Source organism: Talpa occidentalis, unplaced genomic scaffold (assembly GCF_014898055.3).
Source record: "Talpa occidentalis isolate TD23 unplaced genomic scaffold, MPIMG_talOcc4v2.1 talOcc4.7, whole genome shotgun sequence".
Taxonomy (NCBI): domain Eukaryota; kingdom Metazoa; phylum Chordata; class Mammalia; order Eulipotyphla; family Talpidae; genus Talpa; species Talpa occidentalis.
This window is the reverse complement of record NW_023605083.1, coordinates 7,864,916-8,111,072: the sequence shown is the minus strand read 5'-3', so window position 1 is coordinate 8,111,072 and position 246,157 is coordinate 7,864,916. Positions and strand designations below refer to the sequence as shown.

Genomic DNA, 246,157 nt, shown 5'->3' with positions numbered 1-246,157 from the left:
CACAAATTTTCAATCCCAAGAGGAAGAAAGTAAACAAATTTGGTTCTTTTATTAAAGCTTCAGGAAACCTCAGGGACCCAGAATAAAGGCACATCTAGAGAGGAGCAGACAAGGTTGGGATCGTTCCTGTTGAACAGTGTGGGCCAAGGAAAGTCATTTCACCTCTCTGAGCCTCAGTTTCCTCAGTTGGAAGGTGAAGGTAATATCCTTACCTGCCAGTTGTAGTGTGGGCAAAGTAAGGCGTGGCAAAGGGCGCAGCAGATGGGCTGGCACAGAGTAGGGACTCAATATATTTCATGGAATCACAGGTGACCGGTGAGGACTTCACAGGTGGAGAGCAGGCATGTGTGTATCCAGGCCTTGCCTGTCAGAGCTGAATGCACCCACAGATGTGGTGTCTGTCCACCAGGCATCTCACACCCTTCTCTTCTTGCTCTGAGCCCTGCTGCTGTGTACTCTTTTTTTTTTTTTTTAAAGGTTTATTTATTTATTTATACATGCACTGGGTACAGTCAGAAGCGCGGGAGGGTGAGAGAATTCACCAGAGCCAGAGCGGGGAGCAGAGCAGGCAGAAGGACCGAAGTACACTGCTGAGGGGAGCAGCGGACGGCAGGAGAGGTCTGCACGCCATGTGGGACCCTCCTCCGTTGGCCGGGGAGCAGCTGGGGATAGAACCAGCGTTGCAGAGGCTGCGGGCAGCTTCGCAACCCAGCGCTCAACCCCTGCGCCACTGGGGCAGCCCACTGCCGTCTACTCTTACCAGCTTCTTGAAGGCCAGCAATCACCTAGCAAAATGCCCTGCCCTCCCTCCATGACCCACCAGTTTGAAAATCTGGAAGGAAAATCATAGCCGCCTGGAGGAGAAAACAGCCAGGCAATATTAGGCAGGGGGAGCGCTCCCTCCCAGGACTGGGGTCTCCCTCCCAACCTCCCTTTCTCTGCCATCATGGTCGGGACAGGGGTGGAGGGAGGGATTAGGGCTGGAATGGACTGAGTGCTTAAAACCTGAACTGACACACTTTGTGAAATGTCAGTGACGCACACACCGTTGTGGTTACTGCGGTTTAATACGTGGCCAGTAGCAGGAGCGCCCCATGTCTTGGTGCGCTTTTATCCTGCTGTATGAGCGCATAGCGTGCACACATCTGAAATGAGCAGCTTGATTACTGGTTTCTAAGTGAACACACCCATGTAACCTCCACCCAAAACTAGATCGAGGATCTTTATAGCACCCAGCTGTCTCCTATGGGCCCCCTCCCTGTCAACCCCTCCCAAGGTCACTCCTATTCTCACTCCAAGCACCATGGATTAGTTTTATCTTTCTTGATCAATAGACATTTTTTGCTGAATGAATTCCAGGTTACCCAAGCTTAGCAGACTTGCCTGAGGGCAGGCAGCTCATGGGGAGGAGCCAGGATTTAACCAGGTTTGTCTGCCGCCGGACCCCAAGTTCCCAACCTCAGGCAGACACTGACATACTGAATCATCTAAGCATAGGCGTGAAGAGCCTCAACTTTCCTACCTGCTAAATAGGGTAACAGAATCTGTACTTCACCAATGGCCATTGAGAGAATGAGAGCAGAAGGCCCTTCCCATGAGCCACACGGCTACACTGCAACCCCAGGGACTCCCAGGGTGCCTGCAGACACCCACACATGTCCATTCTTGAGGTGCTCACGGATGCACAGACCCACAGGCCCAGGCGCTCAGCCCCAGACAGCCCCACACAAAGACACACAGACAGACATAAACAGGCCCAGGTGCTCACAAATATATATCCAGACAGACACCCAGACCACCCCACACAGGGAGCCCCGCACACAATCCCAGACGTGCATACATGCAAAACGTTTGCAGGCACCCTGACGCCCCCGCATCACCAGGCTGTGCCCCGAGCTCAGGCCCGGACAGAGCCAAGCCCGATCCCTATCTCATCTGTCAGCACTGCCACCCAGATGGAGCAGGCCCTGGAATGACGCCCGGGGGTCCCCCACCCCCTACTTGGGAGCAGCTTTAGCAGCAGGGCCTGCTGTTGGGCCAGGGGGTGGGGGTGCTGTGGAGGAAGCAGTGCACTCCCCCCAGTCAGAGACTGAGAGAGACACAGCAAGAGACTCAGAAAGATGGTGGTGGAGACAAGGAGCTGGAGGGAGGCAGAGACAGCTGGGGAGAGGGACAGAAAGGGATAGTGACATACACCCAGGCCGAGACAGCAGAGAAAAGACACGGGAGGGGCGGGGCTGGGAGCAAGAGAGGCAGAGGGGGAGACGGGTAGCAGGTAGAGTGATGGAAAGAGAAAGAACAATAACAGAGACGGCGAAGAGGCAGAGAGACAGAAAGAGGAAGAGACAGCGTCGCAGACACGGGAGAGGTGCTGAGACAGCGCAAGATGGCGAAGGGGAGCCTCAGTGACAAAGGGAGACCCAGAGACTGAGCGAGACCAACACAGAGAGACAACAGGAGAAAGAGATGTTTCCTCTGCTGTCCGGAGAGACACTCAGTGAGGGGAAGAGGAAACTATAAGAGAAGCAGGTGCTGCCGCTGAGGCTGCCAGCCCAGCAATGTCCATCGGTGGTGGGAGGGACAGGAGGAGCTGTCGCCATTGCTCCCTGCAGCTCTGGGGCCCTGTCCCCACCTCCCTGCACCCTGGCGACAGACACCAAAGGGCCACATTTGTGGCCCTCTGAGCTCCACCTGCTGGGAGTGTGGGAGCCTCCTGCTTCTTGGGGCCCATACTCAGGCCTGGCATTAGGGAGTCTGCAGGGCCGGGGGCTCGGCCGTGCACCTCCTCTGTCCTGTTCCGCCCTGCCAACTCTCCTTTCCCCAGAGTGGGCCAGTCTGGAAGGAAAGAATGTTGGAGAGACGCTTAGCCAACCTGAGCCCCAGTGTCTAATCCATCGGATGGGGCCAATGGCGTCCACCCCAAGGGGATTCCTGGGGTTCCACCAGAGAACATGGGCCTGCACTGCCCCCGGGTTGGCGAGACAGGAGGGGAGCTGCAGAGGAGGGGTGAGGAATGGCCTCGAGACGTGGGGAGAGCCTCCAAGGAGGAGATGATACTTGGGCTGGGATCTTGAGCTAAGCAAAGGTGACTGGGCAGAGAGGGTGCTAGGGGAGGATGCAGCAGAGGAAGCAGCCAGGGCACAGGCCAGAGGATGCGCAGAAGGGGAGAGGAGGCAAAGGACCTGGGTGTCCCTGGGGAGGTGGGTGATGTTCGCCTCATTGACGACCCATTCAGTCTTGGTCCTGGGGGCCCTGGGGAGCTGCCTCTGACCAGTTGGACAGGAGAGAGAGTGAGGTGGGGAGACCCCTTTGGTGACTGAGGCTGTGATCCAGGGGAAGTGATGGGGTCAGCTGAGCAGCCCCCCTGCCTGGCCCTATACTCAGGTTGGAGAGGAAGTGTCTGCTGCTGTGGCCTCCCTGTGTTTGCTGGCAAGAGTAGACATGCCAGTTTACATCAACCAGCTGAGGCCCCTGGGAGGGCCCCTCTGGCCCCTCTGGTCCCTGGGGACTCTAAGAATACCCTTCAGATCTTCCGCTCCCCCACCTCTGTCCCTCCCTCTGTCCTTGGCCCGGGGCTGGGCACTGTGGACTAGGGGCACAGGGGGCACAGAAATGAGGGCTGCCAGCCCCTCCTCTGGCTCCTGACTCCTGGGAGACAGATGCACCAACGGGCGGCCACAGCAGAAGGAAGCCCAGGGGCCACAGGAGCCCCAGGGCCCTAGGGCAAGTCTGCCTGCGCATGGGGTAGAAGTCCAGCACCTTGCAATTCCTGCACATTTGCTCTCTCACTGAGTCCTTCCCGGCTCTGGGAAGCAGGGATTCATGTTCCACGTCACAGACAAGGAAGCAAGGGGAGGAGGGTATTCCCAGGATCACACAGCGCGGGGCCCACAAAGATAATCTCACTGTAATTCAGTTCATTTCAGCTAGCCTGTTCCCGTCCTTCCCCTACCACAGCCGGGCCCTGGGGGCACCTAGGTCTTGGGGCACCTAGGTCATGTGGGCCCACCAGGGTCTTGCAGAAGCCGACGTGAGTGCAGCTGAGGCAGGGAAGCTGTTCACAGGATCAGTGCTTTGGGGTGACTTTTGGAGTTGGGAGATCGGGCAAGTGACCTCAAAGTGTTTGAGGTGGTGGGAGGACGAGGGAGCGGGCAGGAGCACACGCTCAGGGTATAGTCTGTCTCCTGCAGAGCACTCGTGTGGGTAGGAGAGGATCACTGCGGATTCTTGGGGGATGGACGCAGTCTCCGGAGCCTCTCGCCAGGGCTGGGCATCAGAACCGCTCCGGCGGCCCCGCCTCTGACCAGGGAGGAGCCCACGTTGGGCTCTCTTAGGAAAAACTTTTTATTATGAAAAAGTTTGAATAGATGCAATGTGAACAGGAGTCTCACGAGCCCCCAGAACCCCCAGGTACTCGCTGCCCGCTTCCATCATTGCCGATGCAATAAACACCCATCTTCGCACCATGTTTACCCTCCCCCACTCCCCACCCCCAATGCACTGATGACGATCACGATCACCTATACATTTTCCACAAGTCCCTCCAGGATTCTGATAGGCAACCGAGTTGGAGACTGCCCATCCGGCTTCTTCATTTTGGAGATGAGCAAGGTAAACTCAGAGAGGGAAAGACACTTACCTAAGGACACCCAGCAAGGGAGCAACAGGGCTAGGTTCCTGCTGTGTTGGTCACTGGAGATACCAGTGAACACGATGGTCTGTCTTCATGGAACTCAGAGTCTAGTGTGGGTGGCAAATGTACAACAGCCTCAGAAGTAAATATTTCGTGTTGGTGAGAGTCCTATGTGGGACCATGGGGACTTAGACATAGGCGAGGGAACGGAAGGCTTCCTGGAGAAAGATACCACTGAGAGATCAGATAAGTGAGAATTATCTCAGCAAGCTGGGGGGGAGGGGGCACGGGGGAGATGCAGCAAAAGGAGCTGCAGCATGTGCAAAGGCCCTGGGGCCTAGCAGGTCCAGGTGGCCGGTGTGGCTGGAGGTCTCCAAGCAGGGGCCAGAGTGGTAGGAGGTGGGTCTGGAGACATGACCAGCAGCTTTCCAGGCAGTGTGAAGGGTCTTTATTCCCTGAGCACCAGGAAACGGGGTGATGGGTAGGGGCAGGAGGAGTAAGACTGGCTACAGAGAGCCAGCCGGGGAGCAGAGAGAGGGGGCAGACCATGTGTGATTGGATGGTGGGGCCCTTCACTGTGACGGAAACAGCCATGAGGAGGAGGATGGGGGAAGGTGAACAGGAATGTGGGGTCTGGGCAGGCGGTGTGTCCTCCCTGCACAGCCCGAGCCCGGGGCGTGGGCACCGCAGTGGGCGAGGCCAGGCCACAGCATGGGCACTAGACCCTCTCCTGCCACTGACGGCTGCTGGGCTCCTGGGCCAAGTGCTTGATCTCTCTGAGCTGATATTTTAAGGCTGCAGAAGGGGCAACATAACACCTGCTTGGCGGAGTGTTGTGAGCACCGATGACACCTCTCTGGCACCTGTGGTCGCTTGTAGCCACTTGATTCAGGCGCCGTGAGGGGTCTCTGCTCCCCGGGAGGAGGTGATGGGACGCCCCACTGTGGGATGGCCTCACAGGTGCTCAGAGTCTGGAGTCTGGGGTGGGGGTGGGCCGAGGGGCGGTTCCGGGCCGGCAGGTGGCTGCAGGCCTGGAGCTGTGGGGGTGGCCCCTGGGGACCCGGAGGGGGCGGAAGCCGGAGCCGAGCTGGGATCCGGCGGGGTGGTGAGCAGAGACATCCTGCGGGGGCGGGCCGGGACCTCGGGGAGCTCCCCGGGGACCCGGCGGGGGCACCGTGGACGTTGCAGGAGGGACGCTGCGTTGGGGCGACCGAGCCCGCGCCGCCCCCCATCCGCAGGGGCCGGGCGGAGGGTGCCCCCTGGCGGCGCACCACGGCCCTGCCCCGAGGGGTCCCCCCTCTCCCTCCTCGCCCCGGTGGGGTCTGAGGGGTGAAATTCCCGGGCGCGGCGTCCCGCCCACCAGGTTCTGGGCGCTTTCCTCAGCGTCAAAGTCAGAGCGATCATCTGAGCCCCAAGTGTGTGCCAGGCGCGGAGTCCAGAGCGCAATGGCAAGCTCGCGCTCAGGACGGGCACCCAAGGGGTGCTCCGAGATGCTCCCCTTTCCTTTAGTGGTGTGCTCCAGCCCGAGGGGATCCCCAGGTACGGGAAAGGATGAGGAGGTGCCTGTCCAGGCACCCATCCTGGGCTCCCCAAGGGGCTCGCTCTGCCCCCCAGTGGCCTCCAGAAGGATTGGAGCCCAAGGTGTGGTGTGTGATGGGGGTGGATGGTGAGGTCTGTGTGGGGTGTGTGTGTGTGTGTGCTTTCTGCGCTGCTGTATCTCTGTGCTGTCCTGTTGTGTGGGTATTCATATGGGGTGCCGAGAGGTGTTTGTTGAGGTGTGTGACTGTGATCATGTTGAGGTGTGTCTCTGTGTTCAGGGGTGTGTGTCCCTGTGATGTCTATGACTAGGAGTGTGTGTCCGTGTGTGTTGTGGTCAGGAGGGTGTGTGTGTCCAGGGACGTGTGTTCACACATGGGCGAGTGTTTGGATGTACACGTGTTTAAGCTGTGTGATGCCAGCTGGGGGGAGGTGGATGGGACGAAAGGGTGATTGTGACCTGGCGAGGAGGAGGTGAAAATCCTTCACCATGTGTCTTCCCAGTGGAGGGGGCCGGCACCTGTTCTGCTCCCTCACTCCAGCCCCCAGGACCACCATTTTCCTTTCCTCTCCCTTTCCAAACCCTTGCCCCTTCTGGGTCCAGCTCTCAAACCCTCAGTGCTGAGGTGAGGAAACCAGGCCTAGAGCCAGGAGGGACTGGCCCAGGACACCCAGCCAGAACGCAGTGGAGCCAGGATTCTGGCCAGACTCCCGACTCCAGCCTGGAATCTTCTCTGTCCCAGAAGGGCACTGCACCCTGCACCCAGCCCGGGGCGGGGGTGGGGACGGGTTTCTGGGCTGGGCCGTGTGGGGAGCAGGGCACAAAAGGCCCAGTGTCTGCCCCCGCCTCCCTCTCCCAGCCGTGCCCTGCTCCAGGAGCCGGGTGGGTGTCCAGAGCCAGACCGGGCAAAGAAGGCCACCTGTGACACCCGTGCTCACCTGAGCGCCAGTCCCAGTGCTGGACTCACCTGCCAACCACCCTGTGTGCTGACTCTCCTTGGGTGTGATGAGGAAACAAAGCTTTGCCCAAATTCGGGCTCCTGGCGCCAGCTCTCAGCTGGCACCCACCCAGGCCCAGAGCGCTTCAGCTTGCCCTGCTGCGAAGGGATTGATGAGTAATTAAGATCATGATGATATCAAGACACTATATTAATAGAAGCATAATAATGGCTACTGTTTGCTGAGGGCCGACTGTGCGCCATGGCCAAGCTCTTTATACAGGTTCTGGGGAGCAGTGATCCAGGGTGGTTGGGACCTGAGGCTCCAGTGCCAGCTGGATTGCCAGGATTATTTCCCAGCAAATCTTCCCAATTGTGTGACCTTGAATAAGTTGCTTGATATCTCTCTGCTTCAATTTCCCCAGTTTTAGTAAGCTGACAGTAGATGAATTAATACAATTATCCACTGTTTTGCTTTCCATAGTTTCAGTTACCTGCCATCAACCACAGTCTGAAGATAGTAAGTACAATGAGATATTTTGAGAGAGACCACATCCACATAACTTTTATTATAACATATTGTTAGAATTGTTCCATCATTTCATTAGTTATTGTTGTTAATTTCTTACTATCCCTACTTTGTAAATTAAACTTTATCATAGGTATGTATGTGTAGGAAAAACATACTATCATCACTATCCCTGGCTCCAGGCATCCACTGGAGGTCTTGCAATGTACCCCTGCAGATTGAGGGGTTACTGAGTATAGAAATGACTTAGACCCTCTGTCTGGTATTGAATTAGTGCACAATAAGTCTTTGCTCTTACTTCTGCTGATCTGCTTGGTTCCTCATGGCAACATAGGAGGAAGGTATTTTACCTCCATTTTACAGATGAGGAAACTGAGGCAGAACTATTTGTCACAGTTCTCAAAACAAGCGGGTATCCAGACTGGGTCCTGAGATCAGGCTTGCTACCAAAGCTTGTGTCAGAGGCTATAACCACCCCCCCCCCATGAAGCTCTCCAACATTGATAGAATAGTTTGTAGCTGATGGGGTTAGCCCTCGAATAGTCTAGAAAGTGCTTCCACATGCATTGACTTGTTTGTCTCTCACCAGAGCTTTAGAATGGGCATTTAACATTAGGGTCTCCCTTGATAAATGGAGACATTGAGGCCCAGAGAAAGTCCCTTCCCCAAGGTTACATAGCAAGTCAATGACAGAGCCAGCATTTGATTCCAGGTCTTTCCACTATTAAATAATGTCATTTTATGTAATGATGGTTTGGCGTGTACCTACCATGCATCAGGCTGAATGCCAGCCTGGGCCCTCATGATCCTTTGTCATTCTTTTTTTTTTTTTTTTTTTTTTTTTTATAGAGGCATGTTTTTTTTTTTTTATTTATTTGTTTGTTTGTTTGTTTTGTTTATACATGCACTGGGTACAGTCAGAAGCGTGGGAGGGTGAGAGAATTCACCAGAGCCAGAGCAGGGAGCAGAGCAGGCAGAAGGACCGAAGTACACTGCTGAGGGGAGCAGCGGGCAGCAGGAGAGGTCTGCGCGCCATGTGGGACCCTCCTCCAGTGGCCGGGGAGCAGCCGGGGATTGAACCGGCGCTGCAGAGGCCGCGGGCAGCTTCGCAACCCAGCGCTCAACCGCTGCGCCACCGGGGAGGCCCTCCTTTGTCATTCTTAAAATGGTCTCATAGTGATTCCCAAATCCACTGGGTTTCTTCATTGATCCTTGGTCTGCATAGACATCTCTGTCTATTTCCCTGACCCCCAGGCTGGAACCCTGTAGAGGAAAGGCCAGACTCTGGGTGCCCAGGGCCTCGCCTGAGACTGTAGGGAACTGGGGGATCTGATGGGAGCCATACATAATCTGATGAGGGAGACACCCAGTCTGGGGTAGTGACACAAGGGAGGAGGCCTGGCAGGAGGAGCGGACAAAGGAGCACTTGGAGGGAATGTAACCCCGACACTCACCCATGAGAGGGGAGTCCAGAAAGGTCCCCCTGAAAGGCCCATGTGCATGCTGAGATGGAAGGGGCAGGTGGGCATGACACATTTCTGTCTAGAGTGACAGGTCCCCGTGTGATATTCTCCACCAGACATCACGATCGGTGTGACGTAAGCGTGTCAGATTGCATTTAACTCTTGCATTTAATTCACAATGTCTCGGGCTTCCCCGGTGGCGCAGCGGTTGAGCGCTGGGTTGCGAAGCTGCGCGCGGCCTCTGCCGCGCAGGTTCGATCCTCGGCTGCTCCCCGGCCACCGGAGGAGGGTCCCACATGGCGCGCAGACCTCTCCTGCCGCCCGCTGCTCCCCTCAGCAGTGTACTTCGGTCCTTCTGCCTGCTCTGCTCCCCGCTCTGGCTCTGGTGAATTCTCTCACTCTCCCGCGCTTCTGACTGTACCCAGTGCATGTATAAACAAACAAACAAACAAATAAATAAATAAAAAAAAAAAATAATTCACAATGTCTCGTTTCATTTTTAAAACTTAAGGCTAGCCCCACTGCACAGATACAGAGCCTGAGGCCTGAGGGATGAGGTCCTGCAGCCGGCAGAACTGGGACTTGAACCCTGGCCTCGGCCAGACAGCGAGGGGAACCGGCCTGTGCAAGGGGCTTCCCGTTGCTCCCCAGCAGCTCTGTGGGGGGCTGTCTCAGCGCTTCTTGAGCTTCAAGAGCTGGAAAGGAGGCGCCACGTGGAGGCGAGGCGCCTCATCTCCTCCCGGCCCATGCCCAGGCCGAGTCCCGCCGGGTTCCCAAACCTCCATCATCCCCGCGGCCCCCGAACGCCTGGAACGGCCGCTCCCGGGCCCAGGCCGGGCGGGGCTGGGGCCAGGGCGGCCGGGCCGGCGCGAGCCCCCGCGGAGGTCGGTGCAGGACCCGCTGCAGCAGCGCCCCGGCCTGCGGGCGGCGCGCGGGGTGGCCTGGGCGCGGCGGGGCCCGGGGCGGCCCGAGAGCCCGTCTTCCAGCACGCGGGACCCCCAGAGTTTCGCTGGAGCCCTCGGGGGAGCTGTCAGGACGGAGCCTCGCCGGGGTGAGCCAGCGTCTGGGGGCCCCCGCGGCTCCGAGCAGGCCGGGAACCGCCTGCTGGCGCTTTTGTTTTTCCATCCACAACGGGCTTACGTAAACTGCTCGCCGGCCCGGCTGCCAGCGCGGGGGCGGAGGATTTATCTGATGGGGGCTCGGCCAGGGCTGGGGTTCCCTGCGTGTCCCGGCACAGGCCCCGCCAAGAGCGCCGGGCGGTGGGTGGGGGGCGGGGCTTGGCACCCCCGGCTCCGCGGCTCTTGCTCAGCCCCGCTCGCTCGGGGAAGTGCCGGGCTGGTCTCCCCCAGGACCACCCAGGGGACCCCACCTCTGCCCTCTCATCCGATTCCCAGGGACCTACCGGCACGTGCTGCCAGAAGGGTCCTCTGTACCTGCGCCCCAAGGAGGGCGAGAAGCTGCCTGAGCTGAGATGCTGGAGGCCTGTTTGGGGTTCGCTTGGCTCCGGACCCCAGGACCCCAGACCCCAGCTCTGCTCCAGTCGAGTCAGCAAGCTTGGGGGGCGAGCCTGGCTTACCAGCCGCACCTCGCGCGTTCAGATTTAACAGGTCTGGGGTGGGAAACCAGGAATCAGCAATTTTTTGCAAAAAAAATTTTATTTGGGGGAAAAAAAAGTCAAGATCACAGTAAAGGTAACAGAACAATGTACAGCCAACTCCCATACACCCTTCCTGGGTTCGCCCCTTGTTAACCTTTTGTGTTTGCTTCCTCCCGGCTCCACACCCACACCCACATGTCCTTGATTGCTGCTCCTTATTAGACTCTTCTTCTTCCTCCCATTTTACAGATGGAGAAACTAAGGCGGAGGAATTGAACTTGCCACGAAAGTGAAGGAGTTGACGTTTAAACTCAGATATCAGATGAAAATTTTGCTTTTTCACTTTGTGATTTTTTTGGTTGAATATATCTTTTCTTTTTTTTTGATGATTAACACTTGCACATAGTATATGAGGGTATAAAGTATGTAGTTTTCTTACTCCAGCATCCTAGCTCCTTCCTTACAGGCAGTCTCTGCTACTCACTTCTTGTGTCTTTCCAAAGGCATTCTCTGCCCATGAACATATGCCCATAAAATAATTTTTACACAAGGGGTGTTGTATTAACCCTTTTGTTCTGTACTTTGCTTCCCCCTCCCCCCACCCTTAACTACTTATCACAGAGATTTTTTCCACATTGGAAATGGAAAACTGCTCCATTCTTTTAAAAACAGTGCATAATATTCCATGGGATGGATGTTCCATAATTCATTTCACAGTAATCCCCTCTGATGGGAAGCGAGGCTGCTTCTAACCTAAATAATACTATTTGCCTATAAATAGGCACATCCATAAATCAGTTTGCACATGTGCCAATATACATGTATGATGAATTCCTAGAAATGGCATGGCTGGGTTAAAGGGTATGTGGATTTTTAATTTATTTAGATATTGCCAAATCGCTCTTCAGGGAGGTTGTACCAGTTTGCCCTCCCACTTGCTATGAATGAGTGTCTGTTTCCCACACCCTTGCCAACACAGCATGTTATCAAACTTTTTGATCTTTGTCAATCTGTTAGATATAAAATGATAGCTCATTGCTGTAATTTCATTTCTGCTGCTACAGGGAGGTTGACCATGTTTTCATATGACTAAGAATCATTTACATTTCCTTTCCTAGGAACTGTTTGTTTATATCCTTTGACTATCTTTTAATTAGGTTTTTTTTCCTCTTCCTGATATGTAGGAACTCTTAAAATAGCAAAGATATCAGTCCTTTGTCGACAACATATGATATGTGCATAATATGTGTGTCTTTTGACTTTGTTTATGCTGTGTCTTTCACGAAGAATTAAAAATAATTGTATGTGGCCAAATTTATCAATCTTCTCATTTATAAATTCCTTTAAAATTTTTAACACTTTAAAAGACCTCCCTTAGTCTAAGAATATTTTTGAAATTGCCTCCAGGTTTTATTCATTCTAGAATTAATTTTTGTGTAAGGTGTGAGGTGGGGGTTTAGCTGCATCTCTGGATGACTACCTAGTAGTCTTAACACTGTTTATTGGCTAAGCCATCTTTTTGCTATTAATTAACAATGTCACTTTTGTCATATATTAAACTCCTATGAGCATTTAGCTACTGTTTTGGTTTCCCAGGTGTAACAATTTAGCTTGAACTGGGTGGCTTAAAACAAAAGAAACTTCTTTCAACATTCTGGAGACGAGGTCTGAAATCAAGGTGTCAGCAGGACCAGACTCGATCTGGTGACTCTGAGGAATAAACCATCCAGTTCCTCTGTCCTAACTCTGCTGGTTATCAGCAAACTGGGGGATGCCTTGGACTGTGGCAGCTGAACTCTGATCTCTGCCTTGGTCTTCACAGGGCTTCTCTCTCGTCATGTCTGTATCCAATCACTCTCTTCACGTAAGAACACCAACCACAGGATCAGGACCAAATCCAATATGACCCAGGTCAGTGTGACCTCATCTTAACTTGATTACATCTGCGAAGCCCCTACTTCCAATACAGTCATATTTATAGAACTGAGGATTAGAACTTGAACAAATCTTATTTTGGGGGACATAAATCTACCCACTTCAAGTATGCTTTCAAATTCTGTCCTAGTGATTCATCTGTCTAAAATGTACAAATAACGGGGCCTCCCTCGTGGTGCAAGGGGTTAAGACGCAACCTCTGAAGCAATTTGCAGCCTCTGCAGCACGAGTTCGATCCCCCTGGCAGCCAGGAAGCTACCCACATGATGCAGCAGACCTCTCCTGTCTCACCCGCTGCTCCCCTCAGCAGTGTATTTCAGTAAATCCATCTGTTCTGTCCACCCCCTCCCCATCTCTGGTGAATCTGCTCACCCCCTGCACCTCTGTCCTACACCCCAGTTCTTCTACAAATAAACAAATAAAAAAATAACTCTTCACAACAGATAAAAGCAGGATATGGAAAAATCTTTACTTTCCTATTTCTCTCCCCACCCCTGGATTGATCTCCTCTGGAGCGACCTCCACTGGGGGGGGGAAGGGGGCCTCCTTGCTTTGTTCCCTGGAGAAGACAAAAAAAGGCTGAAGCCTCAGTTGCTATCACGTGGAGGCCGAGCTTGCCTCTGGACGACTTCGGAGGAGCGCGTTGGCTGAGTGGATCTGCGTGTCGTGGGGTTAATGGGTCTGCTGCCAAGTGCCGACGCGCCTCCTCCCAACAGCGCCGCTGGGGAGGGGACCCCAGGAGAAAGGAAAGCCATGAGACAAAATCTGAACTTGGAAGGTGAAAGTGGAGGTGGACTGGGGTGGGGAGCTGAGGCTTCCATCCCCAGCCTCCATCAAGTGAGCGGCGGGGTCCTGGCTCCAGAGACACCCCCTCCCTCCCTCCAGAGGCCCTAAAACCCACCTGGTCTATCTCCCTGGGTCTGGACACACCCCAGGAGCCAAAGCAGATCATGAAGTTCAGCCGAGCCCTGAGCGCAGGCCCCTGATCTCTCCTTCCCAGGGGAACCCAGCAGCCGAGAGGCAGGTCCACGGGGGAGAGAGTCTCTCCATAGCTGGCGGTTCCCCGGGGTGCAGCAGAGGATGGACACACAGGGGGAAAGCAGGAGACGCGCTGGTGTCAGGAATGGGAGAGCTGGCATCTCCTGACCTGTCTCTGCGCTTGACAACTCCTAACAATGGCCACGTACTTGTTTTTTGGTTTTTAACTTACATGATCTTTAACAATTTTATCTTTGAATGTGGCATAGCATAACACAGTGACGTTGTGTGTGTAAGTGTATGATTTGATCACTTTTTACACAAGTATGTACACCCGTGCACCACACCCAGATCAAGGTGTAGACAGCGTTCCAGCAAGTTCCCTTCTGCCCCTTCCCAGTCCTAGCTGCCCCCAATGGTTATCTGTTCGCTGTCATCTTCATTAGTTTTTTTTTTTTTAAAGATTTATTTACACAAGCACTGGGTACAGTCAGAAGCGCGGGAGGGTGAGAGAATTCACCAGAGCCAGAGTGGGGAGCAGAGCAGGCAGAAGGACTGAAGTACACTGCTGAGGGGAGCAGAGGGCGGCAGGAGAGGTCTGCGCGCCATGTGGGACCCTCCTCCGGTGGCCGGGAAGCAGCCGGGGATCGAACCGGCGCTGCAGAGGCTGCGGGCAGCTTCGCAACCCAGCGCTCAACCGCTGCGCCACCGGGGAGGCCCATCTTCATTAGTTTTGCCTGTGCTTTGAGCACGTCTGCTGGCGTCTGGTGTCCTTGCCGCCACATAATAAAGATGTGATTCATCCATGTTGTTGCGCTCGATGAAGGTTCATTGCGTATGGCTGAGCAGACCCCTGTGTCGAAAAAGCCACACCTCACCTGGCCTCCTCCCCTGTGGCGGCCGTTCCCGTCTGGGGTCGTGAGCAAGGCTGCCATCGATGTACGTGTCTTGTCTTTTGTGACCAAGGGACTCATATCTCAGGCTAGATGCCCAAGAGCGGAATTGCCAGGTCATAAAGCAGGTGTGTATCTGGAAAAACATGCGCTGCTCTTGCTATAAAAGACATTAGGAAGAATCAACAGGTGATAAGGTAAAACTTGAAAAGTGTCATTTGAGGGTGAACCCAGAGCTTCTGGGGGGAGGTGGGCTGGATTCTGGAGGGAAGGCAAACACGGCACTGGTGAGGGGCAGGAGCTGTGCCTGGGCCTTCTCATCCCCCTCCCAGGGAAGGGTCTGCCAAGAAGCTGCCTCCACGACAGCCCCAGGAAGCATCCTGCCAACAGTCTGATTTGGGGCCTCCTGCCTGGCCCCCATACTTTGCAATAGGCTGGGAGTACCAGACTCAAAACCCTGGAGACCACCTCCCAAGTCCCCAGCCCCAGCTGTGCCTCAGTCTCCCTGGTGGGCAGGGAGGGGAAGGGAGCCGGGGGAGGTGGGCCCACCCTAAACATTTCCACGGAGTTTGGGAAGTTGCTGTTCCACCATGGGCGCGCCCCCCAGGGGAATGCTGGAGCCCAGACCCTGGCCGCCAGGGGCAATCAGCTCACACAGGCCCCCATGAGCCCAGGACCTGCCCCATACCTGGCAGCTGGGCAGTCGTACCTACCAGCCCAATCCAATCCTCTTTGGTCTGGTGCAAATACCCAGCAGTGCTTAGATGTGACTGGCACCCTGGCTGCTGACCCGCCCTGGGCCTGGAGTAATGTCGTCCACAGTGGGACTCCCTGGGAGAAAAACAAAAATGCGACCACAAACCCCAGAAGAACTCTCGGTTCACACCCCTGCCCTGCCCTTTCTGTACTATGGTCCCTCTGTAAGGATTTCACGCCCATTGTGGTTTGTTGGGAGGATGGTATCAGACACTGCCTATAAAATGTGGCTCTTGGTGCCTGATACCCCATGGACCGTCGGCAATATTTACTGAGGGCAGACTGTCCCCCAGATCCCACAGCCCTGGGAGGGAGAGACGGGGTGGGGACATGGTGAGGGATGCTCCTGGGAGGGGCTTTAGTCAAAGCAGCGTCTTTGAACAAAATGCCTCAGTGTTATCCACAGCCCGAAATGCGCCATCCTTCACGGTCTTTTTCAGGTGAACTTTCTGGTTTTCTTTTGACTGTTTCAGAATGTGCTGTCACCCTCCAGACCCCTTCCCTCTCTCCCTGCTCCTTCTCTCCCATCAGTAACCACACCCACCGTCTAGTCCCCCCAGGCCATGGGCATCAGATGTAAACAGCAGGTTAGTGTGTGTTGGGAGCTGTGATTCTTCGAATGACATCAATACAATTAGCTGTCTGCCCATTGGTTTGTCCCCACATCATAAGGAAGCAGCTCCACGAATTATGTGGGGGGTTGTGTTTGGAGGTCTGACTAGGTATCAGATTTTTCAGTTTGCTGCAAAAATACCATAAACTGGGTGGCTAAAAACAACATAAATTTGTTTTTCACAGTTTTGGAGGCTGGAAAATCTTAGATCAAGGCACCAGTGACAGGTCTGACATCTAGTGAGTTTCACCTTCCGGTTCACAGATAGCCAGGTGTGTCTTCACAGGGTGGAAGGGGAGAGGAAGCTCCCCGGGGTCTCCCTTATGCAGGCACTAATCCCTTTCAGGGTTCCACCCTCATGACCTATTCAGCTCCCAAGGGCCCCACCTCCAAATACTATCACATTAGGGATTAGGATTTCATCATACAAAATTGGGGGGAACTCATTCAGTCGATGGCTTTTGAAGTTCACAATACTTAGAGTGGCTCAGGAGGTGGGGGGACTGGAGAGGGTCAGCGTGACAAGCAGTTGTCCCCCAACGCTTCTCAAATCCATGGTCAATGCCAGGCCATTTGCTTGCTGGTTGGGAGACCACGTGTATTAAAATAGCGCAGACAGAGAACACAAATAGATTTTAAATGGGTGTTCCAAATTACCCGTCACTAGGGTAGTCACTGAATGTGGGGGTTAATTTGTGATCAATCTGTTTTGAACACTGGCAACTCTGCACAGCAATTTCAGGATGAGTAGAGGAGGAATCATCTTATTTTACTGTGTGTCATTATCTCCCTGGTTATGCAGGAGAATCCAGTTTGTAACAATTATAAGAAACGACAACAGTTAAACACTTTCTCTATGCTGGACACTTTTATGCATTTTATTTCTTTGTCTCCTTGAGATAACCCAGGGGATCCATGTGATCATTAATTCAGAGAGGTTAAGTAAGTGGCAGATCCAAGATTAAAACCAAGGTTCTCCTGTCAGATGCAGAGCCCAAATCCTAAATAGTCTACACTGCATATTGCCAAGTCCAAAGCTCTGCATTCTGGATGGAACTAGAAAATGAGGAAACTTAGTCTTCTGGCTATAAAATCCATCCCATTTATCTACCAGCAATAAGCAAGTTGGAAATGGAACAGAAAAAGAGATACGATTTGAAGTTTATAAAGACCTAGTAATCAACTTACAAAAGATGTACAATAACTCCATGGAGAAAGCACTAATTACTGAAGGACATGCACACACACACACACACACACACACTGAAGAACAAATGAAGGCATGTACCATGTTCATGGAAAGGAAGACTCAATATCAGAAATACACTGATTTTTTTTCCAAATTAATCTACAAAATCAAGGCAATCTTAATTAAAATTCCAATTGGATTTCTCATTAAGCATGTTAAACTGATTCTAAATTTCACACAGAAAGGTAACATGTAAGAATAACTAAGACAATCACATAGAAAAAGGAAGGTGTCTTACCTTAACAAATCCTGATTTATTATAAAGCCTTGGTAATGAACATATCCAGGTTATTAGCACAGAATTGGACAAATAAATCAGTGGAACAGAAAAGGGATCCTAGAAATAGACCCAAGTTATTTGGGACCTTGGTGTAATGATCAAAAGGCATCCAATCAGTGAGGGGACAGAATAGATTATTCAAAAATGGGGTTTGAAGAAGAAGCTTTCTGCATAGAAAAAAATAAAATTAGATCCATCTCACATTACACTCAAAAATAGACTTCAAATGAATAAATGACCTAAATGTGAAAAACAACCTAAAAGTTTACAGAAGAATATGAGAATTTCTTTATGGTTTGTGATAAGGATGAAGTTCTTAAACAAGTTACAAAAGCTAGAAATCATAAAAAAAAATCATTAAGTTTAAATTCAACCAAATCAAATGCTCTTTTGCAGTAAAAGGTATTTGCAAATATCTTTGAGCAAATTTGCAGCACATATACCAGAGGATTAATGTCCAAATTTATCAAGAACCCTCATAAATTAATAAAAGAAAGATAATGGGGGGGGGGATGAGGAAGAGGGTGTGAACTGTTCACGAAGAAAGAAACAGGAATGATGAATAAGCATAAGAAATGATACTTAACCTCACTATATTTATTAAAGAAATGCAAATTAAACAACAAAGTGGTTCCATTTCACACCCATTAGTGAAAGGCAGAAGGTTTGACACTATTAAGTGTGGCCAAGGACACGGGAAAATGTGAATTCTCAGATACCACAACTTGGCAATATCTATAAAGTTGGAATTATGCATACCAACTGACAGGCAGTTCTGCTCTTAAGAATGAAACTTCGAGAGGGCCTCCCTGGTGGTGCAAGGGGTTAAGTCTCAGTGCTATCAGGCTATGAGTTCGACCCCTGGCCAGGGAGATACCCACATGGTGCAGCAGACCTCTCCTGCCTTACCCGCTGCTCCCCTCAGCAGTGTATTCAAGTAGATCTGCCTATTCTGCTCCCCACTCTGTCTCTGGTGACTCCTCTAACCCTCTGCACCTCTGGTCTACACCCCAATTCTTGTATGCATAAATAAATAAAAATAAATCTAAAGATGAAAATGAAACTTTGAGAAATCCTTGCCCATTGATCAAGAAAACAACATGGATGTTAAACATGTAAATGTTAGTGTACAGACCAAGGGGCACCCTGGAACCCCTAAACTTGCATGTTCTAAAGGGGTCCAGCCAGCTGTGCACAAAGGAAAAGAGACTGAGTATCAAAGACTTTAATCGAATTCGTGTGCATAGAAGAAAGGATAACAGTTTCCCAATAAAACACCCAAAGTCAGCCATCCCCTCACCAGTAAACACCCAGACAAAAAGGGTCGGCCTGAAGCAGGGCCACCGAAGCCCAGAAATTTGCCACAAGTCTAAGTCACCTTCTGGTGGGGACCCATCGGAAGGGGGTGAAAGGGGCCAGGAAGTCTGGGATGAAAGGAGCAAAATCAAGGCACAAATCAAGATAACGGCTGCCATCGCCAGCCTCCCCATGTGTCTCTTCTGAGTATCTCTGCATCTCTCTCCCCCACATGTCTTCTCCAAGGCTTCCAAGTCCCTGGTGCAAATCCAAAGCTGAGAAGGAAGCCGGCTCCTCTTCTCCATGAACTCACCTGCCTTCCATGTTCTCTGTCTTCACCTGGCTGCTCAGCGGCGCCCCGGAGACCCCAGCCGCTAGCCCAAGGCCGCTGCTCGTGCATGGAGCAGGAACCATGGAACCTCCCCTTTCACAGCGATGCTTCTGTTACAGAAACACCCCCTGTCTCTCAGCAGAGTCATTAAACAAATGAAGGTCAGCCATTTGTCCAGGAGAACGCCACACCGTGAACTGACTATGCACTTGACTTACACATACCACCACTGGATAAATATCCAACAGTAAAATTTTGCTGTTTGTGGACTGAATTCTGTCCTCCCCCACCTGATTTCCTGACCCCCTGACCCCTGGTCCCAGTGCTTGCAGCTGTCTTGCGCAGGCAGGTGTTTGCCATTGTAATCGGGCTAAGGTGAGGTCACGAGCAAGGCCCCTAATTCCACAGGCCTGGCGCGCCCATGAGAAGAGGGAGAGGAGCACAGGCACACGGGAGCTGGTTGGGGGGAGGCGGAGAAGGGCAGGTGATGACGACAGCAGAGACGAGAGATGCAGCTGGGAGCCTGGGACTCCCACATTTTGGCCATGAAAGGCCGGAAGGCAAGACAGGCTACTACCCAGAATCCCAGGAGGAGCAAGGCCTGCCCATACCTGGATGTGAGACCTCGAGCCGCCAAAACTGTGAGAAAATACATTTCTGTTCTTTTAAGTCACCCAGTTGGCCGTCCTTGTGATGGCAGCCTTAGGAAAGGAATATAAGAAGTAAGACAAAAAATAAACACGGCACCGGGTGAAAATGTGAAACACACAGTACTGTGCACTCTGTGGATTTGAAAACATGGACCGGGAGGATGCAGACCAAATCCCCGATGGGGTTGCTTCTGTTAAGGAAGGGAAATGGAACTGGGAAGGGGTAAAGATGGCTGTTTAAAAATCTTCAGGAGTGTTTGTTTTTTTTTTTAAATAAAAATATCTAAAGCAAGAAAGACACAACATCTACATTTGTTAACCAGGTGGTAGATAAGTCTGAACATATTCCTTTTTTTTTTTTTAAAGATTTATTTGTGCATACAAGAACTGGGGTACAGGCTAGATGTGCAGGAGGGTGAGAGGATTCACCAGAGACAGAGTGGGGAGCGGAACAGGTGTATCCACTGAAATACACTGCTGAGGGGAGCAGCGGGCGAGACAGGAGAGGTCCACTGCGCCATGTGGGATTCTCGCCGGCCTGCCGGGATCGACCCCGTGCTGCAGAGACTGGGGACAGCTTCATAGCTCAACCACCTGCACCACCAGGGAGGCCCTGAGTATATTCTTTTTAAAAAATTTTTTTTTTGTGTAGAAGAACTGGGGTGTAGGCCAGAGGTACAGGGAAGGTGAGAGGATTCACTAAAGACAGAACGGGGAGCAGAGCAGGTGGATCTACTGAAATACACTGTTAAGGGGAACAGCAGGAGAGACAGGAGAGAGCTGCTGCGCCATATGTGGGTCAGCTCCCTGGCCAGGGATTGAACTCAGGCTGTGGTGGTGATAGCGCTAAGACTTAACCCCTAGGCCACGAAGGAGGCCCAGCCTAAGTATGTTCTTTTACTTCCTGGGTTCTTTCTTATTATTGAGTATCTGTGGCCATATATGTATCTGTGTATATATGTGAATTTCAAATATTTGTTTAAGGGGGGTGTGCATTTCCTGCCTCATGCTGCCTCACCAGCGTCTTCTGTGGTGTGTACTCCTGGCACAGTGGCACAGGCCTTGCTGGGCCCTGGTGGCGGGCAGAGCTTGGTGGTGTATCATATCATGGACCTGCTTTCTTCCTGCTTCTCCTGCGAGTGTCCTGGAGAGTGAGGGGCCCTGGGGGCATAAGGCTCGTCTGGACCCGGCAGGGCCAGGGCGGGACAGAGGTTGCCCCCAAGAGCTCTTAGTTCACTCTAAATGACCTGATTCCCAGAAGTCAGGGCCACACATGGCAGAAGCCATGAATAAATGTCCCCCTGAGAAAGCAGAAAGGATTCAGAACCAGGCAGAGAAAAGAGCCTGCAGGGGCAGGTCCATGTCCACTGTGTCCTTTGTGCCCTTGGGCGATTGGCTCCCATTCTCAGTCCCGCACTAAGCAGAGGGTTAGGAGGGAAACGGATTGAACACGGGCTGATCACCAGGTCCTTCTTGCATTCGTGGAAGACATTACTAATCAATCGCAGCGCCTTTCTGTACTTGTACGTGACTCATACACAGATGTTGGTAACAGCATTCTTCATAGTGGCCCACAACGGTAACCAACCTAAATGTCCATGCCCTGAGTGCCAATCCCCCTCAAAACCCTTATCAAGCAGGCTCCAGGACGAGTGAGCCCCAGCTGCCTGGGAGATGGAGCACCCCTAGCAGGGTGGATGAACCCTTAGGGTCTTTCTGACTTGACTATTCTGAGATCCCAGCCTCTGGGTGGCAGTAAAACACCCTGGAAACTTATCTGGAAAATGGGGATAAGGATCCGCCCATCCCTTTCTGACACCTGCTGTTAAGACTGAATGAGAGAGGAGACAAGAAACGCACTCACACCAGACAGTACTGCGCTTATGGGAAGAACATTTACACCCTAGAAACAAGCCCCGGGGGGAGGGAGGACAGTCAGGCACCATTCCCAGGTCCTCCTCACTGGTCAGACCCCAACATCCCCCCAGGCTGTGGGAGGGAGCCAGTGGGGCTCGTGGGGGTGCTGTGCTGGACACATTTCATCTCATGTTTACCCAAACTCTGCAAGGTTCAAAATCATTATTTTAAAGATGAGAATAATAATAACGAACAGACACAACACTTTGTGTTGTATGTGCTCGCTCTAAATTTTCACATATATGAACTTGTGTCACCATCACACGCTATCCTGTGGAAGGGGGGACCATCATCCCCATCTTAGAGAGGAGAAAAACTACAGCACAGGGGGGTTAAGTCACTTGACCAAGGTCCCAGAGCTAGCAAGTGTCAGAATGCGAATCTAAAGCGGGGTGGTTCTGAGGGTGAGTCCTGCCTTCCGTAAGGTGGGTGCCTCCTCTCCCATGAACAGGAGACGGATCCTTAAAGAGGACAAATGCCAACAAGAATAACTGAGTGACCCAGTCTGCCTGGCTTTTCCGCAGTACCATCTCTACTTGCCCTGGGGCCTGCCGGGAAAGCATGAGGTTGTTACCAGCAAGGTTGGAGATTCCTGGTGGGGCTCATGAGGGCTGCAGAGGAGTGGGGGTAGGGTTGACCACCTTCTATCCCCTTTGGCCAGAAGGCAGGTGAGGTGGGGTCATTTCTGGGCTGTGTCCTGATTGTTTATGTACAAGCTTCCTCCTTAGTCCCTGCGGCTCTTCCCACGGGGTTATTTAGACCTGTCTCTGCACGGAGCAGGCACCCCCTTGGAGGCTGGTGGGACCGGGACTGGCTTTTGAGCATAATTATCAGAGGAATGTTCAGGAGGTGTGCCAGCCTGGCCCTGAGCCCCTGTGCATGCACACACACACACACACACACACAGTCGCTCTCACACCCACAGCCTCCCACTCTCCAGATCACGCTCAGTATGCCCATCCATCAGAGGCCATATGTGGGCATGAAGATCCTGGCTCAGGGGACACTCAGGTCTGATTTTCAAGGTCAGGAGTTCTCGGCTATGTGACCTTGAACAAGGTACTTCCTCCCCCCACGCTTTTCCTCCTCTGTAAAATGGGCATAATAATTCAGTAGCAACCTCTCAGCTAGCCTGACTTGTCCAAACAGTTGAGTAGGTAAACAAAAGCTGGCTAAGAAAGGCAATCAGTGAAAATGGATTCATAAATACCCTAAACACTGTGTTCTAGCAGAAAGCAATCAGACTAGGCTGAAGCTGCTGCTTTGAGTTCAAGTCCTCTGGCTGGAGTTCTATTTGGACTGCTTTGTCGGCATGCACGGAGCATTGCTAAAGATTTCCAGTTCTCTTTTTCGGGGAATGCAAGGGCACTTGTGAAGCAATTTGAATTTGGAGCTCTACAAGGTTATTATCCCCTCCCACCCCAATCTCTTCCAAAATGAAATAAACAGATTTATTTTTAGCAATTCATTTTTATTGCATATTTCCAAAGCATTAGACTTAGTTTTCCCTCAAAACAGCGCTTTCTCCTTTTTATTGCAGTCAGATTTCATTGTTTTTGTTTCACTTAGCTAAATGATATAATCACAATAATAAATACAAATTAGCCAAAACTTTTGGATACAGACGTCTCTGATTTTGGTGGCTCGAAGCTCAGCCAGTGGCAGCAGAGTTTGGCCAGGGTAGAGAAGGTTCTAGAAACTGGAGCCATCAGCATTTGCGGGCAGCATCAGTATGTTTTGACCAGGGACAAGAGGGATCCATTAGTCCAGTTGAGATAGCTTCCACTAGACCTATGGCACAGAGCTATTGAGAGAACCTAATATATGCGGACACTGAACTACAGATTTGGTGTTGTCCTGCCCCCCAGGCCCTTTGCACATCCTGTCATAGTGCTTATCACCCTGACTTGTGAGGGTCAGTGACTGCCTGCCTGCCCTGTGGGGGCTACTTGAGGATCGGTCTCCTTCCTCTCTTGATTGGTGTCTGGCTCTAAAACCCATATTCTTTACCACTGAGCCATATTCTGCACACAGTACCAGTGCCAAGGGGAGTAGGATGGCACTCCCCAGTGCCAGGCTTTCTTCTAGAAACCAGAGGATCTTGTCTTTAAAACTCAGGTCCTATGGGGGTGCCCTGCAGAGAGTCCTATAGCCCAGACTGCATCCAGATGGTTGTAAGCTGAGCTGCCCTCACGTCAAGATCTAAGCTTCTGACCCTGAATGGAGGAAGGAGGCAGAGGGAGGAACCCTCCATCTGGGCAAATAGTGGTCTCTGTGGTTCATGTCCTTCTTGTGACCTTCCAAGAGCATGCCCTGGGCTCCCACTGGGTCACCCTGGCCGGTGCCCAGTGGGAAAAGATAGTCTGGGTCAAGGCCAAGGATTCCATTACATAAACAGCCCCAGTCTCCACAAGTCCCTTTGCTGGTATTTTTGGGTCTACTCTGGCCTCCTCACCCAGGCAGATAGGGGTGTTTGTCCATCTTGGGGTGAGGCAGGCATGGGGGGAGCCAGAGAAGAATAAGGAGAAATTTCACTCACTACAGGAGAATGGTTACTCTTCAGAACTTTTCTTTTCTCATCACAACAGTAAAATGCAGCCTGATTAGCACATGAAAAGTTGTTCAACACCTTTACTGATGAGGGAAATGCAAATTAAAACCACAATGAGATACTCCTTGATAGCAGTAGAATGGCTAGAATAAATGAGACAGACAATACTAAGTGTTGATGAGGCTATGAAGCAGCAGAAACCCTCATGCCCTGCTTGTGGGAATTAAAATGGTGCAAACATGTTGGAAAATACTTGGGCAGTTTTTTAAAAGTTAAGCATAAAGTTACCATAGGACTCAGCAAGTCTGCTCCTAGGTGTCTTCTACCCAGGGGAAGTGACAACAGAGATTCATGGGAAGGCTTGTGCATGAATGTTCACAGCTGTGTTATTCATATGAGTCCAAACTGTAACCAACCTACATGCCATCGACTGGTTGAATGGACAGGCAAAATGTGGTATTGTCTCCCTGTGATGAATTCTGACCAATCAATTCAAGAGAGCAAACTGCTAACACAACTTTGAAACCTTGGAAAAACCTTGAAAACACCATGCTAAGGGAAAGATACCACCTACAGGAGACCACATATTGTATGATTCCATTTATAGGAAATGTCCAGAAAAGACAAAAATAGAGAGACAGAAAAATTAATTGTTGCCTATGGCTAGAGGTGGTGGGAGTGGGGATTAAAGGTAGGCAGAGGTGAGGGGACATAGGGGGTGGGACTGAAATGTTCTATTTATGATTTATGGAGCTGGCTGCATGGATCTGTGACATTAGCAAAAATTACTGAATTGTTAACTTGAAATGTGTGGCTTTTATGATATGTAAAATATATGTCCAGAAGTGTGTTTAAAAAGATGAAATGCATATTTACAATAAAAAATGCAAACAGGGCCTCCCCTGGTGGCGCAGCAGTTGAGCACTGGGCTGCAAAGCTGCCTGCAGCCTCCGCAGCGCTGGTTCGATCCCCGGCCACCTGCGAGGGTCCCACATGGCATGACAGACCTCTCCTGCACCCGCTGCTCCCCTCAGCAGTGTGTTTCCTCAGTCTGCCTGTTCTGTTCCCCGCTCTGGCTCTGGTGAATTCTCTCACCCTCCTGTGCTTCTGACTGTACCCAGTCAGAGGTATTTATTTATACTGCTTGTATAAATAAATCTTCAAAATAAATAAATAAATAAATAAAAATTTAAAAATGCAAACACCACATAGTCATAGCCCAACCAACAGGTATTGGGTACTTGTTCTATGCCAGGCGGAGAGAAAGTAGCTGTAGCAATAGGAGTTATATTAAGGTAGTTGGACTCATTCCTTCCTGCTGGATGAGGAAACAGAGATACAGAGGCCAAGGGATGTGGCTAAAGCTGCTGAGTGGTGGGGCAAGGGATCCACCTGTTGGGTGTACCTGGCACAGAGCAAATATCTGCACCCAGGGTCCTCTCCTTCTACCATCTCATTGACCCCTCACTCTGAGGCTAGTGAGTAGTCATTATTCCATTTTACGGTAGTGACTCTGCTGATTGGTGGCACTGCCCAGCTGCTGTCCATCCTGCTCCCCAAGACTGCCAGAGTCTCTGTGAATATTTTGCTGTCTAATCTTCCAGTCCATTTTGTTGTGCATCATGAAGATCTGAAGTAGTAACAACTTTTTCAAAAATGGCATCATCATCCTGCACACACTGTTTTGCAACTTGCTTGTTTTCGTGTACTAAGATGCCACGGTCATCATACTATATCTATAAAGACTTCATTTAAGTAAAATTGTTGCCTAGCATTCCACTGTGCTGATGTCTCTGAATGAATTCTACCCTCTATGGAGAGATGTTTAAGTTGTTTCTAATCTTGCCAAGTTGTAAGCAATACTACAATGAACATCTTATCTACCCATATTTCTGTTCTCTTTTGTTTTTCTGGAGTTTAACTTTCTAAAAGTGCCACTGCTCGATCAAAGAACAGGTACTTCTCTGTAGATAAGAGATCTAAACTAGTTTCTCATGAAGATGGCACCAAAGTAAAGAAGGAATCCCTGCCTCTCCCAAAGCCAAAAAAAGCCAAAGCTAGAGCTGAGAAGGCCAAGGAAGCAGTACTGAAAGATGCTCACAGCCACAGGACAAAAGATTAATATTTCACCCACCTTTTGGAGGCCCAAGACATTGCAACTCCAAAGGCACCCCAAATATCCTCGGAAGAGCACCCCCAGGAGAAAGAAACAAGCTTGACCTCTCTACTGTCAAGTTCCCTCTGACCACTGAGCCAGCCGTGGAGAAAGCAGAACACAACAGCTCCAGGAGGGGTAGGTGGGATCTGGTCCCTCCCATGTCCTTACCAATCAGATCCAGCAATCTGACTCAATGAAAGAAAGGGAATATTTCTGGCAGTTCAGAAAGAAATAAGAAGTTATTTTCAAGCCTTGGGCCACCAAGAAGAGCAAGCCTGGTGGATGTGTTAAGTACCAGAGAGGTAGCAGGACTCGGCGAGAGTGGAGCTGTCAGACAGCGGGGTGGGGGTGGGGGGAGGTAGGGGGAGGTGGCCCAGAAAGGGTGGGGTTAGAATCTTAAAAGGCACTTGGCCGAATTTTATGAATTGCTAGCAGTTGCCTACTTAATTTGGCCTAGAAGTCAATGCCATGCTGGTGCCACTTTTTCCTTTTGCTTCTGCAGGCACAGGGTGACCTTCTGCGCCATGGCCTGTCTGTCAGTCACTGTGCAGGGCACTCATTCAAGAAACTTTTTTTTTTCAATTTATTTTTAAAATTTTCTTACATCGTTGTTCATTTTTGTACGATATTTGCTTTCTCCCCTCTGGTGTAGTCCCATGATTCTCCCACCACCAGGTCACTCGTGAACCATCACCACAGTCCCCGTGCTCGTGCTGCCCCTGTTTTGACCCCTCTGGCCCCCTGTTCCCTGCTGGAGGCCTCATCTATGGTCTGCCCACAAGTGTGGTCTTTCTCTGGAGCCTTTGTTCGATTTTCCTATATCCCCCTTATAAGTGAGACCATTCAATATTTTTCTATTTCCTTCTGACTTTCAATAAACGTTCTTCAGAATGCCTTCTAGTTCAGTGTCTGAGCTGGATGCTAAGGATACAGACATCACTTAGTGTCTGTTCCTGCCCTTGATGAGCTCTCGAACTTCTTTTTTTTAAGATTTTTATTTATTTATGCATACAACAACTGGGGTGCAGGCCAGAGGTGCGGGGGGTGAGAGGATTCACCAGAGACAGAGTGGGGAACAGAACAGGCAGATTGACTGAGTGTACTGCTGAGAGGAGCAGTGGGCGGGACAGGAGAGGTCTGCTGTGCCATGAGGGTAGCTCCCTGGCCAGGGATCGAACTCATGCTGCAGTGACTGCTGATAGCTTGATAGTGCTGAGACTTAACCCCTTATGCCACCAGGGAGGGCCCCCGAGCTCTTGAACTTTAGAGGAGTCAGATCATGAACTGTAACTCCTTATGGTAAGGTTGAGTCCAAGAGGCTGGAGCCCAAGATCAAACTCCTCTGCCTGTTCCACGAGGGAGTCATTTGAGAGTCAGGTCTTGAAGGATGAGGAGTCTGAGAACAGAGAAAAATCCTTCCATGTAAATGCATGTGTTTTCCTTGAAGTGACAGGCTCTCTTCTTTTCTTTTTGAAGAAACGTCTGCCGTGCTTACTAGAGAGAACGAGAAGTTTCAGCATCATTAGCTGTTGGGAAGATGTGGGGTTGAGTTGGAAAGAGGCCAGGTGGTATAAAGCCTTGACCATCACTGCAAGGCATTTGGACAGGGAGGAGAAATCCCTTGGACAGGGAGGAGCGACTAGGGGTCACTCTCAAGCCTGGGTTTGCTGAACACTCGAGGCACCAATGTAAAGAAAGCCCTGACCAGGAGCATCTTACATGCTTCCTCATGGACTAGCAACCAGCACCAGGATGTCAGCCATGCCAGAGCTGGATGGGGCAGGCACTAGGTTCTCCTGACTGTGAAGGGCAGGGATGAGATAGAAACAGTTTAATGCATTTCCAAGACATCCAATGCAGGTCATTTAACAGATATTTATTTAGACATGAGACTCAGTGCATTTAAGACGAGGCTGAAATACCCACACCCAAGACCTGGGTTCTAATCCCACTCTGCCACTGATTTGCGACATGGGTTAGGGCAAATTGCTTTTCTTTTCTGGACCAGATTTCCCACTCTGGTACAATGTGGACGTCAGACGTCAGATTTGAAACGTTTGACCGTGACTTCAACTTCTCACATTCTGTGACTGATTTGCTCTCTGATCTTTTTTTTTTTTTTTTTAAGATTTATTTACTTCTACAAGAACTGGGGTACAGGCCAGAGGTGCAGGATGGGGAGAGGATTCACCAGAGACAGAGCGAGGAGCAGAACAGGCAGATTGACTGAAATACACTGCTGAGGGGAGCAGCGGGCAAGACAGGAGAGTTCTGCTGTGCCATGTGGGTATCTCCCCAGCTGGCAATCGAACCAGCGCTGCAGAGGCTACAGACAGCTTCACAGCACTGCGCTCAACCCATTGCACCACTAGGGAGGCCCTTGCTCTCTGATCTTGGTCAAGATCCTTCCCCTTTCTCGAGCTCTATTTCCTTATCTGTAAAATGGGAGGTCAGGCTGGATTCAGCTCAAGATTTGTGAAGCCTGTGCGATGGACACCCAAGAATCCTCCCCCGTCGTGACCCAGAGTCCAGAGCCAGCCCCCTGCACTCTTTAGCTTCCTCCACATTTCTCATCAAGATGCAACATACTTTAAATAGCATCTGCATGACTGGCTGGGTTTTTTTCTTCCTGGAGAAGCTCTCTACAAAGTGTGCCAAGTGGCAGCTGTCAGGGCCGAGGTGGCATTTCCCTCAGTGATGCTGACAGCAGCTGTCCCGGCGCAGGCTGAATGGAATGGAAATGACATCATGTTTATTCAGGAAAGACGTGCCCAGACCCAGATCAGTGTCGGCAAGATGCTGGGACGCTCAAGGAGGGAAAACACGCTCAAGACCAGTCACTGGACTGCCTCTCCTGGAACCCACGCTGTGCCACACGCCACATGCCACACACACACAGCACACACCATGCTCCACACACTCACACCTCTTAACACAAACAGAGTTCCACATATACCACTGCCCCTCACACACACACCAACACACACCAACTCATGCCACACACTATGCACACCCCCTTCACATATCCACCCATGCCACATACACACACACCCCACATGCGCAGTGTCACACACACACACACACCCCCAGGGAGGCAGAAATGTTTCTTCTTCTCTGTTTTTTTGTCTCTGTATCATCAAGTCCAAGAGCTGTTTTAAAGACTGGACAGCAGGGGCAATACCTTAGGATTTGAAGATCCCCAGCCCTGGAGTTCAGCAGACTTTGAATGAAGTCCAGTCCATGATTTCTAGCTGTGACCCTGGGTTTGTTAGTTAATTACCCTGAGCCCCAGTTTTCACATCATTAAAATGGGATGTATTGAAAGCCCTAAAGATTACACACACACACACACACACACACACACACACACACACATGCACACACACAAAACCTGTTAGAACTAATAAACAAAGTCAGGATGCAAAATTGATATACAAGAGCCATTTGTAGGTTTATACACTAACAACCAACTTCTGAAGAAAAAGTAATTTTAAAGAACCCATATACAATAGCATCAAAACAATAGAATATTTAGGAATAAATTTAACAAAGGAGACAAATGGTCTGTACACAGGAAACTATAAGAAAATGATGAAAGAAATAAGAAGATACAAATAACTGGAAACATAACTCATGTTCATGGATCAGAATAATTAATGTTAAAATGTGCACATTACCCAAAGCAATCTATGGATTCGATCAAAATTCCAATGACTTTTTTTTTTATAGAAGCAGGAAAAACAACCTTATAATTCATGTGGAACCACAAAAGACCCAGAATAACCAAAGCAATCTTGAGGAAGAAAACAAAACTGGAGACATCACATTTCTTGATTTCAATCTATGCTCAAAACCATAGTAACCAAAAACAGTATGGTACTGGCATTAAAATAGACATATAGATGAATGGAACAGGATGAAGAGCCCCAAAATAAACCCATGCATCTACTGTCAACTAATATTTGACAAGGGAGTCAAGAATATTCAGTGAAGAAAAGTATAACAACAAAAGCATAAATCAACAAGTGGGACTATAGGCAAGTAAAAGGCTTCTGCAACAAAAGGATGATCAACATAACGGAAAGACAACCTACAGAAAGGGAGGAAATACTTGCAAATTATACATCTCATGACGGGTTAAGATCCAGTGTTTATAAGAAACTCATACAACTTAATAGCAAATTAAAACACACACACACACACACACAAACACACACACAAATAATTCAATTTAAAAATGGACAAAGGACCTGGATAGATATTTTCCCCCAAAGAATACACACAAATGGCCAACAGTATCATGGAAAGGGGCTCAATATCACTAATAATCAGGGAAATACAAATCAAAACACAATGAGATATCACCTGACGTTGGGTAAACTACCTAGTATTGAAAAGGCAAGAAATAACAAGAGCTGGTGAGGCTGCAGAGAAACGGAGCCCCGATGCACTGTTGGTGGGAATGTAAGTTGGGGCAGCTATTAAGGAAAATGGAATCGAGGTTTCTCAAAGAACGAAAAGCAGAACTGCCTCAATGTGCAGCAATCCCACTTCCTGTGTAGATCTGAAGGAGGTGATGTCACTCTCTCAAAGAGATATTCACAACCCTGTTTGCTGCAGCATTTTCACAATAGCAAGATATGGAAAAACCTAAGTGTCCATCAAAAGATGAATGGATAAAGAAGATGTGATATAGACAAGATAGATATCAATAGATAGATAAAGACATATATAAATATTTCATTTCTTTTAAAAAAGGAAATCCTGTCATTTGTAATAACATGGATGAAATCTGAGAGTATAAAATAAGAAGCCAGAAAGAAAAAGACAAATACTGTATTATCTCACTTATATGTGATATTGAAATCACCTAAACTGATAGAAACAGAGTAGATTGGAGATTGCCAGGGGTGGGAATGTGGGGGAAATAGGTGAAAGTGATCAAAGTGTATAAAATTAGAGTTACAAGATGAATAACTTCTGGGGCTAAAATATAGGGAAGAGTGACTGTAGTCAGCAATGCTGTACTGTACACTTAAAAGTTGCTAAGAGAGTAGATCTTAAAAGTTCTTACCACATAAACAAAAAGTAACTATGGGAGTTGAAGGATGACCTTATTGTAGTAATTTCTTTTATTTATTTATTTATTTTTTATTTATTTATTTATTTATTTATTTATACAAGCACTGGGTACAGTCAGATGCGTGGGAGGGTGAGAGAATTCATCAGAGCCAGAGTGGGAAACAGAACAGGCAGACCAACGAAGTACACTGCTGAGGGGAGCAGCGGGCGGCAGGAGAGGTCTGCGCGCCATGTGGGACCTTTGCCGACCGGCCGTGGATAGAACCGGTGCTGCAGAGGCTGCAGACAGCTTTGCAGCCTAGTGCTCAACCGCTGTGCCACCAGGGGAGGCCCTGTAGTAATTTCTTTACAATATATACCTATATCAAATCATCACCTTCTACACCTTAAACTTACACAGTGTTATATATCAATATAGCTGGAAAAAATCAAATATGATGTTTTGGACACCTATTGTTGCCTAACAACCATCCCCAAAGCTTTGTGGTTTAAAACAATGCCTATTTTTAAATATATTTTATTTGTTTATAATACATTTACACTTTAAGGGAATCTGTACCCTCGCCATAAATGTATACACCACACCACAACCACCACCGAAGCCCTAGTTACCACCCACCACTACCCAACTGATCCCTCTACCTGTCCCTCCCACTCCTTTCTCATTCTCCTTTGGAATCCACCACCTCATTGCCAGATTCAGAAGATTTGTTTCTAAAACAGTGGCTGTTACTATTTCTCAGGATACTGTGGGTTGACAAGGCCATAATTATCTGGTTCACATGGTATAAGCTGGAAGGTGTGGAAGATCCAAAATTGCCTCCTTCACAGAGCTGGGTGCTGACTGGACTCTGCCACGGGTCTTGGACAGGGAATTGGGGTGTCCATGTGGCTGTGTGGGCGCTCTCACAGCATGGCAGCTGCATTCCATAGAGGAGCATTTTAAGAGGTGAAGCTGCAGAACTGTTAAGGCTCAGCTCACACGGTGTCACTCCACTGAATCCTACTAGTCAAGCATGTTGCAGAGCCAGGTGAGAGTCAAGGGAAGGAAATAGATTCCACCATGTATGAGCATCAAGGTAACATTGCAAAAGAGTGTGAGGATTGGGAGATATTGTGGCTCTTTGGAGACACGACCTACCACATAAGGATAGTCATTCCTCCCTCAGAATCAAATGCTTAATGTCCTCACCCACTGCGAATCTCCTTCCTCTGAGATCTGTGAAGATCCCCCCCACCGGCCCCCCGCCACTTTTTAAAAAAGATTTATTTATTTATGCATACAAGAGCTGGGGTACAGGCAAGAGATGCAGGGGGTGAGAGAATTCACCAGAGACAGAGTGGGGAACAGAACAGGCAGATATACTGAAGTACACTGCTGAGAGGAGCAGCGGGTGAGACAGGAAAGGTCTGCTGTGCCATGTGAGTTGCTCCCTGGCTGGCCGGGGATCGAACTCATGCTACAGAGGCTGCAGATTGCTTCATAGTGTGGTGCCTAACCCCTTACACCACCAGGGAGACCCGCTTTTTTTTTTTTTTAATCACAGGGAGCTTCACTTTGGCTGCCAAGTGGTGGTATGGTCAGGGATTTGGGAACCAGATGTAATCCTGACATCTGCCTGTGGAACTTCTGGCTCACTGTTTTAAGTACAAAGGAGTGGGAACACACCCCTTCCTCTTTCTGAGTCAATGTCATCATCTCCACAGGTTAGACAAGTAGTGAAGACCTAGTTAGTGGCAGCCATTGCTTATAGTCATTCTGTTGTCATTATTCCAGTGCCAAGGTTGGAACAGAGTCTAGAGTAGGGCCATCCTGAATTCCAGCACTAGGACTTTATGCCCACTGAGGCACTGAAGGGAAGCAAGGCTTCTGGACTCATACAGCAGCTCCATTGCACTAAGCAGGGCTTCCCCCATGGATGGTCCCTCCATCCTATGCCTACCTCAACTCCCCAGCTTAGATTGGCTTGTGGATTCCACTGCTCCCTGCTTTTCAATATGACTTTCCTGTTGCTAAAAAAAAATTTAATGCCTACCATTTTTAGAGCATCTACAATATGCCAGACACTTTGTTATTTTGTGTCACTGAAATGTGACAATGATTCTAGAAAGTAGGGAGTCTTAGTCCTTATTCAATACACAAGGAACCTAGAAGTTAAGGACAATGACTCACTTAGGGTCATAAAGTCAGCTATGACAGAGCTCTTGCCTCCGATGCTACTACTTCCATCCCAGCATTGCCAGCATTTAGCCTCAGGGCTCTACACTCATCCCAAGATGGGTCTAAGATTGGCAGAGGCAGCGTTGGGGCTGGTGGAGAGATTGGAACATCCTACCCTGTCCCTCATTTTCAGGCAGTTGAGGATAACTATAAAGGCAAAGGTCTGGGTTCAGATTCCAGCACTGCTACTCCTAGGCAAGTGACTACACCTCTCTGAGCCTCAGTTTCCTTATGGGTTTATTTCGAGGATTCAAGAAGATAATGCATGTATGAGTATGGAGGTGAGCCCCTGATAGTGATGGGGTGCATAGATGAAACAAGTTTCACAAACCAGTAATAGCTGTTGAAACTAGGGCCAAGCTCAGTGGGAGTTCAAGATACCATCTTATTATATATTTGAAATTTTCTATAATAAAAAAATTAAAAGTTCATCCTAGTGCCTGCCACTAATATTAGCTATTATTGTAAGTGGAGGCTGTTTTTGGAAATCTGGGGTGGGGTTGGAGTGGCGAGACTGTAAGGAGTTTCTCCAGCAGAGGACCACTCTGCTCCAGCCTAAGGGGACTTAGGGCATCACTGTAATGCAGTGTCAGTGTACCTTCAAAGCAGGTGTCATCACCTCAGGTGTCACCATCTAGTACCTCCCCTAGGTGCTTGTGCCCAACCTGCCTCAGCTGACCTGATCTGCCCTGCTTCCTCCTGTCACTACACCACAATAAAACAATGGTACTCTGGGTTTTTTTATTCCCACCTGTTTTTCCTTTTTCTTTTTAATAGCTGCACTGAGAAACCACTCACATATCAGTCACTGTATATCTTCTTTGAAGACAGGTCTATTCATGATCTTCACCCAATTTGCATTTGGGTTATCTTTTTATTATTGAGTTGTAAGTATTCTTTGTATATTCTGGATACAAAGATTTTATCAGATATATGATTTGCAAATGTTTTCTCCCATTTGTGAGTTATTCTTTCTAAGGTGGAGTCTCTCCTTCCAGATTCTACCCTGATCTTAGCCCTGCTAATTTCTGCAACCTAGCCTGGAAGATGCTACATCCTGACTGTGTGATCTTGAGTAAGTCACTCAACCTCTCTGAACTTCAGTTCCCTCATCTGCAAAGGGTAGGCAATGATGGCTGTCCCACTGGGTCCTTGTGAAAAATGGACAAGGTATGGACACATCTGGTAAATAAAGTCCCCAACAGCCACCACAATTAGAATCTACCTTTAATCTGTCTCACAGTGGTAAAAGACATTGCCTAGTGGTCATTTACATAATATAAATTTACTTAATATAAAGTCATTTACTTAATATAAATTGTACACTATTAAGTTCTTATTTCACAAAACTACTATATTCAATATAAAGTCATTACTATTTAAAACCTGTGAAATGTGGCACCATCAGTCACTCCTATTAGAACCCAGGCTTTCAACACTTCTAGATCAAGATGGGCCACACCTTTGTCTCCTGTCTCCTATCCTGACTCATCACTAAAATAAAAGAAGTTAGATGAGGAATAAGTCCACAATAGCAAATGTAGGAGGGGGGAGTGGTTTTCCCATCTTTGTCTTGAAACAAGAGCTTTCAGCAAATGTGTGAAAGGTAGAAACAGATGGGAGTGGGCTGACAGATGGAATGGGCCCAGCCTAGACTATGCTCCAAGAGGGTCGCAGAGGAGGTGGGAGTGGAAGCCCGCAGAGAGTCAGCAGCTTTCGTGGTTGGCAGAAGAGAAGGGGAGGTGCTGCAGGTCTGTGTGTGGGATCGCAGGTGTTGTCTCTCCAGCCCTGTCCTATAACTTGTGTGGAAGGCAGACTGCAGCTTGCACCCCAGGCCAAAAAGCAGAAGGCTCTTCTGTTAAAAGAGTAAACAAGTTATCTGGGAAAGTTATGGTTCTTAGAATACATTTGTGTGATCTAGAGAGAAGGTCTCTTCATTTTGACCTTTGGGGGACCCTCTAAACAGTTAGTTCTTGGTTTACTTGCCTTAAAACACAGCTGTCAAGTCATATGCCCTACCCTACCTTACATGGGACCACACAGTCGAAATCTTCAGTTGGTGAGAGGTCTACTAGAAAATTAATCTTCCTTATAAAACAGCTCATGAGCTATCCCATCCCCTTTTAAATACAGACACCCAAGGAACAGCGGGCATATGAAGAGAACCAGCACCAAGAAAGAGAAAGATTAAGCTAAACAGAAAAATTGACATAGGAGGAAATAGAACTAATTCAGAGAACAGAAGAGAACTTTTAAAGATCCTCTAATGAATGTACTCCCATTAGAAAATATTATAGGGCCTCCCCTGGTGGCGCAGCAGTTGAGCGCTGGGTTGCAAGGCTGCCCACAGCCTCTGCAGCGCCAGTTCGATCCCCGGCCACGGGCGAGGGTCCCACAAAAAAAAAGAAAAGAAAATATTATAGCCTTAAAACCAGCACACATTGTCATGAAAAAGTGAGCAATAAGGATAAGAAATAACTTGGAAGGATTAAAATTATAATTGTTAAAAAATTTCACAAGAAATCCTGGAATATAAAGTTAAAGTGATCTTTAGAATATACTGCAAAAATTCCAGAAAATATTTGAATATTTAATACTAAAAATATTTTCTATTTAAAAATATTTTTTTAAAAGATAGATCTGTCTAGATCCTAGTCCTAGAGAGAGTGAACAGGAATGGAAGGGAGGGAATAACCAGAGAAAGGTCAGTGGAGCATTTTCAAGATGAAGGACAGACCTTTATATTGAAAGGGCCTACTAGGTATCTGGCACAGTGAGTGAGAAAACACCCCACCCAGCTACTTCTTCAGCAAATATCAGGGAAAAGAGAAAATGTGAAAAATTTTCAGAGAGAAAAAGCAATCCACCAACACAAGAATGGAGTCAGACTAATACCAGCCATCCCATAAGCAATCTAGGATTCTAAAACATAAGGGGAAATGCTTTCAACATTCTGAAGGAAAGTGATTTTCAACTTAGATTCTCTACCAGTCAAATGTGAGCAAGAGGATATTTTCAGAGATACCACAATTCATAATGTTTACTTTCCATGGGCCCACTTTGGGAGGGGTTATTTGGAAATCTATTCAATCATAAGGAAATAAACCTAGAAAGAGGAAGAAAATGGGATGCAGGAAAGTGGGTCTAATCCAAGACAGCAGAATGACAGTAGGCTGCAGAGTTAGAAAACAAGCTGTCCAGAAGGGAGTAGGAGACAATGTGCAATAAAATACCAGTCAATCTAACTCAACTATATGTGCCAGGATTATACACTATTATCAAGGAGGATCCACCCCTGGAATGCAAGGATGGCTCAATATATGTAAATCAATTAATGTAATATGCCATGTCAACAAAAGTGAGAGTTGCAGGGAACTCTCATGATGATATCAACAGTTGCAAGGAAAGCATCTGATAAGATCCAGAAGGGAGCAGGATGGTTCAGAAAGGGAAGAGGAGGCATAATAGGAAATTTAGGGAAAAAAATAAATCATTAAGTATAAGGAAGAAAAGAAAACTAGAAAATGTAGGAAAGACAAATTTTTTTGTAGGAAAATCATAGTCTGAACACAAAGCATAAACAAGAGGGCAATGCTTTGAGTGTTTGACAGAGAAGAAGAAAAATGAATCAATTTGACCACTATGCTAGGAAGCATCTCCTACCAGTGAGCCAGAGGTCCTAACATTGGATTTAAAAATAAATGAAATCCTAACTTATTACTTACATAGCCTCCCCCCGCCATGAATGTTATGTATTGACTTTCAACTTTTAGAATCTAACTATGGACAAAGTATAGGTGCATTGGTTGTGGTTGAAGATCAGTATACAAATACAAGGGATTCAACAATGAAAATAAAACGTAGATCCAGAAAAGAGGAGCAAAGGATGGGGATGCAAAATCCTCACTTTCAAAGCTTTTAAGGGTTGTGAGCATGGAACAATGGTTTTAAGGAAATGATTTACACACCATTTAAAATTCCAAAGATAACAAACAGATTTAAAAATACTTACATTCCAAACATTGGGAGAAAAAGACAAAAAGACTAAGTGAGCTAAATTTCCGTCTTTCAAATGATGGACATGATATTATTTAAAGATAATAAACCAAGAAATCAAAAGAAAAGCAAAGTAGCTAAAGACCTGAAGTCACCCACCAGGAAGTTAGAAAGACAAACTATTTTCTTTAAATGGCATTCAGGTGGGATGAGGTGGTTGGGGTAAGAAGGGAAGGAGCAGAAGTCTTGCTTTTTGTCCGTGCTATTTGATTTGTTACTATGTTCATATAGTGCTGTGATTCAAAGGGGATTGTTCAATAGGAAAAAGGATTGTGGGTAACCTAAGAAAAACCACTCAAGAGGGTATCACAGCTCCGCCTGCCAGTCGGCTGCCATTGGAACAATTTCCCCTTCAGAGGAAATCTCAGCTTTGCTTCCTGACAGCTCTTTGATTTGGGCATGTCATTTGTCTTTGCCTCAGTTTACCCCCTGTGAAAAAGGGATAATATCCTCACCCGGCAGCTTGTAGCACACACTACATGATAATGTATAAACCTCCCAGTGCCTTCTTCTTCCGTCCCGCCTCCCTCCCTCCATCCTAGTGGGCTGTTTGGAACTCGAGGTGTAAGACTGGCTTTTAAAATTCAATAGGAAAAAAACAGGCCCCACTCCCTGAAAATTGTTCTTTGCAGCACAGCGGTGAACGGATGTTATGCCTGGGTGCTGCTCCTGCCTTCCAAGGACCAGCTGGTGTATGCAAGTGCGTGCCTGTGAGTGTGAGTGTGTGTGTGTGTGTGTGTGTGTCACAGCCTAGTGGTCTCTATTTAATACTCGGGAAGGGGGTGTCAGCTGGAGGCTGCCGTGCTGTAAGCTTCTTGCTGCAAACGGAGGCCAAGGGGGCGACTGCTTAATGACTAGATGTTAAATGTTCCAAACAATTTATACATTTAGAATCCTAAGTTTTCAAAACTCAGCCCGCCGCGCGGTTCTGCAGATCTTGTTTATAACACATTCGGCTAAAATTATCTCAGTGCATACTGCACCTCCTATAGCACAGATGCTCCGGAACCTGCAGCTCTGTTTTGATCCCAGATATTCGTGCCGAAGCTATTTGTGTTCGCCGTAAATGAAACACGAAACCAAGGAACAGGGCTCTGCTGATTTTTATAAATATATGCCTGATCTTCGCAGCGGGCACTGGGGTTCAAGTTTTATTTACGTGTGTTTTTGCCTCCCGGTGCCCCCCAGGGGCTTGTTTCCTCATGTGCCTACAGGGGCTGCTGCCAGAGCAGGGAGGCAGAGCCCTGTGGAGCTGAGCCTCTTCGCCCAGCACCGTCCTCGTCTTTGTTCCAGGCGGCGCTTGGAGCAGAGCAAAGATCGTGAACTCTGGAATCTGCTGGTGCTTTTGGCAATTCTCTCCCCTGCCAGAGCCTTGTGGTCCTCATCTGTGAAATGGAGATGGTGTTAGTTCAGACCTCACGGAACTGTTGTGGGGATTATAGGAAATGCCCCATAACTGTGGGTTCATTCATTTGAGATGGATTTGCTGAGCACTAAGCTAGGGATTCTTAAATCCTGCCATACATTTGGGTCACGTGGAAAGCTTTCAACCATCCAGACATGCAGTTTGCATTTTGCAATGTGCTAGGCCGTCTGCCTGCTTCAGTGTCCCCAACATCCCACCTCTTTCTCTGGCGAACGCTTAGCAGGCTCCAGGAAGTCATTCCTGATTCCTCCCCGCCCACACTCCCAAAGCCCCTGTACTCTCCCATAGGACTCGGCCCTTCTCTTGTGCTACCGTTTATCATGGCCTTTGCCCACCCCAGATCCAGTGAACCGGAATCTATAGAGGCAGGGACCCTGGCAGCAGTAGTTTTAAAAATTCCACATGGGCTGAATCCAATGTTCGAGAACTGCTGACCTAGATTAGCGCCTCCCAGGCTTTATGTACATGCAAAGATTTGTTCAAATACAGATTTTCATAGCGTAGGTGGGAGGACAGGCAGGTTGCCTAAGAGCTGCATTTCTGACAAACATCTGGGAGGTGCCAAGACTGCTACGCATAGTACACACTGACTGGCACCGTTCCAGGCACTCTGCTCCGTCCCTGAGTACCATGTGAGGTTGGTCAGAGGGAGCTGCTGAAGATGCAGCTATGATGAGGAGTAAAGACAATTAAACAGGCGATGGCAAAGATCAGTGTTACCAGGGGACCAGGCTTTGGGAGTTGGGGTGGGAGTGAATCAGGAGTGACTTCTTGGAGCAAGCTAAGTGTTAGCCAGAAGAAAGAGGCGGGATGCTGGGGATTGATGCAGGTGGGTGGAACATCATGTGCAAAGGTCCAGGCAAGAGAGGGAAATATGGGTTACAAGTTTCCAGGTAAAGCTGAGGCTATAAGTAGGCCCAGATCAGGAATCAGCCTATCAGTCCTTACGGGGCTTGAACTTTATGAAAATGGAAATGAATGGGGAAAATAATGAAAGGTTTACAGAGCCAGCAGGTGGATTTGGACAGGGGAGATGCAATTGACTTTGCCTTGTAGAATTACCTGTCATTCCATTCGCTCCTGCTTCAAACCAAGCTCCCATCAGCAAAGCATTTCTGCAGGTAAAATTGGGTTACCATCAACCAGTGAGAAGGGAGATTAAAGCCCCTAATGTGTGCACAGTTCAGGGCTATTTGCCTCTGACCCTGTCCCCATCCTCTAAGAGCTTCACCTGTGTGTGTTTGGGGGTGAGGACTGGGAGGAGAACATAAACATGAGGTAGATTCCAGTAGATATGGGGTGAGGGAGCAGCAGGAAGAGTGAAAGGAGTAGATGGGGCAAAGGGAGGGTGTCAGTCCACCCAGACCGGAGGTTCTGAGAGGAGGGGTTTTAGAGGCTGGTAAAAGAAGAAAGGCAAAGGGCATTTGGAAGAAATAATGCTCAGAGGATGCACCAGACAAGCAGAGATAAGAGGGCGGGGCCAGCACTGTCTTCAACACTGCCCCTCCCAGCACCTGACACAGAGCTGGTTGTGGTTTGTTGAGTGAATATTGAAGGTAGGGTGATGTTATAAAGTGAACATTTGATATGTTGAACTCCTAACCTCCAAGGTGAAGACCCTCAAGTGGGGGGACCTGTGGGTCATTACGGTTAGATGGGGTCACGAGGGTGGGGCCCTCATGATGGGATTAGTGCCCTTATACGAACAGACACCAGAACTTGTGCTCTCTCTCCGTCATGTGAGGACATAGTGAGAAGGTTGTTTGTAAGTCAGAAAGAAAGTTCTCGCTAGCAACCAAACTGACTGGTACCTTGACCTTGGATTTCAGGGGAGTCTGAGTGTGACTGGTCTGGTTGCATTGCTCTGGTCTTTTCAACTGGCACTCATGCTTGTTTTCAGTAAATAGTTGCTGGCCTACATCCCTGGACAACAATCCTGCCACCCTGTTACCATACACCCCAACTCTCTCCTGTCACTGCTGGGGTTCTCCATTCTTAAGCAACTAAAGAGTTAATGTCCTGAATACCAGCGGACCTTTAGAACCCTCATCGGGGTCAATGCCGCTGATTGTCAGGGCCACATGGCCCAATTGTTAAATATTTGGGATCTTACCCTGGTTGCTGGTAGCAGAGACACCTCTGGGAGACTCAAATCCAAGTGAGGGTGAGTGGAGGACCGGCTGGCTAGCTGAGCGTGAGCAGACAGAACCAGGGCTGAGGTTCCCATTCACCAGCTCGGGAAGTCATCTCCCTGTGTCACATCCTACGTCCCTCTGTGATTCCAGTCCACTCCCCTCTCTCTCTGACAACTGGTTTTTTCTCCTCCTGGGTCCACACGAAAGGTCACAGCCAACAGGGGTTCTTAGGTTTATAAATCCTGACCTCATTTCAGTTCCAGATCCAAAACTTCAGAGAAGGCCTCTGATCCACTCACCCAGTAAGACCAGCCCCACCCTGGGTGTGGGTGCAAATCAGGCAAGAGGCAGCCTTTTGATATGTTTCAGTTGTCACTAAAGAAACACACACAGTAGACACGGCACACAGACGCACACAGCTCAACGAGCAGACCCATGCAGCCACCACCCCTTGGGCCCACTTTCCTGTCCCTGTCTCCCCCAAGAGTAGCTACTACCTTGACCTCGGGCCCCATAGATTGGTTTTGTCTGCTTTTCTTATAAATGGAGTCACAGACAGGGTACATGTTAGTGTCGGGCCTCTTGCCCTCCATGCTGTGAGCACACTAGCTGGTGCGGGTGGTGGTTCCCATTCTACCCTCCCGTCCTCCTGCCCTATGGACTTTGTTCAATCGGGATTCACTCTCTTAAGAGAATAGCCTTGTGTTGGCTCAGAAAAAAAAGTGTGCACATTTGTCTATGAAGAGACAGAGCAGAGGGATTGCACCCACATGTGGTTCCCTCTTTGGGGCTGTTCTGACTTAGCTCTGCTATGAACTTCTACCGTGTGCTCTGATGGTCGTGCAAACAGTTTCCATGATGGATGCTTCCAAGTGGAGCTGCTGGGTCCTTGGATTGATGTGTATTTGGCTTTGGCTGAGAACGATGAGGCAAAATTCTTATTCACAGGTAATAAAGCTGGGCCGAGCCTCAGACAGGAGAAGTGACTTGCCCAAGGATGCCAAGGTTCCTGCACCTCCAAAACCTCTGCCGTCTCCTCCTGCAGATCCAGCCTTGAGAGAGGTCTCCAGTGTTGCACTCTAGGGCTCTGTGCTGTCAGTCATCTCTTCAAACCATCGAAGAAACGTGTCAAAGACTCACGCACAAAGCTGATCTGTGCTGACGGGAGCCGGGAGTGATGGGGTGAGGTCTGGGACTATAAAGTGTCCTGGGCTTCACTTCAATAGGACTTGTCAGTCATGCAGGTGGGGTCCTTCTGGTGGCCAGCTCAAGGCTTAGGGTGGGATGGATGTCAGACCCAGGCTAGATTCAGAGCTGGAGTTGGGGGACGAAGCCTTTATAAATGCTGGGAGCATGTGCACACAGAGGCAGCCCTGAGTGGGGACACAGAGCTGGGGGCCAGAAAAGGCTGTAAGAGGCAATGACATGGGGAGCAGATGCTGGGGCTTGTTTGTTTCTGAGGGGTCATATTGGTGTACACCTACTCTAACAGGGCTCACCCCATGACCAGGCTACGCGGACTGCTCAGCATGTGCACGGGGCTGGTAAAGGGTGGGCGAAAGGGCTTATGCACTGAGTGATCTTGGGTGGATGAAGTCATGTGAGCTGGAGTCACAGACGCCCATGGGTTCCCGCCGTATAACCTCCTCCCTGTGAGTCAGGGTGGCACCTCTGACTGACTTCTGACCAACAGTGATTATTGCTAGTATTATTGGCAAACAGTGATTATTGATTATTGGCAAAGGTGACAGGATGTCACTCCTGTGACTGGGTAACACACACACACACACACACACACACACACACACACCATCTAGCTAGCAGGGCCTAGAGAAGTTCTCCTTGCAGATCGGATGAGGTAAGTGGCTATGGCGAGGTCGTCTATGGGGCAACCTTTAGCCAACAGCCAGCCCAAAGCTGAGTCTTCAGTTCTACGGCCACAAAGAAGTGCATCCCACCAACAACCCAATGGGTTTGGCTTGGATTTCCCCCCAGTCCAGTGCTCAGATGAGAACATGGCCCAACCATTGCCTTCACAGTAGCTTCTGATACCCTGAGCAGAGGCCCAGCAAAGCCCTTCCCAGACTGCAGATGGCATAGCTGGGAGAGAATAAGGGCATTGTGTTCCGCTGGTGGCCATTCATCACACCTCATCTCTAACCCCAGTACAGTTGGGGTGTCTGTGAGTTTGTGTGAGGTGTGGGCCACGTGGGAGGCATGAAGGGTGGGGATGGATGTGGGTGGCTCGTGTTGGGATGTGTGTTGGTGTGTTTGAGCGGGTGTCCAGCATTGGGTGTTTGGAGTCTCTATGCATGTGGTAGGGTGGCAAAGGAGTGAGCATGTGTGTGCCAGGATTGGTGCACATGGGTGTGAGCAGGCATGTGTGTGCACACGTGTGTGTGCCAAGCCCCCTCCTCCATCCTCTTTTATTACTTCCTCCCTGGGTTTGATGTTGTGGGTGAATAAAATTTAAAGAGCTCTAATTTTTTTTAAAGAGCCCTAAAGGGAGTGGTGCTTTCTGCGCGCGAGTCATTACCAGGAACACCTGTGAACTGTTGCTTTTAATTGGGCCACAGCTGTCAGGTTGCTGAGCACAAGGGATGGGTCCCCAGGCTTGTCTGTCTCCAGTTCCTACCACCTGTCTGCAAGGGCAGGGCAGGATGGCCCCTAGAACCTCAGTTCTTGGTCTTACCAGGAGCAGCAGGTGTCTTTGGGGAAAAGTCTCTGCCTGCTGGTTTGGGTTTCATGTCTTGCCATAGGCCTTGGGCCTCCCATATTCTGTCCCAATTTGCCTGCATCAGGAATCACTCACATGAGATCAGGCCTCCCGCCCCTTCATGAGGATGCAAGTGACAGGTGCACACAGATACATGCACTCACAGGCACACAGATGCTTGTGTGCAAACTCACATCTTAGTTACAGCAATGGCAAAGGTTGCTGGGTGCTTACCATGTTGCTGTCTCTCCATACACGATCTCATCGAATCCTCACCACCACCTATGAGGGGGGACCAGTGATCCCTGTTGGGCCCTTGAGGACACAGAGGCACAGAGGATTAAATGACTTGCCCAGGGTTCAACGGTCAGTAATCACAGACCCAGGTGCACACACACATACTCACATGTGCAAATGTGCGCCCTCAGGCACAGAGGCGTGTCCACCACCCACATGTGTGCACACACCTGTCCCTTCACCTCAAACACAAACATAATCCTCGAAAGCCTCACGTGCATCCCCTGCCACTCACACTGACCCCCTCAGGCTCACGACCTTACAGAGTTTAACACAGATCATGCGTGCTCCTTACAGATCTCACCCCTCACACACAGATTTGCACACACTCCCAGTTCTGCACCCCCAGCTGGATCCACAGTCTGAACTCTGGCCCTGGCTCTTGCCTGACCAAACTGGTCCCTCAAAGGGCGTTTTCCTTAATAAATGAGCATGTTCCCTCAAGAAGGGCTGCACCCAGCGGCCGCGGCTCACACCTCCTGCCGTCTTTCATCAAAGCAGCTTCCCCTGTTCCATTGCATCCGTGCATTTTTCTCTCCACACGCCACACGGCCATTGCTAGCTAAAGACGTGCTGCCCAGATCACCTGGCCTCGGTCATCCTGGAGCTGGACAAGGAACTGGGGCCTGCAGGGGCCCAGGCAGGTCTGTGCTCAGTGAGACATCCACCTAATTTCTAATTCCAGAAAGAAAATGCCTGCAGCCATGGAGAGAAGGGCTGGCCTCTCCCCCTCCGCGGATGATCATCTCGCTTTCTTCATTCACCAAATCCTCAGAGATGCCTCCACGCCAGGAGAAGGGGCCAGAGGGCAGGCTGGAGCAGGGGAGAGAGACACACAGCACCTGTAAAGCAGGAGCAGGGAGGAGGCCCAGGGGTAGGAGCTCCGCAGGGGCGGTCAGGCCGCGCAAAGCTCCTGGCACGTGTCCCAAAGTCCCTTCTTCTTCCACTCAAGAAATCACAGGAGAAGCCAAGTGAGAGGGAGCTTCACAGACGTCCCAGGTCTCTGGCGAGTTCCACTCTGGTTGTCCAGAGACAAGGTGGGTCTCTCCACCTGTCATCTCCACGGCAGCCACCCCTGAACCCATCACCTGCCCCCCAACATGCTGGTCCTCCTGGTTGCCCCACTTCTGGCATTTGGGGTGATGCCAGATGCTGCCTTCTGCAAGGTAGAGGCCTCATGACTATAACCCCCCTCCTTCCTTCCCTGCTCTCCCCGGGGGAGGCGCGGTGACTTTCTGGTTGATACTTTGGGAGGAGTACACCGAGCTTGGAACAAACCGGCCACAGAGACAGGGATCCTCCTCTGCTCCTACACACTAGTAGACTTTCTTAGGCTTCTGGCTCAGCACTTCCCAGGGGGACATGTGCCTTATTCTGGGGTTCAGCTCACGGGTCTCTCACCCAAAGCTGTACTTCTCTCCTGGCTTCATCAGGAGCTAAGGAGACATTGACCTTCATGGGCCTTGATCTGCTTCACAAATTGATCAGGACTCAAGAGTGGTTCTTGATTGCACCTTATCAAGGACCCCAGCGACCCGCTGTCCCTCCTTCTCTGAAAGAAAAAGTCCAACTTGCCACCTCCCTCCTTTCCGTGCTCCCACATGTAACACTTTCAGACCTAACCGCTTCGCTCACCCCAACTTTGTCAAGGGCACAGCCACATCCTGAGTGACCACAGCCTCCCTCGGGACTCCCTGCTGGAGCACGCTCGGCCCCTGTCCTCCCTGCTGGCCGGCCCCCAGGCCCCCAGAGTGTGCCCCTGTCCCGCGTACTCACCCCCACTCGATGAAACATCCACCATCTATTTTGAGGCGACCATTCCTCATGTCTCCCCCTTTTTTTCTCACTTTCCCTCTGGACAGGGAGTCTATTTTTATTTTATTTCATGGAATTTATCTTTTGAAATAATTAACCACCTTCTTGCAGCAATTTTTCTTCACCCAAGAATGCAAAATCACATAACACATTGGAATATTTTTTACCACCCACTTTAAATTATGCAGTTGCTGTATTGTGATAAATATGTGGAAGGGGGGAAGTTGGGGTGATATGATAGGCTCCTGGCCTGATGCAGGGCTACAGCCATCCCTCCCAGTGCGCACCGGGGCTCTGGGTGGGGCTCAGCAGCCCTCCCCGAGTGGCCCAAGGAGAGAGCTACCCTTGGCGTTTCCGGCCTCTGCAACCCTGGGACCAGAACACAGCCACCCAGCCTGTCCCCGCCTTCTCTGCCAGAGCCTCGCCTCACTCCAGGCTCCCAGCAACCTGGGGATTAAGACCCCCGTTTGGAGATGGGCAAACTGAGGCTCAGCGTGGTCAAGTGAATTACCCAGGAGGACATGGCTGGGAAGTGGGTTCTTGGTCCCACTGGGTAGCCCAGAAAAAGTTTCCTGGTGAAGGTGACTATTGCGTGACTCCAACTGACTGTCAGATCTCTGTCTTTCTCCTCGAGTCTCTCCCTCCTTCCCCGCTCAGGGGGACAGAGCCACTTCTTTTGGTCGTGTGTCTTGGCAAATGTTTAACAACCGGCTCTCTGGGCCAAGAGGCCCTGATTTGTTGCACTTGTTGATTTCTGTGGTATAAACGTTGCCACCAGCACCTCCTTCAAGCCACCGAAGACTGAATAACCAACTCTCCAAAAAAGGCCTGAACATGTAGCCATCTGCTCCTCCGAGCTGACGCCACAAGGAATCTGCCCGCGCCGGGCCAGCCTTCTGGCCCCCAGGGATGGTGCGTTCCCCACCTTCCCTGCTTTCTGCAGAGGCTCACGGCTCCTCGGTGAGGCTGGTGCCAGAGTGGGAATGTCCCAGGGCCCTCTCTTACCCGGAAGGATTCGACCCTGCAGTTATCACCAGTCCTGCCTCAGCCATCACTTAGCCCCTCTGCTCTCTCCACCCCATCTTCATACACACGTTGCACCGTCCTTTGGAGCCCACATTCCCCTCCAGGAGCCGCCCCGATAATCGGATCTCCTTTCTGCACAGGTTCTCAGAAGAGCGTTCTGCAGCTGCTGGCTCTTGTCTCCTCCTCTCTGGTTCGTTCTCAGCCGACCTGGTCACGTGCCCCGAAGACTCTGGTCAAGGCACCAAAATCTGAGAACTGTGGCTTCTGACCCGTGGCCTCTGGCCCCTGGAAGGGTTTGGAAAGCAGCACTTAGCCTGTCCCCACACGTACCAGAAAGACCTGCCAGGTGCCCTGAGACCCTTCCCCTGCCCACCTCGTCTGCTGGTCCCTTCCTCCCACTCTGCCTGCCCCCGCTGCAGGCCTCCTTCCATTCCTCAGGGGAGGACAGACTCGTTCCTGCCTCCCACCCTTTGCCCCTGCTGGTCCCCGCCCAGCCTGCTCTCCCCCTGGCTCTCCATGCTCAGCCCCTCACCCGCTATAGGTTTCTGCCTCTGTCACTTGCTGACCACCTGCTGCACAAGAGTGTCCTGCTCTTCCTCCGTATCTTTCTCTGTTTTATTTCTTATCCCGACCTGCACACCACGTAATAATTGATATGTTTGTTCATTCTATGCGGCAGCATATAAGCTCTGGGAGAACAGGGCTTCCTGTTTGGGTTATGGGTGGATTCCCAAGGCCGGCATCCAGGGCAGGTGCTCCGCCCACACTTGCTAGCCCAGCGAATGAATGAATGGATGAATGAATGCACAACTAAAGTGACCAAGCCAAAACTCAAACCCAGGTCTGTTTGACTTCGAGGCTGTGTGATTCCCTCCACCACGCGGCCATCGCTGGAGCCTTGGGGGTGCCCCCTAAGCGTTCTTGTTCTGTTGTGGTCTTGTTAACTCCCTCCTCCCCTTTTTTTGTACCAATAATTCGAGACATGTTTCTCTTTGCTAAAATGTGTCACAGTAGTGCATGGGCTTTAGGAAAAACATCTGCAATCGTGAGCCCATCATCTGGTGCTTGCATCTTGCTCTCATCTACCCCTCCCTGGTTTCCCCGCCCCACCTGGGCGCCCACAGCCAGGCCTGCTCTGGCAGCTCCCCAAGCATGCCAACTATGACTCTCCCCAGTGCATGACTTTGCTTGGAGTGTCATGACAATGTACTGCAGACGGGACGGTTGAGCTGGCAGAGGTCATGTCCTCACGGTTCTGGTGGTTAGAAGTTCAAGGTCAAGTGTGGGCAGAGTCAAGGGCAGGAGCTGTTCTGGGCCTCTCTCCTTGGCTTGTGGATGGCTGTCTTCCCCTCTATGTCCACATTGTCCTCCTTCTGGACAAGGCTGAGTCCTTCAAGGCACATTGGATTAGGGCTCAATCATGGGACGTTATTTTACCTTAATTACCTATTCTGAGACCCTCTCTCCAAATATAGTCAGATTCTGGCAGCGCTCTGCCCTGTGTCTATGCAGATATCCCTCTTTCCTTTTCTCTTTTCCTTAGTAAACTTGTATGCTAAAAAACAAATATAGTCATATTCTGAGTCACTGAGGGTTAGGACTTCGGTATGAATTTCTGGGAGGCACAGCTCATCCCCTTACATATTTTCTGCTAACTCATCTCCCTGTCACCCCTTTTCCTGACTATCAATCTGGTGAGGTGCATGGCCACCCTTTTCTCATCTCCCACCTTTTTCTTGTACTGCCCTCTCTGTCCCCATGGGTCAGGCTGGGTTGAAAAACATGTTTTTTATGTCTCCAGCTCTTTTTACTAGGCTAAAAGGCCCTTGTGTTCAGGTGACTGATCCACTAGGGAGTCTGGGTCTCTCTCCAGTCCTAGCACAAGGCCTGGCACACAGTAGGTATTTTAGAGTATATCTGAAGAAATGGAAGCTGACAGGGAAGAAATAGGTTGTTGGAGAATTTTTTCCTGTTGTTAGAAACTCCCTGCTTCTTATTATCTCCTGAAACAACACCCCGGGGTGGATGACAGGACACACTGCCAAGAATTACAACCCACTTCCTGCTCCCTTGGCCAAGGGTGAGAGTGCCTCCTGCTCACTGTTTGGAGAAAGTGAGGCCCCGGAGACCCTTTGGGCTCCATTCTGATTGTTGTCACTGGCTCTGGGAGACTGGTTTGCAGCGCTATTCACCACCGTGCATCTGTTTCCCTCTGACAAAGGGACCCCAGAACCCCTGCGCTGAGAACCAGAGAAAATAATGGGTAGCTAAGTGCTTTGAAAAAATTCAACTCTGTCCAGAGGAAGGGACTGTATGATGTTATGTTGTTATTGAATTCTAAACGGTGACATAGAAATTATTTCCCTTGAGCACAGTATATATTGCTGTTAAATAATAGAACTTTCCTGATTTGGCATAATCAGGGGAAGGGGAGGTGTTCGTGAATTAGTGATAAGTCTGAATTATGGGACATTGCAAAAATTTTATTACTTTCAAATTAATGCAAATTAATGACTAACCTTGCATTGTCAAGACATGGTCCCTTAGGAGAGTTGTTTTAATGAACAGATAAGAATCACGGGTAATTAAACACTCACTGTAAACAAGGGGGTTCAAACCAAATGGTTTTAAAAGTACTGGGAAACTTTTTAAAAAAAGCTAACCATGCTTTCAGTACCACGAGTATGCTTGGCAACCTTTACATAATCCCCTGCCTTGATCAGATTATGAAAAATTCCAAGAAGGCAGGAATGCGAGTCATCGAAGCATGAGAGTTCCCAAAATGACAGGCAAGGGAAGCTGCTTGGAGTGGCAGGTGCCAGCAACCAGCAACCTTGTGAACTTCCCAGGCGCCCTCGAGCCCACAGATGGTTGAAAAGCTGGCATCATGTCCAGCAGCTGCACCCCTACCACACACATTATGCCCACACTTACACGTTCATTTCTCATTCGCATGTGTTCTTACATACCCAGCACCCATGCACTTCCATGAAAGTCCCACACAGTCACATGGCACATCTATTCCCACACAGATACACATATGCATGATCTAATGCACACGCCTGCATGCAACATAACAAAGACCACCAAAAGGCTGAACATTTCATTTCAGCCACTAAGGATCCCAGCCTGGGTAAGAGACGAGGGCCACTGAGGACCACGTTCCATGTACAGACGCCCTCCTCCTAGAGCTGAGTACACCAGATGACTCTCTGAAGAGTCTTCACTCCACTTCTGAAAAGAGAACAGCAGCTTGAGGTCCAATTCTATACTCTTCACTTTGTCAGAGAGGAGGCAGCGCATCCCTAGAAAGAAGCAGAAACAAAAATGAAACCGAGAAGAACAACCTTAACAGCTAATGAGTATTGATTGGGCACTTGCCATGTGCACCTGTGCTAAGGACTTTAGTGCATCCTCACCTTTGTCCTTGAAACAATCCCATGGTGGGGGATAGCATCACCATTTTAGAGGTGGGGACACTGAGGCTAGAGAGGGCAAGTGACTGCCTGAAGTGCCACAGCACAGCTTGCACCTGCTGAGCCAGGCTTGCCTGTCTGCCTGAGATAGTAACCATGCTCCGTATGAGATGCAGAGGAGATGGACTTGAACCAAACAAGAATTATGAGGACAGGGAGAGAAGGGTAGATGCCATGTTGGATAGAGAAAGAAGGAGGAGGAACCTGGCATCCAGGAGATATAGCTGCCATGGGAGTTGGCCCCTGGGAGAGCCTCCAAAAGAAGGAGCCTGTAGCTGATCTTACTGGAAAGGACATGCTGTGTCTGGTGTCTCCCCTTTGACAGATGCCTGAAGCAAGAATAGGTACCAATTACAGAGCATTTATTGAGATATTACTAGACACTTAAGTAGGAGCATCTCCTTTGGTTCCCCCCTCATTCATCCTACAGAGCAGGTGTAATGACTAATTTCACTTTATTAATGAGAGAATGGAGGCTCTTCTCAATATGAGACTGCTGCTCTAAGTTCTAGAGCTACAGAGTAACAGAGCTGGGACTCAAACCCAGGACTGACTGCAACGCCCATGTGCCTTCCCTTTCTCTGCATACCTGACCCATCCTACTGAAGATGTGCAGAATCACTGGCGACTGGACACATCCTTGTCTGTAGTAATGGGTGGGAACTAAGAGATTCAAGAGCTCTAGTGTTTCTCCCTACAGATTATCAGGACTGGAAAGGTTGAGGGGGGCAGTAGTTTGGAAGAAGCAGTGATGGGTAGACTTGGAGAACAATCAGTAATCAATAAATAGGGTTTTGTTTTGTTCTTGTTTTTATTATAACTCTACTTTCTACTTATTATTGGGGTTCTTGGACCCAATACAAAGGACATTCAATAGAATACACAAGAGAAAAGAGACACACATTTACTCACCACAAGAATTATAGACTTCAACTGTAATGACTTAAGAGAAAATTGTGAAAGTTCTGTACATCGGCCTGGATCCCCGAGGCCTGTGAAATGTCACAGGTTGAGGAGCAAAGGGGAGATTATAATCTTTTATCAGCACCGTGGACAGCAGCCAAGTGGCCGAGGATGGGGCGCTGTCCTGGGTACTAGTGCTAACAGCAGGGAGAAGAGGCTCTTTATCGAGTCAGCTATGTGCCACGTAGCATTCAAGTGCTGCACATAAATCATCTTATTTAATATGGCCAACAGGCCTGCGGTAAAGATGTCATTTCTCCATTTTACAGATACAAAGACTGAAAATTAGTGACAGAGAGTATCTTATCCACATGTACACAGAAAGTAATAGACCTGGAATTCAAAGCTAGAATCATCCGGTTATTGATATGATCCCTCTTCCACGCTGCTCCCCATATCCCAAAAACATCCCACTATCCATTCCTATGAGGGGGGGAGTCCACTCTGGATCTGTTCAGGACAATCATTAAACAAAAGTGATCTTGGGTCAAAGCCAGCGAAGTTCTTCAACATTGAGACCAAGATGCCTAAAAAATGGAATGTCCATCCCAGCCACACATCTGTCTTCCAGCAGGGCCAAGGCTTTGGCCAGGGAAGGATGATGGCAGCTGACAAGGGGAAGGAGCTCTCATGCAGGCCACCTAAGAGAAAAGCAGAGAGATCAACCCTAGGCTCTGATCTCTGTTCCAGAGACCTTCAGTCTGGTAGAGGTTTGAGACTGTATTTGTAGCCTCAGCCTCTTCCCTCATTGGTACTGCCCAATTGACATCCAGCACCACCTGCTCCCTGAACCCTACCATTTTCTGTGGGAAAGGTAAGCCCAGCTGGGCTGGGAGCTGATTTAGAAAAGCTTTGAATTCGGAGCTAAAGAATTTAGATTCTTTTAAGTCTCCTTAAAAATTTGCCATCCATTTTTGGACAGTTTTCTGAAAACCAGTCATGATACTTAGCCATCTTCATTAAATCTCTACAACCTTGTAATGAAGTATCTAGAAATAGTGACCATCTTCCTCATTTTTACTGTGGTCAAACTGAGACCCAGGGAAGGGAAGGGACTTGTCTGAGTCACAGAGCTGGTTTGGGGGCAGAATCAGGATTGGAAACTTTGATCTGTGTAATTCCAATCCCTGTACTCCATCATGGCCAGGGTCATTGACTTCCTCAGAGCTCACTGACCCCCTAAGAGGAGAAGGCCTGAGCAGGAAGCTGGGAAGAGAGCTGCAGAGTTCTCTTGGTCTCATTACTGATGGATCCATCACAGTTACTGCCAACTCCATCTCATATGGAAATTACTTGGGAACCATACAAATTAATGGCATTTTCTGGGATTCTTAAAGATTTATTTGCAACTGTCTACATGGATACGGGGCAGAGGAAGGGCTCTGGATTCTCAGGGAGAGGGATAAGCTGGGAGCAGCATGAAGCAAGGCAAAGGTGCCTCAGAGATCAATCCAAAGACCAGAGATCCTCTCCAATCCAAGGGCATCTGGCCTAAGTTTTTGCAGGCCCCTTAGCTGCTCTAATTCTCTCCTGCCCCACGCCTTCAGATCCTAGCACAGTTGCCCCAAGCTGTTTTTCACAACCACTTGCAGAAGGATTGTTCTCCTCACAGATGGCTCTGGACAGCTCATCCTCTTGTTTTAAAAAGTCACTTCTGCAAGACTCAGTTTCCTTACCTGTAAAATGGGAGTAGTGATAACCACCCAGCACTGTTGCTGGCTGGCTCATGAGAGTGAGACATGGCCAAAGAGTTGACTGGGTGAGCCCTTGGCTGCCAGATGGCCTCAGAACAGTGAACCAGAGCTCTAGGTCTGAGTCAGCTTTGATGGCTGTGCTCTGTGGTCTGGCGGCCACAGAAGGGAGGCCTGAATTCATGGCCACTTTGGCAGCTGTCCTAGGTCTTTGTGGTTCTGAATTCACCTCTACCCCCCAGGAAGACCCAGTCTCAAAAGACACAAAGCACCCCCTAGGCAAAGCTTTTGATTACTCTGCAAGCCTTTTTGTTCCCCTTCGGTCATAATGAAGCAATTGCAAATCCCCAAGGAGCTCTTACTGCTGGGACTTTTCACATGCTGCCTCTGGCTAAAGTTCTCCTCTGCTCTGACTCACCAGCTAATTCCTCTTCTTCTTTTAGGTTAAGAGCTCAGTTTAGAAACCTCCTTCTCCAGGAAGCCTTCCTGACTCCCAGTGTGGGTAGGTGTCACTGGTCTGTGTTACCCAGGTCTCCATGTGCTCTGGAGATGGAGTGTCATGGGGGGGAATGTAAGGAAGGACAGGAGAGTTGAGCACCATTGCCTCCATAATCCACACCTGTGTCTGGAGAAGAAGCTGAGAGCAGCAGGTATGGGCTGGGGCTGGGGAGTGCCACCGTGGCGGCCACCTGGAGAGTTCCTGAGCTCAGGTGTGGCTCCTGGGAGGGGCCCAGGTGTGGCGCTCTGTGATGCTGGCCCCAAGGGTGGCTCTGCTTACTTGGTGATGGGAGTGGGAGGCAGCAGCCTAGTCCCAGGGGACCCCAGTCACCAGCTGGCCAGGCTCAATGCCACACTGCCCAACCCCCAAGTTCTTACCTGCCAAAGAGAGGCAGGGCAGGCAGGGAGGGACAGGAAATCTATGCCAGGAGCTGGATTTGTCTTGGCCTTACTTCTGTGCATGCGCCTGTCAGTAAACAGTGTGCACAGCTGCATGGGGTCTACATTAAAATGTCTGCGGGTGTCCAACTATGCATTTGTGTGCATGTGTGTGCCTCTAAACACAAGCAGGTCATAGGTGGGGGTTCACATGCATGTGTGTACCTATACGTGTGCATGTGACCTGTGTGTGAATTTACAGACATGTATGTGTGCTGCTGCGTTGGCTGACAGTCTAAGGATTAATCACTCTGACCTTGGACTTTCATCCATTGGGTTAAATCCCACTTCAGGACCTTCCCAGCCCTGTGACTTTGGCACAAGCCACTTCACTTCCCTGAGCCTTATTTTCACTTATATGACTGATGACTGATTTTTACTAAGGGATTAATTAAAAGAGTATATGTAAAGCCCAGTGCCTGGCTCACAAGGAAGCACAGTACAGATCAGCAGGTATTATGTGTCTTATGTGAGGCTTGGGGTCTATTGCCCAGAGGGGTGTGTATCTATTAAGCATGTTTCTGGGGCCAGCCCGGGGGTATGTGTATTTAGTCTTCTGTGTTTATATGTGGGCACACAAGTCAGTGTGATATGTTTCTGTATTTCAGTTTTTAAACAACACCTTCTTCATCCCCTGGAAGCCCAGGGGCCCGGGCAATGACTAGGAATGAGATTTAATCTCTTAGCAACATGGGTGGGCCTGGAGGACTTTATGCCAAGGGGAATAAACCATACACAGAGGACAGACACTGGGTGGTTCCCCTTCTGTAAGCACCTAGAACAGTCACATGTGTGGACAGAGAAAGCAGAATAGTGAGATGATCGGTGCTGGAGAGAGGGAAGCAGAGGTGATGGGGGATTGTTTAACAGGTACAGAGTTTCTGTTTTGCAATTTGTAAAGGTCTGGCTGGAGACGGAGGGACGCACAACAGGGCACACAGGTGAATTCACACTCAAAAAAGGATTAAAACGATAAGTTTTATGTTCCATAGATTCTACCACAATAAAAAAAAATGGCACTTGTATTTGCATTTTTAAGTCAGATTTATTGGGGTATCATTTACGTGAAGTAAATTTCACCCCTCTGAGTGTAGAGGTCTATTAATTTTTAATTATGAATTTCACAACCGGTCATGCGATTACCGGCACAATCAAGATATAGAACATTCCGATCACCCCCAAAAGTTCTTTCATGCTCTTTTGTCATCAACCCCAAACCCAGTTCCTGGCAACTTCTGACCTATTTCCTGTCAGTATAGTTTTGTTTTGTTCCAGAAAAATCACATAAATAGAAGAATGCAGCCTCTCTCTGGAGTCCGGCTCCTTTTGCTTAGCATAATGTATCCCTTCATTTCAGTCACGGTGTGTGTATCAACAGCTCTTTCTTTTTTATTGCTGAGTAGTGTTCCAATGTGTGCACGTGTTGTGGTTTGCTGATCCAGTCACCATTCAAAGGACATTTGAGTTGCTTCCAGTTTTTCATGATTACAAATAGAACCACGGTAAATGTTCTCATATGGGTTTTGAGTGGATATTTGTTTTCCTTCCTCTTGGGTACATACCTAGGAGTGGGTCATGTGGAAATGGATATTTAATTTATAAGACATTATAATCAAATGTTGCATAACAACAGAGGTACATCTGGAGAAATGTGTCATGAGGTGATTTCATTATTGGGCAAATGTCTTAGTGTAATTACACAAACCTAGTTGGCATAGAGTACGTTGCTGCCTGAAATGTGGTTAAGCAGTGCATGAATGCAATATTTTCCAAGGTACATCATTTTGCTTTTTAATTTTGTTTTTTCTAGTAATTAATTTTTGCTGTATTTTACCAAAGCCTCTGTCTTTGATGGATTAGAAGGGAGAAATAATCCAACTTGGTCCTAGCCCCGTTAGTTTGAGAAGCCCTAGTTTGGGAAGAGTCAGTGGATAAAGCATGGAGGTAGCAGCTTCTCAGCAGAGAGAACAGCATGTGCAAGGGCCCTGGGGAGGAGAGGACTTGGCACATCTACCCAACTGGGACCACCCATGGGGGAGGGGCAGCTGGTGGAACATGAGGCTGGGAATGGAAGAGGGACCAGATGGTGTAAAATGAGGCTGAGCTGGGACTTTATCTGGAGAGGGATGTGAAGGACCATTGGAGGATCTTAAGCAGGCAGGGAAAATGTTTGGATTTACATTTCAAACAACTTCCTGAAACTGCGGTGGCAGCTCCCTGCAGGCAGGGAGCTACTGTGGGTCCAGATGCAGAGACCTGGAAGATGGCATGGGCAGCAGTGGGGCTCAGGCAGCAAAATGGACAGAACTTAGGGGCAGACTAGATGGGGGTGGGAAGTAAGGCTTTGAGCAGAGTGAGAGGGGCCCTGCTCGCCTGGCTTGGGTCAAGTGCCTCTGCGGGGGGAGTCAATGGAATGGAGAGGGTGCCTGTGGGGGGTGGGAGTTAGGTCAGAGGGAAACCTCCCCTCTCTATGACTGCAGGGTCAGCCTCACCAAGCTCCTCCCCCGCCCAATCTGGACCCAATTCAGCTGTCACTCAGGCAGGCCAGGCTTCTGAAAGACCCCCAAAGAGCCAGTGATTTGTGCAGGCCTGGCCAGCCCATTGTCCCACTGGGATTTGGTCTTTGCCAAGAGTAACAAAGAGCTCAGCAAAGAGCTGGCTGGGGCTCAGTGTGGGGGCTGGTGAGGGAGGAGGGGAGGAGAAGGGCCTTTCTTTCCTGGATCCAGCAGGGCCAAGGGTGTTGCTTTCAGCCTTCCTCTTACACATGTGGGTCTCTGAGTGTTTAAACTTGCGTCACACAGCTCTAAAGTAGACCTAGGCGCCTACGTGTGCACTGAACACGTGACTGTGTATCTCTGTGTGCATGCGTCTGGGTACCCGGTGTGCACATTTGGGCATCTCCATGTGCACCAGATCTTTTCTCTCTGCCCCTCCAGATCCACTCTGCACCTGCTCATGCCCCAAGGAGCCAGAATCATAACAACCAGGCTCCTGGCTGGTGGTTTCTAGTTGGATTCCATCAATGGGAGGCCGGGCCAGCGGATCAGAGGGCAGGCTGGCCCCTTTCCCGTCAGGCTGTGTATCTGCGGCGGCTGCAGTCCGATGTGACGACCACAGCTTCCGCTGGGCAGTCCTCTGCAGAGCCACGCCTCTCGCCAACACCCGCAGGGCTCTGCCTCCTGGCCCTCAGGCCTAGAGCTCGCTGCTATCACTATGTAGCACCAGCGAGGCACGGAGTAGCTTCTCTCTGGATCCAGGCACACGGGTGAAAGAGAGTCCTGGGGCCCTCGGTGGCATTGTCAGGCTTTTAATGATCTTTCTACACCATTTGTAGTGAGGCAGCCAGGTGCAGGGCAGGCAGGGGTGCTGGGAAGCCGGGACTCTGAGGCCTCCTAGCCCCTGGCGAATCTTTACTTCCTGGGCTCCCTGGCGTTCTCTCACGGTCTCTTCGCTGTCCTCTACTGCGCTCCGCTGCACAGGCCTCTGCTGTTTCCTGCCCTCTGCCGCTGCCCTTACATGCTCATTCTGTTGGCTCAGGTGTGCCCACTCATGCACGCCCACACCCTACTCCAGGTGTCCGCCATCAGGCATGTGAACAACACAGGTGTCGATCATCGATGCTAGCAGAGGGAGGGCAGAAAAAACCTGGTCACTTCCATTTACCTAGTCCCCAGGAGCAGCTTTTGGTTCCTCTCCTCCTTCCCAAATGGCTGCCGATTAAACTGCTCTCACCTTGTTTGAGCACGCCAACTGCTCCTTGCTGGGGGTGGGGGTGGTTGACGGGAACAGCAGGTGCAGCCTTTAAGGCTGGGTGCACACGTGCATCATGCACCTCTTGACGGCGATGCACCTGGATGGACCTGCATGCCTATCTGCGCACCTGTGCTTTGGACGCGTGCACAGCCTTCTGTGCGCACACGTGACCAGTTGTGAACAGGGACACAGGGCAGTATGCCCGTGTGTGGGTGTTCATCTGTGTGTGTTTTATTGTGTTTCTACATGTCCGTGGGTGTACATTTCAGCTGTCTGGTGTTTTGGGTGGAACGACTGTGGATGTCTTTGAGTGTGTGCTGGCAGAGCCCTGATAGCTGCGGTCACAGGCTCCCCCCACAGGCTCCCGGGCAGGGTGGCTCCTCCCAGCCCCTCCTACCCCCCCCACCCCCTCTCCCCGCCTCTTAGAAGCATTGCCCTTCCAAAGGGACCTGCTCCCAGGAGCTCAGCTTGTTTTGTTCTACAAACCTCACTGGGGTAGGGGGGTGCTCACTGTCTCCATCACTACCCTCTGGGGTGTTCTCCACCCCCATGCCAGGTTGGGGAGAGATGACCAGCCTCCTTGGGCTGCAGTCTCAGGACTTCAAATCACATGCAGCATTAGCTGATGTGCAGAGAGCAAGACTAACCCTGACAGAAAGAGTTCATTTCTTTAGTCCATAAAGTGTTCCTGCAAGAAAGACACAAAACTCAGACGATATAAAGAAAATGGTTAGCGGTTCTAACTCTATAAAAATGAAATATATCTGTGCAGTGAAAAGAATCAAAGAAATTTAAGAGATGAACAAATGAACCAAAAACACGTGTCTATGATTTACATTGTATACAAAGAGTACTATCTACAACATATAAAGAGTTCATTCAGCCAAATAATAACAACCAATAGTAAAATAGGTTGGAGAGGTGGTCAAGTGTTTCAGAAAGAAATACCACACATGGCCCATACATAAATGAGGGAGGTTTAAGTTCACTGGAAACAATGAAAATTAAAATGTGAGAAAACCACTTTTTGCTCAACAGAATCACTAAACTAAAAATCTGAGAATGTTCTATGATGGAGTGGGTGTGGGGAAATGAACAAACACATATACTGCCAGAGGGAATGTAAATCAATATCACCTGGAAGGAGCAATTTAGTAATAAGTATCAAAATAGGTAGTGTATATATTCTAAATCCCAGAAATTCCACTTATAAAAATCCATTTTACAAAAGTCCTGGCACGTGTGTGCAGAGATAAGCAATAGTTATTTCTTTAAGCACTGACAGTAATACAAAAACACTTAGCAACAATGATCAACAGCTCTAACTCACGAAACATAAAATAATTTTGTGCAGTGAAAAGAATTAAAGAAATGGTTGAATAAATGGCAATATATCTATACCCTGGATACTGTTAAATAGCACTATTAAAAAGAATCAAGTAGCTTTGACATAGAATCCATAATGTGTTTTCTGGTATAAAAAGCAGAATTTAAAACACTGTTTTATTGAAATATAATTGATACATAATTTGACACAGAGCACTGTAATCGACACATACTTAAGGTATACACGATAATAATTTGACTTACACATATCAGGAAATGGTGACCACAGTAAATTTAGTTAATGTCTATCATCTCATATAAAAAAAAGACAGTAATGAGAACTCTTGGGACCCACTCTCTTAGTAAGTCCACACATACATGACAGCGTCATGCCATCTACTACGTCCCTAGTACCTATTCGTCTGGAACTACAAGTGTGTGCCTTTCAGTCTTCATTCACTCCTCATCCCCTGTCCCTTGCCTCCGGTAACCACCAGTCTGATCTCTATTTCTTTATTATTATTATTATTATTATTTATTTGTTTATTTATGCATAGAAGTAACTGGGGTATAGGCCAGAGGTGTGGGGAGGTGAGCGGACTCACCAGAGACAGAGTGGGGAGCAGAACAGGCTGAGGGGAGCAGAGGGAGAGACAAGAGAGGTCTGCTGTGCCATGTGGGTAGCTCCCTGGCCAGGGATTGAACTCAGGCCTTAGTGGTGATAGCGCTGAGACTTAACCCCTAGGCTACCAGGGAAGCCCCTGATCTCTATTTCTATTGGTTTGATTTTTGTTAATTCCACCTGTAAATTAGATCAGACAGTATCTGGCTTTCTCTGTCTGGCTTACTTCACTGGGCATAATGTCCTCAAAGTCCATCTGTTTGTTGCAAGAAGCAAGATTTTCTTGCTATTTTAATGGCAGACTATGGAATAAAGTTTTAGGTCATCTCATTTATGTTTTTTTGTTATTGAGGTAACATTGGCTTATAACATTATTAAATTTCAGATGTACAGCACTATAATTTGACATCTATCTGCACCATGTTGTGATGGACCCCAAGTCTCGTTGCCATCCACCACCACACAATGGGCCCCTTTTACGCATTCACACACACACACACACACACACACCCCCCAGCCCTTTTCCCGCTCTGGTAACCACCAAACCACCAATCTGTTCTTTTTTATTTGTTTGCTTGTTTTGTTAAAAGTTTATGCAATATTAATGTGCTTTAAAAATTATTTTGATCTTTGCAATCGTTGGTCAAGAAACACCCATCTGCCTTGGGGAAATTAGGGATGTTATAGTAGAAATCAAAAGGAAAAACAAATTTGACTTCAAACATTCCAAAACAGGATTTTGCAGCCAGACAATGGTCAACTTCCTGTAGTTTCTATTTATCAATGAAAGATTTCAGCACGTGGTTGAAGTTGGAAGGAAGGACATGACATTGGGGACAGCCTGCCCCAGAGAGGGAAGGGGAGAGAGACAGAGACAGAGAGACAGGAGGATCCCAATTTCCACCGTTTGTGGTGGGGGTGGGGTATTAGTTAAGGGTGTCGATAAGGGGGTGCTATCACTAATAACAGAGAAGCGATGGCCCGTACTCCTCATTTTCATCCGAGGATGGCACCCTGAGACCTGAGCTTGGCTAGCCTGCCTCCAAGATGACCCTCATGGTCACCTTTTTGGTGACCTTTTTGGGTAGTACATGTTGGGAGACAATTCTCCATGGACCTTGCTATGCACTGGTGTGTCCTTCTTCCAAAATGGTGAGCCTTATCTCCTGATGTGACTGTGTTTGGAGGTAGGGCTTTGCGGGAGATAATTACGTTTATAAGAGGTCACAAGGTCATAAGGATGGCATCCTAGCCCCACAGGACTGGTGGTCTTATAAGAGATCTCCCTGATGAGAATGTGTGTGCGCTTCTCTCTCAGGTTCTGCATGAATAGAAATGTCTGTAAGGAACTGTGAGCAACTGAAAACAGGGACTCCCCTGCTGGGGGGGATGTTTTACTCCCTCTACTGTTTTGGGTTTTTTTTTTCCCCTAAAAGTGGAGCATGCAGGAGGGAGAGAATCACATCAGTCCACATCGGCCCTTGGGTTTGGTGGTCTGGGCTTGGATCCTCACTTCACCACTTGTGATGGAGGGCAATTTAAAAAAATCCCTCTGAGCCTCAGTTTCCCCATCAACAAACCTGGGGGGTGAGCAGGATTGCGTTAAGCATTCAGCGATTTAATCTGTGCACAGCCCTCCGCTCAGCCCCTGCCTCGAGGCCAGCACTCACTTTTGTGTACAAAAAACTATCATGAACACGTGTGGCTTTTTCTGAATTATTCAGAGAGATTAAAAACTCTGAGAAATAAAAGAACAGCGTAAGAATCACCGGAAGGCACACCGCCTGCAGGAGCCACACTTGGTCTTTCTGTCAATCCACTTCAATTCTTTTTAAAATGGCACAGTGATATGAGCCTCAGTTCCCCCTTTTGGTCCTGAACCCCAACATGATCAATGAACACCCCACAAGGCCTGCTTTCCCCCCTGCACTGGCCTCAGCATGACGGTGGGGTAGTTCCTTCTAGTCCAGGTTTTCTCCTGACACTCGTGGGGCCCAGCTATCAACCCCTAAGAGCCGAGCGCAGCCGGGATGGCACAGAGGCAGCAGGATGCTCAGGAGGTGAGCCTGGGGCAGCAGGAGGCGTGAGGGAGGAGAACCCCCCCTTCCAGAGAAAGGGGCTCCCCACTGCACGGAGAGCTTTGGAAATGGTCCCGCTGGACATTGGGAGGCGACATTTGCTCAGGTGTTGTCACCTGCACGCAGCCCCTGGTTCCCAGCCGATGTCGCCTGGACGGTTTGCTTCACCTCCTAGTGTCAGCAGCAGAGTCACAGTGTCACCTGCAGGCTCAGCCTCATCACCCAGGTCAGGCCAGCTGTGTCCCCGGCACAAACCAGGCGCACCAGCAGCAGCAGCCCCGCGCACACCTGGCGTCACCTGCTCCTCCACGGTGCCCGCCCAGTCCCGCATCCCGCAGGGCGGCCCACCTACCCCCAGCCACAGGGCCCCTCGCCAGCACCTCAGTCCCCCTCCAGCACCCCCGCCCACCCCCACCACGGGTGTCCCCGCGGGCTGGGCCCGGGCAGGGCGGCCAGGGCAGCTCGGGGGCTCAGACACCCAGGCCGGGCCTCGCCAGCAGGACCACCATTCAGGGAGCGAGGAGGCCCGGCGCTGCGGAAGCGGAGCAAACGCAGAGAAAAGGCTTTGTTCTTTGTGGGCAGGTCATTAAGGGGAGCCCGGAGCCCCCCTCTGCCAGCCCCTCCCCTCCAACAAAGGAACAAAACAGCAGCTATTTTTAGATTCGTGTCAAACTCTCCCTCAGACCCTGGGGTGGGGAGTCCCGTGAGAGAGGCATTTGTGAGGGCTCTAATGAGCGGCAGCCGCGGCCCCGGCTCTCCAGGCAGCTGGCCCCCATCTCCGCCGGGGGAGGAGCGAGCCCCGCGCCGAGACAAAGAGGAGGCGAGACAATGAGAACAATACCCGGCTCCGGGGAGCGGCTTCCCGGGGAGCCCCGCGCTCCGGAGGGAGGTCCCCTGCGCCCAGGACGCCCCCTCTTGGGGCACCCACAGGCACCCCACGGCCACCCCACAGGCATCCCTTCCCAAAGAGGCTCCCTGGGCCGGGTGGCCCCTGGAAGCTGGCGGCTCGCCCGCCCCATGCGCCTCAGCCCCCGGCCCTGAGTCTCGCTCTGTCCCTCCCAGCTGCGCCCCCGGCGCTCGGTTTCCTCACCTGTAAAATGGGAACGATAAATCTCACCAGCCGGGGTGACCGTGAGGCGTGCAGGAGATAAGGAGTGGGCACACAGTAGGTCCGCAGCTGGCCCGGGAGCCCGGGGCTGTGTCGCTCCCCCGGAGAGCCCGCCACACAGTAGGTGCGCAACACACTTCGTTGAAGCGGCTCCTTGCCAGCCTTCAGCCCTGCACGCTGGTCCCAACTTGAGTCACTCTCTGCCCAAGCCCTGATCCCCAAGATCCCCTCGCAAAGAAATGGGGGCCGCCCGGGCCCAGCCTGCGGCCCGCGGGTGAGGCCGCCCTGGGGCGGGGAGCCCTCGCGGCAATGACAGGGCCTGACCACCAGGGGGCGCAGTCTCTTAAGGTTTCCGCACCGGCCCGAGTTCTTCCCTCCACCTGGGTGCCTGGCGGGCTGAGACTGTACCACCCCCCGCCCCCCACACCCCCACCCCGGGCTCTGGAGGGGTACCTGTCCTCTCCACAGCCTGAGATCGTGGGGCCGTTCTACAACGCGGTGGAGGAGCAGCTTTACAACCAAAGCCTGCATCTCTCAGTGGGTAGGATGAAGAACTTCAAGTCTGACCTGCTTTCTGCTAAGCATCCTGTGCCTGGCCTTCGCTCCCCAGTGCAGGCCCCAGCAGACTGCAGGACCCCGGGTCTGCTACCCTTCCTCCCCCAAACCGGAGAAGGCCAGGCCATCGGCGCCTGAGGGGCCCAGCGGCTGCCTTAGCATCTCTCACCCCATTTCACAGATGGAAAAACTGAGGTCTGTGAAACAAAATCACCCGCACGATACACCGTGAGCAAGGAGCTGGCAAGACCTAGGTCCTCCTTTTCAGCATGTGCGGTCTCCTGCACCAGCCCTTCTGTTGTTCTGGAGAAGGGGGGCTGGAGACGCGAGATCTTTGAGGCGGCCTTATTCTTGCCGAGAGAGTTGGCCTCTTTCTATATTGGGATTATTGCACTGAATCCTCTGCCAACCCATTGAATAAGAAGTTTTTATCTCCACTTGCGGCCTGGTGAGGTTGCCCGCGGTCACAGCTAGGAATGAGCGGCGCTGGTATTTGTCCCCTGGACTGTCTGATTGCCAAATTCTTCCTATGATTAGGTCAAACCACAAAAAATTGCCGTTGCCACAGGTCTAAGTTTTTCAAATATCTTAAGTGCACTTAACTCTGTGCCAGGCGATTCCCTTATCCTGAGGCAGGAGCTATTCATTGTAATATTCTAGTGATGGCAGGGAAGGGGAAAGAGGAGGGACTGTGGCTGGAGTGAGCTTCCCTCCAACCCCGAAGTGAAGCTCAGCTCCTGGTGTCTGGAGCCGCCAGTTCAAGGGTCTGTGACCACAGAGGCGCCGTGCCCCCAGGCATGACCGGAGGAGATTCAGGGGGAGGGTCTTGAGGAGGGTGGCAGTTCCAGGGAGGCCCCTTGGAGGAGAGACAGACCCTCGTGGTATGAATTTAGAATGTCACGGAATGCCACAGAGTGTCGTGGCTGGAAGGCCATGGAGGGGCGCTGAATGCCGAGAAATGTCTTAAAATGCCCCGGAATGTCACGGGATGTCACAAGATATCGTGAATTCTTGTAAATGTCACAAGTTGTTGTAAATGTCAAGCGTTGTCATGGAACGCCGTCCATGGCTGTGTGTCCTCATCTGAGAGGGCCCCTTCCCGTGTCATCCCAGCACGCTGGAAAGCGCTGTGTCCTGGGGTGACTGGAGACGCCATCCTAGACCACGGTCGGCTGTTCCAGCTTGTCAGCCTCACACAACATCAAGGAGCGCTGGAGCCAAGTGGAAGGGCTTGGATGTCATCCAGGCTCACCTGCTCATTTTGCAGATGGGGAAACCAAGGCACAGAGAGGGAGGACCCATGCCTGACGAGACCCAGGCAGACGGCCCTTGGCAGATGCAAAGCTGACATCTGGGTCTCTGGACTCCCTGCCTGAGCAGCCTCCCTTGGCTGAGGCTCTTGGGGACTCATTAACCCTGTGATGGAAACAGTGGTGCCCAGTGGGTATTCAGCAGAACTCCCCACTCTGGCTGGCACTGGCCCTCTGGCAGGACGGGCAATTAGCTCCGCAGGTGGAGCTTTCTGGTCTGGAAAGCAAAGTAATGAGAGCTTTGCACTGAATCAACAACATTCCAACTCTGCAGCAGAGAGAGGGTGTGCGTGTTGGGGGAGGCCCCAGAGGCCTCCCAGGCTCTGTGCCAGAAAAGGTGCCCCCCAGCTGTTCTCTGGAGCCCCTCCTCACACAGGCAAGGACTTGGAGGTGTCTGTCTTCTAGACAACTCTTGGCAGGGGCCCTGGAGCCTCGGACACTGGCCCCAGGCCTGAGATGTGGGGCAAGAGCGGGACCCAGGAAGATGATGCATCAGGCAGACAGGCAGGACGTCACTTTAGCTCCATGGATCACAGCAAGAGGGATACGAGCTGGCAATATAAATCTGAGGATGCCTGCTGCTGCCTTGGCAGGTTTAAGGGATGATGGAGGTGGGAGCAAGATGGCAAGAGAAAAGTATCTTCCGGAGGCGATCTTCCCTGGCCTCTGCCTCCAATAGGGGACCAGGAGTCTTGCTTGGACACTCTCTGCTTCTCTCTCTTTGTCCCCAGGACCCAGGTCTGTCCCTTTCTCTCTCTCCCATCTCTTCTGCCTGCATGTCAATACTCCCAGGACTAGCCCATCTCCCTCCAGCCTCTGGGGCAGGACCCAGGGCCCTGTGAAGCACCCTAGGGGCGCTCTGAACCAACAAGTGATAGGATCCTGGAGCTGCCCTCCCTGAAAGGGGAAGTGAAACCGTCCTGGCACCCTGCCACATCCTTACCCGTGCAGAAGCCTCTTCCCCACCTGTCGGTCTGGGACATTTCTGGAAACACAGCCCAGCCAACCCAGGGTGTCCTCAGTCCTGAGGGGAGACTTGGCAGTGGCACTGAGCCAGTTTGCCAGGGAAGTCCCCTCTGGCAGGCCCGGGCTGGTCCAGGTTGACCATAGCCACCGTCCCAGCTGGGTTGGGGAAATTCTGCCTCTTGGAGCCCGGCTGGCAGTGACTCGGGGCACTGGGCACCCGCCCTCTTAGCAAAGCCTTCCCTTCTCTCTGAGCATTTGCTCCTGCAAAAATAGCAGGGTCCCAGCAGAGCCTGGTGGTAGAGCTGAGTCAGGAAGGGGCACCAAAAAAAATGTGCAGAAGGAAAAGCAGGTGGAGGGGTGTAGGCAGGGCCAGGCTGATGCACTGAGGACTCTGGGAGAAGATCTGGAACTGTGCAGACCCCAGGGGAGGCTGGGCTAATCTCGCCCTCCTCCATGTTAACACTCTGGTGGCGGGTGCCCATGTGTGTCACTGAAGACTGTGTGGCCACACGTGCCTGCCCCTGGGGGGTCCCTGTGCACACACCAATGGTGTGTTTGCACAGGTGTGGATCTGGGTGTGTTTCTGTGCTGATGGGTGTGATTATGTGTGCATATGTGTATGTTTCTCTATATAAGTATGCGGAATCAGCTGTAAGAGGAATTTGCCGAAGGGGAAGTAAGAAAGTAGGATTTAGGGGCTGTACCCTAGGCCAAGGAAGATTCGGGTTCAAATCCTGCCTCTAACACCTTGGGCAGGTGATTTAGCTTCTCTGAATTTTGAAATGGGGGCACTACTGGTAGCCCCTTCGCAGTGCTGTTGCGGAGCTCTAGTGAGACCGTGAGTGTAAAGGGACCCGTGAACTCTGAAAGGCTGGCAGGTCTTGGGAGGAGGCAGGTGCCACAGGACCACTGCAAGGCCTGAGCATAACTGTGGGGATGGCATGCAGATCACGCGCGAGACTTGTGCCAGGAATACGAGAGTAATAAAAGGAAGGGCCAGGCCCTAAGACCCCAGGCCCAAGAGGCTCGCCTTGGGGACAGTGTTTCCTAAGGTGCCAGGGTCATGGTCACGCCCTGCCTGCCTCCGGCCTCCATCCACTCTTTGCCAACCTGCTTCCCAGGTCCTGACTTGTGAAGAATCAGAAGACTAGTTGGGACGGGAGCAGAAAGAAAGAAAGAAGAAAGGCAGAGCTTAGCCAATCTATGTGATAAAGAACTGGAAAGAAAGGAGAGAGGAGCAGAAGCTGGAGAGGCTCTGTGGATCGGGAGTGGGAGCTGGTAAGGCAGGGGCCCGTGGGAGAGACACCACCGGGACACGCTATAGTTCAGTTCGGTCCTGGCGCTGTCTGCCTGGAGTTAGCATCAATCCTGCATCAGATTGTGCCCCTCAGAACCATAGACGATCCTACAAAGGACTCGGTGCCATGAGACGGCCCCTGCCCCCCCATGAGATGCCAGTCCCAGGCCTGGCAGCTGTGCTCCTGACCAATTGGCTATAATCAGGGGTCCCACGAACCTTTCCTCAGGTTCAATAATTTGCTAAAACAGCACAGAGAATTCACGAAAGCACTTGTGTTTGCTGGTTTATTGTTAAAGGATACAACTCAAGACCTGCCTGAGGAAGAGATGTACCAGGTAGTGCGTGGGGGCGGGACTTGGCGAAGAACTTTCATGCCCGCCCAGGGGGCCATCCTACAGCCCCTTGAAGATCCGGAAGTGTAGACTTGAGGATTTCAAAGACCAACACCAGAGGGTGAGGCCATGTGGGTGCTGATAGGAATGCTGGGGGCGGGGTGTGCCCCTCAGAACCATAGACGGTGCAGGTGAGGCCAGGAGGACAAGGCTGATAGCACTTGGGGTGGGGGCATGCAGTTGGCATGGTGATTGCATGTGCTTTGTTCTTCTTTTTTCCCTAAAATAAAATCATCTTTGAATAAATACAACTAACATGTATTTCAAGGCTTCACTGAAAAGAAAGATACATTGTATATGACTCAGGAAATACAAAAAAGTGACAGGAGACTCAAACCAGAAAAGTCCACCTCCAAATGTTAGCTGCTAATAGCATTTTGGTTTATTTTCCTCTATAATTATTCATTTTACATCATCTATCTCTCTATATGTCCATCATCTCTCTCTCTCACTCTCTCTTCATCCTTCCATCCACCCATCTATCTATCCATCCATCCATCCATTACATCTATCTATGTATCTATCTACCTACCGACCTATCATCCACCCATCCACCCATCCACCCACCTATGCGCCCACCCATCCTTCCATCCACCCATCCATCCACCCATCCATCCACCCATCCATCCATCCACCCATCCACCCATCCATCCATCCATCCATCCACCCATCCACCCATCCATCCATCCATCCATCTATCCATCCATTACATCTACCTACCTACCTATCTTATCATCCATCCATCCATCCGCCCACCTCCCCACAAATGGCAGCACAACACACCTGGTGATTTTCAACCTGCCTTTTCACAAAACAATTTATGTGAGCACTTCCCATGTTACTTAACATCCTTCTGCAACACCTTTCCCTATTTTTAGGGAAATATGCTTTCTTTTTTAACCTTTTAATTATGAAATAAAACAGAGACAGAAGCTACACAAACAAATTCCATATGTCACTTAAGTTCTTTTAATCTGCAGAGCCCCCTCTGTTCTTTTCCTTAATAAATTATATATATATATATATATCCTGATGACCACCACCTGGTTGAAGAAATAAGTTGGCTGTCTTCCCAAATGCCTCCCTGCAACCTTCCTAGTCACCACTATGTCCCCCCCAAATAACCACTCTCCTTTATATCAATTACCCCTTTGTATTTCTTTGTCATTTTATCACCCAAGTGGACATACTTAGACACTAGAGTTCAGTTGGCTTTAATAAAAATTCCATGTCACTTAAATTCTTTTAACCTACAGGTTCTGCCTCTACTCTGGTCTTTTCCTTAAAATCAATTTGTCTCTACAGTTTCCCAGGCTGATTCTGTCCAGCGTAGTTCAATATGCCCTCTGTCTTCTGCAGTTCCTGGAAATTGCCTTCATTGTTAATGGTCCTGTCATGATTTGTAACCAGTGCTTTTAAATTACACCACTATTTTTTTTAAAGACTTATTTATTTACTTACTTACTTATTTATTTGTACAAGAGCTGGGGCACAGGCCAGAGATGCGGGAGGGTGAGAGGAGTCACCAGAGACAGAGTGGGGAACAGAACAGGCATATTGAAGTACACTGCTGAGGGGAGCAGCGGGTGAGTCAGGAGAGGTCTGCTGAGCCATGTGGGTTTCTCCCTGGCAGACTGGGGATCGAACTCATGCTGCAGTGGTTGCGGATAGCTTAATAGGTTGCATCTTAACCCCTTGCACTACCAGGGAGGCCCTGTTTTTTTTTAATTGCTACGGTAAACACCACTGAGATGAACACCCTGGTAGATGCCCCTTTGCATGCTGTGGATACCTTGTTCTGATGGGGCAGGTCACCCTCCCCCACCCCAGTGCCCTAGCTCCAGAGCACCGGGGCCTCCCCTTCCAGCCAGCCTTGAGCAAGTGTCAGCACTCTGGGCAGCTGCTGCCCAGGGCTCCTCACCCCCACCCCCATCTCCAGTCTGACTTGTTACACTCTGACACCTGGAGACCTTTTCCATTTGGTCCAACTTCCAGTCCTTCCCCACAGCCTGTGGGGACAAAGAAATAGAAAGATTTGAGGATGAACTGATGTCAAATACAAGCCTATTTTTCTTCATGTTGTAGGTAGCGATATTTGCATATTGAGAAAAACACAACATTGCCTATACTATTTGTGGCCCCCGCTGTTTCCGCTTGACCCACCTCTCAGCTCTGCTGCAGCTGTGGTAGCCACTTAGGGTTTTTCCAAGGCAAACCAGGAAGTCTAGGGTAATTAACAACCAGTAGTCAACTTTCAACCAATGGGCCAGTGGTGGGGGTAGGGAGCGGTGGGCAGTGTCTCTGTCTACCATGCTTCAGAGCAACCATGTTCACTTCCTCAGGGAGGCCCCAGCAGAGTGACTGTCACTTATCAGTCCAGGCACATCTTTCTCTGGTCTTCTTCCTCCACCCCCATCTCATTCAACTGTCTCCCTTGCTCCGGTTTCCTGGCATTACCTTACAATTAGAGTCCTGCTCCACAGTCCTCAGGCTTAGCTTTGGGGGGATCCCTAACTAGGACATTATTTTGTGAAGTCACTGCCTGGTGACTCAGCTTACCAGAGTTCTCTGGAAATGGGCAGCTTGAGAACCCATATCAAAGGTGCCAACACTCAGGGACCAACACCAGGCTTGGGAACAGGCTGCAAATTAGATGCCTACCCTCTGTCTCTGCTGAGCAGGGGATTGAGCCTGTGCAAAGAGTGTTGTCATGTCTCTAAGGATTATACTGGTAAGTTGAATTTGCCTGCTCCCAGCATGGTAAATTTCTAGAGGAAAGAGAATAAGGCCAGGTACCTGGGAGTCCACCAGGTACCTGAGGGTCAGAGGAGAGTCACCTCGACCTGGGAGGTCAGTGAAGTTTGTCTTTTTTTTTTAATTTTATGTTTACTTCCTTTATTTCAGTTTTGAATTAGGTTGTTTTTTAAAGTTCCTTTGACGGAAAAGAGTTATCTTTAAACCTAAAAGAGCTCTTTGATAAAACACTAAAAAGTCAATGGAAAAAATGGACCCAAGACTGGAAAATAAATCAGAGTAAAATAAAGGCAAATGGCCAATAAAAAATGAAAACACACTCATCCTTCCCAGTGAGCAAGAAATGCAAATTAAAATGACAAAATGCTATCTATTGTCTATCAAGCTGGCAAAGACTTTAGGATGTTTAAAATGGATTTCCAGTTGGAGACCATGATGAGTAAGGGTGCTATGCACAGTTATGTTAAAAAATAATAAGATAAAAAGTGCTATTAAAAAGCATCCATAAGCCAGCAAGTGTCTGTCCCCTTGATTTTCATCGATATCATGGAATCCTTTTTCACTCATCTTTCCCAACACCTCAAATTTGGCTCTGATTTCCTCTCTCTGAGATCTGCCCCATCTTCACTTGGTCTGCATGTACTTTAGGTTGATAATTTTGACTTACAAACACACACACACACACACACATACTCACCTACCTGCCAACCTACCTTCATTCATTATTTGCAGGATGCTTCAATATTCATCACAGCTTCTCTGATTCTGACTCCCACAATTACCTGGTTTCTGGTTCTATTAGCCTAAATCTTGATAACAAACTCTAATATTTTCCTTTCAAGATTTTTAAACTTTCAAACTGCACTTTTCTCATACCTTAACATAATGTGGGCCCTGTTTATTTACCAGGTACAACTCTGGCAACTATGGGGAATTTGGACCACGTGAACAATGAGGGCAGGGTGGGAAACAGCAGGACCCACAGGGCGAGGACAGTTTCAGCACCAAGGAGAGCTCCGAGGGATCAGTTCCCCAGGAGCATCTCCTGCTGACAAAAGCCTTTTATCCTGGGAAGCTCAATCCCTGTAAGTCACACCTACAGGAGAGAATTGTACATCCCTGGGGTGTCAGGTTGTTTCATTGTTTTATGCTAAGTATAATGGACTGGTAGTCAGTGCCCAAAACACTCCATTGGGGAGGACCGAGGAGGGTTGCATAGGTTGAGCAGGAAATTGTTCCAACATTGATTAATGATGTCTGACACAGGTGGAAAATTAGCAAGTAATGGGATGTTTGCTATGCCTTTGCCAATTCCAGCCTAGCCCATAAGGTACATACAAAAAAATTCTATCTCTTTTGCCATATCTCTGTATCTTTTCCTTTTAGAGTTACTGTTTGCATTTTTTTAATGGAGATTTTTCTGCCATGAGATTATGAAAGTATTCTTTAACTTTTTCCCCCAAAATATGTGTAATTATTTTTTAAAATCCCAAGTATTTTATTGATCCATTCATATCTTCCTTCATAAATACCATAATGTTTTAACAACTGTAACTTTATAATAACTTTGATAGTGCATAGTAAAAATCTCCATTGTAATTTTCCTTTTAAAGTTTCTTCACTGTCTGTGTATTTGTTTCCTCCTCCCACAAGCTTTAGAACTTGGAAAAATGCCATTAGAATTTTAATTGAGATTGCATTGAATTTATAAAGTAATTTGGGGAAAACAGATTTTTTTATGATATAGTCTCTGCCTTCAGGAACTGTACATATTTTTTCCCTTTATTTACATCAATAAAGTTGTGTACTTTTATTCATAGAGACAGTACACATTTCCTGAGCACTTCATACATTTGTAGAGAGAAAACAAACATCTTTGTTAGATATATTCCTTACAGGTTTTCTTGCTATTTTTTCCCAAGGCTTAGGGATTTTATTATTACTCTATTTTTGTTTCATTTTTTAAAAGTTTTATTGATTTGCCACTAGTTTATATAATTGTATCGTTTGGGAGTATACAGCCTAAAGCAATGTACAGATTCAATGCAATGCCCATCAAAATTCCAATGACATTCTTCAAGGAAATAGAATAAACAATGATAAAATTTGTATGGAACCAAAAGACCCCAAATAGCCAAAGCAATCCTGAGAGAAAAGGAGAAAAATAAAAGTATCGCACTCCCTGACTTCAAGCTATTCTACACAGTGCTAGTGATAAAAATTGTATGGCATTGGAACAAAACCAGTAACACAGGCTGGTTAGAGAGTCCAGAAATAAATCCACAGAAGTATGGACAGTTAATCTTTTTACTTCAAAGTTTTTCATAGAAGTGGTTTTGGTTTATGATTTTTTAGAGTCTTCAGCTGTATAGCATTATTATTCAATACTTCACATGTTTTTATATAATTGTGAGTGGGATTTTCCCTGTGAAATGTTATAATTAGTACTAATGGTTAAAAAATCTATTTTCTTGTGTTTGGTCTAATATCTATCTCCTTTACTGAATTCTCTTAATTAGTTTATAATACTTTTCATCTTTCCTCCTGAATTTTCTACTCTTCTTGTCCTCTCTAGTTCGTCCTCCCTTTTCAATACTATTGTCTAACTATCAACATATCTTGTATTTTATGCCTTTTGAGGTCAATTTCAGTCATACTTCGTCCTTAAGCACACTGGAATGCACATCCTTCATTAGTATCCAATATTCTTTATGGTTCTTTTCTTCTTTTTTAAAAAAAGAAACATGACATATCATGAAATCTACAAATCTTATGTGTACTATCTCATGAATTTTGGCCAGTGCACATACTTATGAAACCCAAAGCCCTCAAGATATAAAACATTACAAGCATCCAAGGAAGCCTGTTTTGGGTTGCTACACAGTGTGCTCACATAGTTATTTATAATATCTTGTTGAGAGTTTATATTTGTTATCTGAGGCAGGTTGGTTTGATAGAAGCTATCAGCTGTTGCCAAAAGTGGGAACGTTTGTGGTGCCTATTTTTTAGTTCTTTTGGTTCAGTAAGCCTGTTTTTAATTGAATGAGTACTGGGCATTGTGTATGAAAAAATTATAGGGATGAGATTCTGGATGATGTGATTTTTCTCCAGAGAGGATCTTCTTTTGCTTCTGGCAGGCAGATAAGCCAGAGGCAGATAATTTCATTCCAATCAGAGATTGAGATGATTCAAAATTGGGCTTCATCCTGGTGGGGGCTGGTCTATTTCCAGTGTTAATATAAAGAAAGATGGGAGTGTTTTGTCTGGTTTCCCCATCATTCACGGGTCCTCAGCAATTCTGTCCCCTTATCCTTGAGGCAGCTATAAGTTCAATGCAGCTTCTAGGCTTCCAAACTGTCACTTCAATTTTTGAATGATCAGATCCTTTGGGTGGATATATGCTGCCAAGTGCTGGGCTCACCTGTCTAACATTTCCTCCTTCTCCAGGTTTGGCCCCAAATTACTCTACCTTGGTAACTCTCCGATACCTTCAAGCAGACTTTTTTCATCCAGATTTTCCAGTTGTTCTTCTGTGTGAGGGCTGGTCCAACACAAGCTATACAGACCTTGCTGGATGGAGAATGCTACCCCTAATTTTGAAATAGCACTGTTTCTAAACACTTTTATGTTTTTAAAAATCTGAGTTATGAGTTAATTGTGAGGTTGTTCTAAAGCTATCTGACTGATCTCCAACATAATTTTTATGATATGTGTTAATTTTTATTTTCATGGATAATATATGATCAATATTTTGTGTTTCATGAATATTTGGGAAAATATGTGTTGTATGTTTGTAGAGAATTATACTATGTACTTAGCTAGCTACCTAGCTAATAAATTAAGCTTATTCGTTATGCCTTTCAGCTCTACATGTCTCTATTTAAATCTTATTTTATTTTTTGGTTTGTCAATTTCTGAGAATTTGATACTTTTTTAGAAATTAAAAATAATACCATCATCTTTGCAGATTTATTTATCTCTTTTGCCATTCAACCAGCATTTGGGTCATGTATTTTGAAGTTATGTCATTAACTGCATAAAAGTTCAAGTTGTTTGATCTTTCTAGTGGTTTGTTCTATTTTCTCATGCAATATGCTTTTTACTTTAATTTTTCTACATTGGTACATTTACTAGTTTCTAATTGTTATCATTCTTGGGATAGTCTCCATATATTGTTGCCAACAATACCTCCCATCCTTTAAGTGCTTTCTCCTGTGCTTTAAGTACAGTCTAATCCCCTTGTCCTTGAATCCATGCTGGCCTTGTGATTTTGTTGCCCATGGAACTGCCTCCAACCTCCAGTCCAATGTTGAACGGGAGTAGCAATAGTGGATATCCTTGCCTCGTTCCTCATCAAGGGAGAAAATTCTCATTTAATCATTTAATACAATGTTACTTGTAAGATCTTTGTTAATGCCCTTTATCAGGTTGATGAAGTTATCTTCTATCCCTGGTTCACTCAGAAATGTTATCATCATTTGTAGACTGGTCCAGCTCCTATGGAAAAAAATATGGCAGTTCCTCAAAATAATAAAAATAGGTAGACCATATAATTCCACTCCTTGGTATTTATCGAAAGAATGCAAAAATGCTAATTTGAAGAGATATATGCACTCCTATGCTCATTGAAGAACTATTTTCAATACCCAAGTTATGGAAACAACCTAAGAACCCAGCAACAGATAAGTGGATAAAGACGATGTGGTATATAAAAACAATGGAACACTACTCAGCCATAACAAGAGATGAAATCTTGCTATTTGTGACAACATGAATGGAACTAGAGGGAATTGTGCTAAGCAAAATAATTTAGAAAATAATTCAGACAAGTTCTAAAAACAAAACAGGAGCAGAAAAAAAATTAAAACAAGACAAACCCTAGAAACATGACTGCAGAATTGAGGTGACTAGAGGAAAAGGGTGGGGGCTGGAGAGTTGAGTGTGGAGGGGCCCCTATGCGCTATGGGGGGTAACAGGTGCTGTGGTGGCGTGGTGTGGCAACAGACATCTAAAGAGGTGTGAACCTATTTCCTTACACCAGTATACGGTGTTGTAAACCAATATTACTGTCAAAAAATTTCTTTGTGATTTTCTCTTTGAGTCAAGGTTCATTTATAACTACACTGTTGATGTTCAAGCATTGGGGGATTTTCCAGTAATCTTTTTTGTTATTGATTTTAAGTTTAATTCCAGTATGACCTCATAACATGCTTTAATCAATTCAATCATTTAAAATTTGTTAAGGTTTGGATTTGGTCCCAGAATATAGTCTATCTTGATGAATGTTTCATGTATAATTGCAAAAAAATGGGTATTGACTGGCTGTTGTTGAGTTTTCTTTAAAAATTAATTAGGGGGCCTCCCTGGTGGCGCAGCAGCTGAGCGCTGGGTTGTGAGGCTGCCTGTGTCCTCTGCAGTACCGGTTCGATCCCTGGCCGCCGGGCGAGGGTCCCACGTGGTGCGCAGACCTCTCCTGCCGCCCGCTGCTCCCCTCAGCAGTGTATTTTGTCGGTCTGCCTGTTCTGTTCTCCACTCTGGCTCTGGTGAATTCTCTCACCCTCCCGTGCTTCTGACTGTACCCAGTGCTTGTATAAATAAATAAATAAATCTTTAAAAAAATTAATTAGGGCCTCTCTGGTGGCGCAGGCGCTTGAGCACTGCACTGTGAAGCTGGCTGCAGCCTCTGCAGCACCGGTTCTATCCCCGGCCAGCTGGGTTGAAACCCACATGGTGCAGCAGAACTTCCTGCCTTGCCCGCTGCTCCCCTCAGCAGTGTATTTCTTCAGTCTGCCTGTTCTGTTCCCCACTCTGTCTCTGGTGTGTCCTCTTACCCTTCCACACATCTGGCCTGTACCCCAGTTCTTGTATAAATGAAAAAATAATTAGGTGAAACTTGATAGCATTGTATATAATCTTTCTAACTTTTTGTCTTTTTTTTTTTTTTCATTACTGAAAGAAAAATGTTGAAATCTCCAAGTACAATTGTGGACTTTTCTATCAAATTTTGCTTTTTGGGGGCGGGGCTTCCCCACCCCCACCATCCTGTGTGTCCTCTTGTCGCTTTCCCTCCCCTCTCCCTTCTAACCTCAGAGCCCTCATGGTGCTTATTGATGTCCATTCATTTTTATAAGCATTTTGTTTCATTGAGTTTTCTGCTGTGTAAATGTCCTGTATTTCTTTTTATTGTTCTCACTTGCTTTACTCAAACTCCCTGCATTTTGTCAAAAAAAGGCTACATTTCATCCTTCCCTATGGCTGAACAGTATTCCATGGTGTGGATGTACCACATCTCCTTGAGCCAACCATCTATTGATGGACATTATTTAAAGAATTATTTATTTATGCATACAAGAGCTAAGGGTACAGGCCAGAGGTATGGGGTGGGGAGGGGGGTGAGAGGATTCACCAGAGACAGAGTGGGGAACAGAACAGGCAGACTGATTGAAATATACTGCTGAGGGGAGCAGCGGGGGAGTCAGGAGAGTCTGCTGCACCATGTGGGTTGCTCCCTGGCCAGCTGGGGATTGAACTCATGCTTCAGAGGCTACACACAGCTTTGTAGTGCTGTGCTTAACCCCTTGCACCACCAGAGAGGCCCCTATTGATGGATATTTAAGCTGTTCCCATGTCGCAGATATGGTAAACAATGCTGCTATGGACGTTGTGGAACATATGGATTTTTTTTTTTTTTGCATGGATGGTTACATATTCTTTATAATGTGTGTTTTTATCTGTAACTTCCTATAAAAATTCAAGAATTGCTCCAATTTTCAGTAGCTTGAATATGAATTAACTCCCCTCCATCCCTGCCCCTACCATTTTTAAAATGTATCTTCCTCAGACTGCTCTGAGTTTCTTGGGTTTGTGGTTTGGTGTCTTTCATTAATTTGGGGAAATTCTCACTGTTCTCTTTTTAAATATTTCTTCTGACCTGTATTTTTTTCTCTTTTACTTCTGGAATTCCAGTTATATGTCCATTAGACCATTTGATATTTTCCTACAGCTGTAGATCTTAAGTTAGTCCTTTTACCATTTTCAAAAGGGTTCAAGAATCTTAGAGCAGTTGCACTCTACTTACCCCTTTCTGATTTTTACAGCCTTGTTGCCATATATTTTACTTTTACATATTTTCTAATCCCCATGGCATATTTACATTATTGTTTTTATAAACAGGTTTTACCCTCACGTCCATCTATTTTCTTCATTCTTCACTTTTTCCTGAAGTTACATGCACCTGTCTGGGTTCATTTTCCTAATCTGAGGGAGATTTCTTTAGTCTGAGAAATTGTCTTTAATAATATTTTTATAACACAAATGCACTGGCAACAAATATTTCAATCTTTTTTATTTGAAATGTCATTATTTCACTTTCAGTTCTGAAGGATGTGTTCATTATGTGTAAAATTCTAGGTTGCCTGATTTTTCCCATTCTAATTCTTAAAAGATTTTATTCCATTATCTTCTAAATTTAGTGGTTTCCATTGAAGAATTAACTATAGGTCTTACTGTAATTCCTCAAGGGTAAAGTGGTAATTTGTCTCTTCTCCATCTGTGTCTCCTTTTTTTTCAAGATGAGCTCTGCTTTTATTTTCAATACTTTGCCTATAATACCCTTTGATGTGTTTTTCTTGTTTTTATCAGCTCACAGTTTGCTGAACTTCTTGTTCTTGAGGGTCACTTCCCCTCCACAGTTTTGAAAAGTTCTCAGACAGTACCTCTGTAAATATCTTTTTTCCACCATTTCCTCTCTTTTCTCCTTCTTGAACCATAGGTATAATAGAGAAAAGAAAGACTCTGTTTTCATCCTATTCCATATGTCTTTGTCTCTTTTTTTCTCTCTCCATGCTTTTCTCTGATGTGAGTATTTTCTTCTCATCTATTTTCTACTTTGCTAATTACCCCTCCAGCTGTATCTAAACTGCTAAGCCTATTTAATTACCTTTCTATTTTAGTTTTTATATTTTATTTTAGAAGGCTCATTTGATTATTTTTATAAATTTCAAATATCTTTAAATTCTCTAACTATTCATTTGTTTTGCCCATCTTTCTGATGACTTCATTTAGCACATTTATTATAGTTATTAAGTCTTTGTTTAGTAGCTCCAATATCTCATTCCTCTGTGGGTTTGCTTCTAAAATGTTTATTTTTTTCTATTGATTATTGGTTACATTTCCCTGTCTCCATACATTTCTAATAATTTAAATTTTTTATGCTACATATTATGTATGAAGAATCATAAAAGTTCCAGATGCAGCTTTCCTCATTCCTCTATTAGCAGATAGGGCTGAGTTGCCCTGTTAGTAAATCCCAGTCTATCTCTGCTTCATTCCTATTCTTTATGTATGACCCTCTGGGGTTTTTGATTGAGAGACAGGAAGATCTCTGTTTCCTCGGCCCTACATGAATATGACAGATTTAGTTCTTCCCTTTGGCGAGTTGATCTGTCATTGGGGAGTATTTATCCAGCAGTATTTATGCCAATTTCCTCCCTTTCATGGGATAAAATATTATGAAACTACAGCTTTCACTCCACCTTTTAGATGTTTCTGGCCCGGTCAGTAAGCTTCCCACACACTCTCAGCACTCAAAAATGTTCTGTGGGGAACACTGTCAATACATTGGAGAGACTCCTAGGATACCCAACCCTCTGGCCATACGTCACCAAGTCAAATAAGATCCCCACGCCAAGCCTAAAATTAGGAAATGCTTTAAGGGAGGGAGATAGTGATAATCACCAACTCATATAGGAAGGGCTCTTCCCTCTCTGAATTTTAGTACATCCAGTCTTCATTACCATCTGTGACATCTTTAATAATATCATTTTGTAATTTATCTTTTTTTCCCAGTTAATGCAGTGAAAGGAGTGACCTGCTATGGCCTCCAATATCCTACTCAGACAGAAAAATGTCCTAACATTAAATTTTTAATACATATTTAAACTTGCAATTTTCTATATATGTCTAGAATTTCCTAATATTTAGAATTTCCTCTCTTTGAACAAATTAAGAATTTCATCCCCACCCCCACTCTTAAATACATCCCACACTGAAATCATCTGGGGTTTCAGTTCCTGAGTTGTCATAGTTGTTTCTCTTGCTGTTATTTTATCCATTAAAAATTAGATTTAACTACAAAGTTGTGTGTGTGAGTGTGTGTGTGTGTGTATTGGTCATTTTTTCCTGTATCCAATGTCTTTTATGGTCTTATATTACTTTTCTTTCATGACAGTGCATTCTTTTTTTTTTTTTTTTTAATTTTTTTTTTTTTTTAGCATTTTTTTTTAAGATTTATTTATTTATTTATACAAGCACTGGGTACAGTCAGAAGTGTGGGAGGGTGAGAGAATTCACCAGAGCCAGAGCGGGGAACAGAACAGACAGACAGACAAAATACAGTGCTGAGCGGAGCAGCGGGTGGCAGGAGAGGTCTGCGCTCCATGTGGGACCCTCACCAGCGGCCGGGGATTGAACCGGCGCTGCAGAGACTGTGGGCAGCTTCGCAGCCCAGGGCTCAACCACTGCGCCACCAGGGGAGGCCCAACAGTGCATTCTTTAGAGAGCCTATGAATAATAAATTTTCTCAGAGTCTGTCCAAAACATTTTCATTTCTCTCTCATTCTTGAATTTTAGTTGGGTTTGGTATAGGATCTTAGGATCAAAACAATTTGTCCCAGAAATTTAAAGCTCTTTTTCTATTGTCTTCCAGTATTGCCAAAGAGAAGTCATGTGCCTAGCTGATTCTTATTTCTCTGGGAAAAAGCAGTTCTCTCTTTCTCTGTCTCTGTCTGTCTCTGTCTGTCTCTCTGTCTCTTTCTGTCTCTGTCTCTGTTTCTCTCTCTCTCTGTTTCCTTCTGAATTCTTGCCACTGTGTGAACAGGGATAATTCTTACCCCCATTTCATTTACCTTGATTGATTCTCTCAACCTAACACTGACTTTTCTTTGGAAAATTTCTTCCTATTAATTGATTAATTGAATTTCCTCCATCTACTTATGGAACTCCAACTAAGTACTAGATGAATACTAAAACTTCTTTATCAACTTTTCATATCTTTTAACAATTGTTTCACTCTCTTTACTTCTCAGTCATTTGTACTATAATCTGAGAGTATCCCTCATTTTATTGTTAATTCACTTAATCTTTCAAAAATAATTTTGAAATATTCAAACTACTTAGAAAAGTAAAAACAAATAATGCAATAACCATTCTAGTACACACCCCCAACTTTGTCAGATCTTTATATTTTGCCATATTTGCTTCATATTTTTATTTTCAAGAAAAGCTATTTTGACAATGCGGTTGAAATTCTTTGTGCTCTCATTCAAATTCTATCCTTTCTTTCCTTGCCCTGGAGTAATAACTTTGTTGAATTGGTCTTTATGATTTTAAGTTACTTTAGTATGGGGTATTATTGGTATACTACTAATTCATTTTTGGTATTTTATCACAATCTAAATATATTTTACCACAATCTAACTATATCTTATCACAATCTAAATATAAAATAATTCCAACACCCTCAAAATTTCCTTGTGTCCTTTTTATAGGCAATTCCCTACTCATTTCCTGGCCCTAGACATCTACTGCTTTCTGTCACTGTAGCTTTGCCTTTTTTAAAGATTATTTATTTTTATGCAAGAGCTGGGGTACAGGCCAGAGGTGAGGGAGGGTAAGAGGATTCGCCAGAAACAGAGCAGGGAGTAGAACAGGCAGACAACAGAAATACACTGCTGAGGGGAGCAGCGGGCACAACAGGAGAGGTCTGCTGCACCATGTGGGATTCTTGCCAGCCAACTGGGATCGAACCCACACTGCAGAGGCTGCGGACAGCTTCACAGCACTACACTCAGCCTGCTGCGCCACCGGGGAGGCCCTAGTTTTGCCTTTTATAGAATTTAATAATGCAATCATAGAGTGCATACTCTTTTATGTTTGGTTTCTTTCACTTAGAATAATATTTCTGAGATTTGGCCATGTTTTTGCATGCATTCTTAATGTCTACTTACTTTTTATTACTGGGTAGTATTCCCAAGTATGGATATACAACAACTCATTTATCCAGTTGAAGAACATTCAAATTACTTCCAGTTTGGGACTATTCCAAATAATGCAACTATGAACATTTGCTTACAGATCTTTGTGTGGTTATATGTTTTAATTTTTTGGGTAAATACCTGGAAGTATAATTGCTGTTATAGGGTAAAAGTATGTTTAACTTTAGAAGAATGCTAACATACTGTTTTGCAAAGTGGTTATGCCATTTGACATTCCAGTCAGCAATCTATGAGAGTTCCAGTTACTCCAAATCCTTGCCAACACTTGGTATTGCCAGTCTTTTTAACTTTAGTTTGTGGTGGTACTTCATTATTATTTTAATTTTTATTTCTCTAATGACTAGTGAATTTGAGGCTATTTTCTTGTGATGATTGGAGTTTGTATTTTCTTTTGTGAAACTTATAATCAAATCTTTTGTTCATTTTTATTGAGTTATATATTTCATTATCATATTATAAGAGTTCTTTATATACTTTGGATACACACTTTCCATATTTTTAAAGGCAGATTTTATTAAAGTATAACCCTCACTGTTCTACTGAATGCATAAAAGACATATATTATTGTTTCCATGTTTTAACTTTACACAATAGGTTCTGTACCAATCTATCATTCTGCAATTGCTTTTTTTCCGCCACTCAGCATTATATTTTTTAAATTGATCCCTGTGGATACATGTAGTCCTAGGTAATTCATTTTACCTGTTGTATAAGATTCTATAATGTGAGCAAGCCACAATTCATTTACCCATTATCTATTGAGTTATAGTTTGTTCCTAAATTTTTGTTAGTACAAACAGTTCTGCAGTGAACACTCTGTGTCTGCTTCCTTAGAGGGGTCTCTAAATGCCCACCTAGGTGTGGCCTAGGGAACTGGATATCTTTACATTTACTCCAATTTTCTCTTTATCTATATTCATTCTACTGTTCAGTCAATCTACTGAGCCTTAAACTTGAACAATAAGTTTGAAATCTCAAAGTCTTTTAGTGATTCACTTTACGAACGTCCTGCTCTCAATGTATGGATGTGATGCCTTCTCCAGTCTCTCTAGGGTGTCATTGTATTTTAAAATCTTTTTTTATTTGTCATTGTTGTCCTAAGTCTATTCCCTTGGGTCTCAGAGCTTGGCTTATTAAGTCTGATGTCTCTCTCATAGTACTGCTTTTCCTCAAGTGATTGTGTAGTCTTGCTTTTCTGCTCCCCTTTGATCTGACCACAAGAGCTTCTCTCTGGTCATCACCAGGAAGGAGTGTCACCAAGGGTGTGCAATGGAATGTGGTCTTACTAGTGACACTACCTGGTGTCACTAGGCACCCCAGGGGGTGTCCCAGAGGGTGTCCCAAGTGTGGCCACTCACTGCTCTGACTTGTGGGTGAACGCCCCTGCTGCTCAGTGTGATTGGGAGCTGGGAAGGAGAAGCTGAGTGGGATGGGCCACCCTGCTGCTGTCCGTGCAGCATCTCAGCTGCTCATTCTCATGACCGTCACAGCCCCTGCTGTGGCCCGGGTGTCTGGGTCCAGTCTGAAGCCCTTCTGGAACCAGCCCCCCCGGTGCACAGTGATGCTCTCCTCATGCATTTCAGGCTATGAGCGCGTCTGCCAATTGTGAAGTCTGTCTGCTTACTCTATTTTCAGGATTTCACAGAGTTGCTGGTCCACTGAGGACTCTTTGTTTTTCATAGCAGCTGCAAATTGTATACATTTATATCATTACAAGGTTTGTTTTTTCATATCTGGAGATTTGGGGAGATAGGAGCAGGCACAGTCTATCGCTTTTATCCAATCTCTTGTCCTTCTTACCTCTTTTAAAGTCTTTCTTATCTCCATCTCACCTGGGGACTCTGACCTTGGGTCTCTGGCTCTCTGGGTCTCTGGCTCTGGCTGTGCTTCTGTTTTTACGTCTCTCTGTGGATCCATCTCAGTTCTGAATCTCTCTATCCACGTCATTCTTTCTCCCTGGTTTCTCTAAGTCTCTCTGCTCCTCATCCCCTAATCTCAGTAGCTGCTCCCCATCAGTGGGAGGCTCTGGTCCCCATAGCTGGCTGGCTCTGGAGCAGTTTGTGGGTGGGGGAGCCCCAGATTGCTGCAACGTGGAACAAGGATTTCCAACACATGCTCCCTCTGGCAGCCTGCCACCACAGCTCACTGCCTGCCAACATCACACTTCAACTTAAAGAGGGAAAACTGCCAGACCAATGTTTTAGCTACAGCCCCGTGTCAGGGTTGCATGGGGAATCTCACAGCAGCCTCTGCCAGAAGCTAGAGCTGTAAGGGGAATGGGGAAGGGGCTTAGGGCTGCTTGGTGTTGGCCAGGGGGTCCCAGCTGTCCCCCTCCTGGCCTCACTACTCCAAGTACCAGAAAGTTCTCCTTGGAATCCACTCCAGGCTCTCTCCCGGATGGGCATCTTCCTTTCCTAGTCCACTCCTAGGCAGGTCTGTGACCCGTGTTCTCTTACACGCTCCTTTGACTATGGAGATGCCCCTCTCTACCTGTGTAGACCATTCCCTGCCAGCATAGACTCACCTGTTTTGTTTCTCTCTTTTACAATCATCAGACCCATTCCTGTCCCTGGGGATACTCCCAGTTTGTCCAATGCAGAGATTTTGACCTGATGGGTAGAGAAATGCCCACACCTGTGAGCCCCAGTCCTGCCAGTACAGAAGCGCCCTCCTGCTCCCTCTCGGGGACTCGGTGGTGATGTCTCTTCTCCCAAACGGCCTTTTTCCAATGAAGAGGGGCCCTCCCTCTGTGTGCAGAGGCCCGCACTCAGGGCCAAAGAGACACGTGCTCATTTCTACAGTTGAGAGCACCTGGCAGGGTCACACACTGTACTCCTCCTGGTGCAGATCCGCCCATTTTCCCAGCAACGAGGAGTCCAGAGCTGAGGCACTGACTGAGAGCTGCAAACACGAAAACACACAGGCATGTGAGTGTGGCTGTGCCTGTTCTAACTGGAGCAGAAACAGCCATCCTTGACAAACACTGAGGTTCCCAATCCTGCCAGTGCAGAAGTGTCTACCCATGGAAGCATCCATCGGGGAGCATAGAAAGGCTCCAGCCCTGCCAACTTGGGTGCACCCATCTGCTACCAGAGACAGGCCCTACACATACCTGCTGGCCCAGAGGAGGCGGCATCAGAGGGGACAGCAGCCTGGACAGGAGGGTGGGGAATGGAGACCCTTGGTTGCAGCCTGGTGGCAGTGCCGACTGCCGTACAGACAGATAAGCACTAATAATCACTCCTTCTCCCCACCCACTTGCAGGCCCCATTTTCCTGAGGCTGCCACCTGCACAGCTGCTCCTAATCAAGGACCATTTAATTCATTCCCAGATCATTGTCTGCACTAATTGTCTTAAACAAACCGAAGTTCATTTCACCTTATTCCCCAAGGGCCTGGAGGGCTTCTAATTACCTGTAGGTGGCTCTCCACACACCCAGCTTCATTAAAGACCACAATATGTCCCTCTAATAGGTTTCCCATTAAAATCCAATGGGTCCCCATCAAAATGAGTTACGTCCCCGAAAAAACGCCACGAAAATATATTTTAATTAAAGTGAATCAATTATTGCATATGTCTGTCTCTGCCAACAGGTTGCACTTGAGAGGATGTTAGCAGAAAGCAGAGGGGAGCACAGCAAGGAGAGAAAAGGGCAGCAGGGAGCAAGGTTCAGTTGTAGGGGCTCTGCCTCCCCATTGGTGTGAGTATTGGTAAGTCCCCTCACCAATTTGAGTTTCAGTTTCCTCTATATTAGAGTTCAAACATGTATATATATACACAGTCCTTCATGCATCAGTACGCAGCAGATGCCACTATTATAGAATGATACAAGTTCATAGTGTACTAGTCAGCTGTGCCACGTAACAAACACACCTCCTAAAATCCTCAAAGGTTACAGCAACAAATCTGTGTTTCTCACCAGGACTGCAGGTTAGCATTGTCCCCCTGTATCTTCTCACCCTAATCCAGACCAAAGGAACAGCCCTCCTGGGACAGCCATCCTCAGGGCAGATGACAGAAGTGCAAGAAAGCAAGGTGAGCTGTGCACCCACATCCGGTGTGTGCCAGCCCCTGGCTGGCACATGGCTCACTTTCCAAAGGTCACAGCAACTGACACCACTGAGCCTGGCGGTGCTGCTGAATACCTGCCCCCACCTCCCAGGAAGCAGGGCAAGGAGGGGCCGTGTAATCCTCTTACAGGGAGAGAATGAACAATCGTCAACAATAAAATAATACACCACAGTCCTGCCCTTGGGAATTAGAGCAATGTTTCCCAAGCTTGCCTGGTGATCAAATTCTAGAGACCAGAGTCCTGCTTCAGAGCTACTAACTCAGATTCTCTCAGGGAGAAGATGCCACAGCCATCCGTCCCCACCACCAGGGTGGCCCCTGATGCCTTGTGGTCACGCCCAGGGACCATATCGCCCACCGTACCCCCCCTCCCCACACACACACATACACCGCTTGTTTGCAACATGCACCGAGATGGCTGGCTTGGCTGCTGAAGCCACAAGTGCCAGCCATTCTCTCCATCCACTGAGCCTTGTGGGCAGCCTGGCTGAGCTCTTTGGTGGCCAATCATTGCCCCCGGCCCCCAGCCTGAAATTAGGTGGGGAATATCAGGCAGCAAAGTGGGGGTGTAGGACAACACTCGTGTCTAGAGGACATGAGATGCCCCAGGTGCCCCTGAGGGTCTCCTGGCACCAGTGCCTGTAGACAGAAGCTGCTGTTGTTTCCTGTTATTTTTTCATTCATTGAACAAATGTTCCCTTTTGCCTGTTCTCTTCTGGTTGAGGGCTGGGTACTAGGATTTTGCAGATGCAGCAGATGTGGGCACTGAGTTGGAACCTCAGCCCATACCTAAGCCTGTGCAGGTCTCTCCAGCCTATAGGTCAAATTGATCACATAAAGATACAAGACATGGGCCTCCCCTGGTGGTGCAGCGGTTGAGCACTGGGCTGTGAGGCTGCCCACAGCCTTTGCAGCGCCAGTTCGTTCCCCGGCAGCCGGCGAGGGTCCCACAAATAAATAAATAAATAAATAAAGAGACAAGACGATCACATAAAGCTGAGGGTCCACCTCCTTGTCCTGAACCCCTGTTCACTGCACATGCCCACAGCTACCCCCCAGGGTACTTCTGGTCAGCCCCAGTGGAGCTTCTGTGGCCCAATGATCCAACCCACTGCACTGGCCTCTGCTACCCTCCGCCCCTCTGACTGGGCCTCTCTGGCCCCTGCAGGGAGGTTGGCCTCTGAGATGCTCAGTCTGCTGCCCCAGCCTCCTCTCCGCCCTGACCCTGCCTTGACCTTGGCACAGTCTCTGATCCTCACTGAAGGCTCCGGGGCCCACCACCTAGGAGCTGCTAGACTTGATGCTCATGCCAGGAGTCCCCTGCATGAGGGCTTAAGCCCCAGCACAATACAGCTGATGAAGCTGCTCTTTTCATCCCAAACCACGTGACAACTTCCTTCCTTGGGTGTGTCACACACCTCACCGGGAGAGTGGAATCGGGGTGGGGGGGTGAGGGGCCTACACATTCTAGCCACTGCCTCAAATTAGGAACTCTCCTCTTTGCTCAGGCCCTGTTGCTTACCCCAGAGCCCATGCTCTCCAAGGGGTAATTCTCCTGAGGAGGCCCCGCTATCCCTCCCTGTACCCCAGCTTCCATTAGCCAGTTGCAAGGAGCAGAAACCCCAACTTGACTTGGGGGATTTTCTGTCTCACAGGTGATACCTCAGGATCTGTTCCCAAGCCCATGGCTCTGTGTTGGGTTGGTGTGTATTAACCAGCTCATATCCACTCACCTCCTCTCCCCGGGTGAGTGTCCAGCCCGGCCACTGTGCTGGGTGTGGCCATGGGCTCTCCTGGCCACTGGGACATGCACAGGCAGGACAGAGTCTGGAGCCTTCCATGTGCCATGTGCATTGTTTGAACTCCAGTTCCTGTGACCTGAGAGCTTTCCCAGGCACTTCTACCTGGGCCCAGAATAAACACATGCGGACAGTCTGGACCCAAGCCACAGCCCGAGCAGCCCAGCCCCTCCCTGCTGCGGTTATGGTCAGTCAGTGACCCACGACCCATGAGCCCAAGGGAGCCTGCTGTCAGCCGCTGGGTTTGGGGATGGTTGTTTTGTGGCATTACCATAGCAATGGCTGACTAGCACAGGTGCTCCCGGCTTCACTTTTTCTTCAGGTCTGTTCCCTCAGGCCTCAGCAGCAGGGCTGAGAGTCACGTCTCCACATGGAGAGGCAGAAGGAGCAGGCAGCGTTTCTTCATGTGAGTTTCATTAAATTTTTAAAAAGTTTTAGCCTGCAAAACTGCTTGTTATTTGGGGGGGGGGTGTTTTTTAAAAGATTTATTTATTTACACATACAAGAACTGGGGTACAGGCCAGAAACGCGGGGGGTGAGAGACAGAGCAGGGAACAGAACAGGCAGACTGACTGAAAAACACTGCTGAGGGGAGCAGCGGGTGAGTCAGGAGAGGTCTGCTATGCCATGTGGGTAGCTCCCCGGTGGGGGATCGAACTCGTGCTGCAGTGGTTGCGGATGGCTTCATAGGTTGTGTCTTAACCCCTTGTGCCACCAGGGAGGCCCCCCCAGTTTTTGTTTTTAATCAAAGGGGATGCCTTTCTCCAGAAACCCCCTCCCCTGAGAGACACCCCCTCCTGTCTGATGAGCAGAGTCATGTCACAGGCCCATTACCCAAACCCTAACCAACCGCTGGTGAGGGGATGAAGGCACCACCGCTGGCTTCTATTAGTGAACGTTTTCTTCATCTTGTGGTAGGGAAGGGGAGCTCCGAATCACGGGGTGCCCAGTGGGCAGCCAGTGGTCAACCAGAAGGAGGGCTCCATCAGCAAGGAAGGAAGTAGGCCACGGCAACTGAGTGCAAACCCACAGTGGCACCCCAGGAAACCAATATCAAGTGTAATATCTCTTAATGCACATGTCAAATGCCTGCATGTTAAAAGCACTGGGATTCTTATTTCTCTGTGATTCCAGAAGGTTCGCTCTGAGTTTGTAACATGAAGGCAGCCAGATTTTTAGTAGCAGAACCATTTTTTTAAAACAAAATTTTAGGCAGATATAAAACAAAGCCAGAAATACTGTGGCTCACACAGATGTGCACGGAATGGGGGGCGGGGGGAGTGGTGGGGAGAGGGGGAGCTCCAAGCCCCATTTGCCCCATTTGCTCAGCCTCCTTCTTCATGCCTTCCAGCGCAGAAGCCCTGAGATACTGTCGCAGAGCTCAGGACTCCATCAAAGCCAGGCAGGAAATCACTGCAGAGAGAACCGGACCTCACGTTCATTGAGTATCTAGGAGCTCTGCACGCGCTTACTCCTTGAACCCCACAATGTCTCTTATGCCTATTTTCAAGAAAGCTGAAGTCACTGCCAGAGTTTGTTCTCAGACACAGGGCAGGGCCGTTCCCTCCCCTCCCACCCCTGGCAGGCGGGGCCGGGAAGGCTGCCCAGGCCCAGGCCGGCAGGGGACTGCTTGGACAGAGCACCGGTTCTGGAGTCTCTGGTGTGACCTGAACTTGCTGTGTGGCCTTGGGCAAGTCTCTTGACCTCTCTTGGCCTCCGTTTGCTCATCTGCACAGTGAGATGTGACATCCTCATCCCAGGACTTAAATTTAGCCCTCCCCCGCTGGCCTGGTCTGACACATGGGGTGAGTCTTCCCTAGTGAGGAGACAGAAAGAGCATGGACGGGCCAGGGCCCCTGCAGGAGGAAGGAGAAGTGAGCCCTCTGCACCCCACCACCTCCACATGTTGACACCATTGACCTGATTAAAATCCAGCCAGAGAGGCCCGCCAGTCACTCAACCCCGGGCCCTATCTGACTCTTAGAAGTTGAAAGTCTCTGCAGCCATCGCCCCCACCTGCCACCACGAGGCGAGTCCTAATTCTGTCCTTGCCTGCAGCGCCAGGGCAAAGGCAGTGACGCCGTGAGGGGGTTCGGAAGAAAGTCTGGAAGGTGGGCAAGGCAAGAGCAGCGAGGGGCAGGGGGCCGTGGGGGATGGGAAGCCAGCCCTGCACTGCCCTCCGTCTCTCCTGGCTGCGTGACGAGGGCGCCTCACGGTCACGTCTCATTGTCGGGCCTCCCGGCTCCGCGGGCAGCGGGCCGCTCTCGTAATTGCTCAGTGTCCTGTGTGTAAAATAAGCAGGCAAGGCCCCTTCGCGGTTTCACTTCTCAGAGAGAGCCTCTGCTCATGGCGCCGCGTGGGGCCTGCCAGGCCCCTCTGCAGGTGCAAACCCAGAAGAGAAAAATAAAGATGGACATGGAGAGAGATGGAAAGGCTGATGTGGACTGGGTCACTGTAACCACATGGAGATCCAGCCGACCCGGGAGGCGGTGTAGACAGGGCTGGAGCACAGGCTGCTACGAGGACCTGGGTTGGAAGCATTTTCTCTCTCTCTCTCCCAGAACCTCCAGCAAACATGAGCTCCACAAGGGCAGGAGCTAGGCCTGTCCTGCCTTTCCTAGTCCCCGAGCAGGGCCTGGCTCACACAGTGGCCAGAGGAGGAGGAGCCGCAGGCCCGCGACTGCCTGGCACCGGGGTGTCGGCCTCCGTGGCACCGTGCGGGGCTACAGCAGCGTTTCAAGCCACGCGCCAGCAGCACGCGCAAGGCCAGCAGGTCTGCTGCTTCCCCCCATCTTCCAAAGCGCCCTCAAAATGTCTGTGACCCACACGCCCGTGGAGGGAGAGCACAGAAGGCGAATCTGGGAACTGCAGAGCCTGACTAGTTAAGTGGACACAACGTGAAACCTCCCGGTTCAGCTGTTCAGGATCCTTCTATCCCACGCCAGGGGAGGAGAGTTAGTGCCGCCCGGGGGAGGCCGCAGCGCATGTGCCCTCTGCCCGGGGCATCAGGGAGCATCCTCCTAGGTGAGGCCTTTGTATCACCCCTCCCCACCCCCACGGGAAGGCTGGAGCGAAAAGGAGGGCTCACTCTACCAGTCCAGAGGTGCAGGGGAGCTTGGGGTTCAGGTTTATCTGCACATCCACACAAACGTCCCCACCCCAGGTCTAGGGGCCCCAGCCTTTGGCTATCAGCTCTTGGCCTCAGCATGGAGGATTTGCTGGGCCTCTCTGCAGAGCCCCCTGAGCGCCCACCGCTCTTTCCATCAGACCTTGGGTCCAACTTTCAGTCCGAGCTCCAGCAGGCTGACCTGGGCCTGTCCCTTTCTCTCATGGTCTCCGTGGCGGTTAACCTCAGCCCAACACCTGCAGTCCATCCAGTTCCGATCGCACCCCCTCGGCCAGGCCTCAGATAAGCCGGTGCTTCCCCTTCCACCTGCTTGTCTTCCTGGTCTGATCAAGGGAGATCCTAGCAGAGGGGGGCTCCAGCAGCCGGGGGTAGTGCCTCTCCACCCTCCACCCGCAAGGCTGGTGAGTGGTGAGTTCAGAAGCCCATCCTGAGAGCCTGCCGCCCGGGACCGTTTGCATCACACCTGCCTTTGGTTGGGTCCCCCCAGAATCATATCCTTGAGACAAAGATGGAAGGCAAGTTGTTTATTATAAAGTTGATCCCAGGAAATCACAGGCTCAGCTTGAGTCTGGATGTCTGTGGGGAACTGACAGAATAGAACATGCCCTGGAGTGGTCCTATCCAAGGGGTATCTAGCCCCCCACTCCCTGCTCTTCTGCACCCTTGGCTGGACACTGCTCCCACGCTGTGGATAAGCCCATGCTTCTGGCTCCACTAAGCAACAAGGCAACAGGGCGAGAGGAAGCAGGCGGGCCAGAAACTCGTAGCCGACACCATCAGCAAGGTGGGAAGAAGTGAGGGCAGTGGAGACATGGATTCTTGAGAATACAAGGTACACAGACGTTGCAATAATTTAAAAATTCAAATAGCTAAGTTACTGAGCGCTTACTCTGTATAAAGCTCTTTTCCTACTACCAACTACTATTTCATCTAAACTAAAACCTACTATTTTATCTCCATGGTAACACTGGCAGGTGCAACCATCAGGATCCCCATCTAACAGATGAGGTGACGGAGGGCAGAGATTAAGCCACTTGCCCAAGATTGCCCAAGATGCCACAGTTCCTCCGTCAGCACAAGGTTCTTGTGAACCGCTCTGGTTCACAAGGAGCGTGTTCATGCTTAATATATACCTAGTGGGGCCTCCCTGGTTGCACAAAGGGTTAAGACACAACCTATGAAGCTGTCCACAGCCTCTGTAGCATGAGTTCGATCCCCGGCCAGCCAGGGAGCTACCCACATGGCGCAGCAGACCTCTCCTGACTCGCCCACTGCTCCCCTCAGCAGTGTATTTCAGTCAATCTGCCTGTTCTGCTCCCCACTCTGTCTCTGGTGAATCCTCTCACCCCCCCACCTGCACATCTCTGGCCTATACCTCAGCTCTTATGTGCATAAATAAATGAATTTTAAATATATATATATATATATATATATATATATATATATATATATACTTAGTATATTCAAGGAGTGATGAATTCACCCCAGAGCTATGTGCAGTGATTCCTCAGAGGATAGAAATAAAGCCTTTTTACCTCAGTTTTCAGAGCTTTTAGCCCATATTGGCATTCAATGGGAATTTATATAATAAATGAATGAATGACTCAGAGAGACCAAAAGCTGAATTGCCCCCTTGGTCACAGATGATTGGGTGACTCTGGATAAGTCTCTCCCCAGCTTAGCCTCAGTTTCCCACTCTATAAACACCCCACACCAACAGGGGCTGTGCCTGACCCATACGGCCTTGAGCTCGGCCTCAGCCCGAGGGCCCCCACTACCATAATTCGATTCCCCTGGAGACGGGCGCCCTGCAGCCGTGCGCCCTTTCCAATAGCTGGTGGTCCCTCCCAAGGGTCCTTCCTGGCTTCTCTCTCATCTTGATCAGCCCAGTCACCCATCATCATGTTCTGCTGCCAACCCAGATGCCCCTGCCAGTGCACAGAGCAGGATACATAGTGGCAGAGGAAATCCCAGGGCCTCTGGGTCTCTTTCTGCGTTGACCACTTGCCCTTGCTCCTCTTTTTCCAAACTTACCACCCTCTTGCCACCTCCTCCCGCAACCAGTCAATGGCCTTGCCCCCAACATCAGCAGAAGCAGGTGCCCGAGACCGCCAGCCTCCCTGTCCTGCTGCCCTCCTGTGACTGCTGCGCCCACCCCCACGTTGCCTCCTCTCTCCTCACACCCAGAGGCCACGGCCCCCCCGGGCCTCTTAGTTCTGGCTCCTGTTCCTTCTCACTGATCAAGGACTTGAATCCTTCTGGGGTGTCCTCTCTTCTCCTCCGTTTGGGGCACACCCTTTGGCTCTGCGTTTCAGCCTAATATCAGCCAATTCAAAGTGGTGAGAGTTGGTTTCGGACAAAGGCAACCAGCGTGTGCCAGTTATAAATTTGAATCAGCGCATCCTTTTATGCAGCTCAGACAAATTCCGCTGACCCAGCACCACTAGCGCAGCCCTGCGGGGGGTGGGTGGCGGGGGCCATGGGCATGTGCATCCCAGCCCTGGCCCACGGGAAGTAGCTATGCCCCTCCAGACCTGCTCCTGGTCCTCAGCTTGCTCCAGGCATGTGAGAGTTTATGTGGCTTGGGGGCTCTGTCAATGGAACTCACTGGGTGGGCTGGCAAAGATGCCTTCCAGCCCTGCCTCTGTGGTGTCAGGGCTAAGGAAAAGGCCCGAGTTGACTTCTATTATTACGTTGTAAAACTTTTGTTTTCATTTCCCGTTTTTTGAGATTTTTAAGGGCAGGTTTAGGTTTAAAAAAGGAGCAGAAAATACAGTGTTCCCATAGCCTCCCTTGCCACCCGTTTCCCTAAAAACAGCTTGCATTCCTGAGGTGCCTTTGCTACAAGAGATGAGCCAATATGTACATGTTATCAGTATTACCTCGAGTCTGTTGTGTACATTAGGGTTCACTTTTTGAGTTGTGTTCTATGGATTTTTTTTAAAGATTTATTTATTTATGCATACAAGAACTGGGGTACAGGCCAGAGATGCAGGGTGGGGGGGGGGGCAATGAGAGGATCCACCAGAGACAGAGCAGGTAACAGAACAGGCAGACTGACTGAAATACACTGCTGAGGGGAGCAGCGGGCGAGTCAGGAGAGGTCTGCTGCGCCATGTGGGTTGCTCCCTGGTTGGCTGGGGATCGAACTCGTGCTGCAGAGGCTGTGGATTGCTTCATAGTGCGTTGCTTAACCCCCCACGCCACTATGGAGGCCCTGTGCTCTATGGATATTGACAAAGGTCCCTGTCATCCGTTTACCACCGGGTGTCATACAGAACAGGCTCACTGCCCGAAACACGCTCTGTGCTTGGTCTCTGCGTTCCTGCCACCCACCCCTGCCAACCAGAGTTTTTTCCTGTTTTCACATTTTTGCCTTTTCCAGAATGTCACACAGGTGGAACCACATGTGTGCAGCTTTACAGAAGGCCTATGACACGGCGAATGTGTATCTAAGTTGCCTCAGGAGTTGTCAAGGCTGTGTGTGTGTGTGTGTGGGTGTGTGTGTGTGTGTGTGTGTGTGTGTGTAGTAAAATACATGCAACATAGAAGTTTTCCATTTTAACTAATTATGAGTGTACAGTTTTGGCGTCTTAAGTGCATTCACACTGTGATCCAACCATCACCACCAGCCAGTTCCAGAACTTGCTTTATTTTCCCAAACTCTACACCCATTAAACGGCAAACAGCTCTCCCCTTCTGATAGTTCGTTTTCTTTCACCACCGAATAATCAACAGTCATTGTCTGGATGGACACTCTTTCCCTGCCATTCACCTACTGACGCACACCTTGGTGGCTCCCAAGTTGGGGAGTCAGGAGCGAAGCTGTTATCCATGGCTGAGCGCAGGTTTGGGTCAAGACCAAGGGCTGGATGGCTGGTCCACTGCCTCCACACACCCCCCACCAGCCTTCCTGAGCCCCCAGCAGGCAAGAGTCCAGCCTCCAGCCTGATCTTTATTATGTAATTGTCAAAATAACTCTGAAAACCAGCACTGGATTTATCCCCAATATACAGATGTGTAAACTGAGGTGCAAGAGAGTGAAAACCTTGCCCAGGGTTAAAGCTGCGTGCCGGCAGAGCCAGGACACATCCAAGCTTTCGAGAGACATGCAAGACTCGGGGAGAAGGAACAGGGCAGCAAAGAGATTATTTCAGTTTCCTTCTCATCCAGCTGGGCTCACTCCTTCCGTCTCTTGACCAAAGGCCCTTCCTTCCCATGCCCTCTGTTGGATTGAAATTGCCTCCAAGCCAGTGACCTGCTTTGACTAATATAGGCCCCCAACACACTCCTCCTCAGTGATGTGGAGAAGCAACCATCTCCAGTGGGTGGATCCCTTTCTCCTAGGGCACCCTCTCCTCCAGGCGCCCCGTGATTGTGGAGTCCCTGGGGAGGCCTGAGCTGGGGTTCAGGCTCATGGGGAGACCCTGTGGGTGGTTTTCACTACGGTCCGTGTGGACATGGGTAACAGAGTCAAGGTTCATGGGATCACGTCACTCAGAAAAAGGACGGGGCCCACCCATGCCCACCGCTCAGCATGCAGGCCCGGTGGGTACCCCCAAATGGCCTCCCTCCCGCCCCCACCCCTGCCGGTTCCCTCCATCCCCAAGCCCCCTTAAGTACCAATAATGGAAGTGCTTACTAGACCCCGCGACAATTCACCCTTATCTTTTATTTATAGCTGACAAAGCTCCAAGCAGGAAAAATATAATCACACTTTAAATAATGGAAGTTGTAGGTATTAGGGCTACACGGGCAGTTACCCGAGCTGCCGCGATGTCTCCCTGCAGACCTGACGGGGCGCATGCCGGCTGCATTTTTAATTTTTAAAACATATTTCTTCCCAAATTATTCCGCGTTACAGAGGAGCCACATTTATGGGGGTGATAAATTACTGTAATAAAGTGCCTCTTCCTCAAATATATAGGACGAAGCCACGCTGCGCGCAGCCCGGCACCGGCAGCCCCGAGAGAGCCGCGAGAGTCCCGCCGCCTCGCGCCTCACTTTAATTATTTGGCCGATGTGTCCTACATTTTTAATACAGTCACAAGTTTTCTTTAAGCAAAGAATTCCAGCCGACCACTAATTTGTTTCCGGCGAGGACACGTGGGTGTGCTGTGCGGGGTGCGCCCGCAGCCAGGGGGCTGCATGGCCTGGACGTGTGTGTGCAGCCCGTGGGCGCCCAGATGCACGCGCGTGTGCAGGAGCAGATCCCACATGTACTTGCACGCTGAGGTGCACGCACTAGCCTCTTCCGCAGGCTTGGCGAGGGGACCCAGCCAGGGAAGGCCCCAGGCCCAGCACCCAGGGGTGGGGGCCTCCTGGGGGCTTTGCCCAGCGGGTCCACCTGCTTGCCCAGCCCACCGTGAGCCTCTGCAGCCTTTCTCCCGCCACCGCCTCGCCCTCCTGGAGCAGGAGAGGGCAAGGCTCTGCGGGCAGACTGCTGCGTTGCAGGCTCGGCTCTGCCCCTTCTCAGCTCTGTCTTCCCGGACAGTCTCTTCGGGACTCGTCTCCCCACCTGTACAAGTAGAGTTTATCCTCAGAGCCCGGCCTCGAGGGCTGCGGGGGAGATGAATGGGCTCGGCCGTGCCAGGCCCTCCTGCGCGGTGAGCACAAGTGTTCACTCTTTTCCTCAGTCCCTCCCGCCTCCCCCCCTGCCCGGAGGGGCCTGGCCGCTGGAGCCTTCCTTGGAAAGCTGTGTGCGGGCAGGAGAGTGCAGGGTGGAGAGCCGCGCTGGCTGAGGAAGGGGTCTGGCTCAGCGTCTGCCCTCCCCTGGCCCCGGCTCACCAGGCCGGCATGGGGCCCCCCCCCACCCGCACCCCAGGAGCCCATGTCTGTCTGCACAAGCCTGTGGGTCGTCGAGGGCAAGGCGTGCGGCTCTGCCTCACACAGGGATCGGCACTTGCTCTCTGGACAAAGGCATGAGCAGATAAACATTGTGGGTGTGGGAGGGGCATGGGTCGTGGTGCAGGTGGCTTCTTTGGGAGGTGATGCTCTTAGGAAGTGAGAGTGAGGGAGCAGGGGAGGTGGAAGGGCCAGTAGGAGGTGTGCAGGCGAGCAGATGTGGGGGGCGCGGTACAGGGGCTCAGTCGCCCTGGGAGCCACTGTGTGGAACATCCCAGCTGTCCCACCGGGTGACAGGCGAGCCGAACTGTTCCTTCACCGCCCACCATCCCTCCTGAGGTGAAGCCTTTCCCAGGCCTGGCATTTCTGGGTGCCCTGTGGGAAGTTGGCACGTTCCATGGTACTGGAGAAAGCTCCAAGCTGGGAAGTAGAGAGGTAGGGGCCAGGGTAGGGCGCTGCCCACTGTGGTGGCAAGAGTCACTGCAGAGCAGGACACCTCAGAGGGACCCCAGGGACATGGGCAATGCTTGGACAGTGTCGGCGCCAGGGAAGCGTGGCAGGTGCAGATGGGTGGATGGACATGAGGCTGGACAAACGGGTGGATGGACAGGGAAAGCTCTGTGAGCTCTCTCTGGCTGGGGAGCTGAGAGCTGATGGGAGGGGTGACCCTGAGGCCCATCTCCTCCCCTGGTAGAGGCCCCCGAGGAGACAAAGCCAGAGAGGAGGGAGGACACCACAGGCCTTCTAGGGCCTTTTCCCAACCCACCCACTGACATCAAGGACAAAGGCCTGTGTCATAGTCATCATCAGCCATGTGCTTCTGAGTGGGCTTGGAGGACTTGGGGGAGAGGAGAAATAGAACCCCCATAACTACCCTCCAGCACCCCATCTTACAGGTGAGAGTGCTGAGGCTCAGGAAGGGCCACACAGTTAGAAAGGGGCAGAGCGTTGCCACTCAGTCCCCACGTTCTCCCCGCACTGCCAAGGCTCCCTGGGTCCCCCGTCCCCATCTCTTCCCGCCTCCCTAATCCCCTCTCGACCCCCAGTGGGGCCATGAAATGTCGCTAAGGGTAGTGGGTAAAGTATGAAGACAGATTTGCTCTGATGTTGAGAAGTTTACGCTTCGGAGCTCCTCGAGGCACCCATCCTTCCTAAATAAAAATTCATTTTCATAAGTAAAATTGAAAACATTAATTTGCAATTTTTTAATTCCCACAGGTGGTCCTCCAAGATATAAGCGTCCAGCCCCCCAATGCTCTGATGATCTTCTCCAAGACTCCACTCCTTCCGCCACCATCCATGCCCCTGCCCCGTCCTCGGCCCAGAGGCCAGGCCCACAGCTCAGGTGGGGACACGGCACTGGGCGTCAGACCGAAGTTAGCGCCAGAGCCTGAGCCCAGTCCCCCAACTCCCAAGCTGTGCGCCCCTTATCCCAGTACAGGGAAGGAGTGGGACCTGCTCCTCTGCTGTGAGTGCTTGGGCTGGGCCTCAGAGAATGACTGGGTGCCTCTTCGGGGGCTGGGCAGAGGGGCAGCTGTGGGTGGGGGTGTCCAAGGATGGTTGCTAAACTAAGTAGCAGCTTCCTCTGAAAAGTCTCTGTGGTCTGTGCAGGGGAAGGAAGTGGAGGCCCGGAAACAGAGGGGGCAGAGCGGGGAGAGCCTGAAACTGCTGCCGGCATCTCTGTGAGCAAGCTGGGGCAGCCCCCACCCACCCAGTCCCTGGCCAGGGGCAGCCTTGAGGCCTGGAACACTCGGGCCCAGCTAATACACTGCTCAGAGGTAGAGAACCCCTCTAGGGCATCCTTGGCCTAGATCCTGGTCTCCCTAAATCACTCTGCACTCCCTGACCATGTCTGGACATTTTATGTATCATTTCCTTTACCTGGAATGCAGTTCCCCATTTTGTCCTTCAAGACGCAACACCAATGTCACCTCTTCTGAGAAGCCTTCCCTGACCTCTGCCTAGACACACACACACACACACACACACACACACACACACACAGATACCAGGGCAGGGTCAAGACCCACAGACTCTCATCATAAACAGGGTATTCAATGTGACAGCTGGCTTTTAGCGAGCATTTCGTGGTCTCAGCATGCCAGGTTCTCTGCATTGATCGTCTTATTGAATTCTTACAAAAATAAGGTGCCTTGGTTCTATCAATAGCTTCATTCTACTGATGAGTAAACAAAGGCTCAGAAAAGATGACCAATTTCCTCAAGCTGACTCAGTCAGAAAGTGGCCAAACCAGGAGTGTAGGCCAGGTCTCCTCCTCAGCTAGGTCATTTCACCAGGCACGTTGCTCTTAGACTAGGGTGTAAATGGTACCCCCCACCCCCAGAATTGTAAAACACGCTTATTCCAAGAGACTGCCTGAGACCCTAATGAACCTTAAGTTTCAGAGGCCCTGCCTATGCCCTGCAGTAGCTGGGAGCTATAGAGTGCGCTAAGGGGAGAGCAGAAGCCAGGTAGTATTAAGAAAGCATTTCTGGGTAAACATTTCTGGTAAACTGTGATGAGGTCTCAGAAGTATCTCCAAGGTTTCCTATTGTGTTGGGTTTTCTTTTCTCCTGCCAGGGTTTTCTGTGTATTGATCTGCCCTCCTAACCCCGGCTACCACCTCCACCAACAGCTTTCGTATCCATAAATAAATAAATCTTTTAAAAAAAATAAATGAGTGAGTGAGTGAGTGAGTGAATGAATGATGGACCCCTTCAATGCCATCAGTAAGTATGAGAGGCATAATTCCAGTTTCAAAATTCTGTGCCAGGGCCTCCCCAGTGGCGCAGCGGTTGAGCGCTGGGTTGCGAAGCTGCCCGCGATCTCTGCGGCACCGGTTCGATCCCCGGCTGCTCCCCGGCCACCAGAGGAGGGTCCCACATGGCGCGCAGACCTCTCCTGCCGCCCGCTGCTCCCCTCAGCAGTGTACTTCGGTCCTTCTGCCTGCTCTGCTCCCCGCTCTGGCTCTGGTGAATTCTCTCACCCTCCCGTGCTTCTGACTGTACCCAGTGCTTGTATAAACAAACAAACAAACAAACAAATAAATAAATAACATGCCTCTATGAAAAAAAAAAAAATTCTGTGCCAGCCTGCAAAGGTGGGGGAGTCACTGCCCATTTGAACAAGATTTGGCTGAGGCCAGTGTCTGGCAAGGAGGCCCAATACCCCTCCTGCTACCCTGTCCTCTGCAGAGTCACTACTCCAGTCCTGCAGGCCTGGGCCCCAAGGCCTCGGCAGGGCCCACGCAGCCCCTCCTGGCCTTCCAAGCCCTCCAAGGAGGAAGCTTCTTTCTGCAGCTGAGGTGGGTCAAAGCCTTCTCCAGAGAAGAAGGAAATGAAAGAGCCATATGTGTGTGAGTCACCACAGGGTCCAGGAGCAGGTTCCAGGGAAAAGGCTCCTCCAGAGCCAGGAGCCTTCTCAGGATGACCCGGGAGGACACCTGGATGGAAAGGGCTTGAAATCACCTCCTGGCCCATCCCCAGACACACCAGTCCATCATGATCGGGTTTTTGAGGGGCAGATGGAGTCAGGCAAGGAAAGTCACACAGGCCCATCCACATCAGGCAGGGTGCAGCAGTGGGCTGGCAGCCAAGATGGTGGAACGCTGTGGGCAGGGCATAGCCAAGATGGCGGAATGCAGCAGTCAGGGTGTGGACTCTGGGTCTGACTCCTACAGGGAACCCAGCGCTGCCCCTCCCGAGCTGCATGACTTCAGGCCAAGGACTTCCCCTCTCTATACCACCTACTTCTCCTTCTGCAGAGGGGTGACCACCTAGCCGGGAGGGTCAGACACACTCACATAGGCAAGTACACGGAAGAGCCCTAGTCCAGGAAACCCACAATAGACTTCGACTCGTTGGGAAAACTGAAATCCTCTAGGTTTCCAACAGAGGGGCTTTAATCCAGGGACCTCTTCCACTTCCACAAGCTTCAGTTCTGTCAACAGTCCCATGAAACACTAGGGCGCCCATTTCACGGATGAGGACACTGAGGCACGGAGCCACGCAGTTGCTCAGCTGGTGGAATAAAATCTGAACCAAGCTGCTGGGCTCCGAAGTCCCACTTACCCACGACACTGGGGTCCCCAATTTTTCCTCCAATATCTCTTGTGCAGCTGGCCTCTCTCTGGCTCAATGCCTCCTCTTCTCAGAATTGACCGAGGCCTCCAGCCCAGACTGATAACCAGCACTGCTCCCACAGCCCTTGACACCACACTCATGACTCCCAGGCCTGGCCCCGGGAGTCCCACCAAGGACCAATGCCTGCGTCCTGGCTCGGCCATTTTCCAGTCGGGGGCCTGGGAGGAGCCATTCCGAGAACCTCAGTTTCTAGAACTGCAGGATGGAGGCACCTGGCCCGCTGTTAGCTAGTCCGTGGCAGGGGCAGCGTGAAGCCACACTCCCGGAGCATGTGGCACTGGGAAGGGTGTGTGTGTGCAGTCCATTAATCTCTTATCAAAAGTTAATCATATCTGCAGTCTTGGGGGTAGTGCCAAGTATTTCTTTGCTTTTCCCAGCAAGTCCTGGGAAAGCACCATGCCGGATGCATCACAAGGAGTACCGTGCATTGCCCACTTGCTTTCATGTGTGGCTGCCCATCTCCTGCAAACTGCTCTTCCCAGGCTTCTTTGCCAACTAACTTCCCGCTGGGCTGTGCCAATGGGGAGCAGTGGCTGGGCAGAGCTGGGGAGTGGAGGGGCGGGTCCAGGGGGCCTTAATTGGGGAGGGGGCTGGGAACTTTTTCCAGCCCTGTCTGCTGTCTCCTGTGTCTTTAGCTCCTACACAACCACCCACTCCTCTGGGGTTCCTCTCCCCCACCCTCGCCCGGGGCTCCTGCCATAATTGGACCCCCACCACCCTGCAGAGCTGCCCCTCCTGCTTCTGTCCCTCAGCTTCTGCCTTTGCCTGAACCGAATCACCTCATTTCTTGTCTGGCTTTTTAGCTCTTCGGCTTTCACAGAACCATCTCCCGCCTGGCGTTAGACTTCCTCCGTGGGAAACAACTAGAAGGGCTTGTTTTTCTGAGTGGCCCTGACTTTTCTAGATCGACATCTAGGACCTTCCTTTCCCCAGAATTTCCACCCTCTTCTCCACTCTCAGATTCTCTGTGCTGGGGGGCATCCCTGGAGGGGCAGGAGAGGCCCCAGCTCCTTCTAGCTCTTGGCAGTCAACCTGCAAGTCAGACAAAGCTTCCTCTCATGACATTGTCCCTTCCGGCCTAGCACGGGGGTCCTGTGGCTGCCACGCCCTCCTTACTGCGCCTGGCACTGAAGGCCCAGACCAGGCCCTGAAGATGCGCCACTTCCAGTCAAAATCAACCAAGACCCTGCAGGCTCAACAGTAGCTTGACCGCACCCTTTACTTAGAAGACTGTGAATTGGAGAAATTGGAGGTCTTACCCCAAATTAGGGTTATTAGCAGAGAACCTTTCTATCTCAACAACGTACCTCTATGGCTGGCGACTGTCTTCTCCACTGTGTAAATTTTCCTCCTTCCACCCTTGAAAGCCCAGGTCCCTCGTCCATTCCTTAGCTCGGGATAACACATACCTTCACTTTACCTTTCTGCCCTCCGACCCCTCTGTTCCCCCCTCTTCACCCCCCACATATATTTTTCCTCCTGTTTCTCTGTGTGACATTCATTTGATTATTGCATCAACCGGAGCAGAGCCGAGCCGAGAAGGGTAAGGGGAAATGTCCCCTCCCCCACAGCACAAAGGCTGGGAAGAGCTGTTGGGAGTCTGGGGCTGGGAGGAAGGCAGCAGAGGAGGCCAAGAAAGCCCCACCCCGCCACACCTGCAGAGGGCATTCAGCCAGACTCTTTCCTCCCCTTTCAGGACCATTCCCAGACTCAGGCCAAAGCCTTGGATTTTAAAAGCAGCCCCCAGGGGATAAAGCTTGCTTCTTTTCTTGCCTGCAGAGCCCTGAGCACTGGTAGCTCCTGCCAGCCCAGTATCCTGGTCACAGCAGAGGCTGGTCAAATGGGAGCTTCCGACGGCTCCTCCAGACCCTTCTTGGGTGCACCCCATCCTGGATTCTGGGCCCCTGGCTTCCTCACTGCAAAGCTTCCTGCCCCTCACCCAGGCACCAAGGTAAATTCTGGGACTCCTGGCTTTCCATTTCCTCACACGTGCAAGTTCTTTGGGGTGCTGTACCCATGCCACCACAAAGGTGGGAAGCGCCTGGGAACTTCAGCCCAACCTCATTGCCCAGGTACAGGTGGAAAACAGCGCTCAGTTCAGAGACTGACTGGCCACGTGCTCTATCACTGGCAGGTTGGCAGAGAGGGGTGGGGGGGAAGCATGTGACAAGCGAGACTAGGGCCGTAGGGACATGTGTCCTACACCAGCACTTGCAGGAGCATCCACACTGTAGCACTTGCATGGACCAAAGAGGCCAGCATCTACACACACACACACACACCCCCTAGGACCACTGCTGCCCAACAATCAGGGAGTCACATGCATGAACAGACTTAAGTGGCCTCCATGTGCACACACGCCTGCGTGGATTTTCATGTGCACGCATACCCATCAGTTCACACATGTAACTGCTCTACAACATAACCACATACCTGCTGTGCACCCAGGAATCACACTCCTGCGCAGTCTCGCATGCATGCAATCCGCTATGTGTCCCAGAGCATACATGTGTGAAATCAGCTAACATGTGAGCACACATACACATCAGCTCGCCAAGGTGCCGTCACACACCCGCACACTCTCACACCAAACAGATGGGTGCGTTTGTCCCCACACACAGACCCACACAGACACACACACACACACACACACACACACACTATTACACAGAGCCTCCCCCATGGACACCTCCTCCACTCTCCCCACTGCCAAGAACCTGGAGCCCCCTGGCTACATTGAAACTGAGAAAGCACCCCACCCAACCCCACCCACCTTTTCCCCTAAGCTGGGTGGTCTGGGTCTGGGGGAAGGGATCAGGGCTGCCCTGAGCTCAAAGTCCAGGGCCAAAGTCTTGTTTGCAGCCACTGGGCGGAAGTTGCTCAACCTGCCCGTCAGCCCCAGGGTGACTCTGCTATTGTCTCTGGCTTCCCCTTGGCTGGAGGCCCAGGCCCAGCCTGTAGACCTGCTGGGGTTGGGGGGGGGGGTGTGGGCGCCGGGAAAGGAGGCAGCATCTCTCCCTGGCCTGGGGACCTGAGATCGCAGAAGATCCAGCAGCCCCACGTGCCCCACGCTGGAGGCTGAGACACAGAACTCAGCCGCCAGCCTCTCCTCTCGCAGACCAGAGGCTGAAGCCCAGGGCGGGGAGTGGCTGCCAGGGGCCTCACAGCAAGTGGAAGGGGACTGTTTTCTTTCTAGAGCTTTAGTCAAAAGAAAGATCACACAGAAACCCACCTCCTGACTAGGAATCGTGGCCCCAGACCCTGTGGGAGACAGCCCATTGAGTTCTTTGTAGTATCTGTGCACATTTTCCATAATTTGAAATATTTTAAACTACAATTATTTTTTAATCCTATAAGCCACAACTTAAAAATTTTTTAAGACTCTCCTGGATGGAGTCTCCAAGAAATCGAGGATGCAAAATGGTTGCCTGACAACCTCATCTCTGCAGCAGAGTTTGGGGTAAATTGGGGTGAGCACTTAGAAACCAAGCAAGCAAAAAAACAGGAAAATGAACCACCCCTGGGGAAAATAGAAAGATGGCCAAGGACATAAATATAATCATAATACTCCGTATGATTGGGCCGTCAACAGCGTTAGCATTGTCACAAAAAAAATCCTGAATATTTATCCAACCAAAAATTATGATATGGTCATATAATGAAGATGGTACCAGGAGAAGCAAGGAGGGGTATATGGGAAGGAAATTCTTGTCTTCCTAAGTAGGCAATACATTATATCTAAAACTGAACTCAAGAAAGAAGCAGTATATTTGGGATTAGAAAAGAACTTAGTATTGTAGCTCACATTGTTACAGGGCAGGGAGAGGGACAGTCCAAACCCTGCAAACCTGCCTATTCTATATAGGGTTCTGCCATCCGCCGCATTAACACATAACATGAGATTTTAATGGGAAGGAACTTTAATACAATTAGGAAACAATACAGGAAAGGCAAAGAATGTAGTTTCTAAATCAAGCACCCAAAGTCACCTGTCCCCTCGTGGGTAAAAGTCCATCCAAATGGGATTGGCCCAGAGCAAGGCCCCAAAGCCTGCCACAAGTCTAAAGCATCTTCCAGTGGGGACCCACAGAAAAGGGTCAGAAACAACCAGACAAGCCCGGAAGGAAAAGAGCAAAATCAACATCAAGATAAAAGCTGCCACTGTCACCTCCCCACAGGTCTCACCCACATCCGTGTCACCCCATCCATGATCAAAAGACAAGCGCAGTTTCTTCACGAGTCTCTAGGCTCCATGTGCCTCCTCCAGGTCTCCTTCTGGCTCCATCCTGCTTCCTTCCTCAGTCTCCTCTGCAGCTTCTTCTCTCCCTGCTCAGCTCCACCCTCCCTTGAGTGGGGCAGGGAACCTCCCCCTTTCCTGGGGACCACCCTGTTACAACATCCTGACTTTCAAAAGATAATTGTGTCTATTATGATGTATTTTATGTCTATTATGATGCATTAAACCCCTCTGTATATTGTTATTTTATACATTAAATGCAGTAGAGAAATGCCTTCCAAGCAATGAGTATGCTCCAATCAAAGCCTATTTGTGTACTAATATCAGTATTTGACAGTTGCTATCTTTGAAGACATTTTCAAAGACAAAATTCTTAAAATCTCACTGTAGGGGCCTCCCCGGTGGCACAGCAGTTGAGCGCTGGGTTGCGAAGCTGCCCGCGGCCTCTGCGACGCCAGTTCGATCCCCGGCTGCTCCCCGGCCACCAGAGGAGGGTCCCACATGGCGCGCAGACCTCTCCTGCCGCCCGCTGCTCCCCTCAGCAGTGTACTTCGGTCCTTCTGCCTGCTCTGCTCCCCGCTCTGGCTCTGGTGAATTCTCTCACCCTCCCGCGCTTCTGACTGTACCCAGTGCATGTATAAACAAAACCAACCAACAAATAAATAAATAAATAAAACATGCCTCTATAAAAATAAATAAATAAATAAATAAATCTCACTGTAGATCAGCAGTAGCAGATGAACATTTGCAATCGATTTTGATGACAGTGACACTAATTTCAAATTCCAAATTAATAAAATGTTATCTCACCCCCCAAATAAAGATAACTGTGTGTATCGTGGTACATTAAATCTTTCTGTAGCATTGCTATTTTATACATGTAATTCAGTAAAGAAAATGTTAACAATAAACAATAAATTTATATAAAATTTAAAGGAAAAAAGAACAGGATAAGCATGTTATTTAGAAGCATAGAGCCAAATGAAAAAGAAACTGCTGTGTCTTGTTTTAAAGCAGTTGCCTCTGGTGGCTGGGAATTGGGAGCAAAGACAGATTAGATAAGAGATGGCTGTTTTCCATTTTCAGTCTTGCAGAACAAAGTACACGTATAATTTTAATAAAAGTTGAAATCAAAATAGAAAAATATAATTAAAGGAAATGCATTTTGAACAAACTAAATTTGGACAATTTGTAGAGTTGACTCTTTTAGCAAAATCTGCAGAAGAATTCCCCGAATGCTAAAATGCTGATAAAACAGAAATTTACTTTTAAGGGATTTTTAAAAAATCCATATAAAAAGAAAATTTCCCATGTGATACTAATGAAAAAAATATGCATAGGATATTACTTAACTAGAATGGGAAGAAATGCACTAGAAGAGCAAATATCTTATGACCTTTATTGCTTTGAGTAAATTGAATAGCCCTTGAAGGGATTATAGCTATTAGAAAAATGTGCATTGAATATAATCACAAAAAGAATATTTCCAAAGCAAGACTTTGGAGAATCAGTCAACTAGATAATACAGGTCATGGTCCTTTAAGAAGGCTTTGTTGAATGAACTTTGACCAAAATGTCCTTTGGAAGTTTGGTGCATCCCCTGCACCCAAGGTCCCTCCTCAGGATGCAGACCATTCCCACCCAGGCACAGACCCAACCCCACTGGCAGCTTCCCTGAAGCAGCAGACTCACAATCTTCCAACAGCCCCATGGGATATGAATTCATCACCTCCCTTTGGAGAGGAGAAAATGGAGGCTGGGAGAAATGAATTAACTTGCCCAGAGTCTCACAGCCAAAGAAGTAGTCAAACTGGACTTAGCAATAGGCTGATGAACCCCAAGGTCGGGCTTCTCTCCTTGCTCCCTCACTCCTTGATTCTCCCACCTGCTGGCACCAGACCTAATTTAAGCCTCGCTAGCCCCTGTGATGGGCTGGGAGGCAGATGTGTCATTAGAGCATAAGATGCTGGAAGCTCTCGCCATGTGTTATTATGTCTAATTATATGAGTTCAGCCTTCTGCGTGGGCTGGTGGAGTCAGAGCGTCTCCATGCTCAGGTAGCCAGGGAATTTCTGCAGCTGAGTGCTGGGGCAGGGGCTGACAAAAAGACCTCAGAACAGGCCTGGAAGCAAAGCCCATGTTCTCTGCATTTGCTGGAGAAAGCTGAGCTCTAGATTCCTTCCTGAGACCAGGGGAAGTTTCTTTGGTGGGGTGGGGAGCTCTCTGTCTATGCCTCCCTGGAATAGACAAACTCACACCTCGGCAGGGAATGACATAGAGGAAGATGGCTACCAGAAGACCACAGCTTCCAACTCCCCTTATCTCCAGAAGACAGACAGAGAAATACAGACACAGAGAAATATAGACACTATACAGAAACATGGTTTGGGAACATATACCAGTACTTTTTATTTATTTATTTATTTTTATACAAGAACCAGGGTAGAGGCCAGATGTGCGGGAGGGTGAGAGGATTCACCGGAGACAGAGTGGGGAACAGAACAGGCTGACTGACGAAATACACTGCTGAGGGGAGCAGCCGGCAAGGCAGGAGAGGTCAGCTTCGCCATGTGGGATTCTCGCCAGCCGGCTGAGACCAAACCCACGCTGCAGAGGCTGCAGACAGCTTCACAGTGTGGCTCTCAACCACCTGCGCCACCAGGGAGGCCCATATACCAGCACTTTTATGTAAAGAGCTGCCCACACTTTCATCAAATCCGCTATATACTCACCTCGGGGAAAAGACATGTGAGAAGGGACATTAGTAAAGGGAGATGAGGTCTGTCCTCTGTGGGGCCTAGAGATGACCAGTGGGAGCAACCTTCACATATGTTCACTAATACACAATTATGAAATTGCATTGTGTGCCAGGCATTGTTCTAGATGCTGGAGTTATAAAGTCCCAGTCTCAAAGGGTTTCCTTTTTACAAGGGGAGAGGTACAATAAACATACAAATCAATATATAACATACCAGATGGTAACAGAAAACAAAACCAAAATCTTACAAAGTCACTTAAATAGCTAAGATTTATTTCTCTTTCATTCTCTGTATGTGACGAAGATTGACTAGAAAGAGCTGGATTCACTGGATTCACGCAGAAAACCAACAGAATTGAACAATCTATAGCCACAATGTTAAGGAAAAAAGAAAGATACAAATTACCAATATCAGAAATGAAATTTTACTGGTCCTAGGAACATTAAAGGAAGTAATCAAGGATGTTCTACCCAACTTTATAGCCATAAGTTTGACAACTTAGATGAAATGGATAAATTCCTTAAAAGACAAGAACTATCAAAGCTTACACAAGGGGTTAAGCACCACACTATGAAGCAATCTGCAGCCTCTGCAGCATGAGTTCGATCCCCGGCTGGCCAGGGAGCAACCCATATGGCTCAGCAGACCTCTCCTGACTCACCCACTGCTCCCCTCAGGAGTGTACTTCAGTCAGTCTGCTTGTTCTGTTCCCCACTCTGTCTCTGGTGAATCCTCTCACCCCCTGCATCTCTAGCCTGTACCCCAGTTCTTATATGAATAAATGAATAAATCTTTTTAAAAAAAAGAAATGGCACGGAGATTGGAAAGGAAGAAGTAAAACTATTCATTCATAGGCAACATGGTCATCCATGTAGAAAAATTCCCAAAGTATCTACTAAAAAACTTGTGGAAATAATAAGTGAATCACTAAGTTTGCAGGATAAAAGACCAATATACAAAAATCAAATGAAATTGAAAATGAAAACCTAATACCATTTACAATAGCATCAAAAATGTGAAAATCTAAGGAATAAATCTAGTGAAATTGGATTCGTATACTGAAAACAGAGTTCTTTCTAAGAAAAATTAAAAGGAAACCTAAATAAATGGTGAGACATACCATGTTCATGAATTAGAAGACTTAATACTTTAAGACATTGATTCTCCCTCAATTGATATATAGAGTCAATACAATTCCAAAATTCCAATCAAAACTGCAGCAAGCTTCATATGTTTATATGTATGTATGTATGTATGTTTATGTATATTTACAAGCTGATTCTTTGTTATATATGGGAATGCAAAGAACCTAGATTACCCAAAATGATTTTGGGAAAAAAAAAAAGATGAAAATTGAGGCTTAGTAAGCAAGACTTAGTATTGTCCACCTGAAACTAGTATGTTACATGCCACTTTGGATCTCATAAAAAGTTATAGTATGCAAGATAGTGACATATGCTTAGATCTATGGATCAATGGAACAGAATAGATCCAGAAATAGACCCATACACATACAGTCAAGTGATTTTTGAGAAAGTGACCAAGATGGAGAAGGAATAACAAGTGGCACTGCAACTATTGGACATACACATATTAAAGATTTTTAAGGAGTAAATAGCACAAAAGACAACAGTGGTTAATTGGACTTTCTCAAAATTAAAAAGTTTGGTTTTATGAAAGTCACTGTTAAGAAAATAGAAAGACAAGCCCAAGATTGGGAGAAAACAGGGCCTCCCTGGTGGCGCAGGGGGTTGAGCACCCCACTACGAAGCAATCCAAAGCCTCTGCAGCACGAGTTCGATCCCCGGACGGCCAGGGAGCAGCCCACATTGCACAGCAGACCTCTCCTGTCTCGCCCACTGCTCCCCTCAGCAGTGTATTTCACTCAGCCTGCCTGTTCTGTTCCCCACTCTGTCTCTGGTGAATCCTCTCACTCCCCACATCTCTGACCTATACCCCAGCTCTTGTATGCATAAATAAATAAATCTTTAAAAAAGAAGCGGTTGAAAGCCTCTGCGGCGCCGGTTCGATTGGGCCACCGGCGAAGGATCCCACATGGCGCGCAGATCAGTGCATGAATTCTCTCACCCTCCCGCGCTTCTGAAGTGCATGTATAGACAACCAAAATTTAATAAGAACATCTGATAAAGAACTGACATAAGATAAACAAGCCAGTAATTAAATGGGCAACAGCTTTGAAGAGACACTTCTCCAAAGAAGACATATGGGTGGCAAAAAATAAGTGCATGAGATGTTCAGCGTTATTGTTCATTAGGTAAATGCAAATTAAAGTCACAATGAGTTACTACTACACACCTACAGAATGGTTAAAATTTCAAATACTGACAATAAACAGCAATTAAATTGTTTCAGTGATTACACACAGAGAACTACTGACACATGGTAAAGCTATTGCACTATTTAAAGTCAGACATAAAAGATTCACACCAGTTCCATTTATATAACATTCTGTAAAACACAAAACCATAGGAACTGAAACCAGATTAGTGGTTGTGGAAAGTGGGAGTCGGAAAATAATTGACTATAAAGGAACACGAAGGAACTTTTGGAGTAATGGACACGTTCGGTATCTTGATTGTGGTGGTGGTTACAGGACAGTATTTAACTTTCAAGACTCATCAATGCTATACTTAGAAAGGGTACACTCCTCGTGCGTAATTCTATCTCAACAAGCCTGACTTTCAGTTGGCTTAGAGAAAAATTATGTGTCTGTACAGAGATACACAAGCCTACCATAATGTATATATGTGTATATGGGTATGTGCATGTTATATATAGCATATGTAAATAGTACTATAAATATATATAAGTATGTATAAATATTATATATATATATATCATCCTTTCACCTCCTCCATATATATATATTTATATATTTATATGGGAAGAAAATGAGAAGGCAAAGTTGTTAAAATGTTAACATTTGAGAAATCTGAGTGAAAGTACACACATTCTTCGTTCTGTTGGCAACTTTTCTCAAAATCAGAAGTTGTTTCAAAATAAAAAGTTAAGAATAACACATGATTGCTTTGTGAGATAAAGCATTGCCTATATAGTATTAGGATAGACACATTCTTATAGAACTCGATTTTTTCATGCAACATCCTGTTTTGAAATGCGTGTGTTGATACACCCGCAGGTAGTCACACACCCTCAGTGTCATCATGCCCATGGTGGGCACGTTCCGCTTGCCTAGGATGTTTCCTTTTCTCCCTCTATCACCCATTCTTGTAACCAGCACCCTTGCTTACTTTCCCAAACACAAGCCTCTCAAGGGTTTAGCCAGGAGTGACTTGCTGGGGCATCCCACGGGCAGATCTTTGCCTCGTGCCAGGGTGGTGAGGCAGCTCTTCTGGGGGGCCATACCAAATGCCCCTCCACCCACGACTTCTCAGAGCCTTTTGCTACTTGCTCCACCCTAGTTCTAACCTCACCCCACCCCTCCGAAGAGCTCCCCAACCGCAGAGGCGAGGGCATGACCCTCTTGCAGCAGGCAGTGGCCAAGGGCTGGCACAGGGGAGGCTGGTTTCTCTTCTGGTGATAAAAATGTCCTAAAATGGTAGATATGAACATGGCTCATGGGCGTTTCAGTTCTCTTATGAGCACATCTCTATGAGCACTGCCTCTTTGAGGTTGGACATGGACATATGACATATCTTAGCCAGTCTCCTGAAATTGACTGTGGTGATAGCTGCAATTTCTGTGATTAGACTAAAAACCAGGTTTAATTTGGTTTTTTTTTTTTTCAGCTTCCTTGAGATGTAATTGATATATGCATGTATAACTTTTTTTTATAAGATTTATTTATTTATGCATACAAGAGCTGGCGTGCAGGCCAGAGGTGTGGCGGGGAGGGGGGCGGGTTGAGAGGATTCACCAGAGATAGTGGGGAGAAGAACAGGCAGATTTACCAAAATGCACTAATGATGGGAGTAGCAGGCGAGGCAGGAAAGGTCTGCTGCTCCATGTGGGACACCTCCTTGGCTGGCTGGGGAATCGAATTCATGCTGTTTTTAACCCCTGCACCACCAGGGAGGCCCTGCATATGTAACTTTAAGGTGTGCAAAGAAATGATTTACTATACATGTATGTTAAGGTTAGTTAACACAGCCATGATCTCACAGTTACGGGGTGTATTTGTGTGTGTGTATGTGTGTGTGTGTGCTGAGAACTTTTAAAATCTACTGTTGTGAACAGAGCTGTGTGCTAGTGCAAAAGATGTTTGAACACTTACTTTTGTTTGAACACTTATTTTCAGTTCTTTGGGGAGTATACGGAGCAGTAGCATTGCTGGGTCAGGGGCCAAATCCCTGTTTGACTTCATGGGGTCCCTTCTCTTCTGCAGTGTACCGTGGGTATCACCTGGTCTGGCCCTGGCACACCCCCACCCATCAGGACTCTCCTCCCGTCACACACCATCTCGGTCCTCATTAGCAGCTGCGAGGCAGAGGGGCCCGGCTTGGGAGACGATTCTAAGTCACATTCCGCAGCGTAAGTGGTGTCCTGTGAGGCTGGAACGTGGGGAGCACGGCCGATGGGATTGGAGAGTCAGCAGGTGCCAGAACACCCCATGTCATTCTCTAGAGTTGGGACTTCCACACTGTGGGTGGCGGGGAGCGCAGAGATGAGAAACCACTGGGGAACGCTTCCTGAGATGGAGGAAAAGTTACAAACTCGCCTGAAGATTTGAGACCAGCCAGACCTGGGAGGGCCCTCCAGCCCCGCTCTGTGCTGACCCTGTGAGGGCGCTGGGGTGAGCTCATGTCCACCCCGCGGGCCTCAGTTTCTCAAATTGGAAATTGAAGGAAACAAGCTTCCCTGGTCAGTCCTGGGGGAGCCTCCAGGTGTGGGCTGGCTGTGTGATCCTTGAAGCTCAGGGCAGAAGCTGCCGCTTGAAATGCCCACTCGGTGTCTTCCCGAAGATAGCGAGGTGGCAGGTAGACCCTTCAAACACCTGGTTTGTGGCTCAGCCGCGTTCAGAAAAGTTAGTCCAAACCACGTGACGGCGGAGGTGGGAAGACTCGATTTCTCTGGTACTTTCTCCTGAGCAATAATCTCGCCCAGAGGAGGCCCACGGCCTCCCACGTGGACTGGGGAGCAGAGAACTCTGGACAGAAAAAGGGGACACTGGACTTCCCCCACCCACAGGTCCTGAAGGTCAAACCAGTTCTTGCGAAGGCACGAGGCAGCGGGCTTTCAGCGGGGGAATTTGGAGGTCACCAAGGCTTGCAGGGCAGGAGTGGAGGGACTTTCAGGAGGGACAGGAATGTTTTAGAAGTTGATTCAGTCCCTATTTGTGCGGGGAACTTCATGTCGGCCACTTCGCACTTACCATCCTGTATCGTTTTCCCAGTACAGCTGTAACTCCCAGAGGAGGCCGGCAGGGTGTCAAGGGCTCACCAACATCACAGGCCAGTGAAGCCGGGGAGTCAGAATTTGAACCCAGATCTCACGACTCCCAGGCTTGAGGTTGGTTCCACCAACCCCCTTGAAGTGCCCTTGAGAGCAGGAGTCAGGCGCAGGTGCATCTGGGAAAGAGAGGGCTTCTCCGCCGTTGTGCTGGTGTGACCCTGTGGGAGGGACCTTGGTGTCTTTTTTTTGTTTGTTTGTCCTGGAAAGTCCCACAGCTTTTGCAGAACTGTCTCCTAGTATCCTTATCTGGAATGTAGACCAAGGTCAGCCAAGAGCCAAGCTTGACTTGGAGGCCTGAGAAGTGATGCTCAGGGAAAAGGGTCAGCCCTGTGCTGCCCTCCTGGTCTGGGCCCCTGCAGGCGGGCGGAGTAAGCTTGTGTTCCTGGACCTGTGGTCCTGAGTAGGGTACTGGCAGGCTGGGTAGCCTCCCCCAAGCTGAGAACACCCCCTCCCAAACAGGTTGCCTGGGATTCAGAGACAGCACAGAAAGAATGGGAAGGGCAGGGGCTTAGGTTGGGACCTGGGTTCAAGTCCTGGCTCCATCGCTTCCCTTCCCATCCAAGTTTCTCTCCTCCTTTGCCGTGGTGTCTCCACCTGTAAAGCAGGACTGGTACTCACAGATGGGAGGGGTGAGCTGGCAGATAAAGAAATGAGAGAGGGGCCTCCCCGGTGGCGCAGCAGGTTGAGCGCAGCGCTGTGAAGCTGTCCGCAGCCTCTGCAGTGTGGGTTCGATTCCCGGCCATCCAGGGAGCTGCCCACACGGCACGGCAGACCTCTCCTGTCCCGCCCGCTGCTCCCCTCAGCAGTGTCTTTGCTCATTCTGCCTGTTCTGTTCCCCGCTCTGTCTCTGGTGAATCCTCTCACCCTCCCGCGCCTCTGGCCTGTACCCCAGTGCTTGTATAAATAAATAAATCTTTGAAAAAAAAAAAGAAATTTACTTTTAAAAAAAGAGAAAGAAATGAGAGAACAAGATGAGGGAGCTGTGATGAGCTTTCCTGGGGCTCTCCCGGATCCTAGAAGTCACTTCCCAGGTGCAGGCAGCTACCCAAAGTGCTAATGCCCTGCCTGCCAGCTGCCTGCCTGTCTCACGGAGAGACCATGATGAACCTTGCCCTTTGGGAGCTCAAGGTCAGGGCTGTGGTTGAGAGAAGCACAAGGGACCCCAGGGGCGGGAAGGATGCTGCTAGGGTCAGCAGAGGAGAGGCTAGAGGAGAGTCTAAGTATTTAACAACCTGTTTGCCACAGTTGTTTACCAGTCAGAAAAGACACCCGCCTGCAGACCGTCCAAGGGTCCCATCCTGGTGACTATTCATGCCCGGGGAAGGGGCATTGGATTTGGGTTCCAGCAGGTGAATGAGAGTTCTGCAGAGAGGTGGGGAAGGGGCATACTAGGGAGAGGGAACAGCACAGACTAAGGTCCAACGACCAGAAGAAGCAGCGTGTGCTTAGAAGAGTATGGCTGGAGCTTAGCATGCACATGGGGAGTGAGGGGGGAGAGGGTCTTAAAACCAACTAAGTCTGGGGACACAGTGAGGAGCCCTCTGTGTGACATCCCACACTGGTGACCTTGACCAACAGGCACTGCAGTGGGAGTTTCTAGGATCTGGACACCACACTGCTCGCTTGTCAGGTCCAAGACACCTACTCGGGTCAGTGGGGCTGCCTAGGGTCTGGATCCTGGCTCCCTTCTCCTGAGAGAGGCACCCCCAAGAGTCCAGGACAAAGGGTGAGTCAGGGGGCTCTAGGGAGGCTGTTGGGCAAAGACACGGAGGCAGTGCGCTGTATGGGTGGGACCGACACAGGGAGTGGAGATGCTGGTACCCCAGCCCCCTCAGGGGTTCCAGATGCAGCAGGTGGGAGCCTGTTGATGGTCTTCCTGGAAGCTAAGGGTGTGCGCAGCTGACCCCCTCCTGCCAGCCACCTCCCCTGTTTCATTGGCACGTGAGGGATCTGGACACAGCAGAAGTGAGTTTGAATCTCAGCTCTGGGATGCAGCAGGTGCTCAGCTTTGGGCAAGTGGTAAGTTTCTGGGCCTGTATTTCCTCAACCATAGAATGCGGACTCGATGGGTGAGGACGGTCTTGTAGAGAATAGAGAAGAAAATCTGGGGCCCTGGAGACAAGACAGTAAAAGTGATAGGGCGCCTTTCTCTCCGCCTTCTAGAGTGCCCATGTAGGGCAAGGCTGCTCGGTGCAGGCACTTTGCTGAGGTCAGAGTTTCCACGGAAAGTGAGGAGGAAGAGCGTGTCTCTCACCTTTCTCGGGGGGCACTTTTGAAAGGGGCACTATTAGCAATCGGCAGCCGTGAGCCAGGGCTGTCCTGAGCAAACTGGGCCCCCTGACCCCCTGGGATGGAAAGGAGACAGAAACCAGGGCCAGGCCAGGAGCCCGGGCAGCACCGGCTTCAGGAAGCCTCCCCTCGGAGTGTGCTGAGCGAGGGCCCTTCTCCCACCACCCTGAGGAGCAGCAGGAAGGAGCTGCTTGCTTGGCTTTGCAGCCATTTGGGAGCTAGATTTGGGGTGGATTTTTTTCCGCCCCCCTCAAGCATTTGCCCACTGCCCGGTTAACTTTTTCTCGGCTGTGACTCTGCTGAGACGGCGCAGGAGCAGGAAGGCCAGTTGAGTTGAGCTGTGCAGGTAAAGAGGCTTGAAGTGCTTACAAATATGGGGGTTAAGTGCTCAGTAAATCTCCACCTCCTTCCATCTCCAACAGCACTTTTGCCCTGGGACCCCGACCACGGTGCCTCAAACTCCCCAACTGCCCTAGTCCTTTTCACTGTCCCAGGGCCAGGGCCGAGGGGGGGGTGGGGGTGGGAGGGGGGCACTCCTGGCTCTCACTCTTCCGCACACAGGAATTCTTAACCTCCAGTGCAGGAACTCCTCCAGGAGCCCTGAGCCTCTGGATTGGTTTCCTTTCCACTTCCTTTCCCTTCCTCTCCAGTGGGGGCTGGGCTGGGGCGCAGCTGGTGGGGGGGGGGGCTCCTCCAGACTGCTTCTCTGCACAGCCCCCTCAAACCGTCACACCCAGGTCTGCATTCCTCCATCCTTGTGCCTCCTCTGGGAACACAGGCTTGCAGAAACCTGAGAAGCCCTCCAGCCGGCAGGCGGCCAGAGGGAGGGGGCCTGGCCTGGTGGGGGTGGGGTTTGGCTCATGCCTTTGCTGGAAACAGAAACCTCAGGCCTCCCCCTCCCCTTTCAGCTGCTCTGGGCTGGGAACAAAAAGCGTTGGCTTTTGCTAAACCCACTGGGAAGATGGGGCTGGAGAAGGAAGAGTCCTGCATGTTCGTAAAGGTAGAAGGACTTTTGCTGAGTCTACCTGATGCCATTTTTGTCACACTAGGAACCCTTTTCACTGCCTCTTGAGGCTTCTGGAAGAATGGGCAGATTACCAGCAGGAACAGAGAACAACCAGAGAAGTGAAGCTCCTGGCCCAGGGCCATACAGCCCAAAAGGGAAGGGGGCTAAGGTTCAGCCCAAGTTGGTTCTGCAGCACCAAGCTGTCTCCACGTACACGCCCTGCACACAGCCGACCGTCTGTGCCCGCACACCCTCCTCAGGTTAACGTGTGAAACTCTTCCTTTTAAGGACATATTCATTCCATTAATGAAATGCCCTCTCCCACCCCATAAGTTCTTGAAATCTTAAAATTGTGGTTCCTATAGGCTTAAAGAAATCAATAGAAACTCATTGGTCTGATTCCTTCTGCTTACAGATGGGGAAACTGAGGCCCAGAAAGGGGCCGTGGCTTGTTGGGGTCTGATCACTCAGCCTGCTTGCTTCAGTGAAGCCCAGTCTTGCCAAGCAGACGGAGTTTGAACCCTGACTCTACCATTTGTCTTCTGGGTGACCTCAGCCAGTGGAGGTTACTCTTTTGGCCTCAGTTTTCTCATCTGTTAAATGGGGATCCTAATGCCTTCATTGAAAGGTTGTTGTAAAGATCGAAGAAAGTTGTAGGCATGGACGCGGTGGCAGTCGCTGGCACATAGTAAGTATCCATCACAGGCCGCCTGCCTGCCTTCTTCTCTAGTAAAGGAAAATTGAATCCTAAAGCACTGAGCCCAGACCCCCACCCACTTTTACAGGGTTTGGGGAAGGGGAGAGACAGGATCTACAATCAGCCAGACCTGATTTGCATTGGTTGGTGATAGCTGATAGTTAAATACAATCTGGTTATTAAATATTTGGAAATTGCAAGGCAAGTTGGGAGCTTTAAATCAGCCCCAGTGGGAGTGCTTTACCCCATGGAAATTGGCAAACCCTGCAAATCAGGGTGTTGCTTTTTTTTTTTAAAATGAAGGCATATAATATGGAATTCACCAGTAGGAAGTGACTCACGGTATCATTATGCTTACTTTACAGATAAAACCCTGGGGTTAGCTGTGCCAGCTAAATGTATCTGCAGATTTCCTACAATTTGCAGCTTCACTATTTCCAGCTGTGTGACCTTGGGCAAGTCACTTTACCTCTCTGAGCTTGTCGGACAGGAAAACTGGGGCAAATACCCAGTTGCGTGGGCTTCTGTAAAGGAAGCCAGATAACACTGGCACTGCCTCAGAGGCTTGTTGGGTCAATTAAATGAGATAATATAGGTAAAAGGCAAAATGCCAGGTCCCGGGTCTGATGAACAGTTAATATTAAGGTTATTTCCAGCCAGGTACTGGCTTGGTGTCTTCACTTAGTCATAACCTAGTTAGAAAGCTGTGATCCCTCACAATTTCCTGATGGGGACACCGAGGAGGTGGCTGGTGAAGTGCTGTGTTCAAGGTCATACTGTTAGCAGGTGGCTGAGCTGGGCTTTGAAGCCAGTCTGTTTGGTTTTAGGGCTGGGTTTCTGCCAAGGCCCTCTGACCCCAGCCCAGGTCTGAAGTATGGATTTGGCTTTGGGCTTCAGGCAGAAAGCACGGGATCAACAAGTCTGCCTGCCCCAGGGGCTGCCCAGCTCGGAGCCAAAGCCTAAAGTTTGGAGTTGGGCCAGGCCTCCTCCTTCAGGAGTCCTCAGATGCACTGCCTCCCCTCCTGGATGCCCCTCTACCCTGCACCCTGTCTCAGGGACTTGCCCCCAAACAGCAAGGCCACCCCAGACCAGGTTCCTCAGCATCTCACTGAACCTCAAGGGAACATGGATTTTCTTTCCTGTGGTAGATCAGTCCCTCGATGCTCCCACTCCCAGAACAGAGAGCTGGTTCGAGACCAGGGTGGGGAGCAGTAGAAGCCAGACCCCTGAAGCCCCCTCTCAATAAAAACTAATCAAGCCTGACCTGCTTCCCCATCCCTGCCCCTCCCTCCCCACTCCCTCTCCCATTTTGCTGGTCGCTGCCTCCTCCCCTCCCTCCCGAGACAAGCCCAGCACTGCTGATACCTAACCAAATGGCACCCATTCCCAGCAAACCCAGGGCAGAGCTTAACAACCCTATGACCACAGGCCTGTCTCCTCCTGGGGTCTGGGGTTAGGGACAGATGTTGTCAGCCCCAAATCCAGCAGGCCCTCACCTCCTCCTGCCCTGAGAGCAGCCAGTCCCTCTGGGTGTGCAGGGGAGGCCTCGGGCACAAGGAGACACCTTGGCCACATGTGCCAGGAGTTTTAAAAAGAGCACGTGGGCCCCCAACACGCCCCACTGACTGAGTTCAAAGCAAAGGAAGTAGAAACAGATTATGGACCATCCGATGCCCCCTTACAAACTGTATTCTAGGCAAAATGATTAATTCTCAAAGCATCCAATATCCTGCCTGTAAATTTTCTCAACAACGGGGGAGCCAATGCGTGGGCAACATGAGAGCAGGACTCAGTGCCCTGCTGAGACGATCCAGGTATTCACCTGGCCGGCTATCGCTTCATTTGCTGTAACTAACAGAACGACCACATAATTTGTTGTCCAATCCAGGACATGTTTGAGAGTGAAAAGGGACACTATTTATTAATACTGCCAGGACAGTGCACATAACCAGGACCGTTCAGTCCTTCCTGTACCAGGGCAGAGAGACAGAGGCCAAGGTGAATCCATCACCACCTCTTACCCCAGGGGAGAAGCGAGGGGAAGCCACAGTCAGTCTCATTCAGCTCAGTATCAGGAGACCACAGGCATCTGGAAAGCAAAGCAGAGTCAAAATCCCAGTGTGAGTTGCTGAACCATTTTGGCCGTTCCCCACCTCTGGGTTTGATGCCTCTCAGCAGCCACAAGTGCTCTTCTAGGTAGGACTGCAATGGCTTTGAGTGTTCCTCGAAGGAGCTGAGACCTTCGTTATATTTGTATCAACACCTCAGTCCCAGTTTCCTCATCTGTAAACTGGGAAGCAATCAGAACCTTAGAGTGCCAGTTAAGGGAGTGTACGCGAACAGGTGCACCTTCTGACTCAGTAGGAGTCGAGGCTGTATGTCGAAACGGGACACACAGGATACTACATGGAGGGTCAGGGGTAGGGGGACGTCACCCCCACACATCTGCCTCTTGCTGGCTGCATGGTTTGGAGCAAGTCCCACCTGTAAAGTGAGGGTTTGACTGCCCAGAGGCCCTCTCTGCCTAAATTGCAGGTGGTTCCTGTAATCCACGCAAAATGGTTAAAATGCTTTCAGACCCTAGAGCACAGAAGAAAAGAAAAGTCACCATCTCTGAGGTTTGCTTTCACAGCCATCAGAGGCTTATCAGCAGATGACCCAGCCTGAGCCAAGGCCAGAGGCAGGAGACCGCAAATGCAGAAGAGGGGCACTTCCAGGAAGCAAGGGGTCCACCAACAGAAATTCAAAACTCCATGATCTGAAGAAAAGCCCTTCAGGCTCCTGCATGCATGAATGCCCCACAGCTAGCCATGAACCTCAATCAAGTCCATATTTTTTGGCCCTCTTTCAGCCAATAAAATTTAACTCCTTTGTTCTCAGCCCTGGTCCCCAAAACCAATATAACCTCAGCCCCTTTTTTTAATTGGAGAGGCAGGCTTGAGTTTATCTCTTGTGTCCTTGCCAATAGATTTGCAATAAAACTTCTTTCTTTTTCTCAAAACCCTGGCGTCATAATAACCTGGCCTCTATGCATGCCCAGTAGTGAGTCCATTGTTCGGTAACATTCCCTTTTGTTGTTTGGAGCTTCCCAGGTGTGGAGAAAGTCAGTGCCCAGTGAGCCCTGGATTGAAATCAGTAAGACATCAAAGGATTGCCTGATGATCCCCTGGCAGGAAGAGTTGTGGCTCCCTGCATGCACTGTTCCTTAGAACAGCATCTCAGCATTTCAGTCCTGGACTGCAGCACTTCAGTCTCCACTGAGCATTTTGGGAACAGTCTCATGTGAGTATCAAAATCCTGTGAGGGACTGTTGCCATTTTATAGATGAGCAACAGAGGCCCAGAATGAGCAGATTGTCTGAACCTGAGTTTTCCAGATGCAAAAAATAAACAAAAAAAAAAAAAAAAAAAAGTTTGGGCCCTTTTAGTAACTCTATTAATGCCTGGAGCTTTCTGTTTCTCTTGTCCCTCAATTTTGAGAGCAGGGGTCATGGCTGAAACTTCCATTATCTCCCACAGTGCTTAGAAGAGGTATATGCTAAACACTGATGAAACACAAATATCTTGGAGTACTATGCAGTTGTAAAAAAGGAACTAGCTCTTTATGAAGTGATAGCAAGTGGTGTCCAAGAAGCAAAGAAAACAAAGTGTACAGCAGTGTGGACTGGATGCCATCATTTGGGCAAAAAATACACACACACAAACACTGTGCGAGAACAGAGTGTGGCAATGCTGGTTCCCTCCAGGGCAAAGAAGGAGGCAGCTGGGGGTCAGAGGTGAAAAGTAAACGTTTCACCATGTGCTGCTCTGTACCTCTTAAGCTTTGAAATGCAGGCAAATATTATCTATGCAAAAAATAAATATTTCAAAAACTAAAATAGCTAAAAATGAGGTTTGTTGTTTTAAAAAAAAGTGAACCATACAACGGCATGGAAGGGAGAGTACTGCCTGCCTCCCAGCCCTCTCCACAACCGTCAGCTGATTTCCCAGCCTGCACCGGAAGGCAGCAGGAAATCCTACAAGGTCAAGGTTGACAGGACTCTTGGAGACTTACTCCCAATTTTGCCAGTTGGGAAACTGGTCCAGGGTCACCTAGGGGTGAATGGCAGAGCTGGGATGGGTGGAAGTCCTGACCGCCTCCCTAGCCAGGAGGGCTTGCCGCCTAGAAAGCCTCTCTTGATATTATGTGAAAATGGTATCCCCCAAAGCAGTGACCTTTGCAAACAACCAAGAGAACTTTGATCATCCAAACCACTACACTTTCAAGGGAGAGACGGCGTCCTATTGACAGCCACTCCCAGTGACAAGGACAAATGAGGTTGCCCAGGAAAACCAAGACTATGCCCCAAATTCCCATGAGGAAGCTGGCAAGGAGACATTTTGCACAAAGGGCTTCAAAGGAGCAAGGTGTGGTTCTAGTCTTAGTGGTCCCCCATCTCCCCTATTCTTTCCTACCCCAGAGGCCGGCACAGTATAGGCTTCGGGTAAACCAGGTTCAAATACTGGCTGTGGTCAAAGCACTTCACCTCCATGTCCGCTTCTCCATCTGTCAAACAGAAATCATGGGGCCTCCCCGGTGGCGCAGCGGTTGAGCGCTGGGTTGCGAAGCTGCCCGCAGCCTCTGCAGCGCCGGTTCCATCCCCGGCTGCTCCTTGGCCACCGGGAGGGTCCCGCATGGCGCGCAGACCTCTCCTACCACCCGCTGCTCCCCTCGGCAGTGTCCTTCAGTCCTTCTGCCTGTTCTGCTCCCCCGCTCTGGCTCTGGTGGATTCTCTCACCCCCCCGCGCTTCTGGCTGTACCCAGTGCTTGTATAAATAAATAAAATAAGTAAATAAATAAACACATAAATCTTAAAAAAAAAAACAGAAATCATGGCCCATGGGACGGGTGTTGGGGGAGGTGGTGATGTGTGAGAATGAAATGCGTCCCTCAGGCCGGGCACAGAAAAGGTGCCAGCACCAGAGTTTCTCTTCCCCTAATACAGAGAAATAATGAAACCCTGCAGGCTTAATCCTGAAACTCTTGGGGGAGAGCAGAGAGGGCCTCTCTCCTGGACCAGATTTGCAAAAGCCTTGTGGGTGAAGGATGGTGTCGGGCCGGCGCTCAGAGACGTCGATTCTCATTCTGGGAGTCATTTTGCGAAGCGCCTTTCTCGCCGTGACTCATCTTGGGACTGGCTGAAAAATCCTTTGAGTTAAAAACAAAAGTTGAGTGAGGCTCTGCTTGCCTTATCTTTTCCCTCTTCCCGCGGCCCTGACCAGGGCAGAGCAGGGGATTCAGAGGGGCTCTGGGCAGAACTGAACCCAATGTCCCTAGTGTGTCACCAGAGGCTGAGCCCAGGCCAGGGGCTGAACAGGAAGAAGGCTGGGGAAACGTGATGGGGTGACTTCGTCCCCCTCCCCTGCAGGTCCTGCTGCTGTGCCTACTCCCCAGCCTCCCCAGCTGCCACCCCACCGTTCCTGGACTGTAGTCGGAGAGAAGAAAGGAGACTTCCCTCCCCTGAAAAGGAACCTTTATTACCTAACACCCAGCGGGAGATATCTGCCCCCCTGCTGCCAGACCCATTCTTGGGGGTGTGACTGGGGCCCGCTGCTTGGCCTCTCCGAGCCTGAGTTTCCTAAGTGGAGCATGAGGACATGACGAGACCTACCGTAGGCGCCCGAGCCTGGGGAAGGGGCAGCATCATCGACAGACACGCAGTGAGCCCAGTGCTTGCCTTCCCCAGGTCCCGGCCACTCCCGAAGTTCCCTTCCAAGAGGAAGGCCAGGTCCTTGCTCCCCTGCTAACCAGCACAGCTCTTGGGCACAGGGCCTGTCCTGCAGTAAAAGGCCTCTAGGGGGTTCTGCTGACCTCCTGGGGTCAGCCTTGGCCCCTTACCTCTAGGAAAAAGCATCCCGGGGGATGGAGAAAGCCTTCCCTGCTATGCCACGTATTTCCAGTTTCTTCCATCCCAACCCCCACCTCCACCCCCAGGCTGAAGCCCCAAGAGAATCAGGCTTATGTTTTGGTCACAGACGTGTCCCAGTGCCTACAGCAGTACCTGGCCCATAGGAAGTGCTCCTAACTCTGTCAGGTGAATGAACGAACTGTTTGTTCCACAAATATGGCCATTATTACTTACCCTCTGCTAACACTGCCACACACCATATCAGAATTTCTATTTCTTCTTATTATTTTCTGTAATGTTTATTTCTTATATTTAATTCTTGGATCTAGCTCACATTTGCAGCAAAGTCCATTTACTGTGAGACGAGGCTATCAGCGGTTCCCATCTACACTATTAGCCATTTGCAGAATGATCCAGCGTCCTGTGGGTTTGTGGAAGGGCTGGGCCCAGGCTGGCTTCTCTGAGACCCCCTCCCCCGTGCCTCCTTAAGGGGGCAGCCCTGAGTCAAGCCCTTCAGGAGGCAGCCCTGCAGGGGCTTAGGCATGCAGCTGCCTCTGGCCTGGACAATCCGCGATCCAACTTCCCACTCAACCACCTATTCTTGCCAGCGACACTGACAAGAGAATTTGCTTCTCCGAGCTTCAGTTGAATGCTTCATTTGCCCCATCTGTAAAATGGGCATGAAAGTAGCACACAACCCCCTCCCTCGGGCAGGTGTGTCCCAGACACGGCTACCAGGCAGAGCGTCAAGGGGAGAGTTGGCACCTGCTGGGGAGAGTTGGCACCTGCTGGGCAGAGACCACAGTCCACCGAGGCCCTCTGCCCCCCAGGTCAGCGGAGGCCCAGCAGGCATCTCCCAGGCCGGGAGGGTGACCACGCTCGGCAGTGGGCAGGCAATGTCAGTCCTGGCCCCCACACTCCTGGGGAACACAGCTTTGCACATAGAGGAGAAGCAGCGAGTGTGAAACAGGAACTGCGGGTCCAGAGCCTGCTGTACTCAGGAAGTGCAGCTGGGCCGGGCTGCTGGGCCCCACAGACACTGTCCTCTCGGCGGCCTAAGCATTTCTTCGTGGAGGCTGACTTCCCCAGCGGCCTCTGCACTCAGGCTGGCCTTGTGGGGCAAAGGGAGTGCAGAGCCTCGGAGAGGTGGTGCTGGCGCCCGAGGCTGCGAGCAGAGCCTTTTCGGCCCGGGGAGCCCGTGGCGCCCACCGGTGCTCGCCCTCAGCAGGCGCACGGCAACTGCTGCCGAGTGTGGCCAGAGCCGCGCAGGAGCAGCGTTAGGGGGCAGCGCGGGGGCCCGCGGGGTGGCTGGCCGGTGGCCCTAGCCCTAACGAAGCGCCCTAAAAGAGGGCACCGGGGGCCCACCGCCGCGTGAGTGAGGGGGCCTCAGTTTCCCCATCTCTGAAACGCGAAGGGGGCGCTCTCGAGGCCCGGGAGGGGTCCGGGCGCGGGCGCGCGCAGCCGGGCCCCCCTCCGCGGCCGGCGTGGCGGCGGCGCGCACGAGCGCAGGGGGCGGCGCGGCCCCGGGCGGGGAGGGGCGCGCGGGCGCGGGCGCGGGCGCGGGCGGCGGCGGAACCGGGGGACGAGCGTGCGGCCGCGGCGCCGCCAACTCGTGTGGGACCCACCGCTCCGGCCGGCGGCCGCGGTCCCCGCGCGGGTCTCCCACCGGCAGCCGAGCCCGCCCGCGCGGTGAGTGGCCTGGGGCGGGGGCGGCCGGCGCGGGCCGGCGCGGGCCGGGGAAGGGGCGGGGAGGGACCCGGGGCCGCCACCCACGCCCGGCCGAGCGGGGCGCGTGCCCGCGCGCGCGCCCGAGGCCCCGGGCTGGGGCGCCGCGCGCGCGTGAGGCCCGGGCGCGTGTGCCCCGCGAGGCGTGTGCGCCGCGTGTGTCCGCGCGGGCGGCGTGGCCGGCGGCCCCGGGGGGCCGCGGGAGCGCGCGGGGCGGGTGCGCCTTGGGGGGCCGGCGCGGGGCGGGATCCCGCGTGCCCCGGCAGCAGCGAGGGTTCAGTGCGCCCCAGGAGCGTCCCGGGTGCTTCTCCTGCGAGAGCCCGCTTATGTGCGGACCCAGGGAGTGTGTGCACGTGTGTGTGCTCACAAGTGAGCTGTCTGCGTGCGTGTTTATGAGCCTAAGTGGACAAAAGTGCCCATGTGGATGCATGTCCAAGAGTGACTGTGTGTGTGTGTGTGTGTGTGTGTGTGTGCGTGTGCGCGCGTGTGCGCGCGCGCTCATTCACCCTGGAGCTTGAAGATCCCGGTTGCCACCCCCCAGGCCTCCCTGTGTGATGTGTCTGTCCATGACCCCAGTGCCAGGGAGCCCCTGGAGAGAAGCAGGCCTGCTGTGGGCACTCTGGGTTCCCGGCCTTTTTGGGTAAATGAGAGGTCTGGGGTCAGACCCACAGAGTCCTGTTGGGACTGGCAGGAGGACAGGCTTCAGTGGGACCTTGGGGGTTCAGGCACACGGGTGCTGGGCCAGGCTTGTGGTGGAGCTGGAAGAAACCCCTCCTTCGGGTACTGGGGGGCTTGTGCTCCGTTCTCCCTAAACACCCTTCTGCGTGGCCTGGCTTCCTTCTTCCCTCTCTGGCCCTGGAGGGCCTGGTGGGACGTTAACCCTGGTGAGGCCAGGGGGCCCCGGACTCTTGTCTGTTTATCTCGGGGTCTGTCTCTGGCTGCTGGGCTAGGTAATGGATATTCATCTCATTTATTTGTGCTGAGCCTGGGCTTCGGGCATGAGCCCCCGCGACAGTAACAAATTGATCACAGCAGGCTCAGGATGCCATCTTCCAAGATCTGTCCTTGCAATTTTGACTGACAGGTTTTTTGTGCTTTCTAAATGTTGAAAATCACTGCAGTCAGAAAGTCTTAATTGCTTTAAGCAAATTTTGGAAACTCTGGGGCTCTGGAGTTCCTCTGAATAGTCAGAATTCAGCTTGTCTTTCTGAGGGGAAAATGTCCTCTAAGGAGCTGGGTGTGTGCGCAGCGAACCTTGGAGGCACATTTAAAACCCATGGCATTAATGGAAGAAGAATTTCATTGAAAGGGATGCAGGGCCGGCTGGAAGCGCCTGTTCCCAGCACAGCAAGCTTCGAGTGAACCTTGGACGTCTTCTTTTAGCAAACAAAACCTGGAAGGAAACAAAAAAGACCCACATTCTTTTTCTTTTTTGTCCTAAAAGTGAAAAAAAACACAAAACAACCCCCTTCTGAGTTTGCTGGAAATGCTGCCTCCCCTGCCTCCCTCGATCCCCCACCCCTAAATAAAATATGCCTGTGGGGAGCTGTGGTGAGTCACTCCCTGGCAGAGCGCCCCACGGGCAAACATTTGGGAAGGTTCTTGCCTAACTTCCCAGAAGAAAAGGCCCAGGATTTAAAATGGTCCCTGTGGTTTGTCAGGCTGCTGTCCCGACTGCTTCGGAAATGACTAAAAAGTCGTCTCTATCTCAAAATAAAGTCTCAGGCCTGAGCACCGGCCCATGTTGGTCTGGGTTTAGGGCTGTTCAGGTTTCAAGAAATGGAGTTGCTGGCTTTGCCAGGTGGCACCGTGGTGGCTTTGAGCAAGGAAGGAGCAGAGCAAGGGGCGGACAGGCCCATTGATGGGGCACCCGCTGTCGGTGGGAAGTCTTCCCGGCATCGATTTTCCTCCCCATGGTTATGCTACCCCGAATGGTGTTTAATTTTTATACGCTTAGGGAAACTGAGGCTCGGGAAAGTCTATGTCCGGGACCCCTGACTTTGCAGCCCACCCTCTTTCCACTGGCCCCGGAGGGGGGTCACCCATGGCTTTTGAAGGTGCTCAGACTGGATGCTGAGTGCTTTAAGCACATCCACTCACTTAACTCTCATGTGAGACAGGGGTTGTCATCCCCAGTTTACGGATGAGACGAGTGAGAGGCAGAGAGAGAGTCATATCATGTGAGCAGCATTAGTTCATGGGCCACACCTGGTGCTTGAAGTGCCGGCCTTCCTCAGCCCACTCGCGACAGGACGCCACAGGAACTTCCACAGGTGAGAAAGCTGGGAGGTGGATGAGTTCGTGCACTGAAGACCGTCGGCTAACAGGCGGCGGATCGTGGATTTGAACCCAGGCTTGTCTGAGCCGAGCTCGCCGTATTCCCACCGAAATTGCAAGTGACCGTCCCTGTATGCCCAGCACCTGGCCCAAACGCTGGGTCAGGACTGTCATCTTGATCATACAGAGAGGAAGATGAAGACCTAGAGAGGCCAGATCATAAACTGGCAAATGGTCAATTAGGATTCGAACCCACATCTCTGACTCATGAAATTCTTATTTTTTTAAAGATTTATTTATTCATGCATGCAAGAACTAGGGTGTAAGTCAGAGTTGGGGGGTAAGAGGATTCACCAGAGACAGAGGGGAGCAGAACAGCAGTGTACCGACATACACTGCTGAGGGGAGCAGCGGGAGAGATAGGAGAGGTCTGCTGTGCCATGTGGGTCAGCTCCTTGCTTGACCAGGAATGGAACTCATGCTGCAGTGGCTGGAGATTGCTTGATAGTTCTGAGACTCAACCCCTGTGCCACCAGGGAGGCCCCTCCTGAAATTCCTAACCTAAATTGAACCCCACGACTCTGACTCCACAGTTGAAGGTCTTAACCCGAAGCCAAGTCTGTCTGCCTCCTGTGCTTTTCTGCTCTCTCTCATGTGCTTCAGAAACAAGTGGATTCAGACGCCCCTCCCTCAGCCCCCCAGATTCCCTCAACGCTGGGCAACTCATTGGACCCCAGCCTTCCTGAAGATGCTGTCCTCCGCCTTGTCCAGAGCTGCCCTCAGGTGTGGGTGACCCACACCAGGGCCAGAGCTGTCAGATAGAAAGGCTCACAGTTCACATTCTTCTTCCTTTCCTCTCGAAGTGCCAAGGATTGCTTTCAGAAGGGAAGTGTCAAAACAATCAGCAAGAAGAGAAGGCTGTTCCCTTCCTCTTCTTGGGTCATACCAAGGCAGGGAGTTAGAAGGTGGAGAGTGGCAGAGCCTGGTGAGTCATGGAGATTAAGTGCAGTTGGCACCTCCAGGCTTGCATGGGGAGAGAGCAAGCTATGATACCGGCCTTGGGGACAGCCCCTCGTTCTGACCCCTGATGGTGAGGAGTTACTTCCCTGGGCCTGCCTGCAGGTTTTCTGCAGAGCTGACAGCCATGTCTACTTAGATTTCTTGTCACTTGCCATTTCAGTCCCCAGCCTGTCTCTCATCCTCCTTCATTTCCATTTACATCACAGTTTAAACTGCACTGTTTGAAAGGGCCGTGGTGTGTGAGGACCTGTGTGGTTTGGGGTGTGTGGTGCCCTGCAAGTGTCCTTTGGTGTTCAAAGGAAAAGGTATTTCTTTCCCTCTCGAGTATGTTCTGCAAATTGATGAACATTTGCAAATTGCTTTGAAATGCGTTAATTTAAGGTGTGAAATAATAGATCTTGTATGAAGGCTCCACCACATTTCTGGCATTGATGGATTTCTCTCCCGTCTGGCCTGTGATTTGGGGAGGTAAAAATAGTCCGTTTCCACGTTTTTATCTTTTTTTTTTTTTTTGCTGACGTCATTCTTAGGAAGCCGTGTGCACATCCACGGAACTTTCCTTGGCCATCAGCTCGGCTGAAATGCAGGGCTCTGGGAGAAGGCTGCTCCTGGAGCTGGGGGGCACAGCAGCGGGGAGGGGTCTGGGCACCTCCTGGGTGTCTGTGAAGTTGCTTTAAGAAGAGCAGGTGGTGGGTGGCCAGGCTTGGCCAAAGACCCTCAGGGGCTTTTTGGTTTTTGGTGATCATATTTCTGACTGTCGGGTGGTGACAAGATGGCTTTTTGGGAAAATGTTAGTTTAAAAAATAAAAATCAGGCCTGTGGCCTCCCTCATTCCTGTCTGAGCTGGGTGACAGTCTCTTCCTTTGGCCAAAACTGAATTACACCACCGCCTTCCCAGACTCGACTTCCAGACAGAAGCTGACATTGGGGCAGATGGGCGGGTGGTGTAATTTCCTGTGATGTTCAATTTGGGAACTTGAGTGCGATCTAGCATGTCGACGCCCCGCCCCTCTAACAGGACTTGCTTGTGTGGAACCAGACCCACATACGCGGCCTCTGCCGTTGTCTCCCTTGCTGGACCTTTCCACAGCCAGCTTCCCGGGTGGTCTGGTGGCAAAGGCCCTGTCTCCTCCTCGCCAGGCCTTCTTGGCACCCCCGCAGGATCACCGCACCCCACAAAGCCCAACTGGAAGCAGTAGCTGCGCCTGCCAGTCTGGGGGTGGAAGGGGGGCAGCGCAGGGCAATCGTAATTAAAAGGTAGCCCAGCCCAGATCTGAAAGGCATCCAGTCCCTTGATCTGCATGGAGCCTTCTTTCTTTCTCTTAGACATCTGCGTGGTGGTGACCTCACAGAAAAGAAAAGGGGCTTTATGTAGGAATTCCACAGAGTGTGAAGGAATTCTGACAAGGGGAGGGGGAGGGAAGCTGCCATTGAGAGCCTGCAGAGCCTGCATTTTCCCTAAGTTGTTAACCCTCACACTCCAAAATTGGGCTGACATGGGGGTAGGGGCGCTTGACCCGGGGCCATTGAAAGGAGAGCGTCCTTAGTGGATGCCTGGTTCTGTCCCTCTGACCTGCCAGCAGCCTTGGAATATGTCCCCAACCCCTCCCCTCAGGGCCTGCCCTCTCTGTTCCTTGGTGGACAGGAAGAGACCTGCAAAGGGCCCCAGTCACTTTACAAAGGGCTGCAGCCCGGGCTGCCCTGGAGCACAGCGGGAGACTCACAGCCAGAGAGGAGCGTTTGCTCACGGGGTTTATGTATCGTGGACCTTTGGATTCCGGAGGATTTGCTTCCCATCCCAGTGAAGGCCCGGGGTGGGGGAGGCACTCGCAGTGACATCAGGAACGTGGGCTCTGGCACAGAAGGGGATGTGGTGGGACTCATGACTCTGGACCAAGCGGTTCTCTTCTGGGTGCCTCAGTTTCCTCATCTGGAAAATGGACAGCACCCTGGCCCCATAAAGTCTGAGGGGAGCCCTGAATGCCTTTGGAATGCTCAGCACATAAGGCGACCTTGTAGGTGGCTGCCGCCCCTGCCCAAGACGCTGGAATTACTCAGGGTCTGCCCAGGGCCACTCGGTCAGGAAGGTGGTCTCTGTCCGGAGCCTTTTCAGTCTCCTGCAACATGGCAGGAAGGGGCTTCAGGGGCCTCATCCGGGTACCACTGAAGCTCTTCTCTATGATCCTGCCCCTCAAAATAGACAGGGTGGGGACAGCGGCGATTTGGAAAGAGGCAGGACTCAAATGTCAGGGTGCCCCTGAGTTTCTCCAAAAAGGGGAAATCAATATGTTGTTTTCCTCCGCGCCCTCTCCCCACCAGACGAGGAAAGTGAGCCTGATACATTTTTGGTGTCTTCTCTTGGAGTCGGAGGGCCTCGGAGGCACGGAGAGCTTTGTCAGCCGAGGCGTGTTATTAAGCAAGGCAGATGTTTTGTTAATTATTTACACAGCGTCGGCCTGTGGAGGTCTGTGCTGACAGAAGTGGCTGTCGTGGCCCCGGGCCCAGGGGCAGGCAGGGCTTGGTCAGAGTGAGCGAGCAACCCCCTCCCCACGCAGAGCCCTCCTGGGGGGTCTGCACAGCAAGACCTGAGGGAGTCCCCAAGTGTGTGGTACCCCCTTCTCAGCCATTTGAGGTTTCCTCAGCCTGGCTTACTTTGCCGGGGAAGGAGAGATCTTTGGCCCTGGGAAGTGGCTGTCCCTCCTGGCGGCCTCTGTGGCCTCTGTCATGGTATGTGTGGAGCGGGGAGAAGGCCCCCAGCCCCTGCACTCCCCGGCTGCTGCCCCTTCACCTGGGCCTGGCCTCCACTGCCTCACCTGGAAAAGGCCCCCGTAGCTCCAGGCTGGGGTCCTTGATTGTCGGACATCATTTGGAGGGTTTTTCTTGGAAAACCAAATTTCAGATTAGAATTCTGAAAAGGTGTCAGAACCTTTCCTGAAAGGTCGCCAAGAATGGGGGACGTGAGGCCCTGGGGGGGTGGGGAGAAGGGGCGTCTGCTCCTGCCTGTGCCCAAGAGTCATTGTTAAGACAAGGCGCGTACATGGAACCTCCGGAAGCTATGAATCCCCGGAGATCTGAGCAGCTTGGTGCTTACCAAGGGCTGCGGGAGGAGCGGTGGGGAGCACCTGCTTGACGGTCCTTTTCAGGTGACACGGAGCTAGGTAGAGGTAATCTCGTGTTGTGTGGGGAAAATCTTTACAAGGAAAGGCTCTGATGCTTAAAAATAAAAGCAGGAAGGTCTCTCATTTTACACATGGGAAGACTTGAGACCCCGAGAGAGTCTTGGATCCCTGGTCGCTCTGGGCTTGCGTCGGGCCAAGGTTCCGGGGGTGGGGCTGGGGGTGGGGTGTGCTGAGTGGGCTGTGTGAACTAGACATGTCTGCACTGGCGGGTTCGTGACTGTCCTTTCAGTCATTCAAGAAACACATCCCAGCTTTCCAGCAGCCCACCCTGGTGGGGACAGACATTGGAGATGCTTGTGAGCAGTTTGCTGGAGACATGTTCTGGAGCTCACTCTCTTGGGGGCGGGAGGGCTTCCAGGAGAAGGCGTGTCTGAGCCAGGCTTGAGGGATACTCGAGGTGTCCCAGGCAGGGTGTTAGGAGACTTGGAGGCCTGCGAGCGCTGGGTGAAGGGCAGGTAGACCATAGGTGAGGGGGTACATGAGACTGTGGGGTGAGGAACAGGACTTGGGTCCTAGGGACACCCTAAGCAAAGTGAGGCCAGGAGCTCCTAGCCCCTTCCTCAGCCTTTGGTCCCTTCAGATCCTCAGTAGCAGACACTCCACGGATGTTAACTGGATTAACTCACTTCATGTTAACTGGATTAACTCACCCCACGCCCATTTTATGGACAAGGAAACAGAAAGTCCAGGATACGTGGTGCTTGACCCATTTGCGTCAGGCTGTGAGGATAGCATAGGGGGGTCCTGTCTGAAGAGTGGGCGGGCAGAGGCTGCCCACTCCATGGGCCTTGAGTTGACTGGACCCAGTGTCTGGAAGGAACAGCCTGTGCCAGGCTAGGAGCACAGAGCAATGTCTTGTCCAAGAGAAGGTCAGGAATGCTCAGCCACACAAGGGACAAATGGCAGGAGAAGAGGCTGTTGAGATCCCCCAGGGTCCGGGTGAACTTCTGTCTTTGTTGTGGGAGCCGTGGGCGCTTTCTACCTCTGTAGCCGCACTTCTCAGCAGTCTTTTTCCCCACCCGCCTCACTCAGCTCCCGCCATACGGCCTTCTTACCTTTCCTCATGCCAAGCATCCTCCCACCTCAGGCCTTTGCACTTGCTCTCCCCTCTTCCTGAAGCGCTTCGTCCCTCCTCATCCCCATGTCTTGCTCCTAGCCTTCATTCAGAACACTGCAAGAGGTCCCTTCTTCAAAGGGACCCCACCATCCCACCCTATCAAAATTTCTCTTTCCCCACCCCCTTCCACGCATGCTCCCTTCCCTAGCCTGGCTCTACATTTCTGCAGGACCTGCACCCCTCCCTGATGTCTGCCTCCCAGACTAGAGTGTAAGCTCCTTGAGGGTTAAGACTCGATCTGTGGGGCCTCTCCGGTGGCGCAGCAGTTGAGCGCTGGGTTGCGAAGCTGCCCGCGGCCTCTGCAGCGCCGGTTCGATCCCCGGCTGCTCCCCGGCCACCGGAGGAGGATCCCGCATGGCGCGCAGACCTCTCCTGCCGCCCACTGCTCCCCTCAGCAGTGTCCTTCGGTCCTTCTGCCTGCTCTGCTCCCCGCTCTGGCTCTGGTGAATTCTCTCACCCTCCCGCGCTTCTGACTATACCCAGTGCTTGTATAAACAAACAAACAAATAAATAAATGAATAAAATACATGCCTCTTTAAAAAAATAAAATAAAATAAAGACTCGATCTGTGGACCACAGTTATATCCTCAGTGCCCAGCGCCAGGCCTGACGCGTGGTAGGTGCTCAGTTAATATATATGGAATGAATGGAAAGTTTTAAGTGGGCAAGTGACAGGGTCCTGGGAGCAGGTTCACACCGTGCATCTGAGTCTGAGTTGCTAACCCTTTACTACCTGCAGTGCTGCTCTTCCCCGCAGCCCGCCTCACCCCTCCAGTGGCAGGAGGGAGCTGAGCACTGCCCCCCAACCCCTCCCTGTGTAGACAGGGTTTCTTAGAGAAAGACTCATGCTTGATTTATTCCAAGCAGGAGGCACTAACCCCCAGAGGAGCTTGTACCTCCTGGAGTTATGGGGTCTCCTTCCTTTGCCTCTGCTGCAAAGGCGCCTCCTGGTGTCTATCTAGGAGGGGCCTGGGGTTGGAGTGAGGAGGTGCCACATCTTCAAGCAACATTCTCTGTCAACACACTCATGTTTTAGAATGCATGCCTTGCGGGGGCCGGGGGCGGGGGTTGCTAAGGGAAAGGAACAGGCTGTGCCCTTCTAGCCCACCTCTGGGCACAGACGTTTCTGCCTGGCAAATGAGCAAGACCCCAGATTCCTCTCCTGCCCAGAAAAACAGGGACGCCCTAGCTGGTGTGGCCTTGGCTGGTCATCAGGGCAGATGCCCAGATGGCGGGGCCAGTGGGCACCACATGGCAAGCAGACAGGGAGCCGGGGAGAGGAGCCCACCCCATGTGGTTGGCAGGCCCAGCAAATGCAGCCGGATTTAGTTACCCCCGGATCTCAAGTGTGGACTTGGCGTGCCTGACTCAGTGTGCGTGCGTTTCCTTTGTTCGGCTCCTCTCGGAATCTGAGCGGCCTTTTGTGTTTGTTTTAAATGCCAGCCTCCTCGGCTAACCCAGGGGGAAATGAGGACGGGATTTTTGTCTGAAGAGGCCAGGGACAGGGATGAGGGCTGCCCGCTCTGGTGGGTGGCGATAAGGCGTTTGGGAAACATGCAAAGAAACTCCACACTAAACAATTTTCAGGCATCTACTTTTATGGAACCCCGGGTCTTCAGACATCCGTCATCGATACACCGGGCACATGACCACAATTCCCAAACCCCCAAAGGGCAGCGGTCTGTAAAAGCATCGTAGTGACATTTGGGGACAGGAGAGGCAGTTTGGAAGATGCTACTTGGTCGCTGGTGTGTGAGAAGCTCCTGGATGCTCGAATGGCTTAGGGGGCAGCATCCTTGAAATTGCTCAGCGCTGAAAATTCTGGGACATATGGTCCCTGTGATGTGCTAATGTTAGCAATCGGGATATTTAATTACCCAGAAAAACCCCTTTGCCGACCCACTACGGGTAACTGGAGAGCCTTTATTTCTCAGGAGGGGGGTTTCACATGGTGTAATTCAGACCAGCAAACAGGGAGTCATTATCCCTCATTAATTTATTAGCTAATTAAGTGATTTATCTGGTCACGCGTTTATTCCTTCAATTGCCGCTCATCTGACAGCGTTTGCTGGGTCCCACTCTGTGCCTGGCCTGGTGCTGGGCCCCGGGGATAGAATGAAATGGAACAAATAGCACTGAACCCCGCTGGGTGCCAGCCTGTTGGGGTGCAGCTGTGGGCTGCAGGTGACTTCATTCCATTCCCAGGGACGTTTGCTGAGCACATACTAGGCACGCGCAGCAGCAAATGTGAGCTGAGGCAGCCGGTGACCCTGGCCCGGGCCCCATTCTGATGGGGGCTCGTGGTCTCTGACCTCTGCTTGCGGAGACAACCCCGCCAGCCGCCATTTGCAAGCCACGGGGTGATGTCTCCAAAACAAACCAGAAACAATCCAGATGCCCCAGGAACTGACGTGAGAACAAGGCATCTCCTTCACACGTCGCATCTCAGTTCAGCATCTTGCCACCACCCAGCATTTTGAGACAGAATGTGAGATCTCGTGGTTGGCTAAATACATAAATATTTTATGTCTCGATATTCTGAAAACGAAGCCCAAATGTGCAGAACTGTAGCACATCAGTGCTATAGATCATATGTTATAATAATCTGATGACATGTTGTTTAAATATTTATGGACTGATGCGACATGACAATGGGGGGAGAGAGCAGGCTCCGAGCAGCGCTGTGGCAGATGCCGGAAAGACAAAACCTATTCACGCCATCCCGGGAAGTGTGAGGCGAGGTCTGGGTTTCTAATTTGGTGTTTTGGGGTTTCGGGACGAAAGCTACGGCTGACATTTATTCAGCACTTGCTGCGCCGAACCCCTCGCTAACGTCATTCCTTTCCATGGGCACAGACACCCCATGAGGATGGGACTCTTATCGATCCAAGTCACCAAGGGGAAACTGAGGCCCAGAGCAGGTCAGATAAGCTCCAGACCCCACAACTGGGGAGTAGCCCAGGATCCAGCCCAGGATGGCCACACTCTTCCAACTGGTCGACCCCTTGTTCCTTACAAAGTGGGCTTTCTAAGTCACAGCAAGGAAGGTGAAGCCTGCAAACTGTCAGGCTGAAACAGAAACCACCAGGAACCAATAGCTGAGCATGTATAGGTGAGCAGAGCCCTGTGCCGGGCACGTGATGGGGCTGGGGACATGGTGCCCCTCTTTTTGTCCTTGGTGCTGCAGGCATTGGGGAGTTTTCTGCAGGCTGTCCCTGCATTAGTGTCCTGTGTCCCAGCCTTTGCCTGTGTCATACCTGTCCCTGACAAGCCTGCCCTGCCAGGCTGGGTACACTCAGACACCATAGCTGTTCGGTCTCCGACAGCCCATGAGATAAGTCAGGGTGTCCTGCTCTACAGGTGAGGGCCTCCTGCCTGTCTTCCAGGGCTGATTCCAGAATCCCTGCCTGTGGGAGGCAGTCTGAAGGACCTGCTGTTCCTTCCCTGCCCCCTTGATGCTGTTCAGACTGATGGTCCCTCTGCCTGACGGTGCCACCTCCAGTCCCGCCTGTTTCATCACCACTCTGAGTCCTGGTTGACTGTCACACCTCCAGCACAGGAAACAGAGCCTGGCCCAGAGACCACAGTAAATGACCAACGGGGATTCAAGGAGCGTGGGTGGGTGAGACCCAGTGGCGTCTTGTAGTTTTGCAGAGGCCTAGGGGTTTTCCCAGGGGCCTTAGGGAGTGGGGGTGGAGGGTGAGAGGATTGTGTAAATAAAGACTGGGCCAGTTACATAATTTGTGGGGTCTCATCCAAAATGAAAATGCAAGGTGCCCTTGTTTAAAAAGCAGGGGAAAGCTTTTTTCTTCCCTCCCAGTTCCTCTCTCCACCTGCTGATATTTTTATTAGCTGTTTAATGCCACGCCCCCTCGGGCACAGGGACACTTGCGGGGTGAGTGCAGACCCTCACAGGTGCCTGGACCCCCCACCCAGGGTGCACCTGATTCCCTCCCAGGCCCTTGCTAAGGGTGGAGGGCTGCAGGAGTTGCTGGGATGGGGAGGTGCGGGCAGTTGGGATCCTGGGGAAGGAAGAGCCACTTGGGGCTCAGGCGCCAAGCCCCCAGCACACACACAGGAATTACCTGGACTTTGCTTTTAAAACACAAGTTCAAAGACAAAATAAAGAATTTCAGGACAGTGAGGACAGAGCATGAGCCCCAAACGTGGGGCTCCCTTTTGAAATTGTACTCAAACTGGCCCCAATGGGAGTGCCCAGCTTCCGCCCCTCAACACACAGATTTCAGAGCGATTATGGGGCCTGTGTCAGGTCTCTGCCTGGGGCGGGCCCTATCTTATTTGAGGGACGAGTTCTGGGAAGCAGATCTCCAACCCGGACCTGCGCACTGTCACATGACCGCCAGTCTGCTCCCCACCCTGGCCTCTCCATGGACACACTGGACACGGGCCTCCTCAAAAATGCCCTTCTGACTTAGTCCCCCATGTTGCTGACGGGTGTTGCTGCGTTGACAAAGCCATCCCCTCGCCTCCCTGCCCTTGAGTGACAAGGGTCGGAAATCACGGATGAGGTCGTTGACCAGCTGGCTCAGGAAGAACGCCAAGCAGGCGGTGCCCTGGAGGCCAGAGAGGAGCGAGCCATTCCACCAGCCACCCATGCTGTTCCAGCCACTCTGGAAAGCATCAGCGAGGAAGACTCGGGCAGGGAACAGATGCGTATTGCTCAGCACCGACGGTGCACCCGAGACCCGGCCAGGCGCTTAGTCTGTGTTGCCTTATAATCCTCACGACCTTTTCGAACTGACCTCATTTTTTACAGGAGGGTAACTGGAGCCCGAAGCCGCCATCCCAGAGCATAAACCACATGTTTGAAACTGAGATTTGAACCCAGCCCACTGACCCCAAAGCCGGTGCTCTTTGCGGGATCCCAGGTATCCTGGCTGGCTGGGGCCGCTGCCTGGCCCAGCCCCTGCCCCGCCATCTGCTGCACATGCAGGGTTGGGGGGCGCGGGGTACACCCAGCCCCGGCTACCCCGGCTCCTGCCTCTGAGATTTGCGCTTCTCGGCAGGGAGCCGGGTTCCAGCTCCAGCTTTCTCCTCCAGGGTCCAGTAGCCTGGCGGCCACTCAGGACCACTCAGAGAGGCCGTGGGGTCACATGGACCCAAACGCAGCCACTCCCTGCCTTTTGCTCACTTTGCTTGGCTTCTCGCGTCCCACGGTGGCACCCAGGTTTGTCACTTGCAAAGCGAGGGGCAGCCTCAGTTGTGGCCTCCCAGGGAGTTTCAGGACCCGGTGAGGCAGGCAGGCCTGAACCCCACGGGCGATCACCGCCTATGGGCTCTGCTGTGTTGGTTGTGAGTGACGCCGTGTTGGGGGACGGCTGCAGCTTGGCAGCACGCGGGGCGCTCAGGGCACCTCTCTATACTGGGACTCACTCACCCAGAGCCTCCTCCCCGAGGAATTTTCCAGCGACCCACAGAGCCAGGCACTGTTCTAAGAAGCATAATGAACAAGACACGAGGGAGCTGGCATTCCAGCTGGGGGCTGCCGGGAACAAGACACGCGCCCGGTGTGTCTGGTGCTGGCCGAGTGTGGCCAGATGGATGGGACTGCGGCCCAGGAGGAAGCAGTGTCCCACGCTGCTGGTGGGGTGACGCTCCCCAGAGTCTCTTTTTCCCTCAAAGGGCTATGGCTGGGGATTTCACATCCTGCCTGTTTAAGGTCCCAGCTCTCCCGGGGGACCTGGGATGTCAGACTGGCTTTGAGAAAGCCCAAGTGGTTTTCCCAGTTGGAACGAGGGAGTTTTTCCCAGGCCCTCCAAGACTCTCCAGTGCGTGTTCCTGCAGCGGCTGTGAACCAGGGCTGGGTGGCCGGACCCCAGCCGCCTGGCACCCGCTGCCTCCTCCAGGAGGCAGGTTCTACTGGTCCCATTTTACAGACAGCAAGTCTGAGTATTTGCCTAAGGACACACAGTAGGTCTGTGGCCAAGCTGGCTTATGAACCCCAGCCTTCAGTTCCCAGAACACACCCCCTGAACCACTCCGCTCCAGCGTGAATAGATGCTTTTGTTTTTTAAGCAGCAGAAAAGCCACAGGTTCCTCTCCAATACCAGGTGCTCAGCCAGCCTCGTGCCTCTGTGTCAGGGGCGTGCCGGGTGCTGCGGGAAGGTGCTAGATTGGGCTTGGGAAGTGACCGTGTTCCACTGAGCTGGGGTTGCATTGGCCCCTTGCTCCAGGACTGTGAGGTGGGTGAGGTTCACCTCCTGTTAGGGCTGAGGAAGCTGAGGAACAGAGAGGTTCCAGGACTGGCTAAAGCCACACAGCCCCGGGAGCCTGGCTCCACGCCCACCAGCTCTGCGTGTCTTTGGCCTTGGCTGTCTCCGTACCTGCTTGGGCCTCCGCCCTCATTTTGCCTTTGGACAAACTGAAGCCGAAAGAGCTTGTCAGTGGTTTGGCCCCAGAGTGGAGAGCGAGGTGAGCGCCTGCGCCACTGCGGAGACGAATGGCCCTTCATTCCGCAGTGAGGATGCCTTGGCCATCCCGCTGATTCTCAGGCCGGAGGAGGCAGCGGATGGCGTGCGATGGGGGCCTGTGGGTGTGTGACTCTGTCTGGGACGCCTCCTGGGACTGACGCCGGGGCCATGGGGCTTTATGGCATCTGGAACAAACTGGCCTTTTAAAAGTTTTCCAGAGCTGTCCCGTCCGGCTGCTGGCAAACAGTTCTCAAGCGGCAGAGCAACAGCCGAGCTCGCGTTCACAAAATGGTGAGCCGCGTTCAGGCCCATTTATCTAAACCCAGAGTCCACGAGGCTAAAGACTCAGCTCTGAGAGGCGGCTCGCGGCTCGCTGCAGCAGGGGAGCATAATCTGCAGGGTTTTCTTCCCATTTACAGGTTTTTTTGTTGTTGTATATTTGTAAAATGAGGCTTCTGCTGGCAAAAGCAGGTTTTAGCGAGTGCGGCAGCTCTTTCAAGACCTAATAAGGCCCCAAAGGAGGGTGTGTTCTGGTAACACTTTCCGTCCCCCGGGGCGGCCGATTCCGGCTTACCTCATTCACTCTGGGCACCGAGCACCATCCATCTTGCTTCCCATTAGCGGAATTACCGCCATCACTTCTGCGGGATGAGATGGGCCCTTTGGAACCGCCTGGGGGACAGAGCAGGATCAGCCGCCAAGCGGTTTTGCTTAAAGGGGAAAAAGAAAGAAGAAAAAATTAGATTCTTTGGAGCACAGGAGTCCTCGGAGCTGAGAGAGCCCGGGTCCCAAGGACAGGCCGGGAGGGCGTGCGGTCCTGCTTCCTGCTCACTGACATGGGGGCAGACCCCAGCCCCTGATGGATGTGAAAGGCGTCCTCACCCTCGCAGGGTTAAGCGTGGATTCGGTGACAGGGCCCTGTAGATGTCAGCGTGGACGAGAGGGGTGGGGGCCGGCTGGGGTCGGGGTGGTGGGGGTGGGGGGGTGGCTGCAGCCAAGTGAGGAAGGACCTGTTGGCCATCGGGGCGCCCATCTGGAGGCCCCGGTCTCAGGGACAGCGAAGGTGTGGCGGCTACAGGTTAGAAAGAAAGGATCTAAGAAGTGATGGGCCACTGGGCGCCAGAACTGCACCCACTCTGTGTCATCAGCAGTAAGGGAGGGGCTTGGCCCCCTTCGCCTTTAACTTTCCTCAGCCTGGCCCTCCACACTCCCGACAGGAGTGGAGTGGGCATGGGGCGAGACTGAGGCCCACGGAAGTTACATGGGAGGCCTAAGGGTGAGAGGAAAAAGCAGAGTTGTGAGCAGTGGTGAATTCCTGTGGCACCTTCAAGGTATCCTCTGCTGTTGAACCCCCAGTGGCTCTGAATGGGGCAATCCTGATGGGGCCCCACTCACAGCCCATGCCCTGGGCCTCCTCCACAAAGGCCAGTTCCCTTCTCTTGCCGGGATGTTTTTTATCCATACAGAATTCTCAGCTGTCTTTTTGCACACAGCTCCTCTTCCAACTATTACTACTTGATCATCAGAGCGTCATACAGGGGTTACATGTGGTATTACCAGATTGTCTTCATTTTTTATGGAATGGCTCCATTTGATAAATGGACCCAAGGCTCAGAGAGGTAAAGGGACTTACCCAAGGTCACACAGCACAGATTTGCAGCCAGATCTGGAAGCACCTCTCCATCACCAGCCAGGCGGAGAGGACATCTTGCTAGGTGGAGCACAGAGTGTGCAGGGGCGCCAGGGTGTGAGGCAGCAGCTGTGGGGACTGTGAGAGGCCCCGTGCGGCTGTGGCCGGTGATTGGTGTCCTTTGGGACTGGAGCCCCACAGGGCAGAGCCTGAGTTTCTAAACTCAGGAATGGTGGATTTTTCTGAAAGGTTTGAGGTTGATAAAGGAAGGGGGTTTGTCAGGCAGCTGTTGCTGGTGGCATGGGTGAAAGTGGTTTGGTGAAGCTGTGTTCAAGCCAAGAAGTGGGTGTAGATTCTCCCAGAGGCTGCAGTTCCACCCAAAAGGAACCCTGGGCCTTCTCCCACCCCGCCCCAGCCCTTTCCCGCTGGGTGTTGGGGCGGGAGGCCCCTCACCTCCACACCCTCAGCCTCTCTCACAGCTTTCTTGTGAAAAACAAGGCCGACGCCTACCAACTTGCTGGGGACAATGTGAGAATAAATGATAAAATATGTAAAGCTCGCAGCGCCGCTTTGAGAAGGGAAAAAAAGTGCCATGGATGTGTTATTTTCCCTAAATCCGGATTTCTGAGTGTCATTTTTTTTCTTCCCTGTTGGAGAAGCTGTTTTGATTCTCGGGGATGAGAGAAGCTGGCGTTAATGGGAGCACATCATCTCAGGCCAGGCCCTTCAAGTCGCCTGCCTCGGAATACATTTATTTTCCCCCAATTTCTAGGCAGTCTCATTAATCTACATGAACCCCAATTCTAAAGCCCTTTGCCAGAACCAATTTTGTTGTTACTGTAATTGAATTTCGATTCTCAGCTGATTGATCTGGAGAATTTAGAGGTGAAACTGTGGAAACAGGCAGCGTAGAGTTTAATATAGATCTGGGGCACGTTGTCTGTACTAAAGGGTAGGCTGTGGGGGGGGGGTCATAGGTCCCGCCCCTCAAGAGCCCTCCACCCTGACCCCACCAGGAGTGGGCCTGACTGGCAACCACAGGGGTTGCCAGTCCTTTTTCTGGTTTGGTGTGAGGCAGTGTGGCTGGGTAGGCGGCACCCAACAGTTGAGCTGGCTGTTCCCAGGATCTGTCTGGGGCTCCAGGGGGAGATCACAGGCTGCGAGGAGCCCCTGGGCACCCCCTCCCAGAACCAGGAAACCCCAAGGTGGTCCCCAGGGGACTGGGTCCTGCCAACCAACACTGCCCATCCGCCCTGGCCCACCGCCGGGCCCACTGTGGGACACAGTCAGATATTTTTATGTCAAATGGATGCGTGAGGTGAGGAGATGATGTGTCCATCCCCATGACGTCATCAGTAGGTTCTTGGAATCTCTTGACTTTAAGCAAAATGACAGAAGGGAAGCAGGTCTCGAATAAAATTGTTTAAGATTTGGTTTTTCCTGTGCATTGTTATAATGAAACAACATTTAAAGAGGCATTACCCGAGCTGTACCTGGGCTCCCATTTTATCATCCCTAGAACCCACCTTTTAGCTGGAGAGACTGAGACTCAGGTGAGGATCCTGGGGAGACACTCTGAGCAAAGACACCTTCTCAGGCCTTTCCTTCCAGGCACGGGGGGCTAAACGGAACAGCCCAGGCCAAGTCCAAGCTTCCCTTACCCTGAACTCCCTCCCACGCGGGCCCCATCCCCTCAAGTGGTCAGGTGGGCCTCCTGTGTGCCAGGCACACCGGGGGCTTTTCCAGACTTTCTCATGGAACAAGTGAACCTTCTGGGTGGGTCTTCCCATTTCCATGTCACCGAAACGAGGCTCAGAGAGGCAACCAGACTGGGTGACAGTTTCCCAGCAGAGAGAGGTGATGGACCCCCAGGTTTAGATTCAGGGAGGACAGTTGCCTCTGGACCAGTCCCAGTGATGGGAGGGTTGACTCAGACCCACTTTGGTGTTTTTGGGGGGAGAGGGAGACTGGCCTTGGGCATGATGCTTTAGAAGGCGAGAGAGAGTCTTTGACTTTTTCCCCATGATGTCAGGGACAGAGCTTTCCCATCAAGAAAGAACAGGGGAGTCAGCTGGGCAGAGTGGGGAGGCGGAACCCCGTAGGTTGTGGGGCACGTGGGTCAGTCCAGACTTCCGGCCAGCTCAGTGTCCAGACAGTGTGCTCCAATCCTTCTCTTTCTGGCTTTGGGTGCCCGCCTGTGCAGTGGGAGGATCTGGGGACCCCACTTTCCGCTGAGTGCTGATTCTGCCCTCGGCATCTGCTGCACCGTCTGATTAAATGTCCGCGCTACTCTGAAGCCAGGTTCCCTCGTGCGCGCTCGGGCCGCTCCTCGGCTGCATTTCTCTCCTGGCGTTTACTGTCTGAGACAGCCGCGTTTCTTTGCGTCCACGTGGGTACCCACCTTCCTCTCGCCGCCTCCTGGAGGGTGGGGTCTTCTCCACCTTGTGCCTCGGACAGTGCTTGGCCTGTGAGCCTCTCAGGAAATGCTTGACGAATGCTGATGGAATGCGTGGAGCTCTGTTTCCCTGAAAAGGCAACTGAGGCCCACAGAGCACATGTCGGGGCCCCCATTCACACTGCCGGGCCAGGACCGAACCCTTGTCTGTCTGGGCCCAGCTGGGGCCTCTCTCGCTGACCATCTGGCAGCCTGGAGTTCCAGGTGCGCACATCAGTGTCCCCACAGGCTCACACTGCCCAGAGGAACGTCAAGTCCACGCTTGTGGCTTTGGATCTGCTCACAGAAAGCGTGTCCCGTGGCTGCTCAAGGAATCTGGGCATTTAGCCCAGAAAAGAGTGTGTTTCCTGGCTTCCTGAGAACTGGGGCCCACCCTGCCCCTGGCCCAGGCCTGCAGAATGGCTGAGAGGGGGAGATGGACTCCAGCCCTAGACGGCGATTGTGTCAGATCTTGTCCTCCCAGGTTCATGGCCCTGAGCCCAGACCTGTCCCCACAAGGTCATCCGGCCTGACCTGCACCCCCATGTCCGAGCATCCTCTGAGGTGGGCTCAGCTCTCTGGAGTGTCTGGAAAAGAAACACCCTCACTCTCATACAGATTCTTTCCCCGGGTGGCTTTCCTAGTGCGCCCCGGTGCTTACGCCACACACGCGGGGCAGACATGGCCCGATGCCCACTGAGCGCAGGGTGACCCGCTTGTGCTGGGTCATTAGGCTGCCGGGGCCAGATGTTTCGAAAGCTCCTCCTGGAGCTCCAGGCTTCTGGCGTCTCCCGCCAGGCCCGGGTGCGGGTTTATGAGGTGTCTCTGAAGAGGGCTGATCCTCAGCGTCTGCGAGTTGCGTAAGTGCTCTCTGTGGTTTTCTTTTCACCAGAGGGGTCGGTCCTTCTCTCTGCCTCCTGCTTTTCATTTTTCTTTTCTTTTCCTCCGACCGTCCCTCTGCACTGGCCTGGGATGCCTCCTCCCTGGAGCCAGAAGGTCACACATCCTCAGAGGTTTGAGCAGGCCTTGCCCACGAGTTAACTGGAATAGACGGCAGATTCCTGTGAGGAGAGGCCTGTTTCGTACTCAGAAGAGCGTGGAAGAGGCCTGTTTCGTACTCAGAAGAGCATGGAGGAGGCCAGCGACTGTGCAGCCAGGATTGACGCAACCCCCAGCAGAGCACAGAGGTTGTGTTTGCTCTTTCCCAAATGCAGACCCAGGCCAGATTGTCATCCACCCATGGCGAAAAGAGGAAAGTCAGGCAGGCCTGGCGTTGGCTCCTTCCTAGTCCAGTGTCCTATTTTTATGCAGCATGGTGATAATAGATGGAAATGCTGTTTTAGATGCCAGGAAAGGGGGGTCTGTCTGTAGGATCTGGGGAAGCCATGACACTCCCAGGCCTGGGAACTGCAGGCTGACTCCCTCGGTGGCACTGGCAGCCTCAATCGAGCCTGAGGGCCTTGCTTGGAGTCTGCAGCTCCTGGGGGACCCCGTTCGGCTGCTTGCGATGCAACAGGAGTGCTTTCCTTTTCTAGGGCCACTGTCACAGGTGACCACCTGCTGGGGGGTGTACGACAACAGCAATTTACCCTCTCATGGTCCCAGATGCCAGAAGTCCTTCTCTTGGAGGTCTGTGGGAGAACCTTCCAGGTCTCACCCAGCGCCAGTGGCTGCCAGCAGTCCTTGGCATTTGTGGGCTTACGAACATATCACTCCAGTCCCTGCCTCTGTCGTCCCTGGTCTTCTCCCTTCGTGTCTCTGGCCGTGTAGCCTCTCTCACGAAGAGGACATAAGCACACCCGAATCCTGTGTGACCCCCTCTTAGCTTGGTTACATCTGCGAAGACCCTGTCTCCAAATAAAGGCGGTTCCAGGTAGACAGGGTTTTGCAGGTGTGCTGTTCAGCCCCATACAGGGGCCCGAGGGCACGGGGGATGGCCTCTGGGTAGGGCATAGCTGAGCGTTTGCACTGGAGTGTCTGCTGCCATTTGAGTTGGGTTAAAACAGGATTCCCAGGAGGGGCCCCTGTTATGGGACCCAGAGCGCCTGCTGGCTTTGCCGTGGAGGAGATGCTGGTGAGCAAGGATGCGTGTTTGGGTGGGGGGCATCATCCCCGCGGCCAGGGCCAGGTCGTGTCTTCTCTGAACAGACCCAGAGACTCCTGGTTGAGAGGTGGCCGGGGCACGCTGCCTCGAGCACATGCTCTATGTCCTGAACACATTTTTGTGCTTTAACTCACGTTCCAAAGGCAGCAGCCGGGCTCACTGCAGCGCACTGCATCACAGCCTTTAGTCCTCGTCAGCGTCAGCCAGGGCGTCCAGGCCCCAAGGTCTGCCCGTTCTCCCCCCATGACTGTGCTCATCTGGCCTGGGGGAGCCACCCCTCCTGGTAATGACAGGGTCCCGCCATTCTGGGGCCGCAGCCAGCATAGCCTCTGCCTGCTCTGTGGATAAAGGACAGCCTGGGGGCAACATGGACCTCGCTGGGCCTCTTCCCTGTGCTGCCTGTCCCTGCAGCCCCGAGGCCCCTCTGTCAGTCTGGCCTCTACCCCACATCTAACGCTGGGCTTGCCCAGCTCCCAGCTTTGCATGCACTTTGCCCTCTGGCGGGGGTGCCCCCCACCCTGGCTCCTCCACTCAGAGCTGCTTCCTGTTCAGAGCACACACCCCCACATCTCAGGCAAACTGAGCAGACCTCTCCCTGTGTATGCAAAGCAGCAGTTGCACTGGACTGTAGGTGCTGCTGAGACTCCTGTCTGTCAGCAAGGCTCCTGTTTCGAGATGGAGACCCCACCCCTTTGCTGGACACAAGGTCAGCACCCAGTCAGCACCCATAGTTTGATTGAATGAACAAACTATGACTGTGAAAACCTCACCTTTCTGCTCCGTGCCTCGGTGTCTGTCTAAAACACAGGATGTGGGCTGGGACTCCTCCAGGTCTTTCTGAGGTCTCTGGCGAGAGATGAGACCTCTAGTGAGTGGATTCGGGGTTTTTCCTGCACCCACGGATAGAACCAGAGCGTGGCTGCAGTTACACACGTGTTTAGTGGTCGTACAGATGATGCACATGTGGCGTGAACACTACAGTATGAGAGGCGTGGGGCTTCCTGGTGCTTGCACCGTGTTCCCGGTGAGTGGGCTCCAGGGTCTTTGTAAAGGCCGCACCCAGGCGGTGCTGATGGGCGGTGCCTTCCCGGCCGCAGCCGTCGCCACCTGTCCCTCTGCGGGCATTCCTCCCGTGCCTGCGGGGGAAGAATGTGTGCCTCCAGGGCCAAGACTTGATGTCGCCGCCCCACAGGACTCCCTCTGCACGTCTGCCTGGCCGGGGCCTCCGATGCCTGCAGCAGGTTCTGCTGGGGCGCCTCGCCAGCTCTCTACACCCCACGCCAGCACCCGCCTTCAAAGCCCTACTTCTGCCGGCTCCTGGCTCTGCAGACTTGCACCTCTAGACCCTCAGTTTCCTCATCTGCAAAATGGAGCTAGAGGCACCCACCTCTCGGGGATGATCCTGTAGGTGCAGATACGTGGGTGGCGCGGGCGGAGCATGTGACAGGAGCCTGCTTGTGTTAGCACGAGTATTTCTTATTCTAGAGAGCAGAGCCGAACAGATCAGTAGTCTGTTTCACCAAAAAAAATCGTGGTCTGAAGAATTGTGTTTTGGAAGATGAACTCAGGTTTTGGGTCAAAAGCTAATTCCCGTGGGGATTTCATGGGGGAGCGTCTACCCAAGCCTTTGAGCCTTGCAAGGGTTCTGCCCAGCGCAGGCTTCATGCGGCGGGGCTGCTTGTCACGCCGGGTATCATCTCCCCAGAGCCGGCTCTGGCTGCCCGTGAACAGAGGCTTCCCTTCCTGTTCCTGGATGCCCGAATGGCGGCCTCCCTGCTGCCCCAGAGGCCAGCTGGGTGTGAAACTCCAGAGTGGACATCAGAGCGGCGCCGTCCATTCCTGCTTGGACAGAAGGCGCCCAGAGAGGCTCAGAGGGGTGGGCCGATGGTGGCCGTGACCCAGGAGCCTCCCCAGGGTCTCCCGGGCTGTGGTTATAAAGGTTGCTGAGCTGACCGAAGAAAACCCACCTCAGAGAAAAGGCAGCAGCTTCTAACAACAGCCTAGCTAAGGAGGATGGCTCAGTGTCTCCAGATATAGGTTGTGGACAGCGTGCCCGACCGCTTTGTGCCTCAGTTTACCTTTCTGTAACATGGGGATAGTAATGTATCTTTCACGGGGCTGTTAGGTAGTAAATAAATAAAGGTAAAGTGAGGCTCAGAGAGGGCAAGGGACTCTCCTCTGGTCACCCAAAAAGTCCCAGGGCAGTCAGACTGAGGCTCATGATCCCTTGTCTCGTGGCCGGCTCCGCTGCTCCTCCCCCTCCGCTGGACTTTTTTTCTGCCTTTTGCAAAGGAAATCGCGTGACCCCTCAGCCCACAAGAATTCAGACTGCACAGAACTTCTGAAACCTCTCTGGACTGGCCTGGGACCTCGCTGCAATTCTATTCAGCTGTTCTTTTTCTTCCTGTTTTTTTTTTAAAAAACTCTAGAGGGTCTCTCGTTTCCTGTCTCCCAAAATAGAAAAAATAACCTTTTGCACAGGAGTTTGAAGACTTAAGTCCCTGCTAAGTGCCCCTGAACCATCAACCCCCTTTCTGGGCCTCAGTTTCCGCATCTCTGAAGTGAGACGGCTCTCCTGCCTTGAGAGGTGGATGGCTTCCACCTGCCAGCTTTTGATTGCTTCAGGAACACCCCAGCCAAGAGGCGTCCATGCAAAGGCAGGTCCGTGCTGACAGTCAGGTGGGTGTTGAGTAAACAGAAACCGGTGACACATCTTTCTAGGAAGTGGGCAAAACCCACCAGCACACTGCCCATCACCACTGCCTGCTAGCTTCAAAGGTTGAGTCATCAGAATGACCCAGACTTTTCTCAGTCTCCTGTGGTAGCAAAATCCTCTTCAACCTCTCTGGGCCGAGTCCCTGGTGAGCAGAAGGTCCCATCCTCCCGCCTCCAGGACATCAAAATGGAGGCTCCTGGTAGCTTCCTGGTTTCTGCCAGGTGCCCCAGCCATAAGCTCTGGAGGCTGCTGGCCTTGGGTGTGAGTCCCGGCCCCCAGGAAGTTAGCACCCACCCCCAGCCCAGCTTTAGTTTCCATCTATGCAGTGGGTGGATGAGCCCGGCCGGCAGGGAGAGGGCAGGCCTGGGAGCCTTTGGCCGGGAAGGGGTCCTGGAGCAGGCAGCCATGGAGACCAGAGCAGAACCTGGAATCCTAAATCGGAAGTCCCCTCGCCTTGGGCTCCCTCGGTGTGGGCTCACTTTCAGGTCAGCCTGGTACCATTAGGGGTCCAGCACAGCTGGGCCTAGAATTCAGATATGGGTGTCACAACAAGCCTGGGGGGTTAGGTATGTCCCCATTTTACAGAGCAGGAAGCTGAGGCTCATTAAGTGAAGTAACTTACCTTAGGAGGTCAGACAGCCAGTGGTGAGGAAATCAGGATTCACACCTAACTCCTATTCCAGTATGGCCTCCCAGGTGCTCTCGCTGACCCACTGGGTCACCCTGTCCCAGGGGTGGGCTGGTATGTGTTTAACAAACCAGACAGGCTAAGGAAAGAAGGGATCTGTGCAAAACCGATTGGTAGCATTTGCCAATTTCCATGGTGTAAATGCTGCTGCTCTGGCTGCTTTCAAGCAACCATAGTGCTAAGTGACCATCTCACAATCTGAGAATTTAGGGCCAGAAGTGGTAGTCCCTGGAGCCCTCCCCTCTGAAAAGCCTCTCACCTGCCCAGGGAAGACCACAGAGTTAGCAGAGTCCCTGGTCTGGGACTGCAGACCCAAATCAAGCAGATGGGTTGAGAGGCGATAGACACCTGGGCTTCTCCATGCCCTCAGGCCTCTCCCGCCAGAGCCCCTGGAGCTCCACGGGGTGTCTGTGTCACACAAAGACTTGGGTGAGATGGATGAGGCCGGAGTCGGATCTGCAATACCGCAATGGAATATTAAGGCCTGGCAGCCCTAAGGTGTGATATTCCTGCCAGGCCCGGAGCAGAGCCCTGTAAACGCCGGGATATAATGGACAATAAAAGTCGCCGGAAAATAGTGAGTCTCCCAGGACCACTGTCATCCCTGCCACACGCGGTTGCCAGAACCACGAGCCCCGTGATCATGAGGCAAGATCGTCATGTAAATATATAGGGTCTCTTGCCAGCCGAGAGCCGGGATTTATTTTATTGAGACAGTGGGGGAGGGGTGCGTCGCAGGTTCATCATCTTGCTAACTTTGTAAAATGCTTTGCCATCACTTCCCAGCTTCTGGGAGAAAAACAGCACGAGCCAGTGTGCACCAGTCCCCCCAAAAGGGAGAGCCCCCAGAGGCCCTGGTGCCTCCTGCCACATCCATGGCCCAACGGCCTGGTTGGCCACAAGACTGGAGTCCCCTGAAGCCCAGGACCGTCTTTATTGTGAGTGGTTGGCTTGTGAGCGGTGGATTGCCAGAGTATGTGTGGCAGGGGTATTGCTGTTGAGTGGGCGCTGGTTTTTATGCTGATAACAGTAATCTTGATAATAGCAGCAACCACACTTACTGAGCTCTTGTATGTCCCTGAGCCCACAGAGTCCTTGGTTACATACTGACTGCATGTCCTCACTCAGTCCTCATAGCAGCCCCCAAGTGGGGCTTGACTGACCTGCTATTTACAGCGACAGGAACTGCAAAGACAGGATTTGAACTTGGGGCTCTCGGGCTCCAGAGCCTGAGCTGGGCTGTCTCTCCGTCTCTTTAGTACTTGCTCCTCTGGTCCCGGATCAAGGGCTCCCACCTCCTTGAAGCCCCCCTTGATTGGCCCAAGTTAGACTCGACAGCCCCTTCTGTGATTCTGCACCAGTTGGGAACTTTGATCTGGTCCTCCTTCCTCCCCTCTCGCTTCTCCCCCCAGGACAGGGCTGCCGTCTGCACGATTTCAGGGTGTGCCATGGAGTAGCAAGTCTTCCACCAGCTTCATAAGACAATGTCAGCACTGGAAAGGTCCTCCGGGACTGTGATCCCATGTTACCGGTGGGGAGACTGAAGCTTGGAGACGGATACTGACTTTCCCCAGGTCACACAGCCCTGTGACTCTCCCGCCACTGTGCCTCGCACACCATGGTCCAAAATAGGAATCACCCTCCAGTAGTTATTGTTACAAGTCCTTGAGCTCCGACTCAGGCTCCTCAAAGATCCTGGGGGGATCCTGAAGCAGGAAGCTGCAGGGCTGCAGCCGTGGGACCCAGAAGCTTGAGTGTGTGCTGGCCAGCAGCTCCTCGTGGGGTGGCAGAGCTAGACAGAGGAGACCCAGCCTCCCTCTGCTGCGTGGACCTTGTGCTGGAGGCTGTGGTGACTCAGGAGGCCCCAGAGTCCAACGGGGCCTGAGACCACGCTGCACCCCTCTGCCCAGCTCTGCCCTCTCTCCTGCATCCCAGGCAGGCAGGCAGGGAATGACCAGCAGTGAGGGCGAGTGTCAGGGTGCAGAGGCTGAGCAGGGCCAGCCTGGACTTCCGGGCGGTCCTCACCCTCGGGCCTGGGGAGAACAGGACGACTCCCCTTCCGTGGATTTTCTGAGGGCCCCATACCCTGTCCCTGGGCAGGAGCACAGTCACCCCACGGAGGCACGTCTGTGCAGAAGGATGTTCCTCTGCAGCCTACAGGCGGCCAGAAGCAGAAGGATAACTGTTTAAGCAGAAAGCACCCATCTCGGGGGCCCGGCCCTGCCCATCTGGAGCCTTTCTGTAAGTCAAGGCTGATGCTGGTCGTGGAGCCAGTGCCGCCCGCACCAGGGCCTGAGCCAGGCGTCCACCGGGGGCCTGTGGTGGCTGGCCTGGGCCCAGCCACGGCCACCCCAGGGCCAGCACCTGGGTGTCTGCCCGGCAGTCGGGCCTGGCCGGTGGGGAGGGTGTGCTGGCAGGTGGTGGAGCTCAGTGCCAGATCCAGCTCTGTGCATCCTCGGGGGCTTGTGGCAGCCCCCATGGTCACGTTGCAGATGGGGCGCAGGGGCGCGGTGGGGGTGCCCACGGTAGAAGTGGTTCTTGTTATGAAGGAGGAGCCAGGTGTGGCCACGGAGCTCCTGCCAGGGCTGGGGTGCCTGGAGCCTTCCTGACTTCCTCCCACGAGCCGGTCCTGCCAGCCTCGCAGCCTTTGGTCCCTCCGAGTCCTCCACCAGAGCTGCCTCCCTCTGTCCCAGCCCCCTGCCCCTCGGACTCCTCTGCCATAAGACGCCATCTGCGGCCAGACATGAGACTCCATCAGCCCTGTTGCTGACGTGTTCCTTTTCCATGCTCTTCCCTCCCATGTGGATGTCTGTTCCGTGTCTCAGCCCCTCGGGTGGATCCTGTAAGGGTTCCCTGTCACCTCAGGGTTCCTGCCGGAGGGACCAGTGGGAGGGAGCAGGTGACCTTGCTCGGGAGAGAGAGGCCCAAATCCTGCAGTGACCCCATGGTGGGGGGGGGGGCAGTGTCTGCCTTGTACTGGGCCTGGTGCTGAGCACTGTGGATTCCCCTGCTGTGGGGGTGCCCCCCCAGCACCCGAGACAGTCCATACTGCTCCAGTCCCCGTGTTCCCCATGAGGGCGCACGCAGCCGGGATGTGGGAGAGCCGACCTCGAACCCAGGGCCGCCGTCTCTCGGGCAGTATTTTGGCTCAGCTGCGAAAGAGAGACGAGAAGCAGGGTGAGCTTATAAGGAGAGCGGGAACTTTTATGCTTCTTAGTTTTTGCTGGGCCCCACGGGGAAGGGTGGGGAAGGAGCACCAGGGGCGTGAAGGACCCCTCGTCCCTCCGAGGGCCCGGCTGGTTTCGTCCCTGCACCTGCTGTCTGTCGGCCTGCGTCGGCGCACAGGGGGTGGGAGAGTGCCTAGAATGGGAGGGCAAACCCCTTCGTGCCACAGCGTGGGGTGTGATGCTGGGCACAGAGCAGTGCTGCCCGCACCAGGGCCTGGGCCCCTGTCCAGGGGCAGTCACTGCTGTGCCGGGGGTCCTGGGCAGGTTGCACCCTCCTGCCTCAGTTTCCCAGAGGGTAACTGGGGCAGCAGGACTGGGCAGCCCCAGAGTGGACACTTGCACCCATTGCCACTGGCTGGGGCCACACGCGTGGCCTCCCTGAGACTGGTGGCCGCATCCAGAAGAGCACAGCGCCTGCTGCCCGTCAGGCTGCCCGGCCGCGGTGACAAATTCCATTTACCAGGGGTGGCAGCCAGGCTATATTTGGAGCAGCTGGTGGTGGGGGAGTTTCCTTTTGGCAGTGGCTGGGGACGGGAGTCTTGGGCAGGGGAAGTCCCCTGCAGAGTCTGGGTGGCCGCTCCTCCTTCACCCGCCTGGCACAGACAAGCCGCCCCTATCCCTGGAGGCCTGGATCTCGTGTCTGCCTGAGCTGAGCCCGCCTTCCCTGGAGCTTCTCAGGAGCCAGCTTGAAGGCACCAGCCTTTCCCCTGCCTCTGGCTGTGGTGGGGGCGTCACCCTTTCCTGCCACCTGGGGCTGCTGGCTGTACCTTTGAGGGTGTGCCCAGCAAGTGACAGGAAGCCGGGCCCCAGAAACCACTGGGGCCTGGGCTCCCACGGGACTGATCTGGCTGTGGCTCTGCCACCACTGCCCACTGGGCTGCCCGGGTGGTGGGTGCTGCCAGTGGGCCATTCCCGTCGGCCTGGCGTGACCTCTGTCACGGCCCAGGTGGGAGTACTGGACGCGGGTTTCATGCTGAGAGATTCCCAGATTTGCCAGAACGCCTGAGGTTGCAAGAGGCAGCAGGAGCGGTTCTGTCTCGGGTGAGTTTTGGCTGCCCGGGCCCCTTGCTGGCCCCTGGGAGTCTGCTGAGATGGGGACCCCACCAGGGCAGAGCCCGATTCAGGAGAGTTGAGTCCTCGTGCCTCGGGCTGTGGATGGGTGGTGTCTGGAACTCCAGAGAGAGGCCCACGCTGGAGAGGGTGGGGGGAGCTTGGGTGATCCGCAAGAGAAGGTGGGGAAGGTGTGGCGGGGCAGTCCTGTGGCCCCTCTGCAGGGAGGCCCCGCTTCCTCGAAGCTGGGGCTTTCTGCGTGGGCCTCGCTGTCTCTCCAGGGCTGCTTGGGGACCCCGTGTCCTAGAGAAGCCTGCTCTGAGCATCAAGGAGCCTCAAAATCTGCAGCATGTGCAGCTGGAGAGGGGTTGCGGGGGGCACGCAAGACCAGTCAGGAAACCAGACACCATCTGTGGCTTGTCCCCCCACTGCTCCCAGGTCCCCATGACTCTGGCCAAGAGCTAGCTGCTTCCTGTCAAGTGATGAATGGCTAACGTCTGCTTCTCCCAGGGCCAGAAGAAGGGGGGCCGGACGGGGTGGAGGGTGTCACCACAGCCACAGCTACAGGCCACTGTTCGTCCATCCATCCATCCGTCCGTCCGTCCATCCGTCCATCCATCCATTTCACTCTCCCAAGGGTGCATGGACTAGGGGACTCAGACAGACTTGGTTTCCAGTATCAGTTCTGCCGGTCACCTGCTGTGTGACCTTGGGCCCATCACTTAACCTCTCTGGGCCGTCAGTTCCCCCTCTGCAGCGTGGACTATAGCGGCACGCACTGGGGTGGCTGTATAGCGGAAGGAGTATGTGCAGCACTTGGCATAGCGTGTGGCTGTTGGTGGCATAGCGTGTGGCCGTTGGTGGCAGAGTGTGTGGCCGTCAGTGCGTCCTCCCCACCAGCCAGACCACGTGGAAGGGTGCTTCTTTCTGCCCCAGGCTTGTGCTGGGACCTGGAGGAGTCAGCAGTATCTTTCTCCAGTTGTGCACAGCCCCACAGTCTCAACGGGTTTGGACGGCATTTCTCTGCCATGGGGACTTACCTTGGCAAGTCGTGTTTCTGAGCCTCAGTTTTCTCAGTTGGAAAATGGGGGGTGAGGCTGATACTAACCAGGTCCAGTCTTGACCCCCGCCAGGGGGCAGATGCATGAGTTGCCAGCACACCCCATCTGTGTAGGGGTGCACCAGCCCCTCTGCTCCCGGACTGGCCGAGAGCCCCAGGCGGTGCTCCTGGGCAGTGTCCTAGGCCTCCGCCTCTGGAGCCTGCAGGCCAAATGGAAATCTCCCTGGCCCCTGGTGTGAAGAGAAAGCCATGGGGAGCCTACCAGGGTGTGGTGTCCTGCATTGGGGAAACAACCAGGGAAGCCCTCACTTGCCTGGACAACTAAGAAGGGGCTTCTCAGAGGAGCCGGTATAGGGTACCCCGAGCCCAGGCTGAGCCACTGAGGCCAGCTCTGTGGTTCCCCTGGGGCCTCGGCAGAGCCGGCCAGCACGGGAGCCCCCTCAGCCTTTGCCACCTCCGCCCCCTGACGAGGGACAGTGACATCCCCGCCCCAGCAGAAGGCAGGCGGGGTGTGGGAGCAAGGTGAGGTGCAAAGTGGCGCAGGCACCCGCCCGGCTCTCAGCGCTTCTCACAAAACCACAACACACACACCCCTGCACACCTACGCCCCCGACCCCACCCAAGCCTAAGCCTTGGTCTGAGTCTCCCGAGCTTCCTGGTGCCTTGGGTCATCTTTCACTGGGAGGGCCCTGAAGATGCAAAGGCAGGTTTGGCCTCTGGCAGAGGCAATGGAGGCACAGGACCTCCCCTTGGTGAACTTTCCAGAAACTGGCCACTCTCACTCTGGGGTCTCAGAACCCAGAGTGGTGTCTGATCCCTTCCAGGGGGGTCAGGCCTGATGAGCCCTTGTCTCCCTCGTGTCACGCCCCACATTAGTCAGAGACTGAAGACCAGAGCCCAGGGCGGGTGTTGGGGGCTTCCCGCGGCCGTCACACTGCTCATAAGGGATGAAGGGCTTGGCCCCGGAGCCGGCTCTGGGGTCCCACAGTCCCAGCTGCCTGACCCTGGGCAAGTCCCTGCCCTCTCTGAGTCTCAGCTCCCCAGTCTGTCACATGGAGGGGACCCCTCCTCATTGCCCAGCGAGCAGCTTGTTTCTCTCTTGACCCTGGAGGTAGATCTTGTGTTCAGTCCACATTCACGCTAAGAGGCCGAGACTCTGCGTGGTCAGGGCAGCAGGTCAGGGTGTGACCCCAGGCCGCCAGGCTCCCGAGCCGGCCTCGCTTACCCCGGGTTGGCTCTGATCTGGCCCCGGGTACAAGATAGACGCGCTCAGGAAACCATCGGGAACCCAGCAGGGGAGAGGCCGTTGACCACAGGGCCTTGGCACCACAGGCCACGCTCCCCGCTGAAGAAAGGCGCTTTGAGGTGGCATCTGTGTGGCCTGCAGCCCTTGTCTCACATTCCATGGATTTTTGGCCCGACTTGGGCTTGGCCGCCTGGGGCTGGTTGTTCTGCAGCCTGGCAGGAGCTGCAGGCACAGAAGTGCCCGCCTGTGCAGAGGGGCTTCTCCCGCGCTCCGTGTCACCTCCTCCAAGCCTCTTTGCCTTGGTCTTTCTGCAGCCGAGCACCCTAGAAGCAGTTTCCGCCGGGAACGTGCAGGGCAAGGGGGGTGAGTTTCCGCTGGGGGGCACCGTGTCGCGTCTGGAAGTCCTGGCCAGCCCTGGAGTCTGTGGCCGTCTTGGTCTCTGGAGGGACTTGGGCAGATCGCCCGCTGAGCCACTTGATCCTGAGCCTCCTCTCTCGGCCTCTCCCCTTCAGTGCAGGGGGTCTGCCAGCACCCGAGGGGTGTGGGGGGGGCCTGGCTCCCTGGAGAACCTCCTTGTCTTCCTGCCAGCCCTGCCCCCTCCCCCTCACCCACCTTACCTCCCTCTCCCCTGCTGTCCTCCCCCCCCCCCCCCCCCCGCTCCTGCTTCCCCCTCCCCCCTCCTCGCCAGCCTGCAGGTGCAGCGTTCCTGTAGGTCCTGGGGGCGCTGAGGAACAGGGACTTGTCCAGCGCCAGGGCCTGGGTGCACGGAGCGCAGCACGACCCAGCCGGGTGCTGTCCTTGAGGAGACACGGCCCTTGTGGCCCCCGGCTCCGGGACCACCCCTGGCACGGGCAGGACCCCTCTGGAGCAGAAGGGGCTTGTCAGTGGGGGGCTGTTAGAAAGGAAGGTGATGCGTTGCCACCAGGACCCGTGCAGAGTGCTGCGCGGCGGTTTTGGGCAGATGCCATCACGGGCTCGAGTCCTGGCCCCACTACCGGTGATCCCTGTGATCTGAGCAAATTCCAAGGCCGCCTTATGCCTCAGTTTCCTCTTCGGTACACCGGGATGACAGCAGGCCCTCGCTCCTGACGTGAGCTGAAACAAGACAGGCTAATCTGACAAGCGGCAGTGTCGGCAGAGAAGGAGCCAGCACAGTGCAGGCACACAGCTGTGAGGTCAGGACACACCCCTCTTCAGGATATCCCTGGAGTCCGCATGAGGCAGGCCTGAGCTCCTGAAATGCTCCCAGACCATGCAGAGGTTGAGGGGCCCTGGTGATGCCACTTGGGGGTGCGGGGAGTGACATTTTTTTCATTCACAAATACCTACTGGGTTCCCCTAGTGTGACTGGCCAAGGACCCGACCCCAGCGGGAGACACAGATGCAAGCCCAGCCAGAGGCCCCCAGCCAGAGGCGGGAGGGGGAGGGGAGAGGCGCCTGAGCAGGTGGCAGGTGAGCGCCTGGGCCTCCCTGGTGCTCCGAGATAAAGGCTGAAGGGCTTGCTGAGATCTTTCTCCTCCATGGTTCCCTGGAGGTGTCCCTAAGGGCAGAGGATGGTGAACATGTCACCCCGAGGGGTCTGGGGGTGCAGCCTGGAGCAGCTGCAGAGCCTGCAGGAGTCTCCGGTTTTATCTGAAAATTCATGCGCATTTTACATTCTGTTCCTTCTCGATCTGGCTTATAGTCTCGCTGGCATCTCCCCCTGAGTGCCAGGCTGCCTCGCCTGTGTTTGTCTGTCCTGGGGCTCTTCACAGCCAGCCCTCTCTGTGTCACCTTGAGGGGCGCGCCCGTGGGGGAGTGCCCACACAGATGGTGGGGCGCTGCTGTGGGGGCTGTGGTCCCATCTGCATTTTAGGAAGTGGCCCTTGTGGCCCAGGTGGAGGAGGGGCACCTGCCCCGCAGGAGGTGTGCTCTGCCCTGAGCTTAGCAGGGGTGGCGGGGAGAGAGGCCCCAGAAGTACAGGCACAGCCACGTGATGCTGATTCCAGCAAAGAGCAAAGGGGCAAGTCTGTGAGACCCCGGTGTTCTCCTCCTTGGACGTGAGGAGGAACTCCGTAAAGTGCCAGGTTTGTGGGGCCCAGCCAGTGTTTCGGTGATTTCACAAGCGGGAGACTGCAGGGTGCTGGCCCCTGCCCGCTTGAGCTGGGTACCTTCTGCTGTGGCCTCACGCTGTGCACGGGAGAGCATTTGGGGGACGGGCGGTGTGGGGTGGACACAGGGAGAAGGGGTGCTGGATGCCGGCATGCAGGTTCCAGAGGTTCGGGGTGCCTTTGACAGCAAAACTGGGGGAAAAGGGACAAGGGCCAGGCTCAGGGGTGATTGGGGGCTAGATGGACAGCCTTGGAGAAGTCAGGGGGTGTCCCAGAGCCCCCCCCCCCCGAGTCTGGGCGGGCTGGCCACTGGCGCCTGCAGCTGGGGAAGAAAACACCCTGGGGAGGAGGGAGGCTGATTCCGCAGCCCAGGGAGCCCCCGGCAGACCCGCGGGCACCGGCGACAACAGCCCACACTTTCCTTCGGCCCAGCGCATCCATGGGGTGGCCCTCCTGGGGAGAGCGAGAGTCCAGCTTGCCTCTGGGCCTGGGATCTGGCGGGTGAGAGAGACTGGGCGCGGCAGGTGACTGGTTCAAGGTTGCGAGAGGCGGTTGGTCAGGGAGAGAGGCGGCGGCGGCCCATGGCCCGGAGGTGCGCCCTCGGACGGAGGGCTCTGCCCCTGCCTGGAGAATCGTGCCAGACTGTGAGCAGGATCCCCGGACCTTGGCCTTCCGGTGTTTGGGAAACCCCGGCCTAACTAGGACAGACCAACTCAAGGTCTTTCTCTCCTGACCACCCAGGCTGCCTGGGTTAATGTAGGGTCGAGAGTGGGGGACAGAGTCTGGAGGGCAGTGATGTGCAGCGATCCAGGCTTTGGAGTCTGGCGCAGAGGGGCTTGAATCTGGAACCTCCCTTGCTGCCTCGGGGCCTCCCTGCACAGAGCCTCGGTTTCCTCCCCTGTGCAGTGGCAACTGTCCTGCAGCCTAGGCCGGGCAGCACAGTGAGGGGAAGGTTTGTCCCATGGGTGTCCTCTGTGGAGTTCTAGCCCTGCATCTTCTGAGCTGGGTGACCGTGGCGCGTCCCTGACGCTGCGCTTGCGCCCCGGCCCTTGTGAGACGGGTCCAGTGAGGTGCCTCCGTGCGGGGCTGTCTCCAGAACAGGCGTTGGTAAAGAAAGGCCTTGTTTTCTTTTGCAGCCCGTGCTCTCGTGAGGCTGGCATGCAGGATGGCAGGACAGTCCAGCCACATGCCCCATGGAGGGAGCCCGAACAACCTCTGCCACACCCCGGGGCCCGCGCATTCTCCTGACCCTCAGGTAAGCCCATTCCCTTGTCTGCAGTCCCTTGGAGATTCTCCAGGGAACGCGGATCCCTGAATCTGCTTTTTCCAAGATTCCGGCCTCTGGAAGAAGCCCTTTGGTGGCCCCTAGCCAGAGTCTCTTCTTGGATGCTTCCAGCAAAGGTAGCTGAGCGCACTGTCTCAACCAGTCAGCCCTTATTCACTCAGCAACCCTCCTCGAAGCCCTCTCAGTGTCAGGCTCTAGGCTGGGACTCCAGGCCCTGGTCCTGCCCCAGGGGGTTGCACATGAATCTCCCAGGGTCAGTGGGGGTTAGAGAGCAGATGTAGGAAAGAATGAGGAGTCAGGGTCATAGGAGGGAGGCCTTGGGGTCAAAGGGGGGTCCTCACTCTGAGCCCAGTCTGCCTCCCCGTCTGTGCTCTGGCCGCCTCCAGCCTCTCCTAGGCCAGCAGAGCTCTGGGGATGCTGGTTTCCCTACAATGGTCTTGCTCTCTCTGCAGGTCCTTGGAAAGCTCGGCAGCCTTCTGCAGCTTTCTCAAGGTGGCTTCAGGGTTTCTGAGCTGCTCACACCCATGCCTCTGCGCATGCTGTTCCCTGGGCCTGGAGTGCCCTCCCCAAGGCTGCCTCCCAGCCTCGGTCCGCGCTGGTGCTTCAGCGAGCCTCTCCCTCCTCTCTGCTGCCTCCAGCAGCCTGAGTCACACCCCACTTTGGGACTGGTTCCTGGGCCCCCTCCCTCCATGGAAAATCCTGCAGGGTGGGGTTTCACCTTGGCACTGTTCCAGGCAGACCCAGAGCAGTCCCTCAGTGCTGCTGAGTGGGTGAAACAGGGGCCTGTGGTGCTTACGCACGAGACAGACTCAGGTCTGCTCTTAAGGACAGCACAGCTTCACGGGAGAGAAAGATAGAAACAGAGCAGAAGAAACTCAGGGGCCCGTGGAGCTCCAGAAAGACATCTGGGCCAAACTAGGGGGCCAGAGAGACTTCCTTGAGGAAGTGGCATGCCATGGAGAGGACAGAAAACCTGCTGGGCAGGCGGGCCAGGACCAGATGCTGCCAGGGCCTGGGGACAGCCTGATAACGATAAAAAGTAATACCCAGATATGAGACTTCCTGAGCCAGTTTCTAATTGCCTGGTCCCTTTTGGAGGACTTCAGATGGGCTGGTGTTTGAGCTATTTGGGCAGGGTTGCCCTGTACAGTCACACAGGTTATACACTGCACAAAACTGACCCAGGAGGCAGGTGAATCTGAAATCCTTCTGCACCTGAACTGTCATCAAGTCATATTCTTTGGTGCAGAGCTGCCTGAGCTCAAGAGAAGGGGTGACTCTGCAGACTCACACCGAGCTGACATAGGCACTAGTAGACACCGTGCATATGGGGAAAGGCTGTGCATGCACACATGTGAGCAGTTGCCCAGGGTCCAAGCATTTCTCCGTTCTCCCCGCTCTCCATTCCCATTACTGCCTGGGAAGCAGGGACCCCTCTCCCAGGTGGGATCTAGAGAAGCAGATCCCAGGAAGCTGGGAAACCCGCAGACACTGCTGGTCAGAATCCACCAGGACGTATCACTGATGGCTGGTGGCGGTAGGGCCTCCTCGGCTAATGTAGCAATTTGTCATATTAAGTCATTCACTAGCAATTGAGTCCCCCTTGATTAATCTCCCAGAATTAGCCAGTTGCATTTTGAGCAATTAGGGTTAATTGCAGCCTCATTTGGCAGAGGAGAGAGCCCCATAATTATTTCAGGAACAAGGCAAGGGGCCGGTGGGCTGCGGTGGCAGCAACGTCCTTGGCGTTTGTCGCACATGTTGGAGTGGGTAATGACATAGTTAAGTGTAATTAGATACGATTACTCAGCACTGGGCAGCGGCTGTTGGTGAAGATGCCCCCATCCCACCAGCATCTGGCTGGTTTTGCAGAACTGGGCATAGCAGCACTGACCCGAGAACGCTGCAGGTTGGAGAAGGAGTGACTCTTTCCCTCCTGACGCGCTGGTATTTAGACGCCACCTGGGGAGACAGCCCATCCCAATCTTGCTTGTTTCAGGATACAGAAATACCTCAAACTGAGGACAGAGGCATTTTCTTTTTTTATGGCAGGAAATTGCTGTATCCCTGAAATCATCCTTCAGGCAGATCAATGCTGTGCTGTGGACCAGGCCGGCTCAGCATGCAGCTCCATCCCCCACCCCACCCCCACCCCCCCACCCCCGCCAGGTGACACTGGTGTCTCAGTTTCCTCATCTGTCAAATAGGGCCATGAAGGTAAAGTCCAACATGGCATCCAATATCGTGGGTGTGGAGGGAACGGCATGCCATTGATCTTATTCTTATATTTTCAAATCTGTCTTCTTTTCACAGTGCAGAAAGAACAGCTTAGCAAACACTTAGATTCAGGGTTCTGTTAACCTTTGAGCCCAAGGCTAGTGGTTTGATGATTTCAAGGAACTGTCTCTCTTTGGGAGCTGTCAACATATAAAGCATGTTTGTTGAACCCGGCAGAATCATATGTGAAATTCATGTGTACTCGGGACAGCGGAGTGTGCTTGCTTTTAGTGAGATTTCTAATGAGTGAATGAAGTTGAGAACAATTGCTCAAAGTGCCCCAGTGCTTTCGGAACATTTCCATCGGGAATGAAATACAGGACTCAGCGGATCCTGTAAGAGCCACGTGCATTTCCAAGAAGGAGAAAGGTGTTCTTGCCCGAGAAAGCCCTGGCTAATGTATCTTCCATCTGGAAACTCTTGCAGACCTGCTTGGGACATGCCAAGTTCACTTGTATTCAGCTCTATTCTGAGAAGAACGTGCTGACTTTGCAGGGAACAGGGACACCCACAATGTGTGGGGCAAAATCTCCATGAAAATCTTCCCAAAGCATCGGTGATAGTGAGATAAGATTTAATGACCAAAATATTAGTGGCCATTAAAATTCAAGAAGTGTTTGCAAGTTAGTTATAAATTCAACAAGTCTTTGTCTCGGGGCTGCTGGGGAGCCCACATGGTATTCTCAGATGCTGAGGGCCCAGGGCTTTGAAAGCTCAGAAAGGCAATGACATGGGGGCCGGTGACGAGCAGGCGTTTGGGGCAGGACGGGAAGTAGAGACTGTTCCAGGAGGAGGACAGTGCACGGTGTAGGTCCCAGATATGACGGGGCGGGGCAGGCCTAGTCGGATCAGAAAGCGATTAAATACCGTGCTTCGGTGAGGAGGGGTGGCTGGTGTACAAGGCCTGTATCCATGCCGTGTCGTCTGGAATAGAACTGGTAGCAAACGGGTCATCCATAATAGGTTCTAAGCTGACAAGGGAGTCTGGGTTTTAGAAGCTCACGGATCCCTGATTTTGAGGCACAAGTAAGACGAAAAGAGCTAAGGAGGCAGCTGCCTCCCCCAGGAAAGAAGATGCCTCTGCCTTAACTGACCAACACAGGAAGGAAGAATTCCAGAGACTTCCACAGGAAAACCAATGCATTTGGTAACCGAAGGGACGAGGGAGAAAGGTGAAGGAGCGTCCAGCTCCTGGCACGGTGGCCGATCCCCTGCCAGCCTCACCTTGTTAGTGGCTGGAGCTGGGTCCAGATTGTCTATTGCACAGGCTCCAGCTCGGCTTCCTCTCACCTCAGCTTATGAGAATCGTCCTGGGGGAGCCATAGACCGGAGATGATTTTAGGTTTTGTGATGGGGCCTTTCATCCATGCTTTGGTGTCCCGGTCACTGTCCGCACGGGGGAGCAGAGTGCAGACCCCTGGGCTGGGACACAGGGTGGTGGAGGGACCAACAGCAGGATGCTGGCACTTGCCTCGTCAGAAGCGACCCAGAGAAGCCCCTTCTCCAAACTCCATGGTGTAGGGGAGGGAGCTGAAATAAGCAGCTTGTCCCTTCTGCTCTCAGAATCCCTGTAGCTTCTCTGGCCCCACTAGGCCCTCGAGAGGCAAGATTGACTTTTGGCCTGAAATTAGCCAGGTCATGGGGAGCTGAACAGGGTTGGCCTCGTGGAGAGTGTGGCGCCAGGGGCCCTTTGTAAAGCGTGCCCTTCCTTTGTGCCACATGGATTGAAAACACATCGCTGTGTACACATACACCAAATCCATTAGAACTTCCCTGCACACGATGTCAGATGTCTTTAAAGGTGAAATTCGTTTACAGGAAATGTCATTCTGATGAAGTGTGCTTTTTAAAATCATAGGAACAGTTGCCTTAAAATTAATGATGCATTGCAAATATCAGGGAGAAAAGACCCATCCAGTGTAAAGATGATTAAAATTCAGGTCAGAAGTCTGACTTAGTCAGGCTAAATTTTTTAATGAGATTTCAGAAAATTAATTGGGCGAATGCATTTTTATTCTTTTAACATATAATTCTATGCTCCTGTTTAAAGGCGGGAGGTGGGGGTTGTCCAATGGCTGAGGCTTTATTGTGGTTCAAATATTTTAAACTCAAATTAGCACGAGGTGGAGGGTGTTTGCGGCCTAACTTGATCTGACTGGGAGAAAGGAGCTGGGTTTCTCTGAGCTTCCTGGGGTGAGTGTCCTGGGATGGTCCAAGACGTCCCCCACGCCTTGGCGTGGAAAAGCTGGCAACACTTCCTGGGAGGGTGGGCTTGGGGAGAAAGGCGCCCGACCTTGACTGTCTCCTTGGCCAGGCTTCCTCTGTTGTCCACGGAGTCGTTCTTTGAGCGTCCTCCCTCCTGTCTGAGACACAGTCCTCCCTGGGGCCCACATAGCTCAGCGTCCCTGCTGCCTCCACCTGTCCCTCCACCCATCTCCTCCACCTTCAGGGAGAGCCAAGGGGCCCCACAGCCTGGGAAGGAAAGTGTCCAGTGGTTTATCCCTGTGTCCAGGCCATGGCTCAGCCCTGGAAAGGGAGGCCAGTTGCGCCCGTGGTCTGGCGCGAGCCCCTGGCAACACCCCGGACGACCGTGCAAGGGACGGTGAAGTCAGGAGGGGCTGTCAGCCCACGGCTTCTCCGCGGCTGGGTGACCGTGACGTGGGGGAAGTGGCCCCATGTTGAAGAGCGCCGTGGCCGAGGCAGCGGGAGGGTGTGAGCACGCAGCACGGCACCTGACATCGTCCATGCTGAGAAGATGGCGTGTCACTGGATAATTGTTTTTTTTTTTATTTTAGTTTTCATTTTAGTTTTCACAGAGTTGGAAATAACCCCAGTGCCGACCCGCGCTGGGGCGGGGCTGCTGAGGATGTTGGTGATGACAGCCAGGAACTCTCAGCTGCTTCCCTGGGCCGGCCCCTCGCCTGGCTGGTGTACACGTCCTGCCTCGGCCCATCCCAGCCTCAAGGGAGTAGGTCACCCCGGTGCCCCCCATCGCACCCTGGGATTTTAACCCGAGCCTCTGAGGCCCAGTGTCCGAGTCTCAACTAGCAGCCAGAGCTGCAGCCCACTCTGCCCGGGGGCTATGTTCATGCTCCCCTCCCCCAGGGGGCAGGTCATTAGCTAACAATGATTATTCTGGAACCCCCGTCATGTCATGCACTGTTCTGGGCCTGCCCAGACCCATCAGGACCCTTTCCCCAGAATCATCTCCTGGAATCCTCAGAGAAATGCGGGCCAGGGTTACTGTCCCCCCATCGTGGATGGCCTCACTGGGTGGCAGGAAGGGGTGGTGAGTGGAAGGCCACAGAGAAGCACTTGAGAGAGACCCCCCTCTGGGGGCGAGAGCTCAGTTCACCTTTTCCTTTTCCGCGCGGAGGCCCTGTTGATAAATTGAGGTCTGGGCTCTGCTGGCTCAGGGACTGTGCCTAGGAGCCCTGGGGTGCCCCCCTCTGAGCAGAGGTTACCCTGGGGACGAGGCCACATCCCAACCCCTGCCCAGGCAGTGGCGGCCCTGGAGCCTGCGGGGACTGCGCCCCTGTAACCCCTGCCTCCCCAGAGCACCCCCCTCTAATTAGGTGGAAGGGGTTGTGGTAGGAAATGCAAATCTGGGCCTTCCCTTATCCAGCTGGATGGCACCCCCTGCAGTTCCTGGGGCTGAGGGGGCAGGGGCCGGCCTGTGGGGAGTGGAGCGCTGCAGCCAATGCCCCTTCCCTCCCATGTGGTGAGCAGCAGCAGCCCAACGTCCCCAGAGCGGGACCCTCAGAGATCACGTCCTCCAAACCTTGCACTGGGCCAGGGGGAAACTGAGGCCCAGAGAGCGGAGGGACCTGCCCTGTTCCAAGGAGCAGCACAGCTGCTGAGATCAGCAGGAGGGCAAGTCCCACCTCCCTCTGACGAGCTGTGTGGCCCTGCCTCAGTTTCCTTACTTACAAAATGGTGTTAATAATATTGGTGCTTTGGTGTGTGTGGGGGGGGTGTGGTGTGGAAACACACACCGGAAGAGGTGAAAACTCTACCCTGTTATAAACCAACGGAACCTCAATAAAAATAATCCAGTTTTCACAAAGAGAAATTCATCTTCCAGGTGCTCAACTCAGTATCGACAATAAGTAACAAAAACGTCATGTAGAGGAAAAAATTAAAATTAAATGAATATGGAAAATGAAAGTGGCATTAACCTTGCTGTGCAAGTAAGTCACGGGACCCTTCCAAGCGAGGGCCAATGCTGGCGCACAGTAGGTGGCTGTCCCTGCCTCCCCTGCGTCTTTCAAAAACACGCCCCGCACTGGCCCTGGGCAGCCAGACCCTCAGCACCAGGACACAGGGGTGCAGCACGGGCCTCACCTGGAGCTGCCGCTGGGCAGGACAGGGCTCAGCGGGCTGACGGATGCGGGGCTGAAGCAAGGAGCTCGGCCAGCCACAGGGTCCTGGGGGAAAAGTCCAGGAGGATTCTGAGTTGGGAGGCTTCACACTACACACAGGATGGCTCTGGAGCCCCTGTCCTGAGTTCAAATCCCAGCTTTGCCATTACTGGGGTCACGGCCTCAGTTTCCACAAATGGGCATAGCAGTGATGTCTATTCACTCATGGGGTGAAGCATGCAGTAGGTGCCCAATAAACGCTCGCTCTTCTTAGGTGGGTAGGTAGACTGGTGTTACTGAGATCTGACCTGGTCCTGGCGGCCTCACCTGGAGGCTTAGTCGTGGGCCCAGTGCCGGTGCCGGAGAGTCATCATGAGGCTCGGCATACAGTCATCCAGCGCACAGACTCAGAGTGTCAGGCCACGGCTTTGTTTTTTGGTTTTTGTTTTTAAGACTTATTTTTATTTATTTATGCATAAAAGAGCTGGGGTACAGGCCAGAGGTACAGGGGAGTGACAGGATTCACCAGAGACAGAGTGGGGAACAGAACAGGCAGATCGACTGAAATACACTGCTCAGGGGAGCAGCGGGGAGTCAGGAGAGGTCTGCTGCGCCATGTGGGTAGCTCCCTGGCCGGGAATTGAACTCATGCTGCAGTGGCTGGCGATAGCTTGATAGCACTGAGACTGCAACCCCTGCGCCACCAGGGAGGCTCCCCTACAGGTATTTTTACACCATCCCAGGAGAGGAAGCTGCCACTTACCATGGTGACTTACAGGGTTTGGCTGGGGGGCAGGGGGTCCACATGTGGGGTCACAGGACAAGTGAGAGAACAGTGCAGGGGGTGAGGGTGCTGGGGGGCAGCAGCCTCCTCGGTGCCTCCTCTGCAGAGGGAAGTCGTCTGGCTTGTGCAAGGGAGGGGTTTGGAGACCCCCAGGGGGCCTTGGAGGCTCTGAGAGTGGGGCTGGCCAGCAGAGTCTCTCGTTCATCCTCAGGGGTGCTGCTGGGGTTCCAGAAGGTGTTGGGGTCCCAACCCTCCACTCCAGCCTGACACCCTGACACCCTCTGTCGCTTCCCTCCAGAGGCACCCGAACACCCTGTCTTTTCGCTGCTCGCTGGCTGACTTCCAGATTGAGAAGAAGATAGGCCGAGGGCAGTTCAGCGAGGTGTACAAGGCCACCTGCCTGCTGGACAGGAAGACGGTGGCGCTGAAGAAGGTGCAGGTGAGCCAGGGGACCAGAGGGGCTAAGCTGCATCCCTGCAGCCAGCTTCTCCCCCAAACCCTGTGCTTCTGGGCCCTCCCCTCCCCTCCGTCTGTAGGGAGGGGAGCTAGCACCTGACTGAGCTACAGGGAGAATCAGGCGGGCTATGAAAACTCTGCGAATTATAAAGGGAATGGAAAATGAGCATGCACTGAGCACCTGCTGTATACCAGCTCCTGGCAGCAGCCTATGGGGAGGGATTGTCATCCCGTCTTTCACGTGGAAAAAGGGTGCAGTCGGAGCAACTGGCCAGGGTCACAGCTGAGACTCGACCCCCGTCCTGACGACCCTGGTACCCACCTCACTGGTTGGGCCTTCCCAACCTCTGTGTCCCTCCTCAGCGGGGCAGGGAGGCCAAGCAGATGGGTTTCAGAGCAGCCGTGGCCAGCCAGGAAGCAATTCAGGCAGCGCCCCCGAGCCACTTTGCTGCAGGAAATGGCTCTAAGCCTGCCAGCAGCTTCCCGTGGCCCTCGCCCCGCTCTTTTGTCCTTAAAGAGTGAGATGAACAGCCTGGGCAGAGGAGGCCCCATGGAGAAGGCAGCTCAGGTGCCCGGGCAGGGGAGAGGGTGGGAGAGAGTGGAGAGCAGCGGGTGCTGGAGGAGAGCCCCGTCTGTGCTCTCCGCATGCAGAGGGGCTCACCGGGCTTTGTCTTTTTTTTTCGGGGTGGGGGGGTGTGCGTGCGTGCGCCATGATGGCTTTTGGGGGGTAGAGGTGACCTTCTCTTACGTCCTGTGAGTTGGAAGGTGCCAGGAGCACCACCCCCCTGAGCAGCCGAGGGCCTGGGCGGGAGGGACCTGGGCTCGGGACCCCACTTTCTTGCTCTGTCCACACCTGTGCGGTCAGGCTGTTGGCCCCACTTGGCGGGGTGAAGACTGCAGTGCCCAGCCTGCCGCGTGCCCCCGAGCGCCTCACAAGCACCACGCTTTTCTGGGCCGCAGTCTCCCCGTAAGTCGGTGACATTAACTGCTGCCCCGGGGAGCCCGCAGAGCAGCCAGTCTGGCGCCTGCCAGGTGGGGCTCCGGTGGGCGGAACCATTGCCCTGACTGGGCCTGAGGAGTCGCCAGGAGAGCCAGGCCCCATCCTGGCGGTTCCGTGGGGAGCTGGGGGACAGTTTTAATCCCCACTTCTCTCTTTCCTCTCGCCCAAGATATTCGAGATGATGGACGCCAAGGCCAGGCAGGACTGCATCAAGGAGATCGGCCTCCTGAAGGTGAGCATCCTGCCCCCAGGCCAGGCCACACCCCGGCTGTCCCAGCTCAGAGCCCGTGAGGTTTGGGGTGATGCCCCGCTTGTTGGGGTGCAACAAGCGACTTCATTTTCTTGTGGCCACGCAGCCCTCAGGGTCCCCGAACTGTTGTGCTTGCCCCACATGGACCCGCCTGAGATGGCGGCGCCCAGCTCGGAAGTCCTCGCCCCGCAGGCACCCAGGCGCGGCCAGCAGCGGCCTGCCCGGGCCTTGGCTGGGCGGGAGCGGGCTGGGCCTTGGGCGGGGCCGCCGTCTCTGCTCCCCCCACCCTGCCCCTCCTCTCGCCGTCTTTTCTCTCCGTCTTTCTTTAAATTTCCAAGTGGCCTTTTAATATTCAGCCCCGGCGTGCTTTGCTTTGCTTTGCTTTGCTCCCCCATCTTGTTGCTGCCGCCAGGAGGCGCTAGCTGCCGGGGAGCTCGGGGTGCTGCCGAGACCAGCCATGCAGCCTCCGGGGTGTGGAGGCCCCCAGGGAGCCTGGGCTGTCATCTCTTGGGCTCTTCCCCACGAGGAAGGCAGGACGCACAGCCAGGGACGGTCCCTCTGCGGACAGGAGTCCTGGCTCAGCAGCGCGGGGCCGACTGCGCTGGGCGGTGGCAAGGACAGACGCGCCAGGCAGGGCGGCCCCGGGGGTGGGCTGGTGCCACAGGCTTCCGCGCTGGACTCCTGGAGTCAGAGACAACAGAACTTCCCGGACTATCTCTGAGCCTGCCCCAGGCAGCTTGGTCCTGGGGCTCTCTCCCTGCGCCCCAGACTTGACACTCTGACAGGAGGAGGAAAGTACAAGCACCGGGGTCCTGGGGGCTTGGCTTCACGCCATGTCACCCAAGCAAGCAACTTGGCCCCAGCCTCAGTCGGCCCGTCTGCTCAGTGGGAAGCTCTCCTGTCTCACAGGGTGTGGGTAGATCGAGAGAATTAAATATAGTGTCTGAAGAGGGTCTGTTCTCTCGGGGCATCCTCCGGCCCATGAGAGAGAACTTGCTCAGCGGTTTCATGAAGTGGGGCTGCTGGTAGCAGTGGCGCCCCCTGAAGCCCAGCTAGGCAATGTCAGCTTAGTGGTTGGTTCTTCAGGGCCCTGCCTGGGCTCTCAGTAGTGGGGAACTCCTAGTAGTGGGGGGACAGGCAGGCAGCAGATGGGCAAGCTGGACCTGCTGGGGAGAGGCATTCCGTGCCTCGCCCCGGTCCTGGTGCTGCCAAGGGCCTCGAATATGGGCTTCAACTGCGGACACACCCCTTCTAACTGGCCCTGTGGCCATGGGCAAGCCGTTGACTGCTGGGGCCTCATTTTCCTTGCTGTGAAAGGGGATAATGGCAACTGTGCTGTCTGCAGGGGGCTGGGGTCAGAAGATGCTCTGGAAGGATGCCGGGTGGCGCTTGGGGTGTGGAAATGTGGAAATGCCCCTGAGAGGCAGCCTAGTCTCCCCACTTAGAGCCTTGCCGGCAATGCCAACCCCTTTCCAGAAGGCCAGCCAGCCTCCCCGCCTGCCATGGGAAGTCACCAGGATGGGCCAGGGCACGAGGTGTTTCCTACAAAACAAAGGGAAAGATGGTTCCCAGAGGGGCCACAAGGCAGACCCGAAACCCAGAACCTCCCAGGGCAGAGGCTGGCGGACGACACCAGGAGACGGGCAGGGAGAGTCACAGACTTACACGTTCAGCCCCTTTTGAGCACCTGAGTCTCAGCTCTGCACGGCCAAGAGAAATAGCCCGTCTCCCAAGCATCACACCCAGTTGGCAGGTGCAAGATGGCTGCCCCACGTTGCCAGGCCGCTGGCTGCCAAGTGCAGGCCTTTTCCCAGGCACCCACCTCTCAGCAGCAGCCAGCGCCCATTCAGGCCGCCAGCGGGTGCCAGCCTGGGCAGGTGCCGAGGCCGGCCTTCTCTCATCGGTTCTGCTCTCCCTCTTTCTGGGCAGCAACTGAACCATCCAAACATCATCAAGTATTTGGACTCGTTCATCGAGGACAACGAGCTCAACATCGTGCTGGAGCTGGCTGATGCGGGCGACCTCTCGCAGATGATCAAGGTGAGGCTCCCGGCGGGGCAGGATCAGAGGCCACCAGGGTCAGGCAGCCCTCCCGACCCCGCCTTCAGGCTCAGCCGCGGCCCAGGAGGGGCCCTGCCTGCCCTGTCCCCCCACACATTGCCAGAGTAGCTTTTTCTTCCTATTAGCCTCAGGGAAGCTCATCTCGAGCGTCCTGGAGAGCACAAAGCAAGACGAAGGTGATGCCTGGACAGGCCCAGAGGCTGGGAGGGGTCAGCTGTGGGCAGAAAGGGCCCCGTACCCAGCCCCTCCACACAGCCTGCCCGCGGGTCCTTGTGTCACTGCTCCTGCCTCACTAAGGAGGGGGTAGAAGCCCATGTCGGGCAGATGCAGCTCATGGAATCTGGGAAAGCATCTGTGGGTCCCACGGCCTCTTTTTACAGAAAGAAAACAGCCAGGTTAAGAGATTTGCCTGAGGATACCCAGCATGGGGGTACAGAGCCGTGCCTGAGGCCCAGGTCTCTTTCCTGGTCTGTGACATCCGCAAAACGATGAACACACGCTAAGTCCTACGCTGCAGGCCCAGCGCCCCGTCTGGCTCTGCACCCCGCAACTGTCTGCTCCCCTCAACTCAACTCCTGGGGCCCAGAACCAGCCGCACTATGGGTCTGGACTCAGGGACCCCGCAGCTTCCCCAATGGAGCACTTAGTGTGGCCACAGCCCTGCTGAGCCCACGTGCCGTTCCCGCATCCGCAGTGTCCTCACATAGGAAGGCTCAGCCCGGTTTATTCACCTGCCTGAGGCAGCACAGCCTCCAAATGGGATTCCAAGGCCACCCCGCTCCCTGCTCCCCCCCTCGAGACCCTCCCCCCTACTGGCTTGAAATTCTGCAGGCCACTGCTGGGCACCCAGTGTGTCTGCTCCCGGGGCTTCACCCTGCTCCCAGGCACTCTTGCAGATGGAACCAGACACAGATTCTGTGTTTCCCTCCAGGCACCAGGGACTGAGCAATTGCTCGTGCTTGCTCTTCTGAAATTTGGCTCCTAGGAATACGGGCATCGCTGGGAAGCCGCATTACTTGAGCTGTTATCATCTGCTTTTATTTTTTTGTTGACATATTAATGTGTTTTCAGGGATGTTAATTTCCACACAGATCCCTGGTGGGAACAGATGTGCTATATCATGTCTCAGTTCTGCCTGCCCCCCTACTTTGTTTCTCCTTCATGTTTCTTTCTCTCTCCCTAACACACATGCATCCAGCACCCACTGTGTGCCAACCTTCTGTACCCAGACCTCTGCTGGTGGCACCTAGGGGTGCCGCCAGCAGAGGTCCTGCCCTCCGGGAGCTTGCCATAAACTGGAGCAAGCTTCTCCTCCAAAGAAGGCTTCCTGGAGGAGGTGACACCTGAGCTGAGACCTGAGGGGGTATGGACAGGACAGCTAATGCAGGAGCTTAGGAGGTTGAGAAACCCAGGGGTGCACAAAGTGTTTGGTCCAAATGACACTGTGTAAGGTTTAGGGGGAGCCCTGGCAGGCAGGGCCTCCTGTCCCAGCTTAGGGCTGGATTTTGTCCCAAGGTCAGTGAGAGGCTCTCTAAGGCTTAAGGCAGAGAGTGAGCCTTGTGTTCTAAAAGAAAGACCGGATACAAGGCATGGTACCACTCCTCCTGGAGTCTCCTTACCCCTCGCCCCTCCCTCCTGCTGCAGGGCCTCATGGGATGCTGCCCCTGCAGGTGGGAGAGGCAGGCAGGAACAGACCCTCAGCCCGGAGTCAGACACACCAGTTGCATGACCTCGGGCAGGGGTCAGTGTCCCTGTCCCTAATGCCCCTTCACAGTCCCTGGGCTTGGTAGGACCCCGGTTTCCTGTCTCTCTCACTCTCTAGCCACCTCTGGGATTTTAGGGGAGCAGAGACCTCTCTAGGGTCTCACCCCAGGGCAGCACCGTTGTCACCCCAGCAGGCCGGCCTGGGGCCATGGCCCCACAGCCCACAGCCTCGGGGCTAAGCAGACTGGGTGCCGGCATTATTGATGATAACAATGGTGAAACCAGGAGCCCCTGCAGCCCGAAACCCACCAGAGACTCTGCACCTCCCGCTAAATGTCACGGAGCGTTTATAGGACGTGACATTTAGGAAATCACCACTCACAGCCGTGCGTCCCGCTTAAATGCTGCAATGAGGATTAACTAACATCGCAGCATAAATAACACTCCTGCCCGGCCCACCCTGAGGCTGGGGTGACCGGGGGTCCTGAGTTAGGGGGTCTGCGCTGAGAGCCCAAGGCAGCTCACCCGAGGGGCCCCTTTGCCAGCGTGGAAGCTCCGAAGAGCCTCACAGGGCACTGGTGCCAGGCCAGGGGTGTCCCGCGGCCACAGCCCTGTGAGCTGGAGGTGCCGGGACCAGTGCCCGCTGTGCCTGTCTAGCTGGGTGACCTGAGCTCAGTCCCGCGCCTGGTGGTTACCAGCGTCGTTAGCTAAGAGCTTGGGCTGGCTGCGGCTTCCCTGCCACCCCCTCCCTGCGGCCTGGGCGGGTTGTTCTTTTTGTTTTTTTCCGGAGCATTAAATACGGTTTTTCAGGCCAGGAAGCAGATTCATGCCTGTTGAAACCCAGGGTGGGGTCTACTTGAGAATGGCAAGCACTTGTCCTTGGGATCTCCTGCGCCTGTTGACGGTCACACGGGCTGAGACTGCCCTCTCCGGGACTGGGGGCAGCGGTGATTTTACCACCCAGCGTGTCTAGGGTGCCCCCCTGCTGGGCCAAGCCAGGCCTGGAGGCAGAGAGAGGTCACGCCAGTCCACTCCAGCAAGGGGCTCCCTGTTGGAGCAGGAGGAGGTAGATCTGAGCCCAGAAGATTCCAGAAAAAAGTGTGATTGAGAGCAGCCTTCTGAATGCACTCCAGGCATCATTCAGCAAACCCCTCCAGACACCCACTTGGGGTCCACCCCCGGAAGCTCACAGCTGGGGGGAGGGGGGAGCAGGTGACCAAGTGGAGGGGGGACAGGTGACCTCGCAGGACAGCGGGACTGAAGCAGAGGGGTGACAGCCCTCCACAGCCCGTCGTCCAGACCTGTCCCTCTCTCTCCCCTGCCCCAGTACTTCAAGAAGCAGAAGCGGCTGATCCCCGAGAGGACGGTGTGGAAGTACTTCGTGCAGCTGTGCAGCGCCGTGGAGCACATGCACTCCCGCCGGGTGATGCACCGAGGTACAGCCCCGAGGACTGGGGGTGCCCCGGGCCCCTGCAAGCAGCCTTCCCTCGCTGCTCCCCAAGTTTGGCTACTCTGTTCCTGGAACAGGTGGCTGTCGAGTGTCTTCCCGTCCTTAGCGGGGCCTTTAGCACACACCCCATCTGACCACTGAGGACAGGCCAGATGGCACCACACCCACTGTCACGCCCCACACCATCCCCCTACAGCCTCTCTCTCCCCCGCAGACATCAAGCCTGCCAACGTGTTCATCACAGCCACGGGTGTCGTGAAGCTCGGGGACCTCGGCCTGGGCCGCTTCTTCAGCTCTGAGACCACCGCGGCCCACTCCCTAGGTAAGGGGGGCCTGCCCACACCCCAGCAGCCCCCGGCGGTCCTGGTGGACTCCATGGGAAGATGGGAAGCCTCTCCCGCAGCCCCTGGGTTGGCTAGTGCAGAAACATGTCTTTGGGCCCTCAGCATCCCCCCACCTCTTTAGAACAGTGACCCAGAGGGGAGCCCCAGTTGGGGCTCCCCTGACTCTCATACCATCTCACACTCTTCCAGGAGAGGGTGACTGAGTGCACCTGTGGAGTGCGGGTGCGTCTGCGCACACGCAGTGGTCCCCTCTTCTCCCTGCTGAGTCTTGCCCCGTCCAGTGCAGCCCACTCGGTCCGGTCCGGGGGGGGAAGGGTTCCTATTGGAGCTGCTTCCAGAATTTGCTTTTAAACAGGCAGTTTTTTGGTTTTTGGTTTGTTTTTTTTTTTTAAGATTTTTTTTTTATACAAGAACTGGGGTTCAGGCCAGATGCGCGGGAGCGTGAGGGGATTCACCAGAGACAGAGCGGGGAGCAGAACAGGCAGACAGACCGAAGGCACTGCTGAGGGGAGCAGCGGGCAAGACGGGAGAGCTCTGCTGCGCCATGTGGGAATCTCCCTGGCCGGCCGGGAATCAAACCCGCGCTGCAGAGGCTGCGGACAGCTTCACAGCGCTGCGCTCAACCCGCTGCGCCACCGGGGAGGCCCTAAACAGGCAGTTTTGAAGCTGTGGGGCTGTGTGCTCCCCAGCTAGGAAGTAACACCAGCCAGACTGTTGGAGCTCGTAGGAGCTGGTGGGACAGGGTGGGAGAAGGCCCTGGAGCTGGCAGGGGGGCCTGGAGCTCCACCTCAGTGGGGGACACCGCCGTTGGCTGCTGCAAGGCAAGATGGGGAGATGTGTGCTTTGGGTTACATAAAGCAATGGCGAGCTTCACAATTTGTGAGCCGGGGACGTCTCTGAATGTGAAACTTGGAGCGATGGACGATGACTTAGAATATAGACACCCCACGGCAGGAGGGTCCCTTAACCTGGACTGTGTAAAACTCTCCACAGAGTGGGCAGAGTGTCTGCTGCTCCTGGAGCCTGTTCCTGGCTCTTGGAGGTGGTGTCTGCAGGGGAAGGTGTTCTAGGCCACAAATAGGAGCTGTGGGGCTGGGTGGGTTAGTCCCCTGAACACCACTGTGCCCCCCACTTGTCTCCACCCCAGTCCCAGCCCCAGCCCGGGTCTCCTGTCTTCCACCCCCAGTGCCTGGCATCTTCTGGGGATGGTGAAGGGCTTTCTGGAAGATCCACTTTGCCCATGGAAACTGTCACTGTCGTACAAGTCCTGATGGCTCAGAGGTGCCCGTGTGTGTCAGCCCACAATTAGGAGAAATGCACCAACTCCAGGGAGTGACCGCCCCAGCTCTTGCAGGGCGTGAGTGCATGTGCCCACCTGTGCACGGGGTGGCTTGACATGCTGCCTGTCTGACCCTGCGGCACAGGTGCCAGGCCTCCTTGGGAGCTGGGCATTTCATGCCCCCTCTCTTAGCTCCAAAGGAAAGGGTGTGAAGGATTCACTGACCTGAGCGCATGACATTTTTTTTTAAAGTATTTTTTTTTAAGATTATTTATTTATACAAGCACTGGGTACAGTCAGAAGCGCGGGAGGGTGAGAGAATTCACCAGAGCCAAGGGGGGAGCAGAGCAGGCAGAAGGACCGAAGTACACTGCTGAGGGGAGCAGTGGGTGCGCCATGTGGGACCCTCGCCCAGCGGCCGGGGATCAAACCGGCGCTGCAGAGGCTGCGGGCAGCTTCGCAACCCAGCACACAACCGCTGCGCCACCGGGGAGGCCCTGAGCGTTTGACATTTTGTTCATGCCTCAAATAGTTCAAGGGTCAGCACGATCCTTACTGTTTGCAAACGAAGAATCCAAACTGCAGGGAGCTGGAAGGGTCTCCTGACCCTCCTCCCCACAGCCAGGGTCCTGGAAAGATGCCGCGTGACTCCCCCCGGGCCCCGGCCACCAGCTCCCCTTCCTGGGAGGAAACCTTGTCTCTCCCGGTCCCCTCAGAGAATCAGTGTCCGTTTGGGGCTGGTTTCCTCTCTGGCAGGAAATCCTAGGGAAACTGTCTGAGAGGAGAGTTGAAGGCACTGCCTCCTGCCCCCTGTCACTCCGGCCTCAGCCCTTCCCTGTCTCACTGCGGAAAAGGCTAACGCGTCAGAGCCGGTTAGGGTCACGTCGTGGGGGACGGGCAGAACCCGGGCTCATCTGACAGCGAGAGTTTCTCGGCTCGGGCTGCTGCACTTATTATATTAATGAGGAGCAACGGGAACTCGGGGCAAGGCCGCCTGCGTGAGCCCGGCTCTTCCGAGGCCTCTGAGCAGCCGGCCGGGCCACGTGATGGGTGGAAGGAGCGAGCCCCCCCCCCCGGGGCTGCCCGTGTCCCGAGAGGCCTGCACGGGGCCCCACACCCCGGACTGCGGCCAGGCTCCGGAAGTCTTAGACACAGCGAAGACCCCTTCTCGCAGAGAGCTCCTGCAAGCGGCTCGCCAGGTCCTGCACGCGAGGTCAGCTGCAGATGGAACTAATTGCCACCGCTTCACGACTCGGGAAGGGCCGCGCTCCCTCCCATGCTGTGCGTGGGCATGAATTAGGCATCCACTGCATCTACGCGCACCTACTACGTGGGGATGCAGCCGTGGCCCCCCTGTTGTCCCGGCAACCACCCAGTCTCCCAAAGGTGCCGACCCACAGCCGGGTTCGTGCAGATCCCCTCTGCTCCTGCCTCCTCCTCCCCCGGCGCCCTCCCCGCCTCTGTATTTGCTAACACGGGGCTGGCATGAAAGGGCATTAGTCATGCCATGGCCGGGCTGACAGGTGCGGTACCCAGCAGTGGCAGAGCGGCTGCCTCGGTGTCAGGAATAGGAGCCGTAATTAGAGCGCGGAACAGAATGAGCGTCAGACGAATTACCAGGCAGCAGATCATATTTGTCAGAAAGGATTGCATACATAAAAATTAAGTGACAGTACACGCCGGCGTAATGAAAGAAAAATGAAAGATTTGCCTATACACAGCTCACAAGCTACAAGCAAGTGTCTCGCTCCGAGCAACGGCAGCAGCTGCAAGACAGATCGCGGGGCCGGGAGAGCAGGCCCTGCTCCCTGACAGGGCTGGGCGGGGTGGGCGGGCGGGGCGCCCGGGGAGGGGCCGGGCCGGATGCACAGCACAGCGCAGAGGGGTCCCGGGGCCGCCTCCCGCCTGGCCCCCACCCACCCCGATCCCAGCAGGCCAGGACACTGGAAAGGTTGGCCCAGAAATCTTGCTTTAGCAGGTAGAGCCAAGGCTCCAGCACTGCCCCTGGGTGGGAGGGGTGGAAGGGCACATGCGGCCTGTTCCTCACTCACCAGCCGTGTGTTGGCACTTTCAGGCGCCCGGACTGTCAGGATGAGGCGGGTGGACACCAGAGAGGGAGGGGCGTGTCTCCAGAGGACGGCAAATGAGGAATGGAGGCTGGTCCAGGATGCAAACTGCAGCCCCTGGGCTGTTCATTCATTCAAGAAGGATCTGTGCCTCCCCCACCCCGAACTAACAGCGGGGGCTGGGGGGTCTTCACAGAGACCTCGGCTCTGTCCTGATCGCACCCCAGGGGTGACCAGCCCCCCGGGTGGGAATGGTCAGAGCGGGTTTGGGGAGCTGGAAGCCCAGGTGCGGTGAGGTGGGCGCCTTTTGAAGCCAGGCGGGGCGCTGCGGCCAGAGCTGCGTGCTGGCACGGGGCAGGCAGGGGCGGGCCTCCAGCCACCTGAGCCACTTAGATGGGGGCCGCGTGTACCCGCAGACTTGCACCACCTGCCTTCATCTCTGAGACTCCGCGTGGGAGCTAGAGAAAGACATTCGAAGGGACGTAATCTGAAATGAAGTCAGTGCTGGAAAAGCGCAGTGTTTTCGGCTTCTCCTGGGGGCTGCGCGTCGCGGGCTCAGCTGATCGTTTATTAGCAGAGGTGACCCTGGAGGGGTTTGTGTTGCTGCCCAAAGCGGGTGTGCCGAGCCGTGGGCCCAGCTTGTCTCCCGTAGGGAGAGAAGCACTGGGCGCGGGGGACAGGCCCCCTCCCCTGGGGTGGAGGACGGTGGGGAACGGGCAGGGCTGTGAGGGGCTAGGCCAGCCCCTTCCGGGTGGCTGAGGTGGGGCCCCCAGGGCAGCAGCCTGGGAGGCAGGGGGAGAGGAGAACCTTCAGGCTGTGGGGCCTGATTGGATGTTGGGGCAGGAAGGGACTTTCACGGGGCTCCCCAGTGAGGTGAAAATGAAGCCGGGCTCGGGACTGGTCTCACAGCCGTTTACGCCGCGCCCTGCCCTCCTCACCACACTCAGCCTTCCCTCCCCACCACCCTCTGCTCCAGAGTTCCTGGCAGGGGACCCCCCCAGACCCTTCCCTCCCCCACGTCCGCGTGCCCAGGTAGTGCCTGCCTCAGTTTCCAGGGAGGGGCACAACCTCCAAAGGACAGGGGAGGACCTCGGAGACTGAGTTCAACCCCTCGGGGACTGAGCTTCACCAATGGGGAAACTGAGGCTGGGGAATCGAGGCAGCAAGGGGACTATAGCTCTCAGCTGGTGAGTGGCTGGGCCAGGTTCAGACCTACTGGGTGCAGCTCCAAGTCCGTCCAGGCCTGGCCTGTGCCAGGCGGAGCCACCCACCCCCAAGTCCCCTCTGCTGGATGCTGTCTTCAAGGGGCCCCGTGTCTCCAGCTGTTTGCCAAATCACGGGGGAGGAAGCCCTGCTCCAGCCGCCAGCCTCTCCCCGGCGTGAAGCCTCTGCCGTTCTTACAGCTAATGAACATGTTTCAAACACTGCGGACGTTTCAAAACACCGCCAAGTTTGTGTTGACAGGAGTGGGGCGTGCTGGGAAGCGGGCCCCTTTAATCAGCCACCAGCTTTGAGGTCCGTGTCCTCCTCTGATACCTGGGCGTCTGAAATCCGGGCGTTCCAGGTAAAGATGCGGAGGGCTGGGTTCGGCAGGCGGCTTTCCTCCTCCACGGCTCCAGCCCCGGCTGCGAGGAGGGGCCGTGGGCGCAGGGCTCCGGGAGGCCGCAGGGGAGAGGGCTGGAGGGGGCTGCGGCCCGGCTGCCTGGCCCTGCCGCCTGGCCCTGCCAGGGCACATCCCCTGAGCACAGCGGGAGGGGTGGGGACCTGCAGCCGCCTCTAGAAGTGCTCAGGGGTCTCCCTGGGGCAGGCCATGCCCTCCCGCACCCACCTCACGATAGCTCCTCCCACCCTTCCCGGCATCGCTGCTCCCGCGGGTTTTCTGGAAGCCGCCTCCAGGGCCGCTGCAAGCTTGGCCGTCTTTGAAGTCTCTTGCTTTACCTTTAAAACTTATGCAAGTTGTGCCTTGTGCTTTAGAAATGTTTGCGCATTTGTTGTTAAAGCAGCTTTTAAAACCAGGTTTTAAGGACTTATTCCTGGGGAAAGCTGGCAAAGCAGTTCGAAGCCTGTGTTCAGCCCCTGCGGCTTTACACGCCCCTGGCACACTTGAGAGCCCCCCAAGAGGCCTGGAGAGTCCGCCTGGAGGCAAGGACAGGGCCCGCCAGGGAGCAACGGTTTTCATGCCGCATGAATTCATTTGCTCCGCAGATGTTTCTGGGCTTCTGAAAAATGAACAGGTGGGCAAGGCTTTGCACAGCTCCTCGCAGGCTGTGACAGCAAGATCTTCTGGGAGCTGTGAGAGGTGCAGGTGGCCAAGTCCTAGGCCTGGAGAGTCTGCACCCCCAGGCCTGGGGCTGGGCGGGGTCCAGATGGCTAACAAACTCCTCTAGGTGATTCAGGCTTTCTTTGATCAGAGAGCCCCTCGGGACTCTTCCTGGGACAGGCAGCTCCCCTGGTGGGAGGGCTCTCGCTCCTGGGAGGCTCAGCACAGCATCTGGGCTCAGTTCACACTGTAGAGATGGACAGAAGGACGGATGATGAATGACAGACAGACATGGATGGGTGGGACATGGAGGAATGAAGGATGGATGGAGGGATGGACGGACAGGCAGGTGGATGGATGTGTGGGTGGGTAACAGATGAGGGGGTGGCACATGCAGCGCTGGCATCTTAGCAGAAGTCTCACGTGCATTTGCCTTCTTCTTACATCGGTGGAACTGGTTCAAAGCAGAAAGGAGTAGAAGGCTGGGGTGGAGAGCAGAGGGGAAGGGGTGCACTCCCTAACCTTTCTCTCCACCTGTGCCCCAAGATATCACCACGAACAGGGCTGAATCAGGCACCTGGAGCCCCAGCAGAGGGAGGCACTCGTGACAGGGCAGAGGGACCAGGGGAGCCTCCGGCCTCATGGAGCAGCTCACTCTCCCCGGCCAGGAGGGGCAGCTCAAGCTGGACCTTGCAGGAGCTGCGAGCAGCTGGGCCGCAGCCAGTGCTGCGACGGCACAGAGGCTGACGGAAGAGCAGGCTGGGGTGGCCAATTGGGAGAGGGAGGGGCACCCACCAAAAAGCCTCCACCCTCCTGCAGCCCTGCGCCAAAGCCCGGCCTCTCTGCGAGTCGCGCCCCCACGCCCCCTCCTATAGACACCCCGGTGGAGCTGAAATGAGCAAAGGCACTATGGAGGGAGGCAGGAGGTCGGCCAGGGCGGCCCCACCCCAGGACGAGGGCATCAACCAGGGGCCCCAGGTGTGTGCGTCCGGTTGAGAGCTCTGCCGGCCCCCGCTGGAGACGGGCCTCGTCCTCCCTCCCTGACGCCTGTGTGTACCCCATGGGCACCCCACCCAGGGCAGGGCAGGAGCCCAACGGCCCAGCCAGCACATCCGTCCACAGCTCGGCCGCTGGAGTTGCTCGCAGTCTGGCCTCAGGCCCACTGTGCCACGGATCCGCTTGGATCTCTCCCGTGGTTCGGACGTGGCTCCCTCCAGGCCAGTGCACCACGAGGCTGCGCTGGAGCCCGCCTGGGCTCCCAGTAGAATCCGCAGGACTCACTTGTTGACTGACAGCGCTTGCTGCTGAACAGCAATGAGCACCCCTTCCCATGTCAGCATAAAGCCTGCTGACAGGATGACGGGTTCTCAGAAACACATACTTAAGTGATGGCTGCTGTCCTTGTTTAGGGATTATGGCCACAAAGGGTGCTCGGTGTCCCGAGAGCTACCCCAGGGCTAGACACTCGAGCTAAGATGGAGCCTCTTGGGGAGCCAGCAGGGGGATAAACCGGGCGTCGGGCTGCAAGACAAAGGTGTCGGCACGGACCAGGGTGTGGGTTCAAGGAGCCGTGAGCCCCTGTTTAGAAGGACGCCCCGAGCGAGTGGTCCTCGCAGACAGGGATGTCGGCCCTGGCCCCTTGGCCGGAGCTCAGCGCCGAGAGGGGCTTCTCCCACCCGTCTCTGGTGGGCTGAGAAAACAAGACTATAAGGTTTGCAAACAGCTGTGCTTTTTTTTTTTTATATAGAGGCATGTTATTTATTTATTTATTTGTTTGTTTGCTTGCTTGTTTGTTTTTTGTTTATACAAGCACTGGGTACAGTCAGAAGCACGGGAGGGTGAGAGAATTCACCAGAGCCAGAGCGGGGAGCAGAGCAGGCAGAAGGACCGAAGTACACTGCTGAGGGGAGCAGCGGGCGGCAGGAGAGGTCTGCGCGCCATGCGGGACCCTCCTCCGGTGGCCGGGGAGCAGCCGGGGATCGAACCAGCGCCGCAGAGGCCGCGGGCAGCTTCGCAACCCAGCGCTCAACCGCTGCGCCACCGGGGCGGCCCAGCTGTGCTTTTTCAATGCAGAAAACTGTCTTTGATTTGTGAGGATGGGCTTCCTCCCTGGTCTGGCGTTAGACTGCCTTTGCTTTGGGGTTCGCTTTACTTGGGAAAATTAAGTTGCCCACCCCGTGTTTACCCCAAAGTATCTTCTGCCCATGGAATGTCGGGCCCCTGCTCTTTGAGCCCAGCTCACTAAGCCAGTTCTGAAGCGGTTCTGGTCCCAGGCGCCCACTTGTTTCTTTGGTGGGGGATGTCCCTCCCCAAGACCCCGAGCGCCCCTCAGGCACCGTCTCCTTTGACACCAGACTCCCCACACTCCGGTCGGAACTGCAGCCACCAGCACCCATGGGTGGCACCTCAAGCCATGGCTTTGCATGTTTGGGTCTCAGTTTCCCCATCTGTGAAATGGGGACTGCCAGGCACACGGGTGAGCTGGCACAGGCGACCTGCGTGGTGGGCGCTAGCGGTGGGCGTTTTCTTCTCACTGTTGAGAGCTGTATCGGGGATCTCCCAGCTGGGCAGGGTAGAGGCAGGAAGGGGCCCGGAGCAGGTTTTCTGATCCAGCAGACCAGGTACAGGAGGAGTCGGAGTCCTCAGTGGCTTTTGCAGGCCTCTTATCTAGATTTACCAGGCATATGGCAGGCAGGGGTGCTGGGGGGCCGGGAGGCTGGCAGACCTCCCAGCCCCCATCAAGTCTTCACTCTGTCTGGGCTCTCCGGCCTTCTCTCGTGTTGCTTCTCTGCTCTCCTGCTTCTCTGCTTCTGTTCATTCTCGGCTTCTGCTGGTGTCCCCGTGACGCCGCCCTCATAAACTCAGTCTCTCAGCCCAGGTGTATCCACTTCAGGTGCCCGCCATCGGGCATGCACTCAGGACCACAGGGTTCCCTCATCTGTCCTAATGGCAGGAGGGCAGAATAGCCTGATGCTTTTTCCTTACCCCACAGGCAGTCACTTTAACGAACATTCAGGCACCGCCTTCCCAGAGCCCCCAGGCAGTTGGCCCCCACCTGATTCTTAGGTCTGGGTGGGTCCCAGACCCGCCTTAACACCGGCCCCACCAGCACAGACACCTCCAGCTGGCCCAGCCCCTCGTTTGACAGACGAGGGACAGGTGCTGCTCAGGGGCTCTCCCCAGGCCCCACCCGACCCCGCCCGCAGGCCCAGGCCGCGCCCACAGCCTCAGCACCCACCCCTTGCTGTGTTTCAGTGGGGACGCCCTACTACATGTCTCCCGAGCGCATCCACGAGAACGGCTACAACTTCAAGTCGGACATCTGGTCTCTGGGCTGTCTGCTGTACGAGGTGAGCGTCCGCCCAGCTCAGCGGCATTTTCGGGGCGTGCGTGGCGGGCTCAGCTCTGGGGGGTGTCGGGGCAGGAAGGACCCCGGAGCAGGTTCTCTGATCCAGCAGACCGGGTAACGGAGGAGTCAGAGTCCTCAGTGGCTTGTGCAGGTCTTTTATTTAGATTTACCAGGCACATGGCAGGTGGGGGTCCTGGGGGGCCGGGAGGCTGGCAGGCCTCCCAGCCCCCAGCAAATCCTCACTCTGTCTGGGCTCTCTCTGGCCTTCTCTCGGCTTCTTTGCTCCTTTCTCGGCTTCTGCTGGCGTCCCCAGGACGCCGCCCTTAGAAGCCTAGTCCCAGCCCAGGTGAATCCCATTCCACAGGCCACACCCCACTCCGGGGCCGCCAGCAGGCATGCGTTCAGGACCGCGGGTTCCGTCTTCCATCCTGACGGCGGGAGGGCAGAAAGCCGGTCCTTTTCACCTTACCCTACAGGGGGAAACCCCGGGGGTCGTGGTGTCCGCCTGTGGCCTTGGTACATCAGGGCCCTGTCCTCCGCCCACTGTCAGCCTGCGGAACTGTCAAGGCCTGTGGGCCCCAGGGTAAGGCGAGCGGGACCGGGGGGCCCCCCAAAGTGCTCCATGCGGCAGAGGCTGACTCCTTCGGGACTGACCCCACAGACCTTGGGCATGAATTGAAGAAACAAGCTGCCCACGCCGGCCCACCCGGGGGCTGTGGCGGCTCTGTGGTCGGGGCCTTCCCTCCACCCTGCGTTCCGTACCAAGACTGAGCTCACAGCTGACGCTTGACAAGGCCTCAAGCTCACAGCCCCCCTCTCTCTGTGTCAGCGGCTTTTATCAGTCAGACATTGCATCGGAAAAGAGCGGCCTCTGGTTATAGACGAAGCCAGTGGAGCTGTGGCCCCTGGAGGCGTCTGCGCCCGAGACCCCTGTCTTCTGGAGGCCGGGGTGGGGGGCTTAGGTGTCGGCCCTGACAGTAGGTGGGTGCAGACCCAGATTCACAGGGGCATCTGTGGCCCTTGGAATGAGGACCAGGCGGGGGCAGCCAGGTGGAGGCGTTGCCCTGGGGGTGGGGGTGAGTGGGTGGGGGGTGCGGAGCATTCCCGGCCTTCACAGGCAGAGGAGGGCTGAGGGCTGAGCTGCGAATTCTCCCCCCACTGCTGTCTCTGCCGCCTGGCTGTGGGGGCCTCGGGCGTGGTTAGCAGGTCGGGGTGGGCCTGGGAAGGATGGGGTGCAGGAGGAGATGCGAGGGAGGGCAATTGTGTCGTTAGCAAGGGGAAAAAGCGATGCCCGTCAGCACCCTCCTCAGCGAGGACGAGGCAGCGCCCGCTTGTGATGACACCCCCACTGCTGTCTGGAAGGTGGGCCCACACCGCACAGGGCATGGGGCTGTTTTGTGTTTTGTTTTGCTGAGACTGCCCAGCACCAGACGGGCGACGTCCCAGCGGGGTCACTGGGTGGCGCAGAACCTCTGCCCAGCCCACGTTTGTGCCCCCAGACGAACCCTGATTTCAGGGTCTCTCCAGCCATCCCTCCCGGTCTGGTCACTTCTCCACGTGGACACAGTGGCCACCAGGGCTGCGGTGGCCTGTGACAGAGCCAAGTCCAGTTCGTGAGCTAACCTCCGGGGCTCCCACCTGAGGGGTTTCGGACCCTCCACTAAGTGGGCATCTCCCCCAAAGGGTCAGTGTGAAGGGGCGTTGCTACCGGGTCTCCCCAGACCAAGCGAATGCCCTAAGTGCGGCAGGCGGGCTCCAGCCACACGGGGGTGTGGGTGGGCGGGTGCCGCACACAAGCCGCGGCCCTTTGGGTGGGGAATGAAAGCTCCTGGTGTAGCCCAGACTTCCGTCAGAAGGACCTGAGTGTGAGGCCCAGCTCAGGGAGTAGCCGACCCTCCCCTGGGCGCCCAGTTGCCCAGAGTGTCAGATGAGGCACCCCCCGCCCTGTGCAAGCACCTGGCTTGGAGAGGCGCTCGACGTGGAGGGCGGCTGTTGTGTGATGCTCCCGCCCGCCATTCCGTTCTCCTCCCGCCGCTGACCCAGCTGTCCTGTGCCCCCGCCTCCGCCGTGAGGCTCCTGCAGCTGGCTGCTTTCCCTTTTTGCTTTGGCTGGTGGGAAGCTTCCATCCCGGTGGAGGACCCAGCTTGTTCTCTGCCTGCGTGACTGTTGTCCCTGCTCCAGATGGCTTGTCCCTTATTTTCCATGCTGCAGTGGGACTTCTGTAAGCCGATTCCTGCCGCTGTGAGCCCTGAGGGTCCCCAAACGTAAACAGGCACACAGGCCGACCAGGGCATGACGGGCAGGCGCCCCTCCCCAGGGCCTGGCCGGGAGGATGGCAGCTGGCTCCCTGTGCCGGTGCCAAGCTGCCGACGAGAGCCAGCCCTCCTCCTGCCCCAGCCTTTGTCTCGGCTCCTGGAGGCGACGCAGCCTGGATGGCCCGTGGCGCCCGCCTCGGTGGTTTCTGGGTCAGGCAGCCCCCTGAGTCCTGGTCTTGGGCCCCTAAACACATGACTGACGAGCGAGCAGTGGTGTTAGTGGCTCCCAGCATGGGGGCTCGGCTCGGCTGAGTTGGTTTATTTGCTGGCAGTGTGTGGGCCACGCAGCGTGCAGCCAGGGAGGGACACGGCAGCGGGCAGTCATGAAATCAATCGGTCGAGTCCCAGGGGCACTGGCGACCCAGGGCAGCAGGCCCTGGTCTGACCCAGCGGCCCCACCCGCCACAGACGAGGGCCTGTGTGGTGGGCCGGCCAGCCCTCGGCATGTGACGGCGGCCGGTGGGGCTACCGGGCGGCCACCCTCTCCCACACCCAGCCCTGCAGGGCTGCATGAGGGTATTTTCGGGGGTAAGGGGAGGTGGGCAGCCGCATCTGAGCCCGGCCTCGGTAATTGGAAGGAAATGCCCACTACACAGCTCCCACCCCACACAGCCTGCAGTGTCTTCCAGGGGCTCTGCACCCACACTCCCTCCAGGCCATGCCTGAGGGTTCAGTGGGCCGCCAGGGCCCCTGGGCAGCCCTCCCCTCCCCCAGCCCTGACTGGAAACCCCACAAGCTCTGCATTCGTTCCTGTGGCTGCTGTAAGAAATACCCCAGAGCTGATGCTTCATGCAACCTAAAACCATTCTCTGCGGTTCTGGAGCCAGAAGTCCAGTGTCGGCGTCACTGTGACGAAGTCCGGTGTCCTGGCCGGCTGCCAGCGGCCCACCTGGGTCTGCAGGTTCTGGGGGGGAATGTCCATTTCCTGGCCTTTTCTGTGGAAAATGAAAAGGCTGCCGAGATTCCTTGGCTCCTGACCCTTTCCTCGGGTCACTCCGACACAGCCCCTTGGCCCCCCTCTTAGAAGGACACACAGGGCTGTACATGGGGCCCACCTGGGTCACCCCGTGACTGGATTCTTAATTCAGTGACACCTGCCAGGGCCACCTGGTACAAGGCAACGCATCCACAGGCCCTGAGGATCACGATGCAGACGTCTTCGGGGGCCATTTATTCAGCCCACCATACCCCTTCACCCGGCTGTCCAGATGCCCACCCAGGACCTCCTTGAGGTCACCCTTACAAGCTGATGTTGACCCGCAGCTAGTGAGGAGCCGCCTCAGAGCGCGGCCCCTGCCACGCCCTTCAGGGGTAGGGTCTAGGGGGACCCTCCAAGAGGCCAGCGTCAGGGCAAACAGGCCCGACGCCCCCGACGCTGGGCGCGGCAGTGCCTCGGATGCAGGGGTGAAACACAAGAACCATACCAGGCTGGTCTCAGCTGGGCGGGGAGGGAGGACATGGAGGCTCAGCGAGGTGGAGAGACTTCCCAGGGTCACACAGCCCTGGTGTGCTGCATGATTCAAGGGTGCTCCCGTGGACAAAAGCCAGGCCTGACCTGAAGCAGAGCCTCTCCCCTGCCCCCTAGCCCCTGCGGCAGGCGTGACCAGGACACTAGTGGAGAAGGAGCCGCCGAGCCCCTGTGAGGGGAGGGCCAAGCCGCTCCAGTGCTCCGGGAGCCCCCAGCAGAGCCGCCCCGGCTTGGCCATGTGGGAAGGCCTGGTGCTTTATTTTCATTACCCAGCACGCACCGTGGAGCCTCCCAGTAGGCGGCCTGGGCTCTGCAGAATTTATTTATTTACATGGGAACTCAGCTTCGAGCACGGAGCTGAAGGAATGGTTCATTTGGCGCCAGCCCCAGGCTCCTCGGCAGGGGCCTGCCCACAGCAGCCTTCAGGGCCAGGGGACAGGCCCAGCAGGAGAGCAGGCAGGGCCAGGCCAGGGGTCAGCTGGGCCGTGTCCGACTCCTGCTCTGGAATTCTGGCTTGGGCCGGAGAACGGAGTGGTCGGGATGCCCCCCCTGCCCCGTCACGGGGGAGAGAGGTGCTGTGCCCCTGGGTTTGCCCGTCACTCCAGGACGTGCTTGGGAGACACTGGGTGACACAGTGGGTGCCAGAGGCGGAGCCTGTCCCCTCTGAAGTCAGCTGCCCCTTCTCCCCCTGACACCTCAGATCATGCACCAGCCCTCCCGCCGGGCTGCGCCCGGCCGTGTGCCATCCTCGGGGGAAGAGCCCCGCATTCAAGGAGCAACCCCAGGCCGTGGCTCCGGCCCTTCCAAGAGGTGGCCAGCCTGAGAGGCAGTCCCTGCCCTGCCTGGCCAGTCCACGGCGGGCGGCTGCCCCCGGGGATAGCTCACTGGGGTAATTGTTCTACTCGCAGCCCCAGAGGCCCCTGCGCAGCGGTGCCCTGGCCGGGGAGGCCGTGGCTGACAGCGGGAGGGGGCGCAGGCGAAGCTGCCGGGCGGGACCTGCATCCCGGGGTGGAAGCCGGCAGCGATGGGCAGGGCAGGCCGAGAGGCTCCTCCATATGCCCCCACCCTGTTGAGCAAGCCCTCCCGGGCCGGGTGGGAGGGGGCCCCGGAGCGCGGAGGGAGGCCAAGGGTGCGGCAAGTACGGGGCTTATCGCCCACCAGCCTTTGGGGCCCTTTTGGAGCCCCGCACAGCGGGATCAGATGGGACTGGCCTGTCGGGAGGACTGCCCTGCCCTCTCGGGGGCCCGACACCCGGAAAACCGGGGAATGCATGGGCGGGGCCAACATTTAAACATCCTTCCACTCTGAACAGAGCAGTTTTCCTGGAAAATCCGTCCTAATCCACCAGCCATGACTTAGGAGGGCACCCTGGTCGCCCTGGTGACCGCCGCGGAGCTCCCGCTGCCCTCTGCTGTGCCAACGGGTGTCCTTTTGAAACCGCCCCATTAGCCGTTTGCACCCGAGGTTCTCATCTTAATGACTGGGAATGTGTGGCCCCGAGCCCGTCTCGCGCTGGCGGTGAAGCCAGAGTCCGGCTGGCGGAGCCCTCAGTGGCCCGGGCCTCCCCCTCCAGGTGCCAGCACCACCCCCACAGCCCGCCCGCAAGGGCAGGTTGCCCGGCCCGGCCCCCTCCCAGCCCTCCTCAGTGGGGCCAACCCCCCCTTCAGGCACCTGAGCCCCCAAGCCCCGCCCTGGGCAGACACCTGCACCTGGGCCAGGGGAAACCCCAGTCTCAGGCCACACTCTGCTGCCCCCTCCCCTCCCGCCACCCTCCGTGAACCAAACTCTGAAGCCTCCCCGGATGCTTCTGGAGTCAGGAGTCAGGCCCTGCCCTGTGGTCCCCAAGCCCATTCATGGGGGTGAACAGGAGACGGGGGCAGAGCAGGAGACTCAGGCCCTCACGCACACCCCCAGCTGCCACCGGGAGGGGCTGGGCGCTCGGCCTCGGCTGCCCAGGCGTCTCTGGCGGGGAGTCCGCGGGCGTGGCCCGGGGCAGCTGGGCTCCTCAAAGGACGGCCAGACGGGGACTGCACCAGTCCGGCGGCAGGAAGCAGGCCGGGCTTGGCGGCAGGCGGCGGGAGTGACAAGAAGCCCTTGAATCCCATTATGGATTAATCGGCAGATGGGGCCGCGGCGCCGTGCTGGGCTGCCACGCCGCCGCCTCCGGGCCGCCCACGGCCCCCACACGCCCCCCGTGAAGACGCCCTGAACCCTGCCCTGAGCACTGGGGTAGGGAGTCTGGCGGCCTGCAGAAGGGGGAGGCCCGGGCGTCCCCCAGCTGGGAGACACACCCCCCCCCCAGGCCACCACCGCCATTCCCCCGCTCCCACCCGGCGCCCCAGGAAGGGGCCCACCCTCCCCGGCCTCCTGGAGAGCCAGGCCTCACCACTGCCCTGCAGGGGGAGCCACTTCCCATTGTACGGAAGAGCAGGGGCGCAAAGGCTGGAGACACGGCCAGGGGGTGCAGGGCGGTTTCCAGCAAGCCCGTGAGAACTAAAGCCAAAAATGAAATGCTCCCCCCACCCCCAAATCCTAGTCCTTAGGTAAGTAGAGCCTCCTGGGTTTATGAAGTAGACGTCCTCCCGCTGGCATTGCCTTGTGGAATATTAGGGTGCACCAGGGAAGCCGCCGGGGCCCGGCTGACGCCCCCAACCCCCGAGCTGAGCCTGGCTCCCTGCACCTGCCCTTGAGCCCACGTCTTCCCCGCGCTGCCCTCGAACTTCTGTCACCGAAACCCAGCCCCGCTCCATCTGCTTCCATGACCAGGATCGCGTCGAACCCGCCACTGTTTTTTTTGACTCCAGCTTCCTCAGGGCTTGGGGACGTCCGCTGGGCAGTTGCTGCTGGGAGGACTGGAGCAGGACTCACCCCAGCTTGAGTGTCCCTCTGCCCGGCCTCGAGCTGAAAGCTCCTCTCTCGCCCCCTCTGCAGATGGCCGCTCTCCAGAGCCCCTTCTACGGTGACAAAATGAACCTGTTCTCCCTGTGCCAGAAGATCGAGCAGTGTGACTACCCGCCCCTGCCCGGGGAGCATTACTCAGAGAAGGTGAGTGGGCGGCCACCAGGGGCCAGGCCTGCCGAGGCCGGACCCGGCAGGGACAGCACGGCGTGGCCACAGACGTGACCCCTCACCACGCTTGTGGGGTCGCCGAGCTGTCCCGAGCTCGTCCCTCGTCCGTGACATGGGGCCGATCCCGGCAGCCGGGCCTCACGGGCCATGTAAGGGCCGAGCTAGCTCATGTGACAGACCCCTCTGCCCCCGCCCCCACTAACATTGCACCCCACGGTCACCTGACGCAGGGCCGGTGGGAGCAGGTGCTCAGCAGGCATCAGCTACTGTCCTCGCTTCTGCTCACGGTGAGGGTCGCGGGAGATCGGGGGTCCGAGACCTCCCTGGGCCCGCCTCCGGGACCACACCGAAGAGGCCAGGGCGCGGCCGGGTTGGGAAGCGTCTCCAGGTCCCCGCAAGGCACCTCGGGAGGAAGAGCCCCTGTGCTCTGCGGTGGGAGTTGGCAGGAAAGTTGGCGAGATTCCCTTCTCGAGTTCCTACTTGCGCTGGTTTGCTCTTCTCATCTTCTAAATTTGGAGACTGTGCCCTTCGGAGCAAGAAGTCAGAGCCCCGCGCCTGGGGCACGTCACGACTTCTCTGTGCCTCAGTTTCTCATCTCTACAAGAGAACCCTAATCTCTGCCCCAGGGACATGGAGCTGACATGAATGAGTCCATGTCCAGACCCGGCCCTGGTCTCCCAAGTCAGTCACCCCAGCTCGCGAGGCTCCCCAAAGCATGCGCTCTCGCGGGCTCAGCCACCACCAGCAGCATTTCTGAGCTCGGTGTCCGGGCGCAGTGGTGCGGGAGCCCCTCGGCCACCTCACTTGTTACGTCACCTCTTATTTTCCTGTTTTCCGTTTCTGAACATTTTCAAGCACGTGCTTCGTGCCAGCCGCACCGTCTGCTTGACTCAGTTTGGTCAAGGCCAGCCACAGATGTTGGGGTTCCGTGTACGGGTTCTGGGTCCCTCTGAGAAAGAGCTCAGCAGGGTCCCCCATCAGCGGCACATGGCAGTTTTATAAGGGAAAAGTGCAGGCAAAATGCAGGCAAAGGCTGCGTATAAAAAGGGCAGTTTATTAGGAAGAAGAGACACCTGCACAGATGCAGACAGGCCGTTTTAGGGCAAGACCTGCGTTTTGCCAGAGCAGGGGGCATCCTTATAGTGTTCTTTGGGGCGATTCATTCATTTGTAAAATGTTATCACTTTGCGGTCAGGTTGGGCCGGTTTTTTATAAAGACAGATAATCCTTTCTGACCACACCTCTGGTTCTGGAAACTTCCATAGCTGGGCTTTATCATGCCCACCCCCAGCTCTGGTTTTTGACCGTGGAGAACTTCATGCTTAATATTCTCCTCGAAGCTTCCACCAACAGCTACCTTCTCCTGAGCGCTAAGGAAACTGGCACTCTGGGCGTCCAGGCCACCGCAGGCTCAGCTGCCCCTGCCCAGCTTTCCGGTGTTTATGGAGCAGTGGACGCCTGCAGGGAGGGCCGTGCTGGTCGGAGGGGACACTTGCTCAAAATGCCTGACCTCAGGGATCCCTTTGTAGCAGGAAATCGACCCCGGCCCCTCCGCCTGAAACCCCTCACAGTGTGCAGGAGCCCCGGGGCCCCCACATGACCCCCCAGCGTCCCCAGACTCCCTGCACTTGGCCGCAGAGTCCACCTGTGCCCCCAGTGCAGGACCTCCCCTCTCCGCGCTGGGGCTCCTGACCCGACCCAACCCGACCCTGCCGGGCGCCAGCCCTCCCAGCAGCAGGTATTTAAATACAAAAAAAAAAAAAAATGCAGTGAGCCCAGTGATGCAAGTTAAGATGTAGGCTTTTTAAGGTCATTATTTTAATTACCATTAAAATAATTGGCACTCCGGCTATCAGAAGGGAGGGATCAGAGGCACATGTGCCCCTCCCCCACCCTGGGCTGGCGCTGCCTTCAGCGTCTGTATAATTAAAAGCTCCGTCTTTCGCGAGCACAATAAAGAGGCCAGGGGGTGGGCAGACTGCAGCCCTGCTGCATGTTAATGCATTTATTATGATCAATAAGCCCTTGCCTTGAGTGTAGTCCTCTGGTTTAGGCATCTGCGTGACTGACAGCAGACACACACACACACACACACACACACACACACGTGTGTGTGCGCGCACACACACACCCCCAGTAGACAGTTGAAAGTTCAGAATCATTTGGAGGTGACAACTCTTGGGGCCTCAAGGTGCAATCTTTGGGGACAGACAGGCCGAGGCTAGGTCCTGGCACCCCACCCCCACCCCCAGTGGTCGCGACCATCCCTCACCCTCTACGCCTCATTCCTCATCTTCCAGCCACTGTGGGGGCGCGGTGCACCCTCTACAACTCATTCCTCATCTTCCAGCCACTGTGGGGGCGCGGTGCTGGGGCCGCCTCCTCCAGGCTGCTTTCTTAAGACTCCAAACCTCTCTCCTCTGCAGCTGCGAGAACTGGTCAGTATGTGCATCTACCCCGACCCGGACCAGAGACCCGACATCGGCTACGTGCACCAGGTCGCCAAGCAGATGCATGTGTGGAATTCAAGCACCTGAGGGGCCGCAGCAAGTCTCAGCAGAAGCCAGCACCACCTCGCCTTACTCGAGTCTTCTCTCCCAAGTGGCCACCCGGTAGCCTAGATCAACTGAGACAGGAGGGTGGGGGCGTCACAGCGGAGGTGTGCAGAACGGCTGGGGGGGCGCTGGCCACAGTTGCTGGTGGCCGCATTCGGAAGCCCTTTCTTTCAACGGTGGGACGGTCTCAGCGGGGTGGCCGGCGAGCCCCTGCCGTCCACCCCCACCCCATGGTACCCCGTGTCTCCGGATGGTAATGTGAATCTTTTGGATAATCCCTTCAGTCAGCAAAGGCTTCTACTAACAGAATTGCAGGAGACCAGTTTGTGGTGAGCCTCTGCAAAGGGTAGTAGCAGTTTAGCTCTTAGACTCTCCTCAGACCACCAAGCTGTGTGCTTAATTTTACTCTGTTGTATAAGGATAACCTGGAGCTCATTTTTTAAAGTACAGCGGAGATTTTCCTACTATTTTTATCTACATAAAATGATGGAGGACAATGAGGACCCAGCTTCTGGCATCAAACTTCTGCGAGGAAGGCAAACAGAATTGGAAGGCCGCGTTTTCTACGCAGCTGGCTCAGCCCTCTCCCGCCCCAGCTGCCTGCCAGGCGCTTACCCCAGTCTGGGCGCTGGCAGTGCAGTTCCCCATCAGTGTTGAGCCTTTTCTTCCGTGGGAAGGCAGCGAGGGGTACAAAAAAGTTTCAGGGCTTGCCCTCAGGTGGTTCTCTGAACAAATTCTCGTTCAGCAACTCCAAGTATGACCTGGGCAGGTCTCTTGGCCTTTCCTAGTCTTCATCTATGCTCTCGACCTTCAGGGTTGATGACAGAATTTGAAATAAAATGCCCAACTCGCACGTGATAATCCAAAAATGGCAGCCACACCCCCCTCACATCTGCAGTCTGCGGACCACGTCAGTCAACACACAACTGTGCAAGTGTAGGAAACCAGAAATGTGTTCATTCATCTCTTGTTCCCAAACAGGATTCACTGTGAAGACTAATTTATAAATGTGAACGTAAAGGAAAACTCAAACTCTGAAGGAAATAGTTGCAATTTTGTTTTTATCCTCAAGTTAATCCTCCAATGTCTAAGTTGTTTCACTGACTTGGTGACAGTTCAGCCTCCAGCGGGTGCCCGCCCGCCCCGCTGGTGTCCTGGTCGGGAGCGCTGCCCGCGGCTGACTCCCTGGGGATAAAGGCCGCGGGCGGGGCCCTGCTGTTTCCACCTGTGAACTCTTCTACTGTAACTCTGTGGGGCTTGAGATTTTCTTCAGATGCAACCTTTGCTTTGTACTTGCTCTCCGGGATTGAAATAAAATGGGGCCAGGTTACTCCTATGAGTGGCTGTGATTCATGGATGGTTTTAAAACAGCTTCACGTGGCAGCACAATTTCTTGAGGCGCCTTGAAGAAACTTCTCAGGCCCCAGACATTCTGAGTAATCCTGGAACTTTCTTAAGTTCCCCAGATAATTTTGATAATATCTGCCAAGTTGCTGCCTTAACAATTCCATTGTTCTCCCTACTCTGCTCCTGGCGAGTCACAGGGCAGCTGGCCCACGCGGAGACCCGGGTGCCAGGCCTCCTTCGCTGGCCCCCAGCCCCGCTGTCTCCTGGCTGCACCGCTGATATCTTCCTGGCCCCAGACAGTTTGTTCGCAAGTATCCTGCTCTCAAGGCGCCCCCATGGCCGCGTCTCCCTGTGCGGGATCAGCTTCAGACACAGATGAACTAGCGCTCGGCACACTCCCGGGAGCTCTGCCTGCGGCACGGGATTTCAACCACACACCAGGTTTGAGCGCTGGTGAAACGATCATGTCCAAACTGCTGCAAAAGTTAAGTAAGCCCCAAAGCACTCCCTTGGCTCGGTGACGCTGGCCAAAGTGGAGCCTGCCGGTTGCTCGAAGCTCAGGCAGAGCAAACCGCCTGCCCAGCTGCCTTTCCCTGGTGTCAGAACCGAGCTGTGCTTGAGCAGCCACGCCGGGGGGAGGGGTTCTCTCCCCGTGGCTGCTGGGGTCGAGGCTGCGCTGCCACATCCTAACCCAGCAACGCCGCGTCGCCCTCAATGAGAAGGCACAGCAGGTATGAACACGTATCTGAACACTCGAACCACCTGGCTTCCTGCAACAGAGACGGCCTGGTCTGCTCTCAGGGGGCTGCGCTCATGCACCCCCAGCTGGAAGCGGGCTACCAGGCGGGGAGGGAGCACATCCTGACAGGGGGCACATCCCAGGGCAATGGGCTCAGCGTCCAGAAACCCACATGACCCGAGACTCAGCCACTCGGTTGGTTTACGGTTTTTATTGTTTCATTCAGGAAACACAGGGGAGCCTCGGATGCCCGCGGCGTCCACAGCGGCAGCCCGCCCTCACCGCACCCTCAGGACGTGTCCATGGTTTGGACTGTCTCTTCTAGCACCTCGATTTCCAGGGTAGTGACCTTCTCGGTGAGCACGGCAGTGGTCCCTTTCTCACACCTGTACCGGCCAAACCTAGAGAGAGGGGCACACAGTCAGGCGGCACGCAAACCTCCTGCCTTCCCCGCCACTCCCACAGGTGCCAGGACACACTGGCGGTGTCCCTCCACCTTCGGCCTCCCGCCAGTCCCCTCAGCAGCGCCCAGCCCGTAGGAGCCTTCATGCAGCTTCCATCACCCTTCTCTGTCACGACAAGATGACCTCACAGTTACCACAAGCACTTGCGACAAACTGAAGATGCCCACAGCCAGGCTTGGCTTGTCGCTTTAGAGCATTCTCCTGAAACTCAGGAACGGCGAGGTGACGGTCCCCTGCAGGGACACCGCACAGCAGCACCACCACCTTCTCAGAGTGAACCCGACAGAGGTTTCTCTGCGCACCAGGCAGAGAGAGAGACACAGGACTTGCACCTTCCTGTGTCCTCCCCAACCGGAACTGACAGGTGCTTCCCTGGTTCAAAGGATCAACAGCGACCACCTTGTCCCACACTGTCATTTCGAAGTCATGGGAGGTGAACCAGCTCCAAGCCCACCCAAGGCAGACACTCCCTGCCCCAAGCCACAGCGCTCGGCTGCTGGCCGCTCCTGCCCTGTCAGGAACACCTGGCGTTTGCACAGTGCTGAGTACCCACTGCAACTGACACCTCCTGCTCTGGAATGTGTGTGTATGGAGTGGGTGTTAAGCATTCCAGAAGGTGTTATCCTCTGGCCCGGCTGGGGGCTGAGTGGGAGGTGGCAGTTTAGAGAGCCTGCTGTGCTCAGCACAGACGAAGGGACAGGGGCCGCGAGCCATGGACCAGGCAAGCAGCTGCACCACCAGGAGGAGCTCAGCTGATGGCTGCCGCAGGTAGGAAAGTGCCAGTTCTCTCTGCAAGTCACCTAGCGCCTTGTCCCCACGCCGTGCCTGACACTCGGTGGCAGACATCACGGGTGAGCTCCAAGGCTGACCTGTGGAGACTAGGCCACAGTCTCCACAGTGCCTGAGCGGCCTTGGCGCTCTCTGAAAAATGTACCTTCTCCTGGAATTCATGGTTCTCTTCAGAGCAGAGAAAGGACAGCAGGTGACTCAAGCCTCTCCTTCTCACCCCCCAGTCCAGAGCTCTCGTCCCCACTCTGCCCCCACCCCCATCAGCATTTTACAAGTCAAGTCACTGTCTACACCTGACCGCAGCGCACAATCATAAAGCAAAGACTGACTTGAAGGCCTGCTGTGTAAGGCTGGCTGGAGTCGCAGGAGTCACTCTCTGTGGGAAGGCATTAAGAAAACCTGTCCAGACGGCAGGGTGGCCACAGAAGCCACGGGCCAGGAAGAAAGTCATCTCCTTCACTCACCTGGTCCCCTTCTTGTTGGGCACTGAGTATGGACGGAGAAAGTCCAACTTGGCCTTGCTGATGACACAGAGATCAATGTTACTTCCAGACCCCAGGTCATTGAAGATGCCGGCTGCGATGGCTTCACTCACCAGCTTCTTGGCTTCTTCCTCCTGAGAAAAAGAATGGCAACAATAATATCCAGAGCCGAGCGGGGGCGCCTAGAGAGCGCTCACTAGCTGCAGGCACATCACCTGTGAGGGTCAGCACTATTTTCAATCCCCCTTTCATAGAGAAAGAAAAGTCTCACAGTACCTCACTGATTTGCCCAAAGTTTCCCAGCTGGCAGGTGGGGGACCAGGTTTTCACACCTTTTAGTCACACCCCACCCCCTGAAGTGACTGCTCCACGTCAATCACCACACAGCTGAGGACCATGGACGGACAGCAGTTTACCATCTAAAACAGGGTCAGGAAACTTCTCCCATGAAGGATCAGGTAGTAAATATTTTAAGCGTTGTGGATATATACTCTTTTGTCCTAACTACTTAGTTGGGTCAAAGGAGCATAAAATAGCCACAGACAGAACCAGTAAAACTCATTAACCAGATGGCTTGTGGGCTGCCTTAGGCCCACAGCCGTAGTTTGCTAACCCCTGACCCAGAACACCCAACATTATGTTCCTGGTAACATAAAGAGAGTCCATGTCATGGAAAAGCCGACACCGCACACAACACAGGTTCCGGGGAAATGCTGACGCGCCCGGGGACCCACGGACTCGCGCCCACAGGCCTGCAGGCTCACTGAGACGATCCGTTTCTTTGAATCACCTCTATCCTACTTGTTTAATAAGCTGAATTCCCTAATGTTATCCATGAAAAACTGGAATGATTCACTTCTTGTCCAAGAAGGCCTGTCCCACGCCTGGTCCTGCGCTGAGAGGTAGAGCTGCAGGCACGGATGGAGGGGCTCCAGGGCCCGGGTCTGGCGGGGCTCAGCATCCAGTGGGGGCACTAGTACGTACAATGGAGTCTGGTGACGGCACCAGGCTGGCTGAGGCAGCGCTGCGGGAACACTACTTGCATCGGGGAGGGCTGGAGGACACTCGCACACTCAGAAAATAGGAGAGTGAAACAGAGGCAGCAGGGCAGGACCCGAGGAACACCAAGTTCAAGCTCTTACTATTAATACAACACGGACCAAAAAAAAAAAAAATCTCTAATTTATCTCCCCTCTCCACCCATGTATAAACATAAACATACAACTGAATTAAAAAGTCAACCAAGTAACACCCTTTGAGAAACACAACCCACCCCTCCAGCCCTAAAACTCCAGCCTGAGCTGTCACAGAGCAGGTCTGCTGACTTGGCATTGTGAGAAGAGCCATTCCGGGCTCCTGCTCCTCTGCCTGCCCTAAGCCAGGAAGGGATTCCAGTGACGTGAGTGCCCTCTACAGACTCAGAGGAGGAAAGAAAAGATCAGCCAGAAGTGGGCTCCTCAGCAACCCAGAGCAGGAAGCTGGGGCTTTTTTATTCCAGGTTTTCTCACTTCCTAAGTGGCACTCAGGTGCGGCCACCTAGCTGGTTATTCTCTTGTGATGTGCAGGACTGTAAGAACACATTCAACAGGATCCTCTAATCCGGAATTCTCTTCTGGCATCCCCAAATCTGGGGCCAGGAGCTTTACCAAAACTTAGTAATGGAGGTGGCCAAGAAACTTCTTCAAGATGGCTGCTGCCATCGCCCCAGAGAGCAAACCCCTGCCCGAACTCCACCTGCGACTTCCTCCCTAGCTGACGTGAGCGCACACCACAGGGCACCTGCACAGTCTCCTGACCCCGACCCACCACCCCCTCTTCCTGGCCCTTCTCTCTGCTTTATTGATTCCTTTGCTTTGTCATCACTGCTTTTCTTATCACTGCCGCGGGTGCCTTGGGCCAGCAAACAGTACCTAGTGAGTGTCACAAATCTTGCTGGCAGCACTTAGGAGTGAAGATTTAAAATAATTAAATTACCCTTGAGAAGAGGGATGGGGAAAGACTTAGAGAAAACCAAAACACACACACAAAGCGAGGCACGAGGCACGCATCTCTACTGTCAATTAGAGCAGGCACATGGGTGCCAGAATGCTGACAATGCTGAGATTACAGGTGATTCTCTCTCTGTTTGCAAGTATTCTGTAATGCAGTAGATGAACTTCTAAAATTTAAAAATGTGCAAGTCTTGAAATGTATTTGTATATAGCCTGACTTACAAAATTATCATGTGTGTTGTTATTTAAGTGACAAAAGGCTTTCAAAATTTGGGAAAATACACATTTAAATCTTTTCCTCCCTAATCCTAGGACAGATAATTCTTCCAGGAAGAAAATATCATGTATTTGATTTTTCCCCAGTTCTACTCCTCCCCACTCCCACCTCCTGGGCACAGGACCGAAGAGGTCACCAGACAATGGGCAGCATTACTGAGCACCTACTCTACACGGCCCACACAGAATGAAGCAGTGTGAGGAGCATCGTATTTACCCCTGCCCCTAACCACCTCGTAAGGCTGGCCTGTCAGGAGCTATGGCTGAAAGTCAATGACTCACCCAAGGTCACCAAGCTAGTAAACAATAAAGGATCCTCTGGGCACAGGCCGGAACACTACAGCACCAAGCAGCTCCCAAGTAAGCCATCTCAGCAAGTCAGGACCATGGAGAGCAGTTCCCTGATTCACATTAAGTCACCCCCCAACTACCAAACATCTTCAAAACCGGGACAAGTTTAACACAAGAAAGGCTGGACGACTAGCAGCTCCTCTGAGGGTCCTCTGAAGGTCATTTCCAAGACAGGGGAGGGATGAGCAGTGACTCCCAAACTACTCACAGACCACCACCTACCTATTTCTAATATATCAGAGATCAACACTAAAGCCCGAGAGCTTTTTTCACAATACCTCACATCCCACCCCACCCCAAATCCTCAGAACACAAATACAGGGAAGATTACCAAGGCTCTATGGTCTGCCCATTACTTACATAGTTGTTGTCTTTCACAAATATTTGGAACACCCACTGTGTTCCAGAATGTTTCATATGTTGAGATGGTCTTTTACTCCAGTAGTTCCACACCCAGAATTCTAGACACATATGCAAATATGCTACTGGGCATAGTCATACTGTGTTTTCTTTATAGTGGAATTTCATAATTAAACACTCTTGTCTTTAACACGTGCTACCAAATATTTAAGAAAACCATCGAGAAAAACTATAAACTGAAACAAGAGGTGGTGAAAACGCCACATTTTTATCTGTCTCTGGCCCACACAAAGTGCAGAAAGCATTGCTTCTTCCTTTGGGATTCATACTTCATAGAGAAATTTCTGGAAGACACAGAAAAACCTGAGCTCTGAGCAGCACCTGCCTGGGGAAAGCTGCTACCGAGGGGCTGTGACCGGGGCCCTGCCAAGCCTGAGACCCCAGCCGGTCAGGTGCGGGTGCAATGCTCTCTCCCACTGCTGGGGCCACGTCCTCCCGCCAGCTGCTCGTGGATTTACGTAGCTAGTCACAGGGAACTTGAAGTCCGTATGTAGACGGACTTGGCACCACTCATCCTGACCAGAAAAATAGCCCTCCAGGCCAATGGCAGTGTCTTTTCACGTAGAGATACTCAGCCTGGCTATCGAGGGGCAGTCAGTTGGGCAACCCAAGCTCAAGGTCACCTGGGCTGAGTGACTAGGTCTGAATCCCCACTTTCCTACTCATTGCTGTGCAACCTTGGGCAAGCCACTTCACCTCTCTGAGTTCATTCTCCACTTCTATGACATCGTGATGATAAATTAAGATTTATCACAGGACTGCTGCAAGAAATAAAATATAGAAAGCATGCGTGGACTGCCAGGTCTGGCCCATCGCTGCTGCTTAATAAACAGAAACGTATTTAAGAAGGCAAGCTAGAGGGCTCCGAGAAGTAGAGCCGATCTCTACGCAGTGACTGCTGCACAAAACCCCAGGCTAGGAGGAGGGCCAAACAAACTTGCTGACAAATCTTCACCCCGTGCCACAGAGAAGTTCCTCTAATAATTAATCCAAGCAAAAAGCACACTCCCTAAAAGTTCAGAGAATATAAAAGGAGCACTTCCTGCTTTATGGCTACAAAGACCAAACTAACTGGGAATATCAGTCCCCGGGGCCACCCCTGCTTCTTAAATGAGATTACAATAAGAGTGATGTACTGTGCGCGAGTCAGCCGTGACAAGCAGCACTTTATAGAGCTATCTGTTTGTCTCCATCACTGCAGCGCGCAATGTGTCCCCCGACTCCAATGTGCAGCTCCATTTACCGCTACATGACAAATGGGCAGCACTTGTAAAAGGCACAAAGAGGTCCACGTCGGCCATGTAATGGTCACCACAGCTGTACCCGAGTGCTTGAGGGGACAAAACAGACCCCCAAGTTCATTAAACTGACCAGTAATGGATCTTTCAAAAAGTGCCTTAGGAATCATACAGAAAAGGCTAAAATAAATAACTCAGCATGGAAGGCTAATCTGAAATGGTGTTTGATAAATTATTTATAACACAGGCGATTGTCTGCATTTAATATTGGAGCTACTAGTAGCATCTTTAAAAGATGATTTATGTGTTGTAATGCTATTAAACTTTATATTGGCCCACTGCTAGCTATAAAGTCTGCTGAGATTTAGAGAATGAGTTTTAAACTGTCACTGCAACATCATAGGAGATGGAGACTGTATTAAATCTTTACTTTAAACCTGTTATCTAGAGAGTTGCATTTTGTAGACACTCACAAACTGATAGATTACCTCGGCATCCACTATGGTGCAGGTCCAAAATAGTACCGCAAAGAAACTTTTGCACATTATTCTTGTCTACAGCTACAATTGAATTTCTCTTCTCACTTAAGTGATTTTTAGATTGGGAATGTCACCAGGGTAAAATGCAGGTGCCCCTGCCAATGGGCACCCTGGACAGCTCAACATCAAATTAATACTCCTTAAATAAACCCTCCACACTCGAGTGCTGGGTTACGCACATGCAGCAGCTTTACTTACAGTGGAGGCAGGCATATTAAATATGCATTTGACTGAAAACCTAACAGGCTATTTTAGATAGCGCTTTGGAATGTGAACCTACATGCAGACGGCCACATGTAGATGGCAAGTCATCTGCAATAAACAACTTGTAACTAAAAAAAAATCTTAAGAACCTAAAAAGGAATAAAATTGGTTATTTGTTGGAACATAGATTTCATTTATGTAACTGAGGCCCCAACATTAAGGAGTGGGTTGAGAAGGAGTCAACCTTCTTCTAGAAGGCACTGCAGGAGCAGCCCCTGCCTCCTGTCCCACTGTCACACAGGAGCCTGGAGTGGTGGCTCTCCCACCTTTGTGTGGGGGAACAAGGACGTGGGTGGCATCACAGGTAAACTCACACTACTTCCTCAAACCTACTTGCCATGAAGTGGAGCAGGCCTGGTGAGTTCAGTGTGTGCGTCTGCCAGCCACGGGGAGTTTACTAAGAACCGAATCACTCCCAATTTATCCCAGAAAATATACATTTTCCTTTGTCACTTTGATTTGAAAAGCAAAAATGCTATTGCATTGATGATGTGCAGCAGAGCACATAAAAGCTTGGGTGTGATGAGGCTTTGGACTCTAAAAAAAGGATGAAGTACCCCAAATCTGCACCCAGGCAGCCGGCACAGTGCTTGGCCTGGACAACCACAAACGACAACACAGAACCTCAAATGCATTCATGGCTTTGTCAAGGTAAAAGACAAAAATTCATCACAAGACCGATCTTTACCAAGACACAGTCATTCCAGAATGGCCCCAGTCCCAAGTAGGGATCTGGAGACAAGAGCGCTCAAAGGCAACTTAAGAAGAGGTTTAGATTCAGCGCTGTGTGGGGCATGGCCGTGCTGAGGAGCCGGTGAAGTCTCTGGTGCGGCCTGAAGGAGTCGTTCATGGCTAATGGTTGAATAAGATCTAAAGAGCTCAAACAAGTGTTTACAGCAGTCCCTCCAAAAGCAGAATGCTCCCTGTACTGGGTCACAGACGTGATGGATCCCACATGTAGCCACATATTTTACAATGGGAAAGGTTAATTTTTTTCAGACTGGGTTATGCGACAAAAGCAAAGGTGCTGGAGTTTTGGTTTTAGTTGGTGCTATTCGAGTGGGCTGGGGCTGCTTGTGTGAACCCCTGGGAACTGTGTGAACTTGTGTGAACCCCTGGGAACCCCTGTGAACCCCAGCTGCTAGAGCCGCAGCTGAGCGGGCCTGAGTGTGCATGAGCCAAGTGACCATCTCGAAGGTCTAGACAGCATTGCCATTTCTTTCCTCATAATGCTTCAGTGCCCGGGTTCTGGGCGATGCAAATAACAAAGGGCAAAGGGCAAAGACCGGGTTGGGGGGGGTTTAGAGGAGTGACTGTAGGGCTTTCAGACGGGTGGAAACGGGTGTTTCAGGTGCAAGGAATCACCACCCCACTCACTCACTGCCAGCACAACCTGTTCCAAATCACTGAATGGTGTAGAAGTCCAGGTGCAATTCAGGGCTGGGGCGGGGGGGGGGGGTTGGCCGCTGCTACACAACCACAGTGGGCTGGAAGAGGATGTCCCATAACGCCACGGAAGGAGAGAACGCCCGGGAGATCCGGGTCAGAGATGACCACTGGTCTCTCCGAGTCACAGCATGCCCATCAGCCTAGGCCCACTGGGAGGAATAAAGGGATGGGAATGCCCCTAACACAAGGATTTTGCAAAACACAGTTATTAGCAAGTTGTAGGGTAGAAGAAAGAGGCAAAGGTGTGAGCGAACATGGCCGTCTACCACAGAGGATGAGCCATGTGTTACCTCTTAATCTGCGTAAGTGCCGCTTGCACGGCAGAGGAAACTGAAGTTCCAGAAAGGGTGGCTGGTGCACTCAAAGATACATGCTGTGTACAACTCAGAGTGAGGGTCTGTGCCAAGCTAGTGCTTGGCATCATGAAAGCCTATGCCTCCCCCTCAGTAAATCGGAGGTGGGTAAGAGATTTTGCTGGATTCTGTGACAGCAAACAGAAGGAAAAACACCTAGGCTTCCAGAGGGAAAAGGACCAAGAGACAAGGGAGCATATTGCCTCCACGAAGAGAAGCCGCGCTCGCAGCATATGTGTATACAAATGTCTACTTCCACGGCTGCTCTGACTCAGACGGAATCAGAGAAAACTAACAAGAAAGACTGAGAAACATGCTCAACTACCCCTCGAATGAGAGCCAAGCTGCCCCAGGTAGTAATAAGATCTTGATAACACTCTCTCACCATAAAATACTCGGTCAGTGATAACTCTGCCAACCAATTCCTGAGCTGCTGAGGTATCACCCAAAAATGGGGCTTAGAAGGGGCTTCAGGGGAGATGAAAGGAATTTGCTCTTCTGGTCGCAACTACTGCAGAAAGGAGCGCATGCACGGTGAGCCGCCCACCTCCAGGTGCGGAGCAGGAAAAGCACTGCGAAGGGCAGGGTGCGCGGGAAGACTCCAATGAGGATGTGCCCCGCACAGTCCTGCTGGTGACCTCCAAAGGAGTAGGAAGAACTGAAAGGACACCCCAGAAAGTATCACCCACACCCTTGCTCTAGGGAGTTTAAAGATGGCCATAAAAGAAGCAAATTCCAAATAATGGCAACTTCCTGGAAAAAGCATATGGGCCCACTTGGTTCAGCAGGCATTTACTAAGGGCCCAGGAGTAACGCTCCAGACACTGTGGACACTGAAGACAAGGTCTGCACAGCCACAGGCCCTGCCCCCAAAGAGGGCACCATCCAGAGGGGAAATAAGCAGGCAAGCACACAACAGCTGGGCACGGGAGGACAGGTGGACCGCGGCCTCCCGGGTGCAGTGAGGACAGCCTGGCTGAGTCCTGACACCCCAGTCAACCACAGCCCAGCCGAGGGGCAGAAGCCATGGCAGGAGTAAAGCTTCAAGGGTGGGAGAGAGAGCAGTGTGACATGTAGGGAGGTCGGCATGGCTGAACACCAGAGAGCCAACCCTTTGAGCTGGGCAATGGAAAATTTTAAGATCGCAAATGATGTAGTTAAGAGTTGTGCTTTCAGAAGCTGCAGCTTGAAAGGAGTGAGGCAGGAGAGGAAGGGCTAGGAGAGGAGGTGATTATAACAATCCCGACGCAAGATGGGGTGGCCCAGGAGGGAGAAGCATCAGCAATGGGACTAGGAGGGTGGATGTGGGAGCAGAGGAAGCAGCGGCTGGTGAGAATGCAGGAGAGGGCGACCCACAGGTGCCACCTGCACTCCCAGCATCAGTCATGAGCACTGACCACACTCTGAACAAACTCGGCCTTCACAGAAAGGCCCTTTGTAACTTTTTGGCAGCTCTTTTTTGGTGCACTGATGGGAGATAACGATCAACTTAATATTTTCTAGACACCAGAAAGCTTCTTCAACAGGAGCTCGAAAGGGTGTCACCAAAAAGAGACAAGAAAAAGGTAGTCAGTAAAAGAGCACTGAGCACGTTCTGGGCTCATGCATGCCACTTCAATGATGGCAGGGCCCTCGGAGTAGGTCTAGAGTGTGACAGAGCATAGGGAGTGGTTAACTCTGGGGCAAGGGCGAAGGGGAGGAAGAGAAAGCAACTCTAAGAAGTGCGGTCATGAGGGCCTGGCCATGGTGCAAGATAAAGCCAGGAGGAAGCAGCAGTGGACGGGCCCAAGTGACACAGACAAGCAGAGCAGCCACCTGGCATCTGTGTGCTAGGAGGATGCTGCTCCTCCTTTCCTTGGGACCCCAGGCATATGCAGTCTGCACAGGAACTCTCTAAACAGAAGCCTCCCGGGAGGCGGCGGGGGGGGGGGGGGTGGTGGTGGTGGTGGTGATGGGAGCCTTTCAAAGGGACATAAGCAAATTTCTAAAGCCTACGGACATCCTTACCGTACTGATCATGGTGACCGGCGGGGTGGGAGGCAGAGGCAAAGAATTTAAGAGAATGAAGAGGACCCCGGAGATTCGGATATGAATTGAGTCCTGTTACTTACAAGCTGCATGACCCTGGTGATAGTCACTCCATACTTTTATATCCCAATTTCCTCATCTGCAAATGGGGTTGAAAACCACCCAGCACGTGTCAGTCACTTGTGAGGACTGAAGCAGCAGTCCTTGCAAAGAGAAACCTGGGGTACAGAGCTGCAACGCAGGAGACCCCCGTGGAGCTATCCCTCCTCCACTGCTCACAAACATGGTTAAGGAGGCAAGACACCTAATTTCCGAACTGCCAGCAAAGTTCGGGTGCCATTAACAGTGCTTTTGCTTTTTCAACCCCGTTTAAAGCAAATCAATTATGAAAGTAAGCATGACACTGGAGATGAAATTCAAAAGGATGCCATAAAATGCTGTGTTCACATGAGCATACAGGATTTACTGTCAAGTCAATAAGAAATGCACCAAGCAGCACGTACTTATTACATTTCATTAGAAACTATTCTAAAGGAGGCAGAGGAGAACTGACATTCGCCGCATGCAGACTCCATGCCAAGTGCATTACTTCACGTACTCCTGCAAATAACGCTGTTTACGGTGGACACGACCCTTATCCCCATGCTACAAATGCAGAAAACCAAGGCTCAAAAATGGAAAATGACTAACCCAGAGACACTCGACCAACAAAACTGGAAGGTCTGAGAGTCACAGTTTTGTCTAACTCCACAACCATGTTTTTTCATTCAAGACAACAGAAGTTCCAAACAATTAGTCTCCACAAATGGGAATGACGCTTGCCGGGTCCTCAGATGTAACTGGTAAATCACTGATGGGCTGACATTTTTAAAGTAATTCACCGCTAAAATTCCTCAAAGTTGCTAACCCATCATTCCATCATTTATCTGCCCTGTTATATTTGGTAAAATCAAACTACCCAGAAGTCCTCAAATACAGAAGCTACACTCATCAAATCCCAAGGCAAAGGTATCAAACTCACTGCTTCAATGCTACATTCAAATGTTTACATTCCCCTCGACACGTGCAGGAGCTCTCAGCAGTGACCTGGCGACTTGCTGATCACTGTGCATGTCAATAAAAGAAAAGATACATTAATTTAATTTGCCCATCAGGCCAGTTGTTACTTGTAAAACTTAACCCAAAAAAGGCAAGTGCCTTTAAATGTTCTTTTAAAAGTTGGGGGCAAGAAAGACAGAGGGTAGAGCAGACTCTGTATATCTGCGGCACAATCTCCAAACACGGTCCCTCCTACCAAGGCCTTAAATACTGACTTAAGCCCGTGTTACAACGGAGCTGTTATTTTACAAACTGGGGCATCAGGGGTGACACAAGAGGCAAAACTCAATCCTCAAAGCCAGACCTCTTCAAGGGTCATGCAGGCATTTCCCATGGAGCCGGATTTTATTCTCCTATCATCCACCTATTGCCCAATTCAATTTACCTGAGTTAAAAGAAACCAATGCATTTGTCAAGGCGTCAAAGGTAATGAGTCCTTAAATCTTTTTACTATTCCATTATCATCGCAGTTCCGATGTCAGACTACACCCCAGCACCACAACAGGGCAACAAGACCTGCGACTGTGTTCTGCCGATTGGTTCTCACGGCAAATATTCTCAAAAATCTGTACTACTAGGTGGAATTTTAAAATATCTATTTAGCACAACATCTTATCTTTTTTTATTTTTGTTTTTGCTCAATTTTGGGGTAAGGGGAGCAGTATAAATTACCTCACAGAAATGCACAAGTAACATTCTCTCTTCAGGTTAAAACTTTACCTTCCTGAGGTATGCTGCTGGGGTCTCATTACAGCAGGTAATCTCACATTCCGCCAGGCGCCACACACGAAGCACCAGCATCTCCCAATTACACTGCAACGGAAATCTCAAAGGACATCTGAACAGTCTATACAGCTTCTGCACCCACTGCTGAAACACAGCCACCTCTAATATAACGTGGCAGTTTTCTAAACTAAATATTCACATGCAGGGACGGGGATGCTAAGCTCGTGTGCTCACCCACAATGACAAGCGGGTGCTAATTAAAAGGCCACAATGACTCAGGAATGACCACCCGGATGACTTTAGACTGTCTGGAGTTTTGCTTTCCTATTTCCAAATATGTTCAGCTGTCCAAACTTCTGGGATTACACAACAGAGAGGAAGTTAGGGCAAGCGCTCAAAAGTCTTTGTACCTGATACCCTTTGTCTGGAATGGTCTCTCATCAGTCTTGCTGTCCCACCCCTTCCTCAAACCCCAAGAGAAAAAAATTCATGTGAGGAATCTCATGTGAGCTCCTGTATGAGGCCATCTAAAGTCCCCCAGAGAGACTCCCCATCAATTCCTCTTCAGCAGCACCGCTACAGCCCCCTTAAATGTACCATTCTCATATTTTCCACACCATACTTTCAGCAGTTGCTTGTGGGCCTGTGCAGCCCACCAGGTTGTAAATGTCGTGGTCCCTAAGAAAGAGACCACGTCAATACCAGGCACGGAGCTCGCCATCCATCAGGAGGTAAGTCAAACCAGTATGAATGGGCTCATGCCCACCCTTCCCACCTCGGAATGCCCACGCCTGCACACGGTTCACAAGGCCTCCAAGGTGACTCCTGTAGAGATGTTCTTCCAGTGGTATCAGTACCAAGAAACTCCTGGCTTTTTGTCCACTGCCTTTTGCCTTTGCCAATTGTGACGTGTCTTAGAAGTTTTTGAGAAAACCCTACCGCGCCCTTCTTTTAAGCCTTCATAACAGCAGAAGGTATCCGGGGTATATTTGTTCTTACCATTATCATTTGGCTATTTTTGGAACTGTTTTTACTTCGGCTAGCAAAACTCACAGCTCATGATACAGGATAGGCTGTGATGCAAAAAAATAACTGTCATCTTAGTAGTAATGGTTTTGAAGTATCTCATCTAAGCCAACTTTATTCTCATGCCTCTTAAGAATTGCCAATCCCTTCAAATATTGGCAGTTCCATTTATTCAGATCTTCTGATATATAAAATTTGCTGACTTTTCCCCCCTTGAGTTGATACAGATATATGAAAACTGTGAAGCTTTTTTTGGCTAGAAATGAAACTTCTCTGCCTGTGCAAATTATAGGGGCATTTTAAATTACCATATGCTTTAGATCAGAAGGTAAAAACAGTACAGCAGCCCATGAAAACTTCCAACCCATGAAAGCTGACAATTAATTCACTAAAACACAGTTCCAGGCCTGACGTTCCCCTCCACCTGCAGGTAGTGATCCTCCTTAACGTCTAAACGCCCCATGTTAACAAGTTTACACTTTTATTTTGTTCATTTACATGTACATGTAAACACACATAGGCACCATTTAAATATTTAGCCCCAAATGTTATTTTAAACTTAATTTTTTCACAGTTAACTGATAAAAGATGAAAAAGAAGAAGAAACTCCTAAATTCTTCATCACATGTCAGTGTATGCGAACGAATGCGTAATGCTTGGCTGCTCTGCACACCCACAGGCCCACCCCTCCCCCTTTCTGATATCGCACACCACACAACTATAATAAACCATGTTAATATTTCATACCACTGTGAAATATGCTGGAGTATCAATTCAACATCTGCTGTCTTTAGGGTCCAGGAGTCCCGCAGAGACACTTTCAATTTGTAATTGAGTTCTATGCTGAATTAATCAGCAGTTTATCTTTTTTACTAAAATAACGTCTCCACCACTAACCCAGATTTACATTAACAATTTATGCCAAATTACCTGCCAAGGCAAAACTTATAAGATTCTAAGACACCATCCAGTAGTCCTATATTTCATTCCTTCTATTTCTCTAACCTAAATACAAGAGAAGTGGAACTCCATTGTTCAAGAGCTTGCAAGCCTCACTCAGAAAGAACACTTGGACTTGTGACACAGAGCCTCGCTTTTGACAGTGAAATTCAAGGGGTTTTCCCCTCTTCCTGGAAAGCCACTATTTGAAAGTGTTTATGCTTCCTAATTTTTTACAAAATTGATTTTTAAAGTGGAAATCGGTGAATAACAAAAGAGCTTTTCCTGCTTTTCCCAAGGAGCTGCGCCATTCCAAATCTTGGCTTGGCTTAAGTAGCAGAAAAGGACAAACTAGAGAAAGGGAGTTTCTTTTAGGGCCTTAAATTATGCACGTGAGGCCCGAGTTAGCAAAGGCCGTTCAATTTAATGAGATAAAGAAGTCCATTTTCCCTTAGAGATGATGCAGGATATTTATCAGCAATAATATCTTCCTTTTAATTCCACCCGCAGAGTTAAAAGTCACCAGACACTTAGTCTAGTCAATACTATTCCTGTGCGGAGCGCTCACCCCCTCTGACTAGAGTCTCCGGTCGCAAGAAGAGTTTCATTCTGCTTGCTGAGTCTTTGCCACAGGTGCAGCAAGTAATACACTTTGTGAAATATTTCTCCTATATGGTATCTCTTCCCCTACATTTCACAGTTATAAGAAATATGTAAAGGAAACATTTCAAATAAAACACCTGCTCCAAACAAATGCATCATAAATAATTACCTATCTACCACAGAGTAAAATATAATACTTTCTTTTCAAGCTACTTCACCCCCAGCAATATAAGGGATTTCCATCGCCGTGCAGAATGGCCTCTCTCAATACTACTTGCAGATTACAGTACCAAGTACAATGCCTTGCATTCAGCTGGGAACCAGTAAAGCACCTGCTGATTGATTACATACTGATCATGTGAGACAGTGGAATTCAGTGTTTACATAGCTGGATGGGTGCAGGGAAATTTTTTCACAGAAACGTTTTTGGTAGAAAAATCACCAAAAAAATTCCAAAGTCAGCAATTATAGCAGCATACCCTTTGTAGCACTTTATTCCTCAAAGAATTAGAAATAGAGACCTTCAAAACTTTACAGTTGATTCTCAAATTCCAGAGACCTGGTGCCGACAGGAACACATTCTAGCTCACTAGAGATTCTGAGAACTATACCTTTCCTCCTGGATCTCCTCCCCTCTCTTCCCCTTTTATTTCCTGAGACTAAATGGAAAAAAATAAAATATCCTTCACCCTTTCCTCAATCCCACTTTGGACTTCAACTTTTCAAAGGCAGAACACAACAGACAAGGGTGGAAATGATAACCAACAACTGCCATTAACTGGGCTCTGGAGAAACAAAGACAGGAAGACAAGGACTTGGCCAGACCAATGGGCTTTTAAGTGGCACTCCTAAGTCTAGAAAGACAAACGCATCCTAGAAAATCAAAGGGAGAGAAGCAATTACTTCTGAAATTCCAGACTTCATTTGACAGGGAGCATAGTGCAGCTCTTGACTCTGTCCATCCTACAAAACACCACACCCAGAAAATGAGAGCAAGAACACCCAAGGGAGCAAGCTCAACTCAGAAGACCCTTCCTGCTTCTCCAAAGCTGGCCCAGCCGTGGCTTCAAATTCAGGAGAATAAGCTTACTTTTTAAAAGGGGGACAACTCAAATTATCTACTGCTGGTGAGAAGCTTTACAATATTGTGTCTCCTCACAATCACCTACCTACTCCCACAATTTAATAGCAATTCTCCAAATCACCTGCTGAACTGTAACGGCAACCTCAACATCTGTTCATTTCTAAAATTATTTATGTTGGAAATCATTACTAAGAATATTTCTATACAGGGCCCCAGGGACTGTATCTTTGGGTTACCAGCATCTCTAAAACCTAGAGCTTTATGTTAAATACAAACAGAGAGAAAACTGAGGAAAAGTAATACATTTTTTGATCCAGCAATAAAAACATGATTTACTATGGCTAATGCTTCAGATCTTAAGGAAAGCCAGTAAGTAGGAATTATGACCAAGAGCAATGACAGAAATAGTCTCAGGTAAAGTCTCTAAAAAGGACCTTCAGTATTTAGAATGCACAATTAACGCAATTACTGCCCAAATTCAATGCGTAAAAAGTGTCAAGTGTTTGAGTAGTTCCAACTGAACATTTCTAAAGTTGCGTTAATTCTTAATCAATAAGGAATCCATGAAAACCACAATGAGTTATCAATTCACAACTGCCAGAATGGCTATCATGAAAAAGACAGGTAGAAAGTATTGGAGATGTGCAGAAATCACAAACTCTGCTAAGCGATACGGCCACGTTGGAAACAGTCTGTCAGTTCATCATCAAAAGGTCAAACGTGGAGTTGCCATTTGAACAAACAATCCCACCGTAGGTACATATCCAAGAGAAAGGAAAACACATCCATGCAAGAACTTACACAGAAATGTTTATGGCTGCATCATTCATGGTAGCCAAAAAGTGAAAACAATCCAAATGTCTGTAATTTATTAAGTGGATAAAGAAAACATCCACACAACGGAATACTACTTAACCATGAAAAGGGAACGAAGAGCTCAAACACAGATGAAACATCATGGAAATGTAGGTGAAATATTACAAAGATATTTTAAGTGAAAGAAGCCAGTCAACAGACCACAAATTGTATGGTTCCTATTTTATGAAATGTCCACAACAGGCAAAGCCTATGGGGACAGAACGTAGGTTAGTTATTGCCTGGAGTTAGGAGGATTGGGGGTAATCAGGGAATGACTGCTAAGGGATACGGGTTTCTTTTAAGGATGATGAAAATGTTCTAAAATTGACTGTGGTGATAATTCTATAATTCTGTGAGCACACTAAAAACCACGGAATAGTACACTTAAGATGGGTGAGTTGTATGGATGTAAATTGTATTTCAATGAAGCAGCTATTAAAACAAGGCATCTATCACTTTTAGAATACAGGTCCTAAAAATTAAAAATCGTCAACATACTTAATGACATGTCACAAGTCAAATAATGCATATTCTAATAGTATTTCCTTAAAAGCTAGAGGATATGATAGACCAAAATGTCAGGATAAATCCTTAAAAACATTTAATAAGAATTTTGGCTCTGTTTCTTTCCCAGGCGTACATACAAGATACCTAAACAGATGTAACACCCAGACAAACATAACCTTAAAATTTAAAAATCTGGGAAAGTAAGTCAAGTTCAGCTCATTAAACTGACACCTATTAAAGTGTTACAAGAAAAAAGTCTTAAACACCATCAATACCAACAAGAGACTAGAAAATCATTGTTTACAATAACCACTGAATGTCAATTTTTTTTTTTTTTTTTTGCATTAACTTAAAGCTGTTTGATGCCAACAGGGTTCACATCACACAGAAAGGTGCTCTGGCTAAACACTGATAGTCTTCCTTGATCTCCATTGTCTGCTGTGTGGGTTCCGCCAGCAAACCTCCCAGCGAGTGGTCACCTTCCTATGGAGTCATTAAACCTCTGAATGTCAGCTGGTGGGATTAGCCAGCAGCTTCCACACCTGAGCCCCGTGGCAGGGACAGAGGCATTTGGATCAAGATCACTAATGAATACAGAATTCATATGCCGCTTGTCAGGGCTCCTGAGCTCAGAGCCGCACAGATGCAACCTAAATAAGACGGAGGACAGAAGAATTGTTGACGAAGATTAAAAAGTTTTGGCAGTTGGGAAAAAAAAGAGCACCTCGTTATTCAAATATGAGAGTCTTGTTCATCTTTTTTTGTTGTTGTTCAAGTTATTCATGATTTGCCTCATGTGGACAAATGCCATTCACCAATACTTAAAAACTTCTTGGTCTCGTTACTAAACGCCAAGAGGGCTATGCCGGCTGAACATTAAGCTATGTGGACAAGAACTGGAAACTTTGGGGGGGCGGGCAGGGACAATCACAGAAAAAATAACTAGTTAAAAGAGGGAAAAAATTCTAAAATTCAAAGAGAAGCCAAAAGCACGTTCCATGGTAAATGACTTACTACTATTTCCCAATATTTCCGTGTTCTGAATTCTGCACCTTTCCACTCCCGGCTCCTTCCACTGACTCACCACAGAGGTTTCCACTCCTCTTGTGACACTTGTCTGGCTTCCTGCCGTCTTCACAAGCCCTCATCAGAGAAAAGCAACAGCCCACACCTCCGCTCACCTGGAATAAGATGTCTTCCCCACTCTGCTGTCAAAGAATCACAGGCCTAGCAGCGAGGCAGAGCAGGCCAGGGACTGATGCTATCAGAGGCTCTCAGGCCAGACGGACGAGGTTCAAACCGCGACTCCCTCACTGACAAGCTGTGTGACCTCAGACAAGGCATCTGACCTCCCTACACTCTGATTTTCTTCTCTACAAAACGGGGCTAACAAAGTATATATACCTCATGTGGCTGTTGACAAGTAAATGAGATAATGCAGAAAAAGCTGTTAGAACAGCGCCTGGCACCACATACACGCTCAACAAGCCTCAGCTAATGATGGCAGTGTTTCCAATACCTTCCCCCACAGCAAAAAGGCAAATGCTTCCATGGCCTCTCATACACTGAAGAGGCTGCTTCTACTGTCACGATGACCTCTACCTAGTCTGTCTCAATTTTAAGTTTTCAGATGGCAAAGAAGAATCCTATCCATATTATGTCACAAATCACCAAGTCCGACACAAGTGCAAATAATCATGTTAGTTGTTGCTATGTAATGACTGTATCCTATTACTGGATAACTAAAAAACAGAAGCAGTTGCCACATCTGAGAGCCAATTTTGTGTGAGTCACCATATGAGGAGTTTTACAGATCACATCTAACCCTGACGGCAACCTGCAGGCAGGCCTCTGGGTCCCCATCCATGAGGTGACAGTCCTGGGCCATGGCTCACCGGGAGTCATGTCATGTCCTGAATACACTGGAAACAGATTCACAGCCCAGTCCTCCGGCTCCTAAGTTCCTGGGCTCCTTTCCCTCATCCAAAACACAGAACTCATGCTCTCTGCTTTCCTTCAGGACTAGTCTATGTGCCAAACTGAACAGATTCTTTCTTGTTAATCAAAATAATGCAGATCTCTTACACTACTGTCCATCTGCAAAGCACACGTGAATCTGTGGCTTCAGTGTCACTACTGGCCTTAAGAAAAAAAACTGCAGTTACTTTTAAGATTTGCTGTCGGGACACCACATTGGTATCAGCTCTCATTGCTGTAAGTGGAGCTATAGCTGCCTGCAATGACAGATTAATTCTGTTTCTTTGGTAGCCTGGTGTTTGGCATCACGTTTGTGAGTAAGCACAAGCCTTTAGGGCGACGGCTGCTCACATCTGGGGCGATCTATAAGGGCTTCTCCAGAGGCCAGACTCACAGAGTGATGAGATATGACTCCATCAATCAGACGGCTGAAGTGGCACTTGTACACGTCACCATCTATCTTCACCGAGCTCTCTGAAGGGTACAGGGTAAGAGCCCATCTCTCAGCACTGCCACCAGAGAAAGGACCATCACAGTTGGCAGTGACTAAGCATGTGCTGCTTAAAACTGAAGACACACTAAGACAAGGGGGGAAAAAAGATCCTGCTGGTGTTAGCACGCCTCAGGCAGTGGTAGAAGCTTCAGCAACTCATCTTCAAAAGGCAGAGAGCCAGAGCTCTAGAAACCTGCAAAAATTGGCTAAGCCTGCAGTCTTCATTTCTTTAAGTTGAGCATCTTCAAAGTCTAGAATTCTAACTGTAGGGCACAGCAGCTGCCACTGCAGATCTGATCCTCTCAGCTTTTGGCAGCTCTCAACTTGAGATTCTAGCAAAAGAATTTTTCAAGTCGCTATTACTGCCTGTCATGGATTTATAAATATTGTTCACTATCTGCTGTGGCATGGCTCTCATGGGACGCCAGAGCATGCCAAATGCGTAACAGAATGAAAAACAGTTTCTATTCTTCAAATAAATGCTAATTTTTTTAACTGTGCTCACGCGATGTGTCTGGGTGACCAACTTCAATAGTGCAGACTATGTATCAGAGAAGGGAAAGCCGATTGTCCTTTCCAGCAGCATTCAGCTGCTACTTTCATTAAGCGTGTTTAATTAGATTCCAGATGCTAATTTGCAAGTCGATACCAGAGGGTGCAGGACAGTTTGCCTTTGAATCTTCTCCCTGTGATGTGAGGTCCTCCCGCACACCACTATCCTTCAGCGGCCCGTGCACACGGTTCTGACAATTAGTGCCAAGAGGGGATGGTATTGATCTTGACAGACTAAATATTAATCTTCTACCCATTTTAATGAATTATAATCTTCAAGAATTTAAATTTCTCACTGGGCCAAATGAAAACATTCCTTCTTACAAAGAAACAGGATGGAACCTAACAGGAACTAACCGGTTATGTGATCCATGTCCTTAATTCCCTCCATTCTCTATAAGAAGTTTTATTTCAGCAATCTTAGCAATTGTCAAGCTATGCACCCTCTCGAAACTAACATGCTATTTCCGGGTACTGTGGTTAAAATCCCTTATGTTTAACTAAAAAATGGACTTAAAAGGCCAGTGTGGTTATCACTGGTTTCCCCCCAGCTAGCCTGTGAATAACCACCAGAATTAGGGGCTTAATTCTTACATCAGCTTTAACAATAGGGGGAAAAAACCTGGGCGAACAGCTTAGTGCAATTCATCATCAGCAAAAAACCACTCATATAACTGACCCCTTGTCATTACATCAACTCACACATTTCAAAATCCACTGTTCTGCTAATAAACAGGTACAATGTCTGAGCAAGCAAACTTTGCTGATTTAAAAAAAGAGAAAAAAGCACAAGATTTATCACCAGTAATACCCCTTTTCTATGCCTCCATTTCTGTCATAGCTCAGTGCCGTGAACACTGAAGGTGAATATGTCAAACTGATTCAAAGGAAGGGTCATCTGAGAACTACTAAGTAAAGTTGCTTTTGAAACCTTTTTATCCACTGCTTCTGCTACTACCCGCCATGTACCAGTCAGCATGCTAGGTGTAAGAAAACAGAAGTGAGTATGCTTTGTTCCTGCCCTCGGAGGACTTTCAGGCCAAAGACAAGACAATGAAAATGACAAGACCATTAAAGACGGTGTTAGGGCCAAGAGCGGGTGAGGATTTTTAAAGGCCGCTCATGTGCCTTACACTAGCTGCAGTGTCTCCGAAACCTCAAGGCACTGGCTCAGACCACACGAGGGGTACAGACCCTCTTAGGCAGGCGTGACTCCAGCTGGGCTTCACTCTACTGCTTCTTGGCCTGTAACTTCCCAATGAACATTGGCCTTTTGCCTCACCTTCATTTTGCTTGAATGGGGTGTTTGCTTTGTTGACTGCCCACTACAGCGTACCATTCAAGAAGTGTGCTAGTTATCTTCCTGTTCTCTCAAGAAAATGTTCAGCACTTTCCATTTAGAAGAGAAAGTCCCCTCTACTTCCTGGGTGGTTTTTGATGACTCAGATTTTGTCTTAGCGGAGGATTATTGTGTCTCAACTAACACCTACTGAACACAGGAGCTGCAGAACAGAAATGATTTTATGGCCTCTGGCCTCAAGAATCTCCCTCTCTCACTGGCAAGTAGGGGAGACGTCTCTAAAAGAGCTGGAAAACAATGGGACAGGGATGTACAGTGCAGCAGGGGACACTACTGAATGAGCGCAGTGCTGGCACACGCCAGCAGTGAGGCATGAGTGGCAAGCAAGCACTGATCCAAAGGATAGCGAGTCTCTGGTAAGGCCTGAGTGGGGGGAAAGAAGGCCCATTTCTCCAAGCTTAAGAGGCACAGCCCTGGATGTACACCTGACGGAGAGACATGAAGACATTTTCACTTATATTAACAGTAGGCATTTTCATGTGTCTTGGGGAAAATATAAAACCAGCACAACAAACTTATAAGCTGTATTTGTAAATAAATTTAAAAAGGTGAACTAAACTGCAAAGAAGGGAAGGAAGGGAACTAACTAGAAAGAGGCACTTAGCAGGAAGGACATGTTCCCTGTCTTGAGTGGCCATTACGTGGGTAATGACAAAACCAAAACCTATGGAACTGACACACTTAAGATGGGCGTATTTTATTGTGTGACTTCAATTTAGAAAACCAAGTTAGTTTTCAAGAAAACCAGTAAGTAGCCCCTGGGTATGGCAGAAACCTTAAATGTGGTGTGTAAATGACACATTCCAGAGACAAGGCTAGACTAGCCCTATCTGGAAGGACATGTGAACCACAGGTGCAGTTTTAAAGTTCCTAGTAGTTATATTTAAAAACGTGAAAATAGGTGAAATTGGTGTGAATATTCTTATGTAGCCCAAAATACTTAAAAGAACCCTGTTCCAACATGTGATCAATATAAACACTACAGAGCCTTTTTCTCCCAATTTTTATACTCAGTCACTGAAAGCTGGTGTGTCTCTTGCTGACATCACCTCTCCAGTCAGACTAGCCACGGGCTCCAGCAGTCGCAGTGGGGAACAATAAGTGCTTTTAAGGAGGGAGGGGCTTTACGCCTAGAACCATAACAGTCTAGGCTCAGCGCTGCCCGAGGTATAGGCTTATAGCTGAGGAGAAAAGACAAGACGAAGATGGGCTTTCTCTAATGTACTGATCTTAACAACAAAGTCAAGAGTCTGCTCCATGAGTCTGGCCACCAATCCACTGCCCGACACTGAGGGACCATGACAGTCCAAGGCTGCACCTCCGTCAACTCTCGACACGCGGAACAGCGACTGCCCTGGAGAGCCAGAGAGGCGGGAAGGGCAGCTGTGCATGCCTGGGTTCCTGTGAGGTCAGCCCACAGTCCTTTCCCACACGGAAGGAAATAAGCAGACTTAGTCACCCAAGCCCGCACTCTCAAAATAGGCAAGAAAGAAAAGCTATGGAGGGCTACATGCCACAGACAGACAGAAAACCTCGTTGGAAATAAGGAAAACTAAATTTGGAAATTTGAAACCAAACTATCTTTGTTCCATGAGTTCTACCCAAAAGCAGAGCCAGAAATGACACCCCGGTCAAATTCCCTTTCACAACAAAGAGGTCACTAAAATGGAGTCCTCCAACACTGCTGAGTCGTCTCAGAAACAGCATCATTTACTCTTCACCCAGGGAAAGCAGACAGCCAGTTGTTGGCTGTCTGGTCTTAAATATTTTTATTACCTATTAACATCCCTTTAGATTTGTAAAGTATTATCTACTGACAACTGTTACACTATTATCTGCTTTCTATTTATTTTTACACTCACTTCACTGGAGAAGCAGGTACTACCTTCACCTTAATAAAGTCGTTTTTGTTGATTGTCAGCCTGCGTCAAGAATAATATCTTAAGTGAATAAAAACCAGTCACCTGAAATTGTAAATTTAAATAATCAATCTGAAATGAGAAATTGGTGAACCTGTTTTGCGGTCTCATAGCTAAAGCAGAACACTACGAGCGCTGAGTCACAGTTATAACTGATCTGAGAAACACACTCTTCAGATAACATCAAAAGTTTTGTTGAAGGGATAAACACATTTCCCTTTATTTCCCCAAATCACATCAACATTAAATTCACGGCCTTTGAATCATTTCAAATCAAAACCCTAAATAATGTAAAATTTACTTTAGCAGAATGTTATTAAAGGTCACTTTTAATATACACCCTATACTTTCACCAATTTCTGCTATCGCCATTTTTCTCTAACATGTGGAGCCCCCAATCAATTGGAAATAAGACAAAGCTTTCAAAAAAATCTGGAAAGATTAATGTGGCTAAAAGGAGAGTTTGACATTACTGAGGCGATTTTCTAAATCGCCATCAGAGTCTTGCTCCGGACACCTTTGTTAGTCCTAATGGATTTGCGAAGCCTTGGGAAACAACCCTCCTTTGGATGGAGGGCTGGGAGATCTGTTTTTCTTTCTTTCTGTCTTAAATGACCCAGTATATCTTTTCTCTATGCACTTAAGAAGCCCAAAACAGAAAATAATGCTGATATGGGAATAAACTTTGATACTGAGAAATGAGAACAGAATCCTAAACTCATTTACAGTTGGATACTTGCATCTGCTTACTGTTCTTAATTGGAATAAAACACTATTTTTTTTTTTTTGTATAAAACCCCTAGCTAAATTCTACCTTCAGTAGCCTGTTTTGATTCCTGCAGATGTCCAAGAAAGGGAAGAAACCCAGCCAGCCATGGCCAAGTCCTGATTGTGCTATTCTCACACACCAAGCGCAGAGTGGCTTCCAGAAGCCCCTGGATTGGCTGAGCAATATCCACAAACCTACATCCTCTGGCCTGTGTGGCACTTGGCACAGACCTAAACAGCAGAGAGCTTCACAGCTCCAAATACACTTAAGTGTGCCAATGACAATAAGCATTGGTAGAGTAACAAAAAATTTCAAATAAGCCCTCCTGTCCAAAGATGAGTAGACATAAAGCACTGTCAAAAAAATAATTTCCAAAGACATGCTTTGATAGCTGAACAGAACAATACTGCAAAGGCAGAAATGCAGACTCCCACATATTAAGGAACAGGGTAAACCCCTCATAACAGCCAACTAATTGTTGAAAGAAGCTGATAATCCACATAAAAAAATTAACACCTATCAAAAACCCAGCAGCCAATATGAAGACTGCCTCAGGACTTAGGTGTCTCCCTGCTGGTTTAGGGGCACGGCACCGTGGTGGAGGAAGCACCCGCAGTGCAGGGGACATCCACGTACACTCAACACCCCTTCAAACGTGACAAGGGAAGATGTGTGGGTTTGTTCTGGGGGGGAAGGGGGGGAGTGGTGTTGCTTAATGGGAGGGGGGCACATCTATCATTAAAGCAGACTTAAGGGAATATCATTCAGAAGATACCATCCCCCACCACCAGTGAAAACAACAAAAGAATACCTTATATATTTGAGACACTAGACCCCATTACACTTGAGAAGAGTCCACTACACACATATCTCACCCCCATCTTGTCAGATGCAGAACAATCTATAGAAATTTTTTAAGCTGCCCCCACTTTCACGCCAGGTCTCTGTGACATGCAAAGACATTCATAGTTTCTCTATTATTGGTGAGAAAACAAAAAACCTGTCATTTTGAGCTATCATGACAGTGAAAGCTTGGTGCACGAGCAAACGTGCTATACCGCAGCGGCATTTACAGCCAAGAAGATTCCTACACAGCCCACAGCAAGCTCAGGCAGCACTGGCTCATCAAGCCCGAGGGCGCGCGCTCAAGGGCCACTCCAAAACGCCCCCTTCACAAGCAGCCGGTCTTCTCAGCAAACTGAGGATCTGTGCCAAGAACATTCCCACGAACAGCGGTGATCTGGAGGAACTGGCAATCGATCTGTACATGTTCAACATACAACTGGAAAAACATCTGAAGGCGAATAAAACTGCACGGGCTTACATACCTCCATATCTGGCCTAAACTTATCTTCAAACACAGCCATTGCTGCCAAGGAGCCAGAACCTGTAAGACAAAGATGCGCTTTTTAGTGTATTTACCAACTCCCAGCTTCTCCCTCTCAAGTTCACCTCGGGGCAGCAAAATGGCAAAATGTGCCCAATGCCACATTCAAGTACAGTGTAAATATTAATCCTACAGGGCCACATAAACCAGGTAAGCACTGCACTTCAAAAGCCTGGAGTCACACTACCACTACCTCAGGTAAACGTGCAACCGGCCTTACTTCGTCTACTGATGGGAACTGCAAATTATTCACACTAAAATGCTGAAGTATGAAAATGAGGTTATGGAGAACTTATGTTTTACAAAAAATGAATCCCACAAAATTTCATATCTCCTCTGCTCTGAGTCTTGTGCTCTACAACTGTGCCTTGGCAGGCTGCTAGGTATAGTGCTAAATACCAAGCCAGATAGAAAGAATAGATTGTTCTAATGAGCTGGACCTGGCAGAGTCACCTTGACACGCAGGGAAGAACTACAGCTCCAGCGATGGTAATAGGACGATAAGCTGCAGCCACCAGGTTATTCCAGCTACAACTGTAAAACACTTTATTATGTGGCATTTATTTGGAGCTGTTATTTTTAGTTTGTACTTTGAAGAGTAACAGCTGAGTAGACAAAATGACAGACAAAGAAACAAAAATTTATTATCACAAAAGCAAATGGCTGAAAGGTTATGCTGCACAGATATTAACAGGGAGCAAATTTCTCTCGACGAAAGTGGGATGTAAAGGCATTACAAATAAGTATGGGCTCCCTTTGAACGGTGTAAAAGGCAGCTCAGCACTATTTGAAAATTTAAACTTGCTTTGTTCAGAAACCAGAGAATCTTTAGAAAACTATCAGCTTGTCTTTACAGGGTTCTGGCAATATTTCAGGATACTCCACTTTTGGAGAGAGAATAGAGTTGCCCACAATTTTTTACTCCAATTAGAAGATTTTTTTGGCATTTATTACTTTTTAACTTGTTTTGCATAACACTATCTATTTAGCTGGGTCACAGAGAAAACCATATTTTCTATTTAAAATGATTTGTGTACATCGCTTGACCACCTCAATGGTTTAGCAAAGGAAAAAGGCAGCGATTAAACAGTTTCAAATGAGGTGTCCTGCTGATTTTATCAAGTCTGCTGAATGTATAATGAAAAAGGAGAAGCTGACAGCAATGCTGCATTGAGAAAATACAGACTACCTTATCTGAACCATTTAAGGAGGTCCAATTATAGATCAAATTTAAAGGGTAGAAACAGCAGATTTACAGACACAAATCAATGAACATGGTAATCCCGATGAATATGACAGATACTCCTGTTAGGGAATACCGCCGTGGCTGAGGATCATTGCCTTCCCAGCACCGGATACATCACATCTAAAGCAGTGGGAAGCGTCAAGTGCAGACTGGCATTACAAGCAATGACTATTCATTTAGGCTTTGGGAGCAAAAGGCAGCCCCATTTTCCCCTCTCTCAATTTTTTCTCCTTAAAAAGAAAAAAGAGGGGGGACCAAAGGCTATTAAAAGCCCTCTGAAAAGGAAATAGAACTTACACAGATATAAAAGCAGTGCACCCAAGTAAAACTAGCACAAATGCAAACGCAAATTCACCGTACCAAACCTCTGAATTACATAGTAAGTGTGTCCTTGGCAGTCTGGAGGCACAGACTCCAACATTTGTGAGCCACGTGTTCATGCTGAGATTTGGGGTGAGGGGAGTAACCCAAGTGTCTGCTTTGAGGCACGGGTGAGAACCAGTCTTTGACTTCTAGCAAAAAGTGAGCTGGTTTTGTATGGAAACAAGGCAGTTGTCATGAAGAAACAAGAAAATTGCAAATAAACTCAGAAAAACACTTTCAGATACAAAATACTCCCAGGAGCACCCAACAACAAGCTGGCCTTTCCCAGAGTGATCCAAAAATATCTCTGCAGAAAGTCCAAGTGTAATCGTACCAGACACCCCAAATAAACACTGGACAGGGAAAAATTTACCCAACAGCTAACAACTTTATGGAAAACTATTGTCCAAAGGGAAGTGAGTTTACTTTCAAAGCACATCTCCTTAAAACTTACTAGTCCTATTTTTTTTCTCCTGGCTCATCCTTTTGCAGTTTCCCAGTTAACAGACTAAGTTTATTTTTCCTAGGCACATATACTTCCTTTCTCGTAACTTCATGCAATCTTGTAAGAGATAAAAAATAGGGCCTCCCTGGAGGCGCAAGGAGTTAAGCACCACACTATGAAGCAGTCCACAGCCTCTGCAGCACAAATTCGATCCCCGGCCGGCCAGGGAGCAACCCACATGGCACAGCAGACCTCTCCTGCCTCGCCCGCTGCTCCCCTCAGCAGTGTATTTCAGTCAGTCTGCCTGTTCTGTTCCCCACTCTGTCTCTGGTGAATCCTCTCACCCCCCACACCTCTGGCCTGTACCCCAGCTCTTGTATGCATAAATAAATAAATCTTTAAAAAAAAGAGAAAAAAAGAAAGAAAAAATATTTTCTCTCCCAATATAATTTTTCCTCTATCAAGAACTTATTTTCCTGTTTAGAAACAAGGCTGCAGGAAAAAAAGGCCTATTAATGGAAATTATGGACTGAAATCCAGACTCTTAAAACAGAAAGTATCTATCAAGTTTGAGGAGGCTCCTCACAGCAGGAGAGATTTTTTTAAAAAAGCTGAAACTGTAGCAGAAATAAACCTAGGAAGGACACTGGGCTCTTATTACATTATTCTTCTGCTTCCAATTTTACATCATACCCCCTAAATCACATTCAAACTACCCACCTATCTACTTCTCTCCCTCACCCACGCTCCCTCTCAGCAGGGGCTTGCTAAACTGCCTAGCGCTGCCTCCCCTGAAATCAAAGATGCAGACTCCAAAAATTTGAAAAGAAAAAGAAATTCAACCTTAAAACAATTTCTAAACCACGTGCAATCGTCTCCTGCTCCCAGCTTCTTAGGAAAGGAGGACTTTGGCGCCCCCTTTTCAGAAATACGCTGAATTACTAGGAGACGACATACAATCGCCTCTGTCAACAGGTTTCTAGGAATCCCTGAAAGTGTCTGCTATTTAGAAAAGTGAGTGCTTCAAATATGGCTGCAATTGGCCCAAGTGGGCAAAAGAACAAGATGCAAATCCTCGAATGATTCCAAGGCAAAGGATTCAGGGAAAGGAACAAGGAATTGGCCATTAAAAAGGGGGGGGGGGGGAGCCCGAAAGTGCAATGAAACCAGTATTCTTTAATAATTTCATTTAAGTTCCCTCGATCTTGTTCCAACACCACATAAAACTATATAAATAAATCACCTAATGCCACACAGGTTCAGCAGCATGTGACCTACAGAATGTTTAAATAGTATATCCCATTTTCTCCACAAACCACAGTAATGCCCTGAGACATGTCATTATCTCAGCATCAGCCAGCCTGACCAGGCACTCTCATACCCCAAACCAAAGCAAAATGCCTTGCAAGGACAAGGAGCCTGATTTTTTTTATTCCAAAAACAAGGCCAGCTGGTTTCCCATTTAAGGAACAAATAAGCAAGAAGCCGAGGGACTGCACGGCCACGGGCCTCAGCTTTAGCCGACAGGCAGAGCAGATGAAGGGACAGGTAAGCAGGTAAGCTTTCCACAGGGCAGGATGAGCTCCGCGAGCAAGGGGCACGAGGCCTGCTCTCAGGGAACTTGCAACTGGGTGGAGCAGGTCGCCAAGAGGGAAGAAACAAGAGCATTGTCTTGAGTGCCCACATGTACCAGGCAGAGCCATCCTCACAGCAACCCATCAAGGCAATAAAGCTTCTTGTCCAGGATCACAGGACCAACAGCACAGGGCAAGATGCACCCCCATGTCCTTCTCTCACACAAAATATTCTACATGCCCCAATCCAGAGCAGAGTAGACACATAAGACCCTCTATGACCAGGTCTCCGCCTCCCTCAGTTCCCCAACTGCTCCCAATACAAACACACAGACATACTACCAAAACCTAACTGACAATTAATTGCTAACTACCCATACCACTGCAAACCTATCCCACCTTTGCCCCCAACAGTCCACAAACTCTCACTCACCCTTCAAACTCAGGTGAAAGATTACTTCTTCCCAGGAGCCCTCCCTGACCTCCTCCACACCCCCATGAGTTCATCACTCTCGTCTCTGCAACTGCCATCCTTCCTATCTGTGACCTCTGGCACACAGTGAGCACTAAATGGAAGGTGCTGTATGGTGTACGACCGTCCAGTGGAGGCACCAGGGAAACAGAGCAGGTCCTGAAGAAGCGGTGATAGCAGTATTAGTACTGACTTGATAAAATATAAAAGAACATTTATTGCCTAATTTACCATACGGGGATAAAGAGAAGACAAACTCAATGTAAAGCAAGTTCAATTTTCAAAAAGAAAGAGTGGCTTTAAACCCACAGAACCATGTCCTGTTCTATGTCTGCCCTGGGCCAACCCTCCATGGCACCCAGGAGTGAGACACCCTCCTTGGGGTCCACATTCTGGCAACAAAGCGCTCTGCCTCACCGGCAGTTTCCATGTAGCTGCTCCCCAGCAACATCCACCAAACCTGCTGCGACTGAGCCCACTCACAGTTACTGAGAAGCCCGTGTTGCCTCCTTAAAGCAGAAAAATGAGGTACAATTCAGTGATCAGCATTTAGCAAGACCAGGACTCTGTACAAGTCTGTGATGGCTCCCTAGTCCTGCATCCACTGTGCTCCCCCAGGCTCACCCACACACTCACCCACCTGCTCAAACACTCAACTCCCAAACCACCGGGCAGCCAGACTGTGGAAAGAGACAGGGAGATGGGAAAGAATTCACAGCTCAGCCCTCTTCCACCATGGGGGACCAGGAACTGCTCTGCACCCCACCTACCGACTGCAACCACCTGGGGGGACACCACCCCGATTTAGCAGCTTCCACTTGGTGCTCATTAAAAGAATTTCTCCTACAACAGACGCCCACTGAGTCCTAGAGAGCAAGTCTGCTCCCCACCTGACTGTCAGGGCCTGACACCCACAGAAGGGGGTCTTGGGCACAAATTCTTTAAAGAACCGCATTTCCAGGCAATCTTAAAATGAAATATCTGTTTTTATTAATAACAGGCCACTGGCTTTAAAAAAATGACTAACTGCTCTAAACAATGTAAAAAGATAAGCCCTGAAACTGAGAAAAGATGCGCAACGCGCAGAACATTAATAACCGAAAACAACTTGCAGACAACATCCACATGCCAGCAGAGAAGAGGATACAGCAGTTTCACAAGATGAAAAGGCAGAGGCCTATGCATATTTAGAAACACTCCACGTCACTAGCAATCACAGAAATATGAATTAAAATTAAATAGCCACTTTTTTCCTGTTAATGAGCAAGAACTGAAAAGAAGAACGCCCGGCGCTGACCGAGGTGTGGCGAGAAAGGCCCTCGCCAAGACGGTGAAGCCAAGATGGAGAGAACTACTTCCCTAAAGGGCAATTTGGAAACATCAATCACAAATCATAAAACTAGACACACCATTAAACCAGCCAGAGAGTTACCCTTAAGTAAATGGACGAGTACCCAAATTACGCATCCCCAAACATGACTGTGCGCAGACTGCTGGGGGGGGGAGGGGGGAACCAGGGGAAAACATGTAGGTCCAACAGTCAGGAGAGAGGGAAAAGAAACCATGCAACACTTACGGTCATTAAACATGACAAATTTGGGGGGCAACAGGAGGATGTCCATGATACAGTATTTAATGGGGAAAAACGTGTTCCAAGCAACCGCACCAGCTCTGCTTGAACAATACACGCCATGACCGTCCGACCCAGAAGAACACAATCCAAAATATGATGTCATAACAATAGGTGGTGCCATCTTCTTTTTGTTTACTTGCATGGTCTTATTTTTATTCAAAGATGATACAGTATTTGCAATTTTTAAAGGTACAAACTTGGAGAAAATAAGAATTCAATGTGAAGGGATGGAGGGGAGACGGGGGCAAAAAGTGAAAGACCAAGACCTCGCCAGCTGTCAAGTGCAGCTGTGAAACAGTGGCCCCAATGCAGACAGGGGTCCACAGCCCCAAGGAACGGCAGCAATCAATCACACAAACAAACACACCAAGTCTCTCTGCCGTCCTTGGAAGGGCTCCCTAGGACCATCCGAAAAGGGACATCACCCTAACAATCAAGTTCTCGGAGCGTATCAGTACCAACCCAGATGCCTCTTCTCCAGAGTCTGCTCTGCGGCAAACAAAGCACTGAAAGGACCACTACAAACTCCATGTGCAGTGTGGAGACTTCAAGCCCAGTCCATTTGCTTGCTCTGCACTTCAGACATGGCAGACAGGCGTCACCCCATCTTACTAAAGGGGAGACTAATCTCAGAGATACGGAATATAGCCAGCGATTAGCAAATCTGACATTTTGAATCCAGATCATTCTGAATGAACAATGTTTCTTTCATTCTAACACGCTGCCTCTGAAAAAGCAAAGCCAAATAGTACAACTAAAGAAAAAAGAAAAATTAGCAAACAAGCATGGAAGAAGCAGCTACATTTTCTTAGCTTCCTCCCCCAAAACAGCATGCTTTCTGGCTTGCCTTTTCTTCAGATTTCAGTCGAAGATTTCCACACATCTGGACAGTAAATTTGTGTTGTTTTGCTTGGAAATTCAAATGAGACTGGAATTTTAGTTAAATGTTTTAAATGATTAAACAAATGCCACTCACTGTCTAGTGATGCCATTCAAGTATCTGCTCTAAGGTTATTTATTTTAAAATAACCCCATTCTAGGGCCTCCCCAGTGGCGCAGCGGTTGAGCGCTGGGTTGCAAAACTGCCCGCTGCCTCTACAGCGCCGGTTCGATCCCTGGCCGCCAGGCGAGGGTCCCACAGGGTGCGCAGACCTCTCCTGCCGCCCACTACTCCCTTCAGCAGTGTACTTCCTTGTTCTGTTCCCCGCTCTGGCTCTGGTGAAATCTCTCACCCTCCCGCACTTCTGACTGTACCCAGTGCTTGTATAAATAAATCTTTAAATATAAAAATAAAAAAAAAAACCATTCTAACAAACAAACAGAATGGTGAAATTAGTCTCCATCTTCCAAAAACTCTAAAGGTGTTTCTTCTGATCCTGGCTTACAGCATTAGTGCAATTTGAACCTAACTTCCTGAGAAAACAATACAACTCAGGTCAAAATATGAATGCTATCAAGAAAATTTTACTATAATTAGATACTGCTTTTACTTGCTCTATATATTTAAGAACACCTGCATTAATAAGTCTTGAGGCTAGTGCCTTTTTTTTAAAACATAAAACATTTTTCTATGTCAGAGTTCATTAAAGTATTAAACCAAACAGCAATTCTAGACTCCTTGTTACTAGATATGCTGAAGAAACAATAAATGACTGAAATAACTTCCTAAAACCTGCTGCTATGGGTCCACTTCAGGACAATCTAGAGCCAGGTGTTTGCTTTTTTCCATACAGTCCAAGCTCACAGACTCTCAGACCAGGGAAGGAGAAAGCAATTTTTAAAGACCTTTTAGGTCCCAGACTCTGAATTCAAGTGACACAGTATTTCCTCCATTTCAGACAAGGAAACTAGGTGAAACAAAGGCGACACTGAGTAAACCAAGAGTCAAACCACGTCTTGGGGCTCTTAGCCATGCGCCATCCAGATGGGCAACTTCCCTAGTATTTTCAAACCAAACACCCCAGGTGCCCACTGGCTGGCAGGCTCTGGCTTGTACAGATGCACTGAAGCAGGCACTCTGCTTCCTTTAGTTGTGTTCCCCAACACGTCACCAGGCCTGCACATCACCTCTGAGTCCTGCAAAGCTGCCAAGCTGCACCAGCAGGTCCGTCACATCAGACACAATGTCAGTGTTGCCCCAGAAACTGCAGTGTAGCAGTCCTTGCACCCCAGCCAGCCCTCCCCATACAAGACAAATGACAGCATGTATCTTCCTGAGGGGGGACAGTGGGGAGACTTGAACGAATCCTGAGAAGGCGCCTGGCACATAGTAAAAACTCAATAAAAATTCGCTATTGTAATTACTGTAAGACCCAGTCCCTGTCCTGCAGGGCCTATTTGACAAAATCATTCTCCAGAAGTCCCAGCCTTGGCAGCTTTAATGGAAACGGAGGTCTTCAAAATTTCTTCTCTCAAAGCCATGAAGTTCTGAGAGACAACAGGAAATGGATTTCTACTGCTTTTCCCCAAATCAATTTAACCGGATCTTTTCAGGATAAAAGCTGCTCCTTCTGCTAAGGAGCAGTCCATTTTAAGCACCCACGGACCTGTTTGCCACCGTGGCCTGCCAAGGAGCGAGATATATGCAGCGATAAAAGAACAGCACGCGGAACTTTCTAATCCATCAGTGTCCGATCTCCCTGACAGAGTGCTTACTCACACTGGCTCATTGGTAGGCAGCTGGCCGCTCACCCTGGATAAAATTTGGGGCTTTTCACAGCCCCGTGGACTGGGCTCATTTTTCACTCCATTCCTGTTAAAAGGCCTCATCTCCCGGTGTTGGTGCCTGCTCTGGAGGCAGGCACTGCCAGTGTGTGAAGAGCTGACTTATGAATACAAAGCAGCGCAGTGCCAGGGGACCAGGCAGCCGCTAGAGAGCAGTGGAGCGCCTCTCACTCCGGGAGAGCCAGGCCTACAGAGGTGGTGTAATTGTATGCATGCATTTCATTATAAGTCTTGGCCAAAAGCTTCCAGGAGAGGCAGGCCAAGCAATCAGACAATCTTGCATGGGTTGCTGAAATCCAGATTTGTCCTTTGTCAGCATAAACAGTTTAATTTGATGTTTTCACTCCTGAGTAAGCACTGAGTATTACATTTAAACCCCTCGTGAGGGGAAAGAATGCTTCCTTTTCATCAGCAAATGTACCTCAATGTCAAAGTCTACCTTTTATTCACAATGAATAAAAAAATTATTCCATTTAATCTGCTTAGAAATAAAATTTTTAGAGCATCCAACATTTTTACTCAAAACTGATTTCTCAAAAACTGCAGTTCCTTTTCTAAATGCAATGCAGTCAAAAAGGAGTTAAATTTTACTCTAAGTAAATAATTTAAAACACCACTTGAAGAGAACAGTGTTTTTCTGTTACAATTGCAACTGCAATGTCTCATTGACCTGACAGGTTATAAACACTCATTCTTAAAAAAGACTAACAATTGGGTATCCAGGCCTAAAAGTGAAAGGTTTTATTAATGTATTTTAATGAAATGCCACAAAGTAAGAAGACAGAAAACTGCTCTCCTTCAAACAGGGGAGTCACCTAACCCTATGTTTAGGGGATTGCACGGAGGATGCAAATGACCTTAAAATATGCCTCTCTTAATCAGTCTCCACATCATTAGGCCCTGCCAGGAAACAGAAGCTCCCACTCAGCACTCTGCTGAGCCCAGACCACACTTCTCCCTCCTGCTGCAGGCGCTCCACGCAGCCCCAGCTGACAGGTTTCAAAGGTAGCCTTGATTCTGGTCCACATCGCAAAATAACTTCGCTATTGCAGCTTATTCCACTTTGCAGGTCTATTTCAAGTTTTCCTGTCCCTCAGAACCCTCAAGGACAAAGGACCAGAGTTTAATAATACAAAAAACGCACTTAGTCTTAACTATAAGTAAAGGTTTATGTTTTCACAGAGCTATGGCAAACAATAAGAAGTGCTACTTACTGAAAAATAGTAAGCAGCTCTGTTACACATTTTCTCGCTTTATTCATCAGTGGACTAGAAAGCATTACCTCCATTCTATAGACAAAAAAAACTAAATTCAGACAGGTGAAGGAACCTACCCAAAATCACACAGCGAGGAATGGGCAGATCCAGCTGACAGCAAGTCCCTTGCTTGAGGGACTACACAGCAAAAAGTCTTCTGATGCATAAAACGACTTTCCATTTAGTCTGTCCAGTAAGAAAGTAAAAGCCCATCAAGCACTAGGTTATGAAAGATAAAGGCACTTTTCTATTGCAGGGCCAACTCTGAAACAAGAGCAGGGTAAGATGAATTAGTTAACCTCACTCTCTCTGAAGTGGGGTTTAAAGCAAAGGACTTAAAACTTCCAGCAATGCATTTAACTGTTCTCTTGGCAAGGGCTTTTACTTGCTTGTCTACTGAGGACTGAACTCACATCACCAAAGACTTCATGGTAAAATATTAGAGGAGAAAAAACAGGAGGGACAGCACATTACACGTTCATCCAGCACCTCACATTTACCCACTAGAAATATTTCATCTTTCTTTATGCAGAATCAAGAACAAACTCCACTCTAATTAGAACAGATTAGGAAACTGGCAAGGACTGGCTATGTTACCTTCCCTGTAACAACATGATGCACTTTAGAAATAAATATTTTCTCATTTCCTAACATAACGGCACCATCTATTGGCTTAGTACCACCTCTGCAGTAACGAAGACGCATAATTCAACTTTCATGGGCTTTCGGCTCCCAGTTGTTTTATTCTTGGCATACCAAAGCTGCGTGAATTTTAAGATATAAAATCCAAGCATTGCACATTTTGAATCTTTTGAAATGCATTTTACTTAAATTAATTAAAGCAGGAAAAACTGCTGCCAGAGAAATCTCAGTACACAGAACAGCACACAGATAATGGGCTAGCACTCAAACTATCAAAACACCACACACACAAACATCTACACTGCGCACAAAGATCTTTACGTGTGGTGTATCACTAACCCTCATACATTTCCCATAGGATACTTTCCCTAACCACCATTTTACAGAAGCAATCAATGCTTGTAGTCAAACAGCTATTGCATTTTGGACTTAGATCTGAACCCAGGTCGACCCCAAAGACCCACTCTTGTCCCTGTGCCACACCGCCACAGAAAAAAGCCTCTGCACACAGTGCTGTGCAGAGTGTGTGTGCATGCTGCATTGCATCCTAGTAAGCCTGGGACCTTCCAACTCAAAAACCATCAGTCACCATTCATCTCTTCTTTTAGGATTCTAACTGCACCTCAGGTGGCTAAGAAAAGACTGTTATGGGTCATCACTGGCTACATGGACAACATTCCCACCAGAATGAGGTCCCCTCAACTGCACACCCGACCCAGCGAGCAGGGTACGTGTAAGCCCACCCCAGCACTGATGGAGGCCCATGCTACGGACATCAGCCCAGACTAGCCAGAAAAAAGATTTTACAGCAACCCCTAGAGCTAGGAAGTCCAGATGCCCTCTGAGATGACTTTTACACAGGCGTATGAACATACAGGACTGCCAAGTTCACACCTGATTCGCGAGTTGAAAACAAATGTAGAAAAACATTTGCCATCTTGGGCCTCCCTGGTGGTGCAAGGGGTTAAGACACAACCTATGAAGCCATCCGCAGCCACTGCAGTACGAATTCGATCCCCGACCAGGGAGCTACCCACATGGTTCAGCAGACCTCTCCTGGCTCGCCCACTGCTCCCCTCAGCAGTGTATTTCAGTCAGTCTGCCTGTTCTGTTCCTCACTGTCTCTGGTGAATCTTCTCACCCCCCACACCTCTGGCCTGTACCCCAGTTCTTATATGCATAAATAAATAAATCTTAAAAAAAAAAATTGCTGTCTTGCAGCACACTATTATGATACAATGCAGGAAAATTTTCAAAATCAAGTCTATCAAAATATCTCATGTTTTAGCGTAAAAATACGGAGAAAATGGCAAGTCTAAATTCCCTACAGATGTTCCTATGTTCCAACTTAATTCTAAGATTCTGCTGCCCACAAGGTAAGACGTGATGTTTACTGCCATGTCCCGAATCTTTGTAATTGCTAGGGGACCCTGTAAACTGAGACCTAAGAAGTACATTCCAGTAATTAGGAAATTGTATAACTAGTTTATCTGGAGATAAAATTTTACCTGGATGGCCCTGGCAACGACCCCAAGTCTTCCTAATGGTGAATGCCAATATTTATTCCTTAAGTTAGTATTCCTAAATTGTCCAAGGGCCTCATTTCCAGGAATATTGAGCTTGAAATTGTATTCATATTAATTCTCTATGTGAGTAAGTGGGCAAAAATAAAAATTTTATGTACCTTGCCAACGCTGCTCCAAGGAACACTGCCAGACTAATAGCAAAGGAAGGTCCCCAAGCTTCTCCTGACACTATTTCAATTCGTCTAATAAAGAAAAGCTGGCAAGTTGAAAGAATAAGCTAATTAATCTGAGAATTAAGAGAACCCACATTTTGTCTATAAAAAGTAGAGCCAAAACCCTTTTCCCTGTCTTAATAAAGAAAAATTCAAGAATCTTGCCCAGTTTTCAACAATCACACTAATCGATCACCAGTAGTCTCTTACAAATGATTCTCTTAAAAAAGAATTAATTAAATGAAATCTATGGAGCCCTCTCTTCTCTTTGAGAACAAACCAGATCACATTTGTTCTGGAGCACATGCCACACACCACTCACAGCAACAGCACAGTCTCAGGGAGGGCAAAGTCAGAGAGCCCTGGGTTCCCATCCCAGCTCGTGTCCTCCTGGCTATGAGGCCTTAGCTGACCTCCTTAAGCCTCAGTTTCCTCACCTATATGGCCAGGGTGACAGGACCCACCTCACTAAGCATCTCACAACCAGGAAAGCTGGGAAGCTGGTGAACGGGCACCGGCTCTCACAGTGTTCAGCAGCACATCCACAGAGAGGGTTTTAGGACAGGATGGCCCAAGCCACCCACAGGAGCTAGGGACACTCTTCTCCCACAGAAACCTCTGGAAGGCGAGCCCACAGAGCAGGCTCCTGGAACCTGTGCCCGAGGGGCTGCACCAGGTGGTACAGATGCACAGGAGAAGCAGGTGTCTCCTCCAGGTAAGCGAAGAGGAGCCCTCCAGTGCCTGGCCAGGCGCCAGCACAGGCCCGTAGGTAGACAAAATTTAGACACGTTCATCTTAAGGGTGACTTGTAGCTTCCAGCACTTACTGTCAAATTAGTCAGGAAAGAAAAGATTAATTACAAAGTTTTGTTTTTATTTCTCATAATAAACAACTCATGATTTAACTAAAACATGAGAAGTCGCATGAGATACTCATTTTCTCACATAAGCTACGCTGATGGAAAGCCTCAAGTCCATGGCAGCAAGAGGGCTGAGTTCATCTGTAGTTTGAGGTTTGGTTTATAGCTGACCCTAAACAACATGAATCAGGACAAAATACACCAAAACTGGGCAGTGCTGGGGTTCTCTCCGAACAATCAGGCCCCTACCCCATCACAAACAAAACAGGAGGAGGAAGAGAGCAAGGGCAAGCACTGCCAGAAGAGAGAAGCAGCCGTGGCTGGGGGAAAGGCGGGGACTGCCGCCAGGAGAGGCAGCCACACGCCCTGCTCCAGCGGACACTGGCGAAGGTGACAGACAAAGCCGCGCAGTGCAAACATTGCCTTTTATTCTACAGTCTCTGATAAAGGCTCCTCTTCACAATGGGCTTGGGTTGGAAGAAAACAAAAAACAGAAATAAATTACGTTTTCTTAGAGTGGTAGAATTAGGGATTTTTTTTTTTTAAGATTTATTTATTCATGCATACAAGAGCTGGGGTACAGGCCAGAGATGCGGGGGGGTGAGAGGATTCACCAGAGACAAGAGCGGGGAACAGAACAGGCAGATTGACTGAAATACACTGCTGAGGGGAGCAGCGGGCGAGGCAGGAAAAGTCTGCTGTGCCATGTGCGTTGCTACCTGGCAAGCCGGGAATCAAACTCGTGGTGCAGAGGCTTCGGATTGCTTCGTAGTGTGGTGCTTAACCCCTTGTGCCACCAGGGAGGCCCCAGAATTAGGGATTTTTTAAATTGCCTCTGATACTATAAAGCTGTTTCAGAAAGCATTGTTTTAACATGCAGGACCCAAAAAATTACACATAGAGCAGTTGAAAGTAAAGAACAAAACAAATCAATGCTCTTTGGGAATTTATATAAATATTTTTAGTATTCAGAAGCAAGGTTTAATTGCTTAATGAAGCTAACATCTGTAAGATGATAAAATCAAAGTAGCTGTGTTGTACTGGGTCTTGCTTGAGCTGGAAGACAAGAGTTCAAATCCCAGCCTTGCCACTCAGGGAGGGCAATAATGTGCAAGTTACTAAATCTAGGTTTCAGAGATAAATGGAATAGCCAAGATGGCATCACTTCCATAGAATATTAACCAAAAATAATGTGACAGCAATAGCAGACTGGCACAGAGACACTCCGTAACAGACTTTATATTTAACATGAAAGTAAGCTCTAAAAGATCTGCACACACGGAATGCTTTCTGGCAGTCTCTCAAGCTACACTGGGGCCACACAAAGGGAACCCAATTAAAACCAACTCCATGCCAGGGATACTGCAATCAATAGCAGCTAGGCTTTCTGCCCCTAAGTTTCAGACATTCTTTGGCACAAGCAAGGCAGAGAAACAGAAAACTAATTCACCATCAAAGACAGAGCACACAGGATCTATGGGACCAAGGAGTAAGACAGAGGCTACTCCCCTAGTCTCAGAAGTCCACAGGGACAAGAGGGACGAGGCTGGACTGCGAGAAGGTGTTTCACACCAAATGCCCAGGACTCCCCCTCGGCCTGGGGCAGCCACGAGGGAACAGCTTCTGGTCCAGACTTGGGATGACAAACAGGAAGGCAGAAATTTCTCCAGGCAGAAAAGACACTTCTGAAGCAGGCTGCAACAGTGGGTGTGGTGTGAAAGCCTGTTCAGGGGAGGGGCCAGGACATCGGGACTCGCAGAGGACGAACAGGAAATGAGCCCACATGGAAATGAGGAGGCTCCTGAAGCATTATGGTCAAGAGCCTGGAAGGAACCAGCTCAGAGGAGGACAGGACAGATGACAGAGACCCAGCATCCAGCCTAAAAGCTGGCTGGTGAGTAGTCGCCTACTATCCTTTAAAATCTTCTCATTCATTAAATCATTCAGTGCTTGCAACAGAGGCTTCTGAACAATCCATCACACACTAGCCCAGAAACGCCACTAAGACTCTATTGCAGTGTGTCCTTACAGTACACCAGGGACAAAGCTCTGAAAACTCACCGTGTCCATCCCTAAGAGAAGGGGTCAGTCAATGTCAGTACAGCCGTATAATGCCACTCCTGCTAGCTGTTGTTATAGGAATGATCCATCTACGCAGCTGATACAAGAACTTCTTCCAAACAAGTTAACACAATATGTATAGCCTGATCTTATTTGCATAGGACTAGATAGCTAGATGGATAGACAGATAAGAGAGACACAGGTGTATCTTAAGACATTTCCTGGCGGGAAAAAAAAACCAATAAATTCTTAATGTGATGCTCTGTCCTCCCTGAATGTCCACATGGCAAATTATTTTCATCAGAAAATGTCTTATTGTCACTTGCTTTGTAAGGACTTTCCAAATACTAGTCATCCTCTACCATTCTTACTACTCTTCTCTTCCCTAGGGCACTGAGCACAGAGCCCTTTTTAGACCAACGGTGTATTCCCGCGTAGTGCGGTCTCCCGCATGAGGCCAGAGCGCTGAGCAGGTGCTGTGTTGACCACGACACCCCCACAGCAGGCACAGGCCTGAGCACACAGGAGATGCTGAACAGCACCTGACAAATGTCTACCTGTCTCTTATTCTTCTTTTAAGATTCAGCTCAAGTGAAGTGAAGCTTTTCCCACACTTGCCCAGTTTAGAAGTGACCCTTCCTCCCCTAGGCCTCACTGGCCTTTGTCAGTTTACACCCCTGTCTCCTGGTTCCACTGTCCGTAGAGGGCAAGAATCCGCAACTTCCTCTCCATCTACTGAGGTGCCTTTACACAGGCGGCACTTAAGAGATGGCTGAGAGCTGAACAGACAAAGTAAATCTCCAAGTCCCCTTCTTAATCTGGGCTTTTATGACTAGGATGTGAAGCAATGGTTTCTAAGTAGAAGGGGCCTAGAAACTCAGAGCTGAGGAAGCCCTACCCTGGACTCTCACTAGACTTGAGATGCGCGCTCATTGGAAAGGCCAGCGCGCCGGGGCTTGCAGGAGTGAAACAAGCAGACACATCTGCCTAATGACTTATTTTCAACAACATGTCCTAAATTCAGGCTTTTCCTGAATTTACTAAAATTACTACAAAAGAAACCAATTCAACTTTCCCATTTTAAAAATGAAACAGTTTTGTATCAATGTTGAACATCCTGGATTTGATGATTTTATCGAGGTGACATAAAAGAACCTACTAAAGGACTCAGGAGTAGATGTTACTGTGTCTGCAATTTACTCTCAACAGTTCCCCCCAAAATAAAATTAACAATGTGTGTTGGGTCAAGTATGGAAAAATGTTAACAACTAACAAATATGAGCAAAGGCTCTCTATGACTGTGATTGGACACTGCTACTTTCATGCAAGACTGAAATTTTTTAGGTAAAGAAAAAGAAGAAAGGGCCTCCCTGGTGGCGCAGCGGTTGAGCGCTGGGTTGCGAAGCTGCCCGCAGCCTCTGCAGCGCCGGTTGGATCCCCGGCTGCTCCCCGGCCACCGGAGGAGGATCCCACATGGCGTGCAGACCTCTCCTGCCGCCCGCTGCTCCCCTCAGCAGTGTACTTCGGTCCTTCTGCCTGCTCTGCTCCTGGCTCTGGCTCTGGTGAATTCTCTCACCCTCCCGTGCTTCTGACTGTACCCAGTGCTTGTATAAATAAATAAATAAATAAAAATAAATCTTTAAAAAAGAAAAAGAAGAAATAAAACTTGTTAATAGAAAAGGCTCTATCACCTTTACCAAGGCATCAGATGGGGAGAAATAAAAACAGTACTTTGATGGAGCTAACAAATACATTGGAATAAAGCAATTTGGAACAATTCTAAAATTACTCTAAGTATCTTCATTTTAAAATAATTACAAAGATTCATCCATATGGTATCTGGGGGTAAATCATTCTCCCCAACAAACAGGGAACATCTGTTGTATAAAACCTTATAAGAGGCTAGGTAACACAATGGAATAGCAAAGTCTCAAACTGGCAATTTCCAAACTATTCAAGGCAGCAGTTTTCCAAGCTCTGCTGAACAAAGATACCAAAATAAAACCATGAGAGATGAACAGCAGCTGGAAAGGCACCAGCCATGTGTGGCCTCTTATGAGCTCTAACCTCCACGATTTAACGGGGACTTTAACAGCAAAGTGAGAACTGCAAAATCCCCATTCTTCTTATATACCTTTGTCATTTTTTCTTTTTTTTGGTCATCAAAAAGCATACTCTTATTTAGCATTTAGAGCTAAGATACAAATGTAAAAAATCTGGTCTAAAAACAAAAACTACAACGAACAATGAGGTAAGAAAATTAATAAATTTTAAAAAGAACAACAAATATTACAGGCCCTGGGCCAGAGGCTTCACTCACTGTTTCTATTGGCTATGACCTAGTGTGTTAAGTAGGCTTGGTTGACACCATGTCCTCCTGGTGCAGTACCTGAGGTTCAGAAAGGAACTAATCACCCATGAACCCTCAGATATTAAGCAGTAAAAAGAAACTCACAGATTAAAATCACCGCTGCCTATACCAGGCATGACCCTGCTGTCAGCCTCCCTCCAGCTTCCCTCTGCCTGGAAGGCCCTTCCACTCAAAGCTCACGTTCCTCTCAAGACTACCTAACCTTCCTATGTCACACTACAATCTGACTCTCGCCCCACCACTCCCTAACCCCTTACCCTGCATTAGCATTTTTTTTAGAGATTTTTTGTTTGTTTGTTTTTGCGTACAAGAACTGGATTATAGGCCAGAGGTTCGGGGGGTGAGATTCACCAAAGACAAAGTGGGGAGCAGAACAGGGAGATCTACTGAAAGATACTGTTGAGGGGAGCAGAGGGCGAGACAGAAGGGTCAGCTGCACCATGTGGGTCAGCTCCCTAGCTGGGGATCGAACTCATTCTTTAGTGACTGGCAACAGCTTGACAGTGCTGAGACTTTTAACCCCTGCACCACCAGGGCGGACGGCATTAATCCTTTTTAACAGTTACCTTTAAAGATACTTGTGAATTTACAAGTAGATATTAGAACTAATACTTCAAGTTCACACATAACCACGACCCACTTTCTCCCAAAGGTAATATGTTATATAACTCCAGTACACTGTTATCTGTGTTACTTTTTTCTCCCAGTTTTTACACTTTCTATCATGTTTACTATGTATCTACCCCCACTAAAATATAAACTCCCTATAGGCAAGAATTTTTATCTAATTCCAAGCACCTGGAAGAGGGCCTGAACCCAAGAGGAATCCAATATACCTTGCTAAATGGATCAAATCACTGTATTGCACTGTCTCCTCTAACAGGAAACAGACATGCTCTTTAAGAAACCATCTTGTAAGTAAGTAGACTATGAAACATCAAGGAAACATCACACTCACCCATGGTGACGTAAGGCAACTTATCCGTGGATCCGTGGGGATAGATGCTGTAGAGGTGAGGTCCGGTAACATCTACTCCCCCTAAAACTAGGGCTGCACCAATGTAACCTTGATACCTGGTGACCAGAACATGCACAAGAAAGAAAATGAGTCTACATTGCATCACTGTAACTTTACAGAAAGCTGTACAGGAAGTCAGACAACAAAAAGCTTTTCTTATACTGCAACTGTTTCATTAAGTGAAACAAAAGAGAACAAAATGACAAATACTAGTTGACTACCTTTATGATCAGTCAATAAAAACTGTAAGTGTGCTAGGCACTCCACATACCTTCTTGCACCTCTCACATTCCCCTTTTAAGAAGGCACCACAGTTTTCACATCAGAGCCACCAAAGACATTAAGTGCCTATGTTGCGGAACTCCAAAGATTTTCAGCACCCTTGCCATCAGCCCTCTCTGTGACCAGCAGATAAGCTAAGTTAATAGCGAGGAATTACTACACGCAATCTGTTCAAATTATCAACCTCACCAGACAACAGCTCATGTCAAAACACCTTTTCCTTTGAATAAATCCACAAAACTATCACCACAGATATTTGCGTGAAAAAGAAAAGCATGTCATCACTCAGGGAAGTGAGCGATGAAGTAACTGCATGACGGCCTATTTCAGAACCCATGGCCACTGCCCACGGGATAAAGCTGTACTCGCCAGCGTGGGCAGGGAACACTTTTGACCCCACCCCACCTCCTTACTTGTTCCTTCAGGGTCTTAGCCGATTGGTGTGCCACTGCTATGGACTGTTTGCTTTCCCCTATCTCGTTCCATTTTTCTCCCACTGAATTGCTATGCTAGGTAAGTAAGCTGGATTTAAAGTTCTCTACTGCGAGTTTTCAGCACTTTGGAAAGAAAAGTGAAGCTAACACATGCTGATTTGCCTAATGATACAATCACCAAAACTGCTACAAATAAATTAACACAAGAACCAAAGTCAGGGCCTCCCTGGTGGCGCAGGGGATTAAGCACCGCACTATGAAGCAATACGCAGCCTCTGCAGCACGAGTTCGATCCCCAGCCAGGGACCTACCCACATGGCACAGCAGACCTCTCCTGTCTCACCCGCTGCTCCCCCCTCAGCAGTGTATTTCAGTCAGTCTGCCTGTTCTGCTCCCCACTCTGTCTCTGGTGAATCCTCTCACCTTTACACCTTTGGCCTGTACCCCAGCTCTTATATGCACAAATAAAAAAACTTTAAAAAAAAAAAAAGAACCAGTCATACTTTAGAGTACCTCAAACTTAACTACTCAGCAAGAAGTGCTCCAGGTAACGAAATCAAGTCCAGTCTTTCCCCATCCCTTGATTACCATATTGTTATTTCAGAAAGCATGTTCCACTCATTAGTGAACAATTAAAAAGCAAGAAAGGATTTCAGAAGCAGCCTCAAAAAGGCCCAGAGACCCAGACGGGAGAAGAAACTGGTGCAAAGCCACATGAGCTAGCCATGGGGTCAAGACCAGACCCCGTGAGACGGGCTGAGAGGTCAGAATCAACAGCCCTCCACTCCTACAGCCCAGACTAAGCCATCCATGCCCTGCCTATCAGCAGAGGCTTAAAGAAAATCAACTCTAAGCAGCTGGTTCCCTTCCAAGCTAAAACATCATCCTGTTTGAAGTCTTTTTAAGAGTCTTAAATATTTTGGCAAGTTATTGAAATCCTTAAAAGTTTTCCCAGAAACTCTACTTTCAGGAATCTAATTCTAAGGATATAATTGAATAAATATGCATAAATGAATGCACAAGGATGTTTAATAAGTGGAAACAGAGGGAGAACTGGCTAAGTGAGCTGACACCATATACAGTAGAATACTACAAGATCTGAAAACAATAATATATTTTCTTTTATGTTGTTGATGGTAGCAACGATGTTATCAAAATGTTAAATAGGCATTATCTTGGACCTAGCAATTTCACTTCTAGGAATTTCAGAATATAGCCTAAGTCAAGTCACTCTAAAGTTTCTGTGTTCTAAAGGGGTCATGGAATACATACTAATATTGTAAAGAGCTTAAAACAAACAATACTGTTGAAGTTCAAAAACTGGTTGCCGTCTATTCACAGAATGGAATACAATGACACCACCAAACAAATCAAATCAACATTAAACAAGGGAAAAGATGCCCAAACCCTCTCTTTCCACTGATTCCCATACAAGGAAATGGGTTATTCAGGGGGGAAAGGTACAGTGCTAGAAAAGAGTACCCCTTGCTCTTTTTCAGGCTCTGAATATTAAGAGGATATTACTATGCATTAGGGGCCTCCCTGGTGGCACAAAAGGTTAAGAGCTATCCGTAGCCACTGCGGCATGAGTTCAATCCCTGGCCAGGGAGATAACCACATGGCACAGCAGACCTCTCCTGACTCGCCCGCTGCTCCCCTCAGCAGTGTGGTTCAGTCGATCTGCCTGTTCTGTTCCCCACTCTGTCTCTGGTGAATCCTCTCACCCCCCAACTGCTCTGGCCTGTACCCCAATTCTTGTACATATAAATAAATAAATCTTCAAAAAAAAAAAAAAAAAACTGTGCATCGAGCCCTGTCCTGGACACTGTCATAAGCCTTGCTTCTTTATTCATTTCCTCCTCGAAAGTCAGGGGCCTCCCTGGTGGAGCAAGGGGTTAAGATGCAACCTATGAAGCTATCTGCAGCCACTGCAGCACTAATTTGATACCCCAGCCAGCCAGGGAGCAGCCCACATGGTGCAACAGACCTCTCCTGACTCGCCTGCTGCTCCCCATAGCAGTATATTTCAGCAAACTGCCTGTTTTGTTCCCCACTCTGTCTCTGGTGAATCCTCTCACCATCCATACCTCTGGCCTGTACCCCAGTTCTTGTATGCATAAATAAATCTTTATAAAAAAAAAAAGTCAGAGACCTCTATTACCCCCATTTTCTTGAGGAAGAATCTGAGACTAAGGAACATGAGGTGAACAGCTCAAGTTCACACACTGTTAAATGCTGTGCACTGAATGTGAACCAAAGTTCAAAAATCAAATCCTATTCTTTTTTCCCTTATACCACTGACTCATTTTATATAACTCAACAAAAATGTTAGAAAATATATATATTGAAAGTTCCTCTCAAAATTTTTACAAATAAACACTGCAAGAAGAGATTTTACAATCCCTAAAATATTCTAAAGTGATTAACAGAAATATCTTGTAGATTACTTAGCTGATCTTTAGATGACATTGCAAGGAATCTTAAAATAACCTACTCCCATTTTACATGTTTAAAAATTACTTCAAATGTAATGCACCATACAAACCACCAGGGGGAGCGTTGTATTTAAAATAAAAATCACAAGTGTGTTCAGAAATCTTGAGGACAGGTGCGCAGTAACAAGCTTTCAGACTATACTAGGTAGATTTGATAGGCAACAACTCTCCAAGAGTAGCATGATGGTTATGTGCATAAATAAGAAGAAATCACAGGCACAGGGCGCAGTAAAGGCAGCAGGAATTAGACAATGACATGACGAGGCTTTGTGCCCATCAAATTCCTAAGTCGGTCTCACCCATAAAATGGAAACTATGGGCCTCCCCTGATGGCACAGTATTTGAGCGCTGGGCTGCGAAGCTGCCCGTGGCCTCTGCAGCACCGGTTTGATCCCTGGCCACCGGGTGAGGGTCCCACATGGCGCGCAGACCTCTCCTGCCGTGCCCGCTGCTCACCTCAGCAGTGTATTTCGTCAGTCTGCCTGCTCTGCTCCCTGGTCTGGCTCTGGTGAATTCTCTCACCCTCCCGCGCTTCTAACTGTACCCAGTGCTTGCATAAACAAATAAATAAATCTTTAAAAAAAAATAATCCAACAAATCAGTTTTTAAAATTCAAATCCCTCAATTTATAATCCTCGGTCACTACTTCAAAAAAACAAACAATAAAGGTTTTCTAATACGCTAAAACAGCCTGTGAGCTGCCAGCTTACACACTGCTTTCTCTTCCGGCCCCCCTGATATCACACAGCCACCCTAGGTGCTTTCTACAAACAAGGAAAAAGAACCTGCTGAAGGCAAGTCCCCAAAGGGGAACCAACACTGCAATCCAAGACAAAATGTCCGGGTTACTTCCACCACCTTTGCTCTCAAAGGAGCAAAGGAGAAAGTGAACTTAAAATCTGAAAACTGTTGAGAGTTAATCAAACAAAGCAACCTGATTACTGAGGAAGGAAGAGAAACAAAACCAGGTGGGAGTCAGTAGGGAGTGAAGGTCAGGTCAGGCCAGTGACTATTCCTCCTAAAGCCTCAGTCTGTTCCCTCATTAATCAGAGATATTAATAACCCCAATCTCAGTCAAAAGAGAAAAAGAGATCATGCATGAAAAACACTTAGCATAGGGCGGTGCAAAGAGACAGAAAAATATCAGTTAATAGTAATGTTGTTGGGGGCCTCCCCTGGTGGTGCAGCGGTTGAGCGCTGGGCTGCAAGGCTGCCCGCAGCCTCTGCAGTGCTGGTTCAATCCCCGACCACCGGCGAGGGTCCCACAAAAAAAAAAAAAAAAAAAGTAATGTTGTTGGATCCACTCAATATCACTTTTAATTTTATTGTTATTTTCCTCATAGAAGAGGAGAAAAATCACAATCCTTTGTGCATGTATTTACAAGATGAGCTCAAAGTTTCCTTCCAATATGAACAAAAAGGTTTTTTTATCCAATAATATCCCTATGCCTCATGAAATGACTCAACTGTGAGTCGTTTATTTACGGAAAAAGACCTCAAATACACTATAAAAGACACATGAAACTACAATGGCTTTTCAGTAACAAATGATTTTTGGAATAAAATGTGTACTTGTGAAGGTTTTTTTCTCTAGCTTCCCTATTTCCCTTGGCTGAAAATTTAAGACATGAGGAAAAAAATTGCTACAAGAAATCCCCATCCTGGAACCTTACCTGAAAAGCATCTGCTTCAGCATTCGATTGGCCGTCACAACTCTGGGAAGGCGGCCAGTAGAGAGGGAATGGAGTTCCAAGTTGGAAGAAATGAGCTGGGTTGTCATGTCTGTATCTGCAGCTGTCCCAGCACCACAACAACTAAAAAACACGATTAGAAATTTAGCTGAAATTCAATCCCCAAAGGGCTCAATTAGAAACAAAGCTTCCTGGATCACTTCCACCAAGTTTAGGTCATAAAGAATTTTTTTATATTATCTCTGCACTGTAACTGCTCTGGTCTAACTGATCTTAAATAAACATAAAACTCAGAATACACATCTAATTATATGCAGATATACTTTCTGTGGTCCAATGGGACATTTCAGATCATTGGTTTCTGTGCTTCTAACAAAGTATGCACTTTACTAATCCTATAAATACAGCCATCTGCTCCACGAGCAAGGTGTGTTAAGAGCTGCGATTCACCATTTATCAAATATTTACTAGCATGTAGCAGGCAATACACTAAGTACTTAGAATAAAGAAAATGTGATGCAATCCTGGCACCTGACTGAAAATTGAGTGGAGGAGACACGGGTAGACAAGAATTATATTACCTCGGATAATAAAACACAGTAGCAGAGGTAAAAATGCTATGGGGAGCTGGAAATGAGAGTAATTGAATTTGATCTTTGAGAAGAGGTTTCACATGAGCTGGATTTGGAACAATGTATAAGCAGGAAAGAGGAAAGGGTGTTTCTAAGAAGAGGGGCTGGTATAAGCAAAGGTAAGACAGCTTGGTGATGAGAGGAACAGGGACACGAGAGAAACAGAAATAATCCAGGTGTAAATGGCAGGGGGGGGGAGTAGGGGGTGATGGCAACTAAATAGGATGGAAGAGTAAGGATTTGTGAGATTGTGCAAGACCTTAAATATCATGTTACAGAGTCTCAATTCTATTCTGAAAGCAGTGTGCAAATGTGAAAGTATCTTGAAAAGTTTTTAAAGAGGACAGGGGAATATCTGATCTGAGTTTTACAAAATTCAAGATGACAGAAGAGTGAACAGGATGGAGAAGAAACCAAAGGCAGAGGCCAAGGAATGACAACTGATAGTCCAGTGGAGAAAAAAAATCCACACTAAAGTCTTAACAGAGGGAAGGAGGGAAAGAATGGATTTAATCTGAAGGTTAAAGGAAAAGGGAGAACTTGAGAATAACTAGCTTCAAAAGCAGGTGGCTAGAAATGCCATTTAAGGAAATACAAAGAAAATACAGGCTAGTGAGAAAATACTCCAAGTTAACCAATACTTACTAAATGTTAGGAGATATGAAGTGTATTTTTGAACAGTTCTTGTCAGCAACAACCATCCCTTCAGTTGCCCTTGTATCTGCTCCAAGAACAATGCCATCCTATTAAAAAATAATAACAATTTTACATATATAAACCACAGCTCTCTATTCTCATTTAGAGAAAACAACATTGGCATCCCATGATCTTCCAATCCACCCCTCACCCTATCCCTTTCAATAACACCTACCAAACATATTATATACAATATACCTTCAGAATAAAAGAAAGGTTATTAATAAACCTTAGCTGAATCCTGACTAATAAGAATTCTCATTCCTGGGGCCTCCCTGGTGGCTCAGGGGTTAAAGACACAATGTTATCAAGCTAGCGCCAGCCACTGCAGCACAAGTTCCAACCCCGGCCAGCCAGGGAGCTAAACCACATGGCACAGCAGACCTCTCCTGACTCTTCCTCTGCTCCCTTCAGCAATATATCTCAGTAGATCTACCTTTTCTGCTCCTCACTCTGTCTCTGGTAAATCCTCTCTCTCTCACACACACACACACACACACACCCCACCATCCCCACACCTCTGGCCTATACCCCAGTTCTTGTACACATAAATAAATCTTTTTAAAAAGGGGGGGGCCTCCCTGGTGGCACAGGGGTTAAGACACAACCCATGAAGTTGTCTGCGGCCACTATAGCATGAGTTAGATCCCCCGCCAGGGAGCAACCCACATGGTGCAGCAGACCTCTCCTGACTCACCCTCTGCTCCCTTCAGCAGTGTATTTCAGTCAATCTGCCTGTTCTGCTCCCCACTCTGGTGAATCCTCTCACCCCCCCCCCATACCTCTGGCCTGTACCCCAGCTCTTGTACACACAAATAAATAAATCTTTTAAAAAATAAAATAAAATGAATTTTAAAAAAGAATTACCGTTCCTGTTTTCAAAATGAGGCTCGGAAACTTAGTGAATTCCTTACAAGTCACAGAGCTAATATGGGAATATCTGAATTACAATGAAGAAATCCTCCCATTTAAACTGCCATCCCTATAGATGCCTTTATGTCACTGTTTACCTTTAACAGCAACAATCTTCCCTTTTGACCCTTACAAATTTAAGGCAGGAGTCATGATATCCACGTCATGAATGTGCAAAGTGTGGCGCTGAGAAATGTCATCTGCCCAAAATTGCAAGCAACACAGAAGTTAACTGTCAGATAGACCTGTCAACGCCAAATCTTGTGTTCTCCCATTATATCATCCTGCTTCCGAATGGGGAACTTAAGAAAATTGACCTCCTGTCAAAAACTCTGCAATGTCAAGGAAGAATATAAACATAAAGGATATAAGCCTCCTGACAAACAATTCTTCCCTAAAGGACCTCTTCCTGCTGTATTCTGGAACATGCCCCCTTCCCACGGAGCCCCGAGAGGTAAAGGAGCCAATTGTCTTGGTTCCTGGCATCAGTTAGGTCTGTCGCGGCTGCTCCTGGCCCGTCCGGCTTACCTTATAGACCACCCCCGCGATGGTCGTCCCAGTTTTCCGGGCCGCTGGAAGCTTATAACCTTTCTTTGCAAAATCGGCTTCCAAGATGGCATTTCTGAGAGCAAATGAAAGGATAAAATGTCTTAGGGCAGGACGGAAAGTGCCTACTAAGGCTCTCAGGAAAAGAAAATCTATTCTTTGCTTTCACGCCCATCTGTTCACTGAATCCTCCCAACGCCAGGACTCCTGTCCCTCTTTTCAGCGAAGAGAGGGGCAGAGGAGGGGCGGGGGTCCGGGAGCGCGGCCGCAGCGCGAGGCAGACCCGCCTCAGCAGCACCCACGCCCGGCCCGGATTCCCCTGAGTCACACGGGCCGCGGGCGCGCGCCACGCCGACCTCCCTTGAGGTGTGAAACCCGGACTTCCCCTTCAGGCTGAGGCCCGACTTCGACCCCGAAACCACTCTCACCCCCGCCCTGAACCCCGCCCCGGCCTGGGCTGCACCTGCGACAGTTATCGAAACAGAAACCTCCAACCGCAGGTTGATACACTGACACGGCCGCCATCTTCCCAAGGAACCACTTCCGGGGGGGAGGCGGGAGCAAGTGAGCCAGGGAGCACTTCCGGCGCCGCGGGCGGCTGCGCCGAGGGGGCGGGGCGGACGCCGGGCGCGGGCGCTTGATCTTCGAGTCACTGGCTCCTAGAGGAGCCCGGCGGTGTTCGGAGTAGATCGCCCCCAGTGGCCCGGAGGAGAAACTGGCGCCCTCGGTGGCAAAAGGACTTTTCCAGAGGCTGGTCCAGAGACTGGGCGCCTTGTCGTGCAGCCGGGAGGTGTTTCTCCCCTGAATCCCGCTGCCCTGCACTTTGGAGACAAACAAACCCAAGTGTCGTGCAGCCCGGAGGTGTTTCTCCCCTGAATCCCGCTGCCCTGCACTTTGGAGACAAACACACCCAAGTGCCAGCAACAGCCCCACCATCTCCTCGCACTGAGCAAGTGCTCTCAACTCTGAAAGGGTGTCCTTCCCTGTCAAGGAGGTAATACTGTCCTCCAAAGGGTACTGTGAAATGAGCAATAAGCACCGAAAAGATGCAACACAGAAG

General features: G+C 51.2%; 2 protein-coding genes across 4 annotated transcripts; one reads left to right on the top strand and one right to left on the bottom strand.

Moving 5' to 3' along the window:
* The first annotated feature begins 124,239 nt into the window (after positions 1 to 124,239).
* NEK6 (NIMA related kinase 6) lies at positions 124,240 to 199,698 on the top strand. Of its 3 annotated transcripts, none has more exons than XM_037493209.2 (10): positions 124,240 to 124,341; positions 157,783 to 157,901; positions 165,652 to 165,792; positions 166,979 to 167,041; positions 168,989 to 169,099; positions 172,152 to 172,260; positions 172,489 to 172,596; positions 181,479 to 181,573; positions 188,287 to 188,400; positions 190,851 to 199,698. In XM_037493209.2, the coding sequence occupies exons 2-10, from the start codon at positions 157,812 to 157,814 to the stop codon at positions 190,959 to 190,961; spliced, it is 942 nt and encodes a 313-aa protein (XP_037349106.1). In that variant the 5' UTR covers positions 124,240 to 124,341; positions 157,783 to 157,811; the 3' UTR covers positions 190,962 to 199,698. The 3 variants fall into 3 exon arrangements, with proteins under 3 accessions (XP_037349106.1, XP_037349108.1, XP_037349107.1); XM_037493211.2 differs by lacking the exons at positions 124,240 to 124,341; positions 157,783 to 157,901 and adding exons at positions 162,910 to 163,497; positions 164,293 to 164,398; XM_037493210.2 differs by lacking the exons at positions 124,240 to 124,341; positions 157,783 to 157,901 and adding an exon at positions 162,910 to 164,398.
* Positions 193,255 to 245,656, bottom strand: PSMB7 (proteasome 20S subunit beta 7). Its single transcript, XM_037493212.2, has 8 exons — positions 245,561 to 245,656; positions 245,080 to 245,173; positions 243,589 to 243,686; positions 242,294 to 242,434; positions 237,350 to 237,465; positions 218,949 to 219,007; positions 194,783 to 194,934; positions 193,255 to 193,466 (listed from the first exon to the last, which is right to left on the bottom strand). The coding sequence occupies exons 1-8, from the start codon at positions 245,620 to 245,622 to the stop codon at positions 193,355 to 193,357; spliced, it is 834 nt and encodes a 277-aa protein (XP_037349109.2). The 5' UTR covers positions 245,623 to 245,656; the 3' UTR covers positions 193,255 to 193,354.
* Between the last annotated feature and the right edge of the window lie 501 nt (positions 245,657 to 246,157).

Bases quoted from the DNA above. Each gene is read 5' to 3' on its own strand.
- PSMB7 (XM_037493212.2), bottom strand. From the start codon at position 245,622: ATGGCGGCCGTGTCAGTGTATCAACCTGCGGTTGGAGGTTTCTGTTTC. The intron at 243,687-245,079 runs GTAAGCCGGACG...ATTTTTTAATAG, and splicing joins TCGCGGGGGTGGTCTATAAG to GATGGCATTGTTCTTGGAGC. The intron at 219,008-237,349 runs GTGAGTGTGATG...TTTGTCTTACAG, and splicing joins GTTGCCTTACGTCACCATGG to GTTCTGGCTCCTTGGCAGCA.
- NEK6 (XM_037493209.2), top strand. From the start codon at position 157,812: ATGGCAGGACAGTCCAGCCACATGCCCCATGGAGGGAGCCCGAACAAC. The intron at 167,042-168,988 runs GTGAGCATCCTG...CTTTCTGGGCAG, and splicing joins AGGAGATCGGCCTCCTGAAG to CAACTGAACCATCCAAACAT. The intron at 172,597-181,478 runs GTAAGGGGGGCC...GCTGTGTTTCAG, and splicing joins CACCGCGGCCCACTCCCTAG to TGGGGACGCCCTACTACATG.